We start from the raw sequence: 288,358 nt of genomic DNA, 5'->3' as shown, positions 1-288,358 counted from the left end.
ACGTTAAAGGCTCCTCCACTGTAACCTTTCTTGACACTCAGTTTCTGATTTATATTATTTTCCCAGGTATTCCTTTTTTTGTACTTGTCCAGTGTATTCTTTCCCACTCTTCTAGGCTATCTTCACCACAAATTGTCAATCTTATAATGTCTCTTCTTTTACTGCTTGAATCCCATCCCAGTGATAAGGGTTTAGCTCCTCTCTTGCAGGTTGTTTACTTATATTGTGACTTTGGCTGTTATTTAGGACCCATCCTTTTGTACTGGGATGAGGATTCACCGTCATACAATAATTCTCTTTCCCCTCAGGTTCTTTGCTATTAGTTTCCAACACAACTGTATTCTTACTTTCTTCAGCCCATCTCTGTCAGGCTGTTCAGTTCTGTCTATGTGATTTATGATGTAGTCTTGAATACTGGGGCAAGGCTTCAACACCATACAATAGTTCTCTATCCCCTTTGGGATCTTTGTTATTTGCTTACAACATCATTTTATTCCCACTTTCTAATTCTCGTGACTGGGACAAGTTTTTGATGATTCATAATGATATTCCGCGGGCCTCCCACTTCTCACAGTTCCCCAGATACCTTTCTCATTTTGGGGGTCGGTGGTTGGGCTTGGTGCTCGCTCAGGATAAATCTATCTCTCTTGACTTCTCTGCTCATTTCCTTGGGCCTGTGTCAGACTACTGCTACGCTCTGGCACAGCAGCTCAGAAGCAACACATGCTTCCAATTCAGGTGCTCTCAGCATTGTTCCTTGGGCATCCTGCCACCACTTCCACTTTGTGGTCATGCCACAACCGGATTACTCATTGCTCTCTCAGCCGTGCTGACACTCCTCTTGTGCTTGCCCATGTTGGCCGTCAAGCGTCTTGCACTCACCTCCTCTCCACGAGTCGAAGGCTCGGTGACGGGCCTTAGCTCTGTATCTCGACAGTGTAATGATGTCAGGGGGCTTCCCATTCACATCAGGTTCTCCTGTCTTTCACTTCAGCATAGTTACATATACATCTGTATTAAAGGGATATGTTCCTTTTCTTGTGGACTTGATTTTATTCTTGCATTGCCTTCAGCCTAACATAACAGTGTCCTATTCTTCAGTTTACCAGATAGTTCCATATATACAATTGTATTGGTTTGTCCAAGGAGTTCCTTACAATAATGGAAGTCCTTGTCGTGAAAGGGGTAGTCTCTCCCTGTGAGGTCCCACTTGCTTCAACCGCTAGGGAGGGTGTTGCAGAATGGGCTCACCTATCAAGGCTCATGGGGGAGGGGGGATCCACATTCAGGAGCAGGGGTGAATACCCTCAATTGATCACATACCGCTCACTTTAAGATGGGGTCTTCCCCGTTCTTCTGTAAATGCTTGGTAGTCTTCTGAGTGTTGTTGGGTTGAGTGACTTTTCTTCCTGCATCAGTCTTGATACTTTCATGATTTCCTTTAGGGGAGATCACAGCACCCCAGTTCCAGGGAGAAACACTTGGTAGATTTATCAGGGTTTCCCAGGGCAACAGGGGAGAAAACCTCCAGACTGAGTTTGGAACTCGAGGAGGCTGTAGGAGATCTGAGAAAGTCAAGAAGTCAGTGCCAATGATTGCTTCTGTCAGGAGCCTGTGTACAGTGGCTCTTTGTTCGGTGGTGTTTTTATTCTGGACTTTCAATATAAGAGGGACCTTAGTATATGTTTCTAGGTCACGTGGATACAGGTGCTTCAAACAGCTTGTGAACCTTGAAGTGCTTCAGGATAAAGGAGGTCAACCCTTAGTTCTGTCTGCTTACTACCTTACTAATGAATGCCTTAGCCCACAGCCTATTCTTTTGAATCCTTGCATTTATATTGCAATCTTCAGGGAGGCAGTCTGTTCAGGTGTTGCTGGTTAATACCAATTGTGGCCTCAGGGAATTCTGGTTGCTGTAGTCAATGCAGGTAGCAAGGACCCAACTCACCCTCCAAATACATAGTGTAAATCCAACGGTGGCAGGAGGGTGGAAAACCAAAAATGTGGCTCTACTGAGTAGGGGCATGTGTCTCCCGGTGCAGCCACCTCTGGAGCCCGGGACTCCCAAAACATGTTTTGAAAGAAAGGGGGTAAAGGGTGCACTCTGGGTCCCAGCTTGGTGTACCTTCCACAGTCCAGTTGATCCTCTCCTCAAAGCGCTTTCATGCCTCTTGCAATCTTCAGGGAGGCAGTCTTTTCAGTGTTGCTGGTTATTACCAATTGTGGCCTCAGGGAATTCTGGTTGCTGTAGTCAATGCAGGTAGCCAGGAACCAACTCACCCTCCAATTACATAGTGTAAATAGCACAGTGATGGGAGGGGGAAAACCAACAATGTGGCTCTCCTGAGTAGGGGCATGAGTCACCCCAGGCCGCCACCTCTGAAGCCCGGGACTCCCAAAAGATTTTTTTGAAAGAAAAGGGGTGAGGGTCGCACTCTGGTTCCCAGCTTGGTTTAACTTCCACAGTCCAATTGCTCTTCTTCTCCACGCGCTTTCATACCTCTTGCAATCTTCAGGGAGGCAGTCTGTTCAGGTTTTGCTGGTTAATACCAATTGTGGCCTCACGGAATTCTGGTTGCTGTAGTCAATGCAGGTAGCCAGAAACCAACTCACCTTCCTATTACATAGTGTAAATCCCACAGTGGGGGGAGGGGGAAATCTAACAATGTGGTTCTCCTGAGTAGGGGCATGAGTCACCCGGTGCCGCCACCTCTGGAGCCCAGGACTCCCAAAAGATTTTTTGAAAGCAAAGGGGTGAGGGTCGCACTCTGGTTCTCGGCTTGGTGTACCTTCCACAGTCCAGTTGATCTTCTCCAAGCGCTTTCATGCCTCTTGCAATCTTCAGGGAGGCAGTCTGTTCAGGTGTTGCTGGTTAATACCAATCGTGGCCTCAGGGAATTCTGGTTGCTCTAGTCAATGCAGTTAGCCAGGAACCAACTCACCCTCCAATTTCATAGTGTAAATCCCACAGTGGGGTGCAGGGGAAAACCAACAATGTGGCTCTCCTAGGTATGGGCATGTTTCACCCCGCTGCAACCATCTCTGGAGCCCGGGACTCGCAAAACATTTTTTGAAAGAAAAGGGGTGAGGGTCGCACTCTGGTTCTCAGCTTGGTGTACCTTCCACAGTCCAGTTGATCTTCTTCTCCAAGCGCTTTCGTGCCTCTTACAATCTTCAGGGAGGCAGTCTGTTCAGGGTTTGCTGGTTAATACCAATTGTGGCCTCAGGGAATTCTGGTTGCTGTAGTCAATGCAGGTAGCCAGGAACCAACTCACCCTCCAAATACATAGTGTAAATAACACAGTGGTGGCAGTGGGGGAAAACCAACAATGTGGCTCTCCTGGGTAAGGGCATGTGTCACCCCAGTGCTGCCACCTCTGGAGCCTGGGACTCCCAAAAGATTTTTTGAAAGAAAAGGGCGAGGGCCGCACTCTGGTTCCCAGCTCAGTGTACCTTCCACAGTCCAATTGATCTTCTCTAAGCACTTTCGTGCCTCTTACAATCTTCAGGGAGGCAGTCTGTTCAGGTGTTTCTCGTTAATACCAATTGTGGCCTCAGAGAATTCTGGTTGCTGTAGTCAATGCAGGTAACCAGGAACCAACTTACCCTCCAATTATATAGTGTAAATCCCTCAGTGAGGGGAGGCAGGGAAAACCAACAATGTGGCTCTCCTGAGTATGGGCATGTGTCACCCTGGTGCCGCCACCTCTGGAGCCTGGGACTCCCAAAACATTTTTTGAAAGAAAAGGGGTGATGAGTGCACTCTGGTTCCCAGCTTGGTGTACCTTCCACAGTCCAGTTGATCTTCCCCTCCAAGCACTTGCCTCTTGCAATCTTCAGGGAGGCAGTCTGTTCAGTGTTGCTGGTTAATACCAATTTTGGCCTCAGGGAATTCTGGTTGCTGTAGTTGATGCAGGTAGCCAGGAACCAACTCACCCTCCAATTGTATAGTGTAAATTCCACAGTGAGGGGAGGCGGGGAAAACCAACAATGTGGCTCTCCTGAGTAGGGGCATGTGTCACCCCGGTACCGCCACCTCTGGAGCCCAGGACTCCCCAAAAGAATTTGGAAAAAAAAGGGGTGAGGGCGCACTCTGGTTCCCAGCTTGGTGTACCTTACATAGTCCGGTCGATCTTCTCCTCCTATCGCTTTCATGACTCTTGCAATCTTCAGGGAGGCAGTCTGTTCAGGTGTTGCTGGTTAATACCAATTTTGTGATTGATGAGGTTGGAGCTTATTGTGACTGTTGATCTCTGCGCTAGGTTGTGTGGATTTGTTTGTTCTTGATTTATGGTGAACAGAATTCCTCCAGCTGACTGTATGTGGGTTTCCAAATGGACAGAGCTCATGCAGTCCAAGTTCTGGGAATATACTTTGTGTGGGGATTGGAACCCTGTTGTACGCTGTCGCTGGATTGGGTTTTAACCCATTGTCATATGCCAGTACGTTAGTTCATTCTTCAATACTATTTGACACCTTTTAGGCTTTGAGAAAGTGTTGTTTTTATTGTGTCAGTTGGTCAATTATACTAATGGGTTAGCATTAGTTGTCACTTGTGTGACATACATCTTGGTGTGTACGTTGTTCAAACTACAATCATAAGCTGCATGCTTTAGATTTAGGTGCCGACACATGTTTTAACCAATGTTTTTTCTCAAGGCTGTGCATTTTAGTGAAGTGAGTGTTATGGTGCATAGTGATCGTGACCTGTAGTGCCAATTGTGTTGAAAATATCATACAAGTAGCAAGACCAATTGCAATTAGTTAACATTGGGTACACGAATAATGTACAGAATATGAGGTATACCCATTTTTGAGTTAATTCCAGTCAGTTTTTTAAAACATTGCATAGTTGTTGCATGTGGGTGACATGTAGTTATAAAAGACAAGGGTTGTTTGCATGATTATTCTTTCACATATATAGTGCCATGCAGGTATAAAAGTTATAGATAGCTACATAATTATTGTTTCACATTTGTAGTCAGACCAATACTTTGCATGTCATTAGCAAGCAGGATTTAAAGTGGGAAGAAGAAGAGAGGGAGAATTTCTGTAAGTATCATGCTAATTATTGTCTGTGGCAGGTGAGGTGAGTAGTTAGTTTGGGGAATGCTTACCAAGCTTAGGCAAATGTGATGCCCCATGTGGGTCTCTGTCTGGGTGGTTCAAGGTGGTCGGCTGGGTAGCATGTGAAGAGGGAAACAATGAAGTTGTGGGTTCCATGTGGGATTGAGAGCAGTTGCGGTGCTGTGCTGGAAGGTGCTAGCCAACCTGGATGGGGGTGGCTGAGTAGGGATGTGCACTGGGGTGCCTTAGTAGGCCCGCACAGGAGTGGGTGTGATGGTGAGTGCCTATCAGGCTGTTGTGAGCGGCCATAACGGTGGGTCACCCTTGGCTGTTGATGAGGTGGCTTCTCTACTACTCTAGGGCCCTGGGCGTAGTGACTTGGGAAGTGCGGCTTGGCTCTGTGAGCTGGGGTGTCGCTTTGATATGGTTTCAGAGTGGGGGCTGCAAGGTAGTACCGCAGCGTTTTCCGGGGTGTGAGGTGTTTGAAAGTGCCCTTATGTTCTTGCGATCGGGTCGCTGGCGGAGGCGGGTCGCACAGTAGTGGGTGGGAGGTGGCGAGTTCCTGAGCGGGTTGCGGGCAAAAATAGGGGAGAGCACCTGGTGCTGTCGGAGGGGAGTGGTGGTGTACAGATGCTGCTCTCGCATTGTACACAACGCATGGACCCATGGGGGTTGTAAGTGGGTGAAGGGGGATCCAGAAGGTGAGATGGGAAGGGGAGTTGGTACACCAAGCTGGGAACCAGATTGTGGCCCTCACCCCTTTTCTTTAAAAAATACATTTGGGAGTCCCGGGCTCCAGAGGTGGCAGCGCCGGGGTGACTCATGCCCCTACTCAGGAGAGTCAACTTGTTGGTTTCCCCCTCTGTCCCCCACTGTGGGATTTACACTATGTAATTGGAGGGTGATTTGGTTCCTGGCTACCTGCATTGACTACAGAAACCAGAATTCCTTGAGGCCACAATTGGTATGAACCAGCAACACCTGAACACACTGCCTCCCTGAAGATTGCAAGAGGCATGAACGCGCTTGGAGGAGAAGATGAACTGGACTGTGGAAGGTACACCAAGCTGGGAACCAGAGTGTGCCCCTCACCCCTTTTCTTTCAAAAAATGTTTTGGGAGTCCCGGGCTCCAGAGGTAGCGGCACCGGGGTGACACATGCCCTTACTCAGGAGAACCACATTGTTGGTTTTCCCCTCTCCCCCAACTGTGCTATTTACACTATGTAATTGGAAAGTGAATTGGTTCCTGGCTACCTGCATTGAGTACAGCAACCAGAATTCCCTGAGGCCACAATTGATATTAACCAGCAACACCTGAACAGGCTGTCTCCCTGAAGATTGCAAGAGGCATGAAAGCGCTTGGAGGAGAAGATCAACTGGACTGTGGAAGGTACACTAAGCTGGGAACCAGAGTGCGCCTCTCACCCCTTTTCTTTCAAAACATGTTTTGGGAGTCCCGGGCTCCAGAGGTGGCAGCACCAGGGTGACTCATGCCCCTATTCAGGAGAGACAAATTGTTGATTTTCCCCCCTCCCTCCACTGTGGGATTTACACTGTGTAATTGGAGGCTAAGGTGATGCCTGACTACCTGCATTGACTACAGCAACCAGAATTCCCTGAGGCCACAATTCGTATTAACCAGCAACACCGGAACAGACTGCCTCCCTGAAGATTGCAAGAGGCATGAAAGCGCTTGAAGGAGAAGATCCAAAAAAGCTAGCAGGCACCCCTCTCTCGAAAGAACATGGCATGATTACCTGTTCAGTGGTTTTTAACCACTTTGAGAGTTTGAAGCCATTTGCTTTTTGCTCATTGTACCTTTCACAGATGGGAAATATATATCCATTTGCATATCAGTTTTTGTCCCGCCCACATGGGCAGTCCAGCACCGAAATGCTATGGCGATTCCCTTCAGAACAAGAGTACCAACAGCAACCCCATACACATGTTTCAGCCTTGTTGGGCCTCATCAGTGAGGTGGAGCTGTGCCTCTCTGAGCACAGTGAGCAGGGAATCCACGTCTGGTTGCCCCCCAGGTAATTTAGGGTGACCAACCCCAAGTTCCTTCCAAAAATACAAAAAAGGTAGCAGGCGCCCCTCTCTCGAAAGAACACAGCATGATAACCAGTTCAGTGGTTTTTAACCACTTTGAGAGTTCGCAGCCATCTGCTTTTTGCTTACCGTACCTTTCACAGATGTGAAATATCCATTTGCATATCAGTCGTTGTCCCGCCCACATGGGCAGTCCAGCACCAAAATGCTATTGCCATTCCCTTCTGAACAAGAATACCAACAGCAACCCCATACATGTGTTTCAGCCTTGTTGGGCCTCATAAGTGTGGTGGAGCTGTGCCTCTCTGAGCACAGTGAGCAGGGTATCCACATATAACCTGTTCAGTGGTTTTTAACCACTTTGAGAGTTTGTAGCCATCTGCTTTTTGAAGGAGAAGATCAACTAGACCTTGGAACGTACACCAAACTGGGAACCAGAGTGCGCCCCTCACCCCTTTTTTTCAAAACATGTTATGGGAGTCCCTGTCTCCGGAGGTGGCGGCACTGGGGTGACTCATGCCCCTACTCAGGAGAACCAAATTGTTGGTTTTCCCCCCTCCCCCAACTGTGGGATTTACACTATGTAATTGGAGGCTGAGTTGGTTCCTGGCTACCTGCATCGACTACAGCAACCAGAATTCGCTGAGGCCACAATTGGTATTGACCAGCAACACCTGAAAAGACTGCCTGCATGAAGATTGCAAGAGGCATGAAAGTGTTTGGAGGAGAAGATCAATTGGACTTTGGAAGGTACACCAAGCTGGAAACCAGAGTGCGCCCCTCACCCCTTTTCTTTATATATTTCAATTACACAAGAATACAAACCTTTAAGTACTCACAGTGGCAGCTGAATGAGGAATCATCAACCATTCTGTAGATATAGAAGAGCAATCATTTAAGACTTTTTAAAAATCAGTCTTGGGTGTACCGTTTCTAATGTCCAGATGAATGATTATAGAGATTGTTATGGGTATATCAATGTTAGTGGGAGCCAATCTGGCAAATGTGGTTTGGTAACAATAATTGGACCTGATCTACCTAATGTCCAAAATGCACATTCACCAAGCAGATCTGAAATTAGGTGAGATCTGTTGAGGTAAAGATTCACTGAATCCAAGTGTGAGGCCATTGCAATAAAATGTACATTTTATGTCGATCGTAGGTTGTGGCATGACACTGTTCGGGGAAGCACAGTAGCATGAGATGTAATCTGATTTTGCTGTGAGCAGTTCCTGGGGATAGCATGCTTATGATGTGCTTGGTCTCTGGAGGGTTACATTGTTGAAGGAATGTAGTGTAGGCGCAGTCCCCAAAAGTAATCCAAGGAAATAACACAAAAGTAATAAAAAATTGAGTGCACAACTTCCAAGAGATAAACAGCGCTTTATTCACAAAATATGGCTGGGAACATGCGGAACTGAACTGCAAAAAAACTCAAAATGACCATTACAGGCAACTGTATTTATGAGGAAACCAGAGTTGCCATATTGTACAAATGCTACATGAAATACAATTCAAATGTTTGTCATTGGCTAATCATCATTGGCCCCTAAAAGGACACTATACATTGAACAATCTGATTGGGGTGTTTCCTTTTTCAATACCAACCCCCAACATGGCATACTTTAATGGTCAGCTAAAAATGTTGGCACTCATTATAATATGATTGATAAAAAAAGCTTTGGATTTATTTGACAGAGATACCTGAGACAGCTTGAGTTGTAGCATCCCACCGAGATGGACCAATGATATTTTGAGTGGAAAGCTTCTTGTATAAGTACTGCTTTGAAAGGACTGATCGAGTTGGCTCTGCTACATTTTTACTGACTGCCGTGTGGATAACTGGTACGCTCTTGCAAAGACTAACAGAGACTCCTACTGTATTGTATCAGACCAGCCAGCTAACCAGAACCTTTCTTTACTGCCCACAGCACTAATCTGGGATTGATTTCTAAGTCCAACAATCCCTGCCCATTTGGACCAGAATCCTTTTATTCATGTGAACTCGCGCTTCAATAGCGCGCACTTCTTGTGTAAGCGCTGCTTTGAAAGGGCCGTCTACGGCTGTCTTTGTATGGCTAGGGGTTGTATTGGTCAGTAAATGCTGAAGAGGTTTGTAAGGAACAGAGAACGTTTTATATTGAACGTGTGGTGTAAGCGAACGTTTGTCTTGTGACTGATTCTTGTGTTTGAAATAACCCCTTGTCCAACAGGTGCCAACTATCTATTAATGTTCGCCTCGAGCAAATATTACTCAAAGCCACTTGAAACTATTTGCATTGTTCACTTAAAACATCAGTGAGATATACATTACAGCAAGGGGTCAGATGATATTGGAGGTGCTGAATTCACACCAAGCGCTGCTCAAAGATTGAAAGATGAAATAGGCATAATTAGTTTAAATAAAACCGCAAGTGGAAGAGAGAGATGACATGCCCGATAAGAGACAAACAGATCCACCATCTCAATAAATTCAATTGACTCATTTAATGAGAGTGCAAACTCTTTGATACCAAATGGTAGAATGCAGTCCTCGATCATTGATTTGGTTCACCCGTCGACTGCTGGCCTTGCACTTCATGGGAGCAGCTCGGAAGAGGTGCAGCCCTGCAACCTATTGAGTGCCCGTCCATCTTTCATCATGAAGATTCACTGTCTCCGAACATATCAATATCGTTTGTTGCTCCAACACCAAGGAGACCCATTCTTCCCTGTGAGCAGAAAGATGACCTTAAGCATCAACCTTCACTGGAACAGCAATCAATACCGCAATTACTAGTTTGGGCCACTTATTTGAGTCTTTAGACCATAAAATAACACAACAATGGGCTAAAATCAAGCAGATAATGGATTGGATTGCTAGAAAAGATAATTCTAAGAATAAGAATCGAATGACTATGGATAAAATCGTTCAAACTGATGTGAACGCCCAGCAAACAGCTAATAAAATGGCGGCATATGATACTGCAACATTCCAAGTACTTCCTAAATTTGATGTGGTGATTCGACCGATCATGGATCAAAATCCTGCTCTAGTCAATAGTGAAAGAACTTCAGAAAATGCCACGTCCAAGACTGGCTTGCCTCAACAAACATATGACATATTGCAACCTGATTATGTTTCTATTGAATCAAATAGAGAAGGACATGGGAAGACGAAGGGAGCAATACAAATAAAGAAGACCAAAAACATGAATATTCCGGTGTTTACTACCACTTCCTCCTCAAAACAATTTATCAAAACAGTTGTCTCCTCTCAAAAGCAAAAATAAAGTGCTTGTTTGGCAGTCGTGAGGAAATATAAAAACCTACGAAAGGATAAAAAATCTTAGGAGAGCATGAAGGATTCAAGTCTTGTCCCATATCCACCATTGGATGGCCTGATTAGTGAAATTGCAGCACAACAAAATAATGACCCTTCAGGTATGGACCAAACAAACCAGAAGAAAGTCATAAAAGACACTGGTAGGAAAAAGGATAACGTCAATAATGCTGAGCAGCTAGCCTTGGAAAGGCGAAGTAAAGAAATTAGAGAGGCCGTTGATGCCTATATGGCCACCCAAATACCACAGATGCTGAATCAATTGCCCAAAATGATCAAAGAACTTACCGCAGAAAAAGCACCGGCACTGCCAATTAAGGATTGAATGTGCTCTCAACATTCGCAATGCAATAACTTAGGAAACAACTGCCGGGAGATTAATGATCAAGCATCCAATGCTGAAGCGCCTGAACACCAATCGGTTAAGAAACATGAACCACTAGCTCCTTCAGTCAAACATCCAAGGATGAATGGCTCTTATAAAAACAATGGAACTAATTCAGCACATCACACATTGATTATGAAGTGCCGGCCGGCCCCTTTCAATCAGTATACGTTGTGCCACTCTAAAACATTAAGTTTCTTAGAAGACATCCCGAGGCTCAAGGACATCACGTCGGTTGACATAGCTCAAGTAGAGTTTCCAGACCTATCTGACCCAGCGACTGTAAGACTTTGGATCCCACCAGGCATCGTCCTAAACACCATCTGACTGGCCAAAGCAGGACTATTTTCACACAGTCCAGTTGATCCTCTCCTCAAAGCGCTTTCATGCCTCTTGCAATCTTCAGGGAGGCAGTCTTTTCAGTGTTGCTGGTTATTACCAATTGTGGCCTCAGGGAATTCTGGTTGCTGTAGTCAATGCAGGTAGCCAGGAACCAACTCACCCTCCAATTACATAGTGTAAATAGCACAGTGATGGGAGGGGGAAAACCAACAATGTGGCTCTCCTGAGTAGGGGCATGAGTCACCCCAGGCCGCCACCTCTGAAGCCCGGGACTCCCAAAAGATTTTTTTGAAAGAAAAGGGGTGAGGGTCGCACTCTGGTTCCCAGCTTGGTTTAACTTCCACAGTCCAATTGCTCTTCTTCTCCACGCGCTTTCATACCTCTTGCAATCTTCAGGGAGGCAGTCTGTTCGGGTTTTGCTGGTTAATACCAATTGTGGCCACACGGAATTCTGGTTGCTGTAGTCAATGCAGGTAGCCAGAAACCAACTCACCTTCCTATTACATAGTGTAAATCCCACAGTGGGGGGAGGGGGAAATCTAACAATGTGGTTCTCCTGAGTAGGGGCATGAGTCACCCGGTGCCGCCACCTCTGGAGCCCAGGACTCCCAAAAGATTTTTTGAAAGCAAAGGGGTGAGGGTCGCACTCTGGTTCTCGGCTTGGTGTACCTTCCACAGTCCAGTTGATCTTCTCCAAGCGCTTTCATGCCTCTTGCAATCTTCAGGGAGGCAGTCTGTTCAGGTGTTGCTGGTTAATACCAATCGTGGCCTCAGGGAATTCTGGTTGCTCTAGTCAATGCAGTTAGCCAGGAACCAACTCACCCTCCAATTTCATAGTGTAAATCCCACAGTGGGGTGCAGGGGAAAACCAACAATGTGGCTCTCCTAGGTATGGGCATGTTTCACCCCGCTGCAACCATCTCTGGAGCCCGGGACTCGCAAAACATTTTTTGAAAGAAAAGGGGTGAGGGTCGCACTCTGGTTCTCAGCTTGGTGTACCTTCCACAGTCCAGTTGATCTTCTTCTCCAAGCGCTTTCGTGCCTCTTACAATCTTCAGGGAGGCAGTCTGTTCAGGGTTTGCTGGTTAATACCAATTGTGGCCTCAGGGAATTCTGGTTGCTGTAGTCAATGCAGGTAGCCAGGAACCAACTCACCCTCCAAATACATAGTGTAAATAACACAGTGGTGGCAGTGGGGGAAAACCAACAATGTGGCTCTCCTGGGTAAGGGCATGTGTCACCCCAGTGCTGCCACCTCTGGAGCCTGGGACTCCCAAAAGATTTTTTGAAAGAAAAGGGCGAGGGCCGCACTCTGGTTCCCAGCTCAGTGTACCTTCCACAGTCCAATTGATCTTCTCTAAGCACTTTCGTGCCTCTTACAATCTTCAGGGAGGCAGTCTGTTCAGGTGTTTCTCGTTAATACCAATTGTGGCCTCAGAGAATTCTGGTTGCTGTAGTCAATGCAGGTAACCAGGAACCAACTTACCCTCCAATTATATAGTGTAAATCCCTCAGTGAGGGGAGGCAGGGAAAACCAACAATGTGGCTCTCCTGAGTATGGGCATGTGTCACCCTGGTGCCGCCACCTCTGGAGCCTGGGACTCCCAAAACATTTTTTGAAAGAAAAGGGGTGATGAGTGCACTCTGGTTCCCAGCTTGGTGTACCTTCCACAGTCCAGTTGATCTTCCCCTCCAAGCACTTGCCTCTTGCAATCTTCAGGGAGGCAGTCTGTTCAGTGTTGCTGGTTAATACCAATTTTGGCCTCAGGGAATTCTGGTTGCTGTAGTTGATGCAGGTAGCCAGGAACCAACTCACCCTCCAATTGTATAGTGTAAATTCCACAGTGAGGGGAGGCGGGGAAAACCAACAATGTGGCTCTCCTGAGTAGGGGCATGTGTCACCCCGGTACCGCCACCTCTGGAGCCCAGGACTCCCCAAAAGAATTTGGAAAAAAAAGGGGTGAGGGCGCACTCTGGTTCCCAGCTTGGTGTACCTTACATAGTCCGGTCGATCTTCTCCTCCTATCGCTTTCATGACTCTTGCAATCTTCAGGGAGGCAGTCTGTTCAGGTGTTGCTGGTTAATACCAATTTTGTGATTGATGAGGTTGGAGCTTATTGTGACTGTTGATCTCTGCGCTAGGTTGTGTGGATTTGTTTGTTCTTGATTTATGGTGAACAGAATTCCTCCAGCTGACTGTATGTGGGTTTCCAAATGGACAGAGCTCATGCAGTCCAAGTTCTGGGAATATACTTTGTGTGGGGATTGGAACCCTGTTGTACGCTGTCGCTGGATTGGGTTTTAACCCATTGTCATATGCCAGTACGTTAGTTCATTCTTCAATACTATTTGACACCTTTTAGGCTTTGAGAAAGTGTTGTTTTTATTGTGTCAGTTGGTCAATTATACTAATGGGTTAGCATTAGTTGTCACTTGTGTGACATACATCTTGGTGTGTACGTTGTTCAAACTACAATCATAAGCTGCATGCTTTAGATTTAGGTGCCGACACATGTTTTAACCAATGTTTTTTCTCAAGGCTGTGCATTTTAGTGAAGTGAGTGTTATGGTGCATAGTGATCGTGACCTGTAGTGCCAATTGTGTTGAAAATATCATACAAGTAGCAAGACCAATTGCAATTAGTTAACATTGGGTACACGAATAATGTACAGAATATGAGGTATACCCATTTTTGAGTTAATTCCAGTCAGTTTTTTAAAACATTGCATAGTTGTTGCATGTGGGTGACATGTAGTTATAAAAGACAAGGGTTGTTTGCATGATTATTCTTTCACATATATAGTGCCATGCAGGTATAAAAGTTATAGATAGCTACATAATTATTGTTTCACATTTGTAGTCAGACCAATACTTTGCATGTCATTAGCAAGCAGGATTTAAAGTGGGAAGAAGAAGAGAGGGAGAATTTCTGTAAGTATCATGCTAATTATTGTCTGTGGCAGGTGAGGTGAGTAGTTAGTTTGGGGAATGCTTACCAAGCTTAGGCAAATGTGATGCCCCATGTGGGTCTCTGTCTGGGTGGTTCAAGGTGGTCGGCTGGGTAGCATGTGAAGAGGGAAACAATGAAGTTGTGGGTTCCATGTGGGATTGAGAGCAGTTGCGGTGCTGTGCTGGAAGGTGCTAGCCAACCTGGATGGGGGTGGCTGAGTAGGGATGTGCACTGGGGTGCCTTAGTAGGCCCGCACAGGAGTGGGTGTGATGGTGAGTGCCTATCAGGCTGTTGTGAGCGGCCATAACGGTGGGTCACCCTTGGCTGTTGATGAGGTGGCTTCTCTACTACTCTAGGGCCCTGGGCGTAGTGACTTGGGAAGTGCGGCTTGGCTCTGTGAGCTGGGGTGTCGCTTTGATATGGTTTCAGAGTGGGGGCTGCAAGGTAGTACCGCAGCGTTTTCCGGGGTGTGAGGTGTTTGAAAGTGCCCTTATGTTCTTGCGATCGGGTCGCTGGCGGAGGCGGGTCGCACAGTAGTGGGTGGGAGGTGGCGAGTTCCTGAGCGGGTTGCGGGCAAAAATAGGGGAGAGCACCTGGTGCTGTCGGAGGGGAGTGGTGGTGTACAGATGCTGCTCTCGCATTGTACACAACGCATGGACCCATGGGGGTTGTAAGTGGGTGAAGGGGGATCCAGAAGGTGAGATGGGAAGGGGAGTTGGTACACCAAGCTGGGAACCAGATTGTGGCCCTCACCCCTTTTCTTTAAAAAATACATTTGGGAGTCCCGGGCTCCAGAGGTGGCAGCGCCGGGGTGACTCATGCCCCTACTCAGGAGAGTCAACTTGTTGGTTTCCCCCTCTGTCCCCCACTGTGGGATTTACACTATGTAATTGGAGGGTGATTTGGTTCCTGGCTACCTGCATTGACTACAGAAACCAGAATTCCTTGAGGCCACAATTGGTATGAACCAGCAACACCTGAACACACTGCCTCCCTGAAGATTGCAAGAGGCATGAACGCGCTTGGAGGAGAAGATGAACTGGACTGTGGAAGGTACACCAAGCTGGGAACCAGAGTGTGCCCCTCACCCCTTTTCTTTCAAAAAATGTTTTGGGAGTCCCGGGCTCCAGAGGTAGCGGCACCGGGGTGACACATGCCCTTACTCAGGAGAACCACATTGTTGGTTTTCCCCTCTCCCCCAACTGTGCTATTTACACTATGTAATTGGAAAGTGAATTGGTTCCTGGCTACCTGCATTGAGTACAGCAACCAGAATTCCCTGAGGCCACAATTGATATTAACCAGCAACACCTGAACAGGCTGTCTCCCTGAAGATTGCAAGAGGCATGAAAGCGCTTGGAGGAGAAGATCAACTGGACTGTGGAAGGTACACTAAGCTGGGAACCAGAGTGCGCCTCTCACCCCTTTTCTTTCAAAACATGTTTTGGGAGTCCCGGGCTCCAGAGGTGGCAGCACCAGGGTGACTCATGCCCCTATTCAGGAGAGACAAATTGTTGATTTTCCCCCCTCCCTCCACTGTGGGATTTACACTGTGTAATTGGAGGCTAAGGTGATGCCTGACTACCTGCATTGACTACAGCAACCAGAATTCCCTGAGGCCACAATTCGTATTAACCAGCAACACCGGAACAGACTGCCTCCCTGAAGATTGCAAGAGGCATGAAAGCGCTTGAAGGAGAAGATCCAAAAAAGCTAGCAGGCACCCCTCTCTCGAAAGAACATGGCATGATTACCTGTTCAGTGGTTTTTAACCACTTTGAGAGTTTGAAGCCATTTGCTTTTTGCTCATTGTACCTTTCACAGATGGGAAATATATATCCATTTGCATATCAGTTTTTGTCCCGCCCACATGGGCAGTCCAGCACCGAAATGCTATGGCGATTCCCTTCAGAACAAGAGTACCAACAGCAACCCCATACACATGTTTCAGCCTTGTTGGGCCTCATCAGTGAGGTGGAGCTGTGCCTCTCTGAGCACAGTGAGCAGGGAATCCACGTCTGGTTGCCCCCCAGGTAATTTAGGGTGACCAACCCCAAGTTCCTTCCAAAAATACAAAAAAAGTAGCAGGCGCCCCTCTCTCGAAAGAACACAGCATGATAACCAGTTCAGTGGTTTTTAACCACTTTGAGAGTTCGCAGCCATCTGCTTTTTGCTTACCGTACCTTTCACAGATGTGAAATATCCATTTGCATATCAGTCGTTGTCCCGCCCACATGGGCAGTCCAGCACCAAAATGCTATTGCCATTCCCTTCTGAACAAGAATACCAACAGCAACCCCATACATGTGTTTCAGCCTTGTTGGGCCTCATAAGTGTGGTGGAGCTGTGCCTCTCTGAGCACAGTGAGCAGGGTATCCACATATAACCTGTTCAGTGGTTTTTAACCACTTTGAGAGTTTGTAGCCATCTGCTTTTTGAAGGAGAAGATCAACTAGACCTTGGAACGTACACCAAACTGGGAACCAGAGTGCGCCCCTCACCCCTTTTTTTCAAAACATGTTATGGGAGTCCCTGTCTCCGGAGGTGGCGGCACTGGGGTGACTCATGCCCCTACTCAGGAGAACCAAATTGTTGGTTTTCCCCCCTCCCCCAACTGTGGGATTTACACTATGTAATTGGAGGCTGAGTTGGTTCCTGGCTACCTGCATCGACTACAGCAACCAGAATTCGCTGAGGCCACAATTGGTATTGACCAGCAACACCTGAAAAGACTGCCTGCATGAAGATTGCAAGAGGCATGAAAGTGTTTGGAGGAGAAGATCAATTGGACTTTGGAAGGTACACCAAGCTGGAAACCAGAGTGCGCCCCTCACCCCTTTTCTTTATATATTTCAATTACACAAGAATACAAACCTTTAAGTACTCACAGTGGCAGCTGAATGAGGAATCATCAACCATTCTGTAGATATAGAAGAGCAATCATTTAAGACTTTTTAAAAATCAGTCTTGGGTGTACCGTTTCTAATGTCCAGATGAATGATTATAGAGATTGTTATGGGTATATCAATGTTAGTGGGAGCCAATCTGGCAAATGTGGTTTGGTAACAATAATTGGACCTGATCTACCTAATGTCCAAAATGCACATTCACCAAGCAGATCTGAAATTAGGTGAGATCTGTTGAGGTAAAGATTCACTGAATCCAAGTGTGAGGCCATTGCAATAAAATGTACATTTTATGTCGATCGTAGGTTGTGGCATGACACTGTTCGGGGAAGCACAGTAGCATGAGATGTAATCTGATTTTGCTGTGAGCAGTTCCTGGGGATAGCATGCTTATGATGTGCTTGGTCTCTGGAGGGTTACATTGTTGAAGGAATGTAGTGTAGGCGCAGTCCCCAAAAGTAATCCAAGGAAATAACACAAAAGTAATAAAAAATTGAGTGCACAACTTCCAAGAGATAAACAGCGCTTTATTCACAAAATATGGCTGGGAACATGCGGAACTGAACTGCAAAAAAACTCAAAATGACCATTACAGGCAACTGTATTTATGAGGAAACCAGAGTTGCCATATTGTACAAATGCTACATGAAATACAATTCAAATGTTTGTCATTGGCTAATCATCATTGGCCCCTAAAAGGACACTATACATTGAACAATCTGATTGGGGTGTTTCCTTTTTCAATACCAACCCCCAACATGGCATACTTTAATGGTCAGCTAAAAATGTTGGCACTCATTATAATATGATTGATAAAAAAAGCTTTGGATTTATTTGACAGAGATACCTGAGACAGCTTGAGTTGTAGCATCCCACCGAGATGGACCAATGATATTTTGAGTGGAAAGCTTCTTGTATAAGTACTGCTTTGAAAGGACTGATCGAGTTGGCTCTGCTACATTTTTACTGACTGCCGTGTGGATAACTGGTACGCTCTTGCAAAGACTAACAGAGACTCCTACTGTATTGTATCAGACCAGCCAGCTAACCAGAACCTTTCTTTACTGCCCACAGCACTAATCTGGGATTGATTTCTAAGTCCAACAATCCCTGCCCATTTGGACCAGAATCCTTTTATTCATGTGAACTCGCGCTTCAATAGCGCGCACTTCTTGTGTAAGCGCTGCTTTGAAAGGGCCGTCTACGGCTGTCTTTGTATGGCTAGGGGTTGTATTGGTCAGTAAATGCTGAAGAGGTTTGTAAGGAACAGAGAACGTTTTATATTGAACGTGTGGTGTAAGCGAACGTTTGTCTTGTGACTGATTCTTGTGTTTGAAATAACCCCTTGTCCAACAGGTGCCAACTATCTATTAATGTTCGCCTCGAGCAAATATTACTCAAAGCCACTTGAAACTATTTGCATTGTTCACTTAAAACATCAGTGAGATATACATTACAGCAAGGGGTCAGATGATATTGGAGGTGCTGAATTCACACCAAGCGCTGCTCAAAGATTGAAAGATGAAATAGGCATAATTAGTTTAAATAAAACCGCAAGTGGAAGAGAGAGATGACATGCCCGATAAGAGACAAACAGATCCACCATCTCAATAAATTCAATTGACTCATTTAATGAGAGTGCAAACTCTTTGATACCAAATGGTAGAATGCAGTCCTCGATCATTGATTTGGTTCACCCGTCGACTGCTGGCCTTGCACTTCATGGGAGCAGCTCGGAAGAGGTGCAGCCCTGCAACCTATTGAGTGCCCGTCCATCTTTCATCATGAAGATTCACTGTCTCCGAACATATCAATATCGTTTGTTGCTCCAACACCAAGGAGACCCATTCTTCCCTGTGAGCAGAAAGATGACCTTAAGCATCAACCTTCACTGGAACAGCAATCAATACCGCAATTACTAGTTTGGGCCACTTATTTGAGTCTTTAGACCATAAAATAACACAACAATGGGCTAAAATCAAGCAGATAATGGATTGGATTGCTAGAAAAGATAATTCTAAGAATAAGAATCGAATGACTATGGATAAAATCGTTCAAACTGATGTGAACGCCCAGCAAACAGCTAATAAAATGGCGGCATATGATACTGCAACATTCCAAGTACTTCCTAAATTTGATGTGGTGATTCGACCGATCATGGATCAAAATCCTGCTCTAGTCAATAGTGAAAGAACTTCAGAAAATGCCACGTCCAAGACTGGCTTGCCTCAACAAACATATGACATATTGCAACCTGATTATGTTTCTATTGAATCAAATAGAGAAGGACATGGGAAGACGAAGGGAGCAATACAAATAAAGAAGACCAAAAACATGAATATTCCGGTGTTTACTACCACTTCCTCCTCAAAACAATTTATCAAAACAGTTGTCTCCTCTCAAAAGCAAAAATAAAGTGCTTGTTTGGCAGTCGTGAGGAAATATAAAAACCTACGAAAGGATAAAAAATCTTAGGAGAGCATGAAGGATTCAAGTCTTGTCCCATATCCACCATTGGATGGCCTGATTAGTGAAATTGCAGCACAACAAAATAATGACCCTTCAGGTATGGACCAAACAAACCAGAAGAAAGTCATAAAAGACACTGGTAGGAAAAAGGATAACGTCAATAATGCTGAGCAGCTAGCCTTGGAAAGGCGAAGTAAAGAAATTAGAGAGGCCGTTGATGCCTATATGGCCACCCAAATACCACAGATGCTGAATCAATTGCCCAAAATGATCAAAGAACTTACCGCAGAAAAAGCACCGGCACTGCCAATTAAGGATTGAATGTGCTCTCAACATTCGCAATGCAATAACTTAGGAAACAACTGCCGGGAGATTAATGATCAAGCATCCAATGCTGAAGCGCCTGAACACCAATCGGTTAAGAAACATGAACCACTAGCTCCTTCAGTCAAACATCCAAGGATGAATGGCTCTTATAAAAACAATGGAACTAATTCAGCACATCACACATTGATTATGAAGTGCCGGCCGGCCCCTTTCAATCAGTATACGTTGTGCCACTCTAAAACATTAAGTTTCTTAGAAGACATCCCGAGGCTCAAGGACATCACGTCGGTTGACATAGCTCAAGTAGAGTTTCCAGACCTATCTGACCCAGCGACTGTAAGACTTTGGATCCCACCAGGCATCGTCCTAAACACCATCTGACTGGCCAAAGCAGGACTATTTTCACTGGGCTTTGCAATTTCACAGGATTTCTCAAAGAGGAATATCTCTGAAACTTTGACCCATACGGTAGGAAAATGTACCTGTGTTTGCCAGTGCATAGCGCCTAAATTGTCCGCAAATTTACATCAAGCATAACTACGAGTAGCTGAAGATTTGAACTATTGCCCCGAGACAACTCATGAAAGCACGATAAAGTTGGCAAGTTGGAACACACATGGGCACCTACATCTTACAAGCCTGAATCCACATTGCAACAATGAATTCGACATATTTGCCTTCCAAGAAACATGGCTGTTACACAGACCAAGCTGGAACGATCATAACATTGGGCCTCATTACAAGTTTAGAGGTAGCCATGCAGTTTTTACCGGCATGACTGCCCCCAAACTTGGGTCCAGGTCCGGATCCTGCAAAAGGGGATTTACTGGCGCATCCTGACCTTGTAGGGCCCAGTAATTCCTTTTCCCTGAACCCGGTATGTCCCCATTCCATTTGAGCCACCGTAGGGCTCAATGCGAATGGGGAGGATGCTAACAACGGGCCCGTTAATGACGGGCCCGTTTTTAGCATCCTGGACTGCTAGTGGGTCCCGCTCTGCTCGTCTAGTCTGGCCAGGCGTCCAGAGTGGGACCCGCTGCAGACCTCGTAATGTGGCGGCCCGGAAGGAACGGTGCCGGTCCCTTACCGGCACCGTTCATTACGTGGCCGCCAGCCTCGCCCATTGTCTTTCTCAGGGCGATTGCTGCCTCAAAACTGGACTGACCTCCGGGCTGATGGTAGCAGTGAAAATAAGCTCAGGCTTTACTATACAAGAATGGGCGGCACCTAATAACTTCATGCAGCTAGTTAGAATTCATCACCAGTACTGTGCTATCGGATTGATCAACCTGTATAGAAACCATGCAGGCATCGCAGACACAAGATTCTTTTGTGACCTAGGATCCCCATTGGATATAATTTCCAGTGATCCACTAATTAAAAACACAATAATCACTGGAGACCTGAATTTAAGGTGTTTAGATAGCATGACGAAGAAATGTAAAAGCCAAACCAGATGGATCACTTTGATGAAGGGGAGAGGATTTGTGATGGCAAACGGATCATTAGCTGCAGATATTCCACCTCGGGCAACATGGTCCAGAGGCACCTCGCAAAGTATCATTGATTATATATATGTTGATAAACAACTGTTTAATCAAGCTAATAAGTTTGAAATAATTGATCAACCAAATAGTGACCATAACTTGCTTTCGCTATGCTGGCATTGGCAGCTAGAGAAGTCAGTTGAGGTAAAATACCATTATACCCCACAGATCAGGATCAATAATGCAGGTACTCGTTTTAAGTGGCATGACCAGAAACTTTGGCAACTAAACAACATGTTGTTAAATAATGAAATGATACATGGAAATACTTTATATATCTCGGCACTCTCTCTCTTTAATTCCTACAATAAGAACATCACGTATAAGCTATTACATAAGGCCCACAGCTTCGACTTAGCCCAAAAAGAAAAAAAAGCTGAATTTCGACATAAAAGAAAGGCAATTATGAGCTTACCACTGACCAAAAGACTGGCAGCTCTACGGGCAGCTAAATGCGAATATCGAAATTGGACCTGTGGTCGGCAGGCAATTAGGCATCAGCGAGATAGTGAAAACCGCCTATGGGCCATTTCATCTAAAAACACAGCCCTTGCCTGGACCATGCTTAATCAGGCAGCAGGATCATCGCAAACTGAAGTCCAAATAAATCGAGTAACGGAACATCAATGGACCCTTTATGATAACTCCTTATGGCCTGTAATTGAGATGAAACGTACAGCACATTCACTATGGCGACTAAATATATCAGTCAAAGACATCAAGGACTTTATTAAAAAAACAAGTACTTCACGGGCGCCAGGGCCCGATGGCTTAATTAATTATATGTTGAAGGCCCATCCACATAGTTGGCCAATAATTTTACATAACATTTTCTTAAATGTCTTCCAAACAAGATGTATACCAAATTTGTGGCGCAAGGGAGTGGTAATCCCGATTTACATAAATGAGGATCGGGCAAATGCTGGAAACTACAGACCCATCTCACTGCTTGACAATGCAGGAATTTTTTTTGCATGGTTTTTGTTACAGGACTTTAATCGATGGACCCTGAACTCCCAGAAGAGAGATCCCCATCAAACTGGGTTTATAGCAGGGATGGGAACAGCTGTAAACCTAACAACATTACATGCAATTAAACACCTGTGTCACGTAACAAATCAGCCTTTGTATTTTGCATACATTGATTTCCATGCAGAATTTGACTCAGTCTCCAGACAACTACTGGTCAATAAATTGCAGAGTGCAAAATGTTCAGCTATTATTGTAGACATTGCAAGTGAACTCCATAGCCGAACCTCACTACAAGTCAGGTTAAATCTGAAGGGGATGCTTACTACCCCAATATACACCACGAGAGGGCTGAGGCAGGTGTGTATACTGGCTACAGCCCTCTTTAACTTTTTTTTTATCCAACATGTCCTCTGTATTCGAGAATGTTATTGCAGACTTCCCAAAATTGGGCCAGGAGAGAGTAGCAGCACTCCTATACGCCGATGACTTAGGACTGATTTCTGAAAAACCCTATATGACCTATTGCAAGCTCTCTCGGCATATTAAGGGGCTGATTCATGGAATTATTTGCACCGAAAAACAGGGATTTGTGCGCCATTCTGCCCGCAAGTCCCTGTATTAACAAATGGGAATTTGCAGGCAGAATGGCGCACAAATCCATGTTTTTCGGCGCAAATAATTCCATGAATCAGCCCCATAGACTCTAACCAGCTAACAGTTAATATTAAAAAATCTAAAATCATGGTCTGTAATGCACCAAATTCAAGAAGGCATAGAATACTGTGGCATTTGTAAAAATATGAACTGGAAGTGGTGGAAATGTATACTTACCTAGGTATGTGAATTGACAATCAGCAACTAAACAGGATGCAATTACTAACTTTGGAAGTAGGGTTGGTAACAGCTATTTCTCAAACCAAATTGCTGCTTCGTAAACATGGAAAATGTTCATTAAGACCAGTCATTATATATTACAAACAGAGAACTGTCCCAATCCTTTTATATGGCCTAGAAACATGGCCCACTTTGAATCTGACAATTATCCAAAAACTCAAAGTTAAATATTGGAGAACATGTTTAAATCTTCCTCAATGTGTACCTGTGGCCTTTTTACGGTATGAACTTGGCTTAACCTCTTTGAATGCCATCTTCCAATGGCGTCAGTTCCTGTTTAGGAAGTTAACGGTCGTATTACCTTGCTCCTGTCCCTATCTGGATACCTGCTCACATCAACTCATGGTTTTGTCGTTGAGTGGAGAAATACGATCTATAACATAATGGCTGCTTAGAGGTTCTCCTAGAAAATCCGATGAGAGCAAGGGAAAAGGTCTATTTATACGATGGTATCACCACATGGAATCAATGTTCTATGCATAAAGACTTCAGAGCTAATTCATTCTCAGGGATAAACTCAGAGTATGTGAACCATACTTGATCCTGCATCCATCTGTAACTCTTAGGTCGGCATTTACACACTTCTGATTTAACCTCTGTCCGACTGGAGCGGTTCTAGTAAAACAAAAAAATAATTTGTCGAGCTCTGGGCTTTTGCAGGTTCTGTGAAATTGACAAACAAGAAGAAAACTTGTTGCACATCATGTTAGAATGTCCTGCGACAAGGGGTCCCAGAGAGTTACACTTGTATAAATATTCTATGCATTTTGATACGCTTGATGATAATGACAGATGGAACTTGTTTTTCTCAACAAAGCGTATGTCAATTTGTATTGCAGGTGTGAACTTTCTTGAAGCTGTATTTGAACCTTGTACAAAGTAAAATTGCAATAGGCAATAATGTTATGCCCTCACTGACAGATAACCAAAATGACATGAAATAAGGTTTGGTCGCTGCTATTGCATTATGTAAATAGATTTGTGTCAAGGTAAAAAATAATGAAATGTTATGAGTTTTAATATATGTGTTTCTTTTACGATAATTGTACCCTTTGCTCACTCAATTAGTTTTCTCTTCTTTCTTACCTTGCCCTTTGTCCAATTTTGGTTCGTGTTTCAGTTTGTTTTTGTAAAAAGTTGTTAACTTAAATTGTGTATACTTTCATTTTCTCCCCTGTTTTATGAACTAATATTGTAAAGTTGAGTAATCAGCTAAATTAATACAAAAATACAATAAATTGTGAGTGGAAATTAGTGAGGTCAAAATGTTATTGCATCACCTTGAAAAAAACACAATCCTTTTCCCATAACCGGCCCTTTGGCCTTCCTCCCCTTGCACCTGCAACTCCCATCTCGATACATGCTGCCATTTTGGGGAGTGATCTTCTAGTTATCTTTTCACATTGAATAGCCGTCTGAAAAAACATATGTGCAGCCCTGCTCCTGAAAACTTAATTTCTTCATTTTCTCTTCTTTAATTTGACAACACAACGATGTGAGTTTTCTTGTGTGTTGCACTGTGTCCTTCACAGCCATTATGTATTCATCTATCATCTGGGATGGCACCTTCTACCTTGAGCCGCAAAAATGAACTGAACACTGTTTGGCATCCCTTCTTATTCCATTCTTATTCTGTTCTTTGCTGCTTGTAACCTCCAGCCCAACAGTAAAATAAACTTTCTATTAAATGACTATAGCTCCAAAATGTGGCCTAGCATCCTAGAATGGCAGGGTTTGCAACCTGTAGCAATGGTGTGCTTCAACAGGGTAGGCCACTTGCTTAATTTATTTATTTATTTATTTCATTTGTAGAGCGCACCTACAGCCCAGAGGCATCGTGGCACTTGTTACAAGAATTTCTACATGCAGTTTCAATAGGCCAGGTTACATGTGACCGCGAGGTCTCTTGGTTACAGTTACAGTCTTCATACATTACTCATTACAAGATTGACATTACTAATACAGTTTATGTATCGCAGGAGAAACAGCTGATTAGTTAGATGAATAGTTGTGTTTTGAGTGCTTTACGGAAGTCTGAATGGGATTGAATCATTCTTAGGTTCGGTGGGAGGGCATTCCATTGTGTGGCAGCAATCGTGGGGAAGCTGGATCCTCCGGCACAAGCCTTATTGGTTTTGGGCACAAGGATAAGGTTGGAGTAGCCTTCCCTAAGAGGTCTTGTGGCAGTGTTTTTGACAATCCTCTGTACAAGGTACGGAGGGGCACCATCATGGAGGCATTTGTGTGCCAAGAAGAGAGTTTTAAAAATGATTCTCTGTTTAACCGGGAGCCAGTGGACCTGTCTCCTGGTATCGGAGATGTGCTCTTTCCTAGAGGTCCCTGTGGCTGCTCTCAGGGCATTATTTTGTTCTAGTTGTAGTTTTGAGAGGTTCTTGCATGACGTCCCGCATAGTAGGGCGTTGCAATAGTCTAGTCTGGAGCCTATAATGGCCCTGGCTATGGTGAGACAGTTCTGTTGGGAGAGGAATGGTCTAGAACCATTAATGATTTTGGCGTAGTAGGCTGAGGAGGTGGAGATAGCATTCACTTGTCTGTCAATGGTAAGGTTCGAGTCCAGGTATACGCCAAGCGTTTTGACCAGTCAGATACCTTGATGGGTGTGTTGTCGATAGTGAAGGAGGAGTATTCCTGACTGAGGTTACCCAGAGTGGTGGGTAAACCGATAAGTAGGAGTTCCGTTTTTTCACTGTTTAAGCAAAGCCAGTTGTCAGCCATCCAGGATTGGATGGTTGAGTAAATGGCAGTGTGTTTAGACATGTCAGTTTTGTAGTCACCTGTCAGTGCGATTAACACCTGCATATCATCCGCATAATTGGTGTATGAGATGCCCAAGGAATCCAGGATGCTAAACAGTGGCCTGGTGAAGAGGTTATAAAGTGTTGGTGCAATGCAGGATCCTTGTGGGACTCCACATTTGAGGATGTTGGGTGTGGCGGAGGCTAATTCAGAAAAGACTTTCATAGCCATGTCTTGTAGAAAGGAGGTAATCCAGTTGCATGCTTTAGGGGAGAAGTTAGCTGCAGAGGCAAGATGATGGCACAGGATGTTGTGGTCAACCAGGTCAAAAGCTGCTGATAGGTCAAGGACCAGGAGAAGTGTAGGTTTGCCTACATCTCTCATGTCATCCATTTGGTTCCTTAAATCGAGGAGGGCTGATTCAGTGCCATGTCGTGGGCGGAAGCCTGATTGCCATAGGCCTAAGAGTTGGTTTTCTTCCAGGTACTTTTGTACTTGCACATATGCAGGCTTGTCGAGAATTTTCAACAGGAATGGGACCGTGGAGATGGGCCTGTAGTTCCCGGGAATGGTGGGATCGAGAGAGGGCTTTTTTATTAATGGGCGTACCCAGGCTTCTTTGAGATCTTTATGAACAAGACCTGTCCTGAAGGAGGCGTTAATAAAGGCAGTGAGAAAAGGAGCCAATGTAGGTGCAGAGTCTTTGATGAGTTGGGCTGGACAGGCATCACCTTTGCAGTTGGATGGTTTAATGGATTTGAGCAGGGTGATGACTTCCGATTTCGTGATGTCTTTGAATTCGAAGGGGGAGGGGGACTCTGCACAGGTGGTGTGTGCAATTCGCTGTGTTGGCTAGCTATTAGCTTTACAAGCACTTTTTGGTGGCCAGTGATTTTGGATTGAAGTGTGTTGAGCTTGTCTAGCATAGCTGACAAAATGTTGTTGCACCAGTCTGCATCCTTAATGAGTGTGGGAGGGGGGGGTGGAGGGTTTTTCCAATTCTCTGAAGATACAGAATATTTCTTTGGAGTTGGATTTGGCGTCATTAATCCTAGAGTTAAATGAGAGTGCCTTGGCTTTGATGACATTGTTTTTGTATGAATTGGAGATGGTTTTGAAGGCCTCGCTGTTAGAATCTGAGGGGTTAGCTTTCCAGGTAGAGAGGGCGGAGTGTTTTTCTGAGCGTGTTTGAGCAGCTCATTGGAGAACCAAGTGTTGGAGTGCTTGATTTTCTTGGCTTTCTTGAGGGTCAGGGGATCAATGGTGTCTATAGCATTGGTGATAATGTTTTTGAAGGTGCTAGCGAGGATATCAGGATTGTTGGAGGAGGGTGTCTGAAGCTCGGGAGTCATTAGAAATGGCGCCAGGTTTTCTACTGTAAGTTTACGTGAGCTCCTGGGCAAGGGGTGTTGGGGACGGTGTGCTTTTGCTTAGTGGTGAGGTTGAACTGGATATAGTGGTGGTCAGACCATGGGATGGGAGTATTGTCAGTAACCAGGATGGAGAAATTGTGCTGGTTGATCCAATCCAGGGTACGTCCTTTGATGTGCGTTTCAGAGATGGTGGGTGCAAAGCCAAGGGTAGTAAGGGCTTTGTTAAGGGCTTTGGCATGAGAATCTTTAGGGTCGTTTAGGCCAAAGTTGAGATCGCCCAGGAGGATGATCTGGGAGGTTTTTTTGTTGTTGTCTGATAAGGCATGGACGAGAGAGTCTTGGAAGTCAGCGCAGTGGCCGGGAGGTCGGTATACAATGTGCATACTGATGGTGCAAGTGTGAGACAGGTTAATTTTAAATGGGAGGTAGTCACAATTGAGTCCTAGTTGTCCCTGTTGTATGGGTGATTCCCTGATGCTAAGTGAATTCTTGGCTATGAGGGCAACACCAACTAATACAGCAACTAACACATATACTTAGTAAATCTACAAATTTCAACAAAATCCAGCTTCATCTTAAAATATATGTGTGATAAAAAGAATTCAATATCATGAAAAGTGGTTTGCTGCATGTGTGTTTTTCTGTACAACACTCAGGTAATTCATAGAATTTCGCAGAAAAGTGTCGCAAGCGGCTGGCGCAGAGTGTCCGCGTGCGATTGTCTGCGCCAGGCACGTGCGATAAAACCGATTTCCGCGCACAGCATATTCATGGATTTTAGGCTCCCAAACCAGCTGTGGCGCAGAGTATCGCAGCGACCCTGCAGCAGCGCCAGTAACGCCCCCAAGAACGCCCTCGCGCAAGGAAAAGCCATCAAAATCACTAAATCATCGCAAAGGGCTGCGCTAACCCTGGACCAGTTTACAGGGCTGCCAAACAAGGAACGCAAAGCGGGTAACGTTCATATCAGGGGTACGCGGGAAGTTTTACACGCGATTAGCCAGGGTACGTGTATTACAGGGGTACGCGGGAAGTTCAACACGCGATTGGCCAGGGTACGTGTATTAGAGGGGTACGCGTGAAGTTTTACACGCGATTAGCCAGGGCACGTGTATTACAGGGGTACGCGGGAATTATCACACGCGATTTGGCTGGGTAGGTGTATTACAGGGGTACACGGGAAGTTTTACACGCGATTTGGCTGGGTACGTGTATTACAGGGGTGCGCTGGAATTATCACACGCGATTTGGCCAGGTACGTGTATTACAGGGGTGCGCGGGAATTATCACACGCGATTTGGCTGGGTACGTGTATTACAGGGGTGCGCGGGAATTATCACACGCGATTTGGCTGGGTACGTGTATTACAGGGGTGCGTGGGAAGTTACACACGCGATTATGCTGGGTGGGTCCTCACAGGTGTTCCCTTACACCCTCCACGGCCCCTGCAGGCAGCCCACAAAACAGGGGACTACCCTGCACACCTGCTCATGTCCCCCTGCACCCCCACCCCCCAGCCACCAGGGGCACCCTCCACCAGGCCCCCACCCATGTCTACCACCACCCCCACCCCCCAGCCACCAGGGGCAGCCTCCACCAGGCCCCCACCCATGTCTACCACCACCCCCGCCCCCCAGCCACCAGGGGCAGCCTCCACCAGGCCCCCACTCATGTCTCCCACCACCCCCACCCCCCAGCCACCAGGGGCAGCCTCCACCAGGCCCCCACTCATGTCACCCACCACCCCCACCCCCCACCATCCAGGGGCACCCTCCACCAGGCCCCCACTCATGCCCGACTCATGTCTCCCACCACCCCCACCCCCCAGCACTGTGGGGCACCTGCCAGCAGGCCCCAACCCATGTCACCCACCACCCCCACCCCCCAGCAGTGCAGGGGCAGCCTCCACCAGGCCCCCACCCATGTCTCCCACCACCCCACCCCCCAGCAGTGCAGGGGCAGCCCCCACCAGGCCCCCACTCATGTCCCCTGTCACCCCCACCCCCCAGCCACCAGGGGCAGCCTCCACCAGGCCCCCACTCATGTCTCCCTGCACCCCCATCCCCCAGCCACCAGGGGCAGCCTCCACCAGGCCCCCACTCATGTCCCCTATCACCCCCACCCCCCAGCCACCAGGGGCAGCCTCCACCAGGCCCCCACTCATGTCTCCCTGCACCCCCATCCCCCAGCCACCAGGGGCAGCCTCCACCAGGCCCCCACTCATGTCCCCCTATCACCCCCACCCCCCAGCCACCAGGGGAAGCCTCCACCAGGCCCCCACTCATGTCTCCCTGCACCCCCATACCCCAGCCACCAGGGGCAGCCTCCACCAGGCCCCCACGCATGTCTCCCACCACCCCCACCCCCCAGCCACCAGGGGCAGCCTCCACCAGGCCCCCACTCATGTCTCCCACCACCCCCACCCACCAGCCACCAGGGGAAGCCTCCACCAGGCCCCCACTCATGTCCCCTATCACCCCCACCCCCCAGCACTGTGGGGCACCTGCCAGCAGGCTCCAACCCATGTCACCCACCACCCCCACCCCCCAGCAGTGCAGGGGCAGCCTCCACCAGGCCCCCACTCATGTCTCCCTGCACCCCCACCCCCCAGCCACCAGGGGCAGCCTCCACCAGGCCCCCACTCATGTCTCCCTGCACCCCCATCCCCCCAGTCACCAGGGGCAGCCTCCACCAGGCCCCCACTCATGTCCCCTATCACCCCCACCCCCCAGCAGTGCAGGGGCAGCAGGCAGTCAGGCAGCAGCAGGTGGGAGCGTGCTCGGGCTCTGGGGGGCAGTAGTTCGGCCTTCCGGGCAGGAGCGTGGTATTCCGTGTGCGTACGCGTGGCCAGCTTGGTACGGAGTGATTTTGCACATGAAAATCCTGCACGTCAGCGTGAAAACTGAGGAAAGCCCTCAGCGCGTAAGCGCGTCTGTGACGTGACCCGCACAGGAGTTTCCCACACAGCACGTGATGACAGAGCACACGTGGAAAGACTGCACGTCAGAGTGTAATCGCGTGTGATTGGTGGAAATGGCCCTACACGCAGAAGTGACAAAGCGTGTAATTGGTGGAAATGGCCCTACACGCAGAAGTGACAAAGCGTGTAATTGGTGGAAATGGCCCTACACGCAGAAGTGACAAAGCATGTAATAGGTGGAAATGGCCCTAGCGTGTACACGCCGCGTAAGTGACGCTGGACGTGTGGGCCTGTATAAAAGGTACGTGTAGAACACGTTTTCCTTGTATGTGCTTTTCGTGGAGAGCGAGTGGGTGAATTCTGTACTTCTTGTCGTTTCACACGCGATTTACTTCACGGCATTTCAAGTTCGTATTCCCTGTTACCTCTGACAGCTTTTTCTCTTTTTTCTCTTTTACTGGTTTACCTGGGCCTGTTCCCTCAAACAGTGTTCCCTTCTACTGTGTCCTGTCTCCTCAGACAGCGGACAAATCTTCTTTTGGCGGGGGTGTTGCCAACCAAACGTGCTCCTTTTACACGCTCGTTTACCAGGCAGACGGTGAGTCACGCACGTATCTAACATCTGTGCTCGCCCCGTGTGTAGCCTACCCCTTCAGAGGTCATTCTAGGCTGCGTGTGACACGCATACGTTCATTCTTGTGTTTCTGGGTGCCACAGCGTAGTGCAGGTTTTTCTTTCTGCACACGTGGTCTAGGAGGGGTTGCGTGCACGTCATCTCCCTTTTTTGGGCCTCCTCTGCATTGCGTGACCCGTCATCTTTCCCCAGGGGTTACATTCAGCCTTGCTAGAGCAATAGGGTACAATTACCATCTGATACCCAACCCCTTTGACCCCCAATTGCCCAGGACAATAGTCAACATCCACTCCCATACGCACATTAACATCAGTGCCATGGCTGGGAGGCGAGGATTCCGTAAGGGTGGCAAAGGTGGAAGAGCCACAAGTGGTGGCCGTGGTGGATCCGGTAGGGGACGTGGTCGTAACTTGCAGGGTGAGCCTGTCCCCCCATGTGTGGAGGACCAGTCACGGGCACCCATAATCCCCCCCCCTCCCATTGAGGCTGATGTGGCTGACACCATCCATGCTCAGCCCTTGTTGGACCAGCCCATTGTGTCACCAGACCTGGCTGACTCCATGGCTGACTTCCAGGTCAGCAGGGCTACGACACGTGCGCTGGTGCACGTTGATGCCATCATGCCACGTGGATCTGGGGCAGCAAGGTCATCTGCTGCACCAAGGAGGCAGGGCGGAGAGGCTGCAGGGGCAGCTGCGGCTCCATCCACCCCAGCCCTCACACACCCAGCCAGGACAGTGTCGGTCCTAGTCCATGCTGCTGACATTCCCCCTGACACCATCACACTAGAGCCAATGCCTGCACCAACTCCCATGCTGAGTGTGCAATCCCACACTCCTGATACAGAGTCCACCAGGGCTCCTGCCCCTAGTGTCCAGAGCGGCGCAGGACACTCAGGATCACCACCACCTTCCAAGCGGAAGAGGAAGAGTGCTCGTCCGGCACAGGCTGATGCCCCAGACACGGCTGCACAGTCCGGCCCGTCCAGGAAGCCCAGCTTCACGGATGACGAACTGAATGCACTTGTCGAGTATGTGTCCGGACATGACAACGAGATGGTCATTGTTGCAGGATCCAAGACCACACCTGCACAACGCCAGGCACACTGGCAGACCGTTGCGGACATCGTAAGTGCCCTTGGAATCGTGAGGCGCACAGCCAATGATTGCTATAAGCGCTGGAATGACCTAAAGCGCAGGGCAAAGAGTAAGCTGGCCTCAAGTCATGCCGCAACTCTAGTGACTGGAGGTGGGTCTCCAGTAGTAGACATGGAACTCACTCCACATGAGTCAGTCGCTGGGACCTACGTCACGGAGGAACAGATCCAAGGCGTGGGAGATCTGGCTGATTACGAGGCATTGTCCGGTGAGTGCACATGCATGTGTGTGTCATCCATGTGCATGGTGTGTGTGTGAGGGCTTCTGTTCGGGTGCCAGGTGAGAGTGTGTGCGCCTGAGTCGTATGGGTCAGCCATGTGCTTCATGCAATCCTTCCTGCGCAGCTGCATTTGGCCATAGCAGTATCCCTTCTGCCAACAGTAGACATCTAGCACAACTGCACGCCAGTTGCCCTTGAAGTGTCACCTTGCCACAACATATTTGCTTCTTTTTCACTGTTCATTCAGTCAGTTTGTTTGCATTCCACCACTTTCACTAGGCATGTCGCTGTCCACTAGTCACATGTCTGACATGGGTATGGTAAAGTGGAGTGACTTTGTTACCTGGATATCATTTGTACACACATGTCCCTGTGCAATTTGACCATTTCAGACTGACAGCTCCAGGTGAAAAATCTGACCTGTTAGAATTAGAAAAGCAATTACATGCGGGAACTGGACTGAATGAATAGGTGCTGCCCTCCTCTCCATCTTCACTCAATAGCAATGGTACATGCCATCTGTGTGATGGCATGTGTGTTTCACCTGCCAATCACAGGCCAATGTGTGATGCCACTGCCAGGCAGCATGCAGAAAATGTGTTCATCTTCCATCTTGGTGTCATCAGTGTGTGCCATTTGCCTGCACTTCATACGCAGTGAGGGTGCATGCATGGGAGGGTTTTAGTCATGTGGGACATGTGTCAATCAAGTACTGGTTCTCTTGCTTCTCAGCCCTCAATGTGTGCCATGGTGCTAATGCCTGTTTCCATTTCTTTGTTTTCATGTCTTTGCAGGGGAAGACGCACCTGATACTGCTGGGGTTGTGGAGATGGTGCAGACCCAGGAGGGGTCCGAGGGCCGACCAACCACCAGTGAGGGACGTGGTGTGGTGGTGGGGGAGAACCCACAAGTGCTGCAGGTCGTGCTCTCAAGGGGTGTCTCTGGCTGCACCTCCCCCGAGCTGTACTCAGGTGTTGATTCGGATGAGACCTACGTGCCGTCGCAGGTGAGTGTTCCAGGGAGGGATTCTGTTCTGTCTCACCCACCTGCACCAGGGTCAGAACCCTCCATGGGGATGTCAGTGTTGGCAGCTACGCCTTCGGTGGTTACGGATGCAGGGTCACACTCCGCGACATCTGATCCTGTTCCTGGGCCAGCAGATCAGAGGGGGAATGCAGTCCTGCAGCCTCAGGCAGTGCCGGCACAGCAAGGCGCAGTTCGCCTTGCCCCAGACAGGTGTGGTGCCCGCCGACGTGGTGGCCGTACGCCACCCGGCAATACCGCATTGGAGCAATCCATTTACGGTATGGCTACCCAACAGGCTGCATCATCCGAGATGATGGCTCAGGCCATGGATAGGGTGGCCACTTCCATTGTCCCCCCAGAAAGGCTGATGGAGCGACTAGAGCAGGCAACCGACTCCATCTGCCAGTCACACAGGGAGGACATGTTGGGGTCCAACAGGGACAGGCGGGCGGCACTGGCGACTCTGCAGGAGGCCATCTCCATTGACTCCCAGGGCCACAGGGAAGCCCTGAGGCAGGAGCTCCTTCACCTCAGGACGACTCTTGTTGAGCTTGAGGCTTCAACACACCAAAGGACAGAACAGCAGCTGGAGCGTCTCACCCGTACGCTCTCAGCTGGGATGCAGGCACGAGGGCGGAGGTCCGGGCATCCCGTGAGTTGTTGCATGGGGACCTCCGCACACTCATCCTCCAGAACCAGACCTACCACACCCGCATGCTTGCAGCCATGGAGGAGCAGACTAGGGCCTTGCGTGGGCTGCCTCCCATAGTGCAACCACCTCCGGATGCAGCTGCACAGGGTGATAACAGCGACAGCAGTGATACTCCCACAATAGGGTAGCCGTGTGGGCCATGAGCCCATGGAGGTGTTTTATCTTCCCAGGATCCACGCAGGTGGGTTCTGGTGTGCATCCTGTCCTCGGACCTCCTGGGTGGCCTCCCCAACCCCCCCAGGCCCATCAATGGCCATTTTTGATTGTTTCTTATTTTTATTTTTATTTTTATTTCTTTTATTCCCAATTTTTTTGGGACGATCTGTTGGCTTCCGTGGTTCCTGTGGGCATACGCTGCATTGTGGCTGGGCACATGCAGGCTTGTAATGTATTTGGTTCAGATGCTTGGGTTTGAGTCACACACACCCCTCCTGCTTCCCGTTTCCATGGGCTTGCAAAGGGTGTGCCCAAGTGACAGTGAATTACACAGTGACGTTGGACTCCCATGAGCTGTGTGGGCAGTCTGTAGTCAATACTGTGTATACATTCCTAGTGCATATTGCATGTTGCATTGATGTGTAACTCTTCTTCTGTGTCTACCTCCCAATTTGCAGGTCCCTTCCTAATGTCCACACAAGGACCTCTAGTCTGGAGATGGGGACCATGTTGGCAGCAGTGCACCTCCAACTCTACATGGCGACAACACTGCACAGTTGGTAGTGGTGGGAGTGCAGGCATTTCCAGGTGGTGAGACTACTAATATGTAACATTTGTGATGTCATGTTAATGGTACTACGTGCTCAAGTATGTTGTTGGTCCGGCATTGCTGTGAGCATTTCAGGTGTTGCAGGTTTCTAATAGTGCCACTGTACATAGTGAGACTGATGTCATGTTGTGGGGATTACTTTGTTTACCTGCAATTAGCATGACATGGCACGGTGTGTCGTGTGGCGGTGCTGGGGTTGGGTTGGCTGACATGGCACTGTCCTCTTGTTGCATTTTGCAAGTGGGTATTCATTTTAGTTGCTTCAATGTGTAACTTCACAAAACTGCATTGGTGGTGTCTGTGTGGGTAGGGATGCACACATTGTGACACTTCCAGGTGAACAATCTCAGGCTGACATGGTATTCCCGGTTCATTCTCCAGACATTCAGGATCAGTGTCAGGTTGAGTCATCATTGATTGTCAGATGGAATGTGCCAGGGCAGTGTGCACTCCACAGGGGTGTGATTTCTATGTGAAGTAATTAGCCACTAGCTGTGTACGGGCTGCCTCCCCCTGTGCCCTTTCCCCTCCCATGCGCAGCGGCTGTGCATGTGGTTGGGGATGTGGGGCCACCACCATGTCCACGGCCAGGCCCCGGCGTGTTGCAACGTTGTGCAGGACACATGCTGCCACTATGATCCTGCACACTACTGGGGGAGCGTATAACAGCTGCCCGCCAGAACGGTCAAGGGAGCGAAAGCGTGACTTTAGCACTCCGAATGTGCGCTCCACTATGCCCCTGGTTGTAATGTGGGCTGTGTTATATCTTACCTGGGGTGGCGTGGTGGGGTTCCGAATTGGCGTCATCATGTGGGGGCTGAGAGGGTAGGCACTGTCCCCTGTGGAGGTGGTGATTGGTATCATTGGTGGGGTTGTGACCTTGCTCAGTATCCAACATGCATGCATGTGCAGTGGCATACATACTCACCAAGCAGCCATGTATCGCCATGCCGCCCAGCTTCTAGGTCCCGGCTTAGGGTGGACATTCGGTAAATGAAGCTGTCGTGGGTGGAGCCGGGATAGTTGGCATATACTGAGGGCATGATTCCCTTGGCATTACATGCTACCTGCACGTTGATGGAATGCCAGTGCTTGCGGTTCCTATAGATGTGCTCAGATGCCCTGGGGGGATGTAGAGCCACATGGGTGCAGTCGATGGCACCTAGCACTTTGGGGAATCGTGCCACAGCGTAAAAATCCAGGGCGGCAGCATGCCTTTCTGCAGGTGTTCTGGGCAGGTATATGTGCCTGCGGACTGATGGGCGTGCAGTCATGATGTTCAAGACCTGGTGTAGGCAGCGTGACTGGGTGGCCTGTGACACCCCACCCACTATGGCACTTGTCCGCTGAAATGATCCAGTGGCTAAGAAGTGCAGTACATTGAGGACCTTCTCCAGGGGGCTGAGTGCTTGGGAGCACAGGGTGGGTGATGTGAGGTCATCCTCCCACTCACTCACCAGGTCCAGTATGATGTGTGGTGGAAACCTGTACCTCCCATACACCTGGTCATCAGGCATCCCGAAAAGGCTGGTTCTGGGTGTGAATATTCTGGCCCTGACTATCCTCCTCCTCCTCCTTTGGTAGCCCACTGCCACTGCTGCTAGGAACGGTATGTTCATCCTGGCGTCTGAGCTTGTTATTGTTAAAGTCCGCAAATTTATGCTTTGCGCGTGTTCTAGGCGAGCGTGTGACCCGCGCACCCCTGGAATCCAGTTCCCAGTCCAATAGCGTGTGGAAATTCACACGCACCACGGGATACAGCATGTGACCCGCGCACCCCTGGAATCCAGTTCCCAGTCCAATAGCGTGTGGAAATTCACACGCACCACGGGATACAGCGTGTGACCCGCGCACCCCTGGAATCCAGTTCCCAGTCCAATAGCGTGTGGAAGTTCACAGGCACCACGGGATACAGGTTCGCTGACGTACTTGCGTGTGTAAGTGCCCGCGCACCCATTAAATACACGTACATAGGCCAATCGTGTGTACGCGCACTTTTGTCCAATTACACGCGATGACACTCTGACGTGCAGTATCTCCACGTGTGCCCCGTCATCACGTGCTGAGTGGGGAACACCCGTGCGGGTCACGTCACAGATGCGCTTACGCGCTGAGGGACTCTGGTCCAATAGAATCGCGTATGCGTGCTGACGCGCTTACGCGCTAAGGGCCTTTCCTCGGATTTCACGCTGACGTGCAGGATTTTCACGTGCCAAATCACTCCGTATCAAGCTGGCCACGCGAAAACACACGGAAGACCACGCTCCTGCCCAGAAGGCCGAGTTACTGCCCCCCAGTGCCCCGAGCAGCCTCCCACGTGCCATCTGCTGCTGCCTGCCTGCCTGCCTGCTGCCACCGTGCCCTGCCATTTGGTGCCTGCACATCAGCCATCTGCAGGGGTCCAGTTGCTGTGTCCACCCCTGCTGGAACTGAAGACTCCCGACTGGGATTACATCGCTCCACAGCCCAGCCCCAGGACCCAGTTGCCCACCCACACCTGCCTCTGGGGTTGCCATGTCGGGCACTTCCACATCTGGCACCAGTGGCAACCCCAGGCCAGAGGGGCAGAGGGGCACCAGCTTCACTGTCACCGAAGTTGGTGTCCTGGTGGAGCATGTCCTGGGGCAGTATGATGCCCTCTTTGGATCGTCCCGCGCCAGCAAGGAAGGACGGCAGAGGATCTGGGCCGACTGTGTGGTTGCCATCAACGCGGAGGGGGTGGCAACCCGCGACGTCCTGAAGATCAAGAAGCGCTGGGAGGACTTGAGGTCCAGGACCCTTGTGAAGGGCCGGCACCTCGTGGAGGGGGGCCGGGGCCGCATGAGTTCCATCCAGATGAGGGTCCTGGAACGCGTACGCCCAGCGCTCCACGCCCAGATCCTTGAGAGGGAGGCCCGTCTGGAGTTGAGCGGTAAGTGTCCATGCATTACTGTGTGAGACAGGGCATGTTGCGGTGTGCTGGTTCTATGATACTTGCCTGTATGTGTGCCATAGGCCATGTATGCATGTATGTGTGCAGGGACATCCTGGTAATGCATGTGCGACCAGTGATGTGTGATGCACATGGTTGTTGCATGTGTTGAAATGCTGCATGGGGAGCCCTATGCAGATTTTGAACATGAGAGCATGCCAGTCTCTGTACCTGGACATGGGTGGGGGTGAGGGATGGGTGCTGATGCCAGGTACATATATGGTAGCCATGTCTGTGTGCCTGACCTGCGTGTCTGTGACTTGTGCATGCCATGGATGCATGACACATTTGTGTGACAATGCACAGATTCAGTAAAGCAGCCAAATTACCCTTGTATCCGCTGTGTTTGGTGTGTTTGGGGCCAGATGGATGTGACTGAGGTGAAGTGTGTGCATGTGTTAGGCATGAGCCATGATGCATGTGAGTTACATATCATTGAATGTTTCAAGAGTCCATTGGACATGCATGGAAATGTCCATGGCATGCACCATGCCTGTTACTGTGTGTGTTTTGCCTGGACTGACCCATGTGTTGTGGAGGGACATGATGGTAGTGTACTTTGACAGTGGTGCTCATCTGCTATTGCTTCCTGTCTAGGGGACCATTGTACAGTGCCCTGATGCTTGTGTTCTTTGTCTCCCTCTACGCAGCGGCTAGTGAAGAAGAGGGCGGTGACGGCGCTGTGGAGCAAGGCGGCGGGGATGCCCCCACGGCTGCAGCGGAAGGGGTGGGTGAGCCCCCACAGGGGCCTGCTACGGTGGGAGAAGGTGAGGAGCCATCCAGGTTGGTGGTTTGCACAGAGGAGGAGGAGGCCGCCACTGGGGCACACATGGGGCCTGGTGGGGGCATCCCTGCTGGTGCAAGTGGTGCAGTCCAGGGCCAGGGGCAGGAGGCAGCACAGGTCACCGTGGAGGGGCCTGTGCATGTCGCTGTCCCTGACCCTGTGAGAGCACCACCATGCACCAGCAGGGATGCCCCGTCCCAGGCCTGTCCGCAGGTAGAGGGGATGTCCATGTCACCTGACTCCCCTCCACCTGCGGACGTGGGAACCCCTGGCCGTGCGGAGAAGGTCCTGATTGGGGTCGCGATGCGCACGGCTGTGATTCGTGATGCCACGAAGTGCACCGTGCCAACGTGGCCCAATTGGGATCGGCCATGTTCGAGGGTTTCCTGCATGTGTTGGCCAATGTGGCGGCCCTCTCCTCCTCTGTGCAGGCTAGCCACCAGTCGTTCTCCTTGCCGTCTTCCAGCCCAGATGCCACCAGGGCCCCCTGTGGACCTGCCCCGACCAATACAGCCAGCTCGGTGGGGATCCCATCCCTGCCACAGTCGGGAGTCAGAGATCCAGCAGGGGTGGACACCAGAGCAACTGGACCCCAGCAGATGGAGGATGTGACGGCATCATCGGGCAGGGCACGTGCACGACGGCGTCGGTGGTTTCCATCAGCCTGGATGCCGTCGTGCTGGCACAGGCAGTTGCGTCGGAGGCAGCAGCAGGCTCAACGTGGGAGGCATCATGGCTCGGGGCCATCAACATCAGGGGTGCAGGCATCGGCCAGAGGGCAGGAGAACCCTGGAATGGGAGTGGCTTCCGTGTGGGAGCGGTTGTGCCATCGGATAGGTGCGGAGCGGCAGCGGGCAGAGGAGGAACGGCCCACGATGGTCAGGGCGGAGGACTCCATGCAGAGGGCGCTGAGGCGGGCTGAGTGCCTCGAGGGTCTTCGCAGGGAGTTTGAGCTTGACACTGCGTTATCCCTGCGGGACCTCGGGGCCAGGGAACATGCCCGCCTCCAAGCCATTGACCAGGAGTTCGATGATGCCCTGGCCCATGACAACAACCAGTGAGCCGTCCGAATAGCCCGCTGCCTTTGTATATAGTTGTATAGTTAGGGTTAGGTTTCCTTTGTTTTTTTGATTTTTTTTTGGTTGCGATTGGACAATGCACCACCTTTTTGTATATAGTTCAGTTTTTAGTTAGTAGTCATAGTTAGGTTTAATTTGGTTGGGCTCATGGACCCAGGATGATCTTCTTCATGGTTCTTCATTGGCTTATTTTAATTTTTCAGATTATTTTCTTGGACATTCATCTTGTTTTGTTTGATTTGCTTTGTGTTTTTTCTTATTTCATTTCCATTCTACTTGCTGTTCAATACATATTATTTTTTTAATCTTCAATGTGTCGTATCATCTCATTGCTTTCAGGCATGTCATGTTGGGTGTTTTGTCATTCACTTGCAGCCATTGTGTGTGACAGACATGTGTTCAATTGCATTATTTAAATTGGGGGTGTAACATGTAATTGCCTTTGATATGTGGGTGGGTGTGATAATTGGTTGGGCCTTTTGGCAGGGGAGGATGGGCATTACGGACATGATTGGGGAATGTTGGGACCCAGGTGCAGGGGGGCATGGATTGGACATGGGTGGGGGCCTGCTGGCAGGTGCCCCACAGTGCTGGGGGGGTGGGGGTGGTGGGAGACATGAGTGGGGGCCTGGTGGAGGGTGCCCCTGGTGGCTGGGGGGTGGGGGTGGTGGGAGACATGAGTGGGGGCCTGGTGGAGGGTGACCCTGCACTACTGGGGTGTGGGGGTGGTGGGTGACATGAGTGGGGGCCTGGTGGAGGGTGCCCCTGGTGGCTGGGGGGTGGGGGTGGTGGGAGACATGAGTGGGGGCCTGGTGGAGGCTGACCCTGGTGGCTGGGGGGTGAGGGTGGTGGGTGACATGAGTGGGAGCCTGGTGGAGGGTGACCCTGCACTGCTGGGGTGTGGGGGTGGTGGGAGACATGAGTGGGGGCCTGGTGGAGGGTGCCCCTGCACTGCTGGGGTGTGGGGGTGGTGGGTGACATGAGTGGGGGCCTGGTGGAGGGTGACCCTGCACTGCTGGGGTGTGGGGGTGGTGGGTGACATGAGTGGGGGCCTGGTGGAGGGTGACCCTGCACTGCTGGGGTGTGGGGGTGGTGGGAGACATGAGTGGGGGCCTGGTGGAGGCTGACCCTGGTGGCTGGGGGGTGGGGGTGGTGGGAGACATGAGTGTGGGCCTGGTGGAGGGTGACCCTGCACTGCTGGGGTTTGGGGGTGGTGGGAGACATGAGTGGGGGCCTGGTGGAGGGTGCCCCTGGTGGCTGGGGGGTGGGGGTGGTGGGAGACATGAGCGGGGGCCTGGTGGAGGGTGACCCTGCACTGCTGGGGTGTGGGGGTGGTGGGTGACATGAGTGTGGGCCTGGTGGAGGGTGACTCTGCACTGCTGGGGTGTGGGGGTGGTGGGTGACATGAGTGGGGGCCTGGTGGAGGGTGCCCCTGGTGGCTGGGGGGTGGGGGTGGTGGGAGACATGAGTGGGGGCCTGGTGGAGGGTGACCCTGCACTGCTGGGGTGTGGGGGTGATGGGAGACATGAGTGGGGGCCTGGCGGTGGGTGCCCCTGGTGGCTGGGGGTGGGGGTGGTGGGAGACATGAGTGGGGGCCTGGTGGAGGGTGACCCACAGTGCTGGGGGGTGGGGGTGGTGGGGGACATGAGTTGGACATGGGTGGGGGCCTGCTGGCAGGTGCCCCACAGTGCTGGCGGGTGGGGGTGCAAGGGGACATGAGTTGGTGTTCATTAGTTCAAGGAGACATGTGCCTTTGCTGGGGGGCATGCCCATGGTGGGTGGGCTGCCTGCGGGACATGACCAGGGATGCAGGGTAGTCCCCTGTGGTGTGGGCTGCCTGCAGGGGCCGTGGAGGGTGTACAGGGTACACCTGGGAGGACCCACACTGTCAAATCACATGTGGAACTTCCCGCGCACCCCTGATATACACGCGGCCAGGCTATTCGCATGTGGAACTTCCCGCGCACCCCTGAAATACACGCGCCCAGGCTATTCGCGTGTGGAACTTCCCGCGCACCCCTGAAATACACGCGCCCAGGCTATTCGCGTGTGGAACTTCCCGCGCACCCCTGAAATACACGCGCCCAGGCTATTCGCGTGTGGAACTTCCCGCGCACCCCTGAAATACACGCGCCCCCAGGCTATTCGCGTGTGGAACTTCCCGCGCACCCCTGAAATACACACGCCCAGGCTATTCGCGTGTGGAACTTCCTGCGCACCCCTGAAATACACGCGCCCAGGCTATTCGCGTGTGGAACTTCCCGCGCACCCCTGAAATACACGCGCCCAGGCTATTCGCGTGTGGAACTTCACGCGCACCCCTGGAATACACGCGCCCCCAGGCTATTCGTGTGTGGAACTTCCCGCGCACCCCTGAAATACACCCGCCCAGGCTATTCGCGTGTGGAACTTCCCGCGCACCCCTGAAATACACACGCCCTGGCTATTCGCGTGTGGAACTTCCCGCGCACCCCTGAAATACACGCGCCCAGGCTATTTGCGTGTGGAACTTCCCGCGCACCCCTGAAATACACGCGCCCAGGCTATTCGCGTGTGGAACTTCCCGCGCACCCCTGTAATACACGTAGCCCGCTTCCCCAGGCCCGATCGCGTGAGGAACTTCACGCGAACCCCTGTAATACACATAGCCCGCTCCCCCAGGCCCGATCGCGTGTGAAACTTCACGCGAACCCCTGATATACACGTAGCACGCTCCCCCAGGCCCGATCGCGTGAGGAACTTCACGCGAACCCCTGTAATACACGTAGCCCGCTCCCCCAGACCCGATCGCGTGTGAAACTTCACGCGAACCCCTGAAATACACGTAGCCCGCTCCCCCAGGCCCGATCGCGTGAATAACTTCACGCGAACCCCTGTGATGCACGTACCCTGCTGAAATCGCGTGTTAGACTTCCCGCGCACCCCAGTATACACGCACACGTATTTTTTGTCAGCGGGTGTCCGTGTTTGTGGGTACCCCTTTGCACGTCATTTTTCCTGGAGGGCCACATTATCGGACATTCATCATGGCAGTATATAGGTGCTATTTGTTGGCGCACCTTTTGGCGCACATTTCTTACAGCCGCAGAGACGCTACCGCCTGCTTTCTTGCGGCGGTCGTGTTTGTGCCTGTGCGCTGGTTTGAGCATGCGCTTTTTTGCCCTATTCTATTCCATGAATAAGTGTTGTAGGCGGGCGTGTGGGCGTTCCGCGCACTTGTGCCCTGTACTTCCCCCGTGACGCCCACGTTTTGGCAAGTTGTTCCCCATTCCGAGTGTTACGCCCGTGTTCCGCCTACTTTTGTTGCGTGCGCCGCGCTATGTGCGAATTTCGCTGTGGCCTGTGCGATTTTTGCTGTGACCTGGCGCACGCGGTTAGATGGCCTGTGCGCCAACGTGCGCCGCGCACTTTTTTATCGCACATCCGCTGGTTTTCTCGCTCACGGCCTTCCATGAATCGATGTGCGCTGCTTTTCGTGCGATTTTCGCAATTACACTGCGATTTTCGCTATTCCACTGCGATTCGCACGTTTTTGCCCACTTGCGCCGCGCTAATTATTCCATGAATCGGCCTGTTTATCTACAAGCTCTGTGAAGTGTAGCAAAACTACATCTACTCCGAATACAATGTTACACTAAAAACATGTGACATTTACGTCACCAAGAGGGGTCTAGTGCCTTGCTAAAGGAGTTTTCTTATCTTATACTTGCACACACCTTTGGAACATTGGATTTGCATGTTTACACTCTCCCCTTTAGTTGATTTATTAACTAACAACTACTCCTGCTTCCTCCTATCTCAACCATCCTCCGGGATCCATATCTTACAGACACCATGTACGTTTTCTCCATATGCTGCATACTGCTCTGGTGTACAGGTAATAAAAGCGCAATCACCATTACAATCTACCCAATGTTCAGTGTAGTTCTCAGGATCTGGAGGTGGATTAGAGAGCGTCCCATGGGGACCAATCAGATTCTCTATCTGAACAATATGCTGTTGGATCCCACAAGTCTAGTTATCGGTCTGTGTATGAACATTTCTTGAGAGGGGTGTGGCAGCACCATAGGGATTCTTCAGTGAAACATTCATCATAGATGTTCCCTTAACCCCACCCCTCCCACCGTAACACCACCCACACCCACACCACACTTGCAGCAACCCAAAATAATTGTAAATGCGCAAACACCAAAAAGTACTACTATGAGGACAGGAACATCAGGGACACCTAGTCCACATATGGTACCGTTCCTTAGTGTCAGGATTTTCAGCAAACAACAAAAGGTCCAACTGTGGTACATACCATTGCTGGTGAATGCAGGGCAACAAGAGAAAAAAAGGTCCACCCAATGTGGTGGAAGCTGGGTGTAGGAATAGGAGCCACATGCCCAGTTCGTATCTATCAGTGTCGTTGTTCCCACTCATAGGCTTGAGAGCTCCATTATTCTTACGTATTTCTTGTTGATGCCCAATTTAATGGTACCCTTGGATGTTATACATAGAGAATATTGTTCAAGTGCCTGTATCTTAACACATACAGTTTAATTTCTGGAAATTACTTTCCCAAATACTAAAACAATAGTATTGTTTGTATGCACTGCTTCTTCTTCAGAAAATCCCACCAATCCTTTTGCTCTGCAGCCAATGAGCCCATCCACCCACTCGTCCTGATATAAATCTGGCCATTCTACATGCAACTGTGGTCTGGTCTTACACCAAGGCATTACATGTCCTGTCTCATTTTTGCATGAAAGTGTGTGTTAAGTTGTGAATGAAAGCTTCCCCTCCTAGACCCATTGTTTCATAATGCAGTACTATATCCTGATTATGATAAGGTAAAATAAGTAAGAATGTTTCACTTTGGCTAGGTCGAGTATACTTCTGGGATTCATATCCTAGTATGAGAGTTGATGATAGCAGGATTCATCAAAAGATGGTCTAATTTTACTCATGTAGTGTCCTCATATATCAGGTAAACCACTCTGGAGGTAAGCATGAGGCAGGAGGCATGTAGTGCAAAAGTAACGCATTTATTATGTCACAGGTTAAGATATAGGAGCGCTCTAGTATTAGGTTGGCTCTCGCTGTCAAATCTCTCTCAAATGTATCCAATAGAACCTCTATGCATCTAAGGTTCTGTGCTCTAGCACCTTGAAGCATCTGTGTGCTAGATGGAATTACCAATAAAATGTCTCAGAGCAAATAACCGGACATGCTCAAAGGAGATGGTAAAATAGTGCTTTAATCTCAAAGGAGCAAAGCAGAGTGAATAAACACTCATCACATCAATGTATGCAAGATCGCAATGTCTTTTCATTTATACTGAGTTTATATAATGCTAGATGTGTCATATATGATGTCATCCTAGATGGCTGTAAAACATATCGAGGACTGGGATTGGATTAGGGGAACATGTCTACATATAGATAATATGTGTGTTAATGCCTCATTGGTGGTTTCTTATCTGTGAGACACACCCTGAGCTACTTCCATACATATTGTGTAATATACTCATCATAGCAGATTATGGAGCAGTGGAATAATACTTTGCAACATTTCATAAAAAAATGCATGGCTGGCTTTTCATATTGGTTGGCAACCCAAATCCAACCTTGGACATTTGGCTTGCTAGCAGCATGTATAAGATATGAATACCAGGTATTTGGAGATACGTCAGCTCTTCTGTTATTTTCCCACTTAGTCTACCCTCTCCCATTGGTAGGACTCTGTTTGAAGTCTGACCTTAGCAGTGTGCACTGTCTTGGGACATTTGAGGGAGTGTAGGCACAACATTATCTTAGCTTCAGTCTTAATAAATAGCCCTTGTTTGCGAGCCCTCCATCACATGTCAGGAGACCATGACATTGTCCATCTCGGTAGTGCATTTAACAGCATTTGATTCAATCATCCTTGGTGCAGTTGCTCTTCTTGGCCTTTAGAGACTTTCCCACTCTATCCCAGATGAACTTCATGCCCTTTTAATTGTCCAATACTTGGCATCTGTAAATGTTCTTGTTTCTCCTAATCTTAGGGAAATGTGTCCTTTACACATAGGGCCTCATTACATGGATGGCGGTAAGGGATTACCGGCACCGGTAAGGGCACCGGTGCCGGTAATCCCTTGCTGCCCTACTACGAGGTCCCTTTGCTGGTCCCTACCTTAACGGCTGGTTTTACCAGCCCATAAGGACGGGACCCGCAAAGGGACCTTGGAGGCAATTACGGTACTGCAATTTGCGGTACCGTAATTGACGCCTTCCCCATTCCCATTGATCCCTATGGGGGCTCAAATGGGAATGGGGAAGGGCCAATGGTGAATTGGGAATTACGGCCCGCCAACCTCGGAATGGGTCGGTAATTCCGCCATTCACCATGGCGGGATCGGTAAATTACCAGCGGCAACCATGGCGCTAATAGCACCATGGTTACTGCCTTCCGTGTAATGAAGCCCATAGTCTTCTTGTTAGACTCCCTTTGTGCTTTTCCTTTATCTCTCCAAATAGCATCCTTGGTCCTGGGCCAATATACTCCTCTATTTTGCAAAGGAAAACAACTTCTTCATCATCTTTTCACTTTAAAATCCTGGTCTTGTATTTTGAGGTAACTGGGTTGATTGACATAAGCCATCGTCCATCTTCTTCCAATGGTTGTCCTAAACGTTGAAAATATACCGCTCATAAGCAAGCTTCTATGTATTCTCTCTGCCTTGCGTTTCAGCGTATTTACAGTTATTGACCAGTGAGTCACTTCATTGTTCTCTGTGTTTGTGACTACTGTATCGTGGTGTTCATATGCTACAGTTACATCATCATTCTTAGCTGAAGGTCCAAAATACCTTCAGCTATCCCTCTGCAAATACTTCCCCTCTCGAGCTCTTCGCTCCTCTACCTCTAACTCCCTCAGGGTCAGTCGTTTTTCAAAAAAATAAGCTGGGGGTAGATCTCTATCTTCAGCTAGGGCCTCCCTCTGGAACAGCCTCCCTGCCACTCTAAAACTTGAGGAGAACCATCTCCGGTTCCGGAAGCACCTCAAGACCTTCCTCTTTGCTTCTACCTTTGCTCCCCTTCTACCCTGCTGATCTGCTCTCTTGGCACTGTGCACCTGGCCACCCTCTGTCCCCTGGGCCCAGGTACCTGCTCACCCTGCCACCTTCCTGCACTGCCTCCTGGCCACCCCTTGCACTGGGGACTGTATCTGTACCCATTCAGCCCCCCATTTTTCTTCTTTTCTGCGCTTATTCAGACCTACCCAGTCTGCTGCCTTAAACACACAGCACTTGCCACTTGCTGGCTGCACGACCACAGTTTGCCTCAATTTTCTATTTATGTTATTTATCTGCGCTCCTCGACTTCTGCACTTTCCACTCTCCCCCTTCCATGCACTTTTTCCCTTTTCCCTTTCCCATGCACTTGCGCGTTCTCAATGTCACCGGGCCTAGTAAGATCATTTTTAAGTTGTGCTGTGTTCTCCCTTGTTCCCCTCCCTTGCCTAGTCGTGCTATGAAACACTTGTGTACGAGCGTGATACAAATAAAATATCATATCATATCATATCATTCTTAAGTATTTTCATATCGTTTCAGCAGAGGTTCTTATATCTTCTTTATGACATTCTATTGCTTTCATCAGACTTTCTTTTAATGTACATCCATGCTGTTCATGGCTGTATTTTGACAGCTTGGCAAAGTACAGCCTTCTTGGTAACTTTCCTCCACTATGTCAGCTTGAGGGTTCACTCTGAAGAGTTGTTTGAGTGCACATTGTCTCTCAAATACTGAACGTGGTACAGGAATATTACAAGGATTCAGGCATGGATTCCCCATCATGGCTCTTTGTCTGTCATCCCAATATGCTGGTAGTAAGGGGGGGTTAGGGAGAAGACAGGTACCTCCTCCTCTACAGTTCCATTACTTATGTACAATCCAATGGTGAGGACAGTAACTGTAGTAATGATGTGCATACTACAACTCAGTTCTTCCCTACAATGTTTACACTAGAGGGTCTCTGTATTTAAACAACTGAGGAGTAGCCCAGAGTCGTACCCAGTATAATATTGGTCTGCAAATATATCAGCTGTGCTTGGTTGGGCTATTTCAATATGTAGGGCCATGTGTGAGGTACTCTTTTGTAACCGTGTTATATTTTTCAGAAATATGTTCCCGGTTACTTGTAGCCTATCGCATTTAGTGTACCCCCAAAGTTCGGGGGTGTAGACCGCTGTAGCCTTTGCTTGCATGTTAGACAATTCGAGTGTGGGTGATAGGGCCCCACTGCCAAACGAACATGCCAGTTTATGAGTGGCATATCTAGATCAATCTAGGGTTATCACTGCCTTCTCTGCTGGAGCGGACCAGGTGCCTTTGGCTGAGAACCTAATCCCTAAATAATCAAAAATATCTACCTGCTCAATTTCTTGCTCCCTTATCATCACACGCAAGTACAGTAGTTGTTGTTGTTGTTGTTGCAGGCACAGACAACCAGGGCTTTACCTTTCTGGATATTGATTGTAAGTCTGCAGTCTATGCATCCCTCATGGAAAACTTCCACCTTTCTCTTTAAGGCAGCAGAGGTTTTAGAAATCAGGATTACATCATCGGCAAAAAGCAGGCGTGGGATGGAATCACAAGCCAGCTTGTGTGCATCCGTTTTCACCTTTTCAAGTCTATGCCGATTGGGGAAATAGTATCTCCTGCTATGATCTTTCTGATTTTTCCCATATTGCTGGTATATAGACACATAATAGATTGCAGCAGCCCATTTTGAATTGTTAAGGATTTCAATCAGGGGACACACTCTGGTCTCAGCCTAGTATGCAGCGCACGAGTGAAATGCTTATTTAATTATATATAGATTCAATATTTGAGAGATACACCACTCATATCACACCCCCTTTTCAAATACCCCGGGTCACGATGGACCAGCAACCAGGCTGGTGGGTAAAGGTAATATTTATTTATTTATTTATTTATTTATTTATTTAAGAATTCAAAAGAAATCATACACGTTTTAATAAACGGGGCAGCAATCACCAATGTGATGATAATAACAATCGGAATGTAAATCGATACACTTAATTCAACCCTTTAGTAACAAAGATAGAAAATACCAGGGAATAGAAACACTTTTGGATTTTCGGAAAGATAGCACTCAAGTTAGGATTTCCCCCTGCAATATTCTCTCATCCCACAAATAATCATTTCATAATGGATATAAGGAAGCAGCACACAGTTAGGAATATGAATCTGGAAATGGAATTCAAATCTAACTTTCACCTCCTCAAATGAGAGTGAAGAACGGATTTGAAACCCTTGCAATGTTAAAATGACACTCGGGAATCGCTGAATACAACAATGAATGTGTATACAAATCTTGAAACAAAAGCAATTCTTTACTGGAGGAACACTGGAAAGATACTAGCAATCACAAGCAATGGATTGAGCAAAAGCATACAATTCGAAATTGATAGGAAGATTTAAAACAGTTTATAAACCAAAATGACGCGTGGTAACATTTGCAAATATTTCGATTCCCGCCTGGAATTATCCGAATGGTTTTTGATAAAAACAGGTGAAATTCACTGATTTGGAGTGTGGTGTAGCTATAGATCTTAGGTACAATCTGGAAGTGAAATTAAGTCTCTAGCTATTAAACTGAGAATGAGGTGCGTTTTGGGAAAAATAGAGCAGAGAAAAACAGAAAAGCAGCTTCAAAATGGATTGCAAATTTGACTTAAACTGGATTTAATGACTAAGGAAAAGAGAATGTCACCAGTGAATCTCTAAAGTTACGTGGCCGTTGTAACCCTTCAAGTGGTGTACACCATTTCCTTTATGGAAAATGTATTTATTTAATCAAAATCGCTAATGGCTTATGTTCTAGCAAAACAAAAATGAAGAGAACATTGGCGCTAACACTACGAATCAAAACAGGGTTTCACATATAATGCTGACAATTTGAATAGGATCTTTGGGTCAGAATAGGAGAGCTTAGAGATTGGGATAGGACAAAGCAAGGCAAGGTATACTTTGAATTACTATGGGTTCCTATTAATACTCACAGTCCACTTTTTAGTGTTTGGATTTTGGACAGTCAAGGGTTCGCGTCACTACACAAAAAGGCACATGGCAAGACACCTGGGCAGTTCTGGTCACCGGATGGCACTGGACTGGCACTGGACTGGCACTGGACTGAAACCTTTGGTCACTGGATAGTGCAGATCAGCTGGATGGCAGGGTTGTAGCAGGCATGCAGTTAGTGAGCAGCAAGCCAGGTTAATTCAGGATGCTTCCCAAAACACCACAGTGTTTCCCTTGGTTATTGGGATTAATTTAGAATTGAGGCCTAACTGAAGCAGGATAAGCAATGCTTGGCCGTGTGGTTGGGATCTGAAGTCTAGATGGATAAATGCAAGATGAAGACAGGAACAGGCAGGAACAGGTCATTGGCGTAGGAAATCAGGAATCAGTGTCTCCTGTGTGTTGTCAGGGGCTCTTATTTATAATGCCTAGTGACATCATCACAGTATAAGACTGGAGCAGGCTTTACTACACCTGCCTCTATCAACCGGATTGGGCAGGGGAAATAGTCTCTGCCTCGCTCTTAGTTGATTGGATTTCTAAGGAAATGATGTCAGGTTTATGAGGTGAGTTTTACAATGTCCAGAAACTCACACATTTACTTTACTGAAAATCCGATTTTGCCCAAAACATACATTCTTCAATTACAATCTCTGGGCAAATTATACACACAGGTTACATATTATGTGCATCACATGTCAGTGCAAACCTCAGGTCTGTGCGACCTTGTTTCGCCCTTCTGATACATTTTGGTAATTTTAAACATGAAAGATTTGGCCTAAAATTCCACAATTTTATACACAGATGTGAATTGTCCCCAGGGATGTATGCACAACATGTTATGTTTGCACCATTAATACTTTCCTTGGAATCTGACATTTTATGTAACTTCTGTTCCCCATGCGTCAATGAGTTCAACCAAGTTTTAAAAGATAGCCCATAAAATTAGATTTGAAACTGCAAACTTTTTACATGTTGACTAATTCTTGCTGCAGAGATAAAAAGTATTTAACGTTTCTTTATAAGATAGTCTTTGTAACCAAAAGGCAGTTCCTTTGTTGGGTCATTTTTTTTCTTTAACTTCAACTGCAACCAACTGTCATTTCCTCCCTGCGTGGGGTGGGAATTCTCCCTTGACTGGAGTCATATTGCCCTCTTCATACCTCTGGCTTCCTTCCCTGGGAGCTGCATTGTTTGGATCCCGGCAGAGACAAAAGTCTGTTCAACCCCATAATTATCAGGGGTTTGTCAGTATTTGCTGAGAGTTTTTATGGTAGTCCCCTTCCCCTTGACCTGCACGTTCATATATCTGAGAAACTGTAAGCAGTACAGTAATCTTCCTCTGCAGATATATCCATTTTTACCAGCAAATATGAAACCATATTTCCAACAGATTGACCTTTACAAGTCATGTTACATAAGAATTAGCCTTTCACATGGATGGGTCTTACTTGCTCTTTGGTGGAACTACCAGGTTTGTGGTGGTGGAAAGGACACATAAACAATCAAACTGTTTCCCTCTCAAATTCTTATTGACACTGCTTATAACTTCTATTTACGTAATGCTTCAAATGGCTGTATTGTGGCCTCTTAAAACATTTAACTGCCGTCATGCTTTGTTATATTCTGAAGGCTGGATTATTACTCTAAATATTTTGTAGGCAGGGCTTTATGCAAAAGTACCAATTGATGGGTAAAGAGTTGCAAATCATACACGTGTTTCAGCTCTGACTGAGCCTTCCTCAAAACACAGACACAGCCCTTTTGAGGTGGTATTTAAACCCAGGGATACATGAAAAGGGAGCACCAATTTGTGCATCCACACACAAGGAACAAGACAATGTATGTGTTTAGAATTACTGCCCTGTTTTGAGGAAGACTCAGTCAGAGCCGAAACACGTGTTAACAGTAAAGGGCACTCCTATGGGAGATATTTAAATTCACAATCTTTATCTGAGTCAGCACATTATTCCAACAATTAACATATATGGTGCAGTCAATGTGTGAAAACTTGGTACAAACTATACTTAATAAGGGTAACTACACAGATCCCACTCATTCTATCAGCTGCTGGCTATGCTTCACTCTAGAAGTAGGATCTTTGCTATGCTCCTACTTAATCAAATAAATAAGTGGGCAGAATCTAGGAAATTACTCAAATACCGGCAGACAGGATTTAGAAAAGGTTTTAGCACAACTCATAGCATGTGGGCATTTCATCTTGCAGCTGAGACTGTTCAACAGTCAAATCTCTGTTTGTACTTCATAGATTACACTGCAGCATTTGACTGTGTCTCCAGACCCCGCCTTTGGGAATGATCATCTTTGTGAATGTCTCAATGTTCCTCCCAAACTGGCTGACGGGCCTATATCATGGTTATCGTACTCTGATGATACGGAATTAATAGATCAAACCCCATTAGGGTTGCAGAGACTGATTGATAAACTCTATTGTTAAGTGACAAGCAATGGCCTACATGTCAACCATAGTAAAACAAAAAATATGACAATAGGCATGAGAAAGCTACCATTTAAATGTCATATAGTTGGCAAAACCTTTGAGGAGGTCGATTCTCATATATACTTGGGACATCACATTAGATCATCGATTTCATATAATTCTGCAAAGAAACTTTATACCCCAACGTAGTAAGGAAATGGCAGATAATTGAAAATGTTATCAATAGAAAATCTGGTGGGTCTATTGAAGATATCAATATTATATAAAAAAAGGTGTCACCCCAGCATCATGTATGGCCTGGAAATGTTGACGGTACAACACATCAAATGGTTAGATCGCTTAGAAAGGAAAATACTATGCTCATTACTTTGTCTTCCTGGTTTGGTCCATGTGGATGCTCTGAGGTTAAAAATGGGTTCACCATCATTAACCTCATTATGGAAATTGGCACATTGTAAATTTCTTATTAAGATCATTTCTAACAAAGATGACAATGTTTCACTGCTTACCTTGATTGCTAAGCATGCGTCACTGCACTGAACTCGTGTTGAATTACAACTGCCTAAAGTTATTGAGACCGCTTCTTTCATTGTAACACTAAAAACTAGAACATTAATTTGGGATTGTTTCCAATCAATCATGGCATTGGTAAGCAGAAAAAGATATTTGCAATATTCCTTTCAAGGTCATACACCCGGTGTACCTCAGAGTTATTTATTGAACCTCTGCCATATCTCCCTTAGACGACTAATGATATACTTATGTTTCAATATTATCCCGGTATATGAATATACAGGGACGTGGTCCAGAATTCCACATACATGAAGCCTGTGCCGTATCAGTAACTCTAATGTAGAGTGTTCCCGGTGAGTATTAGCCAGTTGACCAGGTCTTGAGGAATTATATCTGATGGGATACAGAGATTTTTGTAGCTCAGTGACTAACATCCAATCTGATCAATGTTGGTCTAGTATATATTCAGCTGACTCCATTGAAAAACAGCAGCTGCATAACACCTCTGGATATTAGTTCTATGAAAACGTATGACTCATCAGGCTTTGTGACGGTAATTGTTGCTGGATTATTGGTTTTACATGCATGTATTGGTTTAATTGTTTATATTGATTTATGTGAATTGAAATGCATTGTTTATTGTTTTCCTTTATTAAAATGTGTGTTTGATACTCAGTGCAAAAGGCATTTTTGGCCATTTGCATTTAAATTAAAAATAATGTTTAAAAAAGTACATTTCCTTAATGGGTTCAAGGACCATTCCGTACTGGTACAATGAAAACAACACACATAACTCTAAAGACAGATAGAGTTTGTGTCCTATATAAAATGAGATTCCGAACGCATCTGTTCCAAAACTATGGTGTGGAACCTTATTAGTCCATGGTTGAACTTGAAGCAATCTATCATTATGGACAGCAATTCCGTGTGTGTCCATAACCTTTATCTTTTACATACTGATGTCACAGGGATAGTTATGAACTTCAAACGTACGGAGGAAGTATAGAGTTAAACTCGTATATGTGCTGCATCAGTTATTATTTACATGATGCAAGGCCTCTTCAACTAGGACTAACATATGTTTAGAGTGATTGTTGTGGCTTTCATTGTAAGAGTACGGAATGGTCCTTGGATGGATTAAGGAAATGTACTAATTGGAGACAGCCTATGTTGCAATTCTTTTTTTTATCTTACATCTCCCACAACCACAGAAAGACTAAAAAGAAACATAATTTTGTCTCAGCCTAAAATAATTCAGACTTACTTTATGTTTGCAAATCAAGTAAATGACCACCTTCCCTTTATCAGCTGACGTGTAAATTCTGCTGACTACCTAGCGCACACAAAATATATTTACTAAAATACTTTTAACATTAAAAAGCAATACAACTATGTAGAAAACAGTTTTCTTCTTTTTAGCCCATCACAGCAGTTGTTCTATGTAATCTTATGGATGTGGAGGAAAACAATTCATAGGGAAAGAAAACATATCTGCTTGTCACCAGACACCTATAGTTTTTTGTTTGCTTTTTTATTGTGCACTTGATTAACAAATACACCTTTAGCACATATAACATGTAGAATTACATATATTACAGTTATCATAAAATTGACAAATCAAGGCATGACACAATTATCAAATATTTTTAAGAAAAAACATTAAGAAGTAACACCAGTCGCCTAGTTAAACAAATGGTTTAACAAGCAAAATACCAAATTAAATTGCATACACATACATGTCAAACAACAATACACATGAATCAGGTTTCAAATACAAATCAAATCTTAAAGTGCAAATGCATAAAAGTGCTAATAGCTCCTTTCCTAATATAAAACCACAACAGAGGCAAATGCACATGAGAGCAGATATCAATCACAACTCAAGGCTTAAAGTGCAGTTGCAAATAGTGCTAATGCGGCTGACGTAATAATTATTATCACTTTTGGAGCACGTGTCTGCCTATAAAGCTGGTGTGTGCAGTGATTCTCAGTTAGAGACATGCACTGACTTCTTTGTAAACAATGAGCCTCATCATGAGTAAGGCGGTAAGTGGAATAAGTGGTGATAACTGAATTACCGTCACTTTTACCACTCCACCTATTTGAGCATTCCAATCAATGGGTGATAATCCCACTGCTAGGATTAACACTGGCGGAATTGCCACTGGTGGAGTTACTGCTGAAATCTGTCAGAATTAGCTCCGGCCCTACTTCTGGCAGCGTTATTAGCGTGAGGAATATAAATGTTACTTCCACTGTATTACAAGTGCACATACCACCGAAATCCCACCAAAAATGGGTGGTAATTTTCCACAAAAATAGGCAGTTACCTTCACCAAACAGGTGGAGATAAATGCATCCAGGTGAGAAAAATGAAGCCACATGTGCACCCAATGTGCTCAAACAGGGTATGTGAGGGACACAACTACCCCAAACTCACTTCCAAGCACCATGCAGCCCATGGCAGTTGCAAACTTTGGCATCCAGGTACTGCTAATCTACATTGACCTTCAGGGGATTTAGCAGCAGCAACAAAGGACCAAGGTAGAGGAGGCGCGTGGCAAACAGGGCATTCATTCCCGGAGTCAAACCCTCAACCGGGGACTGACAGATGCACAGCTGCTAGCAATGCATCACCTCAACCGGGAAACCATTACAGACCTCTTCACCCTTATCCAGCCTAACATTGAGAGTGCCACCAATATGCAAAATATGTATATATATGCAAAAAGCCATACCACTGCTAGTGAACCTGTTATCACTCCTGCACTTTGTGTGCCACAGGCAGATATCAGCACATCTTCAGTATGCTCCATGGCATATCACAACCAACATTTTCTAAAATGCTGTGGCAAGTGCACCAGCACATCTCTCTGCCCAGCACCCTTGCAGAAGTGCATTTCACAAAGGCCAGATTGTACACCACTGCCCTCTTCCCCAATGTAATAACAGCTTTGGATTGCACACATGTGGCATTGGTAGTACCCCAGGCATCAAAGCATGTGTTTCAAAATAAGAAACAGTACCATTCGCTTAATGTGCAATGTACATGTGACATAGACCTCACTATGACCCACTGCTGCATCAGTTTCTCTGTTTGAAGTCATGATGCCATGGTACTACAGAGGAGCATCCCACCTGATTACATGGTGTGCACTAGGACCCCAACACGCCCATCGAGCTGAGGTTACCCAATAGCACTTTAAGATGAGGCAGCAGCACCTCAGAGATGGATGGGGATGCAGGTGAATACTCTTGATCAAATCAATAATGACAACTCAACGGTTTGGCAAAGGGAGTCAGTTTAATGACAAGTACAAAAAATGGGGAGTTCATGAATATCAGCAATCACTCGATCTTCCTTCTCGCTTCAACAACTCCAATGGACTTCATAAAAAACACATCACTTATACTAAAAACTCGTCATCACTGACGTGTAATGCTTAAAATGTTGCATGCAATTCTATTGGTTATAGGAAGGTAACTTTTATATAGGTGCTATATCTGTATATGGTAACGGAGTGAGGGGATTGGATAAACAGTGTCAGCTGGGGCATCTAAGCCCTTCCTTCAAAATGGCTACTGTAAACGTCACTAAAATTACAACGTCTCATTGGTCCTACTCACTATAGGATCCTTGATTACTTGCTCCACTATGAATGGGTTGGCAACAACCCCACTCATACCTTTCCACTTGCTTAGCAGCGTGCACAATAGCTGGCCAGGTGCAGAAGTTTATCTGCACCCCCAGCTTTCCTCTAATTATTGCTACAATCAATCCTCACCTCAGTGGTCATGTGTCAATTATTTCTTTGTGGTTGGCCTCGAGACTGCTTCTTGGTCTGGAAAATTAAGATCTCTGTGCATGGCACAAGGCCATGCATAGGTGTGAAAGTTTCATCCCGTCTCACTTGGCTGGTCACGTGAGTCAAACACTGTGAAATAGTCTTATTCTTCATGCAATTTGAGTATTTGATTTCATTCTGCCAGTCATCTGCCTCCTGTGGCTTATCTGGAGCTTTCTGAACAGGTATCTTCTTGTCTTCTTCCATAGATTGTATCCACGTTGGTCTATTTCAGCCGATGTAACCTTGGCTTCTTGGCATGATTTACCCTTGTCTGAGTTTCTTTCTATCTTTAATTCTCGGTTTGGGTTGTTGCTGAGCTCTCCTCTTGAGACCTTTAGTAACCTTTGGTTGATTCTGCTCTTGTCCATAACGGAAGTATACTTACATAAAGTGCTTCTTTTTGAGGCAGATATGTATAGGTGGCGCTTGCCGCAATCTACTTTACTACTAAGCATAAGTAAGCCTCATGATTCTTTGCTTCTTGTGGTTCCATGCATAGGTACACATTTAAACTAACTGAATATCTTCATCGTGCTCATGGTATAAGATTCTGACATTTGACATTGTTATTTCACTTTAGACTAATGATGTCACTTATCCATGGTGTTTCATCTCTTTTCATCATTCGCAGGTTGTCATATCTTCTATATGTGAGTCAGTCTTGTGACGTCACCATTCGTCTTCCTTCGGTATCTTTTTAGTTTCTTCAGGGATTGCGTTCTGACAATCTTCGTTCTGTTTCATTTGTCAATATGGTTTTTTCAATGGGTACCTCACTGTCCAGGTTTTCTTAGGTGGCGGTACTCAACAGGTGCTGTTCTTCTGATAGGTACTGGACAGAGCCCAACTGCGGCTCTCTGCTGGTTTATTTGCTCATCATATGTCACAAAGTTCGGCGTGAATGTTCCTGGTACTTCAAAATGGACGGCTGGAGTGTGGGTCATGCTTGGGACCTCCTCTACACTCCCCCTCTGGGCGATTCATCGACCACTTTCACTTCTTCTTTTGTATCTACCTTTACTTCATCCTCTGGATCCACTTTTACTTCCTCCTCTGGATCCACATATAGAAGTTTGAAGAAATATATCTTTGGGGTCCATATCTGTATGACTCCCTTCAAGATTCCTGCTGTTCTCATGTGCTCATATTTGTTCCAGGTCATTAGTTTGCATTGTCCACTTGGATGCAATAGATCCATTTTCCCACATAATTTCTATGTTTTCTTGCATATCGAAACTTTGTTCCTTCTGGTGCATAAATGCTGGTCTTCACACAGTCTCTTATTTCTTCATCAGTCAAGTCCTTGGGTTTCCATCCTGGTTCAGCATCAATTATGATCTTCATCCCTATGTTTTTTTTTCTCGCAGTTTTCTGGCACTGAGAGATTATTATCTTGATAACACAGAATCTGAGCAATATCATCACTAGCAGGGCTCCTAGGAATTTGAATGCCATCCATTTTGTAACCCATGAAAATAGTGATCCAAACCAACTGTTGTCGTCCTATTCGTCAGTTTCATCAATCATTTGATTCTGTAGTTTTGTCAGAATACCTATGGCCTCTGTTAAAGTTCAATTTTCTTCGTTGTGAGATGGTATACATGTGAAACATGATTCTTCGATTTTTGCACAAACACCACCATCCATAGCTGTGATTATGTCAAGGACGTATCTGTTCTGGAGAATCGTTAGTCGAATCGCCCTCAACTCTTCCTTGATTGCATTGAATCCTTTTATGGTCGTGTTGATGGTCTGCAGCAACTCCCATCTGGTTATCTGCAACCATTTAGTATTCGATCCAACTTGATCTCTCGGCATAAAAATTAAGGTGAACACTGAAGAAGTCTGATTGAACAGTCTATGTTTATATGGGATAGCATCGAAAGCTTCTATGGATTTGGCAGAAAAGTAATTCAGCTCATTAGTTCCACAGATCTCTTCTTCCTCAGGTGAGCATCTGCTTTCGGGAAACGGTCAATATTCAGATCACTTTTTGGAATCACCAACGCTAGAACATGGACATTCACTAATGTGCATATACCTCCCCAGTTTCTCGGCAGTCTGAAATATGCTTTGGATCCACATGCCCAATAATGATCCATGATCACTGCAGTACCATGTACCATTCCTGGAGCATCAACAACTCATCCACAGTTCTGATTTTCCCCCATTTTCCTTGTGACATTATTCCTGAAGCAGAATGTTGGGCTCTCCAATGCCACTATCTGCAAGGGTCCTCATGTGTCCTTGACCCATGTCAATAGTTTAGCAAGTTTGGCCCATAATGTCTTGCATCCATTTCGCACTATGATAATGGTGGGCTTGTAGTGACTAGAGACCATCCATGCTCTGCAGATCACTACTCCTTTCTCCCATCCGTCTGGTGAAAGTACTGTTCCCCAAATTTGCATTTGGCCTCTGTTCTTCCACTTCTGAGCTTCTTCTGGAGTTGTTCCTTGAACGTTTAGTTTTTGATGTGCCTCTCTTCTGATTTCTGCTCCTTTAACTCCAGGCTGCTCATATCTGATCACAATGTGTTTTGTTTTTCCATTGTTTCTTGTATGTCCTGGATATAATTGTCTTCATTTGGATCAGTTGCTTCAGGTGCCCATTTCAGGGAAGCATCAGTTCCCATGAACTGGCCTCTGGTCTTACACATTGCTATGTGCGATAGACAGTGCTCCGTCTGCACATCTATTTCAACAGCTACAAAGATCTTTGACTTCCCCATGCTGTAAGGAAGGAGTGCGCAAACAAAGCATTCCTCCTTTGAGTTTCGTCGTCCAACTTCTTTCATATGTCGGTATCAGATGTTATTTCCCAAGTGTGCTGTGCAGCCCAGGTAGTCATTTAGTTCATTTTCATCTTCTTGTGTACTTCTCTTGATTCCCAAGGTTTTCATGTAGTTTGCTATCATCACATCCTTAATAGCATCCATGTAACTTCTTCTCACTGGAGGATTCTCAGGTACTTCCATCCATGGTTCAGACATCTTCATCTGTACAGCTGAGTAGAAGAAAGTCTGGAAATTCTTTCCTTGTCTTCTTGTCTTTTCCTCGCTCTGGTTATGAACAGCCATATTGACTCTGCTATCATCTCTGCTCGTGCGATTTTTGCTGGGCTTGCACTTGCCTCTTTCAGTGCGGATCAGGGGTGCTTATCAATGCTGTCTCTGTTGGTTTATTCTCAAACTCCTTTTGCCTCTTTCAAAGTTCAGTTTTCTCCATTTGTCTTTTCACTTGACTTATAGTAGAACTTCTCATTGTTGGTTTTCCAACCTTCTCCCATTCTTTGGATTGTGGTGCTGTAGCTATTGACACAACACCTGGTGTATGTGCACTCCTCGTTTGCATGTGTGTCATTGTCAGTAATCTTTTCTCATTCTTACTCTCCCGACCCTGTCTCCGGCTTTTCAACTTGCATGTTTCTACATGTGTGTGTGTCATTGCTAATCACATCCATTTCAAGTTCACTCACTCCTTTGTCAGACCTTATAGAGACTGGAATCACCATGAAGGGTCTGGGTGCCTTTGTGGGTGTCATGCGTACATCTTTAGGTGGGTGCACTGGAATCTGAACACTTTGTGCACCAATAAAAAATGCAGTTCGAATCGTCAGTGACAGTAAAACAACAATGAATACAATGGGCCTCATTACGAGTCCAGCGGTAACCGTGCCAGAAATTCTGGCAGGTTACCGCCAGACTCGTATTACCATTCTGCCTCCGTGATTGCTGGAATCACCGGGGCATTACAACCCCGGTGACCCGGTAATTCCAGAGGCGGAATTCTGTTAATCCCCATGGGGGAATGGGAAGTGGAAACACTGGCACCATGCTGTAATGGTGCTGGTGTTTCCATGTCCGCCTGCAGGTGGGTGGTTTTAAACCCACCAGGTCAGACCTGGCGGGATTGACACCTGCTGCCTGCAGGACTCTTAATCAGCCAGTCCGGAAAGAACGGTGGTGGCGGATTTACCACCACCATTCTTTCCGGACCGGCTGACTTGTAATGATGCTCAATGTATAGATACATTATTCCTCTATAGGTTAGTCGGTAACACTTAGTTCTGGAATAATAAGAGTGTCTCTCCTCCTGGGGGATGACAACATTGCTGCTTTCGTTGCCCATCTCAATCATAAAAGGAAAGAAGACTAACTTTTAATACATTCTAGGCAATAATATCTCTGGATTCTGCTGTCTGTGCTTGTCGGTTGCAGGTACTGGAACAATTGCCCTTCTTTGCCTGGACAATGAATTGTCTCTTATCTTTGGACACAGTTTTCCTTGGTGCATCCGAAAATGTCAAATCAGGTAATAAGTTCAGCAAGTCTCTTAGTTTGCATGTTCAAAATAAACAATCTCCCAGTCAATGCCTCTTATCTGTCTCACTCCAGAAGACATGTTGTGTCCTTACCAGCATAAACATGAGTGGGGCTTTCTGGCAACACTTTCTCAATCTGTCAGTCGGCAGAAAGTTTACAGTCTTCTCCGGAAATTCTGATGATGATTAGAAAGTTCAACTTGCATCACAATACCATGCAGGCGCATGATCATCTGTGTAGAGTTTGTTGGGTCTCTGATGAAAGTGAGGACGTCAAAACTGGCAGGCCTCCCCACAAGTTCTGTAAAGTCCTCAATTAGGCGAAAGAAGACCTTGCTTGCTAGTCTGCTATCTTCTGGTGACAGGGACATTTGTCTTGTCCTTGCTGTGAAAGGAACAATTCGGCAATTATGATGAGCAGCTTCTGTGGTTTCGATGAGTGTGAAGAGCAACCTGAATTATGATTCCATTCAGGATTATACTGAAACGTTCTGTTTTTTCTGGATCTCAAAGAAATTTCAAAACATCAGTGTCTCTCCCAACAACAACTGGGCAGTCTTTAATTAAGTGAAAAAATAGCACGCTGACAAGCCTATTCGCTGCTTCCTCTGCTTGGGACATTTGTTTTGTCCTCCCTGGATTCCGGAAGCAGGAGGAACTGCTCGGCAGTGACAATGAGAAGCCTCCTTATTGTCTTTTCGTTTTCAGGGTCTTGGAGAAATTCAGTGATGTTAGTGAGTGTTCCCACTAACAACGGGTATGATCTCAGTACTAACTCAAAGTAAATTAGAATGTCTTTAGTGATGTCATTGCTGTGGGACACCATAAGTGAGTCCAAATAATGCTCCTGTTTGAAACGAGTCTGGATACTGTATTTTCTTCCAATTTGTGTGTCCTCGATCAAAATGTGGTATATCCTTTTCTTATCAAGGCTTCAGTGTGCCTCAGTCCAAAGTTCAAAGTTAATAACGTATGTTGTGGCTTCTACGTGCAATTTTTTCTTCTTCACCCTGCAACTAGGATGCACAGAGTGTCAGTTTTTATGTCCTTATCCCCTTTTCTGCTCAGAGGAAATGTCCAAATTGAAGCCACAACTTTGTACAAAAGTTCTTTATCTGTGCTTGATCATGGATCATGTCTGCACGTTCTGCGGTTATTCCCCGTCATCTGGAGTCCCTATGTATTGGGGTGCGGGTAGGGGGCCTTCTCCGTTGTATTGCTTGATATCACCCAGGAATAGCCTAGCTCTTCTTCCTTGTAGCTTGACTGCAGAGGGAGTGAAGTCTTCCACTTTAAAGGGTCCGTTGAACCTTGGTTCGTCCCACTTTTTTCTCATGTGGTTCCTCACCAGGACTGTGTCCCCAGGGAAAACTGGTGGTAGACGTAAACTTTGAATCGGGTCTGTTTGTAGTATCTCTTTCTGCGTTCTGTGCTGCCCTGCACCCTTTTTGTCATCGCTGCAGCTGTCCTGAAATTACAGTATGACAAGATGTCATGCAATTCAAGTAATTTTGCATTTCTGATCCTAAAATGTCCCCTGTTGGCTGAGCGTCACATCTAGCTCTATCTTAGGGTGTCAGTGGCATGTGCATCCTTCTGTCTGTTGCTATTTCGTGCAGCATAAGATGATGATCAGAACCAGGCTGGTTTCTGTGTGCATACAGTGCCAGTGGAAGGCAGTGTAGCCATCCCTTCTTTAGAGTAAGCTTCAACTTGGCTATCCTTTCCTTTAATAAGCCGTTGAACTTCTCAAATATCCCATTACCTTGCAGATGATACGCCAAAAAGAACTTGGGCTTTATACCAAGCAGCAAGCTAATCTGTTCAAAGACTGCATTAACAAAGTGAGGTCCATTATCTAACCTCATGACCTTGCATAATCCCCACCTGGGAAATACCTCCCTCACCAGAAATTTGGCCGCACAGGTAGACTCTAGGTGTGTACATGGACCTGCTTCTATCCATCTAGAGAATGGACACACCACAACAATTAGATACCTGTACCCGTTACATAGTTAAATCATATCAACATAATCAACATGCAAGTGCTGAAAAGGTCCATTGGGTCCTGGGATGACTCTTAGTGTATGCCCAGCCATGAACTGTTGGCAGTTATACAGTTCACCATAAAAAATGCGACGTGCTCTGCTAAGTTCGGTTTAAACCAGTCTTCAGCGATCGTTGCTACTAGATTCTCTTTTGTCATGTGCGGCGGATAATGCAATTGTTCCAATGCTATTTTTAACAGGGCTATAGGCATCACCGGTTTACCAGTGCTGTCTTGTCGCCACAAGCTTTTCGAGGGGTTTAAAGAACACACTTGCCGCTTCCAGAGATTTTTCTACTCCTGTGGTGTCTCCACTTGGAGTTCTATTTACTGGGTTTGCCTCATGGTACTATAAACCTCAAGTTTGCTTTGTGCAACAATCATCTTCTCATGCACATCAGTTCTTTCGACACTCATTCTTATTTCATCCTTGGTTGCCATACGCTTGGCTTCCGTATCTGCTGCTTGATTTCCTCACAAGATAAAATCTGTTCCTTTCGTGTGGGTGGCACATTTCACGACCGATATGCCCAATGGGAGCTGTAGTGTCTTAATGAGCCTGTCCAATAAGGCTGTGTGCTGCACTGGCGTGCCGTCCACTCGGAGGTAGCCCCTCCTTTTCCAGCATGCTAGGCCTGCGTGCACTGTCGACGTCACATAGGCGGAGTCACTTTTCACCATCACTTCCTGGTCTGCGTGATTCTCAATACCGAGTATCAACGCCAATAATTCTGCAGCTTCCGCTGAATAATGTGATGGTAATCATGCACTAATGAGTACTCAAAATTTTCCATTTGATATGTGCTTTACAACAGCAGTGCCTGTATATCTTTGCACATCATTTTGATTGATTCTCGAGGAACCGTCAACGAAGACAATTTCTCCTTCTGCCAATGCATTCTCTTTCACTCTGGGAATTTCATCATATAATTCTTCATAGTTCGCACAGTCTGCTATAAACATAGCTGGGTTCACTATTTTACATCAAATTATCTTAATCAATGGATTTGATATGATCACTTCATAATCAAAAGCTCTCTGAGATGTCAATGTGCCTTTCGGTTTCTCTAGAATGGCAAATAATGCATGCTTGACGAAAAACATCATTGAGCATCCCATCACAATGGTTGTAGCCTTTTCTATGGTGAACACTGCGGCAGCTGAACTTTGTTTGCCTGGGAAGTGACCTCTCATCCCTGGGTCTAGATTTCCACTGTAGCACACCAGGGCTTGTACCCCAACGTGGTTCTCTGTGTGAGTACTGCTGTCATGACACTTCCATTTGTGTGTGAAAACAGGCAGAATTCCTCTGCATAATTGGGAATTCCTAAAACTGGTGCCGTGCAGATGGCTTTTTTAAGTTAAAAAAAAACCTTCTTACATGGTCTCAGTCCATTCCATTTTTTCTTTTGTCACCTGTGCATTCATTAGGGCTTGTAACAAGGGCTTGGTATACGAGCTTAGTCAAAGACCCATGCCCTGATATAATTGCAAAGGCCTAGAAAACTCTGCATCTGTTTTATCGTGTGTGGCTTGGCTGTGTTCAATATGGCCTCAGCCCTTTCAGGGGTAACCCTTTTCCACTCATGTGACATCAGCTGGCCTACATAGAGCACTTCTTGTTGACAATATTCACTTTGTCAACTTTATATCCCTTCTCAGCCAATATAGTGAACAGCTGAATAGAATCGTGTCTGCACGCCTCCTCTGCCGTGCTGCAAAATAAGATGTTGTCCACATATTGCAAGACAACACTCTCTAATGCAATATTGCTTAAGTCCATCTCCAGGACTCTGTTGAAAATCGAAGGAGAGTCACAGTACCCCTGAGGTTACCTTGTGGTTTTCAGACGTGTCTGTCTGAACGTAAATGACGTCAAATCTTGTGAGTCTTTGTGCAATGGTATTGAGAAAAATGAATTTTTCAAGTCAATCACCATGAAATATTGTGCCTCAACGGCATAGGATTGTGGACGGGCTAGGGAGTAGGGGGAACTCGGCCTCTACAATATCATGTATTGGCTTAAGGACCTAGATTAAACGCCAATACCCTCCCTTTGATTTTTTGATAGTTTACACCGCTGCATTGCATGATGACTCTGACGTCACTAAGTTGCCCTGTTCCATCATGGCAGAAATAGTCTTGAAAATCCCCTCATTCGCTTCCCTAGACATGGGATAGTGTTGTACTTTTGGTAAAATTGCTCCAGGCTTCAATTTAATTCTCACTTCTCCTACTCCTTTTAACAATCTTACGTCATAGGGGTCTGTGGTCCACACTGAGATAGGCACCTGGACCATATCGTCATCAAAATATTCAGTACGGTTTTGTGCGAGCATCATTCTCTGGGGCACCTCTCTTTTCCTCATTCTCACCCAGAAAACGAGATTTACCTCAACTGTTGTTTCATCTACACCTGTTTGTTGGTCAATCAGATCGTCATCCGTGAAGTCAGTCAATCTGTACCCTTCCTTAATCACGATTACTGCGCACCATTATCTGCCTTCATCATCACAACCATCGAGCAATGTCATTTTCCCTCGCACTATGGCTGTGTGTATTGTCAAGGGAAATACTTGTCCCTTTTCTTCATGCATAGGTATTCTTGGCCTGAATAGAAACTCATCGGGGGTCCTCATGGTTTTGTCTGCAAGGCCTGGTAGCCCTGCCATTAATACACGCACTTCATATGCAAATATTTCTGGTTCCAATGAGACAGCCCTCATAGCTGTTTGTCCCGCGTATGCTCTAATCATTTCGCATACGTTAAAATAATGCATTCCTGGAGTCAGACATACTATACCCTTATCCGTTAACGAGATCATGTTTAATTTCATCATTAGGTCTCGTCCCAATATATTTCCTGGGCTTTGCCTTGAATATAGCAGTGCCACATTCATGTTGCATTCTCCTACAGAGTCTGTAAGTTAATTTGTAAAAGGAACATGACTTGTTGCTCCTGTGAAGCCCTGAGTATTTATGGCATCGCCAGACAAAGAAAACTTGCCTTCACGTTTACACAAGCTTGTTGCACCTGTGTCAACTAAGAAGGAATATTCTTTTTCCCCTATATCAACATCTGCCCTTGGTTCCTCGTGAGGTTTCGGTGTCACGGATAGGATAGAACACATCAGGTTTCCCAGTGAGGTGTCCTAATACATATATAACTTAGTCCCATTCTGAGTGAATGGACTTCCTCCATCATCAGTGTTATTTCTCATTCCAGAATTCAGTACCTGTCCCTTACTTGTTATCTGTGACAGTTGCATCTGCGACTGTTGAGACTGTCCTTGTGGAAAATTTGTCATATTCTGAGGTTGCAAGCTTTGCTGTGTTCCTGACGCTTGCTGCTGCACCGTGTGATTCTGTGCAACTTCATTTCCACCCTGCTGTAAGAACACAGGTGGATTCACTATTCCTACTCTTGTTCCTTGGTTGGTTTGCACCATGCCTTGACTTCTGCATGTGTGCGCTAGATGCCCTGTCATCCGACACATCCAACATATTGGCGGTGGTCGGATTATTTGACCATTTGACATATCCTGATTGCCATTTTGCATGTTTTGAAAACCTCCCTGATTACCTTGAAAACCCCCAGATTACTCTGCCATCCTCTTCCTCGAAAGCTTCTCCCCATGCGTAGAATCCATTATTGCCCTGATTAACCTTCTGTTGATTATTGACCTGCTGTATGTTCGATCTGTCTGTGATAGTTATCATTGCCCCTTCAATGGCACATTTTGACAATTTTTTCTGCACTCATTTTGCTGCTTCAGCTTTTCGTGAAGCCTCTTTTTGCGATTCTTCTCTTGCAGTAACCTGCAATAGTGAACTATGGTCAATTGTATTTCAGACCAATGTTTTGCCTCGATTCCAACCAACTTCTTGAGTTGCTTCTGTACGTGATTGATCTAGCAGCCCTTGGCATAATATATGGTAAAACACGGGTATATGTTTCCCCCAAGATTCCCGAGTTTCCAATACCCAGGCGTCTTGCAAATTCTGAATGTAAAGCAAAGGATCTTCTGACTCCTTCATTTTTTGTGTCATTATAGCTCCCATGTCAGAAGTATCCAGGTATATCAATCGTAATGCTTTCCATACTCTGCAATTGTTAAATGGAGCTCTATCATGCGCAGTATTAACGGTAGTCACGCCAAGATAAACTGCCCGTGTCCACACATTGTCAGCTCTATCACCAAGTATGGCGATTAAAAGACCCTTGACATCCCCTATAGCTAACATGCTCCCTCCCATAATTTTTTCTAGCTCATGTATCCATTTTCCGGCTCCTGATGTTAACATTGGAAGCTTATCTTTCAGATTTTCTCGATCCATGTGTGGCCAGGGTTTATACTGTGGCCTCATGCCTCCTTTTTTGAGCAACGGGAATTGTAATACATGGCACTCCTTTTCCTCTCGTCATCATTTTTCTATCCACTGCAGGGGTGATAGTCCTGCATCACCGTCTACGTGGCAATGCCCTTAGTCAGCTCACATAGGGCATTGGAGACACCCCCCTCTGACCGTAAGATACTGCTTCATGTCTGTCCGATTATGTGGCTGACTCTGATGCCTTAGGTGGAGACTCGCTAGAATCTGACCATCTTATCCCTTTTCCACCCGAGAAGCATTTTTAGCATCTTCTCTCTTCTTCCTTTCCTCATATTCCTCTCTTTCTGCATCTGATAGTGTATGTGTCCAACTCGTGTAACTCCTCTAATCTTCCTCGTGTCTATTTAGTGCCAACCTGTCTAGGGACAACTCTCTATTTCTGCTACTTCGGGAGGTGGCCTCAGTGTCATACAACTTGTTCAAGCCCCATTTCATCATATATTCTATCGATCGTTTCTCCGATGCTTCTGGTATCGAAGTCATCTTCGATATTTACCCTAGACGTGCCTGGTACTGAATTGTATTCAGGAAATATTTCTTCTATGTCTTCCCAATCTACTACTGGATCAGGTTTCCTAACCCCTCTCTCTCTAGAAATTCAAGATCCCGTGCTCTCTGTCTTTGCTTGTGTTCTATGACGTCATCAAACTCTCTGCGCTTGCCTGCTTCCTCTCTGACCCTATCTTCTTCCTGTTTCTTCGCCCTTCATATTTCCGCATCCCTTCGTCTTTTTATTCTCTTCTCCTTTATCTTTTGTTCTTCCTCTAGTCTTTGTTGTTACTGCCTGCTCTGATTGTTAGCTGTTGATTGGCTTATGATCGTGTTTCCTTTCTTGCTCCTCGTGATACAACTGCTCTCGTCTCTGTCTATCTTTTTTCCTGACCCTCTCATCTCTCAATCCTTTTACCTTTTCCTTCCCTTTTCCTTTTGAATCGTCTGGCTCTCCCTTTTGTCTCACATACTCAATGTCTTCACTATCGAGTTTCAATAGAATCGGACCTCCCATCCATTCGTTCTGTGTGAATGCCATCTCATCAGTTCTGTCCTCATCTCCTTTCCATCTCTTGACCTCTCTATCTGTATCTAGAGATGTACTTGCTTGTGCCTGGTCTCCTCTTTCTTTCTCGCGTCTCTCCTTGTCCCTCGGGACTTTGGAGGTGATATCTCTATCTCTATCTTTGTCTGGATTTTCATCACTACTATGCGTAGGTGACTCATATGCCGGGTTGCTATATCCCGGGGCTGCTTTAAGTTCCCACAACGGGTATAATCCTTCATCTTTAGTGGCTTTGCTTTTTGGTTCAGCCGGGTAGGGTGGCGCAGTGTGTTCTTCCTCCACACGCAGTACTTCTTGAAGACGGTCTGCCTGACTTGTAACAGAACTCTGTCACAATTCTTTTTGATAATCCCTTCTCCCCCTAAATGCCAGGGTTTAAAGCACCTGACATGTCCCATAACACTCCTGTCTTCTTCCCTGGTTTTCCTGGGACTTGTCATTCTCTGGAAGTCCCTGGGTTTGGTTTGTCCTCCAGCTCAGGGACCCTTGGATTACTGAAGTATTATTGTTGAGCAGTCTGGATTCATGCCAACCTTAGTACGTGTCTCTTTGGCCTGTTCCCAGTAGATCTATGTAAAGGGTGCCCCCCACACTCCCCTTTTGTTATGGGTATGTTTGAAAGGGAAAAGCTGTGTTAATGAGGCAGAAGCTTGTCACAGTGCGCACATCTCACTTATTTGGTAAATTGCCTTCTAATGATGGGTCAGAGGAACTGGGATAGGCCACACCAGGCAGTTGTTTCCTGTGATCTCTTCAAGGCCATGTGTCACTTGAGGTTATTTCCAGTGATGCCACAGGGTCAAAGTTGATGTGGCATTTCCTTTGGTGTCATTGTCCTATCATTTCATTGGGTCAACTTGATGTGATGTCATTTCCTGTGATGTCATCAATATGCTAATTACTTTTTGACACTTTAAGATTCCTACAGATTTTTTATCACACAATGTTGGCATGTATGCTCACAAGACATGCAAGGGTGTGCCTGCCCACAGGTGGTTGGTCACTACAGTAATTTCTGGTGCTGCAGCCATTGGAGAAACAGGTGCTGACTGTCATCGATGTGAGCAGACTCATTGGATTTTGATGAGTTATGACTGGAGCTAAAGGTATGTATATTGCTTGAATGAATGACACAAATCAAAGATGTGATTTGCTAATTGAGTGGGTGGGAAAAACCTTTGTCTCTGGCACAAAAGCACAGAAGCTCGGAAAACAACACACACGCATGTACTAACAGCTATGAGCTTGTGCCATTAACTTTATATGCCCAACCAGTATATGCATTTCCTGTCACCCTGCACTTGGATGTGCTAACATACTGCTACTTGCTCTCTTCATATGGGCAGATGATGACTCCACGTCTGCAGACAGGTCATTGTGCACACCCACCCTACTCTTATTTCCAAACATTGCCTTACATAGAGTAAAAAACAACAACACTGTCACTTCGAATGAACGCACGTTAGCCAGCATAGATCACTGACCCACAGACCGGTGCAGTTCATCCAGGAACATGGAGGAACCACCTAATTGTACTTTTTCCTGGAGCATGACTGCATGTACGATGCTAACAACATAGTAAAATGCTTGCAATTAGCAGGTGCCAGGTGGATAAGCAGCCACATCAAAGAAGCAATGGGGTGTCATTTTGCCGAATGTGCACATTGCATGGAGGATACTACCGATTTCTGCAAACATATGCGCTGTGTGGTTGTCCTTGTTAACACTATAACGTGCAAACAATGCATTTAAATTCAGGCAGATCTGAGACTAATTGCATCATGTGTGGTATACATCTTAAGGTGTAAATCAACAGCGTTTTTAGCTGCAGTGCACAAGTAGACACACCAATGTTGATTTTGTTCAGGGTCCCCAATCCACTTTCAGCAAAGATAGACGTCCATGTTTGTACATATGTTTTAGTACGTATAGGATGTAGAAAAGAACCTCCATGTTTTTTCCGCTGGGGTGTCATGCAGTGTGGCCAGGTGCCAGGCCCTGCACTGAAAAAAATAGCTGTTTCATGCACTGCAGGATGAGAATGTATATATGAAATGGCAGGATGTCTGTCTACAGAAATGCCTGTCCAAAAAGTATCTTACATTCATGCTGTATGTGTGTTTTTTGTTGTTGTTGTTGTGTTTAAATATTTTATTAAGATCAGTAAGTATATAAGGTTCATATGACGAGTAAGACAGCAAATATAATAGTATAAATGCCACAATCGGCTATGCTAAGGAATGCTTTATCAACACATTTGAGCAACAATGGAACCTCATAGAATATACATAAATATTCTATTGTAATGCATGCAATGCAGTTTCTAATAAACAAATAGTTATATAACGTATTTATAATACAACAATAAGGACACACAAGACTAACATGAAGGTAAGGAGGGTAGGGGCGGGGTCATTATGTATAGGAGTAAGAATGAATAATGCTTAACAATACTTTCTAATCTTGACTAAGTATGGCATTATCCAGAAAATATATAAAAGATTGCCATTTTAATAAATGTTTGTGCAACAAGGGTGGAGACATGGCATTACATGTGTCCATCCTATGAAGATTACAAACGGAATTCCACCATTATTTAAAGTGTACACCTTTAAGATTTTTCCAATTTGAAGTAATAGTTTGGATAGCTATGGCAATAAATAGGTCAAACAGATAACCTTTATTTTTGTCAATAGCAGGTTGAATCCTTTCACTACCCAGAAATAAAACATCAAAGGATATAATCAATTGTATTTGGAAAATAGCTTAAAGAGTTTCCAGATCCTTTGCCAGTATGCTTTAACATGAAAACATTCAAAAATCATGTTTGAAATATCCTTGAGAGCTCAGACAACTCCAACATTTGTCAGTCTGAGATATTCCACTCTTAAAAAGCAAGAGTGGAGTAATGAAGGCCCTATGGTGGAAGAAATACAGCGTTGGAAGCAGGCTAGTTGAGACTATTGCTTTAGATATATTCGTCCATATAGAAGGGCATCTAAATTGAATGATGTTGAAAGAGCAGTCTTGACTCCACGCTTCTTGACATTTAAGCAGGACTTCATCCATTGATGTAGAGAGTATACTTTATAAAAACGTAGACGCTGTGACATTAGGGTTGGATAGATGAAGTAGTGTTTGGCCTTGATAGCTGCTGGAATTAAAAACCAACAACCTATCATTTTCCCTTATTAGACAGACGTATTGCTAGAGAAAAAACCTTGGGACCTGAAAATTGGTTGTAAATTCTTCAATGGGGTACCTTGAGTGAACAACTGGCCTATATACTTAACGCCAAGAGATAGCCATGGTCTCCAACAGATAGCCCTCTTATAATTTTTTTAGGGGGTTCATTAAAATATACTGAGATATATCATGCTGTATGTGTGATTGTCTAAAACATGCATCAGCTCCCGAGTGTAGTTCTATCAGCATGACCATGGAGAGCTCCGTAACCCTCCTCTATCTCCTTAAACGATGAACAGCCTGGTGTATCACACATACCTGGGGGGAGAAGGAAATCAAAACGGTGGGCCACCAACCATCTGCAATCATGCCTCTGGAGATACATGTAAAGGGAAAAAATTGAAAAATGTCTACCACTGTAGCCGTGTCGCAAAATGTACGCCAACCCTGTACAGGGCAAGCAGCGGTGAGCAGATGACATGTTCCATGCTCAAAGTTTCTCTGTAGTGACAGTGCTTGCCAACATGCACATCAACAAGCATTTAGCATTGTATGCCCATGTGCAGACAAGTGAAAGCCCATTTGGTCATGATTAAGTGAATCATGTGTTCATTTGCCACCCTATCAATGGCATGACAGTACATCACCCGATTCCATGTAGCCAATGCTGTCTTCAAAACGGCGGTATTAATGTCACATCAGCTAAGGAGAAGGCCCATTAAAGTGGAACACCAAAGTGGGTTGATAAGTTGTAGCATTTCAAATATTTAAATATGAAGGTGCATCTACTAGAAAAACGTTTGCCACATGATTTGGCATCAAGGGATAGACGAAGGTATAACAAGAGGTTTTGACAATCATGGCCTTATATTTGCTCACCCTCTCTTATCGCACACATATATTAATTGTATGCTTCCACTGTTTCCATAGGAGAATAGATCACTGCACTGTCCATGTTAAGTGCAGTTATTCACAAAACAATCAGAATTACATCTCCAATCCTGGGCATCATCTGCCAGAATTATAGCAAAATAGACAGTGAAGACTGATGCGATGCAGACATAAATGGCATATATGTATGGCATGTTCCAATTGTTACATGTACTGTGTTCCCACCCTGAGAGTACCCTGAAATCACCAGTAATCGTTGTAATGAGTAGAGCTGCAGCTAAGCCCCCATGGTAGGAGTAAGCAACCTTGGCCCAGACTTGGGGGACGAGACTGATGTTCCATGGCACACCACCCCATCACAGCCCTCCCTCTTCATCCCCAGCCCTTGCACCAGCATAAAATACGAGCTGCCCAGCCACAATGACCAGGACACCGCCATCACCACAGTGTACATTTTCATTTTGTCCCAATCCAAAACCAAGCCGCTGAAGGCTGTATACTTACTATTGGTGATGGTGGGCAACACCACCTTTCTCATGGATCAATCTCCTTTTTGACTGGATAAAGGGTTGCTTTCCCTCCCTCAGGAAGCCAGGCTTCCTTGCCCACAGAGAAACAGGCATGGGTAAGAAGAATGGATTGCTATTTCTGGATATCTGTTCGTCATTGAGGCCTATCATCTGAGAGGTCCACAAGTCCCTGGATGATGTCCAACTCTCTCTCTACCTCCTCCACTCCCACGTCAGCACATACGTCTCCTGCCTGCCCTCACCACCCCCTCTGCTCCTGCCATCACTAGGTAATGCCGTTGCATGCAGTTATTGCTGTACAAGTCAGCTCCTAATGTGATATGTTAGGTACAGCATTACATGCCCAGTATTGCTTCCAGGAATTAATGCTTACATGCATCCAGAGCACGCAGGCTGTATCACGGTGCAGTACATCCAATGAACAGAGGAGGTGCTATGGTGCTGGGAGCAAGTAGTCAATAATTGCTCACAGGCTTTCGAGATTATTGTAAATACCCCCAACCAAACAGGAGCAGTGGAAACGAAGACACAATTAGGGAAGTAACCCACTGACACAGGGGAAGTAATCCACTCATATCTCTCTCTCTGTCTGGTGGTAATACTTCCCACGCGAGTTGAGGACTTTATTTGATTTCATTTTCTTTTAGTTAGAAATCCATTTTATCATGGATTTCTTTTGCACCACGCTGGGTTTCTTCGTCAGAAATGCAACCATGGAATGTTATTATCCTGGACTCACCCTATACTTTTAGATTTTGGGAATGTGTCCTAAATGTTAGTTCATTGGAATGTTTTACCTCACTCCCCATCAATGAGGCAGCAACAATCCCACCCTTCCCTGATAAAGTTATATAGTTGCAAAGTTGCTGCAGTCCTTTCATTTGTGGAACTTTAGCTGCGTGGGGGCAGTGAGGAGGTAGGCAATTTCATTCTTTGTAGTGGTGCACTCAACTCTATTGGAAGAAATTGTTGATCATCTCTTCCTGCAGCACGTGGCCATCCATATTTCTCACATATGGCCACAATCTTCAGAGTCTGCTTCATCATCAGCCGATTACTCCCAGGGCTTTTCCCATTTAATATTCTTGACACAACTACAGAGATGAGAGAGATTACTCCCAATGCCTTCTTTGCATTCAGAACTTCTGGCATGAAACTGAGATGATGGAGATCACTCCTGTTGCCTTTGGTACTACTTGGACAAAGGCTGAGATGAAGGAGATTAAACCTGATCCCTTCTTTACTTTTGGCACCCTTCCCGAATCCCCTACAGGGTTTCCTGTGACTCCTGTTACCACTTCTATGGTGGAGACATGTTACTGGTTCTTCCTGGAGAGTTGGGTCATCCCGTTCCCACTGAACGCTCTTCCTGCTTCTCATTCCACTCTGCACTGCTGTTCTTTGTCTCTGCAGTCTCTCCGGCCAGCAGTGTCAGTAAGTGCAGTTAATGGTCTGCTCGGCCCAACTCCTCAAGGTCACGCCACAGTCGGTCAGTTCTCAGCTTCCAGTCATGTTCTATGTTACTTTACTGACCATCATTTTTATGATGGATTTTTTGCCGACAAAAATCCTCTGAGAAAACAAATTGAAATTTCTTTTTTAATTTGGGGTTGGGTTCCCCCTCCCAAACCCCCCATTTCCCCAAATTGTTACTCCAATCCCCTCCCGACCCCTTTTATTCCCTCACCCATCCCCATATACATTTACATTTCTATTAGTTTTGTTGATGTATTTTTGTCATCAAAAAATATACTGAAAAAACGACTGTCATCAAAAGGGAAAAGGGTGGTATTTGTCCAATCAGGCCTGCTGTGCGTTGCCTGCAAAGGACTCCTGCAACCTGTTGTTGGCGTCTTCCTGACTGGAGATTTGCTTACCCGATGTAACTCCTTGCTTCTAGGTTTGATCTTCCTAGGTCTGCCAGGCTTCATGCCTCTTCGACTCTCATTGAGTCCTTTCTCCATTTTTATGTCATACAGCTCGGTCCTCTCCAGTGGAGTGTCATCATTTTTTCTTTGTGTCCATTTTGTATTCTTCATGCCTCCTCGGGCCACCTCTTCCCAGTACATTCTATATTTGGCAAAGGAGTAGTTTGCATAACTCCATTAGTCTTCTAATTTTCAGTACTCTTGGAAGACGATTTTAGATCAGACTAAGGGCCTCATTTCACGGTAGGCGGTAAGGGTTTACCGGTACCGATAAGGGCACCGGTACTGCTAAACCCTTACCGCCTTACTACGAGGTCCCTTTGCGGGACCCGACCTTAACGGCTGGTTTTACCAGCCGTTAAGGAACGGACTCGCTAAGGGACCTTGGTGCTAATTACGGTACCGCAATTTGCGGTACCGTAATTAGCACCTTCCCCATTGAGCCCTATGGGGGCAAAATTGGGAATGGGTAAGTGCCTTGGTGAATGGGGAATTGCCGCCCCCGCTTACCTTCGAGTAGGGCGGTAATTCCGCCATCCACCAAAGCGGACACTGTAAAATACCAGCGGCAACCATGGTGCTTATAGTGCCATGGTTACCGCCTACCATGTAATGAGGCCCTAAATGTCTATTTTAGTCTTCCTTGTCTCTGTGTTATCAATTCTTACAGGACATAAGGAAGGAGTATTGAAATAACACACAGTCATGCTTCCAGATTGTTTCTCATCAGACTTCATGTGCTTCATGGGCTCTAGGGCAAGAAGGTTAGTGAGGTCCATCACAGAGCGGGAGTCCTTGTCCCCATGAGGGGAGTCTCTCCCTTTGAGGTCCTTCTTTCTGCCACCCCTGTGGGGAATTATGGGAAGTGTCCTCACCTTCCTAGCCTCACAGGGAGGGCTCCCCATGGGGAGAAGTGAGGTGATCCCATGAATCATCATATACCCTTGCCCTAACAAGATTGCCTTCCCCATCTGCACTTAGGGGAAATCCTTCCCTTTTCTATTCTTGATAGAAAGGAAATATGGCTGGAGTTCTAAGAACCAATGCATATTACAACGGTGGGTGTCTTTCCTCAGACTTAGCCAGGTCAAAGGGGAATGGTCAGTCATCAATCGGAACTTGCGACATGTGAAGTAGTAATGTAAGTATGTTATAGTCCATTTCATTGCTAAAGCCTCTAACTCAATAGTTGCATAGTTATTCTTGTGAGGAAGTAGTTTCCTGCTGATATACAGGATGGTTTGGTCTACTCGCTCATACTGTTGGGAAAGAACCGTGCCAAGACCTACTTTAGACACGTCCATCTGCAGGATAAATTCCCTGTTAAAATGAGGTACCTTAATAACAGACTCACTGCAGTGTGTTTTAACAAGTGAAACCTGTCCTGATCTCGATTCTCCCATCTACATTTCTGAGGTTTTGCATTTTTAAGTTTATCCGTTAGACCTGCAGTGATCTTAGAGTGTCTACCGATAGGCCTGAAGTGATATCCAGTGAGCCCTAAGAACGCCCGAAGCTCTCTTTTGGTTTTAGGGGAGATGATTCTTGGACGGATTTTACTTTTTTCAATTGGGACTGCACCAACCCATTCCCCACAAAGAATCCAAGGTACTTTATGTATGACTACGCAAGATGGTTCTTCTTAGGGTTAGCAGTTAGACTAGCTTTTCTTAGGGCCCTCATTATTTCGTAAAGACGGAATTGATGCTCTTCCCAAATCTGGCTATGGATTAGAATTTCATCTAGGAATTTGCTGCAGAAATGGGAACAGGGTTGCAATACCTTGTCCATAAGCCCTTGAAAGGTGGCAAGGTCCACCTGCAGTTGAGAAGGAAGGGCTTAAAATTGAAACTAACCACAGGGAGTAGATACACATTTCTTTTCTTGTCAGAGAGATTCAGAGGAACCTGCCAATAGCCATTTGTCAGATCAATCGTGGAGATGTATTTAGCCGGTTCCAGTTTGTCAATTAAATTGTCCATCCTAGGCATAGGATAATTATCAAACTGGGAGATGGAGTTCATCTTCTTGAAATCAATACAGAACCTCCACGACTGATTTAGTTTAGTGAATAGGACTATTGGCGGGGACCAGAAGCTCTCCGACAGCTCGATTATATCTGCCTCCAAAATGCTTTCTATCTCCCATGTAATTGTTTCTCTCCTAGCCTCAGGAATGCAATAGGCCTTTAAATTCACCACCTTCCCGATGGGGTCCTGATGTGATGGATACAGTTTTTAACTCTCCCAGGTTTTTCATTAAAGAAATCTGGAAACTTGCACAATAGATCTTGAATGTCCCCCTATTGTTCAGATGTTGAATCAGGAGAGACCACATTTGGTTCTGGGCTTCGATCTGTCAATAATGTGCCCACACTCTGTGAGGATGTTTCCACTGGGTCTACCTTCTACTCTTTTAAAAGATTTACATGGCAGATTTGGAATTTTAATCTCTGATCAGGTTTTGAAACAAGATATTTACCAGCAGGTGTGGACTGGGAACCAAAAGAGGCCCTGGAAATAATGTTCAAAGGGGGCCCCACATTACACATTTTCAACAGGCCCAGGTGTTTTCCTATGAGAAAATGTAGAAATAAAATAGGTTACTACAGAAAATAGGCCACGGGTGCAGAGGCCTACAGGGAAATGTCCAGAGTTCCATATAGGCCAGTCCACCTCTGTTTAACAGACCCAATTAATTTGAGTATTTCATATGGCCCAAACCACTTAGAAAGCATCTTTTGGTTGAGGGTTGGCAATAGGACTAATACCTTCTGTCCTATCGAAAAGGAATAGTGGACCGCCTTCTGATAATTTTGGGCTTTCTGCATTGCTTGAGTGCGCTCATTATGTTTAGTGACTAGTTCCCGGATGATAGCGATATATTCTTTAAGGAGTTGGCCGATCTGGGAAATGGGGAGAACAGCGTCTTCTATCTCCTCACAGGTTTCATGAAACATGTCTAATACATCCCTCGGTTCCCTTAAAAAAGCTCAAAAGGGGAAACCCCAAAAGTGTCCTGTGGAAATTTCCAAACCGCAAACAGTGCCCAAGGAATCATGATGACCCAAATTCATAAGTTTGCTTCAGTCCGTTTTTTTAGGATATTCTTTAGGTTCTGGTTGAATCTCTACAGCAAACAGTCCATTTGCGGATGGTGCACAGAGGTATCCAAGGGCTTGCTTTGCAATATCTGCTTTTTCTATGCCAACAATTTGGACATAAAAGTGCTACCCTTCTCCTTTTGAATTTCCTGAGTAAACCACACCCTAGATAAAAAGAGATCATATGTTTTAAGTTCTGTTGGGAGGTGTTATTCCTGAGGGAAAAAGCTTCTGGATATCAGGTGGCATAATTGAGTATGACCAGGATATGTTTATCTACCAATTTAGAGGGCTCTCATGGTCCTATTATGTCCATTCTGATCCGAGAAAAGGGTACCACAATAATGGGAAGAGGTTGTAATGGGACTGAAGACACCATAGTGGAGCTGTCTTCTGACAAAGGGCAAACGTAGTCACCAAATTATTTACATCTGCATGGACTCCTGGCGAGTCAAATTGTGGAATGCCCTGTCCCTGAGTTTTTGTAATTCCTATGTGTCTTGAAGAATGATGTGAGTGGGCAAGTTCTAAAACTACTCAATGGTGACTGTGAGGGACTCCAAACTGGTTCTTGATAGACCCTCAGGGGTTACCACCCCTCTGTGTAGGAGTCCATGTTTTAGAAATAAGAAAGGACCTCCTTGTGCCTGACCCTAAACCTCTGGAACAACTTTTGAGAATCCATCTGGTAAGATTAGATCATTATATTGCACAAACATCAATGAGCTTGGTCTCTTCATAGGGAGGTTTGATTCTCTGATATTACTATGTCTGCCTCCTCAAAGCCTTTACTACAACTTTCGGTAATGTCATGTGCCTGGATCTCTACTGATATGGGAAAGACTATGCTCTCTAAGATCCCTTGAATAATCTGTTCTTCTATTCCAGCTTGGTAATACTATTTCCCATGGTTATGGATTAAGATCTGGATGTCACCTCGGTAGTCGGGATCTAATACACCAACAATGATATCCAGCCCATATTTCGAAGCTACACCTGACTTAGAGACTTGCTGTATATAAGTTCTATCTGGAGGGGACAGTATAAGGCCGGTAGGGACCAACTGTCATTCTCCCACTTAAATAGTAACATCATAGCTACTACAAAGATAAAAGCCAATACACTCAGTTGTTGCAACTATTGGATTTGAGGCTCTAGGAGTAAGTTTACTAAACTGAAGGGTACCCTGATTTGTGTCATTTGGGGCAGATCTCACCTTGAACCATATGTGGCGTGCTGGAGTAAGGAGTTGGACAAAGGGGTGACATTTCCACTGTGATCTTTATTTAAATAATAATGAAAAAGGCCTATCTTTCCCTATCCCTAAAGGGATTTCCCTACCTAACTAAAGAATAATCGGGGTGTTCGTTGTCAGGGTGATTGTCAAACTCAAAGTGTCCGTCCTCTATCCAAGCTTGCCTACTCTAGCCCTACACAAACAAAAGACATTAACATAAATAGTTCCAGGAGAAGAACTCCCTTCTTCTCGTTCAATGGTATCATCCCTATGGGTGTATTTATGTTAGTCTTTGGTTGCAGTTCAGCTTCAGTTTGCACTTGTTGAGAATACAAGGCAATTGACTACCTTCTCCTGGTCCTAGAGTTCAGAAACTGGTTAACTTGGTCAGCTTCTTGGCTGCTGTTTGGCAACATTTTGGCTTAGCTTCTGATTCAACAATTCTGTGGAGAATGACTGCCTTCTTCTGGTTTATTTGGTTCAGCCACTGGCTATTTTTGGATATCTTCCCGCAACAGTTTTTATCAACCTTTGAAATTCTTCCCAGGCTTCTATTAGGGCTTGCTTAAATGTCATAGACTACTTTGGTTTCCAATACACAGTTATTCCTTTCCTTTTGTTATCTTCTTCCTGTTGATAAGACCAAGAAGAACAAGGGGAAATGTTCTCAAGTGTCCTAGGTTCCGTTTAACACTCTGACAAAGGAGACTTTTCTTGTGGACTCTCTGGCCTTAGTGTGCCTCTTGAGGCCAGAGTGTAGAGGGAGATTACTCCTGATATGTTCTACTCTTTTAATCTCTTTAAAACAACAATGGAGATGAGGAAGTCCACCTGTGATGTAATCTCCAAACTTGCTACTTCTGTCTCAACTCTGGAGATGAGGAAAATTCGCATTCAAGGGGCCACTAGCTGAGGAACATCATTGACTGTGGAACAATTATTAAGAAACAAGTGTAGAGAAACTGCTCAAATCTCACAGCAGAAGAAATACAATCCACTAGGGAAAAAGGCCCATCAGACCTCTTGCATGGAGATCAAGGTATATTCTCATAAAAAAACAAGTACGCAATAGCAAAGAACTATGCTTCCACAGTGCGCTCTGACGAAATCGGTGTAAGCTTTACTGTTCATCTTATTCCACAAGGGGTTCTTCTTTGTATGTCATCAGGCACATAGCTCCTAATTGGCCATTACTAACATAAATCATTGCATTGCCAATATGTGTCCTAATGTGCACCTGGTACTGCAGAAATGGGCGCAGATGATACAAGGTCACTCTAACTTACAAACCCCAGCATGATCCCAGACATGTCACCGTCTTCCCAAGTCTTCTCTCCATTCCCAAGTCTTCCCTCACAGCACAAATCAAAGGGGTCCAGGATTTAGTGAACCCACCTGTCGCTGTGATCCTTATGATAGATGGGCAATCTAACAGTTTTATGGTCAGTGGTCTGGGGCTGGCTATTACCTTGAAATGCTGGGGTATTGGCACAGGGCATCTGGGCACTATAGCTTAGGGCTTGGACTGGTGAAGGTTGGTGGCTCATGCCTCCTTCTTGTGGGATAACTTTTCACAGGGAGCTCTTCACCCCCTCATGGCCTTGCAGGGTGCATTCCTTCTGAGCTACGGGTGCTAATAGTATGAAACAATGAGAGGCTTATGAATCTCGGCGGGTCTGGTCTTTCTCACTGCTACCTATGTTGCAACCTGACCCTGCATGCACACATTTATCTCTATGTACTGGCCACAGGCCGACTGCCCTGACTGCAGTATGGTGCTAAAGCTACATTTCAAAATGGCTACTGTTTTCTAAGATGGGGTTTTATTCCCAGTGCAATCTATACGAAAGTATATAATCACCTACCCATAATAAGCTTCTACTGACACCCTCTACCCCCTATTATCTCCCCAAGCCCCTACAACACAGTCTTGTGCATTCAACTCATCCTGAACCTCTTGGGAGCAATTGTCCCCCTTTCCCAACATTCTCCCCTTTTGTTAATCCCACATTAAGACACTCCCATGCACGCCTTTCTCTGTACTCCTCATTTTCTCCCTTTCAACCTCTTAACCTCCTGATACGGCCATGTTCCTTTCTTGTGCACCCATGTTTTTCCCTGCTTGCGCATACTACTCTGGGGTGCATGTGATGTATATACACCCCTGTCTCATTATAGGTCAACCCAGTGTTCATCATAGTTCTCGGGGTCTGGTGGGGGAATGTTGATTGTGCCAAGAGGGTGAAGGCGCTGGTCTGCCTAACCATGTGGGGCATGCTTGGGTCACCTGTTTGTACCTGGCTGTCTTTTCTACCGTGAGGTGAGTCATGTAACCCAATTGAAACCATCATCATTGCTCTGCTAGGCATTGCTTTGACACAGCATCAAATTCCCAGCTTGCATGTGCTGAAGATCACCAACACGAACACCATCACTGGTACCAGTAGTTTCACTATCACCACCATCCATGATGGTGCCCAGGAGAAAAGGTTGTTGAACCAGTCAATTTTTTGTATGCCAGCCTCTGTTTGCATGTGGATGCTGAGGGTGTGCAGGGCCTCTATTATTTGTGTAAGAGACCCATTGGCAATGACATTTGGAGGGATTTCTTTGCAAATGCCTCCTTCCATGGTGGTAAGCAAATCCAGCACGTGGTGATTTTGCAGTGTCATCAACCTGATTGCTCGCATTTCAACTTTTATGGCATTCAGCCCTTGTTCAGTGTCATTTGCCAATCCTATCACTTCCCAGCATACTATTTGCAGCCACTTAGCATTGGTGGCTGTTTGTATCCCTGGCACTAACAACGATGGAAAGAATGTCTCTTCCTCGCAATACAGTCTGTATTGATCTGGTATTTCCTTTAGCAGCTGTGATGAGCCCTGAGACAGGTAATTTGATATCCGCTTTCTGTGTAATATTTCATTCTTTTTCTTTTCTGGCAGGATACAGAATATGGGGGGGTTGAAGGCGGAATCCTGGTGGAGACATCTGGCACTGCTGTTGATGTTGGGGCAATTAAGACCCTGGGTCCCACTATCAATTGTTCTTCAGAGACCACAAGTAGAGTGGAGTGAAGCATGGCCAGCAAGCAGGAACCCCTCCATATTGGCGGGAAGTGCAGGAACGCTTGCTGACTGAAGACCCAGGAATTGTCCATCACTGCAGCTGTCCCTTTCTTGAGGTCTGGGTTGTATAATGTCTTGTTCCATTTATTATTGGCCCCCACAAAGATGCTTCCCTGATTGTAGAAGCACAATTCATATTCTTCTTGCTTCTGCACCTTCACTGGCTTTTCCATCCCCTCAATCCATATCAGCTTTGCCACATGCTCATTCCAATATTCTTGGCACACATCGTTCACCCTTTTGATAACTTCTTCACCAAATTCCACAAGGGCTCCTGCCATGCAGTTCATTTTAGGCTCTTGCCACCTATTCACCACAAACATTACACCTTCCTACTTCAGGTATGACCTTTGTAAACACTGCATGCTTTTGGGATTCCGGGCACACTGCAGTTCGTCTGGGTCCATCATCACGAGTTGTATGCTCTGTGCCTGAAAAGTGCTTTGCGCTCTGCATAACATCAGATGGACCAAACATTGAGCCTCCAAGAGCGCAGTTTCTTGTGGCATTAAGACCTTGGGGCCCCCGACATGTGTGGTTTAAGAAATAAATGTAACAGCTCCTATTAACCCTCTTTTCCCCATCGAGCTCATGTCTGCATACCCACTATTACTAAATTCTGAGTGGTGCACAACTACTATCACATCTAGAACTAGTCCTCTATACTCCTCGTATTTGGCTCTTTTCAATTGTCTTTTGAAAAATGTTAATGCAGTAACGTGTGAAGAAGTAGAAGGAAAAGTCACATTTGTAATCATGTCAGAAAACACATTAGGAAATAATAAAGACATAGCCAGCTTAGTAACCTTCCCCATTTCTTCCCAGGTGGCATTCATATTAATGGCAGTTGTGTTGGTTTTCGTGTTAATAACAGTGGTGTTGACTTTCCCAGGTCTCCCATTCAGTGGAGATATTGGCAATATTGCATCCCCTGTCCTCCCCTTTTATATGCCCTCCCCATATAAAATGACATCCTAAATATATACCCAGTCTGAACATACAAAGAGCAAACAGCCCAACTACACAATACATATCACAAGGGTAAGTAGCAGAAAAAATGCTTACTCAAGAATGTTCATGAGAATGACTAAATGAACGGTCTCTGAATGTATTTATATGCATTTGGATTTACATCATGAACGAAAAGAGAAGAAAAGAAAAAGAAAGGAGGAGGTAAAAAGAAAGTGCAAATTGTGCATAGCACCGTTAATATTTTGTGTAGGTAGACCAGATGCAGAAACACATTAAAAGGAAAATGGCACTATAAAACAACGTTTTGTCGCAGGTTATAGTTCTATACACATGCTCAGACACATCAATCTAATCAATAGATCAGCTTGTGTTACAGCTTTTAATCCGCTAATGTTTACTCAATCTGTGCAGGGGGTGCAGCATGGGGTGGCCTTCCGAACATCCAAAAGATATACCCAGAATTGCAGCCCCAGAACCTTTACCGCAAGTGGAGTGGCATAGATGACCGTGACAGGGCCGTTGTACCTAGGCTCACTCCACCGGCAGATGAAATTGTTAACAAAGATTTGATCTCCTGGTAAGAGCTGGAGTGGAGGTGAGATCAGTGGATCAGATGCAGCGCTGGTTGCATCTTCAGACCATTGTGGTGCTATCTGTTGAGAAATAAATGTTATTGCTTTTGTTAAGGCAAAATTATCTCTGAAAGCATCCCCTAGAACGGATGCAGCCCTGTGGGCATCTGAAGCTTTTCTGATGGGAGTTATGGGCATGTTCATTTGCCACCCTGTTAACAACTCATGAAGTGATAAATGATGATCCTTACAGGGCTGCGTGCACATGCTAAACAATGTCTGGGGGAAGCAGTGCACCCAGTTTTTCTTTCACGTGGTGCTCAGTTTTAAAAGTGTACTCTTTAATAAACCATTGATCCATTCTACAACCCTCTTGTCCTGGGAGGTGGTAAATTGTGCACATTCAATGCTTGATGCCCAGTAATGCTGTTATTTCTTTGAACAGCTCATTAAAAAAGTGGATGCCATTGTCAGACACCCCAAGGAAGGAAAACCTCTCTGACTAAAGCTCTAGCAGAACACTTGGCATCTGGATGTGCACAAAGACCTGCCTCCACCCAGCGGGAGAAGGGACACACAGTGACAATCAAATACCCATTACACCATTCGCCCATATATGCATAGTCTATGTTGAGCTCCCTAAATGGCTCAGTAGGGCAAGATAGGGAGCCCCGTATCGTCTTTAAGGTATGGCCATTACTGAATGTCTGGCAAGTAATGCAATGTATAACTAATTTAGTGAGAATGTCTTGGACATTGAGAACAAATAAAACATTCTTGTATGTCTGCAAAAATATGTTGTTTCAATAAATGAGATGGATAAATGAAATGGATGGTGCAGCTGGCCGAAAGTGATCAAGAACAATTTGTGCAGCATCACAACTTTACCCGTACTTTCTTGTTTCCAGAGTAAGTCGGTAGGATACTGAATGCACCCTCTTTTCTGCCACATCTCCTTCTCTTCTGAGGTGCTCAGCCTTTTAACTCAATAATTAGTGCTATGGAAAGTGGCATGTAAGGGGCTGGCAACTGCTCCTGTGACCATGCTGCCACAGTATATTCAGAAATGATGGGCGCTAGGAGATAGAAAGCAATTTTTTCCGCTGCATTTGCCGTGGCATTTCTGAGTGAAACCTTATCTGTGTCATTAGTATGGGCTTTGCATTTCACCAGTACCAGGACTGGTAAAGCAATTTGATCAGTTTGTTCAATAATGCTGCATGTTGTACTGGGGACCCGGCAGTTCTCCAAAAGCCCTTTATCTTCCATCGCGCAGGTGCAGGCTGACAGGTGGAAAGGGGTTAGATCTAAGGTGCAGGCTTATGGGTTGCATCGGCAGCGGGTGTCCTTTGTCTGGATGAGAATTCTCCATAGCTGCCCCAGTTGGAGTGACACAGGTCCACAGTGCTATTGTAGTTGATAGCATATATTAACTGGCCTCTTCTGTCTTCCTATCTCTCTTTATGAAAAATCACTCATGTACATGCCACCTGCTGTGAGCCAGTGCTATTTTATGTGTCAATGCAAAAACAAGTGTAATTAATATGTATTATTGTGTTAGGCATATTTAAATAATGTAAAATGTTGTCATGAAAATATGGTGATAAAATAGCTTGTCAGTTATGTGTGAATTGACTGACTTTCATGGTTGATATTTACACATATGTTTTAAGGCAGAAGGTAGAGATGGTGTGGCCTTATAATGGAAAATGAGGCAGACCATGAACACTGTTTACACCTTCCTTTTACTCTCCCAGGACTTGGGAAATGGGGCTTCTAAACATCACTTTTAGCAGCATTCATGATACATCACCTGACTAAATGTGTTTGTGTCCGAAACTTGGCCAAGTGCACAGATTAAAACAGCCTTTTATACGGAATGATGATAACAGTGCCTCATAAGAGTGTTGCAAAAGAATTAAACAACAAAAAGGAAACTTCCTCACAGTTGCTGACAAATGAAAACCTGGATCATATAGTCCTTATTGCATTCAAACTTTCTAATTATCAATTAAATGTTTAAAATGGCAGGTATAAAGTAGTTGGAACCTGAGAGTTCAACCTTATCTATACAGGAGAACATTGTAATGAGATATAGACCATGTTTTACTCTACCAAAAGTAAACAAATGATTGCTGAATGCTATAGAAAACGATTATAAAGAAACAGAGGTTGAGCAAGAGCAAGAAGACAGGCGTGTAAGCCTTTGTACCTAGTGGCTCTCTCACTTCCTGCCAGGTATTCACAAGTGGGAAGAGCCAAAGAAAGTTGTTGAGTGCACAGGACCCTGAATGGTGGTCCTCCCCTTTTCACACACTATGCCAATCCAAGGTAGCAGACATTCTATAAGAACACTTCTTCCACAGAATGACAGGAAGTTGATTCAGATTTTCCTGGTCCAAATCCAGATCCCAAAAACAAATAATGTCACAGCTGTACAATAGTGAGTAAATGCAATACCTGGGAATGGGTTCATGGTCTTAAATAAGGGAAATAAGTGTGAAGTTCAGTGAGATTAAACATACAGAGCATAGTGGCTTGGGGGCAAAACTAAAGGATGTGACATTGGAACAAGGGAGAGGAGGCTGGAGAAAGAAGGTTGGGAAATACAATGAAGTAAGTCCATTGGAAGTGCTGGTAGGTGGGAAAGAATTAACTACTGAAGAGGAAGATGTTCAGATGGGGGTGAAAGGACACATAACAAAAAGTTTAATAGATACCTAGTGTGGGACATAGGAACATTATGTGGAAGAAAGGAGGAGGGGATGAAAAGCCAATGAAGACTTAGCAAGGGTAAAGAAGAAGCCCAGAAACGTCACACACATTTAGCAAACCATCAAGATGGTGACAGGAGTAGGAATTGAAGACCAGTGTGCTGGAAGGGGAAGATAAAGTTTGACCGTCCACGTTTTTGATTGCATTCCATGTCACCGTAAAGGTTTACACCGCCTTGGTGGTGTTCTATATTATACTGAAATATAATAACAAACATGAATTAAATATCTTGAAACTAAGGTTTGCATACAATTATTTCTTGCAAAGTTTAGATAGAATTGCTGTTCAATTTGCTGTGCTTTTCTATATTGCATGACTTAGTGGGAAAATCCTCCCCTCATACAGCTGGTTCCATGAGAAATTGCCATCTGCTGGAATTTGCCTTATATCGAATCTTTCGGCCATCGTCAAAATATTTTGCCTATTTCCGGGGTTTACAACAGTATTGATGGGAAATGAGGTTTTGCAGCTATGCCAGAATACATGTTTTTATGGTTTATTCAACTATTTCCATCTTTCAATTCCCTATGTTTATTATAATACGGATCATCATTTAAAACACTCCAATGTTCTTCCCTGCTTTGTTCTATATATAAGATGTTCCTCTAAGAACTATTTTCTGAAACATTTGTGTTATGACATGTAAAGGTAGGTAAAATACCCCAAAGTAATCCAAACATAATACAAAAGTCGTGAAAAATAGAGTGCACAAATTACAATAAGAAATATTGTTTTATTTACAAAATAAAACAAGGAGAATCAGACAGCTCTGTGAAAATGAACTGAGGACTCCGGGCGTCAATATTTAAAACAAGAAACCACAAAATGAACATGGTCTACAAATGAAACATTAATTCTAATACTAAGATTTCCATTGCTTTTTCGCCATTGAACCCCTAAAGAAAACTATACGTTAAAAAATATAATTGGAAGTTTCCTTTCTTGTGAACATCAAACTATCACCCTGGAACATGACATAATTTAATTGTCCACACAAAATGCATCACTTTAATTGGTTGGCACTCTTCATGGTGGAACTGATAAAAAAAGCTCTACCCTAATTGGACAGCAACAGCTGAAACAGCTCAGGCTGTCGCATCCCCACTGAGATGGAACAATCATAAAGTAAGTGGAAATCAGCAGATCAAAACTTTGTTGCAACCCATGGAAAAACCCCAATTCCTTCCCCATAATTGTCCCTCGTGGCTTCCCGCCCTATGCACCTGCTCAATCTCAAACACCCATCTCGATACATGGTGCCAACCCTAGATGCAACGTCATAGTATCTTCTCACGATGAACAGCTGCACATAAAAAAACAGATGTGCCTGAGGGCCTGCTCCTAGAAATTAATTTCTCCTATGTATTTGTTTTTACCACGGCACTTTTCCACTGGACTAAGTCTTTAAATTTCAATGGGGGTGTTGTGCTCACATCGTAATTCTTCATTTTGGCAATGCTGCTGTCTGGACTTTCTTGCGTATCTCACTGTGTCCTTCACAACCGCGATTTATTCATTCTGGCAAGGCGCATGCTGTCTCGAGTCTTGTTCCAGGCCCATGAGAACCTTCTCCCTCGCAACAATACGCTGAAAACTGTTCTGTATCCCTTTCCACCCTGCCCGTGGGTGCTTGGCGCTTTATGCCCAACAGCAGAAATAAAAATCAATCAAATGACCATAGCTCAGAAATGCGTTGTAGCACACTAAAATGGCAACATTGGCAGCCTTTAACAATGGCCTATTCTAACATGTCGGACCTATTGCTCATTACAACAACCAACAACTACACTTAATAAAACCCAATCTACATATCCAAAATTAATTCAAGCTACATAACCTTATCTAATAATAAAGGTGTAATGAAAAGAATTAAAATAAATACTTTGCTATACATGTGTGTTACTATGCAATAGACAGCCTAAAAACTCACTAAAAGTGTGTCAGAACTACATCTACTTTAAATACACTGTCACATCACAAAAAGCATGTGACCAACAAATCACTAAAATGGGCCTAATACCTTGTAAAAAGAGCTTTCTTAACTTGTACTTGTGCACACATTGAGGATGTTGGACTTGCATATCTACAGACATGTCAGTTATGTTCTTTCATCATGCACCATATTCAAAGAAGTATGTGAATTATCTTTAGGTATGATTTCATCACTACACTGTGCTAAACACTGAAGATAAAAAAAAAGTCAAGATCTACGTTCACATATCAACAGAACTACTAAAAGGCCATTGTGTATTCCCCAATGTGTGTATTTATTAAGGTCTCCCTTAGGTGTTTGAACTTATATGTAACTCAATACTTAAAAATGTAAACGGCTAGGATTTTATTTTATGGAAGTAGTTAAGGAACGATGGTGCATTCCTTAATCTTGAAGAAGTTAATATACTCAGCTATAATCATCAAGGTATTTGCGCTGTCATACAACTACTCTGACTATATTTCTACATAATCCTGCACCATTGGGAGACCTCTTTTCCATATAATATATTCTTTCATTGTGAAGGGTATCTGGTTATATTTTTTGTGGAAGTGTCCTTCCCCATTCCACATTTTCATTCAATCAAGTCATGTCACTTTGTAAGGTGCAAGCGAAAAACTATTCTTGTGCCAATTCAAAAAGTGGCTTTTTGTTATTTTTTTGGGTTTCGTCCATGTATTAGTTGTAAAACCACCCTTTTGAAATCTTATACCTAAACTGTAATCGTTTTACTATTGGAGCTGTTACAATTTGTTTCATTATGCACATTTATCCTCTTGCTTTTGATGGTTCTTTCGCCCTTGTCCATATATGTTGGTCGACAGGGATATGTAATTAAATTAACAACTATTTTGTATTACAATTTGCTCTTTAGCATCCAACAATTGTATAACGCTTGATGAATTGTCATTCTTGCACTTGTTTGAGGCCACAATTTCCAAATGGAAAGTTTCATTTTACACCTGTGATCGCCAGTGTTCTGGTATATACGTTTCTCTTCATCCTTATTTTGTTAATTGCTGGAAATACAATCTCATATGGTAGTACACTTGTGGGGCCTAATTCACAAAGCATTTTCCAGTGGGGTTTTTCATTATAAAATGCTTCTGTGAACTAGGCCTGTTGTGTGCAAACATTGGCAGATAGAAGAGTGAGAATCCACTGTTTAATATGTTGTATGCAGGCCTGTTGTGTGCAAACATTGGCAGATAGAAGAGTGAGAATCCACTGTTTAATATGTTGTATGCAGGCCTGTTGTGTGCAAACATTGGCAGATAGAAGAGTGAGAATCCACTGTTTAATATGTTGTATGCAGGCCTGTTGTGTGCAAACATTGGCAGATAGAAGAGTGAGAATCCACTGTTTAATATGTTGTATGCAGGCCTGTTGTGTGCAAACATTGGCAGATAGAAGAGTGAGAATCCACTGTTTAATATGCTCTATGCTTTACTCACAGATTTATTTAATATGACACATGCTTAGAAGGGAATTGCTGACTAGTCTATTATTCCCTTCCGTGGGCATTTTGAGTGCCTACACATCTTGCCTATTACTATTCCATGCTCTCTTGGCACATTTCTGAAATAGCCCTTTGGGATATGCCCTTTGTTGTAGTTTGTCCGTTGGTTTATAGGTCTCCTCTTCATAGGTTTCTCGATAGCTACTGTTCCTTAATAGCCTTAGGAATTTCCCAAATGGCAAGTGAGGTGGTGCATGTCTAGGATGATGGCAATTCCTGTATAACAATGCATTTCTATCAGTTGGTTATGGGATGGTCTTACTTTTAAAGGTCCATCCACCAGAAAAACTAATATGATCCAATGAATCCGACTTCTCATGTCTAATGGTGAAGGAAAATGCACAATGCCTATGTTGATCATTTAGCCAATAGATGCACTTTTCTGCCTGTGCTTGAGTAGCATTGCAGATCACAGTGATATTGTATGTGTATCACTTTCAAAGAACTAGATGGAGATTGTAAGGATTAATGTCATTTTCAATGATTTTCTTCTCAAAACTATAGGCAAAATAAGTGGGCATGCTTGGAGCTACAGTTGATTCGATGGCTGCACCTTCAATATGATGGAACAGGCCTCATTGAAACTCAAATTATTTTTGTAAGGGCAAAATGTGGGCACCAAAGCATAAAACATGTGTGCATATATTCAGATTCACTCACACTATTGTGCATAGCATTAAACAAATTAAACAATGTGTTGTGGGAAATTTTAGTGTATAAGGACACTATCTAACTCAATCCATAAATGGATAGTCTTCCAATACTTGAATGGCATGAGTAGTATCATTTAAATAGCATTTCATAGTAATTTACTCAAACATTCATCTATTGCAACAATAGTTATAACACGCAGGACCCTCAGATACATTTAAGTACTGTTCTTAGGACTCTTAGGAACCATGTAGAATATATGATTCTTGGATTGGACTGAATGGGGGACTCCAACCCGTTCCTGGGAATCCAGCCATTGTCTTGTGATCTCATAACTTTAATTGTATGATTTCTTGAAAGACATGCTTTGGATCATCTCTCAATGGCATATGCAATAACTTTCTTGATTCTGCCATGTAATCCATCCCAGGCAGTATTGTTTTTGTTCCTCTTTCGTCTGCTTTTCAAGTAACTATGTATTCATTATTTGCAAGACTTTATCATCTGCTATACTCAAGTTGTTAAATGAACCACCATTCTTCGACTCTAATTTCACAATGTCTTTGAGCATCTTATATTACAGCAATAATACTGAATGTGACGGGCGAGATCGTGTAGTAATGGCCCGCGGCAGAGTTATGAAATAACAAAACATGGTCGTGTTTCTAAAATTCTTGTCGCAATGGGAGTTAAGGGGCAATTAATGAAGTTTCTACCAAAGAAGTCTGCTCCAGGTCATCTTGGGGATCTGATCTTCCCATTTGTGTACTCTTCCTCTTAATGTGTATAAAACAGCCGTTCTCTTCCGTAGCCTCTGTAAGATCCTCTCATTCCTCGTCCTTCACACTGATTTTGTCTCAGGTAGCCTGTTGATGTATCCTCATCTCCATGTTTATATTCACTTTCTTCACTCCCATCACTGCAGCTATATGACACAGTCCTAAAACTGCATCTTATTTTTCCCACTTGACTAATACATGATCATTCTATGCCATGTGTGCTTCTAATTTATGATACACTTTTTTATAAATAACATTTCTCTTGAGTAAAGTTCTAGAACAGTTTCTTAAATCTCTTTTCTTGAAATTGTGTGTAATGGTTTTATGCCTCATATATAGGCCAAAGTAGTGGGGGCAGTCACTACACAAAATATGGTGCATCCATTTATCTTCTGGAAAAAGGTTCTTAGAGCACAAATCAAACATATATCTTCCCTGTGCCAGATTCCTCACTCAAATACCACAGCAATGGATGATGCTCTTGAAAATGGCCATACATGGTCATCTTCACTTCACTAAGTTTAAAGAGTAAACTTGCCTGAACATGGCTAATTCAAAATCTGCCTGTGTGAGGAAGTCACGGAGTACCTCTGGCTCCTTTCAGGATTGCCCTTTGCAATCTTCACTGTCAGCATCTCCCCCTGGTGTTTCTCGTCTAATGTTTCCTGCTATATTTAGTACTTTGGGCATTCATGACCCCATTCATAAAAAAGTGCCATGTACCTTTTTCATACTACACCATCATTTAAACAACAGGCATACATACATCAATTGTTTCTTTTCAGATTTCTGGGAAGACAACTTTATGTGGCTGATGAACGATGTATTTTCAACTGTATTGAAGTAGCAAGACAATCACACGGTGTAAAACGTCTCGCCTTTCAGTCATTTATTAAATTATTGCACTAGTATTTAACAAGTATTGGACAAGCCCATTTTGTGAAATTAGTGTCAGATAGGTTTTCAGGAAGTGTTTGCTCTCAGGCATCATTCGTAAGTTTGTTTTATAGACATCACATACCATGTTCATACTCTGGCAATGGAAATGCTAGGTAAACTGCCACATTTATTAAATGGTCAAGACTCTCTATTAGAGCGCATTGTGATGTTGAAGCTAAGCAGTTTCTTTCCTAAGGTTTTATCTGATTTCATATAAGCACAACCCTCATTTGCTTTTCAGTTTTTATCAATTAACGTATAACATACCATGTAGTCCCAGTAATGTAGTCAACTTCATCTGGAACATCTGTGTTTGCAAGCTGGGTAATGAGACAGTTGTAATCATTACTTTAATGAGAGTGTTCATCTCATTTGAGGATTTTTGGGGGGTGATTTGCCGATGGCACTGTGATGAACAAATGGCATAACACAATGTGCATGGCCTGATGCACAACAAGCACTCAGGAAACGAAACCAATACTTTGTATAAAATGTCACTTAAACAGTGTGCAGCTATGTGCATCCGAAAGCAAACAACTTTCACGCATAACTCTACATGGTCAGCTCCTATTCAGACAGCACATTCCGGAACATAGCTATCAGAATAATTGAAAAAGGTAGTATATTTTCCCCACAACAGAATGTGAATATGATCTGTCTTCCACAAGTCTCATACTCTTTAGTCTAAAACAAGTTCAACAACATCCAGAAGAGCATTGGTTTTGCTGCAGACAAAGTATAGCATTGCTAAGAAACAATGATGGAAGAAATGTGAAAATATAACAGCATCTATAAAACGGAATCCATCCGATGCCTTGCATTTTACCCGGAATTTCTCGGGGTTTGTTTTGCAAATGAAATCCGCAAGACTGCCCCATACCCACTCTGCACATCTCATTGATGGAAACCAGGTGTAAGTACCCAAGTATCACAGCACACACCTCACGTCTGAATGCCCTCTGTACAAGTATTCTTGTGCTCTGTTCCTGCTGATTTGTGATTTTTATTTCCAAGACATCATCATTTTGTTTCACTTTTCTACAATTTCACTTGCAGTAGCATTCTTGATATAAGTGCCAGTTTTCCGTACATGAGCCACAGAATAGCACAGTACAGCGAGTTCACACTGAATATTTGTCCTGAATCACTGTTCCTCAGAAAACACCAAGGAACAATGGTAATCTGATTCAGAAATGAATGTGGACTGAACATCCATTTGTCTGAGTTTCCCTGTTGGGAAAAGCACTCTGAAACTTCACACTTCAAGCTCCAAGCTTCTTTTCCCCACATGAGCCTATTGGTGGGAGACCCTTTATCACCTAAGCATTAATTGCCCATAACTAAATCTTCTAGGGAAACATTTAGGACTTTCTTACAGAGTGCATTTTTGCAAACAAAGTATATTTTAGCCTTTCATTTATATCAGACCTTTTGCATTTTTGTGAGTCTACCTGTGAAGATTACAGGTTGCTTTGATTGCATATATTGATGCAATTGTGTTAAATGATTATAAGCTATATGTTACCCATTTATTTGTCGATTTTATCTGCACTTGTTTGTTTAATGTATGTGACGGGTGTAATCATTATATATAAGGCTGAACGTATGTGTGTGTGTGTGTGTTTTTCTGGCTACACAAATCCACACCGTTGAACCCACGTCTACCAAATTTTGCATGGATTCCTCTTTTTTCCGGGGCATGATCCTAGTTTTTGTTTGCATGCAAACATCTTATATGCAAAACATTTTTGTATGTGTGTGTGTATGTTTTTCCACCTATACAAATCCACACTGTTGAACCCACTGCTAACAGATTTTGCATGGATTCCTCATTTGTCTGGGGAAAGATTGTAGTCTATGTTTGGATGCAAAAAATGTACTCCGGAAATACCCTCATTTACTGATGCTCACCCCGATTCACTACAGTAGGTAATAGAAGGAGGCAAACTGTGGGAAAGTGGCTAAAGCAAAATATTCGATACGATGGTTATTCCTTTAAATTACATTACTACTCTGTAGAGTTTGAAACTTTTTATTAAAGCATTTTTAAAGGGAATACAAAACATAATTTAAATTCTTTTTATTATGCCACTCCAAATATGGGAAATAGCAAGGTTACAGTTTACTTACGTTCATTCACGAGAAGAGAGCACAATCAAATCTTTTTTGGACATTTTCTTAAATGTGTTGAAGCAATTAAGTGACTGAAACATGCTGCCCAAAAAAATGAACTTCACTTGGAAAAGCTCCACCTGAAGCAAAGAGAAAATCAATATCAAGAGCTTCTGAAACACAACAACAAACAGCCCCACGACTTGCTAAGCAGGGAAAAGCAACTTTCTCCAGATCAAATAAGATGACAGAGCAAACCTAAGCAAGAGTTGCTGACATTAGGACAAGAGCAACATCCTCCAGGGCACATGAGACACCACTCGATCAGGAGACAGGCAAAGCTGGGTACCCCAACTAGAATAAACAAGAAGCATGGATAATGTTGTTGCACCAATTGTGATTACATTTCAATGACATCACCCATTACTTCATGAGAATTTCATGTATGATTAGCATAGCGATCATACTAAATATTTGCTTCGGCTGCATAGACTTACTTAAAGTAACCTTCCCTTGTTGCTTTTCCAGCAGCAACACTAACAGCTGGGAGGTCCTTCCTGATCAGCATCATATTCACTCTGAGATGTCAAATACTCTGAAGCTAGCATAACATTCCTAAGATCTGTAACTTTATGCCAGGCACTGTAGTCCTTATTAATGACTTTCACTAACGCCAGCAAGTTATCCTTGAATTGTTGACTTGTTTCTAAATTATAAACCTTATCGCTCAATGGCAGTGGCAAATAAACCACTTTCACGCCCTGCACAGGACCATATGGCAGTAACAAGAATTACCACTGCATTACCATCAAACTCGTAATGAATCCTTTTATCTCTAGTCTCACTGTCACCTGAAATGTATGACGTTTTTGCAGTGTTATTACTTCAAACATATCTATGTTCTGAAGAGGTGCGCAACAGTGCACAGTTCAATTTCATTAAAAATATTTCTGGGAAGCATTAAACCCTTTTTGAAGATGCTGTAGCAGTACTGGCAGATTGTTTGAGCATCCGTCAGATTAAACCAGTCCTGCATAGCCAAAGCAGGAGCAGTGCTTCCCAAGCATCAACTCTTCTTTATTTGACTTTGCCGGCAATTTACATAATCGGTATTCATAACATTTAGAATGTACGATGGCAAGACATGCAAATCTTGCATAGCCTCTGACTGGCAAAGGAATCAAAAACATCTATTTGTTTCTCCAAATGAAAGATAGTATGGTCTCCACAATTTCACTTGTTGGCACAACAGTCTGAGGTAAAACATGTTCACAGACCAAAACTCTGTTCAGTTTAGACATGATTCCAGCAAGTAACACTTTATTTAAAAGTGAAAATGAAACAGCTCAAGGTTTGGAAAATATATTTCAAATATAAGCAGCACAATCAAGTGTGATGCACGGCCAGCAAGTGTATGTGTTGGAGCATACTGTTATGTGCTCCTTCAACCAAACAAGCCAACGAGTAATTATGTAACCAGTGTAATCTTGCATTTCACAATGATCTTATTTTTCCACCATGTTTATCCATCTGCTTCGTTATGCCACTGTATTTATTGAACTGATACGGAAGGACGTCATGTGTTTACATGAGTTACTGTATCCAGTACAGAAATTAGACTCCCATGAGACGACTGCTATAACACTTTTGCTCTATTTTGTACAACAGAAAAACCCCGAATCACCCTGTTTTTGTCACACCTTTTTTAACTTATTGCTATTTCTGTATCATTATTTGTTTACGTTACATCAGATTGCTGATGGCAGCTTTACTTTTTTAACACCTTTTTAATATGAGATGTGTGCAACCACTTCCCAAAGAAAACTGCACAAAAGTTCCAGAGCATCACCATTTTGCAAGGATGACAGGTCTGCAAGAGGTCAACGAATAATATCTAAAAGTGTTTCATTTGATTCAAAATCAAACTAAGATTACACTTCCTTTGCATGCTACTTAAACTACTTCACACTAAATCTCGAATGAGAAACATGAGGATTCAGTGCGATTTTTCAGATTTCAAAAAAAGATCTATGGTAAAACATTATCTGACACATAACTTTCAATAAGTGTACCTTCCTACAAATATTTTGTTTTTTCCATGTTTGTTTTGTATTTGATTTGGTTGCTCTGGTTTACCAGCGGTACCAGAAAGCTTTCCAAGACAAGTTATTTAATTTCTGCAGTAACATATATACTTACACCTAATGCAATGTGATCTTTATTCACTACTTGAGGAAATGTATTGACATTTCCATTAATAGGTTTAACCAAAACTATACTCCCCTGCCAGTACTGCTCATGTTTCTACTGCCATCGTTGTTTCTCCTTGCAAGGCAGAAGGAGAAAATATCTTCTCAAAATCGCTATGAATAATACAAATATTTGTAGGTCCCACACTTAAGAAATGATATAGAACAAAACAATATTCAGTATTCTTTAAAGTTCTATAACATCATAGAATAAGACCAATACATATTCTAAAGAAAATCATACGTACCAATTACATAACAAATACAAAATACATACAAGTTGCTTTACTGTTCTAAAAAATGTCCTCATACCAAACATATCAACCACTTGTTACATAGTGTATACTACAAGTTTTTTGTATTAGTATATGATGTTTCCTGCATCTCACCAGGTGAAAATTGTTCCTAAAAAACAATTGCTTAAAGTAGCATTACCACACCAGAGCATGCCACCTACAACATACACAGCATGTGTATTGCAAAGTTGGAACCCTTTGGTACTCACAGCAGGTCTCGCTTATTATACAGACAAAGCTGAATCCTACACTTGACAGTTCACACACAAAATAAAATATTATTTCCCAAATAACACACACCAATGGGCGGGATATTCACCTGAACTAACCTAACAACAACGGTGTATTGCAAAGTTGGAACCTTTGGTGCTCACAACAAGTCTAATTTATTATACAGTCCTAACTGAATCCCACACATGACAATTCACACACACAATGAAATATTATTTCTCAAATAACACACACAAATGGGTGGGTATTCAATTGAACTAACGTAGCAACAATAGTGTAGGCAAACTTCTGGTTAAGTGAAAGAAATATCTACATAAAGACATACATCATTGGTTGAAGATCTCCAAACAGTATTTCACCCTACATCTGATTCTCTCCAATTACCAGATAGTTCAACCATGAACAGCCAAACTAAATTGGTATGTTAACTTACTATTGGTTATTTAAATAAGACTGTGCCAATGGATCATCAGTGGGCACGTTAAAGAATAATATACTTATTTTCTTGAGGTGTAAGAAATGTAATGTAACGTAATGTAGTGTAACAAAATTTATAAAGTGCAACTAAGGCCCTTAGGTGCCTATGCGCTAAAAACAAAGCAGACATTCAAGGGGGGAAAACCCTAGTAGAGAAAAAAAGGAACAATTATAAGAGATAGGTTTTAAGTTTAAGTGCCCTGCATAATGGTAGATACTCCTCAATTCCACTCAAAGGCAGAGGGAGTCCATTCCATAGTGTAGGAGCAAGCACCGAAAAGGAGCATCCGCCTAGTCGGGCTCACTGGTACTCGGTACTCAAAGGAGCGCATTTGAAAATGAACAAAGACACCTACTAGGAGGGTAGCACTCCACCTCATTGTTCAAGTAAATAGCACTATTACCGTGAAGTACTCGGTGAGTAACAATCAAAGCTTAAACTCAACACGGGTCTTATCATGACAATTTTACAGTATGTCTGTTTGTTATTATTATTTTCACACTGTAATTTACACTGAAAATTGCTAATCTTGTTTTCTTTCTTTTGTTTCTTTGTTTTCTTTCTCCCATCATATTTTGATTTTGTCATTTTACTTTCATATTTAATTTCAACATTTTGTATTTGCTTTACTTGATACATTTCATATAAACAAGCCTATGTGACTCAGCCAGCCAAGTCCCAGAGGAAGCACTTTGAGTGAAACAAGTGAAACACATGTAGGGCTAAGAATGTGTTATATATTTTAAATAACAGTTGACTATTTCTTTGTTGAGTAACCAAGAGGATTGGATGGACTTCTTGTGAAGATACACAAAACGTAATATGTCAATGTCTCTACGTTTGTCATAAAAAAGAAATTCATGCATTTATTCCAGAGACAGAGGCAAACACGCATGTCCAATGCATTTTGTCCATCCTCAGGGACCATAACCTAGAAGTAATACAGAAGGTAATACAGAAGGTAATACAGAAGGTAATACATAAATACATAAATAACTAGGTATACAGAAGTGACATATCAAATTATTGTAAGTGTATTAGAGAAAAATATTTCTTCCTACTTGCCTGTCTACATCCAGCTAATCCAATCGTAGTCAACCTGAAACAGATTTGTGACACATTAATAACTAAACCAATATGTTACATTGTTTCTCTGCTGTCTTCTCATTATAATGTGGATACAAATTCATATCTGTGTTGTCACAATCATTTTTTTAAAGGTTGCAACAAGTGTTTCCAAACAAAAGCTACTACATCCTAAAATGTAATAATTGCTTATCACAACATTAACCAAATGACTGAAACGGGTCTAGCTTAGAGTAACTGACTCTTTGAAAAGATGCAAGTGTTTTGGAGTGTAGCATACTGGAAAAGTATACCTGTGTGTTTGACTTGGATATATGTAAAACTAAAGGTAAAATGTCTGATAGCGCACATGCATGCAATGACATCATAGTCGTGATGACATCAACACATGTCACGCCTGGTGGCCATCTTGCCAGGCATGTCAACATCAGTGTAGTTGTGATTTAAATAAAGTGCATCAAATGTCTCGAACTGAGACCTTTAAGGGATAATGTAGTATAAGAAATGTAGCTCTGTGGAAGTTCTTAAATCTATACATATTTATATTCAGTGATAATACGTTGTTAAATGGATGTCATGTTTGCAAGTAAACCAAAAAAAATGAAACTTGCCAGTCATGGTAAACTAAGCAACCATAACTCGCACCACCACTGTGCACTGCTTGGACTAACACCCAGGACATCAAGGATGGCATCAAAATGTCATTGATGACATCACTGATGACATCACATATGTGGGCCAATTGTTTTTGTTCACTGACATGTCTAGGCCAGTTGTTTTTTTTCAATGACAGTAAGAATTGTATAATTAAAAAAGTGCTTTATATCTAGACTTTAACATTGTTGTATGTTGTTAAGACACTTTCTTTAGGGTATGACCTCAACTCCTGGTACAAATAGATGGGGGAATTAGAACGCCTCAAACACATAATTCATTTGTATACATGACAATAAACTCTAAACATATTGTCATTTGTTTTCCATTGTGTCAATGAGGATTTCAAAACGTTTGGGACCTCCCTATAACTAATCCTCCCTGGACGAAACCTCATCAAACTAAAAAAGGTTTTTTTGCAAAGTTTAGTGAGGATTTGACGAATGACGCCAAAGTTATAAGCTGCCCAAAAAGTGCTCTTTCTATAGGTAGAGCAACTTAAACCATAACTACAGGGCCGCTCCTGCAGGCCTTGTAAAGATAGCCACTCCTGATGTTGTTGCAGTGCTTAACATAGATACATATTTTGAAGGGTGCACAGACCAGAAAATAATGGTGTATTCTTGTACGTATAAATAATGTGACTCCGAAGGAGTACTACATTCTTTGCAGATATATGTATGGCAACTACTATTATTATTGCGTTACTCAACATGGGAAAATATCAACATATTAGCAGACAACTACTGTTCTTATTAAAGAAATGCTTGTCGTTGTGAGAAACCTGACAGTGTCTCCCTCGCTGATCCTCTGGGATCTGTCATCGAGTTGGCCAGGAATTGGCCACCGCTAGTGGTTCCAGCTCCTGGGGGTCGACCAGTGAGGGAGGATCACCTGGATGCGGGATTGGGGAGTGGGACACTGATGGGTGAGATGCAGTATCCCTCTTCTTTCAACACCTTTTCCCCCATGCTATCCTGTAAGATATTCCAAAACACTGCCCTCCCCTCACTTTTCTGACACAAACACTTTGGCACCACATGAAAGACAACAGACTAATAGTAGAGCCATTTACCTGACATGTTCCAATCAAAGGGTCAGGCAAAGTGAGGCAATGGAACAGAATCACTCACACCTGACGGTCCTTTCCCATCACCACAGGGATAAAAGGTGGAGCAAGAAAGCGCAATACGGACAAGTCAGACCGCACATCGTGAGAGCTAACTCAGCACGACAGTTCAAAAAGGAGGCAAAAGATGGCCAATAATGAAATGGTGACAAGAAGAGAAGTCATCTTACCCTTTCCTAGCAAGGCCTGTGAAACCTCCGCAGACAGAAACATAAGACAGCGAACAAAGGCAGTGTGGTGCATCAGATGTCAATGGCACACAAGACCCTCCTCTTCTGATAACCAGGCCAGGGAGAGACACTTGTCTTAGTGCTACCAACCTTGACTTGAAGGAGAATAAGGCCAAGCAGTTCATCACAGCCGGTGAGCTGAGGGGGAGTCAATAAGAAACTGGACTGTGTTGAACGACAAATACCAAACTGATAATTTGAACTTTGGAAAGCTTAAAGGAACTATTGAGAAAGTGGTGGGAAAAGCCCGCTACAGAGGTGTCCAGCTTGGCAATTACCCGAAGGTAGAGACTACCATAACCAGCCTTCGGAAGAGGCGAAGAGAGGTCAAAGTGGTCATACAGGGGTCTTGTAAAATCCTCTGTACTGTCGAACGTCTTTGACCAACAGATGATTGTGAAGAAGGGGAAGTGAATCCCGGATGGTGAAGATTAGCAAGAGTGAACCCGGCAGAGGGATGCAAGTCTAGAAGCCCTGTGTGGAATTGTTGGTTAGAATAGGCGAGAGTGAACTTGGCAGAGGGTAGCCGACAACCAAGGTCAAAACCCAATGAACTGTGTTTCATAAAGTTGGCAAGAGTAAACGCGGCAGAGGGATGCTAACGAAAAGGGCGAGGCCTGAAGTCCCTATGAACAGTATGTTAACAGAAGAGAACCACATTGAGTAAAAGTCACACTTCATTGTTTAAAAAGACATTAAGATTTGAGAAAGCAGGAAATATTGCTATACAAGTGAAGGGAAGTGTCCCCCTTGTCATTTGGGGTCCAAGCCTGGCTGAGGGAGATCCACAGGTGAAAAGTCTTCACCCAAACTTCATTGAGAAAAGGAACTGTTTAGTGTTTTGTGGAATAGGATTGGTGAAGGGTAGTCACCAGCAAGTGGGAGACCCAGTGGTGAAGTCGTCACCCAAAATATATGTCGAACAGAACTTTGTGTCTTTTTGTTGAAAGCATCAGGCTCTCAAAGGCAAGAGACTTTTTATGTATAGGAGACTTAACCATTGAAGAACCTGATTGCTGATACGAACTGTTGACTGCTGAGAAGGCTCGAGTGTGTGCTGTGCTCCAAGGTCACACATTGTCCTGTGCTGTAAATGTGGGGAAGGGAGGCCCCTTGCAAAAACATCCTGAGTTATTATTTGTGAACATTTCTTTCATTATTGAACCCTTATCCCACACTCTTAGTGTAATTAATTGTAAGGAATTGGCAATAGATTTTACTAAGTATACGCCCTTTTATTTTGACACCACGCCACAAGGACTGCCTTATTTTTCTTTGGATGGTCAACACTTTCTTCCATCTTAGACTTAGGTTTAGATAAGATGTTTTTCTATCCTGTATTTACAGTTTAATAAACACCCTGGAACTGTGATCACTGGTGTCTGTCTTTAGTCACCATGAGTTCCTTACAGCATAGATAAATGTGATAAAAGCGTTATGAAAATTGGTAACAACTGTCAATCTATGTATATCATGATGCTATTATACTGAATCCAACTTGAATATTCCCAGTGGTACTAAGTCATACATGCGTGAACATGTAAATGTAGTAACAAATCATGCCAGACCTTAATGCGAAAATGTTGATACCGCTGTGGTCTTATATGAAACATTGATACCGTCAGGAAAAAGAGAAATCAGGTGGTCAATCTAACATATCTCTATTATATCCAAAAGTTTAACACGTTGCACTTGTCTGGTTTGGAAGTCACAACCTCTAAAATTTTAAATTTCATCTGAGAGATTTTATAGACTCCTTCCAAAAACTGTTAAAGTACCGGGGATCTCAAGTTCTTGGTAAGTAAATTTGAATTATACTTATTCCATCTTATCTTCTCCTTCCTTGTAGATTGCCCCACATAGTATTTACCACACAGGCATTTTACACTGTATTATATGTTGTGGTTGTAAAGTTCTTGAGATAAATGTTCTTACCAGAGTTGGGGTGAAAGACAAGATTTCCTTTCAACACTAAACTACAGTGTGTATATTTTAGGCATGGAAAAGTGCCACATTTAGTATGACGTTGTACTTTAGCTTTGGTGTCGGTTCTTACTACAATTTCTTTCAAATTTGTACTGTTCCTATATACAAAAAGAGGAGGATCCTTAAATGAATACCCTAATGTAGTTCCATCTGAAAAGAAGTGCCAATGTATATGTATATGTATGATCTTTTTTATTCTTTGGATATGTGTTGAACAAAGCGGGTTGTGGTCTTGTGTTTTCTTTGGTGAGCAGGTTTTCTCTCGAGAGTGCCTGAGTCCTAATCAGTGATTCTTGTATTTCAGGTTCATGATAGCCTCTCGCTATACATTTATTTGACATTTGCTTCATCAATCTATTGCATTCATGTCCATCCTGTGCTATCCTTTTTATCCCAAGAAAATGACTTTATGGCAAACCTCTGATAGTGCTGGGGGGATAAAAGCTTACTCGGTGGAGAAGATTGTTAATATCTGTGGGCTTGCAGAAAAATAAGCTTTCCAGATCATTATGTCCAGCCGTACTGTTACATCTAAGAAATGCACTGAGGAAGTGCGACTTTCAATGGTAAACTGAATTTGTTTTTCTTGGGTACCCAACCATATCCCGACAATATTGTTGATATAGCTCCCTCAATATTTCATGTAGTTGTGCCAAACTTGATCATTTAAGATACATTACATTTCACTTTTGTCCATGAGAGTGTTGGCATAACTTGGGGCCATGATCGACACCATTGAATTCCCTGATATTTGAAGATAGTACCTGTCTTTGTATCTAAAGAAAGAATTCAATTAAATGAATTCCAGCAGAAACATCAGAATTAGTTTAGATGCTTTAAGGTCATCAGCTGGTACTAACAGCCATTCTACAGCTTCCTGTCCAAAGTTGTGCTGGATGGAGGTATATAGACTGCGTACATCGGGGGTAAAACGCATGTCGGTGGGGCAGACATGTAATGTTCACAAAATGTTCACAAAATGTGTGGTGTCTTTGATGTAGGTGTCGGTTTGTTGGATCAAGTCTGTAGTGAGCACTGTCCTGCACTCACCATTTCTGTTTTAGCTGCTGCCTGACTTCATCTGCTGGCTGGCCTCTGCCTGTTGTCTCAGAACTTGAGAGAAAACTGTCCCCTTGCTTCTAAAACATCACTGCCGGTGCCAGTGCTTCCCCCCCGATGATCTGTGTGGTCATATGTCATCTTGTGACTGCTACATCAAGAAGCATTCTTGGGGTGTCACCAGCCCTGGCCGTCCCATTGAAAGGGCAACTCTCTAAGGGCATTGTCATTTCTTTCACTCTGTTCTTCATGCCCTGCCCTATTTCATCAAGGATAATCCACTGTTACTTCCCCCAGCTGGTCTCTGCTTGTACTCACAACCTCTCTAATTTATGTTCCCTTCCAATCTCTATGGATGACTTGCCTGTTTTTCATTTCGGTCTTCTCAATGCCCGATCAGTCTGCAACAAATCTCACTCGATTCTTGATCTGTTTTTCGGTTCTGACTTGCACTTTGTCTAACTGAATCTTGGATTACACTCGACAATTCCCTTATACCAGCTTTATTTCATACTGCTTCCAGTCTATTCTCTCATAGTGAATACCCTCTGAAGTGTGGCAGGGGGCACTTGGATTCTTTATAATTGCTCCTGGTCTTTCTACCTTCCCCGTCTGGCCTCCCAACCTTCAACTCTTTTGAATATCATTTGTCTTCCTTTTCTAGTGCTGTCCAGGTCTCGCTTCTTGTTGTGTATCATCTTCCTGGCAGAGCTGGTGATTTTCTGTACCATCTTGATCTCCTTTTATCCTTTCTCCTACCTTTGATATCATCTTTTTTTCCTTTTGGGTGACTTTAATCTCCCTTCTTCTCATTCTTCTCGCTCTCTGTTGACATAACTTGCTGACTCCTATTACCTTCGGCTGTCTCCATCCCTTCCTTCCCATCAGTCTTGCTTTTCCCTCAACCCATTCTTCTCCTCACTTCCTTACCCTGTGCCTGTGTTTTCTTGTCCTTTCTATGCATCCAATCTCTTTTTGATTTCTTTCTTTCTCTTTCTCCCTACATCCCTACTACTACTCCTCTTTTGCATACTTTTACTAAATGTAATCTTTGTTCCTTTAACTCTGGATCTTTTCTCTCTTCACTTTACTCTTCTCTTCCATCTATTCCTACTTTCTCTACAATTTCTTCCGATGTGGCTGTCAGTACCCTTCATGCTACCATGCTGCCTGAGCTTGACTCTGTCTCTTCTCTTTGTCCTTTCACTCCCACTCACAAAACTACTCAGCCTTGGTTTGCTTCTGATCTTACCTCCTTCCGGTACCGTCTGCGTAAAGTTGAGCGACACTGGAAAATATCTCATTCTCCTTCTGATCATGCTGCACTTTCACCTTTACATTCTTTTGACGGTACCTTACTTCCAGTGAAAAAATCGTATTTCTCTGAACTTACTGTTTCATTTCTCACCACCTTTGTCGTCTTTTCCAACTGCTCCACAATATCCTGCCTCCTAAGTCTCTTGACCCATCACTACTCTCATCCCTCTCTTCATCTGACTTTGCTAGTTATTTCACATCTAATGTTGCTAATCTTTGTTCTGCTTTTACTTCCTCTCTTACTCTTCCAACCTCCCCCTGTTCTAATCCACCATTACATTCTTTATCTTTGTTCTCTCCTCTATCTGTTTGGGATGCTTCTGTCCTTCTTGCTCATCCAATGGTGCCTCCATCTGATCCTCTTCCTTCCTCAATTATTTCACGTATCTATCCCCATCTTCTTCCTTACCTTACTTAATTTACAAATTCTTATCTCTCAAAGTCATGTTTCCCTGCTATTTTTAAGCATGCTCTCATTCATCCTATCCTAAAATAAAATGTCTTTTTATCCTTCCGCTCTTGCTAATTTTCACCTTATCTTTCCTTGCTAGTCTCATTCTATTCTCCTCCTCGGACACTCCAAAAACAGAATCTGCTCCTTGTTACTATTCCTAAACCCCTTCCTCACGCCCCTACACTCTGGAATTCTCTCCCACTTTGTGACTTGCTTGCCACAGCTTTGGTTAATTCATGGCTTGACTATGGAAAGTGTCTGCTAGCTGGTACCACAAAAGCAAACCTTCACACGCTGCAAATTACACAGAATACGGCTGTTTGAGCTGTGTTTGATCTTTCTCACAGAGATAATGTTCCGTGGCCAGACAGAAACTCCATTGGCTACCTGTGAAACAATTTGCTATGCATACGATCTATTCACTTACTTATAAGTGTTGCAATACTGATAGGCCCCGGCATCTAAACTATCCAGCTTCAGCGGCACTATGTCTGAAGCTTGGCCTGGAATAAGTTTCGTACTCATTTAAGACAGGCTAACTACATTTCTGAGTTCAAGAAGAGATTTAATACCTAACTGTTCAAACTTGACCCTGACTAATTCTATTGTTTATTTTATCTGCATCCATTTTGGGATTTTTGTACGTTTGTTGCATCTGGTTAACTCTGCGCTGTGAGGCCGGTGGGCGATTTAGCTTGTTATAACAATTAAATCAAATCAAATTAAGTGTCTGAAAACAAAGATTGTACAATTCCTAACTCTTTGTAGTTGAGGTTTACATGTTTAGGTCGAACGTAGGGTAATTTTTGCAAATCAGTGAGAACTATCCTTTGGAATAGATCAATAATAGGATAGGGTGGAATTTGAATAAATCCACTTTGTTATCAAAGCAATATGAAATGTACACGGGAACGAAGTTGAGGCCCTTTTGTAAAATAAGGAGGTCAGTTTGAGAGAATATCCTGTCTGAGAGGTTAATAAGTAGGTGTTCTTCAGAGGTTGATGTATTGTTGGCCGGTTGAGGTTTCAACCTACATCCCCAGCAGGACCTTTTCCTCTTCCTCCTCTGCCTAAAAAAATGACAGGATACTTATTGGCTGTTCAGTTGTTGTAATGGTACCTGCTAAGGCAGGTATTGCAGACGTGGTTCTCAAACCATGCTCAGGTTTGCTATAAGTGGGTCCTGTATCTGTACTCAGAGAGTTTGAAGAGCTAAAATCACCTCTACTGGATGGGTTTTGCTTATATTTGTCCATCCAAGTTTATACTACATCGTTGTGGTAGTCCTATGTGTCTCTCTTAAATTTCTGCAATTTCTTGCTTTCAAGTTTGGATTTATATTCTGCAAAATTTGTATTGATGTTATCTAGGACATTGTTTAAATCTATTTGAGATAGGGCACCTACTAACTTTGCCTGTATATCGGAAATATCTTTTGCTAAGGTGGCAAGTTATTTAGAGAGTTCTTGTATAGTCAAAAGCATCAGAGTTAACAAACATATTTTTTTAATTTGTTCCCATTTCTGCACAAACGTGATGCATTCTTTACAAAGTGTGAGACATAGAAGAATTCTTAAACCCCCTCGGTATCCTTTGGGTACGGTAATATTTGGAGAGAGTGACTGTGTACAATTTTCTGTTAATTTCTTAATTAATTAGCCGTTCCAAGGACTTGATCTTAGTGGTTGAGTCTGTAGTTCTACTTGATGTGCCAGTGTCTCAAATGAGATTCAAAATTGCGTCTGCTTCTTGTGGAGTAAAACGTAATGTGTCTGCCTTCTTGTTGGTGAGATTAGTTATGTCCTCATAGGACATTGTTTAAACTGAAGCGTGCCTCCACTCAGATGTGCACGAAATGACAATGTGGGTAAACCTAGCAGAGTGGGCAATGCTTTACATTAATTTAAAATAAACTATTAATTTAACTATCTAAACACTTCTGCAATGGTCTTTTGGTTGTAGCCCCAATAGAAGCTCAGGGGTTACAACCAAAAAGGCTAGCTTTGATCGGCCCTCCCTCTTCAAAATAGCCGCCTCTGGTGCCGGCGCGTAATAGCAGTCTCAGCAAAGTTTCCCTTCAAGAAAAAAAAAAAAGAAATAAGAGGCTGAACGAGGTTTCATATAAAACTTCCCTAAACACCAAAATATTCAGAAACAATGGGCCTCAATCCGAGGTAGGAGGTACCCATGGTGCTGTTAGCACCACACCTACCCCCTTACCGCATACCGGGTCCGAGTTCTCGGAATGGGTACTTACCGGGTCATTCCAACCTTGGAGGACCCGGTAAGTCCCCATTCTGAGAACCATTCCCCATTCCCATTTGAGCCCCCATAGGACTCATTGGGAAAGGGGAAGTAGCTAATAACGGTACCGCAATTTGCAGTACCGTTATTAGCTCTGAAGTTCCTTAGTGGGTCCCGTCCTTAACACCTGGTCAGACCAGGCGTTAAGGAAGGGACCCGCTAAGGGACCCGCTAAGGGAACTCGGAATATGGAGGTAAGAGATTACCGGCATCGGCACCGTTACCGGTGCCGGTAATCCCTTACCTCCTACCTCGTAATAAGGCCCAATTTATAAACAATTTCTCCAAAATCTCCTTCCTCACTAATGTTGCTCTGAATATTTCCATTCAACACTTCTCAAGACTATTTTTGATTACATAAGAGAAAAAATAAATATAGAAAGGAATACCGTTTTATTCCAAAGGATTTCTACCATACTTTACTATTTGTGTGACACAATCCTTTCTATTTCTGTTCTTTTATTTGGAGACAGCTAGTAAATATTTGATCACCTTTACTATATGTGAACTACGAATTCAACATGTTGGAATACACCTGGAAGTGTGTATAACTATAACTCTTAATTGAACCTTCCCGTAACTGGAACTTAACCCACATTAATTGGATGCATTTTACCACTATATGGCTTGTAGCACTCTCAATTCACACCTAAGTGTACGCCTTATTATTTAATAGTGCTTCTATTAACCTCCTCCATCAGGAGTTGCACTACCTGTATAATATGGACATAATAATTGTAAACTCTTGGATATAGAGCCTCACATATCAGCTAATAAGAGACTACTGATCTGTGCTTACTACCACACGCCTTCCTCGAAATAGTTTCCATCTAAAGCAGAACCCATTATTGCTTCACCTTTAACAACTCTTAACATCTCTTTATCTCCCATTATTAATATATCTAGCAAAGCTCTTCGCAATTGGTCATATACCCATATATTGCAGCCAACAACATGGCTGCTAACAAAAAAAAAACAATTCTTCTACTACCAAAGAATCCAATACTCCTGCTTCCAACCTCAAGAGACCCAAAAATGACTCAGATCCTCCGTTAGGCATCTCTGACCCTGCTATAGATGCCATTTTATCAGACATCAGATCACTCAAACCCTTCATAGAGACTACAAATCTAAAATTACAACAGTGGACGACAGATGGAAAGGCTTTGAGAATAGAATGGATGAGGTTGAGAAAAGAGTAGGTCTAGTAGATGAAACTACTCCTAAAGTAGCTCAACTTAAAAAGTCAATCAAGGATCTTCAAAAACACAACGAAGATTTGGATAATCGCAGCAGACGTAGCAACCTCCGAATTTCTGGCCTACCAGAGGTCTCAGAAGAAACTTTCTAACAGCTCTGCTTCACCTATCTTCAGACTTAATACTTAACATTCAACGTGCCCATAGAATCGGCCAACTATCTACTTCCACCTCTCCTCGACCTTTGTCCAGAACACTGATTTTTTATCTTCTAGAATACTCCCAACTTCAGCTCATCTTATCTGCTGCAAAGGAACGCAAATCTCTCATATGGAATGGTATTAAGATTTTAATTTCACAAGATGTTGTTAAAAGCACGTCCCAGCGCTGGAAAGTATTTTTATCCTTCTGTCCAGCCTTGAAACAGCTTAATATATGTTATGGTCTATACCACCCTTGTTCTTTTAAAATAACATATGAAGGCCGTACCATAATGTTTGAAAAACCAGCAGACCTAATAGCATTTATACGGTCTATCAAATCTGATAAAATGGACACATCCTCTCCTGCAAGTACCTCTACTTCTTTTCTTACATGACTGCTTTACTCTCTTCTTTTCCTTACTATTTCAAATATAATGCCATGATTATCCCCTACATATAAGCTGTGGGACGGGTGGCCTTGTGACGTCCATCTTCCATCCTGAGTCGATCTTTTTCCTTTTTGACGACTGAGCGGATGTCACCCTTCCCTACTATTTTATTCTCCCCTAAACTCCTTTTTTCCTGTATGATCTGTGTTCTATTTCATACTCCCAAGCTATTAGATAATCGTTTATGATCAGACTCCCATCAGACTCCCCAACCATCTTCCATTAACCTTATATGTTTTCCCTATGTGTCTTACTCTCATTAATTGTTATTCAAGATATTGTTCTTTCACACCTATTACTTGAATCTATATGGTTTCAGGTTATGGCTATATTATCATAATTTTTGAAATGTAACAATGAGTTTCAAATGTGTCACATGGAACATCAAAGGTTGTAATAATGCCATCAAGAGATGTAAGGTAATCTCTCATCTTAACAAATGCAACCCTTCAATAGCATGTATACAAGAAACACATCTATCTAACAAAGAAACATTGAAACTGAAGTCCTGATGGGTTAAAGAAATCATTTCCAGTCCTGCTGTTGCTAAGGAAAATGGTGTAGCTATTCTAATTAGCAAGAAATTACCCTACATTAAGGCGCAGATACGAATGGGAGGTTTGGGTCAAGCTAAAAATAGAGTCTGCATATGTTACCATTCTGAATATTTATGGCCCCACTAATCCTGATCCCAAGTTTTGGACATCCATAAAACAATGAATACTTCAAAACAACTTTACCAATCTAATAATGTGCAGGGATATGAATCGGGTCCTGGATCCTTTTCTTGATAGAAAATCTACTTTCTTGTTCAAAAACAACAAATCACACAAATCCTTTTTAGGATGTTTAGCTGAAACCGGCCTTATTGATACATGGAGGATATCTCACCCTACCCAACTTGACTACACTTTCCACTCTTCCCCACATAACACTCTCTCCCGCCTAGATTATATTTTCACCACTAAAAACCTTACAGGCACAATCATTGATTCTAAAATAGACAATATAATTATTTCTGATCATGCCCCTGTCTGTACCTCTTTTAATCTTTTAGATTCATCCCGCTGGAAGCTTAATACTTTTCTCTTACAAGATCCTCGATTCATTCTATCCGTTAAATCTTTTGTTTAACAATTCTATGTTGATAATCTAGACGGTGACACATCGGCTGTGAACAATTGGGACGCTTTTAAGGCTGCCTTGAGAAGTCATATTATGGCCTACTCAGGAAAAATGAAAGCTCTATTCAAAAAAAATCTGGATGACATTTGCTCTCAGTTTACTATAGCTGAACAACATTACTATAACGACTCCAACCCTACTAACCTTCGTCAAGTATTGACTTTACACTTCCTAAGTAGTAATGAGATTACTGACCTTGCTGCGGGCACTATTCTTAAATAAAAAACAAAAATATATCAAACATCCAATAAAGCCAGGAAAGCACTAGTCTCTTACCTGAAAACAAAAAAAGAGAAATTCTTTATCTCCCACATTAAAGACTCCTCTGGCACTGTTAAACACCATCCCAAGGATATTCTAAATTGCTTCAAAGATTTCTATACTAACCTATACACTCCTGAAAATTCTATCCCCCATAACAACATCACAACTGTTTTTGATAATATAAATAGATCCTCTTATCCTCAATTAGATTTATCCCATTTAGATCACAACATTACCCTTCCAGAAACATCCAAAGCATTTAAAGGCTTAGGTAAAGGCAAAGCTCTTGGCCCTGATGGTCTTTCTACTGAGTTTCGACTGCCTGTCTCACTCCCTCATTCCCAAGCTTCAAAATCTATTCTCTTACTTTATTTCCCAGAAAGCCTCCCCTGGATCCTTTTCTTAGGCTTTACTCATACTCTTCCCCAAACCTGACAAGATGCTTCTTTACCCGGAAATTATTGGCCCATCTCTCTCATTAATGTTGAAAGTAAAATCGTTGTGAAAATCTTAGCCAATAGGATCGAGTCTTCTCTTCCTTCCCTAGTGAAACCTGATCAAGTTGGCTATGTTAAAGGACGTAACATTTCTTCCAACGCAAGGCTACTTTTTAATGCCATTCACCTATTAAACAAAAAGAAAAAAGATAAGCAGGGCTCTGCTGTCATAGCACTAGACGCAGAAAAGTCCTTTGATCGTGTCAATTGGGACTTCATGTTTCAGGCCCTTCAATGGAATGGCTGTGGCGATGAGTTCATATCTCTAGTTAGGTTACTTTACTCTTCCCCAAAACCTTCAATATTTTTTTTTTTTTTTTTTTATTTGTATATGGTTTATTAAACCTTTACAAAAAAAACACACAAACACGCAAAATACACAAAATAGATACACAGTTACAGATTTAGCATAATGAAAGAGCTATAAGAATATTTAAGAGCACAGAAATCGGAGACACATCCTAAAATCATCAAAAAGTTGCAAGAGCAAACACAGTAGCAACAAACAAACAAATTACCCTAAATCCTTAACCCATATCCTAAGACAGCATGGTGACAAACAAGCATGTCTATATCTATTCCAGATGGAGGTTACGAATAAAACTTGATAGGGCCAAACCCTCTCTACTTGTTCCAATACACAGGCACCGTTGCCATACTAGGTCAATCGAGAGACCTAGAAATTTTAATTTCAAGGCATTCAGACAAGAGTCTCTCAGGACATTAAGATGAGTGCAAAACAGAATAAGGTGTTTAGCCGTTTCAGGAACTAAGTAACAAAATCTACAAAGACTGTTAGCCGGTGTAATCTGTTTCCACCTCAACTTAGTATCCCGCGTAGGTAGAATATTCCACCTCAGTCTGAGTAAAGTTTGTCTGTGATCCCAATTTGGGAAAATCTTAAGAATTGAAGAGAGAGTTCCTCTTTTTTTATGCTCATGAGCCAAGTGAGACATAGAAGCATATGCATGAAAAACATCCATAGTCCGGCACCAATCAAAATCCCACAGCTTCATTTTAGTTTTAATCGGGTTAGTGATTAGTTGCTCTAAGTCTGAACTGATATTGGCCAAAATATCTTCACAGAGCATAGCAAATTTATATAGGAAACCAGATCGATAAATGTTATTGCCAACCAGTTCGTATAGCGTGTTGGCGGTAGGGGCCTTTAGTTTAGCATAGAGCAAAAGCTTCCTCCACTCGACTCGTGCTGTCAAAGAAATATAGCCTAGCTCGAAACGAATCGCAGCAAGGGGTACCGCATTTGGGATGAGTAAAACCCGTCTCCATATGTCCCCTTCAATACCCTCCGATTTGGCGATGGTTAACCGAGTGCCGAACTCTAGGCCATATATCAATTTCGGTGCGATTTTCCCCTCAAAAAAGAGTAAAGCAGGTCTAATAGAGAATCAGCCATATTTACGGTCAATTTTAAGGACCTGACTGGCCAGTACCTTAGCTTTATTCAGGAGAAGAAGGTTTTGCCCTTTTGAACCTCTGCTTGCTCCCAGGTGATAGCCCAGGTAAGTAAGGCAAGTGGAACAGGTTACAGTCACATCACCTAACTTCCAGAGATTTGTTTTCTTCCTAACAATCCCTTTAGAAAAGGCAAGGATTTTGGTTTTCGCCGGATTAATGTTCAGGCCATTAAGTTGAGCATAATTGGCGAATAGATCCAGCAAACGCTGTAGTCCCACCTTAGTTAGATCAAATAGAACAAAATCATCAGCGTAAGCCAGCCAAATAAGCTTCAAAGTGCCAATACTCGGCGCTAATAGCCCCTCTTTCAAGAGGTGCTCTGCTGCATCTGAGACATATTGATTAAACACCCAAGGGGCTAGCACACAGCCCTGTCTAACCCCACGATGAGTACGGACAGCATCTGACATGTCCCCCTTTTTATTTAACCGGATTCGAATAGTAGAATTGTTATAAACCCCCTCCATTAGGCTAATTAAGCCCCTTGGCAAACCCCAGGCATAGAGTTTTTGCCATAGCCTATTTCGGTCAACACAGTCAAAGGCTGCCGAGAGGTCCACTGAGGCCATAAAAATGGGTCCCCTAGTTGAGCTCCAGGCAGTCTCCTGAATACACTTAACTACCAGACCATTGATGTTAGTTGAGTGGTTTTTACGGAAACCCGTTTGAAAGGGACTCAGAGGATGGCTGGTTTTTTCCCATTCCCTTAAATGTGAAAGAAGAAAAGCAGAAAAGAGTTTGCAATCCGCATCTATCAAAGCGATAGGCCGATAGTTTTTGGGATCGGACCTACTACCGCATTTGAAGATCGGAATAACGTGTACAGTGGACCAAGAGATAGGACAAATACCAGTTTGCAAGATATCTCGAAACTCAATACATAAGAGATTGGCCCAAAGGTTTGGGTCTGCTTTAAAGGTATTATTCGTTAACCCATTCGGGCCTGGGGCTCTTGAGCTCTTACACCTGCAAATTAACTCCCGGATCGTATCAATATCTAAAGGGGAATCCCATTTTGAATAAGGGACTAATGGGTCATAGTCAGTAAAGCTGGCCGTTACCGCTAGGGGGCTAGGAGAAAATCTATTAGAAAAAAACTCTAGCCAATCTTGTTCCGCAATCGGATTAAGTTCAGCAATGGCCTGGTTACAATCCTGTCCGTTAACAATCCGCCAGAAGGCTCCCTCATTTGCCTTCATAATAACCTGTAGCATTAATTCCGAGTCCTGCTGTAACAATCGATGTTTAATTGTTTTGCAGTAGATCTTATAGGCTAATTTGACCTTCTTAATAAGAATTAAACGAATGGACAGGTCGCTTATTGCAGTTTGTAATTTCCTAATGTTTTTATTCGTAGCAGTTTTTGCAGCTGCCAACTCAGAATTATATTGATGTGAATGCCTGACAGCTGGAGTTCGATTTACAAAGGAACTGCCAATATCGTCTACTGCCTCTTGTATCAAGGTAGAAACCATTGCCGAATTAAATGTTGTCAATTTCCAATCAAGAGTAGTCTTATTAAGTATGTCCCACAGTTTACCATTCAAAGTTTCAATATTTTTAGAGGACCAGCGAATAGCAGATCCAGCTAAGTTTGGAGAAACCACGATCGGCTGGCACAGCCGCTCCTTTATCAGGGAGATGTTAAAAGTTGCCGTTAATATACCATGGTCACTCCAGGAATTCAAGAAAATTTCAAACTTCGAACATCTTGTAAGCAGAAAATCATCTACAAAGATGTAATCCAGAATGGAGGTGGAAGACCCCCGCCTCCAGGTGTAACTGATAGGATGTAAAGAGGGTAATGATAATTCACGCAGGGGTTGTAAACCTAGATTGCCCAGTTCACTGTACCAAGTTTGACTAGCCAATTTTTTCCTTTTGTCACATCGGTCAGAGGGATACAACTCACATAGTGCCCATGGTGAATAGTCAAATAAACAATCACAGTTCAAATCCCCAGCTAGTATTACATGACCTGAGACATTAGCCAGCCCCCACTCCAAAATAATCCGAGAGATAAGAGACACAAACAGCTTAATTTCACCAACCCCTGTATGCCAATAGATGTTAATAATTAGTAATTTTAGATGGCCAGTACTCGAGTTCAGAGCTACCCCCAGCACCCCATAGGGAAGACCCAGAAGAACCTTGCCAGCGAGCCCACAGCAGTTATCCACTGCCACCAGTAGACCCCCCGAAGGTCTACCCCTCAGATTATGTCGGGCCGGCTGGTCGAAAATTTGGAAACCATCTAAACAAGGGGTTGAGGTCATCCAAGTCTCTTGAATGCAAATAACTTTTGCATCTCTCAGCCGATATAGGCACTCCAAATTCGTGAATAAATGTTGATTACCTCTGGAGTTCCAAGATTTAATACAAAGGTTCGACTGAGGATATAAGGTCAGATTTGAGGGAATATAGCTAGGGGACAAGTTTTTGCCACAAGGTGGAGATGATGGTAGCCCAGTCAACGTCTTTATTTTGTTGGTGCAGTGAAGTTATTGAAATGGGCAGGGAATCCTGACCACCTGTATGAGCCCCTATTGGTTTAACTGCTGATTGTAGAGAAGAGGTCCCATTAGTCGGCAGTTCCCAAGGTGCAGCCGCTTCCACTCTGAAGCCCAGTTCCTTCAGAGAGTCTTTTTGAGTAAGAATCAGTTCTTTAACAAGTGGTGATGCCAGAAGAATCATGCTCAAATCCACAGAATTACAGTCCAAAAAGGCCACTCTATCAATATCCTTAGAGGAAATGAGAGCGAGGGCAGGGATTTCAGAGAAAATGGATAATACATTTCGACGATTCAAACAAACAGGCTCTTCCAATTTCAGCAAGCTTTGAATCTTTATCAAGTGTAAAGAGTTAAGTTTCTTATTATTCGTACATTCTTGGCGTATTAAATTGCCTGCTGATAAATTTTGCGGGGCTTTCATGTTTGTATCAAGGTGTTTGGCAGCAGCAGGGGGCAAAGATCTGGTCTGTGGTTTGTATAAACGATCCACCAGGTTGCGAATCCCAGCAGAAATTGTGGGGTGGGTAGGGGCAGACAGATTGTTAGTGGCCTGAGAGAAACCCCTCTCCAATCCCAGATCCAAAGGAAAAGCAGGGATCAGGGGCTGGTTAAGTAGTGATTTCGTTGGAGATTGCAGTTGCATGGGACCCCAATTTGCCAGGGTTTGATGAGGCCTTAGGACCGACGCACTCTGTGAGCAGTTTAGCTCGGGAACTGGAGTCACGGCCCGAGTCAGAGGAATTGCTTCAAAGGTTGTAAATTTTCCAATACCACACCCCTGATGTAAATTACTATGATTTACACCTTGTGGAATCACTGAAACCATGGGATGATCTTCACACAGCTTGGAGTTGCTAGTACCACAAGCTTGTGTCACGCCAGAAGCCAACAAAGCTGCATCATAGGTTTTAAATTTACTCATGGCAGCACCAAGTTGTAGATTACTGGAGTTAATAGCTTGTGTAATCAGCGGAACCGATGAAGTTTGCTCGGTGGACCTAAATTTACCGTTTGAGCCATAGAGTCAACCAATTTAATCATTGGAGGCTTAATAACCTTCGTTAAGTTACCCTTAGAGATAGAAGCATTATTCGAAAAAGTGAAAACCTTTGCAGTAGATTTGGTAAAGAGTATATTAGTTTGCTTAGTGGCCAATTTCCGCTTGATAAGGCGCGTTTTACGTGGGGCCATTGTTTTCTTGGAAGTTGGGTGCTTAATGGCACTGTCATGTGGACATGTAAGACACTGAGTTGGAATCGAGCTTGTACCAGGACTGGACTCTATCGGCCGAGTAGGTATAATACTCTTCAGTAGCTCCTCGGCAGTATTACAGGGAATTGCCAGTGAAAAAGGCTTAGGTTGTACAGAGAGAGTTGCTTTATTAATAGCCTTTGCTAAAATAACTGGAGATCCAGTAGAGTTAGATTGACCCCGAATAGAAATCGGGTCAGGCACGCATTGAATAGGGTCGGCCAATATGCCTGTAGCCGTGGTAGGAGTACCAGAGCAAGGAATAATTACTGGTAAATCGTGATCGTAAGCAACAACATTATTAGAAGGTTCCACTGGCAAGTTGTTATCAAGTATCTCTATAATTTGGGAATTGACCATGGCTGTTTGACAAGAGGGGGTTGGAGAAGTATCGCCTTGTGAAACTTGGACCGGCCGCCTCTGTGATATCTCTGTACCGATCCAATCCACTTTATTATTAAGATCCACTAAAATATCTGTGCCAATACAATCAATTTTTAAATTAAGTTCTGTCATTGCAGATTTGACAAGTTTAAGCTCGGACCAAACATTGTCATAAAGCTCAACAAAAGAGCTCAGAACAACGTTAAGGGCTGAGACTGTTGGGTGCGTCAAGCGGATTCGTTCGTCCACCTCTTTCAATGTATGATGTAAATGTGGAGAATTTGCTTGGTTCAGATTGGTTGACAGAGGGCCTACGTCGGAATCATCGTCCACAATGTTGTTTTCAATGACTTCAATAATGTTAGTTAGGGCGGTAGGTGTATTATCAGCCACTGGATCTTGGGAAGAGGATCTAGAGATTTCCGGAATTCCAATAGTACATGGCAAATTCATCACTTTATCCGCACACTCAATTATGCTAAGATCAGTGATATTATTATTACCCCCAAAAAAGGCTTGTGTAGACATGGCTGAATGATCTAACATTGCGTTGCCTCTAAAAACTTTAGGAAGTTTTATTTCTGAGCTAGTAGAGGTTGCTTTTAGGATGTATTTGTCCATGTAAGTCTGGCCAAATAATTGATGGGGTAGTTTGGATTGTCTAGGAGTTTTATGTGGTGCATTATCACCTACTCCAGAGACACTGGTAGTTGCGTCTATAATCTCGGGGTTATGGATCATAACATTATGAGTAGTTAGTGGAATACTCTGTTCCAGAGTGTTTAAAATAATAGGCTTTATCGAAGTGAGACTGCCAGACATGGCATTATTTATAAAGGAGATAGGTTCCGCCGAAAGTGGGGCATTACAAAGAGACTTTGAAGTGATTGAGGACACAGTATTAGATAACCTACACTTGGCCAGGATGCTGGTAGAGTCAACCTGTGAGGCCGGGTCCACTGAAATAACATCCAATAGGAACTGAGGGCCTTTTTGGCTGCGCAAACCAGATCTCATCATAGAATAAAATAAAATCAGTGATTAGACAATAAAATAGCGTTGAGAGAAAAAAAAAAATTGCCGCCAACTGCCTCCAGTATAAAATGGTGTGAGTCTCCTTAGTCTGGTTAACCAGATTTAAAAAATGTAGTCAGATGAAAAATAAAACAGTCAATATGCGTGTTAATAGATTATAACACCACTAGCTCTGAGAGCAAAAATGTTCTCTTATTAAAAAGTAGTAAAATAGTCATTGACAGTAGCTTAGTAGGTGTTACAATGGCAATACCGAACAAACAGCCGGACACACTGATAATTCTGGATGTAGGAGGCTTACTGATTGATGGTCGCCGACCACGCCGAACAGCCAAACAGCACCAGCCCTTCTGCCACCAGGGCTTACGCCGCTCGGGTGACTTCGCGGCAGTTTTGAGGAGAGTCAGCAAGTCACGTGAGCAGGTCACGTGGTCCTCAGCGGCTCCGCCTCCCTGTAGCCAGCAAGAGCCCTATGCTCGCAATGCTGTTAGGAGGTGGGGCTGGCTGGCTGTTGTAATAGCAGTAAAGTAAGTGAAACAGCGTCCTGCAGCTCCGGCACGAAATAAAGTCGCTGCCTTCAATTGTATTAATGACCTAACCTCCCCATTTTTCTCCCTTAGCAGAGGTACCAGACAGGGTTGCGCCTTCTCACCTATCTTATATATCCTCTCCTTAGAACCGTTATTAGAACTAATCAGATCTAACAAAAATATCCCAGTTATACCAAGTGGTACATCTTATAGAAAAATAGCTGCTTACGCAGATGACATCCTCATTCTCATCAAGAACCCTAAAATACACCTCCCACATTTACTCAATGTACTATCTCAATTCAGCTCAGTATCAGGTTACAAACTTAATAAAGACAAATCAGAAATTATGCCCCTCAATCCCTACTACCTTAAACATGACATCGACTCCTTTGGTTTTAAATGGTGTAGTTCCTCCATTAAATATCTAGGCCTAAGATTCGCTCCTATGATCCAGGATACCATAAAACTCAATACAATATCTTTATTAGATAGACTAAAAGAATTAACATCCAGATGGTCCCCCTTATATCTTTCATGGTGGGGGCGTCTTGATACGATTAAGATGATGCTATTACCAAAAATCTTATACTATCTACAACTCCTTTGTGTTCCAATATCCCCCTCCTTTTACAAATCTATTTATTCCATATTACTTAATTTCCTTTGGGGAGAGGGCAAAGGCAAAAGAATAGCTCTAATTAAATTAAAAACATCCTACAACAAAGGAGGAGTCAGGTTTCCTGATTTTAAAGCATACCACCCTGCCTTTCTCCTGAAACAATCCAGATGTTGGTTTGCTTGTCCCATGCTATCGGATATTCCCACATGGTGTACCATAGAAAAGCAGTTGGTGTGCCCGGTAGAAAATACTGATCTTATTTATGTATTTAATCATCCCTAGACAGCCATATCAGACCCTATTAGAGCCACAATATCTGCCCTCCAATTATTTTTATTTCCACATACAAACTCTCAAAAATAATGCCTTTCCCCCTTTTTTATGGCATAACAGTAAGATCCTGATTAATACTAGAACACTAAACAGAAAATCCTGGTTGAAAAAGGGTATTAGATTTATACAGCAAATCATAAATGGGTCCACTATTCTTTCCTTTCAACAGCTCAAAAATAAATTCTACATTCCCAATACAGAATATAAATCCTATAATAAATTAGTTAACTCTTGCTTAGATGCACTTCATGGCTCCTCCAATGGTATCTTAACTCTGGATGCCCTACGACTGCTACAACTTACAATGCTTTCAGACATTAAAGCTTCAAAATTCTACAACATTCTCATCAAATCCCTAGAGATATGCACGATACGTCACAAATGGGAAGATGACTTTGGCTACACCTTAGTCTATGCTTTTCTCCAGAATTAAGCATATCTCTACCTCAGCAAATATCTCCCAGCATGTCTTCTTCTTTATACACAGAGCATTCATTACACCTGCTAAACCATTTTTATCTAAGATAAGCAAAAACGATAATGGTTGGTCATGTGGAGCTGCCTCAGCATCATATATGTATATGTTTTTTATGTGTCCCTATACTTTCATGTTTTGGCAACAAGTATGGAAATACCTTAATTTTATTTTCTTCACCGATATCCCACTTTCTTTCATAAATATTGTTTTGGGAAGCCTTGCTATAACCACCCACTTACCACCTGGAGCTTTGAAACTTTATGATCTCTTTATGTGTCTTGCTATGTCTTGCTATGAAAAGCATAACTGCTAATTGGAAAGACTTGTTCGTTGTGCATCAGAAGTTGGTGGAATAACATATGTCTCACGCAAAGGATGGAATTGTGCATGGCAAATAATCTCAATTCCATACCTAAGTACAATGCCAAATGGTCATTTTTCATTTACTATCTTGATCACTTTAATGTAACCACACATGGAATGTGACTTTCCTTAATATCTAACACTCCTTGAATGCTCCTAATTTCTTAATTTTTAATTTTTTGAATATTACTCCTGATACCATACTGATTATTGTGATCATACATCATACACCAATGTGCTTTACTTCTTCACTTAGCTACCCATGAATTCCCTTCCCCTCCCTTATCCCCTTCATCTCTTGTTTGTCATATGTCTGTCCTGTGTTTGTTGCCCCCAAGTTAATCCATTGTTATGTAGTAATCTATTTATGCTATTTTGTGCACAATACATGACTATATATTTCTTTTTGGTTTATGTCCTAATTACAGTGATACATTGTTCTATAATTATATAAGCAAAACAAGTTTATAGTGCACTCTTTTATGATCGTTTAATAATTGTTTATCTAATGGATTACTGCATAATGCTTCAGTTATAATGACTTCATTATTGTATACTATATACTTCAATACAAATTAAGAAAATAAAATGTAAAAATAAAAGGCTAGCTAGCCCCAGTCCAGACAGTCCCAAAATTAGCATAGCCCCGGATCTTTTCCAGACCTAGCAACACCCCTGGACAAATCCTATACAAAGCAAGTTGCCAAATGTCATCACACAAGGTTTACATCCACCTCGATCAATCACAATGAAGTTAACAACATATTTAAGAAAAGTAATCTTGCCTACTAAGAATTTCACAGTGTCAATCTACATTATCCATTGATCTGAAGCATATAGGAGAGCAGAAGAGAGGCAGTGCCATATCAAAACAGCCCAGATAGCGGTAGAGACTCCATATCCAATGGCGCACGATGTACTGAGGCATTAGAAACTTACATGGATCTGTTCTTATTTTAGAGTTTAGAATTAATGGCGTGCCTGTGTTGCATGCAATGAATTAAACATTTAGCAAAAACACACCTCAATGGCCAGGGAGAAGATCCTGAAATGGTTACCCTTCACTATGAGGGTACTACTGTTGGTATGTTTCAAAGAGTATCTTATATCGTAAAACGTCTGCCATTGTGTCAAATATTTTACAAAGTCAAACATTGAAATGGTCAAAACACTTTTATTATAACGATAAAAAGTCACAAGAATTGTGAACACATTAGATTCAGTCGATGACACTGACCATAGAATGAACTGGGTTTCTAATAACAATATCCAATTCCACATGACACTGCAACATGGTAAAGATGGTGTACACTTGACTAATGTTGGCGTTGCTGTGTTACTAGACAACATTTGGTCAATATTACAGTGCTTTTAAAAAGCTACTGAAACACATTTACAACCAAGCAGTCATTTTCAAATATAACCAAATGCGGACGCAGATTTTATATTTTATCTTTGAAAACATTCCCGAAATGACCAGGTGGACCTTAAAAAAGATATTGACCAACAACTTGAAACTTCACACTAATCAAACTACAGGTGACGCCTGCTTATTTATGTTTTCACTGGGGGGCACTAAGACTATCCTGACCAACAGTCAATTACATTGTCCTACACATTCCTCTCCAATCACATGTGCCAATGTCTTAAGCGGCTTTACAATACTCCACATCAGTGACTTCTTGCCAAAAGGCTAAAAAAGCACTACAGCCAGTGAGAAATATCTTATCTCACATTAACCAACATGCAACTTATTCATGCACACCATCCATTGTGTGGCCCGAAGCCAAAAACAATGAATTAACCAGTTTAATCCACCATAGTCTCATCCAGCCAGCACCTCACTCCATGCCCAGCTTGGAGGACCATGAGTAGAAACTGGGATCGAAGGCCAAAGACTCTACATTGTAAAAAAAGGAAATTGATGAAGAATCCCTCTCCCTCTCAGCTGCCATATATGTTACCCCTTTAACAAGAAGAAACCGTACTCCTCTCAGTACCACTGCTGCAGAACAATGGCAAAAACATCGGCAGCTTTGACCAATATTTCTAATTCTCAGACCTACACCAATACCCTACAGCAAATAAAGTGTCCAACATACCCCACAGAAACTGTAAAACATGCAGTCTGTTGAGCCTCTTCTTTCCTTCAAAATGAAAGTGAACTCTGATGAACTTGGTGTCCTCTGGGTTCTCCATTTTGCCTCTTCAATGTACCTGTGCAAATACCATCTAGTAGCAGGAGTGCACACTACATGCAAGCTCTGTAACTTCCAGAAGACATTTTGTCAGAATCAAAAGAGGCTTACATTCATTACTACCGATCGAGGGACGTGTCTCGACCTACCAGTCAATGAGGAGGCTTGGAATGGGTTATTTACCACACGGGGTAAGACCCCACTCTGAGCCTCCTCAGAGCAGGAGGCCACCATCAATCATCACCAGGATGAAGGTAAGTGCACTCCCATGCGACCTGTGCCCTCACATCCCTTTTCCCCCTCCAATCCCTCTTTTCCACCACACTTACTTGTGCTGCCATGTCTCTCATGGGCATAGGCCACAGCACTGTTCCTGTCGTGTCTCCGCCTCGCAAATGGCCACCATGGAAAGGGAGTAGGGACTACGAGTAGTACCCGTCTCCATGATCCACGGCAGCCATCTGTTGTTTTTAGTTTTTTCTCGATTCGAGAAACGGTTTACACACAGTTTCTCAATTCGAGAAAAATATACTATTAGTACGGTACCCGCTTCACTCAGGCTTGTGACACCCCGTGGCATTACTAGACCGGTAATGCCCCCCTCCTCTATTTCTTAAATAGTCAGAAAGAAAGTGGCTCAACGAAAACTACCATTTGAAGATGACCTTCTTAAATTGGAACTTTCTAAACATTACCTATTTAAAAACATACAATCTTCTGCTATGCACATCTTTCATACATACACGTGGACACAAAGTTAAACTACAACTTGTTACGCTCAGAAAGAACCCTTCTGAAAGATTATCTAATGAATGAAATCTAACACGTTTAGTGCAACTGATGATGTACCAATAATACTTGTGCACGACCCCTATTAATGGACAGATACTGATGACCTCCATTTCATCCCAATGATTTACTTTCTACTGATAATAGCATGTTCTCCTCGGCGCTCTCTCCTTCCTTTTTCAATTACATTTACTGCCACTCACAACAGCTGAAACAAAGAGGAAACAAAGGGAATTAGGAAGGTGCATGAAAGGTCCCTTAAGTCAGTAAGAGCAGGGAAGAAACGATTCACGACAAACAGAACTCGATTTTTTTAATGAACTTTTATGTTTTTTTTCATTATTATTTGTTTTTTGCGAGAAAAGGGGAATGATCACGTGAAGCATGGAAATAGGAGACAGAGTGAAGAACAGTATGTGAAGTATGCAGATCGAAAAGGTGAATAAAGATCAGTGGCGAGTTTAGTTTTCTTCCAGCAGCGCTCAGAATGGTGGAGCGAAGGTCGAACAGACAGAAGGGCGGGGTTGTCAGCCGAACATTAGGAGGCTCACCGAAAGGGGACAGGGACACAGCAGGGTGAAAAGAGCCAAAGGTTAAGTGAGAAGCAGAGAAAATATTAGAAACAGATCAGTCAGCATCTCCAGTGGAACACTCGAGGAGGGAGGGAAGAGAAGCAGAAAGTGGGAACACTGAATGAGCGATTTGAGTTGTGCACACGAGGAAAGATTGCTCATTTTCCCTCATAATACAATCAATGCAAAATGCCAAAACCACTCCTTTTTTCAGTGCTTTATAATTGCTGCAACTTTAACAACACAAAGAGGTTGAGGGAAAACCAACAAGCATGTCCTCTATTTAAAGAGATTAACCCTTAATGCTTTGAACACAAAGCCTGTGATTTTGGTTGCTTTCCTATGTGAGAGACACTTATTGTCATGTCCTAAGAAAAATACATATTTTATTGTTAAACGTACACAAATTAAGAACACCACTTGGTGTAGTTCTGTGGCGATTTTAGTCTCACAGAGTCAGTATTGGCTTGATCAAAGTGATACAAACATAAACTTTGCCTCATTTGCAAGTAACCCTATTTGGACAATTACTTGTTCATTTAAAGTGGCATGTGCTGTGCAACTATCCACACTAGGTCATACCTCAATGTACACATCCCACTCCAACTCACATTCCATTCATTCATTTTTCATCCACTTTCAAAACATCAAACATATAGTGTGCCCGACATGTTTCTCTCTGACCATTTTATCATGTGTTTAGTACTCGGAAATTCTTCAGGGGCTAAAATCCGAGGTAAGTGTATCATGCATCACTTACTGGTATTAGTGATAAATCCCAACTGCACATTTTATCAGTCTTTTTTTCTTGATCGCAATTGTGTCCTTAATCCATGGGCTCAAAGTGCCCTGTAGTCAGTGTACCGGAAGTAGAGTCTCTCCCTATAGGGGAAAAACAAACAAATATTAGGGATATACGTGACCTATTATATCAGCTCAGCGCTTAGACAACCTTTCCTCAGTAATAGGAGTCCTGGAGACCTGGAGTCCTGGCTAATAGTGTAAAAAAATCATAATGCTGGATAGGTACATCGGTATAACATCTTTGAGCCGCATAATTGTTGCACCACATCAAAGATTTGCACCAGACGTTTCATTATGTTGCAATTAGGCATAGCAAACGTGTCAAGCACGATAACTTGCTAGTTTTATGCTGGTTTGTGAAACAGTTCAGAAGCTATCAGGAAAAAGAATGAGCATTTGGTGAAAGCGTAAGGCATTACGAGTTCCAGTGTGACGAAATGACTTTTGCCCTCACACATCTACTTAACAAGAGTCATCCCATTCATAAATGTGAAACGGTAAAGTCAAGTGATATAACCTCCTTCACCTTTTGTGGTAACAAGGACACAGGGAAGGCTCTTAAAAGGGGCGTGATTGTGAAACAGTAGTAACCCAAATATCAAAGTACACCAATTATAAAATAAAGTTATAGATATATTTGAAAAACTTTAAACTAGTTCTGGATTATAAATCCGGGACTACAAGTCCCAGAATGCAAATTCAAAACGATGACGGGACTTGCGGCTCCTGAATAGGAATGGATAATGTTGAGATATATGAATATATGTGATAGTAGAAACATGTAATTGTATGTATCTTACCGTGCACGATTGTGCTTGGGCTTATTAATTTATTGTTTGTGGGTTCACTGGGGTGTACCTGTGCATATTCTTATCCTGTAATGCCAGATTAGACTGCATCTGCAAAATAAAAATAAAACATATATGTGTTACGTCTGCAGTTATGATGGAAATGAGAGGCATTAAAAAAGTGGCACTTGATTATTAATGTGGGTCAAACATCTGAGGTATTGTTCGCTTACAGGGTCATGTGCAAACTATGGCATGTCTTCGTCTTTAAATGTTAATGGGCCTGAAGTGCATGTATTGCTGCCCATGCGTATCCATTATGCAATATCACACTGAGCATCGAGGGGCCAATTAGAAGGGATTCAAAAGCAACAAAAACAGCATGTTGACAAGCATTTTGAATGTTGCTGCCCTAAAGCTATACTTGTAAATGTAAGCTGTCCGCTTAAAAATCGCTGCTGGCACTTCAAAGATGTTTTAAGACATTCAGGTGTTCTGATTCATATTTGAAACAGACATATTTTAGACTAACAAGCTGTGGGAGTACAGTTCCCTAGAAGAGTATGACTAAGCTACTCTTTAATCGTTCCCATGTACTCATTTCTCATAAAGTTGCCTCCAGGTGTTTTTCCCAAATACATTATTTTGAATTGTCATTAGCCAGGAAATTAAAGACCGCCTTAATTTCAAATTAGTCCTAGCATTGGAGTCTTATTTTGTGAGCTGAAATGTACATTATTTTTAAAGTTTTGATCTCAGACAGAACACATAACTACTTACCAACTAAGAATGAGTACGTTTTTTAAAACTGGTTGTTCACATGTCTTCAGCCACTCTCTTCATCCACACCGAGCGGAAGAGTTCAGAAGCATTTACTTCTGCAGAGGTACTGGGCTGGAAAAGGAGCATATTCAGCTTCCTGGGGCACGTGCTGCAGAGGGCTCCACATGCCTCCTGCAGATCCTGAGAAGAATCCACCGACACTGTGGCAATGTAAGGTATGCAGTCTCTGACACACTTCAAGTGGCTTTGGCTAATTGAAAAAGCCAGTTTTGGAAAACTGCACGGAAACTAATAAAATACATAATCAGTAAAATTACCTCTGATGTCTAATAGAAATTAGTTGTATTGTATGGGGTTGTTTTCCAGGTACTTTTTGCCATCCGCTAGTTTTTCCTATAGCTGTAATTTTTGGTGGATGGGACGGGCATGCCACATCTGCCTGCTGTTCCCGCTGTGCCTTACAAATGTGCCTGCATTTTCACCGTAATATATTTCAATATATTTTCATGTGAGCATGGCCTACGACCATGCCCACTGCATATCATAAAACACTACTAGGACAATAGCCATGGCCTTTGGCCGCGTCCACTGTACATTCTCCCCCAATATGTTTTTTTTGGCCAATGAGCACGGCTGCTGTATATTTTAAAACACTACCGGCCAGTGACCATGACCTTTGGCTGTGTCCACTGAATATGTCTTCAGTTGATGGAACAAACATTAGCAAGCCACGTAACCCAAATGCATGCCGCCGTACTGTACAATGACAACATGAACAGTTGCGAAACTGCCCACTTCTCTGCAGAGTGCAAGCATCATGCTGAAACTGCGGACATCGACTGAACACCACAGTGCCTCGACTCCTTCCAAACTGAAATCACCATCAAAGTCTCTTTCCTGGGCATACTTCTGCAGATCTACCACAAAGGCATCACCCAAAATCAACACAGTGAGTCTCTCCATGTCAGACTGCCTCACTACGCAGAGTAATGAAAAACAGTATTACTGCCCGTTTCTGTGAACCACACCCTCAGTACCAGATTGGATAATCCCCAATTCCCATTCCCTTTGGCCAGCATGCTGAGAAGCGCAGACTGTGGCATGTGCGCTTCCGCAAGTACCACAAGGGTGGTGCCCCAGTAAAGCAGGAGCAGTCCTTCTTCCCTTTCCACTAATTTTTGTCCAGCATTACATTATTGGGTACTGTTAAATAGTCACACACGCATCCACCATCACAGCCATGACATCAGCATCTAACACTGTCAGTTCTGTACAACACTTCATATGTACTGTTACACATTCAGACTGCAAGTGTCCTGTGAATCGAAAGCACCTCCAGTAGAAAGTTCAGTAAAACTATCCACGATTTCTGCATCCACATTCATCCACATGGACACCCATCACCACAATGTAGAGGTATGAATACTTTTCGTACAGTATGTTTACAACTCTGTTGTAAGTGCCTCTGTGCATGGTATCTGCCACTGAACGTCCATAACGTACTTAACGTACTTAAAAAACATACTGTTTTTTCTCCCTTCACCTACCATCAAATGCCACTTCAATGATATATGCTTTCAATGTTTTCATTTACCCATATCAGCCACTGTAATATCCACACAGGAACTCTCTTCTTTTTTTTCCGACAATGCTATGAAACATTTTCTGCACTAGCCATCTCCTACATAAATCGTAATAATATTGCACAAAAGCAGCGCTGAATGTATGTTAGGAACCTAAACCAAGTACACACATTTCATGCATGAAAACAGAATGCATGCCACTTAACGTGCACACTTAACAGAATTTTTCCGCACTAACCCATTTCCTCCAAAATTCATAGAAATATCGCACAAAAGCAGCACTGAATGTATCTTAGCAACGTAAAACAAGTACATACAGTGCATGCATATGAACAGGGTGCCTGCCCCTTACCTTGCACACTTCACTGTAGGCTTCTGCATTTCTCTGTACAAATATACCTTCTGCCACAGTTTTTGTGTACACACCACAACCTGACACCTTATTGTCCCATTGCCATGGCTGCTATCCTGAAAAGGCCCGGATGTGACACATGTAATCCTGAAACTACTGCAGAGTCTGCTGAGTTACCGTGCTAGGAACTGGGAGGTGGGAAGACATTTGAAACAAGGTAGGGGATTTGGTCTTTAGTGGTGGCTCTGAAAAGAGGTTGGTTTTTTTTACATGCTTGTAGAAGAACCTTTTTTGTTTTTTCTCTTTATATGCATTGCTGTTTTCTTCTCCACCTTACATTTTTACAGAATTCTGCTCAACGCTTCTTGCACAGTGTAAAAGAAAATAGCATTGCCAATGGCGGTCAAAGAAATGCCATTTGCATGAAAACAGTGCATATTTTCAGAATTCATGATCTCATAGTGGGTGGAGAACATCCCACCAGTGCACATAAATTCACACATGTTTCTGTTTATAAGATACCCTCCGAGCTCTGGCTGGGGACAAATGACACTGGCATGGTCCCATACTCCTCTTGGTGGTATGCATGAGAAAATCACCTTGGCAGTGGGAAAAATCTGCACCACTGCATTCATCAACTTCTTCAGGTGACGGAGCAAACATCCACACGACATGTAACCCAAATGTGGACCTCTGTAATGCACCATGACAACATCAACAGTAGCGACAGAGGCCACATATCTGCATAGGTGAATGATGCTGCTGAAACTGCACACATAGAGACTGCCCCACAAAGCCTCCACTCCTTCCAACCCGAAATTAGCAGCAATGCCTCTTTGCACGGCATACCTGTGCAGATCTTGCACAAAGGTATCACCCACAATAAGCCCCGTGCGTCTCTTCATCCCTGCCAACCTCACTAGATAGAGAAGTGGGAAAAAATAGTATCACCCCTTCCTGTCAACCACACCCTGAACACCTAATTGGATAATCCCCACAGTTCCATTTCCAAGCCCACCATGCGCTTTCCCAGCTACAGCGAGGGCCACGCCCCAGTAAAGCAGGGACAGTCCTTCTCCCCTTTCCACTGTTCTTTTTGCAGCACTCCCTGATTAGCTACTGTGAAATATTCACATGCACCAATCACATCCAAGACCTCTGCATCCAACACTATCATTTCTGTACAGCACTCTCTATGTACCGTTAAATACTCTAAGTACATATCACGTGCGCTTCCAAAGCACCTCCAGTAGAAGTTTTGCAAAAGAATCCAAGATTTTAGCATCCAAAATCATCAAGAGCAGCACTTATCATGACTTTGGCCATGCACCCAAGAGTCTAGGCCTTGCCCACACCCAGAACAACATAATGGAGCCATGCATTTGAACATGTGGCCAGGTACCACAATCCACAAATGTAACATAGCCAGTGGCACTTCCACCAAAACCCTGCACCCTAACACAGTGATGTATTGAACCATGTAACAGTTAGTAGAATCCACAAACATACTACATCCTCTGGAACCCCTACCCTCTTCCATTCACAAAGTATTGTATCACTGACAACCAAACCACAACATCTTTACAACATTGGGCCTTCTCCCAGCAATCTGCACAAAGGAGAGTACCCATGCACATAGAAGATCCAGTTCAACTCTACCCTCTTCTATGCTGACAGTATTCCAACACGGCACCCAGTGGGCACACTGCAGGATTGCACACAAACATATTATAACAGAAGGGATTCAAAATAGAATCATGGGGGACATCCACAGAGGGACACTGAGTTAAGATGGAACTCATTTGCCACATCTGCTGAATTTCCCTGAACTAAAGTTTTTTACTGAATTTCAGGGGATGTGTTACACTATAGTTTCTTCAGGGCCAACTAACTATGGCCTTTGGGCATGGCCAGTGACCAATGCCTTCGGTTTCCCATGATATCCCCATGGGAATCTCTAGCATCAAGCAAAAAAATGTGCAGTTTTTCATTTCTGAAATCACTCAGCCTCTCTTCAGCAAATAAACATAGGACAAAATACAGGGACTGCCGTAGAATCCCTGTAGTTATGGTTAAGTTGCTCGACTCACAGGAAGAGAGCTTTTTGAGTGGCTTATAACTTCGGTCCCCTTGGACAGTCAGCTTATCTGGTGACTGCAGGCAGGCTTAATTAGGGTAGTGGAGTGGAATGTAACTGATATGAGGATGTTTGCATAGGTTAAAAAGTAGGCCATGCATCCTAGAATCTAGGCAGTGGCACAACCACCACAGCATAATCCGGCCATGCAACCAAGAATCTGGATACAACCATTGTAATACTAAGTGTTCGGTGAGCAGTTGGACAAGCACATTTTGGGGTTATGTGGTGACTACAAGAGGGCTTGTTAGAGTAGGGGAGTGGAATCTAGATGATATGGTGATATTGGCATTGGTGAAAAATAGGATTGGCAGTCTATTTTGATCTGCAGATGGCATTTGAATTGGGAAGTTAAGGGCAAGTTGTGGTGTGGTGGTTGTGGCCAGTGGCCAGATTCTTGGGCCAAGAATCTAGGCACTGGCCACAACCATCACAGCATAATGCGGCCCTACACCCAAGAATCTGGCCACTGGCCAAAACCATTGTAATAATATGTGTACAGACATGGAACTCAGCCATTGGAAACAACCACTATAATAATATCGGTATAGTAATTATACATAGTGTGTAGGCAGTGTATAATTTTTGTAACATGGTGACACAATACCATTGTAGTGAAAATGGTACTTATGTTTGATGTACCATTGGAGGTACAGGTTGACTTTGTTGTACATGGTAATGCAGGAGATATATTTACTAAAAAAAAATCCATGTAGAATTAAAAAATCCCTAGTACATTTATTTGACATTACGTGTCACGCTATGTTTGTTTGATGTGTGCAGTACTTAAAGGAATGTTTAAGGTGCACAAATAAGTATTTGGTGTTGCAAACAGTGTTGCAGTTGGAAGAATTGTAATGGTGTAAGTGTTTTGCTTTTCAAAAGTGCTGGTGGTTTTTTTTTTTAAAGGAATTTTGAAGGATTTAGATATCTGTTGGCGTATTGAAACTGTTTTTTGTTTGAAAAGGAGCATTGCAGTACTACAGATGTATTTAGATTCTAGTTGCTGTATTCTAACTGTTGATACTTTTATAATTCTGAAGGGCATTTTTTAAGTAGTTTGATACTTGTTGGTGTATTTGAAAATAAATGTGCTACTGAAAAGTAGCATTGCACTAGTATGGCTTCAGTTACAAACCAGTTGGCGTATTATAACTGTTTATAGGTTTGCAGTTTTGAATGGTATGTTTTGATGCAGTTTGTTGGTGTATTCTAACTATTTTACTATTGGAAACTAATATTGCAGCATTATGGGTGCAGTTAGATACTAGTTGGCATATTCTAACTGTTAATAGTTTTACAGTTTCAAAGGGTATGGTTTGAAGCAGTTTCATTCCTATTGGTGGATTCTAACTATTTCACTATTGGAAAGTAAGATTGCAGTATTATGGGTGCAGTTAGTTACCAGTTGGCGTATTCTGACTCTTGATAGTTTTATAGTTTTGAAGGGTATGTTTGGAAGCAATTGATTCTTGTTGGTATATTCTAGCTGTTTTGCTATTGAAAAGTAGTATTAGAGTAGTATGGCTGCAGTTAAATACCAGGTGGCATATTATAACTGTTGATAGTTTTACAGGTTTTGTAGACCCTCATAATCCGTACATTCTAAGTACTATGAGTGAAACAACATTAATGTGTGTTTTGCACAGTTTTTGTTTCTGTTTGCATAATCATTGGGTCATTGGTGAAAAAATATATATAGCATTACCAAAGATGTACTAAATTTACATATGTGGCATATTGAAACTGTTTTCCATTTCAAAAACAGCATTGTAGCACTATGGATGTAGTTGGACACCAGTTGGCATATTCTAACTGTTTATAGTTTTAGAGTTCTGAAGGGTATTTTTTGAATCAGTAAGATACCTGTTGGTGTCTAAAGTGCACTAATTTAGGATAGTTTTACAGTTCAGTGACTACATTTAGGTTTAAGGAATATTAATTAGGCATTTGTGCAATTTGTTGGTAATCATTGTTTTAGAGTAATGGAAGTGTTATTTCATTCAAACCAACCACATTTTATTTAATTTTGGGGTAATTTCCCGGGGGTCGGCAGGGTCATCCGCGGACCTCCAGGGCTGGGGAGGCCCCAACTCCTCCAGCGTCCCAAAAGGAGTATGAGGCACACACAAGAGCAAGGTAGATACTGCTGTTTATTACAGAAACAGGCAGGGACGAACTCACAGAACCAGATGTATCCGGGAGGCTCTCATCATTAGTGGGCTTGCAGGCCCTTTTTACCGTTGTATGACACGCTACGTGCGTCACCTGGGAAAACTATCCCCAAAACCTAGCACCACTTTGGGTTAGCTCCCCGAGTGGTAGGGTCAGTATGGTTTCCTACAGGAAAAGGTTGTTATTGGGTGAGGAAGGGTCAGGTGGTACGCTTGGGCCATCCCTAACAATTGCTACAATAATTTGTTACAAGAGGACACTTGGTGATTGGCTAGACTATATTGGCGTCATGATGTGCCCCTCGTATTCTGATGGGTTCACCCGCAAGCCCCCAAGCCTGGGACCATGGTTTTTCCCAGCTCTCGGTGTACCTGGTGCTGGCAACAATGTGTGACTATGTTTCAGTGCTGGGCAATGGACAGGTATGACTAGTGGCTAGTGTGCATGTCTTTCCCATCGCTGTATGTGTCCAATTTGTCACTTTATTGTTGCAGACTGTGTCCCAGATGTGAGACCTCAGCGCTCTTCTGTCCCGTAGGCTTGGCATTGTATCAGGTCGGCTTGATCACGTGAGGTGAGACCATGGCTGGAGCAGAATTATGAGCATTTGATTTGTATTTTGCCTCTGATGAGTGCTCAGCAGTGGTAAGTGTAACCTTGGCACGGGGAGGGCAGCAAGTCGATTGCAACATCGCGGCCTTGGCTTTGCGTGATCAGCACTTTGCAGTTTTTGTCTGAGAAGCTTCTGCCTGGGGACTCTTGCTTTGCGGCCTACCTGGGACTAGTTTCTGGGTGGCGGTACATGACCCATAACATGGGGGATGCGAGGGGCGACAGAGGGTCACCTGCATTAATAAATATGTAGGGTGGCTTCTTCATGGCGTTATTAGCGGGAAAGCGTCTGCAAGCATATACATGAGCTCCTCAGGCATCTTGCGTTTCTGCGGTGCTGTAGGTGGCCTATGTGGAAAATAACAACAATGCATGTCTGTGGGTGTACACGGTTCTCTATGTCATAGCACTGAGTATGTTCTTCGTGTAGGTTGGTGTATGAGTGACCGATGTGCATGGAGGCACGTGTGTTCTTTTCTGTATGCTATGTCATCATGGCATCTCTAACGATGATGGCGTTTGTGGTTACTGTATAATCGAGTTGGTCCATAAGGTCGATGTCAGTTCCACCTGAGGTTCCCGCACATGGTTTCAGTAACGGGCAGGCTCCCTGGCCATGTGGGGCGTGGCCACAGTGGATCTTGCCATCTGGTGTGGAAGTGAGCGGGTCGAATTCCTCTCACGGGGGTGCTTAGGCCGTGACGTCCTAGGCCATGGTTTGGATGAGAATGGGGGAAGGGACTCTCCCATTTTCCCTCTTCAATGTATGTGACTTGCAGTGGTTGTGGCACCAGTGTGGTATAATAGGCCTACTGTTGTGAAGGTTTTCTTCCCAAGAGATACATGCCCGTGAGTGAAGCTGTGCTTGCAGTTGTGTTTGGTACCATCTACGTTGTACCGTAAAAAGATTACTATTACATATTGGCTTTGTGAGTTTATGCTTAAGGTGGAACGATTGTCTGAATTGCAAACAGTGCATAATATGGCATGTTTTGGCATTTTGCACCAGCTGACGAAATATACTGGATTCACAATTAGGTATAGATAAACCTACAAATCGTTTATTAGGGACCTGCTCTTGTGCAACATGGTTGCAGAGAGTGCATGTATGGTTCCACGTGTATGACATTGTGAAGATTTCATTTATAGGTATATTTTTGCTTTCTAGTACTTGCGGTAAGTACATTAGACATTCTTGTGGATCTTCCTGTGTGTTTATGGTGAATTCTACCATTCCTGCACAGTAGTCCAATTCTTGCCTTATTGCTGAGACACTGTAAGTGTTGTCAGGATGATTTGTCACTTTTCTATTAAGGAGGAGCATTTGCAAACACAACTGTCTGAGACGTTCACGTAACTGTTTTGCACACTTGGTGGCAATTGAAACAGAGGATTGATTGCTATATTTGCATAGCAATTTATACAAGTTGTGTTGGTAAATGTAAATGGACCAGAGAGTTCTGTCTCTGTGTCATTTGCTGGACCTCCACTTGTTTTTTAGAAGACATAGGGCCTCATTATGACCCAGGCACTAATGGATTAACGGCGCCGTAAAAGGCTGCGGCGCCGTTAACCTATTAGCGCCTAATAACGAGGTCCCTTTGCGGGACCCGACCTTAACGGCTGGTGTAGACCAGCCGTTAAAGTAGGGACCCGCAAAGGGACCTTGGTGCTAATTACGGTGCCGCAATTTGCGGCACCGTACTTAGCGCCTTCCCCATTCCCATTGAGCCCTATGGGGCAAAAATGGGAATGGGGAAGGGCCATGGAGGAAGGGGGAATTACCGCCCGCCAACCTTGTAATGGGGTGGTAATTCCCCCTTTCTACATGGCGGAGTCGGTAACTTACCGGCATGGACCATGGTGCTAATAGCACCATGGTCTTCTGCCAGGGTCGTAATGAGGCCCATATTTCTCTTTGTCTCCTCTGATCAGTGTGCACTTGTGTTTGCACTAGATAGTTTTGTGGTTGTACTACTTGATGGAGTAGCAATTGTAAGCTTCTTTGGTGGTACTCTCGGGAGATCTCTTATAAGTTTTGTTTGCATTACTTTTCTTTTAAAATATTTACCTTTTTCAGCAACAGGGTACATCTCGAGATGGGGTGTGTGAGTGCACGTAGTCTGTTGTACTCTACGATGCAAGGAATGTCAGCCTTGACTTTGTTTGCATCAAAATTGACCAGAAATAGTCCTTCAAGTGTCTGTAGATGTGACAGTGCTACATAACTCATACCTTCTTTAAAGACTGTGCTGCCAAATTCAACCAATGCCTGATCTAGGGTTAGACCTTGTGATTTTTGAATAGTGACTGCATATGCAAGAGACAGAATTCCTCTCTGCATACATGCATGTCTTTGAAAAGAAGGAATCATGCTGTTGAGAGTCCAATCATTTAAACATCTGAAAGTTTGTCAAAGTGTATGTTTGATTGATTGATTGCTTGTTTATTTGTATTGCGCCTATGCACAATGTGCTTCAAAGGACTTCAAGGATGGAGGGAACATGGGAAAATATAGTTTCATACTTACAGGTCCTTGAAACAAATCAGAATCTGAGAATAACTATCAAATCATAACAGATAGTTCAAGTGCATGGAACAATAAGGGGGAGGAGAGGAAGGAAAAAAGGAAACAATACTAGCAGTAACATTACTATACCTGATGACAATTGTTGCAGTGCAAGAGTGACAAGTGGAGGGGGAGGAGGGGAGGTGGGGAAGGGTGGAAGGGAAGAGGAGAGGAACAAACAAGTGACTATCTTAAAGGGTCAGTGACCGATCAATGTAGTGCTGGGGAGGGAGTGGGAGGAGAAGACAAGGAGAAAGGGGGGGCAGAGGTCATGGACAGTGATAAGAGTAAGTGCTATGGTAAAAGAAAGGTGAAAGTGGGTTAGGGGAGGGCGAGATGGCTGCAGAAGGCAGACAGCTACAATTATTATGCCTGACGGCAATTTGGGTAGTGCTTAACTTACACAGGACATGGGAGGGAGAGGAAGGAGGGGAGGGGAGGGGAAGTGGCTGCAAAAAGACAGGCGACTTCAATTACTATGCCTGACAGCAATTGGGGTAGTGCCTAACTTACACAGGACAAGAGGAGGGAGAGGAAGGAGGGGAGGGAAAGAGGTTGTAAAAGACAGGTGACTACAATTACTATGCCTGACGGCGATTGAGGTAGTGCCGGAGATTGACAGAAAGAGGGCAAGTAGGGGAAGGAGGGGAGGGAGGCGTGAGGATGAGAGGAGAAGAGGGGAGAGGGGCAAGGATGCTAAGGCAAGAAGGGGGTGAGGGGAGGAAGGGAACCCTGTGGAGGGCAAGGTGGACAGTGGGAGGTAGACATTGAGAGAAAGGGGGGCAAGTGCTGAGGAGGGGCCTATGATGAAGGGAGGGGTGGAGAGGAGGGTGCCCTGAGGGATTCAGTAGGGGGGGAAACAGAGGGACTCAGGGGCAAGAGGGCGTTCACAGACCCACTAGGGGGCAAAAGGGGGTACACAGATTCACTCGGGTTAGGAGGGGGTGCACAGACACACTCAGGGGCAAGAGGGGATGCACAGATATACTCAGGGGCAAGAGGGGGTACACCGACACACTAAGGGGTAAGAGGGGGTACACAGACACACTCGGGGGCAAGAGAGGGTACACAGACACACACACAAGGGCAAGATGGGGTGGCATACTCATGGGGGCAGCACTGCAGTGTCCCGTGGTGGACAGGGGTAGACAGGGCCTTCGTTGTGGGCCTTAGGTGGTGTGGCCAGCTGGCAAAGGAGCAGGAAAAAAAACATTGGATTTTCCAGCAAGAACAAAGAACAGACATCTTGAAGGGCCTTAAATCATGGTGTCAGTAGTCAGGGCAAAAGATATTCAAACACTATGCCAAGTGGAGAAGGCGCAGAGTGCAGCATGATGCACACACTAGCCCAAAGTACAAAGACACGAAATGAATCGTGCAATTACCAGCCAACATTAACGTTGATCATCGCCGCACTCAAAAATGTCCACAATGTCACTGTTTCTTTGCGCAGCAATGCGCAGCAGCGAGGAAGACCGTCACAGTGGGAAGGTGCTGTGGGGCTGAGGGATGAAGGTCCATGATGAAGAGTAGGAAGGGAAGAATGAGGCTGGTTGACAAACTGAATGTTGTCATGAGGATAGATCTAGAAGCCAACAACTGTACCAATTGCTCCAGTGACTAAACCTTGCTCCACGTCAAGGTTACGTTTCAGAATTACTCTGCAATTTAAACACAATGTTAACATTTTCTCCAAAAGTGCTGTGTTGGAGATACATTTTTTAAGCCATTTAGTTATGCTGTTGCTTTTTGACACATAGGAAGTGGCATGCCGTGTACTTCTAGTTTGTCTGTGTAGCTAATATGCACTATCGGTTGCAATTCTTTTTTTAACATTGTCTCATTGAATTGCATAAAGACTATTAGGGTCGGCATTAAGGACATACATTTTGCATTTTCTGTGTGCTAATTGTTCCATGACATCAGTAGCAGATGTGTCATGCCCATATAGCTCATGGATGAGTCTACTATTTAACATTGATTGTGCAGCTTTAGAAAAAAAAACAGTCCTAATGCTTTTTAAAATGTTAGCATAGGTGAGGTCTGCAGAATGACACATGTTTTGAGTTAGTTCTCTATATTAGAAATGTTGCAAGAGATTTACATTTCCAATGCTGCCAGGTTTGTGTCCTAAGGTTTTAAAAATAGGTTCACCTTTCACTGTTGTTAATTGTAGGAGATCTCCAAAAACAATAATGTGTTTTCCTCCAAATAGTTCTTCATAGTCCGTTTTATGGACTTCTTTTGATCTGAGGTGAATTGAAGCCAACATTAGGTTGGAGACCATGCTCACCTCATCTATTAGTTGCATTTTCATTTGTTTCAGAATTCTGTGTAGTTCAGTAGCAGCTTCAGTTGATAGTTTGTATTATTCCAATTTGTTTTGGTTTTCTACTGAAAGGAGCAGTACTCTGTGTAAAGTAACACCTCTTATGTTGTAGGCAGCTAAACCTGTGGGGTCTGTTAGAACAGCTGAACGGTTGTTGTTTGTAAACTTGTGTAGGTATTTGCTGATGATTTTTATTAAGAATGTTTTGCCTGATCCAGCTTCACCACTTACATAGAGGAGTACACGTTTATAATTTTGAGAGCTACAAGTTTTACTTTCATGCTGCAAACCATGTTCAAGTTCATTAGTCATTTCTAGCAACATTCTAAGTTGGTCATCATTTAGTTTTGATTTCAGCAGTGTTAGGTTTTCATCTGATTGCTTCTTCCTCTTGTTGGCGTTCATTGTCCAACATGTTTTTGCAGTGCTTGAAATTCACATTTCTTATACTGCTTTCATTTGAATTGAATGTAGCTTCAAATGTGTTGTGGGTGCCTAATAAATCTTCTTCTTTTCTGCATGGCTTAAAAAGTTAGAGTAGGAACATGTAGTAAAGTTCTCTATGTTGAGCAGATTTAAATGATAACTTCATATGATTAATTAGGCTTGGTTTGGTAAGTTTGACGATGCTCCCTTCACAAATTGAGATGATGGTTTGTCCACTTTTTTCATCTGATTAAACATTATTCTTCTAGTAGAAATGTTGGGCTATGTTGTATAGGCAAAGCGGTAATTCTGTTTGGGTAGTATGTGTCTAATAAATTGTTTTTCAAAATGTTATAACTGTTGGGATCATTTTTGGCTATTGTTTCTATGTGTTAGTATGATTTCCACACTCTTTTTCAGGATGCAGCAGGAACAAGGCTTAGCCAGATTACGGGAGAGCATTTCTATGCCAAAGCTGTACAATTTTTGTCACAGTGTTTTGTCAGATGATATGTCATCCCAGAGGTATGCTAGCTCTGTATTCTCAGCTTTGGTTAGGTAGGCTGTCACATATCTTGCAAGAGCAGTGGAATTGTCTGCAATATATTGTATATTTATGTTTTCATTCCACAAGAGGGCAATGATTGCATTGTAATCATTGTTGAACTTTGAAGCTGTGTTGCTTTTAATGCAGCATGTGCTTTTAGGCGATTTGCCTTTCACCCTGTGTCTAACAGAATACATGATGTTGTTTTCTTGTCATTTTGCTGAAACTGGTCTAGGGAAACCAAAGCAGCACTGTATTTACCTTTGTTTTTATATCTGTGTCTGCATTATTTGCCACACTTATGTTTTTGGAAGCGTGAAAATTGATTGTCTATATAGCTCACTATGTGTCGTTTCTGAAGGGATGTTGCAGGTTATATATTTCTCCAAAACACTGGCATCAATGTCTTGACCAAATTTAGGAGCATCTTCTATCCACAAAAGCAGGTGGATGTGTGGTGCTCCTCTGCATTGATATTCCTTTCTCCAAAATAAGTGTTCCACTTCTCTGAGGGGAAGAATACTGTTTTATTACAGAAGGCGTGCAGCATGATAATAATGTAGTGGTGAAAGTATCTTGATACATTTACTGGGTCAAGAGAGCAGAATGTTTTTATGTCTATCCCTTCTTCATTTTGGTTTGCTATGTGTTGGAAGTTGTGCAAGTCCTCCCAAGTTTATGCTGCACAACTTAAAGTGACAAACTATGTGGGTGTGCCAAGGTTCCTTAGCATACTCTGTACAACAGCGTGTCATCAGAACCAGTATTCTTTTGTACCACGCATATTTGCCAAGAGGTTTGTGATACTTAACTGCAAAACTTCATCTTTGTATTTTATCTTTTGAAGTAGTTGGATAGCGACATGTTTAAATAACGTGAACCTGTTTTCAATGTGTGTGCAAATCTGTAGCATAGAGTTGCTAGTTCACATTTCGAACAGGAGGTGGAATATGTATTCCAGATTTTGTCTGAATCTGGGGTTTTCAGAATACATTCGTAAAGAGCAGTATTATGATGCTGTTTTTTGTGTGTATCTTTCATCATATCTTCCAACTTTTCCTGTAGGAATGAGTAGAGGAAATGCTTGTGCTTGTACACTTTTTTCCTATATGCTGATTGGAGAGCCTTTGGCTGGACGCATTTGATATGTTTCTAATACATTGTCTATGGTGTCTTTGGCGTGTAGTGGGAGAATTGTATAATGGTCTAAAGTACTGGATGCTGTAATAGGATCTACAAGTTCAAATTGGCCAGTTGGTGCAGAATCCAGAATTATTTTGGTGGTTTAGCTTAAGTTTTGTCCAATATTTATATCTGTGTAGTTTTCATTGTTCTCTTTAAGATATTGTAGGGCTTTTCTAACTTTGTTTAAGTCTACTAGTTGTTGCCACATTTGTTTGTCTTTCGTTGGTATACCATTCACTAGGATAATCAAAGATTGATCATTTGGTCATTGCACTCCTAGAGATCTAATGGAAAAACTACTTTGCCACATATGTCTTTTAGTAATTCAGAAGGAGGCAATTTGGGTTTTTGGGATGAAGGTGTATAATAGCTTGAAATTGGTGTACTGTTTGGATTATAATGCTCTCATACAAATAAGCTGCTGGAGAGGTTTGGGAAGTGGGAATATTTCCAAGTGTCTAGTGATAGCCCATGAAGGCATTTGGTTATTATCAAGCTTTGTATTGCAGTATGTGCAAAATGTTGAGGGGTCAGTTATTTTGTATGTGTTTTCTGTTATAAGATATAGAGCTAATTGGAAGCATTGGGATTCCTCATTGTTTTCTATTTTGTAAGTCATATCTACAGTTCTTTTTATAAAAAGTTCTGCAACACCACACACATACTTGGTTTGGTACTTCAATTGATGTGCTCTTAAACTTTGCTATTTCTTTTTTTTTACGTGTTTATTACAAGATTGGCATTTGTAAAGTTTTCGCTAATGTTCTCTAAAGTGACTGAATTTTCTAAGTAATCTTCACTTCCAAAATATTTACTTTTAATGTGGTCTATTTGTTGAAGGAGTTCTTTGGCTGTCCCATGAAGGAGAATTTTATTAAAATGTTGCAGCTGTAAAGCAGGACTTTTTGCATAATACAGTCTCTGGAGAAGATTCCGTATAGTGGAATGGTATGTTTCTAACATTTTGATGTGGTGGAATATGCTTTTTCAAGCAGGTCCGAAATGCAGGCTAATGAATGTCCTTGCAGTCGAGTGTAATTGCGCACTGGACAGGAGTCCATGGTTTGTTAAGTTTTTATTCTAATTTTGTCTTTTACTTTTACATAGTGATTGAGGAATTGGTGTAAAGATTTGAAGGATTGTTTCCATATGTTACACATTGAGGCTCATGGCCATTTGTAGACTGGACGGATTGGTTGGATGGAAGGAACAGTTGATTGCAAGTTTGTTGGGGATGTTTTTTCAATAAAGGTTTTATGTGCCATTATGGTGTTGTCTAGCATTGCATAGCCACAGCCTATGTATAGCAATTGGGATTTTCTGTTCTTCTTTATAAGTCTCTTCATTTAAAAATGGTTCAATATGGTTCTGTGCTGCTTGTGTGAATCCATTTACCTTCACAGAAGTTCGCAAAGATATGTATGTTGACATTAGACATGTTTAGAAGTACTTTTTGTAGTTTATTTTGTTAGTTGTTTCATTCTAGTTAAAATTAATATAAACAATGTTCTGTTGAGGAGCAGTGCGCTGTCAATGAGAGCTTCGAGGATTAGTCTTCTGCAGTAATTTTTAAGGGTTGAGCGTGACTTCTCTGCTGTTTTTATAAGATTGCGAAGTACTCTATGGTGGATCATTTTTTGTAAAATAATTCTTTTGGAATGCTTAACTGTGGCTACGTTAACCTTGGTAGATATAGTGGTAGGGTTATTAGCAGTTTTATTATTCTTTATACATTTGTTTTTATTTTTGCTTTGTGGAAGAGGGGACCTCGTTTTTGTAGTGCTCGCTGGTTCAGTTTTTTTGACTGACTGAAGTAGCAGTTTTGTTTGAATATTTGTTCTAAATTCTGCTAAAGGTGGATGAGTATTTTGCATGCTTTTTATTTTTATCTGCTCTCTTTTTTCTTTGTTTTCTATGGAGTTGCTTTATAGTGGTCATTCTGTTCTGTCTGTTGGAGAAAAAAGGAAAATGTGGGTTTGAAATTTGTGGAATATATTTGCATGCATTGTGAATGAGGGTGTGAAAATGAGGGCAGATATAAATAGAGGGTTGTGTGATTGTGCAATCAGCTGCTAGTTCTGGTTGGGGAGGTTGTAAGAGTAGCTGTGTGTGTAGAAGTTTGAAAGGGGTTGGGTTAGTAAGAGAGTGCTAGTGTAAGGACATTTACAATGTTTTCACAATAATAGTGGGTGTTATGATAATGATGTTCAGATGAGAATACAAAGAGTGTACCTGCTGAGGGGAAATTAATAAGAGTGAAGTAAATGTTGGTTTGAAAGGAATTATGTAGGCTAGCATGTGGCTACACTGTACTGTATGAGTAACAGAAAGAATACTACTACAATAGTACATTTACTTTGTAAGATGTGAAGAGTAGTTTTCTTCAGGTTGTTGTCTTCCAGGAGGTTGTTCTTCACTGCAATTGGTAAAGAAGAGAATTAGTGGGTATGTAAGGTAATGGTGAAGTAATTTTAGTACAAGAAGACATTATTTTGGAATGTAGGAGGGGTTTTTGGAAAGAAGAGTTAGTAACATTGGACCTCATTACGAATATGGTGGTAACCCTGCAGGAGCTGTAGATGGGTTGCCACCAGATTCCTAATAATTGTTTGGTAGGTAGCTTCCAAGTGGCACCAGGACTTTACAGGTCCTGTTGGTGTGGGAAGGCAGGTCCTGGAAAATGTTAGTCTCTATTTCTGTGGAGTTGGATAGCACTGTACGGCATTGGGGACACGGGAGATCCAGCAGCATTGCTAATGGGGCTGGTGGTCCTGTGATAAGTATGCTAAAGGAGCTAGAGCAAGAAAGTGTGACATTTTTATAGAATTGAAAATTGAAAATGTTGAGCGTTTAAAAAGCTGTGCTTTTTGGAAGCCTGGACATGAAAGGTAAAACATTGTTTTGTGGAGTTATAACAGTACTGTGTGTAACTTTTTTCAAAGTTGTGGTTCCACTATTTGCATTAGAAAAGGTGCACTGCAAGTCCCACAATGCAGTGAAAAGCCAATACACAAGTACAGATTATAAAGGAGAATTCTGAGCATGTAAGCATGTGTGGGAAACTTAATGAAATTGCACACACTGGCCCTCATTACGACCCTGGCGGAAATCGAAAAACGATGGCGGAAATGCAATACCGCCATCGAATAGCGCTCGGTGCGATTATGACCCGTCACCGTAAAGTACGATGCCATTAGCGACACCGTAGTGAACGGCAACGCTAACTGCACCAAGTACGTGCGCGCGCGCCATGCCAAACCGTAATTAGCACCATGGCGCAAGGGTACGCGAATTCCGACCCTAGCGGACATGTACTTAACGCCATCAAGCACGGCGGAAAGTACCATACCGCCATGGTGAGAAGTACGGCATCGCGAATCAACCGTAAACGGCCCCACTGAGTGCCTGTACACCGCTCCCTGGCCACATAGTACAACTCCCCGTAGGTGCAACGAAGTCACAATGCAACCAGTGAAATGTACAAGTCACCCATGCATGCCAACGAACAAAAGAATCACAAGAGGGGCCAATGGGAGCTGCAGGGCACAGATGGCACGAATACAGAAGCTATACCAATGGACATGACCTCAGTCTCCCACCAAGAAACGCACGCAAACACAGGCACCTGTGACCAGCAATATTCCGATAATCACATCATTCCACCAATCTACCTGGCTGACCGGCATCTGTTACACAAAACCTAATCCCCCGCCCCTGAGCATGACATCATTCAAACAGTCATATTGGCAGCCCTCACCCCTGACCTCACTGGGCTTCGTAGGCAAACGCGCCCAGCACAGTACCACGCAACTATACTCCGAAGCTGGAACCCAATGCAGATCTCCTCACAATACATCGCTCCCCAAATAGGAATATGCCACATCACTTGCAAAGAAGAACGCTACACGGCCCATATCAGAATAGAAATTTAATGCACAACAAATTCACCAAGCCCATACAGCCATTAGGCCATGAACTCCAAAACACATTTCACCATTGTGGGCTGCATCCGCAATAAATGACCAGCTACTTCTTGTGTGACGCCCTGTTCCTTCATGGTACACAGGGGCTACATTCTCGTACGAAAAGGCAACATGGAAGCGCCTAGAACCGCAGGGCCGTCCCAATAGGGAGGCACTAGTCCAGCTGAAAGGCCGAAATGTTGCTCCGAGCCACTAGTACTGCGTAAGGGCATGTGGCCCATTGGCGATCGTCCCATAAGATCGTAATGCTGCTCCACTGATTAACACGAAGCAGCAGGTGTCGGGAGTAAAACCCATCTGCAGGAGTGGCATACAGATGGCAGTGGCAAAAGGGGAGGAGATACCTGTCAACCAAAAGAAAAGAAAAAGAATAGAATGGCCATCAGAACTACATTCGAACAACTCACTTCAATGATCACACTAAATCCACAGCCATATGCATGCTAGCCCACTCCAAAGGATCATCACCACCCCAAAACCACTTGCGACTCATAACTATCCATATCGAGGTGAAAACACCATCACAAACGAGTGTACCTGTGCATGCGTCTGTGAAAACAGAATCCATCAGATGGGATTGGTAATGTGCATGGACACAAGTGTCTGAAGGCGCGTCGAGACAGGGAGGGCTCAACAAGGCCAGATAGACGATGGTCCCACTATGGCAGCCCTGCATCACATAGCGCAGGGGAGGCGGACAGATTCCAAGAAGCCCTGTACATGGCAAACACCGTATCAAATCATCTGTCCATGCATCCATTCATCATTCCCTCATCCCGTAATGATAACGCCTGTTTCCATACTCACATAACATGTGAGAATTCCATTGAGTCTGTGCGTTATGCAGCCTGCAAAATCCACTGTGCCCCAGCCCGTAATTCCAGTGTTGTGAAGTAACATGTATTTGGGAACGTCCGGCCTCATCATCCACTTCGCTATTGCGCATCCCAAACTATTCATATCAATCATTGCATCCTCGCCATGGCCCCTGTCCCAAGGACACTGAACAATAGAACGTTATATTTGCAGTCAGACCTGTGGGCATCTCCTCGCCGCTAGCTGAAGACCGAAAGCGCCGCCCTTCGAATTCCTCATTTGCAACATCACGTCGAAAAGGCATCTGTGGCCGCTTGAAATCACAAATTAATCCATCTAGTGCGGCTGTGTGTGAAAATGGCAACTGCCTTCACTCACAAATGGGACGCCCCGCCCGTCGTTGAACCTCGGTGCAGTGATGCATGAGGGTCCACCGTTACTCGAGTACTACGTTCCACTGACCCTTCACAAGTCTGTTCGCGACTGCAAAGAATGCATGTGAAACAATGGGACCATAGCCGAATGAACATATCAACCAATGTTACACGGCCATCGGGTACTAATACATGATTGTAATAGCAAGATGCCATTCCTCGAATTGCAGCGTTGTGTGCGGGACGTGCTCGCCCAAAGGGGAGAGCAGCTTGCACAGGTGGAATGAATCACCACAGGTGGAGGCCATACAGCCTGAAAACACATAAATTGCACACCCAGTCTCCTCCCACAACCACACCCACTCCGAAATGCTACCGGCAGGACTCGCGATGTTGGCCCTGGGGGACCTGATAGCACTGCAAGTACTCCAACTCCAAGAAGAAGACGAACACCAACTACAACCGGCCGCACGGAGGAGACGCAGGAGGAGGAGGAGGGCAAGGCAGGGCCAGCAAGGGCTGCCAGCACAGCCACTACCACCACGCAGGCAGCCCGCAATCCCACGCCTCCGAGCACATCCGTTCAACCTCACTGATGAGCAGATCCACACCCTCTACCGTTTGGACCGGGACACCATAGCCGCCATTGTGGACATGACACAGGCTGACCTTGTCAGCATGATAGATAGCCCAACCGCCATCCCACCCCTACTGAAGGTGGTGTCTGTACTCCACTTCCTGGCCACAGGCACCTACCAGCACACAGTCGGACAGTTGCATGGCATTTCTCAGCCACTGTTCTCACGGACACTATTGCAAGTGCTCGATGCCCTCCTGCAGCACGCAGACGACTACATCTCTCTACCACGCTCGGAGCAGGAAATTACCAACACAAAAGTGGGATTCCATGCACTTGGCGGCATACCGGGTTGCCTTGGTGCCATCGACTGCACCCATGTGGAATTGGTCGTCCCACATGCCATGGAAGCCCAGTACCGCAACCGAAAACAATTTCATTCTCTGAATGTACAAATGGTGTGTGACTCCAACAGGATCATTACACATTGTTGTGCCCGATTCCCTGGATCAACCCATGATTCTATGGTCTTGAGGAACTCAACAATACCACGCTACATGGAGCGACACGCAGGGAACAGATCCTGGCTACTCGGTGAGTCTCATTTCATGCATGATGATGTGGGGTATGTGATGCGGCAATGACCTGGCAGGAAGGGGGGGGGGTGCGTACGTAGCAATGGCATTCCACATAATTCGTTTATCGTCCACATACAGGTGATGCCGGATATCCACTGAAGAGATGGCTCCTCACACCAGTCCGGAACCCACGGGACCAGCATGAGGAGGACTACAACCATGCCCACTCACGTACCCGTGTAGTCATTGAACAGGCATTCGGCCTACTGAAGACCCGTTTCCGGTGCCTCAGCAGGTCTGGCGGGGCACTCCTGTACCGCCATGAGAAGGTTGCAAAGATGGTGATGGCATGTGTCATGCTACACAACATGTGCGTACGTAGAAATGTGCCCATGCCCCCTGACGCAGAACTGCAAGCACCTGAAGATGGTCATGATGAGGGTGGGGATGTGGCAGCACCTCAAGGAGTCTGCGAGGCACAGGAGGGCCATGAAATTCGTCAGCATCTCATAGATGCATGCTTCTAGCACTCACGCCTGGTGGCTGATACATGGACACGGGACTCGTGGCACTGTGTGTGTCTGGTACATGCACAATATGGACTGTACCCCTATGATGGCCTAGTACACAAAGATCATTGTCCACACATCTCATTGGTTGATCGTGCATTGTTTATGGCATATGTGATATCATGTTGAACACCCTATCGACCCGCCACCAAAGTGAGCCCAACACACCCCCTCCACCCTCCTACCTCCCCCCCAAACACCAGTGTCCAAAGATGCTCATTGTCAGTGGGCAGTCGCTATTGCAAGCCCCCTCTGCGGGTATCAGGGGCACCCCTGCCTGTGGAGCGCAGGTTCCTCCCAGATCTATGTTGGGGGCTGCCCTGGACGGAACTTGCAACGGATGATGTCTCTGCCTGCTCACGTCCATGCATGTCCCTAAGGGTTTGTGAGAGCTCAGTGAGCACACGGCGCACTGCGGCAAGTTCGGCACATACGTCTTTGGACGTCGCATGCAGTTCCCCCCTGAGGCTCTCGGTGCTTCTCTCCATTTGGACTCTCAGGCTCTCGGTGCTACTCTCCATTTGGACTCTCAGGCTCTCGGTGCTACTCTCCATTTGGACTCTCAGGCTCTCGGTGCTACTCTCCATTTGTGCCCTAAGTGTCTCAGTTGATGTTTCTATGTCTGCCTTAGTGCCCCCACATCCATCGGCATGGTCCTTGAGGAGCGTGGCAAGTTGCTGCTGTTGCACGATTAACTGGTCGAGGGACTGTTGCCTGTGCTGTGCCATGGCCATTTGCGGTGGTGTCACAGAGGGGCTGTTCGCCTCATGTTGCCCTGCCACAGGGCTTGTGGGGGATGGCCAGTCGTCTTGTGGGTGCCCCTGCGTGGTATCCTCATGGTGTACGGGATGGAACAGACAGGGGGATTGGGACAGGTCATGGATGGATCTGACTTCGACATCCCTGTCTTCTGTGTCGGAGCATGCTGCCATTAATGGGGTGTCACCTATGGTGCTGCTGCCACCAGAGGCAGTACCTTCTGTGGCATCCATTGGGGGGACCTGTGGTGGTGCTGTTGTCGGCATGCTGGCTGCTGGGATGCCTGTTGATGTTCCCTCCTGTGTGCTGCCACTTGATATGTGCTGCTGCCGTGTCTTGATGCGTGCAGCTGAGGTGGAGGGTCTTTGGCCGTCGGTCTTGGCCCTCTTTGCAGGTGTGCTGGTAGGGGTGTCCTGGAGCTCGTCGTTTGGATCGGACCCTGTGGTGGAGTAAAGGAGGGCGAGCGTTATTAATGGGTCTGTGGGAATTGGAATGGCAATGTATCACATGCATTGGGGTGGTACCTGAGGGTGATTTGGGTCGGGGCCTTGGAGGTGCTTTCATTTGTGTGTGGGGTGAGGGTGCAGTTGTTTGGCAGCCTGCAGTTAGGGTGTGCCTGCTGCACGTGTAGTGGGTGTTTTTGGGGTTTTTACTTATTTATGTATTTATTGTGAGTTTTAAAGTGCGCTATCAGGCCAATGTGTGTGGACGTTCTCCTGGCCATGTGTTGCTGTTGCGCTATGTGGACACATGTGGATCACATGATTGGACATTGTGGATTTGGCATGGTTTTATTTGGGCCACCTACCTGATTCTCCGGATGTCTGCACTCCTTTCTCCATCCCTCCGACTCCCTCTATGCTCTCCATTCCAATGGTGGAGGCACAGATTTCTTCCCAGGGGGTCAACTTGATGGGTGATTCCGATCCTCCCCCGGTGGCTGTGGCAATGTTGCGGTTGGCAGAAAGTATGCTACGGACGCGTATCCGCAGGTCGTCCCACCGCTTCCTGCATTGCTGTGGGTTGCGGGGTGCGGTCCCCACCGCACTTACCCGCTGTGCCACCAGGGCCCATATGGCCTTCTTGTTCGCAAGTGCCGTCCTGGTCATTTGCGTGGAGAAGACGGCGGCGGCATTCTCCTGGAGGGTCTCTGTAAGCACGGTGAGTTCCTCACGGGAGAAGTGGACCTGCCGCTTGCGGTCGCACGCTTTCTTCGCTACTTTTCCCATTTTTCTTGGTTTCACTAGGGTGGATGACGGGTTGGGATGTGTCTCAGGGTGGTGTTTTTAGTGGTTGTGTGTATTTTGTGGTTTCATAGGTGTACGGCGTGTTGTTTCCCGTTCCGGGCCCATGTTTTTACTTCCGTTTCCGTATATTTACGGTCACCGTACTTTCCGGTTGGCGCTCACTGCGGTGTCCGCTATGATGTGTGGCGGTATTGCACCTAGGGCGCCGTAGGGCGGCGGTGTGGGCCGTTTTGGGGTCATTTCCGCCATCGCGGACTTTGCACTTCCGCCATGCCGTGGTGCTCGTGCCCGATGGGTCGGAATGGGCCGCACTTTGCTCCATCGTGCAATGGCGGAAACGCTATTTACGCTGTGGCGGTCCGGTCAGTCACTTTCCGCCAGGGTCGTAATGAGGGCCACTGAGTGTTATTGCAATATGTTGGAAACATTGTTTCCATTTTCTTTCATTTATTTATTAAAAATTACACACAGCACTGTTGTAAATGTATATATGCATTTATTTGTTTTACTTGAAATTGTGCTGAAATAAGTATTTTTAAACACATTGCATTGTGGGAGTTTTAGTGTAACTTTGTTAGTGGGAGAAGTGGTGTTAAAAGTGGCAGAATGAAAGAAGAAAATAACACTTTGTACATTTTAATGGGTCATATGGACAACTATGCATGTGCTGGCAATATATTGAACATTCACACAGGTTCTAGCACTTTAACATGCTGTGGAAGTGTTTCAAATGTGGTGTTCTTTTCTTTCACAAAAAAAGACAGAGACAGTGCTGCTGAAATTGCAAATATGTATTTTTAAGCTGTTATGAAAATGCTTATTACACAACCTTTGCAACCACACAGCATTGTAAGTAACTGCCATTTGATGTCAGGAGGTGGGACAAACACGAGTATGATTATTGAGTAGGTTAATGCAGGGTAAGTGGCAGGAACCATGTTTAAATGCATTTCTAAATGAGTTGGAAATGTAATTTGCAAAATATATGCATACCTGTACATTGTGCTGATAGATGCAGATATGATGTGATATGATATGGCATTTATCTTGCGCCTATACACATGTTTTTCAAGGCGTGACGAGGCAAGGGAGGGGGAACAAAGGGATGACAGACAGTGATCTTACAAGGCCAGGTGTCATTCAGATCACGCAAGTGCATGGGATTGGGCAGGGGGACAGTGCAGTACAAGGGACTAGATCATAGCAATCAGTAAGGTAACGGCCAGCAAGTGGCAAGTGGAAGGGTAAGTGCAGACATCAGGTGTCAAGTGCTGGTAGGGGGACTGCAGGGACACAGAAACAGTCCCTAAGTGTGGGGGTTGCCAGGCAGGCAGTGCAGGTGTGTGAGACTGGTGGGGGAGGACCTGGGCCGAGATCAGAGGGTGTCCAGGTAACCAGTGCAGTTCAGGTTACAGCCAGGAGGTCAGCAGGGGAGGGGAAGAGAAAACAAAGAGGCAAAGAGAACATTTTTAAAATGCTTCTGGAACCAGAGATGGCTCTATTCAAGTTTAAGGGAGTCAGGGAGGCGGTTCCAGAGGGAGGCCCCAGCTGAAGAAAGAGATTTACCACCAACTCGTTGATTGGAGAAGCAACTGACCCTGAGGGAGTTGGAGGCAGCTGAGCGAAGAGCTCGAGAAGGAAGAAATTTAGGAAGAGAGAGTTGAAGGTATTGAGGCCCCGTGCCCCAGAAGGCCTTGTGGACAGTGCAGATGGTTTTGAACTTAATCCTCGCAGCCACTGGGAGCCAGTGCAGAGATTTCAGTCCAGGAGAGATACGATCCTTGGGCTTGAGACCAAGGACAAGTCTCGCAGTCCTGTTCTGGATGAGTTGCAGAGAGTAGACGCAGGCAGATTTAAAAAGAGGCTGTTGCAGTAGTCCAGCCTAGAAAGTGCAAGCGCCCTGGAGACGGTGAGCTTCTGGGGGAAGAAGAGGAAAGGAAGAATGCCTTTGAGGAGGTGCAGCTGATAGTGTGACTTCTTAGGGACGTCAGAGATGTGAGGAGAGAAGGAGAGTGTGGAGTTGAAGATGACCCAGAGGTTTTTAGCCTCACAGGTGGGAGCAAGAAGAGTGTCAAGAGAGGCCGGCCAGAGAGTGACAGGAAAGGAAGGAGCCAGTGTGCCGATGAGGGAAATCTCAGTCTTACTGGCATTAAAGCAGAGGTCATTGGCGGCACACCACTGCTGGATAGCAGAAAGACAGTCAGAGATGAAGGAAGGAGAGGAGGTGGCCGAGGGTAGCCCGAAAATGAGCTGCATGCCATCCGCATAGCACTGAAAGTTGGGGCAGAGAGCGGCAATGCGGTGGGCAAGGAGTGCAGGTATTGAACAGCCAAGGAGAGAGGTTAGACCCCTGGGGGACACCATAGGTAGAGAAATAGATAGTGGAGAGGAAGGACCCAAGTTGGACCTTGGAGGGTTGGTCAGAGAGGAAAGAAGTCAGCCACGCCAGGGCCTGACGGTGATACCTAGGTTATCATGGAGATGATTGAGCAGGATGACATGGTTGACAGTGTCAAAGGCAGAAGAGAGATCAAGCAAGATGAAGACACAGGGGGTGTTAGAGACAAGGTTGGAGAGCAGGTCTTCACAGATGTTCACGAGAGCAGTTTCCGTGCTTGTGGCAGCTCTGAAGCCAAACTGATGGTTGTGAAGACAACCTACTGATTCAGTGTGGAGATTAAGCTGAGAGATGGCCAGTTTCTCCAGGAGCTTGCCCAGGAAGCAAGTGATGGAGATTGGGCGATAATTATCCAGGCAGGAGGGGTCGGCAGAGGGTTTCTTAAGGAGAGGGTGCACAAGGGAGTGCTTCAGGGGGGATGGGAAGACTCCAGGGGCGAAGGAATGGTTGCAGAAGTCAGCCAGGGCAGCAGCCAGGGAGTTGATGTGGTCATTGATGGTTTTGGAAGAACAAGGGTGAACCTGTGTTGACGAGACTTTCATAGATCAGACTTGTCTAGAAACTTTGTCTGAGGAGAACAGGGGAAAGGCAGAGAGGGAGGGAGGAGAGGTGGCTGCAGAAGGGCCAGAGGAAGAGCAGGGAGTAGAGCGAGGGAGGGGAGAGGAGGAGAGTGAGGACAGGATGTCCTGAGTTTTAGAGATGAAGTGAGAATCCAGGGTCATGCAAAGGGCCTGGGAGGGGACAGGAGAGGTAGAGACTGTGGCCGGATTGGCCAGTTCCTTGCAGATTTTAAAAAGTTCAGCTAAGTTGTTAGGTGCCACAGATATGCAGGCTTGGCTATGAGCTCTCTTCTTGGTGAGGACAGAGAGTCGGTATTGCCTTTGGAGCAGGCGGCATGCCAGTTTGTCAGAGGATGCACATAAAGCACATCATTTCCTCTCGACCACCCTGCACTTGCATTTAAGGGTGACGAGGTCTGAGTCGTACCAGAAGTTGCAATTGGCTTTGGGCTTCAGGCGGAATCTCATGACAGGGGCAAGGATATCAAGAGTATCAGATATAGCAGAGTGGCGCATGGAGAAGGCTGTGTCAGGGTGAGAGTCAGCCAAAGGGGGAGGAGGGGATGAGAAAGTGGCAGCAAAAGCCTCAACTGATACGCACTTTATGGTTCGGATGACCGAGAGGGTGGATGGCAGGGATGGAAGTGGCTTGGCCTGAGGGGTAAGAGGGTGCGATGGGAGGAAAGGAAAAAGTGATCACTCCAGGAGAGAGGAGTGGTGAGAGGGACAGAAAGGGGATAGTCTGAGGAGATCAGAACATCCAGGGTGTGCCCTGCAGAGTGAGTCGGGCCAGAGGGGAGAATAGTGAGTGAGAGAGAGTCGCAGAGGTCGTGAAAGAGTCCAGAGGGAGGACAGGAGGCATCGAGGTGGATGTTGAAGTCTCCAAGAAGAAGAAGTTGAGTGGTCAAGGCCAAGAGTGAATAGGAGAGCTCTTCCCACTCATAGAGGAAGGAGGAGATCTGACCAGGTAGCCAATAGATGGTAGCCATAGTAAGGGATTGGCTAGGGGAGAGGGAGAGCCTGCAGATGAGGGCGGTTGGATCTGGGCATGGAGAGTATTTTATAGCCGTCAAAGATTGTGACAGAGCTGGCAGTGAACCATGTCTCGGTGAGACCGAGGACAACAAGCTCAAGTTCGTCCAGAAGGCGGCAGATGTCGGAGGAGTGTTTGGTAGATGAGTGAGAGTTGAGTGGCAATGTGGAGAAGGTTGCCGTTCTTGAAGGACTTCCAGGGAGGGGTACAGATCAGAGATATGCCCTGTGGATGTGTAGAAGGTGCCCGAGGGGGGGCAGAGAGGGCAGGAGAGGGCAAGGTAGCAGAAGAGGAGGCTGCAGGGGGAGGTGAGGAAGCCATGGAGGGGACAGCAGGAGAAGAAAGGAAATTGATGAGGCACATGAAGCGTCTATCAAAGAGGTGAAGGTTGGCCTGAAGGCCTTGGACCAGGACAGTCCCATTCAAGTAAACATTAATGATGACCTTAGAGGAATGGAAAGAGGCCAGGAGGGCCTCCCACCAGATGCCACCATTAATGGGAGAAGAAGAGAAAGAAGAGAGCACAAAGACTATATGTAGGGAACGTAGGTCTGGTGACTGGACGACAAAGAGAATGTCAGTGAGAGTTTCTTTGGAGAAGGCACTGGTATAGGTGTCAGCAATAGGGAGGCCTAGGTTGGTGGATGTCCTTTTTAAACTTCGTCCTACCAGATTTAGTGAGGAGAGCAGGATAGTCGATAGAGATGCAGTTAGAAAAGATAGGAGAGACAGAGAGCACCATAGAGTAGGAGGGGAGGGAGAGAGCTGGAAAGGAGAGGGGAGGGGGAACACTAGGGAGGGTCCCGGCAGACGAGACAGTGAGAGGCAAGATGGTTGAGCAATTGGACAAGACGATGACACTCTGGATTAAAGAACTATCAAAATGCACCTTCAAGACAGGAAAAGGAAAAACACACCCAAGTCTGAGAATCCTGAATAGAGGGAAAAAGGCCTAGGTTTCACAATGCAATTTTGAATACAGATACAGTTCAAATTATATTAACAGGGGGAAATGCATCAGAGTTTGAGAGTCTGCAGGGTAAAAGTGGGTGAGCAGGGAAGCCTGTGGGACTGACCTGGATGGTGTTTGGCAACTGGTGTCCACTGCAGACACCTGCAGACGCAACCAGAAGCCACCTAAAGGGAGCCGCCCTTTGCCTAGGGGCCCCTAGCCGCGGGGCTGCCGGGCAGGGGCTGCCCAGGCAGGGCCACATGGTTGAATCTGCAAATAGGAATCTTGGAAATTGGTATAGTAGTTTTTGATGCAGATGCTTAGGAGTAACAGGGGACATGTACTCTCAGTGGTCAACAGTACATCTGAAGTGTTGAGATGAGATTAGATGTAGGGTTTTTGGATGTTATTGGTGGATGGTTGTGTGACTGTTTGACAGTAGCCAATGAGGGAGTGCTGCAAAGTTTCTAGCAGAAAGGGAGGAAGGGCTGTCCTGTATTATGGTTTCCATGGACACTGTTGTAGTCCACAGACAGGGCATGCCACATCCAGGTTTTTTAAGGATGCCTGGCATGGAAAGGGGACTGTGGGGATTAGCCAATGAGGTCTTCTTATTGTGCTTTATAGGAAGACAGGGTAACAGTTATTTTCATTGCTGTGTGTAGGGAAGATGTCTGTGGTTGTGCAGATGAGAAGGATTATTGTGTGTATGGTGTGCAATTCTTTCATGGTGTATTTAAAAAGGTACACAGAAATGTCTGGCATTTCTTCTAACCTTGGATTGGACGGAGTGGAGACTTTTTGGTGTGGTGTGCCTGGGCAGAATTGGAAGACTCTATTTGCACATTGCAAAAATGTGTCTCTTTTCCAATGTTCAGATGTGATTGTGGTGCATTGTGGAGGACACAGTTAGGGTATATCAGTGCAATAGGTTTGCACTGAAGGATATGCTGAAGGCACTAATGGAACTGTTTCAAAGTGGAAATATCATTTTTCCCCATTGGGACATCTACATTTGCACTATGTAGATGTCCCAATGGGTTTTGTCCTCAACAAGACCCAGGAAGGCACCATGTGAATAATGGGTTATTTCTTTTGTGTATGTTGTTGGGATGACATTCTTCCCAAATGAGAACATTCTGGTGGATGGTGGACATACTTCATTCGGTGATGGCATCACTTTTACTGATTGTGGCAATATAATCTTTCGTGACAATATTCAAAATGCACTCAGAACATTCTTGTGAAAATGATGTATAGTGCATGTGAGTAGTTGTAGGAAAAAAAATCTGAAAAGCCCCACAAAAAATTCTAAATACAGAATAGTAAAACAAGGTTCTTCTCAGAGCCATCACTCAAGAGTAAATAATGTACCTTGTGTTTAATTTCTCTCCCCACCCCGTGAATTGAACAATCTGTCAACTGACACCACAGTAGTCCGCGGATGGCACATGCCACAACCGGGTCTTTTGAAGATGCCAAGCATGGACACGGGAATGTGCACCCCAGGGAATTGGCCAATAAGGTTTCCTGCATGTGGGATGCAAGGAGAGAGTTTTTCAGAATGTGTGTTTGCTGAGAGGAGTGCAGGTGGCTATTGTTATTGGTATGTCTTTCAGGAGACAGAGTGTGTGGATTCTGTGGGACTCCTCAATTCACTCTTTGAAGTTACACGCTAAGAATCATGACATCCTTGGAAGTATTGGTTGCCAGAAGTGGAAGTTTCCTGGCATGCAGTTTGTGGCTCATACTGGGCAAGCTTTCTTTCCTTTTGTGAGAGTATTGGGCATGTTAAAAGTCCAGATATTGTGATTTTCCATTGTGGATTGGACAGTTTGGGGTTTGTGACTCCAGTGTATCTGCAGGTTGCGTTGAAGGATTTTCTTTTTAAAGCCTTATGTACCCCTTTCCTGGTGCTAAGATTATTTTTTTCAGAAATAAATCAGAGATACACATGGAGATGTCCTACAAACATTTCAGTCCTCAAATTGAACAATCAAGACAGATTGTCAATAAAGGTGTGTCTGCTTTTTTGTATGCTTCTGCAATGTCATCTTTTGCGAATGATAATTTTAATTCTTAGGGTGTGCATTCTTTGCTCTGGATGGAATTCCCTTTTCAAATATTGGAAATGCAATTTTCCTTTCTAGTGTAAGGAATGCATTGAAGAGGTTCCTGTAAGGAGAAAAACAAGACAAAAGCAAACAAACACATTTTAAAAAGAAAAATGTTTCTTTTCAGAACCGTCACTAATGACAAAATAACTTACCTTTTGTTTAATTTCTCTCTGCACCCCCTTGATTTGGATGATCTGTCTGCTGACACCGCAGTAGTATGCTAACAGCACATGCCACATGCAGGTTTTTTGATGATACCAGGCATGTTAATGGGACTGTGCAGCCCAGGGGACTTCCCAATAAGGTTTCCTGGGTGTGGGATGCAAGGAGAGAGTTTGGCAGAACGTGTGTTTGCTGAGAGGAGTGTAGGGCTATGGCTATGTTTTTCAGGAGGCAGGTGGTGTGGATTTTGGGGGACACGTGGAGCCATTGGTTGAAGGTGTATGCATAGCAGTGTGGAGTGGCTGAAAATCTTGGATTTCATGATGTTCATGTGCAATGGTAAGGAGTGCGCAGCATGAAGTGGGTTGTCTTGCTCCCATTTTGTGTCAATTTGGTCACACTCCAACATAAGGACATTATCATTATTCATTGTGTAGGGAACAATTTAGCAATTTCACTGCAGTTTTCAATGAAGGAGAAATTTGGCAAAATGAAGGAAATGTTATGGAACTCTCGACTACATTTTTCTTGCATTTCTTAGAGACAGAAGTGGAATGCAAGGTGCAATGTCAACAAGTTTGTGTGTGTATTTTTGGGAGATGTTGCCATGACTTCTTTTGATAATGAAAATATTAAATTTGACATTGCAAATATTTTCCACAGGGATGGAGTACATATTACTGATGCTGGTAATGAGCTTTTTATGCTAAATATTCAAAATGCTTTGAAGCACTTTTTGTAAACATAGAAAGGATTTTCCAGTAGGTGAAAAATAAATGCATAGAAACACAGAGAAAACAAAATGACTACTGTTTTGCAAGTTGAAAGAAAAAGTTTAGTTCAGTAAAATGTTGCTTAGTTTACTTTAAAACTTGAAAACAACTCTTAAAAACAAAAATTACAAAAAAGGTTATTTTCAGAGCCACCACATTCCCACGCAAAAGAGTTCAATGTTTTTGATGCCTCCACCATCCACATTTTTTAGATGTCCGTGGACAACTGTTCTGTCCCTGGACTTCGCAGGCTGTTGAAGGGCCTGTAACTTGTTTTGGTACTTCTATTTTGAACTGTGAAAGGTGTCTCTGAAAAGAACCGTTTTTTGTGTTTTATATATTTTTTATTTCACACGAGACACAAGGGAGAGGAGGGAAGAGATGGGTGGGAAGGGAGGGAAGGGATACCAACCATAGGGACGAAGGGTCAGGTGGAGAGAGCAAGATGTTGGGTCAGCCTTAATCAGGTAGGGGACAGTGTTTTTCATGCTCTTTGACTGCAGCCTTGAAAGTACTTTAAAGCTGCTCCCCCTACAGAGTGGTGTGTCACAGTACATACAGATAAGGGTTGACTGTGTCATGTATGGCCTGCGAGGCTTCTGCAGGGATCCTCTGCCCCACAAGCGTGTCCCTTTTGGTGGCAGGAGCAGATGATGAGGGTGTAGTACTGGCCATCATTCTATCCATCCCTTCAAAAGGTACAACCTTCTGACTGCTGCCTTCTGATTGGACCTGAGGTGGCAACGCATGACGGTGGTCCTGTCACTGTACAGAACAGGTTTTCCGTACAACCTTGCACTAAGTGCATCTAACCTTGTCCATCCAAGCCTTAGGTACGCCCCCATCTTCTGTGTCCTGGGTGTTAGTCTTAGCAGTGCATAGTGGTGGCTCAAATTATGGTTGCTTACCGTACCATAACTGCCGAATTCCTTTTTTTTTGTTGGTGTTACTTGTAACAATAACATCCCTTTAACAAACCTTTTGCACAGAAATTTGTTGCATTATTATTAGTGCAACTTAACCATAACGTCCGTTTAAAAACTTTTTTTTACGGAATATATAGATATATATATATATATATAATTATACGGCCACATTAGTGGCCGTGTAGTTATGGTTAAGTTGCTAATCCCATAGGAAGAACACTTTTTGGGCGGCTTACAACTGGACGAATCCTCACCAAACTTTGCAAAAAAAGTATATGGCCCACTCTGAATGTGGTGAGGTTTGGATCAGGGGGGAAAAGGTATGGGGGGTCCCAAAATTTATTTTTTTCCCATAGACTGAATGGGGGAAAAACTTTGCGCACGCTTACAGCCCAATCCGCTGGACGAATTTTCACCAAATTTGCAGCAGGAGCAGCGGCTTGATCCCGAAAGCGTGCTTTTGTAAATATGGTGAAAATCCGTCCAGTAGTTCTTGTTAAAACAATCAAAAAGTAGGTCTAAAAAAATGTGTGATATCTATGTCCGCTCCGCGGAGACACTTCCCTGTTTGCTCCGTGGGCAGGACACCGATTGGCTAATCGGCTCACGTCATGTCCGCGGACACGCAACGTGTCCACCAATTGGCTGGAGTGAAGCGTGATGTGCGTCAGATTGTTCCAATGCGCCCGCCATCTTGTATCCGCCGACAGCGCAGCGCGAACAGAGGCGAAATGCAGTTTTGGGGAGTGTTTTGGTGTGCAAGAGTGCTTGGGGAGGTCTGGGGAGTAAGAGATGGGTGAAATACTATATTTGTTTAGGTGGCAGGTGCTACTGATGTATTCGCCATGCACACGTTGTCTGGGATGTTCGTAATTAGTGAAAATGAGGGATGTCCTAAGGATAGTATGTCCGTCCATGCTGTGCGCAGGCAGTTGAAACTGTTGTAAGGACACGCGCAGTGTCAGCGGACATAACAATTGAACATATGCCACAGTTGAAATGTTTGATTCTATGGGTGTGATATGCTGCGGTGGTTGTGGCCAGGGCCTAGAGTCTTGGGTGCATGTTCGCAGGACTGCCACCCCCTCCGCGTTGATGGCAGTCACGATGTCGTCCCAGATCCGAGTCCGTCCTTCATAGTTGGCACGGCTACTTCCGAAGAGGGCATCATACTGCCCCAGGACTCGCTCCACCAGGACCCCAACCTCGGTGACACTGAAGCTGGGGCCCCTCTGCCTCTCTGGCTGGGGGTTGCCAGTGGTGCCAGATGTTTCAGTGCCCAACATGGCAACCCCAGAGGCAGGAGTGGGTGGGCAACTTGGTCCTGGGGCTGGGCTGTGGAGTGGCGTTCTTCCAGTCGGGAGTCTTCAGTTCCAGCAGGGGTGGACACAGCAACTGTACGCCTGCAGATGGCTGATGTGCAGGCACCAAATGGCAGGGCACGGTGGCAGCAGGCAGGCAGGCAGGCAGCAGCAGATGGCACGTGGGAGGCTGCTCGGGGCACTGGGGGGCAGTAACTCGGCCTTCTGGGCAGGAGCGTGGTCTTCCGTGTGTGAACGCGTGGCCAGCTTGATACGGAGTGAATTGGCACGTGAAAATCATGCACGTCTGCGTGGAATCCGAGGAAAGGCCCTCAGCGCGTAAGCACGTCAGCACGCGTACGCGATTTCATTGGTCCAAAGGGCCAGGCGCGTAAGCGCGTCTATAACGCACGGCCGTTTCCCAACCCGCGTGATTGGTCCAAAGGGCCAGGCGCGTAAGCGCGTCTATAACGCACGGCCGTTTCCCAACCCGCGTGAAAAAATAAACCTCCCGCGCGAGCGCGTCAGCACGCGTACGCGATCTCATTGGTCCAAAGGGCCAGGCGCGTAAGCGTGTCTATAACGCACGGCCGTTTCCCAACCCGCGTGAAAAAATAAACCTCCCGCGCGAGCGCGTCAGCACGCGTACGCGATCTCATTGGTCCAAAGGGCCAGGCGCGTAAGCGCGCCTATGACGCACGGGTGTTTCCCAACCCACGTGAAAGAAACACAAGCCAGTGTCAATGCGTGTGATTGGAGGCTGGCCCTTCAGCGCCTACACGCGGAAGTGACGCAGGACCTGTGGGCCTGCATAAAAGGTACATGTAGAACGCCATTTCCTTGTACGTGCTTTTCGTGGAGAGCGAGTTGGTGTATTCTGTACTTCTTGTCAGTTGACACGCGATTTACTTCACGGCGTTCAAAGGTCGTACTCCCTGTTACCTCTGACAGCTTTTTCTCTATTGCTCTTTTTCCTGGGCCTGTTTCCTCACACAGCGTTCCCTTCTACTGTTGTCCTGTCTCCTCAGACAGCGTCCCATTCTTCTTTTGGCGGGGGTGTTGCCAACGCGCACACGCGTGTCTTTTTGACGCATTTCTCCCTGGCAGACGGTGAGTTGCGCACGCATCTATCATCTGTGCTTGCCCCGTGTGTCACGTACCTCTTCAGAGGTCAATCTAGGCTGCGTGTGACACGCATACGTTCATTCTTGTGTTACTGGATGCCACAGCGTAGTGCAGGGTTTTTTATACGCACACGTGGTCTAGGAGGGGTATCGTGCACGTTCCTTAACTTTTTTGGGGTGCCTGTGCGTTGCGTGACCCGTCATCTTTCCCCAGGGGTGTCATATAGCCTTGCCACTGCACTAGGGTACGAATACCATCTGGTACCCAACCCCTTTGACACCCAATTGCCCAGGACAATTGTGCACACCCACTCCCATACGCACAATAACATCAGTGCCATGGTTGGGAGGCGTGCAAGCCGTAAGGGTGGCAAAGGTGGCCGAGCCACACGTGGTGGCCGTGGAGGATCCACTAGGGGACGTGGTTGTGACTTGCAGGGTCCCCTGTCCCCCCCAGTCTGGAGGACCAGTCAGGGACACCCATGCCCCCCTCCCCCAGGTTGAGGGTCATGTGGCTGATACCAACCCTGATCAGCCCTTGTTGGACCAGCCCATTGTGGCACCAGACCTGTCCGAGGGTGACTCCATCGCTGACATCCAGGTCAGCAGGTCCACTGCACGTGCACCGGTGCACATTGGTGTCATCAGGACACGCGCATCTATGCCAGATAGGTCATCTGCTGCCCCCCGTGGGCAGGGTGTGGCTCCATCCACCCCACCTCTCATACACCCTGCCAAGACTGTGTCGGTCCTAGTTCATGCACCTCAGATCAGGCCTGACCCTATCCCTCTACCCCCAATGCCTGCACCTACTCCCATGCTGAGTGTGCAATCCCACACACCCAGTACTGAGTCCACCACGGCTCCTGCCCCTAGTGTCCACAGCTGCGTAGGACACTCTGGATCCCCACCCCCTTCCAAGCGGAAGAGGAAGAGTGCACGTCCGGCACAGGCTGATGCCCCAGGCACGGCTGCACAGTCCGGCCCATCAAGGAAGCCCAGCTTCACAGACGCCGAACTGAATGCACTTGTTCAGTATGTGTCAGACCATGATAGGGAAATGGTCATCGTTGCAGGGTCCAAGACCACACATGCCAGACGCCAGGCACACTGGCAGACCATTGCTGACAAAATAAGTGCCCTTGGAGTAGTGAGGCGCACAGCTAGTGATTGCCAGAAGCGCTGGAATGACCTTAAGCGCAGGCCAAAGGATAAGCTGGCCTCAAGTCATGCCGCAACCTTGGTGACTGGAGGTGGGTCCCCAGCACAGGAAATAGAACTCACACCACACGAGTCCGTAGCTGGATCCTACGTCACCGAGGGACAACTCCAAGGTGTGGGAGATCTCCCTGATTACGAGGCATCATCCGGTGAGTGCACATGCATGTGTGTTATATCCATGTGCATGGTGTGTGTGCGAAGCCTTCATGTTGGGTGCCTGTCAAGGGGGTGTGTGGCAGAGTTGATAGTGTCACCCATGTGCCTCATCCAGTATGTTCAGTGCAACAACATGTGCCCACACCACTATCCCTACTGGCAACAGTGCACATATGGCCCTACACCATGGAAGTTCCCCTTGAATTGTCATTTTGTCACGACATTGTTGCTCATTCTCCCCTGTCTATTCATCTTATGTCTTACATACCATTCCTACACTTTCCCCCAGCCATTCAAGTTCCATCGTCACATGCCTGACATGCAATGATACCACATGCTAATGCGTCCTCTGTATATACATGGCACTCAACATGCTGTCATACTCTGGAATTTGCCTTGACACCCACCTCCTACCTGTGTGCTCTTGTTCCGTCTGGTTTCAAGCCCCATTCCCTCACACTCCATGCTGCTCTTCATGGTCTATCTTCCCTGACTTCTACTGTTCAGATCATCGTGCCCTACTCACGACACCTGCTTGCAAACAGTCAAATGAGGGCACCCTGCCCTCCAATGCGACCCACCCTATTGCTGACAAGTACATCTGAGCCTACTCAAGGTTAACTCTCACTGACATCTGCTCATACATGCCTTTGCCTGTCCCATGGACCCTTCACATGGTCCCAGTCCTCTCTCCTTGCTCCTCTTCCACCATCAATGGTGTGACCCGTTGGGGTGTACTCTTGGCCTCCTTCCAATCCTCAGAGGCCACAATTGATGTGTATGGTAATGGGAGCATCTCAGTCCAAGGCCCTCAGGCCAACCTTATTCTCCTTGACAAATGCTACCCACATCTCATCAACTTCCTTTCCTCTCCTGCTGTCCCCCCTCCTCTCTCCTCATCTATCCTGCACTGCCTCCCTGCACCGTCCCATGATCCTTCTCCGCCTCCCACTCCAACTCCTACACATGCTGCACCTCTGATCTGTAGCACTCCCCGTAAGTCCTACAAGGCTGTCAACCTCCTCCACATTTACACTCCTTACTCTGCCGCTGCATCAGGCATTCCTCCAATATATGTCACTTACATGAGGTAATGCACCTTGACATCCTTGGTCTCATGGAAACATGTCTGACGGCCAGCTCTGTCTGCATCTTTGACACACTCCTACCTGACGTTCAGGAGATCCTCTCCTTGGCCCGGCACTACTGTGCAGGGGGGGGGGTGCCCTTGCCTTCCCTGAGGGTATTCCTGCCACTGTCACTCCTACGTAGACCTACTCCCCTCTGGAATGGCTTGTGTGACGTCTCTCTCCATCTCACCTCGACATTCACAAACTGTGCGTACTGTGTATCAGAAAACTGGTCAAATGTACTACTTCCTTTCTGAGTGGCCTCACCTCTCCTCCTCACTCATGTCCCCAGACACTGAAATCCTCTTCCTTGGTGATGTACGCATCCACCTGCATGCTTGTTGTCCCCCCCACGTGACTTTTCCGTGACCTCAGCAACTCCCTATCACCCTCTAAACTCCCGTCTGTCCCTACTCATTCTGCAGGGCACACTCTTGATGCTCTGATCTCATCTGACCTTCCCCTCTCCATCCCTCTCTGCACTCCTCTCTCCTGGAGTGATCACTTTCTCCTCTCCTCCCACCTCACCCTCACCACCCCACAGGCAAAGCCACCCTCACCACAGTCACACACCTTCTTGGTATTCCAACCCATAAAGTGTGTGTCAGTCGAGGCTTATGCTGCCAAAATCTCCCCCCCATCCAGCTCCCCCTTAGGCTCACTCCCATCCTGACAGGGCCCACTCCATGCTCCACTCTATGTCAGGTACACTGGATGTCTTTGCCACGGTCATGACAATCCACCTGAAGCCCCATGCCAATGCTGACTCCTGGCATGACTCGGATCTTGTGAACCCAAAACACAGGTGCCGGGTGGCAGAGAGGAAATGGCCTGCATCATGCTCATCCTCTGGCAAACTGGCCTGTCGCCTGCTCCAAAGGCAATAGCGTCTCACCCTTCTCACCAAGATGAGAGCCCCAATCCAAGGGCACATATCTGCGGCATCTGACAACTCTGCAGGACACATTGAAATCTGCAAGGACCTTGCCGAGCCAGATGCAGTGTGTACCTCCCCTGTCCCCTCCGAGCCCACAGCACTGCATGACTGTCTCTGTACCCCTATAGGCCACCCCCCCAGCACTTGTCTGCGCCTACCACCATCTGCCCTCGACGTTAAGTCCTACTTACCTTGTACAGCACTTCCAGCCGCAACTTCCCCTTGCACTTCATTGTGCCACCCACCTCTGCACTTGCGTTACATGAATGACACCAGCACCAGTAGGATTGTTGAATGGCATCCCCTTCTGCCCCACCACCCCTCAGTGCTCCGCTGTACCTTCATACATTTCTGTACAGGTGCTTCACGAATGCTATATGAATCCATTACAGGTGATGGGGAGGTGGAATCTCATTGTTTACTGCATTTTGTTAATGTTGACAAGGCACTGTGCATCGTGGCCAATTGGGACTAGCAGATCCATGTCCAACATGTTAACTTCTTGATGTGATGAAGCAATGTCAGGACCAGAGTGGCCAAAATCCAAATTAGTTGCCCTCCTCTCCCTCTTCACTTGGTGGCTATGTCACATGCCATGTGTGTGATGGCATGTGCATTTGACATGGCAATCACCGGCCAATGTGTGATGCCAGTGCTAGGCAGCATGGGGAGCAGGCGTTGCTCTCCATTCTCTGTGTCATCATTGTGTGCCCTGAGCCTCCCCTCCAGACCCAGTGATGGTGAATGCATAGGAGGTTTCCCAGTCATGTGGGACATGTGTCATTGAACTACTGGCTCTGTTGTTCATCAGCCCTTGTTGTATGCCATGGTGCTAATGCCTGTCTCCATTTCTCTCTTTCATGTCTTTGCAGGGGACGACGCACTTGTTGATGCTGGGGATGTGGTGGTGGAGCCGTCCCAGGAGGGCAACCCGGGCCGACCTTCCACAAGTGAGGGACGTGGTGTGTTTGTGGGTGAAAACCCACAAGTGCTGCAGGTCGTGCTGTCGAGGGGTGTCTCTGGGGGTTCCTCCCCCGAGCAGTATTCAGGTGTAGACTCGGAGGATGACACCTATGTGCAGTCGCAGGTGAGTGTTCTTGGGAGAGAATCTCCTCTGTCCGACCCACCTGCAGCCGGGTTATTGCCCTCAATGGGGATGTCAGTGTCGGCAGCTCAGCCTCCGGTGGTTACGGATGCAGGGCCACACCACACAATCTCTGATCCTGTTCCTGGGGCTGCAGATCAGAGAGGGAATGCAGTCCTGCAGCCTGAGGCTTTGCCGGCACAGCAAGGCGCAGTCCGCCTTGCCCCAGGCAGGTGTGGTGCCCGCCAACGTGGTGGCCGTATGCCACCTGGCAATACCGCTTGGGAGCAATCCATCTACGGTATGGCCACCCAACAGGCAGCATCATCCGAGATGATTGCACAGGCCATGGATAGGGTGGCCACTTCCATTGTCCCCCCAGAAAGGCTGATGGAGCGACTGGAGCAGGCTACAGAGTCCATCTGCCAGGCACACAGGGAGGACATGTTGGCGTCCAACATGGACAGGCGGGCAGGACTGGCGACTCTGCGGGAATCACTTTCCATGGAGTCCCAGCGCCACAGGGAAGGCCTGAGGGAAGAATTCCATCACCTCAGGTCGACCCTGTCAGAGCTTGAGGCTTCATCCCATAGAAGGACAGAGGAGCAGCTGGAGCGTCTGACACGGACGCTCTCGGCCGAGATGCAGGCAACTCGTGCGGAGGTCAGGTCATCCCGGAAGTTACTGCATGGGGACCTCCGCATGATTATAATCCAGAACCAGACCTTCCAGACCCGCCTGCTTGCAGCCATGGAGGAGCAAACTCGGGCTTTGCGTGGGCTGCCTCCCATTGTCACACCATCTTCTGAGGCAGCTCCCCCACCTCCTGAGTCAGCTGCAGGGTCTGGCCAGAGCGATAGCGACTCATCTCCCACAACAGAGTAGCCGTGTGGGCCACGAGCCTATGGGGTGTTTTTACTTCCCATGGTCCACACAGGTGGATTGTGGCGTGCATCCTGTCCTCGGACCTCATAGGTGGCCCCCCCCTCCCCGCCGGCCCTTTCATGGCCATTTTTTCTTATCATATTTTTCTTTTTCAAGTGTGTTGCCTTGTGTGGGTACCTGGGCATACACTGTATTGTGGCTGGGCACATGCAGGCTTGTCCTGAGTTTGGTTTCGATGCTTGGGTACCTGGCATCCACACCCCTCCTGCTTCCGTTTCCATGGGCTTGCAAAGGGTGTGCCCAAGTGACAGCAAATTACACGGTGACATTGGACCCCCATGAGCTGTTGGGCAGTCCATAGTCAATACTGTGTAGACATTCATAGTGTACATTGTTGTTGCACCTAACTATGCATGATGGTTTGATATGTGCCTCAACTTACATATGTTACTCATGTTTTTCTGGTATTTCACACAGTTCTTCACACGGGCATACTCTCTGGAGTCAGACTACATGTCGGTAGATGTGCAGTGACACTTTTGCATGGCGCCATCACTGTACATCTGTACACTGTACATCACTGGACATACCAGCACAATCAGGTATTGAGACTACCATTGATTACATGCATTGTGTCTTGTTTTGGTGGGCTTCAGGGTGGGTTGGTGTGTAATTTGATTGAAATGACTCTTACACAGGTGTGTAGTAGTGCCTCCATCACGGTTAGCTGTTCAAGTGCGGCTATGTTCCATTTGGGGCACTGCAATTTGTGACACCGGTGTCATGTTGTGAGGGTCAGTTTGTTTGCTCTCACATACCATGACATGGTGTCCTCTGTGGCGGGACTGTGAAGGGATTGGGTGACATGGCATGTAGCAATTCGCCTGTGCCAATGCATATTTGATGAATGGAGTTGTGTCTTTTCATAGTTATGCATTGCTGGTGTATGTGTAGGTAGGGGTGCACACATAGTGACACTTCCATGTTAACAATCTCAGGCTGATGTGTTTCTGACAGTTTATTGTCAAGAAATTTTGTGACATTGTCAGGTAGTGTCATCATTGATCGTCAGATGGTATGTGCCAGAGCAGTGTGCACTAGCCAGCACTGTGATTCCTAGGTGAAGAAGTTGGCCACCAGTTGCGTACGGGCTGCCTCCCCCCGTGCCCTTTCCCCTCCCATACGCAGCGGGCGTGCATGTGGTTGTGGATGTGGGGGCACCACCATGTCCACGGGCAGGCCCCGGCGTGTTGCAACGTTGTGCAGGACACATGCTGCCACTATGATCCTGCACACTAGTGGGGGAGCATATAACAGCTGCCCGCCAGAACGGTCAAGGGAGTGAAAGCGTGACTTCAGCACTCCGAATGTGCGCTCCACTATGCCCCGTGTTGCAATGTGGGCTGTGTTGTACCTTACCTCGGGTGGCGTGGTGGGGTTCCGGATTGGGGTCATCATGTGGGGGCTGATAGGGTAGGCACTGTCCCCTGCGGAGGTGGTGATGGGTATCATTAGTGGTGTTGTGACATGACCCTGTATCTGACATGCATGCATGTGCAGTGGCATTCATGCTCACCAAGCAGCCATGTATCTCCATGCCGGCCAGCCTCTAGGTCCCGGCTTAGGGTAGACATTCTGTAGATGAAGCTGTCGTGGGTGGACCCGGGATAGTTGGCATATACTGATGTGATGATTCCCTTGGCATTGCATACAACTTGCACGTTGATGGAATGCCAGTGCTTGCGGTTTCTATAGATGTGCTCTGTTGCCCTGGGGGGACGTAGAGCCACATGGGTGCAGTCAATTGCACCAAGCACTTTGGGGAATTGAGCCACACCATAGAATTCCTGGATGCACGCCCGCCTTTCTGCAGGAGTCCTGGGGAGATATATGTGCCTGCGGACTGATGGCCGTGCAGTGATGATGTTCAAGACCTGGTGTAGACAGCGTGACTGCGTGGCCTGTGACACACCACCCACTATGGCACTTGTCCGCTGAAAAGATCCAGTGCCCAAGAAGTGCAGTACATTGAGGACCTTCTGCAGGGGGCTGAGTGCTTGGGAGCACAGGGTGGGTGATGTGAGGTCATCCTCCCACTCACTGACCAGGTCCAGTATGATGTGTGCTGGAAACCTGTACCTCCCATACACCTGGTCATCAGGCATCCCGAATAGGCTGGTTCTGGGTGAGAAAATTCTGGCCCTGACTCTCCTCCTTCTCCTCCTTTGGTAACCCACAGCCACTGCTGCTAGGAATGGTATGTTCATCTTTGCACTGAGCTTGTAGGATGTTTTCACGTGAATATTTAGACATGCCGGGTCACGTACGCCTGCTTCCTGCAGGCGTACGTCTTTCCGTATTGCCTGTTGTAATTTTGCACGTGTCGTGGCCGAGCGTGTGTGACTACATGCTCGAGGTTTACCAGGTTAAATGTACGTTATTAATATTGTAATTGTATTCAGATGTAAATGGTAACCGGGCGTTTTTCACGCGCGCTGTTGAATATGCGATTACTCGCTGTGTGCCTTTGGACCAATGAAATCGGGTACGCGTGCTGACGCGCTCGCGCGGCACGTGTATTTTTTTCACGTGGGTTGGGAAACACCCGTGCGTCATAGGCGCGCTTACGCGCCTGGCCCTTTGGACCAATGAGATTGCGTACGCGTGCTGACGCGCTCGCGCGGGAGGTTTATTTTTTCACGCGGGTTGGGAAACGGCCGTGCGTTATAGACGCGCTTACGCGCCTGGCCCTTTGGACCAATCACGCGGGTTGGGAAACGGCCGTGCGTTATAGACGCGCTTACGCGCCTGGCCCTTTGGCCCAATCACGCGGGTTGGGAAACGGCCGTGCGTTATAGACGCGCTTACGCGCCTGGCCCTTTGGACCAATCACGCGGGTTGGGAAACGGCCGTGCGTTATAGACGCGCTTACGCGCCTGGCCCTTTGGACCAATGAAATCGCGTACGCGTGCTGACGTGCTTACGCGGCCTTTCCTCGGATTCCACGCAGACCTGCATGATTTTCACGTGCCAATTCACTCCGTATCAAGCTGGCCATGCGTTCACACACGGAAGACCACGCTCCTGCCCCGAAGGCCGGAATCCTGCCCCCCAGAGCCCCGAGCACGCTCCCACCTGCCATCTGCTGCTGCCTGACTGCCTGCTGCCCACGTGGCCTGCTGTTTGCTGCCTGCACATCAGCCAGGGGTGCAGTTGCTGTGACCACCCCTGCTGGAACCAAAGACTCCCGACAGCCGTACCATCGCTCCACAGCCCAGCCCCAGGACCCAGTTGCCCACCCACTCCTGCCTCTGGGGTTGCCATGTCAGGGAGCACAACATCTGGCACGACTGGCAACCCCCGGCCAGGGAGGCAGAGGGGCACCAGCTTCAGTGCCACCGAAGTTGGTGTCCTGGTGGAGCGAGTCCTGGGGCAGTATGATGCCCTCTACGGACGGATGCGCCTCGACAAGGAAGGACGGACCAGGATCTGGACGGACATTGTGACTGCCATCAACGCAGAGGGGGTGGCAGTCCGAGAATTCCATCAAGTCAAGAAGCGCTAGGAGGACTACAGGTCCAGGACCCTGAACAAGGCCCGGCGCCTCGTGAAGGCAGTGGATGCCAAGGGGAGGCGGGGCCACTTGTCGCAAGATGAACTTCAGGTCCTGGAACGCATATCCCCAGCGCTCCATGTCCAGGTCCTTGGGAGGCAGACCCGTCTGGAGTCGAGCGGTGAGTGTACATGCATACTGATTGTAAGCTGTGTGTGTGGTGGTGTGCCAGGAGTGTGCATGTTGCACATGTCTTTGTGTGGCCATGTATAAATGTGTGTGTGCAGGGCTGTGAGACAAGCACATGTGTGCCTGTGATGTGTGAGACAAGGATGGTGCATGTGTGTGTGTGTGTGCTTGCAGTGCAAATGCTTGTGTGTGGGCACATGTGTTTGACTGTGCATGTGAGTTGGCATGCTTGTGGTGTGACACATGGATGTTGATTCCAGGTGCATTAGTCTGCAGCGTGTGCGTGTGTGTAGTTGTGAAGGTTGCAACAGTGTTGCTACATGGATGCAGGTGACACTGTCATGTTGGAGAGTGAATTGCAAATGTGACATGGATGTTCATCTCATGACTGACAGTTTGCGGAGTGGTACACATGCTTGGATGTGTGCTTTGCATGTGTGCATGTGTATTTGAGTCCGTGTGTATCATGTGATGTGTGGCTCACCTTTGTCTGCTCATGCTGCTGTATGTGAATGTATGTAGCGGGCTGTAGCAATATGGCTGTTGAATGACTCATGTGTGTGCGTTGAGGAGACAAGTGTGTTGGGGATTGTGATGCCAGGTCTGGAGTATGACAATGCCACTCTTGTACAACTGTTATGTGTGTGAGTCAATTGTACAGTGTCCTGATGCCTGTCTCCTGTCTCTCCCTGCCTGCAGCGTCATCTGATGTGGAGGGCGGAGAAGGTGCTGTGGAGCACAGCGGCAGGGATGCCACCGCCAGCCGGAGACGCAAGGCCCGGCTCCCCTCCCCTGTTGTCATCTCGTCGGGGAGTGAGGAGTCCGGTGCTGTGTCCCAGGTCGCAGCTGCCGAGGGGAGGTCCAGGAGGCGCAGGAGGAAGTTGGACTCCTCGGCAGCAGAAGGGGCAGCTGAGACCCCACAGGGTTCCGCGGCGGAAGATGGCAGGGAGTCATCCAGGTTGGTGGTGGGTTTGGTGGAGGAGGAGGCTGTGCAAGGGACTGAGATGGGGTCTGGAGGTGGGCATTCCACTGGTGCTAGTGGTGCAGCACAGGGGCAGGGACAGGAGGCAGCACAGGCCGCCGCGGAGGTGCCTGTGTGTAATCCTGTCCCCGGTCCTGTGTCTGCATCATCTTGCACCAGCAGGGTTGCCCACGTCCGGACCCATTCTCAGGGAGACCAGGGCGTGTTCCTCCATACACTGGGTCTTGTTCCGACCCCCTCCTCACCTGAACCCCCTATGCGCCAGTCGTCCTCCGTGCCATCTTCCTACCCACCTGTCACCTGGGTGCCCTGTGGAGCTGCCTCTGACGATGGGGCCAGGCTGGTGGAGGACACATCCCTGCCCCAGTCGGGAGTCGTGAGTCCAGCAGGGGTGGCCACCGCAACAACAGCACCCCAAACAATGGAGGATGTGCAGGCAGCAGGTGTCAGGGCACCGGCACCAGCACGTCAGCAGCAGGAGGAAGAAGGTGGGAGCCTTGATGGCTCGGGGCCATCACCATCAGAGGGGCAGGCATCAGCCGGAGGGCAGGAGGACCCTGGACGTCAAGTGGCTTCCGTGTGGCAGCGGTTGGGCCATGCCATAGATGCGGAGCGGCGGCGGGCGGAAGAGGCGCGGCTCGCTATGGTCAGGGCGGAGAACTCCATGCGGAGGGCCCTGAGGCGGGCCGAGTGCCTCGAGGCCATCCGCAGGGAGTTGGAGGTGGGTACATCGGCGTCCCTGCGGACCCTTGGGGCTGTGGAACAGGGCCGCCTCCGGGACATCGAGCGGGAGTTCGATGATGCCCTGGCCCGGAACAACAATCAGTGAGCCGCAGGACTTGCCCGCCGCCTTTGTATATAGTTCTGTAGTTAGGTTTCCTTTGTTTTAATGTTATTATTTGGTTGCCAAAGGACAATGCACCACATTTTTGTATATAGACATTTTCTTACTTAGTGTAAATAGTTAGGTTTCATTTATTAGGGCTCATGGACCCGGATCATCATGTTGATAGTTTGAGGGATGTTAATATTTATTTTAATTTTTCACATGAGGCAATGTGTTTCTTCTTTCATTTGTACTTGGATTTAATTTTGGACTTTGACTTTGGACCGCTATTTTACTTTATTTTTGTTAATTAGTGTTCCTGATTTTTTTGGTTGTACTTTTTTATTATTTAGTTTGCATTGCTTGTTTATTGTTATTTTTTATTTTTACCATCCTTGTTTATTTTTAATACATTTTCATTTGATCCTTCAATGTGTTGTATCATCTCATTGCTTTCATGCATGACATGTGGGGTGTTTGGACATTCACTTGCAACATCTGTGTGTGACAGACATGTGTTCATTCATATGATTTACATTGGGTGTGTCACATGTCATTGTGTTTGATATGTGGGTGGATGGGATAGTTGTTTGGGAATTCTTGCAGGGCAGACTGTCCATTACGGTCATGATTGTGTGGGGTTGTGACCCAGGTGAAGGTGGACATGGATGGTACATGGGTGGGGGCCTTCTGGTAGGTGCCCCTGACTGCGGGGGGGGGGTGGTGGTAGACATGGGTGGGAGCCTTCTGGCAGTTGCCCCTGACTGCGGGGGGGGTGGGGGTGGTGGTAGACATGAGTGGGGGCCTGGTGGAGGCTGCCCCTGGTGGCGGGGGGGTGGGGGTGGTGGGGGGCATGGGTGGGGGCCTGGTGGAGGCTGCCCCTGGTGGCGGGGGGGTGGGGGTGATAGGGGACATGAGTGGGGGCCTGGTGGAGGCTGCCCCTGCACTGCTGGGGGGTGGGGGTGATAGGGGACATGGGTGGGGGCCTGGTGGAGGCTGCCCCTGCACTGCTGGGGGGTGGGGGTGGTGGGAGACATGAGTGGGGGCCTGGTGGAGGGTGCCCCTGCACTGCTGGGGGGTGGGGGTGGTGGGAGACATGGGTGGGGGCCTGGTGGAGGCTGCCCTTGCACTGCTGGGGGGTGGGGGTGGTGGGTGACATGAGTGGGGGCCTGGTGGAGGGTGCCCCTGGTGGCGGGGGGGTGGGGGTGATAGGGGACATGAGTGGGGGCCTGGTGGAGGCTGCCCCTGGTGGCGGGAGGGTGGGGGTGGTGGGAGACATGAGTGGGGGCCTGGTGGAGGCTGCCCCTGGTGGCTGGGGGGTGGGGGTGGTGGGGGGCATGGGTGGGGGCCTGGTGGAGGCTGCCCCTGGTGGCGGGGGGGTGGGGGTGGTGGGAGACATGAGGGGGCCTGGTGGAGGGTGCCCCTGCACTGCTGGGGGGTGGGGGTGCAGGGGGACATGAGTGGGGGCCTGGTGGAGGGTGCCCCTGGTGGCGGGGGGGTGGGGGTTGTGGGTGACATGAGTGGGGGCCTGGTGGAGGGTGCCCCTGGTGGCGGGGGGGTGGGGGTGGTGGGAGACATGAGTGGGGGCCTGGTGGAGGGTGTACATGGTGACTGAGGGGTGGGGGTGGTGGGTGACATGAGTGGGGGCCTGGTGGAGGGTGCCCCTGCACTGCTGGGGGGTGGGGGTGCAGGGGGACATGAGTGGGGGCCTGGTGGAGGTTGACCCTGCACTGCTGGGGGGGTGGGGGTGGTGGGAGACATGAGTGGGGGCCTGGTGGAGGGTGCCCCTGCACTGCTGGGGGGTGGGGGTGATAGGGGACATGGGTGGGGGCCTGGTGGAGGCTGCCCCTGCACTGCTGGGGGGTGGGGGTGGTGGGAGACATGAGTGGGGGCCTGGTGGAGGGTGCCCCTGCACTGCTGGGGGGTGGGGGTGGTGGGAGACATGGGTGGGGGCCTGGTGGAGGCTGCCCCTGGTGGCGGGGGGGTGGGGGTGGTGGGAGACATGAGTGGGGGCCTGGTGGAGGGTGCCCCTGGTGGCGGGGGAGTGGGGGTGATAGGGGACATGAGTGGGGGCCTGGTGGAGGCTGCCCCTGCACTGCTGGGGGGTGGGGGTGATAGGGGACATGGGTGGGGGCCTGGTGGAGGCTGCCCCTGGTGGCGGGGGGGTGGGGGTGGTGGGAGACATGAGTGGGGGCCTGGTGGAGGGTGCCCCTGGTGGCGGGGGGGTGGGGGTGATAGGGGACATGAGTGGGGGCCTGGTGGAGGCTGCCCCTGCACTGCTGGGGGGTGGGGGTGATAGGGGACATGGGTGGGGGCCTGGTGGAGGCTGCCCCTGCACTGCTGGGGGGTGGGGGTGGTGGGAGACATGAGTGGGGGCCTCGTGGAGGGTGCCCCTGCACTGCTGGGGGGTGGGGGTGGTGGGAGAAATGGGTGGGGGCCTGGTGGAGGCTGCCCCTGGTGGCGGGGGGGTGGGGGTGGTGGGAGACATGAGTGGGGGCCTGGTGGAGGGTGCCCCTGGTGGCGGGGGGGTGGGGGTGGTGGGAGACATGAGTGGGGGCCTGGTGGAGGGTGCCCCTGCACTGCTGGGGGGTGGGGGTGGTGGGTGACATGAGTGGGGGCCTGGTGGAGGGTGCCCCTGGATGGTGGGGGGTGGGGGTGGTGGATGACATGAGTGGGGGCCTGGTGGAGGCTGCCCCTGGATGGTGGGGGGTGGGGGTGGTGGGAGACATGAGCAGGTGTGCAGGGTAGTCCCCTGTTTTGTGGGCTGCCTGCAAGGGCCGTCGAGGGTGACAGGACCCACCCAGCCTAATCGCGTGTGTAACTTCGCACGCACCCCTGTAATACACGTACCAAGCCAAATCGCGTGTGATAATTCCCGCGCACCCCTGAAATACACGCGCCCTGGCTTTTCGCGTGTGGAAATTCCCGTGCACCCCTGCAATTCCCGTAGCCTAGCTTTTCGCGTGTGAAACTTCACGCGCACCCCTGTAATGGACGTACCCTGGCTTTTCGCGTGTGGGACTTCCCGCGCACCCCTGCAATTCCCGTAGCCTAGCTTTTCGCGTGTGAAACTTCACGCGCACCCCTGTAATGGACGTACCCTGGCTTTTCGCGTGTGGGACTTCCCGCGCACCCCTGCAATTCCCGTAGCCTAGCTTTTCGCGTGTGAAACTTCCCGCGCACCCCTGTAATGGACGTACCCTGGCTTTTCGCGTGTGGGACTTCCCGTGCACCCCTGCAATTCCCGTAGCCTAGCTTTTCGCGTGTGAAACTTCACGCGCACCCCTGTAATGGACGTACCCTGGCTTTTCGCGTGTGGGACTTCCCGCGCACCCCTGCAATTCCCGTAGCCTAGCTTTTCGCGTGTGAAACTTCCCGCGCACCCCTGTAATGAACGTACCACAGCTTTTGGCGTGTGGGACTTCCCGCGCACCCCTGAAATACACGCGCCCAGCCTATTCGCGTGTGGAAATTCCCGCGCACCTCTGAAATACACGTACCCTGCTGTAATCGCGTGTGGGACTTCCCGCGCACCCCTGTAATACACGCGCCCAGCCTATTCGCGTGTGAAACTTCCCGCGCACCCCTGGAATTCCCGTAGCCTAGCTTTTCGCGTGTGAAACTTCCCGCGCACCCCTGTAATGGACGTACCCTGGCTTTTCGCGTGTGGGACTTCCCGCGCACCCCTGAAATACACGCGCCCAGCCTATTCGCGTGTGGAAATTCCCGCGCACCCCTGAAATACACGTACCCTGCTGTAATCGCGTGTGGGACTTCCCGCGCACCCCTGTAATACACGCGCCCAGCCTATTCGCGTGTGAAACTTCCCGCGCACCCCTGTAAATGACGTACCCTAGTTTTTCGCGTGTAGGATTTCACGCGCACCCCTGGAATTCCCGTAGCCTAGCTTTTCGCGTGTGAAACTTCCCGCGCACCCCTGTAATTGACGTACCCTGGCTTTTCGCGTGTGGAACTTCACACGCACCCCTGATATCGACGTGGCCAGGGCAATCGCGTGTGGGACTTCCCCGCACCCCGGGATACACGTACCCAGGGCAATCGCGCGAGTGACTTCTCGCGCAACCCGTTGTACACACACGCGCAAATTGTTGAACAGTGGGTGTCCGTGTTAATGGCGTACACCTTTGCACCTCATTTGTCCTTTGGGGTCACGGTATGGCCCATTGCTGTATGTGGGTGGTATTTGTTGGCGCAGGTTTTGGCGCACTTTCGTTAAGTGCGTCGGGACGCTACCGCCTGCTTACTTGTGGCGTACGTTTTTGGGCCTGTGCGCTGGTTTGATCGAGCGCTGTTTTGCCCTGTTCGAATCCATGAATACGTGTTGCCGGAGAGCGTGTGGGCGTTCCGCGCACTTGCCTCCTGTACTTCCCCGTGCCGCCCACATTCTTCCCCATTCCGAGTGTTGTGCCCCATTTTATTCCCCATTCCGAGTGTCCCGCCCTGTGTTCCGCCTACTTTAGAGCTGTGCGCTGCGCTCGGAGTGATAGCGCAGTGGCCGTGGCGCACGCCGTTGGTTGACCTGTTTTCGCCGGCGTGCGCCGCGCACTTTTTCAGCGCACGTCCTATGCTTTTCTTACGCACGGACTTCCATGAATCGACGTGCGCTGGTTTCCCTGCGCTTTTCGCTATTTTTCGGCGCAGCGCACGTATAGGCCCCTCTGCGCCGGAATTTTCGGCGCACATTTATTCCATGAATCGGCCTGTTTGTATTGTGGTGTATGGTTAGATGTTTGCTTCAATGGTTCTGTTATGTAGCAGTATGTATGTGTTGTAATAGAATATACTTACTGTTTGATTTGTTGAGATTGGATATTTTTTTTTCATGAGTTTGGTAACTGGAGTACATATTCTTTTTCAATTTCTGTGATAAAGGAAAAGAGCATGTTAGTGTATGTATTTTATAAAGACTTATTACATTGCATAACAGACATTTCAGATTTTTTTCGACCCTCATATTTAGTAGTTTACAAGCCAGTGTACTGTGCAATTTGCTCAGTTTCTGTGTTTGTTTTTCAAATCATTGGGTCTGTGGGAAAAAAAAATCCATGTCAGATTAAAAAAAAAACTTTTTTTTGTTATGCTACAGTCTATTTGTTTGTTTGTTTTCAGTGTGCACTTGTTGTTTCTGGCTAATGTTCTATCTGTTGGCTTGTTGCAGATTTTTGGAGCAGTTAGATACCTATTGGAATATTCTAACTGTATATTTTCTGTTATAATTTAGTGGTATTCATTTATTTGTTTGTTTGTTATAGAATCTTGGGGCATTTAGATACCTCTTGGCGTACTTTAACAGTTTATAGTTTTTTAATTGAAGTTTTGTTAATGTTTAAGTACAGATTCGTTTTTAAACTTTGGTTTTAAGAAGATTAAATAAGCGTTTGTAAGATTTGCTGGTAATCTCTGCTTTAGAGTAATGGTACTATCATTACATTCGAACCATCCACATTTCTTTTTTAAATATGCAGTGTAGTGACCTTCATTGGTTGCGGCTCCTGCGTGGTAGATTATACCTGTTGTTGTGAAGGTTTTCTTACCAAGTGATACTTGACAATGTGTGAATCCAGTCAGCTTGCAGTTGTTTTTGGTACCATCTGCATTGTAACGTAGTAGCATTAGTATTATGTATTTACTATATGTTTGTATTAGTAAAGTGGTGCGATTATCTGAATTGCAGGTAGTACATAATCTACCATGGTTTCTATTTTGTACAAGTTGCTGAAATGGAACAGATTCACAATTAGGTATGGATACATACACAAAGTGTTCATTAGGGATTTGTTCCTGTGTCACATTGTTGCAGAGAGTGCATGTATGTTTCCACATGGATGAAATCTGGAAGATAGGTATGTTTTTGTTTTCCAGTACTTGTATTAAGTACATTATAAATTCTTGTGGATCTTCTTGTGAATTTATAGTGAATTTCACCATTCCAGCACAGTAGTCCATTTCTTGTCTTATTCCATGAACACTATACGTGTTGTTAGGATTGTTTTTTGCATTTCTATGAAGGACTAACATTTGCAAACACAATTGGTCTGTACTGTGTAAGTAAATGTTGTTAACAATTGGTGGCAATTGAAATAGAATATGCATTGCTACATTTGCGTAGCAACTTACGCCAATTATATTTGAAAATTTGAATGGACCAGATAGTTCTGTGTCCAAGTCATATTTTCAGAGTGTGTGTTGCTTCTTTAAAGAAGTACCTGAGTTACTTTGAGTAATAGGTTCTTCTTTGGTTGTGGTAATTGATGAAGTATTAGCTTCTTTTACTCTCTTTGGAGGATTTGCAGTGAGATCCTGTTGCATTTCTGTTTGAATTTGTTTTCTTTTACAAGGATTTCCTCTTTGTGGAGCAGGATATGGTTTTAGATGGGGGGTGTATAGTGAAGGTAGTCTATTATATTCTATAATGCAAGGAATATCAGCGTTTATTTTACTTGCATCAAAGTTGATTAGAAATAGACTGTCAAGTGTACGTAAGCGTGATAGTGCTACGGAGCTCATGCCTTCTTTAAAGACTGTGTTACCAATGTCTATCAATGCTTTCTCTAGGGTAAGACCTTGTGATTTATGAATGGTGACTGCATATGCTAGAGTTAGAGAAAATTGTTCTCTGCGTACATACATGTTTTTGAAGAGAAGGAATCCAGATGTTGAGCGCCCTATCCTTTTTACTTCTGAAAGTTTGTCAAAGAGAATATTGACAAACTGAATGTTGTTGTCACGTGGGTATGTTTGAAAGCCAACAACTCTACACAGTGCTCCATTAACTAGTCCTTGCTCCACGTCAAGGTTACGTTTAAGCATTACTCTACAGTTTAAGGATAATTTTATTATTTTCTTCGAAACCAGCTGCGTTGGAGATAGAATTTTCTAAGGTATTTAGTCTGGTTTTGGCTTGTTGACACATGGGTAGTGTCATACCATGTATGCCCAGTTTGTCTGTGGAGCAAATTTCAATTATTGGTTGCATTTTATTTTTCAACATTGTTTCATTTAATTTGGAAAAGCTTGCAAGAGTTGGCATTAAGGACATACAATTGACATTTTTGTGCGCTAATTGTTCCATAACATCAGTAGCACATAAGTTATCGCTATAAAGTGCATGGATGTGCCAGGTTTTTAATATTGCTTGTGCTTCTTGAGCACAAGCAATATTAAACTCTAATACTTTTTAAAATGTTGGCGCATGTTTTCTGTTAATTCTCTGTATTGGAAATGTTGCCAAAGGTTGACATTTCCTATGCTGCCAACAGTTTTACAGCAGAGTTTGTGTCCTAAGGTTTTACAAAATAGGTTCACCTTTCACTGGTGTCAATTGAAGAAGATCTCCAAAAAACAATAATGTGTTTTCCTCCAAAGAGCTCTTCGTAGTTTGTTTTAAGTACTTCTTGCAATCTGTGGTGAATCAAAGCCAGCATTAGGTTGGAGACCATACTGACTTCATCTATTAGTAGCATTTTCATTTGTTTTAACACTCTGCGTAGTTCCATTGCAGCTTCTTTAGAAAGTTTGGAATAGTCTAACTTGTTTTGTTGTTCTACTGGAAGGAGTAGTAATCGGTGTAAAGTGACACCACCTATGTTGTAGGCAGATAAACCTTTGGGGGCAGTTACAACAGCTGACAGTTTGTTGTTTGTCAATTGTTGAAGGAACTTACTGATGATTTTGATTAAGAATGTTTTGCCTGAACCAGCGTCACCACTGATGTATAGTGGTATAGGTTTTTAATTTTGGCAGGTACATTCTTTATTTTCATGTTGTACACCATGTGCGATTTCTTTTGTTACTTCTTCAAAAATAGTGCGCACTCTTTGTTCAGTTTTGATTGTAGTACAGTAAAGTCTTCTGTATCTTCTTCATAGTGACACATGGTGTTTTCTACTTCTGTCATAGCTAATTCTGCTTCATTTGCTATTAGTGGCTGTCCCAGTGGTTCTTGGCTTCCCTTTGCAGAAGGTTGACTACTGTGGGAAGTGTCCTTATCTAGTTGGGCCTGGAGTTCTTCTTCGTGTTGCTGTTCATTGTGCAACATTCTTTTGAACTGAGCAGCTCTCAGGATTAACAGAAATGAGCATATCTCTGCTGTAAGAAGAGAACACAGATGGCTATCCACTCTTGATAAAATCCATTTCAAGATAGCCTCCCTTACTCATAAGTGCCTCAATAATAAGGCTCCGCACTACCTCACGGACAGATTATGCAAAAAGACTTTGTCCAGACCGACAAGGTCAGCCAACATAAACAGCCTCCAAGTACCGCGTTTCAGACTCTCAACTATAGGAGGACACAGCTTCCCAGTTAAGGCGGTGCAAATATGGAATTCCTTACCCCCTAGCATTAGAAAACCCCAGCCCTTCTCTAAATTCGGACAGAATCTAACCAACTGGCTAAGAGTAAATGATATCTAACTACTCAGACCATTACCTCTCTGACGCCCGCACCTGAACGCCCACCTCTCTGCTCTCTGATTGAACTGCACGTTGAATGTACAGAGTTCACCCTGACACTATGCTACTTGATCATGCAAGCTACACCGTAATGACCTGGGTGCCTCTCGACCATCTAACTAATACTGTACATAACTGCAACTATATATTACATCCTGTCAGATATTCTTGTATATCCCCTATGACTATATTGTACATATGCACCCTGTAACTAAGTCACTTAATCTCTCAATTCACATTGTATATATCTATATATAACAGCTTATTTGATGTCCCTGTATATTCTTTGTATATCTATGTACCCTGTAACTAAGCTGAATATATTCCTATCTGTTGCGCCCTGATGCCCCAGGGTCTGGTGCGCACTATAAATAATAAACTAAACTAAACTAAACTAAACTAAACTAGTTGCGTAAAGTTTACATCGGTGATAGTGTTTTCATTTGTTTTGAAAGCGTCTTCATAGGAGTCATAGTTATCTAGTATCTCTTCTTCTTTTCTCCATGGTTAAAACGTTGTAGCAGAGACATGTAATATAGTTCTTTCTGTTGAGGAGTTTTTAATGACAATTTGATATGATTAATTAAGCTTTGTTTGGTAAGTTTCACTAAGCTGCCTTCACAATCTGTCACTATATATCTACCTTTTTTTCCATCAGTTTGTATATTATTTTTATATACAAAGTTTTGGGCTATGTGGTATAGACACATGGTTTCCAAAGTGGTACTCCTGTTCGGGTAGTATGTATCTAGTAAATTTTTTTTCAAAATGTCTTGGCTGTTGGGATCATTTTTGGATATTGTTTCTATGTCCTCATATGATTTTAGAACTCTTTTTCTAGATTTCGCCCGTTCCTTAGTTACCGCCAGGTACCACAGTGGTGTGGAATTGTCGAGATATTGGCAATCACCACTCTACCTGAGAGGTTGCCATTGGCAGGTGCACAGGCCACAGCAGTATGAAGGGAGATACGGGGAGCTATGAGAGAGCATGTTAGAGGTGGGGGCCAGAGGAGTAAGGAAACTTGTATGCCAGTCAGACCCAGATCAGGACAGAGCCGCACCAGCAGAGACTGCGTAAGCCGAGCACCTGAATTCAGGATAGAGACGCAAACTAACCAACCCTACTAACAATTTCCCTTTCTGCATACACCTCTCAAACTCCAAACCAAACACAACCAAAATCTATAGCACAACACACCGCACAAACATCACTACATTGCAACAACAAAACAAAAACACACATAGTCTTGCAAAACATTACACGACGACTACCGGCCGCAAACACCCCAGGCCCAGCCAACAGACCCACCAGGCTGAGGCCACCAACAGCACATCACTGCTCTCTTGCACTTTTCCTTCCTCCTCCCTCTAACTCAACCTCCCCTCCTCTTTCAGAGCCACCAGAGCGCCAGTGGACCACTTTGGTGGTGCTAGTACGCAGTACAAATGTCCTTTAACATTAACATTTAGCAGGACCAAGATTTAGCCATACTATATTTTCAGATTTTCCATACAATGTGGTACCAGTTAAATGATCTGCAGCTTCATAGGAGCCGCATTCTCTATGAGAGAGCATTTTTATGCCTAAACTGTACAATTTCTGAGATAGTGTTTTGTCTGATGATAGGTCATTCCAGAGGTCTTGAAGCTCTGTTTTTTCTGCTTTTGTTAAGTAAGCTGTAACATATCGTGCAACTGCAGTGGAATTGTCTGCAATGTACTGCACATCTATGTTTGCATTCCATAAGAGGGCAATGATTGCATTGTAATCATTGATATATTTTGATTCTTCTGTTCTTGTTATGTAATATGTGTTCTTAGGTGATTTACTTTTGACACTATGGGCCTCATCACGGATTATCCGCCGGACCTAAATAGCGCTAACACCAAGGCACCCGGCGGATAATCCGCCAGATCACGAGTTATCGTGCACGCGCCCCGGTCCAAGGCATTAGCGCGATTAGCGCGAACCCTTAAATCCGGCGCACCGTGCGCTACCGCCACCTCACGCTCATAGCGCGTGCTTTTAGTGCGCGTGAAAAACGCGTCACCGCCGGAACGGGAAATAAAGCGGCAGTCATCTTGGAAATCACAATCCGTCGGATATCACAGCCACTGGAAGCCATCCACACGATCTGAACCCTGAAAATGAGTCAAGAGTGCACTAGGGGCAAGTCTGCACTGGACAGGGTCAGAAAACCCAAGTTCAGTGACCAGGAGCTTGAGGTACTTGTGGAGGAGGCACTGACATACCATAATGAGCTGCAGCAGCGTAAAACCAGCACCCAGCGCAGAGGCCAAATATGGAGATCCGTTGCACAAAGGGTCAGTACAGTGGGGAGTGTGCCCCGGGATGGGGAGGACTGCCGCAAGCGGCTGAATGACCTGCACGTGCGAGTGCGAGGCATCCTATCCCAGCACAGGAGTGCAAGCAGGGGCACAGGAGGAGAGATACCACCCCCTCCACCCGACCTCACACCATGGGAGGAAAAATTGACGGGTCTCATCGACGTCGGAACCATTGAGGGCATTGGTGGAGCGGAGGCAGGGACTGGCATAAATCCAACGGCAGGTGAGTCCCATCTCCGAATACATGCATATGAATGAGAGTGAAGACATGTGTCTGAGGCACTGCATACACCCGTAAGTGAGGGCCACATCCCTAGAACGGTAGTGCTGCCTAGACGACCCTGTACGTGCAGTGCATGAATGACAGGGGCATGGGATAGACTCCCATACCCATAGGACAGCTACGTAGAGTGGTACTGTGCATCAACACAACCACAAAAGCCTGAGCGCAGTCCACCCCAACCACGCGTTCCCAAGCAGTGTACCTCCATGCACATCCACAACAAGCACCACATGGTGACTGAACGGAATGCAAGTTGACTGCGTCATTGTCACTGTCTTCATTCACACTTGTTTGCATGACCTGCATCACACAAATGTATGTAGCATTGTACTCAAACCACCCCCTATGCACCCCACAGGCACACGTTGATCCCAACAGCCTGGTGATGATGGCGATGAGGCCACACTAACAATACGCCCACAACACCGTGCCTCCACCAGCACCCCCCAAAGACGCTGCACACATGGGAGACAACACAGGGGAACACCCACCTCACCCCAACGCAGCCCCGCCAGACAGCAGCGGCAGCCACATGGCCGCAGGGAGGCAACCGGCAGCTCACCAGAAGCCACCATCCACAGCCCCGTTGCTGAGGGAAAGAGGCCTGAACTGGAGCCCGACATGGGAACAACACCTCCACGTGGGCATCATGCCAGCACACAACACTCGCAAAGAAGTAGTGATGGAGAAGGGGTGTCAACACCCCATGGAAGCCCAAGCCCAGGCAGACACCAGGCAGGGAGTCGCCATGTGCCTGTGCGTCGCTGCAGCACACCGCAGCCCGATGTGTACACTCCGTCCTATGGGAGTCCAGAGGGCCAGCGATCTGAGCCAGGCAGCACAGTCCAGTCTGGTGGCATGTCACCATGCAGCCCCCCCCCCCACAGCGCCCAATTTGCGGTCCACCACCTGACACACCAGGAGAGGCCTTTGTCACAGGGGCAGCAGTCATGGGCCGACTGGATATCATTGAGGCAAAACAGGCCCGGGTGGAAGGAATGGCAAGGGTACAGAGCCGGCACATAAAGGCCGTGAGTAAATCCATCCGGCATGGGAGCAAGTACATTGCGCGGGACAATGCGCGCACGCGGCAAGTTGTGCAACAATGCACCGCTGCCCTGACAGGCTTTGGGCAATGAGTCTGCGAATTCACGAGGCAGTGTCAGCACTGGCAGAACAACAACGCGTGGCCAATAACCTCATGCGCCAGCACATGATGGCCAGCGCTTCCATATCCTCTACTTCCACAACACCCACAGAGGGTTCACTAGACCCATCTCCGAGGCGCCGGTGCATGCGCCACCTGAGGGCACGCACACCGGAGGGTCCTGGGAAAGGGAAGCGGCGTGCCCATCCTAGTGGTGCATGGCAACATTGTTGTTGGCCTGATGAGGCAACTGCACAGTTGGGAGTTGTACACTGGGGGCAGGGGGGATTGTTGGGTGTTCACTTGGGGGAGGGGGGATTGTTGGGTGTTCACTGGGGGGAGGGGGGATTGTTGGGTGTCCACTGGGGGAGGGGGGATTGTTGGAGGGAAAATAAATCACGTTACAAAAAACACAATGCATGGACAGTAGTGATTGTAACAAATGCAATTTGATGTTGAAGTGACATGTTCACAATTTACCTATTACCCATTTCTAATGGAATGCATCAATCAATCCCTGTCTGGCCAACCTCCCTTCCCTCTGCCCAACCCTTTATGCATGTGCAACACCTTCTGGCACTTCATCGCCCTCACTACCATCATCAGGTGGCTGCACATGTGCATCAGGGGGCAGTGGCACATTTCTGCGACAACAGATGTTGTGCAGCATAGCACATTTCAGTACAATTTTTCCAGCTTGTTCTGGTGCATACATCATTGCCCCTCCCGTGTGGTCGAGGCACCGGAAGCGTGCCTTCAGCAGTCCAAATGCCCTCTCCACACAGATCCGTTTACGGGCATGGCCAAGGTTGTATGCCCACTCTGCCGCCGTGTGTGGGTGATGCACAGGGGTCATGAGCCACGTGTACTGGGGATATCCAGAATCACCTGCAGGGGAGAGGAAGCTGTTATGGGGACAAGGTAAGACCAGTGGGTGTACAGAGCCCTGTCATCAGTGTGATTTTGCCATAATTGGCATCTGGCCTATAACATTGTGGAGTGTGCTGTCCTACGGGCATGATTGAATCAAAGGGGTACTCTCCACTTCGTACGCCTATGTTTTGTTTCTTTATGTAACATTACTCATTCACTTGTCGCAGGAGGAGGGGGCCCTTCCATCTACTTCTGCTTCACAGAAGTGGCTGCCTCATGTGTCATTGCAAATCCATTTGGCTGCAGTTGCATTTGCTGCTCTTCACTATTCTGTACTGTTCTCCATGCATTTCCATGGCCATTTTGGGGACAGTGTCTGTGGGATGTGCATTGTCATTACTCGGCCTACTTATGTGTGGAGCATTCGTGGATGTGCCAGCTCATGGTTTGGAATTACATTACTGTCGGATAGCCAGGGTGGGATATATGGACTGTGTCAGTGTTGTGAGCCATGGTGCTACTCACACAGGAGGCTTTGTTGTGGTGGGGATTCCATATGTCACTATGCCGCCACATGTCTTACATCCTGCATGGGTGTGTTCTGCTGTGTAGGACATGTCCAAGGTTCATCGTGCAAGGTGCTTGAATGTGTATGCTGCTGTGATGCTGCTGACTATTGGGAATGATGGATTCCGTGACAGGCACCATCAGTTGTGGATTGACATGCTTTGTGGGATACATTTGTACTCACCCAGTGGCCATGTGTTTTGGCCTCGGTGCCTTTCCATGTACGCTGGCAGGGTACTGTTGCGTAGGACCATGGAGTCGTGGGTGGATCCTGGGTAGCGGGCACAGCAGTGGCTGAAGGTGAGGTCAGGACCACATGTCATCTGCACGCTGAGGGAATGGTACTGTTTACAGTTTCTGTAGGCAGCCTCATGTGCCTGGGGTGGTACAAGTGGCACATGTGTGCACACCAGGGCTGCTATTACATTTGGGACTTGGGCAATGGCATAGAATTGACCCTTAAGCTGGTGCACCTGTGCCTGTGTGGCTGGCAATGCAATGTGTTTGTTCACATGATTCAACAGTGCATCAGGCACCTGTCCCAGCATGGCACTGAATGTGGACTGGGCCATTCCATGCATCATGGCAACGGTATGTTGGTAGCTGCCAGTCCAAAATAATTGAAGCACAGACACAAGCTTCACTAGGGGAGGTACTGCCGTGCTGGTGGCTATGCGGCTGCATATGTCACCCTGGATTGTGTCCAGCAACTGGGTGATGGTTGCCCTGTCCAGCTGATCTTCTGTCACCAACTGACCATCAGTTAGGGCCCAGGGTGTTGGCCTGACCCTGGGGATGGCTGGCCGCCTCGCTGGTGCTGCTCCTCCTCCTTCCCCTCATCCCCACTGCCCCCTGCACTCCCAGGGACCTGGCCTGGTTGACTGGCCTCTGTAGCTCCAGACGCAGCTGGTAGAAATCGACATCAAGGCTCCCGGCTCCAAATGGCAGCATGGTTTTGGGGAGGGTGTGTTGTGCATGGGTGGGTCCTTTGTAGGCCCTTGATTTGCATTACTTCCACCTGGGCCCTCATTGCTGTCTCCTCCCTGCTCCTGCTGGTGTAATGGGGTTGGGGAGGGTGTGTTGTGCATGGGTGGGTTCTTTGTAGGCCTATGATATGCATTGCTCCCACCTGGGCCCTTATTGCTGTGGCCTGTGTTCTGTTACCTCCAGCTTTTTGTTGGAGGTATTTTTGGCGGATTATCCGCCGCTTTTCTGGCGCTAATAGCGCTTACGCCGGACTCGTGATTGATGATGCATTAGCGCAAATGGTTCCTGGTGCTGTTATGGCCGGCGCTTGTACAGCCGGCTGTCCTTGCGCCGGCTGTTATTGCGCCGGCAGTATTTGGAGTCGTGATCCGACGGACCCTTAAAATCGGCGCTAAGAGCATTACCGCCGATTTTAAGGGTTACCACCCAAGTCGTGATGAGGCCCCACGTCTAACTGAAGACATGAAGTTGTTCACTTCACCTGTTTCTGTAACTGGTCTAGGGAAACCAAAGCGGCATTTGGTGTAGTATTTCCCTTTGTTTTTGTATTTGCAACGATAATATTTGCGACATTTGTGTCTTTGAAATTGTACAATTTGTGCATGAAGATCACTATTTGTTGCGTTTGATAGAATTTCACAAGTGGCATATTTTTCGATAAACTCTAAAACAGTGGCATCACTGTCTTGACCAAATTTAGGATCATCTTTAATCCATAAAAGCATGTGGATATGTGGTGTTTCTCTGGCTTGGTATTCTTTTCTCCCAAAAAGATGTTGCACTTCTCTGAGGGGAGGAACAGTTTTATTACAAATAAAGTGTAGCATAGCAATGAAACGATGATGGAAATATCTTGAAACATTAACAGGATCTAGAGATCAAAGTTCTCCAGGTGTTAGTATATCTATCTATGTTTGTTTTGTTTTTGTTTGATATGCGTAGGAAATCATGTAAATCTTCCCATGCATATTGTTGGGTATTTGGTGTAGATTTGGGGCCTGGCGGTATTTTCTTACCGCCAAAAAAATAATTTAGCAACAATCACTCCTTGTATTCAAATTGGGTTATGTATAATAATAATACAGTGGATATGCATTATTTCAGTACACAGACATATTTAGATGGTATACATTTGTTGGTATGCGCGGTTGGTATGCGTGGTTGGTGGTATTTCTGGTGAGCATAATTCCTTTGTTTTATTTGTGGCCCCAATATCCAGAACCCCTTATTTTTGTTTAGATTGTTCGTGTGATCACTAGAGAGACCTCAGGCCTACATTTCAGAAATACCACATTTTCATTTTTAGTGTGCCACCATGGGCAATTTCTCACTGAATTATTTACAACAGCGAGCTAACATGTGGTACAACACTCACTATTTTATATACAACAGTGAACTATGTCCCTGGTCTCTATTTCTGCTGACTCATTTACCTTCAGCAGGCTATAACACACACAGTTATTTATAATTGCTCATACTGAATGAAATTGTGCACACAGCTGCAGACAAGTCTTATTTTTAGTTACCTTAAAAATGACAATTGCACTGTCTAAACATCTCCCCGCATCATCAGCACTGTAATGGTAAATGCACAAAGGAAAGAGAAAATAAAACACACTACCCGTCTGCTTTCAGATATTTTTGTGTATTATAAAAATTGTATTTAACACAATCTCACTCTTTTTACAGAGATAAATGAAATAGCACAGTCAACATTATCTGTAACAAAATGAGAAGAGGGCGACGAGAACAGTCGCAACATTAAACATTTTGATAAAACACTGGAATTCTTTTTTCTACACTGACTAAATAGTTTCGCACTCATGCACACTGCCCCCGTACTTTGCAATGTATAATTACCTAATTTGTTCAGCATGTGAAATTCTTCGGCTGGTCGCCTTCTGGATGTGGCAATTCCCTCTTCAAGCACCCCCAGTGAGAACAGGCATCTGCCGTTACTCAAACCGGGGATTATTGTCTGGAATTCCCAGTCTCTGCAGCAGTGCAGCTGGGATCTGTGCTTTCAATCAGGAACTCCACAGCCACCAGTCAGGTCTTTCTCTGAGCTGTATAAAATGTATTCTGCCTTCTTCTTCCCCCAGATTCTACAGGAAAACTTGGTTACAGCCTCTAATATGATGCTTGTGTCATGATCTCTGCTTCCAAAAGGTCAGGGCTTTCCCAACTCCCTTGGAAGCAGATCCATAACCCAGGTTCCGAGTGCCAACCAGTCCCAATTGGGACCTTTTGGACCCAGTCCTGGCGCCAGTGACACCAGGCTCATAAATATGCCCAGTCCCAGCGCTGGAAGCGCCGGGCTCATAATGCTTGGGTGGACTTACCTTCAGCAGACCATGCTGCTTACTTGCCTGCCAGTTGAGCCTCTGATCCTCTTCTGTTTGGAACTACTTTTCCTGTTGGGTGGGGCTGGAGCCACTCCCTAGATTCAGAACACTGGAACTCTTCTGGAAGGCAGGAACTCTTTTCTTACCAGGAACTCTTTTCTTACTTAGGCGTGGCTGTGGAAGGAGACACCTAAGCACTACAGGAGGCTATTTAAACCACACCCGGTGGATGAATCTTGCTTTGCGTTATTCTGCAACCTCTGCAGCAGAACGCTCATCGTGTCTTCTGCATCCGGTCCTGGGCCTAAGGAAAAAGGCTTACCATCCTGAATCCAGTCTTCAGCAACACCTATAAAGACAAGAAAGAACAGGTTAGCATTCCGGCATCTGAAAGGCAAAGGCTTACCATCCTGAATCCAGTCTTCAGCAACACCTATAAAGACAAGAAAGAACAGGTTAGCATTCCGGCATCTGAAAGGCAAAGGCTTACCTACTCTTCGTGCGCTCCGGAGGTCTTCACACTGCATTCCGGCATCTGAAAGACAAAAGTTTACCAACTCTTCGCACCCTCCGGAGGCCTTCGGCGCTGCATCCCGCATCTGAAAGACAAAACAAGGTGCGTTTAAAGACATTGGGGAACTTTAATACTCACGTGCCATTACTCCTTTCCACATCTAATCCAGTGGGTATTCCGGCACCCTGCAGCCGCTCCGAACTCGTACCTGCAAAATAAAAAGACAGTTAGAGCGCATAGTGAAGCAGGCAACAAGCGCTTACTTACGTGCTTCCAGGCGCTTCTATTCATCACACGGGCTCCATCTTCAACTCACTTCAGCCCGTCATCCGCCATCGCCGGAACCCTGCAAAACAAGAGACATCATTACTAAAGACTTTAAAGACATTTGAATGACTCGAAACTTACCGTTCGTGCAGTAAACGACGGACAGCAGTCCTCTGAAGTCAAGAGGCCTGCGCTACCTATCCAGTGAAGAAACTGGTTACAGCACCCTGCCCCGAGGCAGATGGAGAGCTCGGCATTCACTTACCTAAGGTGAGAGTGTTAACCTTTGGGGGTCTACAGGAGAGGAGTTCATTAACCCCATATTTTCTATCTGCAGACATCTTACTCTACACGTCAGGCATACAGTGCACAGAGGTCCAGCCCAAAGAGCCAACCGGGTGCTACACATCACCTTTGAAGATACGGTAGTCGCCCAGTCAAGACCGGCGCCTCTGCGAGAATCAGGTGAGCGTTACAGAACGCAAAGCCTACCGCAAAACTCTCGCCCAGGCGCTATGGAAACCTCGGATACTGACCCCCTAGCCCGGTTACTTGGGGAACTAAGGGCAGAAGTGCATGCAGCTCGTCAGGAAACGAATGCTCTAAGAAGGGAACTAATTATTTCCAAGGAGAGAACAGACAATCTTGCTAGACAAGTGCTACAGTCACAAACCGGACAGACCCCGTTACCCGCATCAGGGGCAAATCTTCCTTCAACATCCTCTATGAATCCAGTGCAGATCAACCTACCTGGGAATGTACCTCTGGCTCCGCCCGAACGATTTTCTGGTGACCCAAAGAGGTTTGCAGTATTTATCAATCAGTGCCGGTTGCACTTCTTATGCCGGCCAGCAGCCTTTCCAACTGATCAAGCAAAAGTAGCTTTTGTACTTTCGTACCTTAGTGGCAATGCGGCAGACTGGTCGATCCCTCTAGTTAATCAAGATGATCCGGTTCTCCATGATTTTCAAGCCTTTCAGCTTAGTATGGAAAAACTGTTCGCAAGACATTCACAGGGGCAGGCCTTGGACAATGAGCTTCTTTCGTTGCGACAGGGTAATCAAGACCTTTTGGCTTATATTGCATCTTTCAATAGACTAATAGTGGAAACTCAATGGCCTGAGGACAAAAGGATTACGCTGTTTTATAGAGGTCTACGTGGAGAGCTCAAAGACGTTTTAGCCCAAGTAGTGAATCCCCCACAAGACTGTTCGGATTATATAGACTTGGTTGTTCAAATAGATCACAGGCTGCAGAACAGGAAGGCCGATCGTTCCAAGTTTGATGCTCGAGTATTTTCCAAACCGCCAACTCCTTCCAAAGGAGTAGACTCCGGGGAACCCATGCAAATAGGGGGTCTGAAAGGTCCTCTAACACAAAGGGAGCGGGAAAGGAGGAAACAGTTGCAATTATGCCTATATTGCGGAAACTCAGGGCACTTTCTTTGAGACTGTCCGGTGAAACCTGCCAAGAAGGCAGTAGGAGCTGCAGTTACCAAAGTTACAAACTCTGAGCAGGGAAACGACCTTGCCCGACAAGAATAGAGGTCCTCTTGCCGAGCGTGAAAACCAGTTCCGTGACCTCGCATTTCGTGATACCTATGGTCCTCATTAGCCCTGATAATCCGGATCGATTACATGCAATTGAAGCTTACGTCGACAGCGGTGCCATCGGCAATTATGTGGATCATGAAATGGTTTTGAGGATGAATCTAACTCTTTGTCCCAAGGCTGTAAAGGACGTCATTACTACGGTGGATGGTACGGAGATAGCCTCCGGGCCAGTAACACATACCACTCAAGAGGTGACGCTAGTAAGTCAAGATGGACACCATGAGAAGATCGTGTTCGATGTGATCAAGGCCCCTCAGTTTCAGATTATTCTAGGAATACCTTGGTTAGAGAAACACAATCCTCTGATCGATTGGCGAGCAAGAACGGTCCAGTTTCCAGAATGTGTCTCTACTTGTCACCCTCCACCTGGTGTTGCACTGGCCGCAATTTCTTCAGAGACTCCCCAGTTACCTCCTGAATACCTAGAATACCAAGATGTTTTCCGGAAGGATCAGGCTAACTCTCTACCTCCTCATAGGTCTTATGACTGCCAGATAGACCTGATACCTGGATCTACTCCTCCTTGTAGTAGAATTTATGCCCTCGCCGAGCCTGAGAACCTTCACCTTCGACAATACCTGGATCAATACCTGGCAAATGGGTTTATTCGTCCTTCCAAGTCCCCTGCTTCTTCAGCTTTGTTCTTCGTTCCAAAAAAGGAAGGAGACCTTAGAACTTGTATCGATTATCGCTCCCTGAACCAGATCACCGTTAAGAATAGATATCCGTTACCTTTGATCCCTGAACTCCTGGACCAAGTCAGAAAAGCATGCATATATACAAAACTGGATCTTAGAGGAGCTTACCACTTGGTACGAGTAAAAGAGGGCGATGAATGGAAGACGGCCTTCCGCACCAAGTATGGGCTATTTGAATATCAGGTCATGCCCTTCGGACTTTGCAATGCCCCGGCCGCCTTTCAATATTTTATGAACGATGTCCTCAGAGAGCTCATAGATGTATGTGTTGTTGTTTACATTGACGACATCCTCGTTTATTCTTCATCGGAATCTGAACATCAGAAACACGTGAAAATGGTCCTCGAAAGATTGCGTCAACACAAACTTTTCGCTAAGTTGGAAAAATGTGTTTTCAACGTGACTGAAGTTGAATTCTTGGGATTCATATTATCACCTGGCGGAGTGCGTATGGATTCAAAGAAGGTCGATGCAGTTCTCAAATGGCCATCACCATCCTCCGTAAAAGGTGTGCAAAGCATGTTAGGCTTCGCTAACTTTTACCGCAGGTTTATCCCCGAATTCTCTCGAATAGTCCAGCCCATCACTGCCTTGTTAAAGAAAAACAAACGTTTTGAATGGTCTACCGAGGCGGAACAAGCTTTCCAGGATTTGAAGACTAAATTTATCTCTGCACCAATCTTAAAACACCCTCGCCCCGAACTCCCCTACATCGTGGAAACTGATGCTTCAAGCCTTGCCATGGGGGCAGTTCTATCACAAAAGGACCCGGTAACCAATCAGTTGCATCCCGTGGCATTTTGGTCCCGCAAATTCTCGCCTCCTGAAATCAATTACACGATTACTGACAAGGAACTTCTGGCTATCAAGTCTGCCTTTAAGGCTTGGCGGCATTATCTGCTGGGGGCCCGACACACCGTTAATGTGATTACGGATCACCGAAACCTGCAATATTTGAAGACCGCAAAAGCCCAATCCTCTAGACAACTCCGTTGGGCATTATTCTTTGCCGAGTTTGACTTCATAATTACCTATCGACCTGGTACAAAGAACGGTAAAGCCGATGCCCTTTCTCGGATGGGAGTGGAAGAACACTTGGTCAACCCTAAACCTGTACCAATCATTCCCGAACAAAGAATTCTGGGTGTAATCGCCACAGAATCCATAGAGGAAGTTAAGGATAAAGCCAGGCAACTTGTAACTCCAGCAGACATACAGAATTGGCATCTGCAGGGAAAGGACTTTGCAGTAAAGGACAACTTATTGTATTTCCAAGAACGATTATACCTACCCAGCACAGATTTACAGAAAAAAGTAATCTCTTGTTATCACGACTCTTTAATGGAAGGTCATCCCGGTATAGCCAAGACCTCAGAAAAGATCAAGCGCTACTTCTGGTGGCCGTCTTGGAAAAAAGATATCAGAGACTTTATAATGTCCTGTGGAGTATGCGCCCAAAACAAGAGTCAAAAGGAAAGACCTGCAGGCCTCTTACGCCCTATTGACATCCCACCTCGCCCTTGGCATACGCTTTCTATGGACTTCATCACCGATCTACCTCCATGCTCCGGATACAATACGATTCTAGTAATCGTGGACTTATTCTCCAAGATGGCGCATTTCATTCCGCTCAAAGGCTTGCCAACAGCAGCAACTCTGGCCCGAGAATTTCTCGAAAACATCGTCCGACTGCACGGTTTTCCTTCGGTTCTAATTTCGGATCGAGGTAGTCAATTTATTTCTCATTTTTGGCGAAGTTGCTGTCGGTCGGCTCAAATTGATGTGAGACTATCGACCAGTCACCACCCTCAGACCGACAGACAAACCAAGAGGACCAATCAAACTCTGGAACAGTATTTACGCTGCATGCTGCAACAAACTGAAAAAACTTGGAAAGATATCCTTTGGATAGCCGAGTATGCCTACAATAACTCTGTCCATTCGGGAACTGGGAAAACCCCGTTTTTTCTTTTGTACGGCAGTCACCCTCGAACCTCGGAGTTGGATCCCCTCCAAGATCTTGAAACACCAGCAGTAGATTACCTGCATTCTACAATCACCCAAGCCTTTAAGGAAGCTGTTTCTCACCTTCAAAGGGCTAAAGAACAATACAAGAAAGGAGCAGATCAACATCGGAAGGAAGCCCCTCACTATCAAGTAGGGGATCAAGTCTGGTTATCCACCAAATATCTATCTCTAAAAGGGCCATGCACATTCAACCCAAGATACCTTGGTCCCTATTCCATCACTACCATAGTAAACCCAGTAGCGGTCAAGTTGGACTTGCCCCCGCACATGAAGATACATCCGGTCTTCCACGTCTCTCTATTAAAACCCGTGCAACCTCAAACCCGACTAACCAAATCTCCAAAACCTATCCTAGTGGATGGAGAACTCGAGTTTGAAGTCAAAAGCATTCTGGACTCCAAGATCTCCAAATCTAAACTATTCTACCTAATTGACTGGAAAGGCTACGGCCCCCAAGAGAGATCCTGGGAACCTGATGAATATGTCCACGCTCCTCGCCTAATCAAAAGATTTCACCGAACATTTCCTGACAAGCCAAAACCCCCGGAGAAGCCCGGTTTGGGAGGGGCCTTGAGGGGGGGTACTGTCATGATCTCTGCTTCCAAAAGGTCAGGGCTTTCCCAACTCCCTTGGAAGCAGATCCATAACCCAGGTTCCGAGTGCCAACCAGTCCCAATTGGGACCTTTTGGACCCAGTCCTGGCGCCAGTGGCACCAGGCTCATAAATATGCCCAGTCCCAGCGCTGGAAGCGCCGGGCTCATAATGCTTGGGTGGACTTACCTTCAGCAGACCATGCTGCTTACTTGCCTGCCAGTTGAGCCTCTGATCCTCTTCTGTTTGGAACTACTTTTCCTGTTGGGTGGGGCTGGAGCCACTCCCTAGATTCAGAACACTGGAACTCTTCTGGAAGGCAGGAACTCTTTTCTTACCAGGAACTCTTTTCTTACTTAGGCGTGGCTGTGGAAGGAGACACCTAAGCACTACAGGAGGCTATTTAAACCACACCCGGTGGATGAATCTTGCTTTGCGTTATTCTGCAACCTCTGCAGCAGAACGCTCATCGTGTCTTCTGCATCCGGTCCTGGGCCTAAGGAAAAAGGCTTACCATCCTGAATCCAGTCTTCAGCAACACCTATAAAGACAAGAAAGAACAGGTTAGCATTCCGGCATCTGAAAGGCAAAGGCTTACCATCCTGAATCCAGTCTTCAGCAACACCTATAAAGACAAGAAAGAACAGGTTAGCATTCCGGCATCTGAAAGGCAAAGGCTTACCTACTCTTCGTGCGCTCCGGAGGTCTTCACACTGCATTCCGGCATCTGAAAGACAAAAGTTTACCAACTCTTCGCACGCTCCGGAAGCCTTCGGCGCTGCATCCCGCATCTGAAAGACAAAACAAGGTGCGTTTAAAGACATTGGGGAACTTTAATACTCACGTGCCATTACTCCTTTCCACATCTAATCCAGTGGGTATTCCGGCACCCTGCAGCCGCTCCGAACTCGTACCTGCAAAATAAAAAGACAGTTAGAGCGCATAGTGAAGCAGGCAACAAGCGCTTACTTAAGTGCTTCCAGGCGCTTCTATTCATCACACGGGCTCCATCTTCAACTCACTTCACCCGTCATCCGCCATCGCCGGAACCCTGCAAAACAAGAGACATCATTACTAAAGACTTTAAAGACATTTGAATGACTCGAAACTTACCGTTCGTGCAGTAAACGACGGACAGCAGTCCTCTGAAGTCAAGAGGCCTGCGCTACCTATCCAGTGAAGAAAGTGGTTACAGCACCCTGCCCCGAGGCAGATGGAGAGCTCGGCATTCACTTACCTAAGGTGAGAGCGTTAACCTTTGGGGGTCTACAGGAGAGGAGAAGAGGAAAGAGATAGGGACACCCCAATAACCCCAGTTCATTAACCCCATATTTTCTATCTGCAGACATCTTACTCTACACGTCAGGCATACAGTGCACAGAGGTCCAGCCCAAAGAGCCAACCGGGTGCTACACATCACCTTTGAAGATACGGTAGTCGCCCAGTCAAGACCGGCGCCTCTGCGAGAATCAGGTGAGCGTTACAGAACGCAAAGCCTACCGCAAAACTCTCGCCCAGGCGCTATGGAAACCTCGGATACTGACCCCCTAGCCCGGTTACTTGGGGAACTAAGGGCAGAAGTGCATGCAGCTCGTCAGGAAACGAATGCTCTAAGAAGGGAACTAATTATTTCCAAGGAGAGAACAGACAATCTTGCTAGACAAGTGCTACAGTCACAAGCCGGACAGACCCCGTTACCCGCATCAGGGGCAAATCTTCCTTCAACATCCTCTATGAATCCAGTGCAGATCAACCTACCTGGGAATGTACCTCTGGCTCCGCCCGAACGATTTTCTGGTGACCCAAAGAGGTTTGCAGTATTTATCAATCAGTGCCGGTTGCACTTCTTATGCCGGCCAGCAGCCTTTCCAACTGATCAAGCAAAAGTAGCTTTTGTACTTTCGTACCTTAGTGGCAATGCGGCAGACTGGTCGATCCCTCTAGTTAATCAAGATGATCCGGTTCTCCATGATTTTCAAGCCTTTCAGCTTAGTATGGAAAAACTGTTCGCAAGACATTCACAGGGGCAGGCCTTGGACAATGAGCTTCTTTCGTTGCGACAGGGTAATCAAGACCTTTTGGCTTATATTGCATCTTTCAATAGACTAATAGTGGAAACTCAATGGCCTGAGGACAAAAGGATTACGCTGTTTTATAGAGGTCTACGTGGAGAGCTCAAAGACGTTTTAGCCCAAGTAGTGAATCCCCCACAAGACTGTTCGGATTATATAGACTTGGTCGTTCAATTAGATCACAGGCTGCAGAACAGGAAGGCTGATCGTTCCAAGTTTGATGCTCGAGTATTTTCCAAACCGCCAACTCCTTCCAAAGGAGTAGACTCCGGGGAACCCATGCAAATAGGGGGTCTGAAAGGTCCACTAACACAAAGGGAGCGGGAAAGGAGGAAACAGTTGCAATTATGCCTATATTGCGGAAACTCAGGGCACTTTCTTCGAGACTGTCCGGTGAAACCTGCCAAGAAGGCAGTAGGAGCTGCAGTTACCAAAGTTACAAACTCTGAGCAGGGAAACGACCTCGCCCGACAAGAATAGAGGTCCTCTTGCCGAGCGTGAAAACCAGTTCCGTGACCTCGCATTTCGTGATACCTATGGTCCTCATTAGCCCTGATAATCCGGATCGATTACATGCAATTGAAGCTTACGTCGACAGCGGTGCCATCGGCAATTATGTGGATCATGAAATGGTTTTGAGGATGAATCTAACTCTTTGTCCCAAGGCTGTAAAGGACGTCATTACTACGGTGGATGGTACGGAGATAGCCTCCGGGCCAGTAACGCATACCACTCAAGAGGTGACGCTAGTAAGTCAAGATGGACACCATGAGAAGATCGTGTTCGATGTGATCAAGGCCCCTCAGTTTCAGATTATTCTAGGAATACCTTGGTTAGAGAAACACAATCCTCTGATCGATTGGCGAGCAAGAACGGTCCAGTTTCCAGAATGTGTCTCTACTTGTCACCCTCCACCTGGTGTTGCACTGGCCGCAATTTCTTCAGAGACTCCCCAGTTACCTCCCGAATACCTAGAATACCAAGATGTTTTCCGGAAGGATCAGGCTAACTCTCTACCTCCTCATAGGTCTTATGACTGCCAGATAGACCTGATACCTGGATCTACTCCTCCTTGTAGTAGAATTTATGCCCTCACCGAGCCTGAGAACCTTCACCTTCGACAATACCTGGATCAATACCTGGCAAATGGGTTTATTCGTCCTTCCAAGTCCCCTGCTTCTTCAGCTTTGTTCTTCGTTCCAAAAAAGGAAGGAGACCTTAGAACTTGTATCGATTATCGCTCCGTGAACCAGATCACCGTTAAGAATAGATATCCGTTACCTTTGATCCCTGAACTCCTGGACCAAGTCAGAAAAGCATGCATATATACAACGCTGGATCTTAGAGGAGCTTACCACTTGGTACGAGTAAAAGAGGGCGATGAATGGAAGACGGCCTTCCGCACCAAGTATGGGCTATTTGAATATCAGGTCATGCCCTTCGGACTTTGCAATGCCCCGGCCGCCTTTCAATATTTTATGAACGATGTCCTCAGAGAGCTCATAGATGTATGTGTTGTTGTTTACATTGACGACATCCTCGTTTATTCTCCATCGGAATCTGAACATCGGAAACATGTGAAAATGGTCCTCGAAAGATTGCGTCAACACAAACTTTTCGCTAAGTTGGAAAAATGTGTTTTCAACGTGACTGAAGTTGAATTCTTGGGATTCATATTATCACCTGGCGGAGTGCGTATGGATTCAAAGAAGGTCGATGCAGTTCTCAAATGGCCATCACCATCCTCCGTAAAAGGTGTGCAAAGCATGTTAGGCTTCGCTAACTTTTACCGCAGGTTTATCCCCGAATTCTCTCGAATAGTCCAGCCCATCACTGCCTTGTTAAAGAAAAACAAACGTTTTGAATGGTCTACCGAGGCGGAACAAGCTTTCCAGGATTTGAAGACTAAATTTATCTCTGCACCAATCTTAAAACACCCTTGCCCCGAACTCCCCTACATCGTGGAAACTGATGCTTCAAGCCTTGCCATGGGGGCAGTTCTATCACAAAAGGACCCGGTAACCAATCAGTTGCATCCCGTGGCATTTTGGTCCCGCAAATTCTCGCCTCCTGAAATCAATTACACGATTACTGACAAGGAACTTCTGGCTATCAAGTCTGCCTTTAAGGCTTGGCGGCATTATCTGCTGGGGGCCCGACACACCGTTACTGTGATTACGGATCACCGAAACCTGCAATATTTGAAGACCGCAAAAGCCCAATCCTCTAGACAACTCCGTTGGGCATTATTCTTTGCCGAGTTTGACTTCATAATTACCTATCGACCTGGTACAAAGAACGGTAAAGCCGATGCCCTTTCTCGGATGGGAGTGGAAAAACACTTGGTCAACCCTAAACCTGTACCAATCATTCCCGAACAAAGAATTCTGGGTGTAATCGCCACAGAATCCATAGAGGAAGTTAAGGATAAAGCCAGGCAACTTGTAACTCCAGCAGACATACAGAATTGGCATCTGCAGGGAAAGGACTTTGCAGTAAAGGACAACTTATTGTATTTCCAAGAACGATTATACCTACCCAGCACAGATTTACAGAAAAAAGTAATCTCTTGTTATCACGACTCTTTAATGGAAGGTCATCCCGGTATAGCCAAGACCTCAGAAAAGATCAAGCGCTACTTCTGGTGGCCGTCTTGGAAAAAAGATATCAGAGACTTTATAATGTCCTGTGGAGTATGCGCCCAAAACAAGAGTCAAAAGGAAAGACCAGCAGGCCTCTTACGCCCTATTGGCATCCCACCTCGCCCTTGGCATACGCTTTCTATGGACTTCATCACCGATCTACCTCCATGCTCCGGATACAATACGATTCTAGTAATCGTGGACTTATTCTCCAAGATGGCGCATTTCATTCCGCTCAAAGGCTTGCCAACAGCAGCAACTCTGGCCCGAGAATTTCTCGAAAACATCGTCCGACTGCACGGTTTTCCTTCGGTTCTAATTTCGGATCGAGGTAGTCAATTTATTTCTCATTTTTGGCGAAGTTGCTGTCGGTCGGCTCAAATTGATGTGAGACTATCGACCAGTCACCACCCTCAGACCGACGGACAAACCGAGAGGACCAATCAAACTCTGGAACAGTATTTACGCTGCATGCTGCAACAAACTGAAAAAACTTGGAAAGATATCCTTTGGATAGCCGAGTATGCCTACAATAACTCTGTCCATTCAGGAACTGGGAAAACCCCGTTTTTTCTTTTGTACGGCAGTCACCCTCGAACCTCGGAGTTGGATCCCCTCCAAGATCTTGAAACACCAGCAGTAGACTACCTGCATTCTACAATCACCCAAGCCTTTAAGGAAGCTGTTTCTCACCTTCAAAGGGCTAAAGAACAATACAAGAAAGGAGCAGATCAACATCGGAAGGAAGCCCCTCACTATCAAGTAGGGGATCAAGTCTGGTTATCCACCAAATATCTATCTCTAAAAGGGCCACGCACATTCAACCCAAGATACCTTGGTCCCTATTCCATCACTACCATAGTAAACCCAGTAGCGGTCAAGTTGGACTTGCCCCCGCACATGAAGATACATCCGGTCTTCCACGTCTCTCTATTAAAACCTGTGCAACCTCAAACCCGACTAACCAAATCTCAAAAACCTATCCTAGTGGATGGAGAACTCGAGTTTGAAGTCAAAAGCATTCTGGACTCCAAGATCTCCAAATCTAAACTATTCTACCTAATTGACTGGAAAGGCTACGGCCCCCAAGAGAGATCCTGGGAACCTGCTGAATATGTCCACGCTCCTCGCCTAATCAAAAGATTTCACCGAACATTTCCTGACAAGCCAAAACCCCCGGAGAAGCCCGGTTTGGGAGGGGCCTTGAGGGGGGGTACTGTCATGATCTCTGCTTCCAAAAGGTCAGGGTTTTCCCAACTCCCTTGGAAGCAGATCCATAACCCAGGTTCCGAGTGCCAACCAGTCCCAATTGGGACCTTTTGGACCCAGTCCTGGCGCCAGTGGCACCAGGCTCATAAATATGCCCAGTCCCAGCGCTGGAAGCGCCGGGCTCATAATGCTTGGGTGGACTTACCTTCAGCAGACCATGCTGCTTACTTGCCTGCCAGTTGAGCCTCTGATCCTCTTCTGTTTGGAACTACTTTTCCTGTTGGGTGGGGCTGGAGCCACTCCCTAGATTCAGAACACTGGAACTCTTCTGGAAGGCAGGAACTCTTTTCTTACCAGGAACTCTTTTCTTACTTAGGCGTGGCTGTGGAAGGAGACACCTAAGCACTACAGGAGGCTATTTAAACCACACCCGGTGGATGAATCTTGCTTTGCGTTATTCTGCAACCTCTGCAGTAGAACGCTCATCGTGTCTTCTGCATCCGGTCCTGGGCCTAAGGAAAAAGGCTTACCATCCTGAATCCAGTCTTCAGCAACACCTATAAAGACAAGAAAGAACAGGTTAGCATTCCGGCATCTGAAAGGCAAAGGCTTACCATCCTGAATCCAGTCTTCAGCAACACCTATAAAGACAAGAAAGAACAGGTTAGCATTCCGGCATCTGAAAGGCAAAGGCTTACCTACTCTTCGTGCGCTCCGGAGGTCTTCACACTGCATTCCGGCATCTGAAAGACAAAAGTTTACCAACTCTTTGCACGCTCCGGAGGCCTTCGGCGCTGCATCCCGCATCTGAAAGACAAAACAAGGTGCTTTTAAAGACATTGGGGAACTTTAATACTCACGTGCCATTACTCCTTTCCACATCTAATCCAGTGGGTATTCCGGCACCCTGCAGCCGCTCCGAACTCGTACCTGCAAAATAAAAAGACAGTTAGAGCGCATAGTGAAGCAGGCAACAAGCGCTTACTTAAGTGCTTCCAGGCGCTTCTATTCATCACACGGGCTCCATCTTCAACTCACTTCAGCCCGTCATCCGCCATCGCCGGAACCCTGCAAAACAAGAGACATCATTACTAAAGACTTTAAAGACATTTGAATGACTCGAAACTTACTGTTCGTGCAGTAAACGACGGACAGCAGTCCTCTGAAGTCAAGAGGCCTGCGCTACCTATCCAGTGAAGAAACTGGTTACAGCACCCTGCCCCAAGGCAGATGGAGAGCTCGGCATTCACTTACCTAAGGTGAGAGTGTTAACCTTTGGGGGTCTACAGGAGAGGAGAAGAGGAACGAGATAGGGACACCCCAATAACCCCAGTTCATTAACCCCATATTTTCTATCTGCAGACATCTTACTCTACACGTCAGGCATACAGTGCACAGAGGTCCAGCCCAAAGAGCCAACCGGGTGCTACACATCACCTTTGAAGATACGGTAGTCGCCCAGTCAAGACCGGCGCCTCTGCGAGAATCAGGTGAGCGTTACAGCTTGTCCAATAAGAATCCCTCATGTTCTATCCTCCTCCTGCACACAATAGAAATCTTTCACAGTAAGCAACTGTAACAAAACTGATTTCCTGCTATTCGAGTCTTTGCTTCCTGCAAATACTGTGGACAGAGCAGCACAGAGCAGCAAAAAAAAAAAATCTGGATGCTCGTTTAAAATGACTTTGAGAGCCTGTCTTTTCCATCCATTTTGCACTGGAGAACACATTATTTTATTAATGAGTTAGCATGTTAGTTTTTTGTTAATGAGGTTAGTTCATTAATCCTCAAATGTGTCTCCTGCAACAGAGGAATTTCAGGTAAAAAAAATATATGCTTTTAACTGTGAAAAAAAATGATTTGCATTTTATATGTAGAAATCGTTTTTGACTGCATAGCCTGTTTTCATTTACATGTCCATGTTACACTGGCAACACATGCCTTGCTGTACCACCTTATAGCAATACACCAAACCCAGGCAGTGGTGCTGCACTTCAAAAAACATGCTATACATTGATCCTGTGCAGTGGTGCTGTGCTCTGTGCTCCCAAAACACGCTAAACAATCCTACATATCCCCTCCTTTTTTTTAACTTGGCTACGATCCAAGCCAGTTGGAAAAAGAAAAAACAATTTGCACCCCATTTCAAAGTGTAGCAATCCCATAAAATGAATATTCACGTGCATAAATGAAAAAGTTGAAAACCACTGCTCAACATATATTAAAATTCATCTGAGTCCATCAGTTCTTTTAAAATGTTCTACATTTGCCTTCCCAATGGAAGCGTTCACAGTTCAGTGTTTCAATTTTATACTTGAAGTGAATTGAAAACAATAAAATAAAACAACTAACTAAAACAAATAATTAACATAACAGATTTACAGGCCGATTCATGGAATTAATGTGCGCCGAAAATTCTGGCGCAGAGGTGCCAAAACGTGCGAATCGTAGTGCAAGTGCGAAAATCGCAGGGAAAACAGCGCATATCGATTCATGGAAGTCCGTGCGCGAGAAAAATATTGGATGTGCGCTGAAAAAGTGCGCGGCGCATGCCGGCGCACAGGTCATCCAACGGCGTGCGCCACGGCCAAAGTGAAATCGCACATAGCGCGGCGCACATAACAAAAGTAGGCGGAACACGGGGCATAACACTCGGAATGGAGAACAACGCGTGAAAATGTGGGCGTCACGGGGGAAGTACAGGAAGCAAGTGCGCCGAACGCCCACACGCTCACCTACAACTCGTATTCATGGAATCGAATAGGGCAAACCAGCGCACGGGCAAAGACGCCCACAGGGCCAAACAAGTCTGCCACAAGAAAGCAGGCGGTAGCGTCCCTGCGCCTGAAATAAATGAGCGCCAAAATGTGTGCTAACAAAAAGCACCTATATACAGCTATGATGAATGATCCATACTGCGGCCCTCTAGGACAAATGAGGTGCAAAGGGGTACCGACAAACACGGACACCCGCTGTGTGAAAAATAGCGTGTGCGTGTATTTCGGGGTGCGCAGGAAGTTCCACACGCGATAGGCCTGGGTACGTGTATTTCGGGGTGCGCGGGAAGTTCCATATGCGATTGTCCTTGGTACGTGTATTTCAGGGTGCGCATGAAGTTTCACACGCGATTTCAGCAGGGTACATGTATTCCAAGGTGCGCGGGAAGTTCCACACACAAATCCAGGAGCCTATGTGTATTTCAGGGGTGCCAGGGAGTACTACACGTGAATTGGCCATGTGGGTCCTCCCAGGTGTTCCCTCTACACCCTCCTCAGCCCCTGCAGGCGGCCCACACCACAGGGGACTACCCTGCACCCCTGCACATGTCCCGCAGGCAGCCCATCCACCATGGCCATGCCCCCCAGCCAACCCACATGTCACCTTGCACTACTGCCCACCAACGCATGTCTCCCAGCACCCCCACCGCCCAGCATCCAGGGGCATCCTCCAACAGGCCCCCACTCATGTCTCCCAGCACCCCCATGCCCCAGCATCCAGGGGCACCCTCGACCAGGCCCCCACTCATGTCTCCCTGCACCCCCACCCCCCAGCAGTCAGGGGCACCCTCCACCAGGCCCCCACTCATGTCTCCCAGCACTCCCACGCCCCAGCATCCATGGGCACCCTCCACCAGGCCCCCACTCATTGCCAACTCATGTTTCCCTGCACCCCCACCCCCCAGCACTGTGGGGCACCCTCCACCAGGCCCCCACTCATGTCTCCCTGCACCCCCATCCCCCAGCAGTCAGGGGCACCCTCCACTAGGCCCCCCCTCATGTCTCCCAGCACCCCCACCCCCCAGCATCCAGGGGCACCCTCCACCAGGCCCCCACTCATGTCTCCCAGCACCCCCACCCTCCAGCATCCAGGGGCACCCTCCACCAGGCCGCCACTCATGTCCAACTCATGTCTCCCTGCACCCCCACCCCCCAGCAGTCAGGGGCACCCTCAACCAGGCCCCCACTCATGTCCCCCAGCACCCCCACCCCCCCAGCATCCAGGGGCACCCTCCACCAGGCCCCCACCCATGTCCAACTCATGTCCCCCTGCACCCCCACCCCCCAGCACTGTGGGGCACCCTCCACCAGGCCCCCACTCATGTCCAACTCATGTCTCCCTGCACCCCCACCCTCCAGCAGTCAGGGGCACCCTCCACCAGGCCCCCACTCATGTCCAACTCATGTCTCCCTGCACCCCCACCCCCCAGCAGTCATGGGCACCCTCCACCAGGCCCCCACTCATGTCTCCCAGCACCCCCACCCCCCAGCAGTCAGGGGCACCCTCCACCAGGCCCCCACTCTGTTAGGCAGAAACCTGTGCAGTTCCATCTGGGACCACTGCAAAAGATTTAAGACTACAGGTGTTTGGCAGTAAACCCACTTGGTAGCAGTCTGTACCACACAGATTCACTTGGTAGCTGTGGCTGAGCAGTCAGACTTCCCTCAAGAAGAGTTAGGCCGTATTTGGAGTATACAAGATAGGGCAATTTACACAGTAGAACAAGCAGACACGGAACAGAGCTTGGGTGTAAATAGATATCATTATTTATTTAAAAACACATCTATGGAAAACACACTGGCACTAATATGGCAAACAACTTCAATTACAATTACTATAAACATATATCAATCCCTTAACAATATTTCGACAAGTCTAGGTTCAACGGCACAACTTATTTGCAGACAGAGGTGAATGCTTTAACCTAGATGGCACTCTAGTATTCGTTAGAAAGGGAGAGAAAAAGGCAGGGTATGAAACCAACTCAGTACCAACACTTTTTCGAAACAAATGCAAGGCGAGCAAGGCAGGGTTGACTGTAAATCACAAAGTTCAGAGGCCAGGCCCACTCGGAGAGAGGAAAGGCTGTATGTCCCAAAAGTATCACAGTGGAAATGCACTTCAAGTCTTTGTAGCAAAATGTCACAGAGAGGTTGGACCAGTTTAGAACAAAAAGTTAAGAAGGTCTGGAGGCGACCCAATGGAAAGGTAAGGATTTAAGACACCTCACGTTAACCGTCACAAGGGAAGCCAGGCGGACACAGTACCTTGAGAGTGAAGAGACAGCTCCGGCGGGGGCAGTTGTTCCTGGTGGTGGATGCAAGTCGGGGCTTTGCCAGAAGATGAGATGATCTCGTCGTCGAGGAAAGTTGAAGATCGTTGCACCACCAGGGAAGAGACCAGCCGGGGAGGGCTCAATCACAAGGCACCACCTTTTGGTCGCGGTACAGTGGTCAGTGGCTATCCGGTTGCCGGGGTGCTCAGCAGGGGCAATTCCACCACTGGACGTCCTGGAAGCGAAGAAAAAGCAAGGGACTGGTTGTTCCCACCAGTCAGGGGAAGAAGACTGTCCAGCAGGGAGATCTCCTCTGTCGTTGTGAAGTGGTGAGTCGGTTCAGCAGGGCTCCACCAGAGGTGTCGTCATTGCAGGTCGGCTCAGCTTTACCCTCGTCGGATTCTTAGGTCCTGTGGCGACTTCTGAAGTTACATTCCCAAAAGCCCTGCTTTTATGCAGAAAACCCCCATTCATTCAGCCTATCTGCCAATCAAACATGCTAGGTGGTGAGCGGGGCGGCTCACCACTAGGGCCAATCTCTGGCAAGGCAACTCAGTCCAGGGTGCCTAAACCCCCTCCCACACCCCCTGTTGTACCCAGACAGAATGGCACCACTCTGGAGGGATTCTGTGCAGAAGCCCGCCAAAAGTGGAACAAAGGGCTCAACCTTTGGTTTCCGAGTTACAGAGGTGAACACATACGCCATTTTAAAAACCGAGTTCTGGCAGAAAATACCAACCGGTGGATTTATTTAAGATAAATAAACCGGCGGTATGTTAGAGAATAATGTGAAAAAGTATTAGCCTCCAACAATGGGAAGAATCCCATAGGAATATATCCGCGTTCGAATTTAAAAAGTAGTATCCACTGCCACCAGCCAAAACTCGACGAGGGGGACGGGACAGTGCCCCCTCGAACAACAGACCCAGGGGTAATCGAATTACCCCTACCAGTATGTCCACAATAGGATGGTTTGTACTAGTTCTGTTAGTAAATTTAGGTCTAGTAAAGCCAATGGTGACTATACACGCCCTGGGAGACAGTAGTCAGTCCCAGGGTATGGAGTCTATGGCGGGGATCCTCTGGGACACCCCAGTGTTACGGCACGGAGGGTGCGGTGTAACACACATAGCAAAACACATGAGGCCCTATGGAGTAAAAGACCCCATAGCCCATAGAACACATTGACATTCAAAGAAATCAACCACATTCATGTCCAAGAGTGGGAGGAAAAAGAGTCTCACTCTTGGCAGGATGAAAAAAACAAACTCCAGAAATCCAGCAAAGCAGCTGGGGGACTCACTAGGTTAGGAAATTCAGCCTAAACAGAGAATTCTCCCTAACACTCGCCCCCCCCCAGACTAAGGAACAGGAGGATTTAATCCACTCCTGGATGAATCTCATACCTCTAGTCGACGATATACATCCTAGAGAGACCATCAGCATTTTGGTGGTGACACCCTGACCTGTGCTCAATGGTGAAATCAAACCCTTGCAGGCAGATTGACCATCTCAGTAGTTTTGGGTTTTCCCCTTTCATTTGCATTAACCATCTCAAGGGTTGGTGGTCAGTCTGAATGACAAAAGTAGAACCATACAAGTATGGCCTAAACTTCTTCAGAGACCACACGATAGCAAAGCATTCTCTTTCGATTGTTGCCCACCTTGTTTCAGGATCCTTCAGCTTGCGGCTGATGATGCAAACGGGGTGCTCCCTACCTTTCCCATCCAGTTGACTGAGTACTGCACCTATTCCTACATTTGAAGCATCTGTCTGCACAATGAAAGTTCGGTGGTAATCAGGAGCTCTGAGTACTGGGGCTTGGCAAAGAGCCTTTTTCAGGTTTTCAAAGGCCTGATTGCACTCCTCGTTCCTTCTAACCTTTTTAGGGAATTTTGGAGAGGAGATGACATTCAGAGGAGAAGCTATGGTCCCATAGTTCTCAATGAAATTCCTGTAATACCCAGTGAGACCTAAGAAGGCTCTCACCTGGGTCTGAGTAGTAGGTGTTGTCCAATTTTGCACAGCTTCAATCTTACTGGGCAAAGGCCTTATTTCTCCACCTCCTACCTCATGTCCAAGACTACCTTACTCTCTCCAATTTGGCATTTACTCGCCTTTATGGTCAGATTGGCTTGTCCAAGAGCCTGCAAAACATCTCTTAGGTGGGTTACATGTTCGTCCCAGGAATTGCTGAACACTGCTATGTCATCCAAGTACGCCATGCAGAAGTCCTCCATCCCATTCAGAACCTGGTTTACCATCCGGTGAACTGTAGCAGGTGCATTTTTCAATCCAAAAGGCATTACCTTAAACTGGTATAAGCCAGCTGGGGTAGAAAATGCAGTTTTCTCCTTGGCATGGTCTGTCAGGGTTATTTGCCAATAGCCTGACGTCAAGTCAAATGTGCTTAGGAACTTGGCTGAACCAAGTCTATCCAACAACTCATCTGTTCTTGGCAAAGGGTGGGCATCAGTCTTGGTGACTGCATTAAGAGCTCTATAGTCCACACAGAATCTAAGTTCTTTAGATCCTGCCTTTGGTACTAACACAACTGGGCTAGACCATGGACTAGTAGAGGGCTCTATTACCCCGAGATCAAGCATTTTGCTGACCTCACCTTTGATGTGGGTTCTTACACTTTCTGACATTCTGTATCCTCTGCTTTTGCCTGGCAGACAGTCACCAGTGAGTATGTCATGCTGGCCCCAAGGGGTCAAGCCTGGTGAAAGTGAGAACAGAGAGGCAAACTGATTCAACATAGATTTGCACTCCTCTTGTTGCTCAGGTGTCAGATTTGAAGAGAGATTTACTCCTTCAATTTTTTCGTCTAAAGGTAATCCTCTGAGGAGATCTGGAAGAGCTTCACTCTCTTCTTCTTCCTCTAATGATGCTAGAAGCAACGCTCCTACATCAGGTCTCGAGACATACGCTTTGAGTCGGTTGGTGTGGAAGACTGTTGGAGCCTCCTTGGGATTGCCCAAGTTCACCAGATAGTTGACCTCTCCAAGTTTACCCACAACTCTGAAGGGTCCCATCCATTTGTCTTGCAAGGCCCTCTGCCTTGTTGGGATCATAACGAGAACTAGCTGGTCTTGAGTGAACTCAACCATGTTAGCCTTTTGATCATGCCAGTGCTTGACCAATGCTTGTCCAGCTTTCAAGTTATCACTTGCTTCTGCCATCATGTGTGACATTCTCCTCCGGAGACCTATCACGTAGTCAGTCACTCTGACTGGCTTGGGGGAAGGAGCACTCTCCAACCCCTCCTTAATCAGGGCCAATGGATCTCTGACGGGATGACCATTTAGAAGCTCAAAGGGAGACTAACCTACTCCCTCCTGAGGGACTTCTCTATAAGCAAAGAGAAGGCATGGCAGTAGAAGGTCCCACTTCCGTTTAAGGGGTTCCTCTAAAGCACCTATCATGCTCTTCATGGTTCGGTTGAACCTTTCTATCAACCCATTGGTTTGTGGGTGGTAAGCTGTTGAGAACTTGTAAGTAACTCCACAGGTTTTCCACATGGCTTTCATGTAGTGGGACATAAAGTTTGACCCCCTGTCAGAGATTACTTCCTTAGGAAACCCGACCCTGGTAAAAATACCAAGGAGGGCCTTAGCCACAGCCGGAGCTGTAACAGTCCACATAGGAATTGCCTGAGGATACCTAGCAGCATGGTCTACTACAACAAGTATAAACCTGTTGCCTGAGGAGGTTGGAGGATCAAGGGGACCAACAATGTCAATCCCTACTCTCTCAAATGGGACTCCCACAACTGGGAGAGGCACTAAAGGTGCCACATTCTTGGAGCCAACTTTACCAGAGGTCTGGCAGGTGTGGCAGCTCCTGCAGTGTTTTTCTACTTCGTCCCCCACCTTTGGCCAATAAAAGTAGAGAGAGAGCCTTTCCTTGGTCTTCTTGAAACTCAAGTGACCAGCCAAAGGAATCTCGTGGGCTAACTGCAAGAACTGTTGTCTGTTCTCTTTGGGTACTACAAGTCGTTTGTAGTCTCCAGGTTCAGACTCGGTCGGTTCACTGTCGAAGAGGCCATCTTCCCAGTGCAACCTGTATTTCTCAGGCTCTTGCCCTTCAGCCTGAGCTTCTACCTGGTGGCGAAGACCTTCAAGAGTTGGACATTCTCTCTGTCCTTTACTGAAGTCTGCCCTTTTGGGTCCACCTTCTGCCAGTAAAGACTGCAGCTCAGGATGGTCAACAGGATCCAGATCTCCAATGAGTTCCTGGCCTTCCATTAGCTCTTCTTCAGAGTCTAATTCTACCACACAGGGTTGTACCGCCCTCTCAGCCTCAGCTGGAGGGGGAGTTACGGGTGTAACTGTGGACAACCGAGGGGAAGTCCTTGTTGGCTGCACTGAAGTGCTGGCTGCTGGTTTCGGTATAGAAGTTTTTGATTTCCCTTTTGTTTCTGATTTCTTTGAGACAGCAGCTGACAATACCAGTGGAGCAGGAGTGATATCCTTCTTCATCATCTCCTCGGGAGTACCTCTCATGGTTCTCTCCCTTGCAGGTCTGGTTAGCTCCTGTAACCGTTTACTAGGAGGTCTGGGGGTATGAGACACAACTCCGAGAGTTTTTAAATCGTTACCCAACAAAACTCGTCCTGGTACCTCACTCTGTATGCTGACAGGTATCTTCACAGTCATGTCATTACACTGGATGAGAACTGGTAATTGGGGAAGCATCTGCACAGGCCCTCCAGCTAACTTGGTGAGGCGTTTGGGTGCCTTAGCAACATCCTCAGCCTGAAAAAAAGATGTATCCACCACAGTTATGCTGGCCCCAGTGTCCCTGATGGCAGGAGTCTCCTGACCATTCACCTGGACACTGTCCTTATAATACTCTTTAGTATTATCTGGGATAGAATTATAGACATCTAAATTTGGTTGTTCCCACAAACCCAGAGACACTAAAGAAAAACACTGGCTGAGACTCCAATGGGTTCATCAGCCAGTAGTAGAAAGTTTCCACTTGCCATTTGGACTTCCTCCTCTGGAGCGAAGGCTAAGGAGACAAGCTGGACCCCTGGAGGTTTACCCTTGCATCTGGGATCTCCTTTCACACGGTCAGTCGAGCCACAAACAAAGCATTTACCGAATGCTTTCTGGAATGGTGGCTTGTTCTGGCCTCCCTCTGGTTTGGCACCAGAAGGTACACTATTCTGCTGTGGTTTTCCTTGTGGCTTACCCTTATGGTTTTGTTTAGGGCCCTCTTTGGAATTTGAGTTATTAGAATTCTCTTTTGAGTCTTTTTTAGGCTGTTTTCCCTCATCCTTTTTCTGAGTTGCCCCAGAATCCTTATGAGTAGCCCTGTTGGCAACCCACAAGTCAGCAGCCTTAGCTAGCTTCCTGGAATCCAATTCCTTCGAATCAGCCAAGTGCTGTTTGAGCTCAGGAGAACAGGCATCATAAATAGACTCCAACATAAAAAGATTCTTCATACCCTCATAAGTGTTCACCTTGTAACCCTTAATCCATCCCTCTAAGTCTTTCAACCCTTCACTCACCCAGGTAGCCCGAGGGGTACCATCATGCTTTTTGAGGGTTCTAAACCTCTTAAGATACTGGGAAGGGGTCTTCCCAAATCTAGCTATCAAAGCTAGTTTCACACTTTCGTACTCTTTCCTATCCTCCTCCCCCAACTCCATTACCACATCAGTTGCAACAGGGGGGAGCTTAGAGAACAACCAGGTAAGTAGCTCATTACCTGTGATGTTCTGGAGCCCATGATTGTACTCAAACAAACTCAGCCAATCCAACACATCCAACTTTGGATCATACATACCAATTAATTCCTTAGGCATCCGGGTTCTTTTGGGACTGGAACTTCTAGAGGAGCCAGAGACAGAAGCAGTTTCGACAGACAACTTTTTCATTTCTAACTCATGCTTGAGCTCCATTTCTCTGAGCCTAAGACTTTGTTGCATTTCTTGGTGTTTCTATTCAGTTTGAGCAGTAATCCTTCTGAATTCCAAGTCTATTTTTATTTTTTCTAATTCAAGGACTTGAGGACTTAGTGTGGGACCTGTTATAGGCCCAGTAGGTACAGCTGGTAAGGCAGACAGAGGAGCAGGGGAGACAGTTTCATTAGCCTCTTCTTCCTCTTCAGCCTCTTCATCACTATCATCAGAACTTTGATTTAGATCAACACCATCACTGTTATCTACATTTGCTGGAGAAGTAGGTTCCTCTGAACCAGTACCCAGACTTTGGTTTTCCAGCAATCTCGCTATCAGTTCTACTTTCTTGCCTCTTACAGAAAGATTCTCTTGTCTACAGAGAGCTCTCAAACTCTCAGTATTTTTTCCTGACAAGGACTCTTGACTGTAAACTTCCATAGTAGACATGTTTCTTTTTTTTGAAAGTTGCTTTTTAGTGCTAAGATTTTGTGGTTAGTTATCCGAAAGTGTTGAAAAGCACTCTAAACTGTATACTCGATACAAATCCCACCGCTGTACACCAGTGTTAGGCAGAAACCTGTTCAGTTCCCTCTGGGACCACTGCAAAAGATTTAAGACTACAGGTGTTTGGCAGTAAACCCACTTGGTAGCAGTCTGTACCACACAGATTCACTTGGTAGCTGTGGCTGAGCAGTCAGACTTCCCTCAAGAAGAGTTAGGCCGTATTTGGAGTATACAAGATAGGGCAATTTACACAGTAGAACAAGCAGACACGGAACAGAGCTTGGGTGTAAAGAGATATAATTATTTATTTAAAAACACATCTATGGAAAACACACTGGCACTAATATGGCAAACAACTTCAATTACAATTACTATAAGCATATATCAATCCCATATCAATATTTCGACAAGTCTAGGTTCATAGGCACCACTTATTTGCAGACAGAGGTGAATGCTTTAACCTAGATGGCACTCTAGTATTCATTAGAAAGGGAGAGAAAAAGGCAGGGTATGAAACCAACTCAGTACCAACACTTTTTCGAAACAAATGCAAGGCGAGCAAGGCAGGGTCGACTGTAAATCACAAAGTTCAGAGGCCAGGCCCACTCGGAGAGAGGCAAGGCTGTATGTCCCAAAAGTATTACAGTGGAAATGCACTTCAAGTCTTTGTAGCAAAATATCACAGAGAAGTTGGACCAGTTTAAAACAAAAAGTTAAGAAGGTCTGGAGGCGACCCAATGGAAAGGTAAGGATTTAAGACACCTCACGCTAACCGTCCCAAGGGAAGCCAGGCGGACACAGTACCTTGTGAGTGAAGAGACAGCTCCGGCGGAGGCAGTTGTTCCTGGTGGTGGATGCAAGTCGGGGCTTTGCCAGAAGATGAGATGATCTCGTTGTCGAGGAAAGTTGAAGATCGTTGCACCACCAGGGAAGAGACCAGTCACGGAGGGCTCAATCACAAGGCACCACCTTTTGGTCGCGGTACAGTGGTCAGTGGCTATCCGGTTGCCGGGGTGCTCAGCACGGGCAATTCAACCAATTGAACGTCCTGGAAGCGAAGAAAAAGCAAGGGACTGGTTGCCCCCACCAGTCAGGGGAAGAAGACTCTCCAGCAGGGAGATCTCCTCTGTCGTTGGGAAGTGTTGAGTCGGTTCAGCAGGGCTCCACCAGAGGTGTCGTCGTTGCAGGTCGGCTCAGCTTTACCCTCGTCGGATTCTTAGGTCCTGTGGCGACTTCTGAAGTTCCAGTCCCAAAAGCCCTGCTTTTATGCAGAAAACCCCGATTCATTCAGCCTAGCTGTCAATCAAACATGCTAGGTGGTGAGCGGGGAGGCTCACCACTCGGGCCAATCACACAAGAGTGCGACTTGAGTTGGCAAGGCAACTCAGTCCAGGGTGCCTAAACCCCCTCCCACACCCCCTGTGGTACCCAGACAGAATGGCACCACTCTGGAGGGCTTCTGTGCAGAAGCCCGCCAAAAGCGGAACAAAGGGCTCAACCTTTGGTTTCGGAGTTAGAGAGGCAAACACATACGCCATTTTAAAAACCAAGTTCTGGCAGAATATACCAACCGGTGGATTTATTTAAGATAAATAAACTGGTGGTATGTTAGAGACTAATGTGAAAAAGTATTAGCCTCCAACAATGGGAAGAATCCCATAGGAATATATCCGCAGTCAAATATAAAAAGTAGTATCCACTGCCACCAGCCAAAACTCGACGAGGGGGACGGGACAGTGCCCCCTCGAACAAAAGACCCAGGGGTAATGCAATTACCCCTACCAGTACGTCCACAATTGGATGGTTTGTACTAGTTCTGTTAGTAAATTTAGGTCTAGTAAAGCCAATGGTGACTTTACATGCCCTAGGAGACAGCGGTATTGAGTCTATGGCAGGGATCCTCTAGGACACCCCAGTGTTACGGCATGGAGGGTGCGGTGTAACACACATAGCAAAACACATGAGGCCCTATGGAGTAAAAGACCCCATAGCCCATAGAACACATTGACATTCAAAGATATCAACCACATTCATGTCCAAGAGTGGGAGGAAAAAGAGTCTCACTCTTGGCAGGATGAAAAAAACAAACTTCAGAAATTCAGCAAAGCTGCTGGGGGACTCACTAGGTTAGGACATTAAGCCTAACCAGAGAATTCTCCCTAACACACTCATGTCTCCCTGCACCCCCACCCCCAGCATCCAGGGGCACCCTCCACCAGGCCCCCACTCATGTCTCCCAGCACCCCCACCCCCCAGCATCCAGGGGCACCCTCCACCAGGCCCCCACTCATGTCCAACTCATGTCTCCCAGCACCCCCACCCCCCAACATCCAGGGGCATCCTCCACCAGGCCCCCACTCATGTCTCCCTACACCCCCACCCCCAGCACTGTGGGGCACCCTCCACCAGGCCCCCACTCATGTCTCCCTGCACCCCCACCCCCCAGCAGTCAGGGGCACCCTCCACCAGGCCCCCACTCATGTCTCCCAGCACCCCCACCCCCCAGCATCCAGGGGCACCCTCCACCAGGCCCCCACTCATGTCCATCTCATGTTCCCCTGCATCCCCACCCTCCAGCACTGTGAGGCACCCCCCACCAGGCCACCACTCATGTCCAACTCATGTCTCGCTGTACCCTAACCCCACAGCAGTCAGGGGCACCCTCCACCAGGCCCCCACTTATGTCCAACTCATGTCTCCCTGCACCCCCACCCCCCAGCAGTCAGGGGCACCCTCCACCAGGCCCCCAGTCATGTTTCCCAGCACCCCCACCCCCCAGCAGTCAGGGGCACCCTCCACCAGGCCCCCACTCATGTCTCCCTGCACCCCCAACCCCCAGCATCCAGGGGCACCCTCCACCAGGCCCCCACTCATGTCTCCCAGCATCCCCACCCCCCAGCATCCAGGGGCACCCTCCACCAGGCCCCCACTCATGTCCAACTCATGTCTACCTGCACCCCCACCCCCCAGCACTATGGGCACCTTCCACCAGGCCCCACTCATGTCTCCCTGCACCCCCACCCCCCAGCATCCAGGGGCACCCTCCACCAGGCCCCCACTCATGTCACCCTGCACCCCAACCCCCCAGCACTGTGGGGCACCCTCCACCAGGCCCCCACTCATGTCTCCCAGCACCCCCACCCCCCAGCAGTGCGATTGGCCTGGGTACGTGTATTTCAGGGGTGCGCGGGCAGTCTTACACGCGATTTCAGCAGGGTATGTGTATAACGGGTCCGCGTGAACTTCCACACGCGATATCAGCAGGGTACGTGTATTACGGGGTTCGCATGAACTTCCATACGTGACTGGGCCTGGGAGAGTGGGGTACGTGTATTCCTGGGGTGGGCGGGAATATTTACACGCGACTGGGCCTGGGAGAGCGTGTTACGTGTATTCCTGGGGTGAGCGGGAAGATTTACACGGTCGCCTACAACGCGCCAAAAAAAAGGTCCAATCCGGAAACACGTACGCCAGCATGAAGCAGGCGCACGTCCCGCGCAGCATAAACGTGTGCGCAAACAACAAACAAGCTCAGACGCCAGGTTGAATATACCGTTCCTAGCAGCAGTGACCGTGGGATTCCGCAGGAGGAGGAGGATAGTCAGGGCCAGAATCTTTACACCCAGAACCAGCCTTTTTGGTATGCCTGATGACCAGGTGTATGGGAGGTACAGGTTTCCACCTCACATAATACTCGACCTGGTCAGTGAGTGGGAGGATGACCTCACATCACCCACCCTGTGCTCCCAAGCACTGAGTCCCATGGAGAAGGTCCTCAATGTACTGCACTTCTTGGCTATCTGATCATTTCAGCGAACAAGTGCCATAGTGGGGGGGGTGTCACAGGCCACGCAGTCACTGTACCTACACCAGGTGTTGGCCATCATCACTGCACGACTATCAGTCCGTAGGCACATATACCTGCCCAGAACACCTGCAGAAAGGCAGGCTGTCAGCAAGGATTTCTACGGGGTGGCACAATTCCCCAAAGTGCTAGGTGCCATTGATTGCACCCATGTGGCTCTACGTCCCCCCAGGGCATCTGAGCACATCTATAGAAACCGCAAGCACTGTTATTCCATCAACGTCCAGGTAGTATGTGATGCCAAGGGAATCATCACCTCAGTATATGCCAACTATCCAGGGTCCACCCACGACAGCTTCATTTACAGGATGTCAACCCTAAACCGGGACATGGAAGCTGGGCGGCATGGCGGTGCATGGCTGCTTGGTGAGTATAAATGCCACAGCACACGCATGCATGACAGATACAGAGTAATGCCACTACCCCACTAATGATCCCCATCACCACCTCCCCAGGGGACAGTGCCTACCCTCTGAGCACCCACATGATGACGCCAATTCGAAACCACATCACGCCTCCCGAGGTAAGATACAACACAGCCCATATTGCAACCCGGGGCATAGTGGAGCGCACATTCGGAGTGCTCAAGTCACTCTTTCGCTCCCTTGACCGTTCTGGCGGGCAGCTGTTATACGCTCCCCCAGTAGTGTGCAGGATCATAGTGGCAGCATGTGTCCTGTTGCAACACGCCGGGGCCTGGCTGTGGACATGGTGGTGCCCCCACATCCCCAACCACATGCACGCCCGCTGCGCATGGGAGGGGAAAGGGCACGGGGTGAGGCAGCCTGTACGCAGCTGGTGCCTAATTACTTCACATAGAAATCACACCCCTGTGGAGTGCACACAACCCTGGCACATACCATCTGACAATCAATGATGACTCAATCTGACAATTATGATGAATGAAGGGACAGTCAACTGTCAGAACCATAGCAGCCTGAGATTGTTCACCTGGAAGTGTCACAATGTGTGCATCCCTACCTACACAAACACCACCAATGCAGTGTCATCAAAAGACACACTTCTATGCAGCAAAAATGAATACCCACTTGCAAAATAAAACATGAGAACAGTGCCATGTCACCCAACCACTCCCCGCACCGCCACACAACACACCATGGCATGTCATGCTATGTGAGAGCAAACAAATTAATCCCCACAACATGACACAAGTGTCACAAAGTACAGTGTCCCTAATGGAAACTGGCCACACATGAAATGCTCACAGTAATGCAGGACCAACAACACACATTACCAAATATTTAGCAATAATACTAATCACCTACACAACCTCCAACCCACCATAAACATGACAGTACGGATTTAAAAAATTGGTAGTCTCACTACCTGATAATGCCAGCACTTCGACCACTTCCAACTGTACAGTGTTAGCGCCACGCAAAAGTGTAGGTGCACTGCTTACAACATGGACTCCATTTCCAAAGTAGACCGCCTTGTGAAGACATGAGGAATGGACCTGCAAATTAGGAGGATGAGATGGATGCAGAGGCACATATCAATACACCATGCAGTGTACAATACAACAACAATATGCACTAGGAATGTATACACAGAATTGACTACAGACTGCCCACACAGCAAATGGGAGTCCAACGTCACTGTGTAAGTCAATGTCACTTGGGCACACCCTTTGCAAGCCCATGGAAACGGGAAGCAGGAGTGGTGTGCGTCACACAAACCCAAGCATCTAACCCAAATTCAGGACAAGCCTGCATGTGCCCAGCCACAATACAGCGTATGCCCACAGGAGCCACACAAGGCAACACACTGTAAAAAAAAATCAAAAATCAAAAATCATAAATCATAAATCAAAAATCAAAAATCAAAAATCAAAAATGGCCATGTATGGGCCAGGGGGGGTGGGGGAGGCCACCCAGGAGGTCCAAGGACAGGGTGCACACCAAAACCCACCTGTGTGGATTTTGGGGAAAAAAAACACCTCCATGGGCTCATGGCCTATTGTGAGAGACCGCTGCTGTCGCTCTCCTCACCCTCTGCAGCTGCATCAGGAGGTGGTGGCACTATGGGAGGCAGCCCACGCAAAGCCCTAGTCTGGTCCTCCATGGCAGCAAGCATGCGGGTGTGGAAGGTCTGGTTCTGGAGGATAATCGTGCGGAGGTCCCCATGCAACAACTCACGGGATGCCCGGACCTCCTCCCTAGTTGCCTGCATCTCAGCTGAGAGCGTACGTGTGAGCCTCTCCAGCTGCTGTTCTGTCCTTGTGTCAGTTGAAGCCTCAAGCTCAACAAGAGTTGCCCTGACCTGACGGAGTTCCACCCTCAGGGCTTCCCGGAGTTCCACCCTCAGGGCTTCCCTGTGGCCCTGGGACTCAATAGAAATGGCTTCCCGCAGAGTCTCCAGTGCCGCCCGTCCGTCCCTGTTGGACGCCAACATGTCCTCCCTGTGCGACTGGCAAATGGAGTCTGTTGCCTGCTGTAGTTGTTCCATCAGCCTTTCTTGGGGGACAATGGAAGTGGCCACCCTATCCATGGCCTGAGCCATCATCTCAGATGATGCTGCCTGTTGGTTTGCCATACCGTATATGGATTGCTCCCATGCAGTATTGCCAGGTGGCATACGGCCACCGCGTCGGCGGGCATCACACCTGTCTGGGGCAAGGCGAACTGTGCCTTGCTGTGCCGGCACTGCCTGAGGGTGCAGGACTGCATTCCCCCTCTGATCTGCTGGCCCAGGAACAGGATCAGATGTTGCGGCGTGTGACCCTGCATCCGTAACCACCAAAGGCGGACCTACCAACACTGACATCCCCATTGAGGGTTCTACCCCTGGTGCAGGTGGGTTGGACAGTACAGAATCCCTCCCAGAAACACTTACCTGCGACCGCACATAGGTCTCATCATCCGAATCGACACCTGAATAGAGCTTGGGGGAGGTGCACCCAGAGACACCCCTTGAGATAATGGTCTGCAGCAAGTGTGAGTTCTCACCCACCACCACACCACGTCCCTCACTGGTGCCCGGTCGGGCCTGAGACCCCTCCTGGGTCTGCACCATCTCCACAACCCCAGCAGTATCAAGTGTGTCATCCCCTGCAAAGACATGAAAGAAAAGAAATGGGAACAGGCATTAGCACCATGGCACACAATTAGGGCTGAGAAGCAACAGAACCAGTACTTCATTGACACATGTCCCACATGACTATAACCCTCCCATGCATGCACCGTCACTGCGTATGAAGGGGAGGCAAATGGCAAACATTGATGACACCAAGATGGAAGACCAACACATTTGCTGCATGCTGGCTAGCAGTGCCATCACACATTGGCCTGTGATTGGCATGTCCAATACACATACATGACACATGCCATCACACAGATGGCATGTACCATAGCCATGTCACACATGTGAAAATAGGACTGAGAAATGCCTAGTGAAAGTGTTGGAATGCAAACAATCAGCCTGAATGAACACAGAATAATATGCAACAATGGTGTGGCAAGATGACACTTCAAGGGCAACTGGCGTGAGGTTGGGCTAAATGTCTACTGTTGCCAGAAGGGATACTGCAATACCCAAATGCTGGTGCGCAGAATGTATTGGATGAAGCACATGGGTGACCCAAACCACTGAGGCACACACACCCTCACCTGGCACTCAATCAGAAGCCCTCACACACACAGCATGCACATGGATGACACACACATGCATGTGCATTCACCGGACAATGCCTCGTAATCTGGCAGGTCTCCCACGCCTTGGATCTGTCCCTCCGTGACGTAGGTCCCAGCAACATACTCATGTGGAGTGAGTTCAATGTCCTCTGCTGGAGACCCACCTCCAGTCACTAGAGTAGTGGCATGACTTGAGGCCAGCTTTTTCTTTGCCCTGCGCTTCAGGTCATTCCAGCGCTTTCTAGCAATCATTAGCTGTGTGCCTCACAAATCCAAGGGCACTTATGATGTCAGTGATGGTCTGCCAGTGTGCCAGACTTTGTGCAGGTGTGCTCTTGCATCCTGCAGTGATCACCATTTCGCTGTCATGTGCGGACACATACTCCACAAGTGCATCAAGTTTGGCCTGATTGAAGCTGGGCTTCCTTGGCGGGCCGGACTCCATAGCCGTGTCTGGGGCATCAGCCTGTACTGGACGAGCACTCTTCCTCTTCCGCTTGGAAGGTGGTGAGGAGCCTGAGTGTCCTATGCCGCTCTGGACACTAGGGGCAGGAGCCCCAGTGGACTGTGGACTAGGAGTGTGGGAATGAACACTCACCATGGGACTTGGTGCAGGCATTAGCTGAAGTGTGATGTAGTCAGGGGGAACGTCAGCAGGATGGACTGGGACCGACACTGTCCTGGATGGGAGACTCAGAGCTGGGGTGGATGGAGCCGCAGCTGCCCCTGCAGCCTCCCCACCCTGCCTACTCGGGGCAGCAGATGACATAGCAGCCCCTGATCCACGTGGCCTGGTGACACCAACGTGCACCACCACAGGTGGCCTAGACCTGCTGACCTGGAAGTCAGCCATGGAGTCACCCTGTGCCAGGTCTGGTGCCACAATGGGCTGGTCCAACAAGGGCTGAGTAGGGATGGTGTCAGCCACGTTACCTTCAACCAGGGGGGGGGCATGGGTGTCCCTGACTGGTCACCCACACATGGGCGGATAGGGGCACCCTGCAAGTCCCGGCCACGTCCCCTACCGTATCTACCACGCCCACCTCTTGAGGCTCGGCCACCTTTGCCAGCCTTACCGCGTGCTCGCCTCCTAACCATGTCACTGATGTTGTTGTGCGTATGGGAGTTGCAGTAAACTATTGTCCTGGGCAATTGGGGGTCAAAGGGGTAGGGTACTAGACGTACCCTAGTGCTCTAGCAAGGCTGTATGTGACCCCTGGGGGAAGATGACTGGTCACGCAATGCACAGGCACCCCAAAAAAGGGAGATAATGTGCATGCAACCCCTCCTAGACCACGTGCATGGAAAAAAAAAACCTGCACTATGCTGTGGCACCCAGAAACACAAAAATGAACATATGCATGTCACACGCATCCTAAAATGACCTCTGAAGGGGTACGCGACACACGGGGCAAGCACATATGTTAAATACGTGCGCGACTCACCATCTGCCTGGAAAAATAGCATGAAAAAGACGTGCAATACTCCCGTCAAAAGAAGAATTGTATGCTGTCTGAGGAGACAGGACAACAGAAGAAGTGAACGCTGTTTGAAGACACAGGCCCAGGAAAAAGACAAAAAGAGAAAAAGCTGTCAGAGGTAACAGGGAGTACGAACTTGAACGCTGTGAAGTAAATCGCGTGTGAACCGACAAGAAGTACAGATTTCACCCACTCGCTCTCCACGAAAAGCACGTACAAGGAAATGGCGTTCTACACGTACCTTTTAAAAATGCCCACACATCCAGCGTCACTTCCGCGTATACGCGGTAAGGCCCTATCCTCCAATTACACAAGCTGACACTCTGACGTGCAGTCATTGGATGTGTAACATGCACCCATGTACAGGGAAACGCCCGTGCACGCACGTCACAAACACGCATACGCGCTAAGGCCCTTTCCACCAATTACACGCTATGACACTCTGACGTGCTTATTTTTTCTACGCGCCAAGGAAAACGCATGTGCGCGTAACGTCATAGATGCGCATACACGCTCGGGGCCTTTGGACCCAGTTGCCCACCCACTCCTGCCTCTGGGGTTGTCATGTCGGGCACTGCAACATCTGGCACCACTGGCAACCCCCGACCAGAGAGGCAGAGGGGCACCAGCTTCACTGCCACCGATTTGGTGTCCTGGTGGAGCAAGTCCTGGGGCAGTATGATGCCCTCTTCGGAAGTTTGCGCGCCGACAAGGAAGGACGGACTCGGATCTGGACGGACATCGTGACTGCCATCAATGCGGAGGTGGTGGCAGTTCGATATTCCATCATGTTAAGAAGCGCTCGGAGGACTTCAGGTCCAGGACCCTCAACAAGGCCCGGCGCCTCTTGAAGGCAGCGGATGCTAAGGGGCGCCGGGGCACTTGTCGGAATATCAGATGAGGGTCCTGGAACGCATATCCCCAGCGCTCCACGTCCAGGTCCTTGAGAGGCAGACCCGTCTGGAGTCGAGTGGTAAGTGTACATGCATCCTGTTTGTAAGCTGTGCGTGTGGTGGTGTGCCAGTAGTGTGCAGGTTGCACATGTGTTTTAATGGAGCCAAGTAGGGGGGGTGTACAGGGCTGTGAGGCTAACACATGCATGGGCTCTCATGTGTGAGACATGGATGGTGCTTGTGTGTGTAGGCTTGTATGCCAAATGCAGATGTGTGGGCACACATTTTTGAATGAATGTGTATGTAAGTAGGCATGTTCGTGATGTCACACATGGATGTTGGTTTCAGCTACATGTATCTGCACTGTGTACATGTGCATGTGTGTGTATTTGATAAGGGGGCAATAATGATGCAACATGGATGCATGTGACACCAGGATGTGGAAGACTGATTGGCAGATGTGACATGAATGCCAATCTCAACACTGCAACAGTTGGCAGAGGTGTACACATGCATGCAAGTGTGGTGGTGTGTGTGCATGTGTAGTGCACTCCCTGTGTTTCATGTGATGTCTGGCTCACCTTTGCCTGCTCATGCTGTTGTATGTGTATGGATGGTGCTGGCTGTTGCGATGTGGCTGTGGTGTGGCTCATGTGTGCGAGTTGAAATGACATGTGTGTTGGCGATTGTGATGCCATGTCTGAGGTTTGCCAATGCCACTCATGTACACCTACCATGTGTGTATGTGTCCATTGTACAGTGCCCTGATGCCTGTGTTTTATTTCTCCCTGTCTGCAGCGTCAACTGATGAAGAGGGCGGAGAAGGTGCTGTGGAGCACAGCAGCAGGGATTGCACTGCCAGCCGGAGACGCAAGGCCCGGCTCCCCACCCAGGTTGTCATCTCGTCAGGGAGTGAGGAGTCCGGTGCCGCGTCCCAGGTCGCAGCTGCCGGTGGGAGGTCCAAGAGGCGGACGTCGGAGTTGGACTCCTCGGCAGCAGAAGGGGCAGCTGGGACCCCACAGGGCCCAACGGGGGAAGATGGCACGGAGTCATCCAGTTGGTGGGGGATTTGGTGGAGGAGGAGGCCGTGCATGCGACAGAGACGGGGTCTGGAGGTGGGGATTCCACTGGTGCTAGTGGTGCAGTGCAGGACCAGGGACAGGAGGCAGCACAGGTCGCAGCGGAGGTGCCTGTGTGCAATCCTGTCCCTGATTCTGTCACTGCATCATCTTGCACCAGCAGGGATGCCCACGCCCAGACCCGTTTTCAGGCAGGGGATGAGCTTACAACAACTGGCCTTCCTCTGCCTGCGGACGTGGCTATCCAGGTACGGGTTGAGCCTGTCCTGACTGGTGTGGCGTTGTGTCAACGGGCCATGCGAGGTGACCTGCAGTCTTTTCATGAGGAGACTGCACGTCATCTCGAATGGCTCATTGACTGCGTTGGCCTACTGGGACAGGTCACCCAGGCTGGATTCCTCCGTTTGCTGGAGCTTGTTCCGACCCCCTCCTCAACTGAACACCCTATGCGCCAGTCGTCCTCCGTGCCATCTTTCCACCCATTTGTCACCTAGGTGCCCTGTGGAGCTGCCTCTGACGGTGCGGCCAGGCTTGTGAAGGACACATCCCTGCCACAGTCGGACGTCCAGCAGGGGTGGCCACATCAACAACTGCACCCCGGCCGGTGGAGGACGTGCAGGCAGCAGGAGCCAGGGCACAGGCACAGGCACAGCAGCAGCAGCAACGAGGTGGGAGCCATGATGGCTAAGGGCCTTCGACATCGGAGGGGCAGGCATCGGCCAGAGGGGAGGAGGACACAGGACGTGAAGTGTCTTCTGTGTGGCAGCGGTTGGGCCATGCCATAGATGCGGAGCGGCAGCTGGCAGAAGAGGCACGGCTCACGATGGTCAGGGCGGAGAACTCCATGCGGAGGGCCCTGAGGCGGGCTGAGTGCCTCGAGGCAATCCACAGGGAGTTGGAGGAGAACATGTCGTCATCCCTGCGGACCCTCGGGTCATGGAAGAGGACCACCTCCGGGACATTGAGCAGGAGTTCGATGATGCCCTGGCCCGGAACATCCAGAAGTGAGCCGTCAGACTAGCCCGCTGCCCTTGTAAATAGTTATTTAGTGTTAAGTTTCCTTTCGGTTTTGTTTTGTTTTGGGGCGCTTGGACAATGCCCCAACTTCTTGTATATAGTTCTTCATTAGGTAGGATTTTATTTTGTACGTTTAATTTAAAGGATTGGGCACATGGATCCTGGATGTTCACTTTGTACATAGATTGACAATGGATTTGTATTGTTGTTTTTTTTTTCCATGGATCAATGGTTTTTTATTATTTTTGCACCTTGGATTTATTTTCTCAGACTGACACTTTGGAGACTTGCTTTTGGATTGATTTTGATTTGGATTTCATGCGTCTTTTTCATTTATTGGACATGCTGGATTTCATTTATTATTTCAATTTTCTTCTGTACCATTTCATTGCCTTGCTTTTCTGTTTAATACATTATCATTTGGTACTTCAATGTGTGGTATTCTCTCTTTGGTTTCATGCATGTCGCAATGTGTCTTTTAACATTCACATGCTGTCATTGTGTGGGTTTGACGGATATATGTTGATGTGCAGACTAGCCATTTGGGATGCATCATGTGCTGGTGATTTCTTTGTGGGGTTTATGTCATACCTGGTGGTGTGTTCGGACTGGGGTGGCGTGGGCAGTGTATTGAGGGGGCATGGGGGCCATGATTATGGATCATCATGAGGTGTTGGGGGGACATGTATCGGGGCCTGCTGGCAGGTGCCCTGCACTGCTGGGGGGTGGTGGTGCAGGGGGACATGTGTGGGGGCCTGGTGGAGGGTGCCCTGCACTGCTGGGGGGTGGGGGTGTAGGGGGACATGAGTTGGACATGAGTGGGGGCCTGGTGGAGGGTGCCCTACACTGCTGGGGGGTGGGGGTGCAGGGGGACATGAGTTGGACATGAGTGGGGGCCTGGTAGAGGGTGCCCTGCACTGCTGGGGGGTGGGGGTGCAGGGGGACATGAGTGGGGGCCTGGTGGAGGGTGCCCCGCAATGCTGGGGGGTGCAGGTGCAGGGGGACATGAGTTGGACATGAGTGGGGGCCTGGCGGAGGGTGTCCTGCACTGCTGGGGGTTGGGGGTGCAGGGGGACATGAGTTGGATATGAGTGGGGGCCTGGTGGAGGGTGCCCTGCACTGCTGGGGGGTGGGGGTGCAGGGAGACATGAGTGGGGGCCTGGTGGAGGGTGCTCCGCAATGCTGGGGGGTGGGGGTGCAGGGGGACATGAGTTGGACATGAGTGGGGGCCTGGTGGAGGGTGCCCCTGGATGCTGGGGGGTGGGGGTGCAGGGAGACATGAGTGGGGGCCTGGTGGAGGGTGTCCCGCAATGCTGGGTGGTGGGGGTGCAGGGGGACATGAGTTGGACATGAGTGGGGGCCTGGTGGAGGGTGCCCCTGTATGCTGGGGGGTGGGGGTACAGGGAGACATGAGAGGGGGCCTGGTGGAGGGTGCCCCATGACAGCTGGGGGGTGGGGGTGCAGGTGGACATGAGTTGGACATGAGTGGGGGCCTGGCGGAGGGTGCCCCTGGATGCTGGGGGGTGGGGGTGCTGGGAGACATGTGTGGGGGCCTGGTGGAGGGTGCCCCTGGATGCTGGGGGGTGGGGGTGCTGGGAGACATGTGTGGGGGCCTGGTGGAGGGTGCCCTGCACTGCTGGGGGGAGGGGGTGCTGGGAGACATGAGTGGGGGCCTGGTGGAGGGTGCCCCTGGATGCTGGCGGGGTGGTGCAGGGGGACATAAGTGGGGGCCTGCTGGCAGGTGCCCCACAGTGCTGGGGGGTGGGGGTGCTGGGAGACATGAGTGGGGGCCTGGTGGAGGGTGCCCTGTACTGCTGGGGGGTGGGGGTGCTGGGGGACATGAGTTGGACATGAGTGGGGGCCTGGTGGAGGATGCCCCTGGATTTTGGGGGGTGGGGGTGCTGGGAGACATGAGTGGGGGCCTGGTGGAGTGTGCCCCTGACTGCTGGGGGGTGGGGGTGCAGGGAGACATGAGTTGGACATGAGTGGGGGCCTGGTGGAGGGTGCCCCACGGTGCTGGGGTGTGGGGGTGCAGGGGGACATGAGTTGACATGAGTGGGGGCCTGGCGGAGGGTGCCCCCGACTGCTGGGGGGTGGGGGTGCAGGGGGACATGAGTTGGACATGAGGGGGGCCTGGTGGAGGGTGCCCCTGGATGCTGGCGGGTAGGGGTGCTGGGAGACATGAGTGGGGGCCTGGTGGAGGGTGCCCCTGACTGCTGGGGGGTGGGGGTGCAGGGAGACATGAGTTGGACATGAGTGGGGGCCTGGTGGAGGGTGCCCCACAGTGCTGGGGGGTGCGGGTGCAGGGGGACATGAGTTGGACATGAGTGGGGGCCTGGTGGAGGGTGCCCCTTGATGCTGGGGGGTGGGGGTGCTGGGAGACATGAGTGGGGGCCTGGTGCAGGGTGCCTCTGACTGCTGGGGGGTGGGGGTGCAGGTGGACATGAGTTGGAAATGAGTGGGGGCCTGGTGGATGGTGCTCCTGGATGCTGGGGGGTGGGGGTGCTGGGAGACATGAGTGGGGGCCTGGTGGAGGGTGCCCCTGACTGCTGCGGGGTGGGTGTGCAGGGAGACATGAATTGAACATGAGTGGGGGCCTGGTGGAGGGTGCCTCTGGATGCTGGGTGGTGGGGGTGCTTGCAGACATGAGTGGGGGCCTGTTGGAGGCTGCCCCTGACTGCTGGGGGGTGGGGGTGCAGGGAGACATGAGTTGGACATGAGTGGGGGCCTGGTGGAGGGTGCCCCTGGATGCTGGGGGGTGGGGGTGCTGGGAGACATGTGTGGGGGCCTGGTGGAGGGTGCCCTGCACTGCTGGGGGGTGGGGGTTCTGGGACACATGAGTGGGGGCCTGGTGGAGGGTGCCCTGCACTGCTGGGGGGTGGGGGTGCTGGGAGACATGAGTGGGGGCCTGCTGGCAGGTGCCCTGCACTGCTGGGGGGTGGGGATGCTGGGAGACATGAGTGTGGGCCTGGTGGAGGGTGCCCTGCACTGCCGGGGGGTGGGGATGCTGGGAGACATGTGTGGGGGCCTGGTGGAGGGTGCCCCTGACTGCTGGGGGGTGGGGGTGCAGGGGGACATGAGTTGGACATGAGTGGGGGCCTGGTGGAGGGTGCCCCTGTTTGCTGGGGGGTGGGGGGTGCTGGGAGACATGAGTGGGGGCCTGGTGGAGGGTGCCCTGCACTGCTGGGGGGTGGGGGTGCAGGGAGACATGTGTGGGGGCCTGGTTGAGGGAGCCCCTGACTGCTGTGGGGTGGGGGTGCAGGGGGACATGAGTTGGACATGAGTGGGGGCCTGCTGGCAGGTGCCCCACAGTGCTGGGGGGTGGGGGTGCTGGGAGACATGCGTTGTTGATCCGTAGTGCAAGGTGACATGTGGCTAGGCTGGGGGGCATGCCCATGGTGGATGGGCTGCCTGCGGGACATGAGCAGGGGTGCAGGGTAGTCCCCTGTGGTGTGGGCTGCCTGCAGGGGCCGTGGAGGGTGTAGAGGGAACACTTGGGAGGACCGACACGGCCAATTCACGTGTAGTACTCCCTGGAACCCCTGAAATACATGTACCCTGCTGAAATCGTGAGTGAGACTTCCCGCGCACCCCGAAATACACGTACCCAGGACATTCGCATGTGGAACTTCCCGCGCACCCCTGAAATATACGTACCCTACTGAATTTACATGTGAAACTTCCCGCGCACCCCGAAATACACGTACCCTGCAGGATTCGCGTGTGAAACTTCACGCGCACCCCGAAATACACATACCCAGGACAATCGCGTGTGGAACTTCCCACGCACCCCTGAAATACAGGTGCCCTGATGGAATTGCGTGTGAAACTTCACGCGCACCCCTGGAATACACGTACCCAGGACAATCGCGTGTGGAACTTCCCGCGCACCCCTGAAATACATGTATCCTGCTGAATTTGCGTGTGAAACTTCCCGCGCACCCCAAAATGCACGTACCCTGCAGGATTCGCGTGTGAAACTTCACACGCACCCAGAAATACACATACCCAGAACAATCGCGTGTGGAACTTCCCGCGCACCCCTGAAATACACGTGCCCTGATGGAACGGCGTGTGAGACTTCACGCGCACCCCTGGAATACACGTACCCAGGACAATCGCGTGTGGAACTTCCCGCACACCCCTGAAATACACGTACCCTGCTGAATTCATGTGTGAAACTTCCCGTGCACCCCGAAATACACATACCCTGCAGGTTTCGTGTGTGAAACTTCACGCGCACCCCGAAATACATGTACCCCGGACAATCACGTGTGGAACTTCCCGCACACCCCTGAAATACACGTACCCTGATGGAATCGCGTGTGAAACTTCACGCGCACCCCTGAAATACACGTACCCTGTTACGATCGCGTGTGAAACTTCCCGCGAACGCCTGAAATACATGTTCCCCGCTTGGCGTTTGCTGTTTGGCAGCCCTGTGAACTGGTCCAGGCTTAGCGCAGACATTTGCAATGAATTGGGGATTTTGATGGATTTTCCTTGCGCGAGGGCGTTCTTGGGGGCGTAACTGGCGCTGCTGCAGGGTCACTGTGCCACTCTGTGCCACGGCTGGTTTTTGAGGCTAAAATCCATGAATACGCTGTGCGATGAAATGGATTTTATCGCACGCGGCTGGCGCAGTGTATCGCACGTGGACACTGTGCGCCAGCCGCGTGCGCCACTTTTGTGCAAAATTCTATGAATAACCCTATTAAACAATTAATTAAAATGATAAATACGTGGAACTCCATATGCCAGGACACTTGTCTGCCTCTTTTGGTTCATTCGGGTCATCTTTCATCTTGGCATTCTTGGATCCTTTTTCCATAGGAGTAATCTCTTTTGGCATTCCGGTTATTTTGTCTTCACCTCCCCCCGGAGGCAGGAATCATTTAATCTTCATCCAGGGGACTCCAGGACTCCATCGTCTCCCGTGGCCTCTCGTCCCGGAACCTACGACTTAAAGATGTTCATATTCTAAATCAAAATAGAAAAGAAACAGATTGAGAATATAGCACAATACTAACTTCACCCTTTTGCCAAAAATAAAACATGCTTTGTAAAATATTTCTCCCTTTTTCTTTCGCCTTCTGAAATTAAGCACAGGTTATAGAGAACAAGCATACATAAAACAACATTCAATATTTTTTGAATTTTCATTCTGCACACCGACTCCATAAACTTCAATTATTTTTTATTATTATTTTTTTTATTTTTTATATTATCTATATTTTATATATATTTACATATATTACAGTGTTTATGTGCCATTATAATAATCACCCATTTTTATTTAACTTCTCTGTCACTGTCTCCATTTATTTTATCTTTTTGTGTTCAAGGGACTTTATCTGCTTCTACATGCTCAAGCTGCCTGATCTCATGTCTGGGATGGCATGGCATAATCTGATTTACGTGCACAAATTGCTCTATTGCTGTTTCACCCTCATTCTTCAAAATTTTATAAACTACAGGAGAGACCTTATCTATAATTCGAAATGGCCCCTGCCAGGCTGCTAGAAATTTCGAATTTTTCTGTTTACTTTTTCCAAAATGAAACGTATACACCTGATCCCCTACACTGTATTCTCTCACTGATGTTCTTTTATGGTAGTATGTCTTGGCGCTGTCAGCAGCCCTTTCCAGATTTCTCTGCACAAAAGCAAATGCATGTTGCAAATGCTTCCTCAGTTCATCAATGTACTCATGAACTGTGGATGCACTCACAAGTGTCTGATCATGTGTTCTGTATAGCAGGTGTTGTGGTAACACCATTTTCCTACCTGTCAAGACCTCATGGGGCTAACACCTGTTGCTCTGGCAGGAGTTGATCTGATTGCCATTAAAACCAACGGTAAACGTAAATCCCAGCTGGAACCTGCTTCTGCCACGAATATCTTTAACATTTCTACAACAGACCTATTGCTCCGTTCAACTCCACCTGAAGACGCTGCCCGATATGCGATATGTAGTTTCCTTTTCACACCAAGTATTTGCCATACCTTACTCATTAGAGTACTTGTGAAATGACTTCCTCTGTCTGACTCAATTCTTTGTGGCAACCCAAACCTTGACAACACATGGTTCACCAGCAATGTGGCTGCTGTTTGCGCACTACAATCTGGTGCAGGAATACATCCAATCCACTTCGACATCAAACATACCACACTCAAAATATAACGGTTTCCTCTGCTCGACCTTTTTAAAGGCCCTACATAGTCCATTTGCAAATCTGACCATGGAAGGGTTAGGCCTCTTTTCATGAGTGGAGCTCTGTGCATTGGTGAAGCAGGTTTAAATTGGGCACATACTAGACATCCTCTAGTATACAGTTCCACATCTTGGGACATATGCGGCCAGTAAGCATAATCTTTTAGTATTTCCAATGTTTTTTGTGAAGCTCTGTGGCCTGCAGTTATTGCATCATGTGCATGTTGTAGGATTAGCCCTCTGAATGAAAGGGGTACCACCTGCTGTATCTGTCCTGTTAGGGACTCTCTAATCCTGAGTCCATCCTGTAATCTAATTCGTTTTTTATTCTTTAATAGCACCCTCAACTCTTCTTTTCCCATACAATCATTTTCTGTTAAAGGGTTTTGTTCAGGATCGATCAAATGATTATAATAGATTCCCAAAATTCGATCATTCTTTTGTGCCTCAATCAAATCTTGGTCTGGAGTGTTGTAACTCCATTGTACCACTGATTGTTCTGCCTCCTTTGGTGCTTTAGAACGTGTTACTGCATCAATCTGTATTTCACCCAGTAAATGTTCAATAGGTAGCAATTCTCCCATCACAGCCCCAATTTTAGCCAGGTGGTCTGCCTTATCATTCCCCTCTTTATCCTCTCCTGGAGTTTTTAAATGCCCACAAATTTTTCTCCAGGATATTGTCAAATTATTTTCTGACACTAATTTGTCTATGGCTTGTATCATTTTTCCATGTTTAAGTGGCTTTTTGTTGTATGTAATCATGCCTCTCGCTTTCCAGCCAGGTAAATTCTCCACAAAGCTATTTCGTGCATAGTCAGAATCAGTCACCAGGACAATTTCACTGAATTTAATATCAACTGCAGTAGCAATTGCTTTATAAAAGGCTGCCAATTCAGCCACTTGACTGCTTCTAGCTCCAATCCTCATCCCTATACTGGAGACGCCTTCACATTTCAACCAGGCGTTCCCTATTTCTGACACTAATTGTTTATTACTGTCATTTTCAATGTGAAAAGCACAACCATCTACATATATAGTTGGCAAATCCTTGCATGTTTTTTCATCAAAAATCTTTGTGTGGTGATTGTTCAAATTCCTGCAAATTAGGTTCCACTTCCATTTCATTTGATACCTGTTCCGCTGCACAGTCATGTAAGTCAGCTAACCCTTGAGCAATTGGGCTCTTTTTATTTTGTCCATATCTCACTTCTAACGGAAAACCTTGTAATGCCAGCGTCCATGATTCTGGACTGCGCTAGATTACCTGACCTAATTCTTTTACTCTCTAAAAACTGCAAAGGGTGATGATTTGTCTCAATAATCACCTTTTCTCCCTGAACAATGGGGCGGAAATGTTGTAGCGCATAAACAGTGGTTAATAGGGCCTTTTCACATTAATTGAATTTCATTTCAACTTGGGAAAATGCTTTACTTGCATAGGCAATGGTTTTGTGATTCACATCATGTTTTTGTGATAACACTGCTGACATACAATGTTCAGAGAAACCTATTTCTATAAAGAAATCCCTATCCATTATGGGGTATGCTAAACATGGTGCCTTTACAAGACATTCCTTCAATTTGGCTACTGCCTCTGACTGCTCTTTCTCCCATTTCCAGGGCATATTTAGTTTTAGCAGTTTAGTCAATGGTTGAGTGATCTCAGCATAATTTTCAATGAACTTTCTATTATAGCCTGTCATTCCTAATAAACTTTTCACCCCTTTCACATTTTTAGGGTCTTTTAGTTTTTGTATGGCCTCTATTTTCTTCTTTTGTGGATTTAGTTCATGTTCAGTTACTTCATGGCCTAGAAAATTAACTTTTTTCTTGCACCATTTGTAAAGACACTTTGGCACCTGCTTTCTGCAATTGGCCAAGCACATGCCTTATTTCATCAGAATGGTTTTTTAAGCTTTCATTTTTTATCGGGACATCATCCACATAAACTATGGTTCCTCTTTCTGCTGCATCAGGCATGGCCTTCCTCAAAAATATTCCAAATTCACTCCCACTATTAACGTACCCGAACGGAGGTTTAACCCATGCGTATTGCGTCCTGTCAAATGTAAAGGAAAATAAATTCTGCATCTCCTCTGCCAATGGCACACCAATATCCAGAGGTGAGATCTAATGTGGTAAACACTTTTGAACCATGTCCTTGAACTAGGCCCTGATCAATGAATGGCAGGGGCCATCTGGACACTGGTACTCTTTTATTTAACTCCCTCAAATCAGCACAAAGCCGCCTTTGACCATTTGCCTTTAACACACCTAAAATGGGCGTGTTGGATGTGCTATGGATAGGCCTGATGATTCCTCGCGATTCTAAATTTTTAATAATCTCTGCCAATGATTCTAAACATGCCAGCGGTAGTCTATACTGGCGTAAAAATACTGGACTTCTGCTACACCCTTCAGGAAGTGTGGCCACATGTAACTTAGTTAACCCACAATCATAGGCATCATTTGCAAATACATCTTTAAATTCCATAAATATCTTCCTCAATTTGTTTCTATCCTCATCGTTGTCACACGCATCCGCTAAGGAGATCTGCTCTTCTACCATTTTGGAAAATTCCGGAAAATGTTCTGGAAGTGGAATCTCGGCACTTTCCTCTAGCTGTGTGGCTGTGTCTCTTTGTAAAGCTGCCATTTTTAAATGTTTTGTCATGTCAGCTTCCATTTCAATAGGCTGATTTTCCATTTCATTTTCACTTAAATCAAATGTTATACAACTCTCTTGATAACAGCACACTGTCTCACTTGAATCATAAGGGTACACAGAATGAATTCTAAATATTCCTTTGGGCTGAGAGTCCAGGTATTCTGGCAACTCACCCTTGGCATCTACATACTTTTCAGGGAAATTTCCAATCACCATGTTATTTAGATCTGCAGTATAATGTGATTTTTGTATGGCCATTCCTAATGAGGAGTGTTCCTCTAAGTGAATATCTTCACAACCCTTATTATTTACCATAATTCTTACAGGCCCTTCACCAATATCTACCAATGGAATGTATTCATAATCCAGGCCTTGCTGTTTTATGTATTCATTCAGGCACACAAATGCATCAGAGTCGTTCATCTGCTGTCCATTTTTGCATTTCAGTGTTATTGCAAACTGTTTTGTAAATGCAGGAATAATAGTATCTTTCCTCATTTGTAATTCAATTGCATAAAGAACCAGTTGTGCACAATGATAAGCCCTTCTTTTGTCTTCAAATTCAGGTGCCGGCCCACCTAGGCGTGACCATATTTTTTGATTAAGGAAATCTAACACCATACACATTCTGTGCATGATGTCATTGCCCATATAAAAATCATTTTGTGCTCCACTCACTATCGATACATTATGGTAAACTGCTTTTTGTCCAATGTTAATTTTCAGCATGCATCTGCCTGCAATTCGGTTCTCAAAGTCTGGACTGTCCAACCAGAAACATATTGGTTTTTAATCCTAAATTTCGGGATTTCCTCCCTCTCCATTATTTTTTGCAACAATTTCTCATTAATGAAGCTCCTCTCCTGTTCAAGCGCTAAAGTGGCTTTTATTGTTTTAAAACAGTCATTTATACCAACATGAACCCATGGTTGCTCATCTTCCATGTATATTTCAGCAAGAGTGGTAATGTGTTTTTCTGAATCTGTTTTAGGAGCAATATTCTGTTTGAATGTTTTCTCTTCTAAATAAAAACGTAATGTGTACTCATCTATGGCAGTCTGCCAATTTTTCCTTGGGTCCAAGTATATTTGTACAGGTAGTCTTTCATTGTCGCTCTGCATTTTGTCTTGACACATCAATATAACAGTGACACTAGGTATGCAACTATTCTGGAGATATACCTCCACTGCATCATTTGTTTTGACAACGGTGTGACATTCATTTATGTTGCTGTTTTGTGATTTTAGTTTCTTAGGTCTCAGCGGTTTTTTGGTTAAGGACCACAGTACTCCATTCACCCCCTCTATGAGAGGAGACAATCTTTTCAGGCAATCTGTCCTCATCAGAAATGGAATTTCACAAATAGATGTGATCAATACCTCTTGTTTCATTCTGTGCTTTCCTATTTTTATGTCAACCTCAGTTACACCTATGATGGGCACCTCCTCCCCATTAAAGTTATGCACTGGACCTTGATTTTCCTTCACTGTGATCTGATTCTGTAGGCATCTCCCTTCATTGATACTCTTTACCAGCTCCTTGGACATAATTGTGGCCTGTGCGCCAGTGTCAATCATTGCAAATGTTTGGCATTTTTCTTCTACAGTGATGGGAGCATAATGCCTGTCCTCAACTTCCTCTAATACACATAAGAAGTGTGAATTCTTACTGATTTCAGGACTCACCTTTCTCAGGCCTTTTTCACTTTTGGCTAAGCACATTGGTAAATGGAAAGACATTTTTCCCTCCTTTTTACCCATTTCTGCGTGAGAGACTTTATTAATTTCTCCATGTTCAGAGGTTTTTTGGAGTGTGGCCACTGTTCGCCTATCCATCCAGGTATCATCAGAGGCCACATTACAACCCTCCAACTGAACATGTGTAACAACATCATTCAGCAATCTGTCATTGTCTAATTCTGTGCATTTGTGATCATTTAGTGTGGTACCAGCCCTTTCAGCCTCTTCAAAAATATGTGGCTCAAAGAATTCTTCAGGCGATTGTCATGTACCCTCCTTTGGAGTATTTCCTTTTTCTGCCTGTGTTTGGTCATTGTTTTGACTGCCCAGGGAAGAAATCATAGCATCCCCACTTACTCCCTGTTTACTGGTATTCCCCATGCATGAGTCATTTTTCTTAAATCTGTCTCTTTGTTCTCTTGGAGTTTCAGGTTTTCTTATTTCATTTGTACAAATCTCCAATGTTTGATTTAGCTCTAGGTTAAACCGTACCTCATTTTTAGAAGTATTTGCATTTTCTGTTACATGTTCATTTACTGGTATTTTCACTGTTAAATCATTAGGCATCTCAGAGTCTTTATGCAAAATTACATCAGAGCAATCTCTCTTTTTGGCACCGCAGGTATCATAAGTACTTAGTCACTTTTCAGAAGCCCCCCCCCCGGTCGTTGCTATGACCATCAGCCCCCTCTTTAGATGGTTGTTTTTGCGCTGTATGGAGCTTTCCTATTTGCTCAGCTAACATTTTCACTTGGGCCTCAAGGCACTGGAACCTTTCCATCTCTCTAGAATCCTCTTTCTGTGGCCTAGGTCGATACTGGTTGTTTTCCCCCTGATTGGATCTATTCTAATACCTCTCAGGTGATTGATTTCTGTTGGGATGGTTCCTGAACTCTTGATTCATTTGTGAAGGGGAGCGGGGTGCGCCCATCCTTTGATTATAGTCCCCTGGTGGCGAATCATTGTACTGACGTGGATTGTAGTTCATGTTCTGCCTCATGTCCTGTCTCTCAGGTTGTGGGTACTGGCCCCTATGTAGATTCCCATTATCAGCAAATCGATCCACATATCGGGGTCTATCCTGATTACCATATATCATGGTGTTGGGATCAAATCTGCTCTGTGTCCCCAATGTCTGGTAGGGACCATCATTTATTTGATCTTGATTTTGTCTCTGGTTGTTATTCATACCTGACATATCAGGCCGATATCCTGCCCGGGGTCTATCCCCTAAGTACCTAGGGCTGATGTAGCTCTCTCTATTACTAGGATCATGTGATTGGAACATTGGTATAGGAAATGACGATCTTTGTTGATTACCCCTTTGTTCAGGTGTCACATTATTTTTACCTGGGCTTTGAGCAGACTCAAGGGACATTTTGGCTGACATGATTTCCATCACTGTTGCTGAGGGTTCTTTAGATTGAGGCCTAGTACCTTTCATTTTATCACTTTCTCTACCCTGACAATAGAGTACCTCATATAGTTTTGTGCTTTGATGCACAATCCACTCAAGGGACTTGTCACGATCAAATTCACGAACCAATTGGGATATGATGTCTTTCTGTAGCCCATAGAAGTAGGCAGTTTTAAATTCATTAGAATTGGGGTCAAAGGATACATCAAAGCGAGAAAATGCTCTTTTTAAGTCTTGTAAAAACTGGCCAAGGGATGTATTAGGCCCAGCAGTAAGTGTGTAAGCAACTTTGTTTGCCTCCTGTAATGACTGGAAAGGAGAAAAATGACGCCTAATTTCTTTTTCAAACTCCACCTATGTCATATTCTGCTGTTCATTTAACCCCCTTATGATGCTGGCTGTCGGAGCATCTAAAGTTAAAGAAAATATTGTCTGTACTGTTCCTTAGGTATCTGGAGTGCTTTAAAAATGTCATGAACCACTTCTAAGTGCTCCTCAATGCAGCATTCCCCTCCTTTTTTAAATGGTTTGATCAGAGCTTTGATAGATTTCATTATTGTTATGGGGCTACTTGTTGCAATGCATGGAATTGCACTACTTGGTGAATCAATCCTGGTTGCAGGTGTATGGGATTGGTGGCTGCCCCCAATGGGAGTATCAAATCCCCCAAGGGGGCTGCAACCAAGTTCAGTCACCGGCCCAGTCACTGGAGCACTAGCTTTTTGGGCGGAACTAGAATTCACCTCCACTCCATTGAATGTAGTACCCTGCCGCCTCTCCTGGGACCTGGGAATGCACATTTGTTGTTCTAAGTCTTTGCACTTTTTAAGGAACCTGCGTGCTTCATTTTGCAGATAGTTGTTTTCCTCACTCATTTTATTTATTACCTCCTGCATGTCGCACATTTGCATTTGGCATTCATTGAATTCTTTGTTTCTCTTGTCTCTTTCTAGAATCATTTTAACCATTTCTTGCTCTGCACCTTGGAGATCACTTTCTTTTTCAAAATTTTCTTTTTGTAAAATCTGCATTTCTGAAACAATCTCATCTTTATTCTGTCTAATGTGATCCACTAAGGCTTTTAAGTGTACCAATTCTTGCTCACTGTCTTCAAACTGTTTCTTGCTTTTGGACAACTGAATATCAAAATCTCTGCATTTTAATTGCATGTCTTTCTGACATCCTTCTAATTCTGTTCTTACCATCTCCTCTTTTTTACTTGCCCCATCTAAGTCAGTCTTTAACCTGTTAATTAGCTGGGTATCATTTTCTTGCATTCGCAAGGACCTCTTCAAAATAAACCATATTTTGGCGCATAGCTGTATTGAAACAGCCTTTGTCTACACTTTTATCGGCTGCATTCAATAACCTTGTAAGGCAGACCTGAATTATGCTGCCTTCTGCAAAAATATTGTCTAGTTTTTCTCTCTGCACCTCACCCTGAATGCGGTCATACCATTCTGAGGTACTGTTCGATGACCACGTCCAATGTGCAAACAACTTTGCCTCTAAATATTGCACTAAGTCTGAGAATGTGGTTTCCCTTTGTGACATTCTGAAATTCGTTTTTGGTGACACACTGTTATTATGAAATGGGTTCCCTTTAATGTACAGATGGCAGTGTGAGACACACTTGCCACGCCCAGTAGGTGCTCTATGATCACTTTCCCGGCCTGCAACGCACCATTAAAATGTTAGGTATTTTGTGTAGATTTGGGGCCTGGCGCTATTTTCTTACCGCCGAAAAAATAATTTAGCAACAATCACTCCTTGTATTCAGATTGGGTTATGTATAATAATAATACAGTGGATATGCATTATTTCAGTACACAGACATATTTAGATGGTATACATGTGTTGGTGTGCGTGGTTGGTGGTATTTTTGGTGAGCATAATTCGATTTGTTTTATTTGTGGCCTCAATATCCAGAACCCCTTATTTTTGTTTAGATTGTTCATGTGATCACTAGAGAGACCTCAGGCCTACATTTCAGAAATACCACATTTTCATTTTTAGTGTGCCACCATGGGCAATTTCTCACTGAATTATTTACAACAGCGAGCTAACATGTGGTACAACACTCACTATTTTATATACAACAGTGAACTATGTCCTGGGTCTCTATTTCTGCTGACTCATTTACCTTCAGCAGGCTATATCACACACAGTTATTTATAATTGCTCATACTGAATGAAATCGTGCACACAGCTGCAGCCAAGTCTTATTTTTAGCTACCTTAAAAATGACAATTTCACTGTCTAAACATCTCCCCACATCATCAGCACTGTAATGGTAAATGCACAACGGAAAGAGTAAATAAAAAACACTACCCGTCTGCTTTCAGATATTTTTGTGTATTATAAAAATTGCATTTAACACGATCTTACTCTTTTTACAGAGATAAATGAAATAGCACAGTCAACATTATCTGTAACAAAATGAGAAGAGGGCGACGAGAACAGTCGCAACATTAAACATGTTGATAAAACACTGTAATTCTTTCTTCTACACTGACTGAATAGTTTTGCACTCATGCACACTGCCCCCGTACTTTGCAATGTATAATAACCTAATCTGTTCAGCATGTGAAATTCTTCGGCTGGTCACCTTCTGGATGTGGCAATTCCCTCTTCAAGCACCCCCAGTGAGAACAGGCATCTGCCGTTACTCAAACCGGGGATTATTGTCTGGAATTCCCAGTCTCTGCAGCAGTGCAGCTGGGATCTGCTTTTTCAATCAGGAACTCCACAGCCACCAGTCAGGTCTTTCTCCGAGCTGTGTAAAATGTATTCTGCCTTCTTCATCCCCCAGATTCTACAGGAAAACTTGGATACAGCCTCTAATATGATGCTTGTCCAATAAGAATCCCTCATGTTCTATCCTCCTCCTGCACACAATAGAAATCTTTTACAGTAAGCAACTGTAACAAAACTGATTTCCTGCTATTCGAGTCTTTGCTTCCTGCAAATACTGTGGACAGAGCAGCACAGAGCAGCCAAAAAACAAATCTGGATGCGCGTTTAAAATGACTTTGAGAGCCTGTCCTTTCCATCCATTTTGCACTGGAGAACACATTATTTTATTAATGAGTTAGCATGTTAGTTTTTTGTTAATGAGGTTAGTTCATTAATCCTCAAATGTGTCTCCTGCAACAGAGGAATTTCAGGTAAAAAAAGGATATGCTTTTAACTGTGAAAAAAAATTATTTGCATTTTATATGTAGAAATCATTTTTGACTGCATAGCCTGTTTTCATTTACATGTCCATGTTACACTGGCAACACATGCCTTGCTGTACCACCTTATAGCAATGCACCAAACCCATGCAGCGGTGCTGCACTTCAAAAAACATGCTGTACATTGATCCTGTGCAGTGGTGCTGTGCTCTGTGCTCCCAAAACACACTAAACAATCCTACAATATTCTGCACAACTTAATGTAACAAACCAAGTGGGTGGGCCAAGGTTTCTTATCATACAACGTACATCTCCGTGACGTCGGAACCAGTACTCTTTTGTAACACGCATGTTTGCTAACAGATTTGTAATGCTTGATTGTAAAACCTTATCTTTTTCTTGCACTTATTCTATTAATTGTGTAGCTGACATATTTTGAAAGTGGGTTCCTGATTTCAATATGTATGCAACTCCGTAACATAGAGTTGCTAGTTCACTTTCAAAGAGTAGTTTTTTTGTCTAAATCTGGGATCTTCAGAATACATTTGTAACAAGCGGTATTCTGATTCTGTTATCTGAGTGGGTCTGTCATTGTACCTTCCTCCTTTGCCTGTAGGAAAAAGTAGAGGAAAAGCTTGTGCTTCTATACTTTTTTCCCATATGCTGATTGGTGATCCTTTGGTTTGTCGCATTTGGTATGTTTCTAGTGCATCATCTATGGTGTCATTGGAGTGTAATGGATGAATTGTATAATGGTCTAAAATACCGGATACTGTAGCAGGATCTAGAAGTTCAAATTGACCAGTTTCTGGTGACTCTTGAATTATTTCAGTTTTTTCCCTTAAGTTTTCTTCAATATATATTTCTTTGTAGTATTCATTATTGTCTTATTGTGCAAGGCTTGTCTAACTTTATGTAAGTCTACGAGTTGTTGCCACATTTTTTTGTATTTTGTTGCTACACCATTTACTAAGACAATTAAAGATTGCTCATTTTCTTTCAGATCTAATGGTAAATAAATTACTTTGCCATGAATGCCTTTAACCAATTCAGAGGGAGGTAATTTTGCTGTTTTTGGTTGAAGGCATATTATTACTTGAAATGAGTGCACTGTTTGAATTATGATGCTCTCATATAAATTGAGTTGTTGCAGGGGTTTTGGTAGTGGGAATAATTCCAAGTTATTTGTGATAGCACGTGAAGGAATTTGGTTATTGGCAAGTCTTGTAGTGCAGTGTCTGCAAAGTGTTAAGGGGTCAGTTATTTCGTATTTGTTTTTTGCTATAATGTAGAGAGCTAATTTAAACAATTTGGAATCTTCATTCTCTTCTGTTTTGTATGTTACATCAATAGTTTTTGTGTTACCTTTATAAAAAGTTCTGCGGCAACACACACACACACATGGTTTGGTACTTCAGCGGATGTACTTTTACATTTTTGTATTTCTTTTTTGTATGTCTGTAGCAGAAGGTTGCTATGTGCAGAATTGTTGCTAGTCTGTTGTAAAGCAATTGCATTTTGTAAGTGGCTTTCACTTCCAAAATATTTTCTCTGGATATGGTCGATTTCTTCGAGTAGGTCTTTGGGTGTACCATGTAGAAGAGTGTTATTTAAATTGGCTAGTGCTAAAGCAGGACTTTTAGCATAGTACAGTTTATAGACTAGATTTCTTATAGTTGAATGATGTGTTGATATCATTTTGATATGATGGATGATGGAAGGTGCTTTTGCAAATAGGTCCTGAAATGCAGGCTAATGAATGTCCTTGTAGTCCTTTGTATTTGCGCACCGTACAGGTATCCATATTTTGCAGCACTTTCATTTTCAGTTTGCTTTTGCCTTTCACATACTGATTGAGGAACTGCCGTAAAGATTTGAAAGATTTTTTGGGAATGACATTTCGTTTATTGAGATGTTTTTTTGTAATTTAGTACATAGTTTTGTTAGCGCTTTCATTCTGTTTAACACTAAAATGAATAACTTTCCTTTGAGAAGGATTGCACTGTCCATTAAAGCTTCTAAGATTAATTTTCTACGGTAGGTTTGAAGGGTTCTGGCGGAACATTTTTGCTAAAATACTTTTTCTGGTATGGTTACTATATCAAGATATATAGGAGCAGTTTTAGCAGTAGTGGTAGCCGAATTCTTGTTAAGCATTTTTTGTTTTTGTTTCATTTTACATTTTGATAGAGGAGGCAGTTTCTGTAATGGAAGCTTGTTTTGTTTCGTTAAATTACTGTATTAGCTGTTTTGTTTGAACGTTTTGTACAAACTCTGGTAGAGATGGATGCTTATTTTGGACTCTTTTATTTTTTATTTGCTCTATTTTGCGCTTTCTACGAAGTTGCTTTTTGGTAGGCATTCTTGGGGGTCTGTTAAAAAAAAAGAAGGTATGGGTTGGGCCGTTCTGCAATGTATGTGTACTGTGTGCATGAGTATATGAGTATAATGGAAAAGATGTATGTGGTGGTGTGTGATTGTGCATTGGGCAGTTACAATTAGTTGGGAAGGCTATTCTTCTATTTGTGTGTTACTAAACTGTGGTTCAGATTAGAGTAGAAAGTGAGCTAGTGGTGAGGAGAAGCATTAACAGTAAATCTAATGGTATACAATTAAAACAGTTCTTTGCTTTGTAGTACTAACATTCTAAGGGTTGAGTATGTTATTTTTGTTCCAAAAAAACTGGGATTTGTGTGCCATTCTGCCTTCTAATGTTTGTTTAATAAATGGGGATTTGTGGGCAGAATGGTTCAGGAATGGCTGTTTTGTTTAGTGCGCAAATTACATGAATGAACCACACAGTGTGTTTGAGGAACAGTAAGAATATTAAGGTAGTATTGTACTTACTGTTTTTTTGTGCAATGAGCAGGTCTCTTCGGATATGTTGTGTGTAGTTCAGATGCTGCTGATTTTCAGGAGAGTGGTCCTCACTGCAATTGTAAAAGAAAGAAGTTAGTAATTTTGTGTGTTTATAGCACTGATGTTAATGTAGACGTTTATTTTTATGTTTTTGAGGTAGTATTCTTGTTTGATATCTGAACATAGTGTATGCATGCATTTCATTTGTCTATGTGCAGTGTTTTTATTTTATTTACAATATGTTAGTGCAACATGCTTTACAAATGAGTAGAATTGTAAGTGCATGAAAATCACTTGGTTTTTTAAAGGTGTGTTGTAGATAGCAGACAGGTTTGGAAGTGACAGTTGATTATAGTAGATGGGAAACATTTCAATAAGGTAGATATGCCAACAAACGGGAGCACCTGAGAGGGAGATTTCACCAAGCAATCGGGAATATTTATTTTTCTCATAGGATTGCATTGGGATTAGCATTAATTTAGGCGGAAGACAGTAAAAAATGGTGCGATTTTCAATTAAAAATCGGGAGTCTCGCTCCTAAATCGGGAGGGTTGGCATGTATGTATAGGTTATGCGGGAGACAGTAAAAAATGGTGCGATTTTTCAATGAAAAATCAGGAGTCTTGCGCTTAAATCGGGAGGGTTGTCATGTATGTATAGGCTGTGCAGGTTTAGTGGCATTACTCTGTTTATATGGATTCATAACACTTGTACATGTACTGTGAATAAAATATGCATACCTGTAGTTTGTATTCATGCATGTGGATATGAATGCAGCTGTAAGTAGAAATCTTGGAGACTTGTAGAGTTGTTTTTGTAGTAGGTGCTCTCCAATGATATGAGACTTGTACTCAGAGTGATCAACAGTACATTTGAAGTGCGGAACTCTGATGATGGAGTTAGATGTAGAGTCTTGGATGTGATTGATGGATATTTGTGTGACTACTTAGCTGTATCCAATGAGGGAATGGCACTGAGAGTGATGTGGAAAGGGTAGAAGGGCTGGCTAAGAGTTACGTGCCGTGCCAACACCGCGGCTCTCTGCGGGTAGGGCGTGCCACATCCGGGGTTTTCAGCAAATCCAGTATGGAAAGGGGACTGTAGGAATCAGTCAATCAGATGTTGACATTGTGGATTTGTGTAGAAAGAGACTGAGCGTAGTGAAGATGGCAGAGGTGGAACAAGTCAGGGTGTTTGTGCTCAGAGATATGTGTGTCCATGGTTTACAGTAGTATGCTCAATGCAGGCATGTGGCAAACAATTTCGATGATAAAGGGGTGGAGGTGGTGTGGAGCGCTCTGCCTGATTGCAATGTAGAGGGAGTTCTACAAGTTTGTGAAGATATGCGTAGGATTAACAGTCCCCATCTGGTAGCACTACAGTGGTTTCCATTTGGGCTACGTGAGCGCCCCTATTTTGTTGGCAGATTTGGAACAGTTGGTTCAAGAAGTAATGAACATCCTTCCAAATACGAAAGTAATTTTTTCTGGATTACTACCTAGGGCAATATGAGACAATAGTTCTGTTTTTTGTCCTCATCAAAACATTGCTAGGTGTGCAATCAATCGAGGCATGTGTGCTTTCATGCTTAGAGCTGGTATGTTTTTCTGTAATAATGAGAATATTGATTCGAGTAATGCTGTTTATTTTGAAGAAGATGGTATTTCTTTATCTTTTTTGGAAAATGCCATGTTATTTTGGAATGTAAGGGTTGCTATGGAGAAGGTTATGTGAAGATTTTAGTTGTAAAGTAAGAAGAAAACCCCCCCAAAAAATACAAAGTAGCAATAAGATTTTTCTGCGAAAAATACAAAATGCATTGCGACCTTTTTTGGAATTAGAGTGGCCTATTTTGCAGTGTTTTTGTATCAAACACACAAAAACACCACCAAAAGGTTATTTTCAGAGCCACCACTTCTTCCCAGAGAAAAGTGCACTGGTTTTGCTAGGGCAAAATGTTATTTGTCCTAGGACTTTCAAAAAATGCACAGGGCCCTGCACTGTTTATTTGCCACTTCTATTTTTAAACTGTGAAAGGCGGCTCTGAAAAGAGCCTTTTTTTTGGATTGTAGTTGTTTTATATATATATATATATTTTTTTTTTTACACATGACACACTAGGAGTGGAGTGGAAAGGGGGATAAGGAAGGGACACCAACCACGGGGATAAGAAAGGGCAGGTGGAGAGAGGACGTTGTAGGGTGGGCCTTACTTAGGTAGGTAGCAGGTCTTTTGGTGGTCCGTGACGGTAGTCTCAAAAGCACTTCGAAGACTCTCCCCCCCTGCAGAGTACTGCATCGCTGTACATACACAATATTGGGACCCTCGAAAGGTAAGGGTCAACAGCATCACGAATGGCCTGTGAAGCAGCTGGAGGGATGGACTCTCCCACAGGAGTGTCTCTTGTGGTGAGAGGAGTGGAAACGGAGGATGCTGTAGAGGAAATAAACCTACTACGTTTATCACAAGGTACAACCTTGCGAATGTCTGCACTTTGGAACAAAGTTAGGTGTCGCTTCATGGATGTCGTACCAAAGCTGTACGAACCATGTCTCCCACGACTCAGCACCAATTTGCACTGGTTTCAGGTGACCTTGTTTGCACATGCTTTTGGTACGTTACCATAAACGGTAAACAACTGCCACACCCAAGACTCCTGGCGACTGCTGGTAGTAGGGAGTTCCTCAACCTCATTCTCTTCATCCTCTTCATCCTCGTTCTCTACATCCTCACGCGTGTTCCCCTCTGGAGGCCCTTGGGGAGGTGGTGGTGGTGGAGGGTTTGGGGGTGGTGCTGAGGCAGATGTAGCAACAGCAGCCATGGATGCCATTACGGTTGATGAGATAATCTCAGCAAGAGCAGCAAAGGCAGCAAAAGTCAATCTGCAATAGCCACAAGTACAATGAAGATCAGCTCTGGGGTGTGGCCTTTTATAGGGGTGGAGGGGTGCGTCTCGCAAACATATCGAACACCCAAAAAGGTTCAAAAAGTTACAAAAAGTATGTGGAAAGCCAGGGCCATTGTCTGGGACATGTGAAATGGTGTATTTTTACTGTAAAATAATTTGGATTGTCTGAATCAGTTCTTTAAAATGTTGGGGAACTGGACAGAGTCCGCAAATTAGGACACACGCTCAGCGTGGGTGCGGTCACATGATGACGTCTGGAACACCTCCGCGAAGGGAACGGGTGTCCGCAGGACACCAAATGCACAGGAACGGTCATTAGCATATGCGCGGGTATTCTATGGACAGTGTTCGGGTCCTGAATCTAATTAAAAGTGTGACACAAGTGAGACGGACAGTTACGGACAGGCGCGATGTTCGCAGGACTTACGGGTGTGGTGAGCATGTGTGTAGATGTTCTGCAGACTGTACGGCCAGGTATAGTTACACCTCCATTTTGTTTGACTACGGACATTCCAGACACTGTGCGTGTTCTTAGGACAGTATCAACTTGGCTGTGGACGGTACGGACAGGTATAGTGTCCTTAGGATTCATCCATTTTGTTCACTTATGGATATCTCGGACAGCAGGTGTGTTCTACAAACAGCTCCATCTTGGTTGCGAACGGTACAGACAGGTGTAGTGTCCTTAGGACACCCCCATTTTGTTCATTTACGGAAATCCCAGACACCTGATGTGTTCTAAGAACAGTTCCATCTTGGTTGCGAATGGTACGGACAGGTGTAGTGTCCATAGGACATCCACATTTTGTTAATTACGGACAGGCCTGACATGCGCATTGTCTGTGGACATGTTAGCTGCTTTAAAAAAAAAATAAGACACAAAGAATTTCATTAAAAGAAACATAACATTTTTTATATGCATATACACAATTTATGAAAGAGAGGGGGAAGCAGAAACTGATACAAATACAGGGGAGTTAGGGGTTTGGAGAGGATGGATGGGAGAGGATGAAGGGATGGAAGTCTCATCAAAACGTTTATCTTGGTGTTGAGGGTTTGGGGATAGTTTACTGGGACATGAAGAGCGGGCACAGGTACAGGTGGGACAATGGTATTTATTTATTTCTTTTATGTGGTCCTCCACTAACTGTTTCAAACCATTGAAATTTTCCTTGTGCATGTCTATTTTCTGTTGCATGCATTGCAGAGTCTTTTCCAATGTGTCTTTTTGGTGTAATATTTTAAATGTTTGTATGGTCTGTTAAATTAAATATATATGTTAAGTACATGATTATTAATTTGCTTATATAGAGAAGTGTCTACCATTATTTTCACTGTCTTCAGACATTTCGTCACGTGGAAAATTTTCTTCAAGCCACTCCAAAGTACTGCACATTTATGTGTGAAAAACAAACATATATTAATTATACTGCACCTCATACAAAACGTTTTGAAATGTATAAGAAAAATGAAGTTTACTCACTAGGTTCTGGTAAATTGTATTCGTAGTGTTGTTTAGGCCTACTGTTGCTTCTACAAACTCTGCAGTTTCTGTGAGGTGAATATGTTGGAGGCATATAATTTTTGTTATGGTATAATCCATTTTATTACATATGGTATTTAAATGGATGGTTGATGTGTTAGATATGTAGGTTCCTCTGCTTATTTATTATTACATATAATGTGTTTATGTGCTGCTTTTTGAACTTGTGCAGTGTTTATATGGTATGATAGAACAATTTCAGATAACCCCTGAGTGTTTGGGTAGTGTTGATGTCATCTGCGGACATCAAAATCATTAGCGGGGTGTTCAGTATGTTCTATGTTACATGTATATAAATTAAGGGAATCCTAGTAAACATCTATCAAATTTACACTATGAAAATGTATATTCAATAAACAAACTTTGTTAAAGGGACATTATGCTTAAGTTGCGCTACTAAAAACCTATGAAATACAGTAAAAAAACATTGTTAAAGGGATGTTATGGTTAAGTTGCTCTACTAAAAACCTATGAAATTCAGTAAAAAAACTTTGTTAAAGGGACCTTATGGTTCCAAGTAAAACCGAAAACCCTCTGAAATTCGCCAGTTATGGTAAGCTAAGCAACCATAACTCGAGCCACCACCATGCACTGCTAAGACTAACACCCAGGACATCAAAGATGACATCACAAATGTCATTGATGGCATCACTGATGACATCACATGTGCATTTACCTTTCATGAAAGGGTTGTACAAGGGATTCTTATTATAATGTCCACAAAAAAGTGTCAAGGATCATTGGAATAAATATCATGAGCTACTTAGTGCATTAAGCAATGCATTGATATAAATAGCATTCTATTATGAAGTTCTATCCAATATACTAAGCTACTCATCTAGTAAATAGGCATTGTGTGCAGCATACATGATGGAGGTGAAGTATTCATAATCCTGCCATGTTGAATAGTGAAATGATAACTACTTTCTTATTAGAGTTTTGTGTACTGGGAAACATGTAATAAGCAGCTAATAAAACCCACTTACTACATAGTTGCATGATTACAGACAAATCACAAACAGACAACAACACATACAACTATGAGTATATTCAGGGAAAGTGAAGTAAGCAAAAAAACAGCAGTTGGACCAGAAAATGTTCATAACCTAACTGGTTATCTTTATGCAGGGAAATGATTGCTCTGTTTCAAAGCTGCTACTTCCCCTATGTATATGTATCACATGATGTGACTGGACCCTAAGGACAGTAGTGTGAGTACAAGGTATACAAATATGAGCATATACAGGGAAAGTAAATTAATAAAAAACAACAGAACTATCAGAAAGTGCTGATAACCCTACTGATCATCTTCATGCACAGAAAAGCCTGTGTATTCCCGTATGTATATGTTTCATATGATGTACCTGGACCCTAAGGGAATGACTGTAAGAACATACTTGAAGGATAAGTCTACAAATATAGTACCTTTTCAATTTTTAGTTCCTGACTGTTACTGAAGAAAACTATGTGGCCTAGATATGATGTCCTGGGTGTTAGTCTTAGCATCCTTGATTGGATGTTGAAAAGCGTGAAGTGCGTAACATTTTTGGCAACGCCCACCATGTTGGATTTGCGAAAATCTGCTAATGTCCGCGGGCCCCACAGTTGCACTTGTCAAACTTATCAAACAATGTCTGGGGAGGTGAGGGGTGATGAGGATGGGATGGATATGGCCGTAAGAAGCAAATAAATGTGTGTTTTTCATGGCCGAAGTCTGCGAACAGTCCGGATGTTCGGTGACAGCCCTGTGGTGTTTGCTAACACTTTAGATGTTCGGGGACATCTATGCCTATTTCTGCATTACAGGGTTGGTGAAAAGAAGTTCTTGGATGGCTTATAACTTTGGCACCACTTAATGAAACTGCATGAAATTTTGGAATTTTATTCTAGACTTGATTCAGAAGAGTTTTGGAAAGTGTAGAGCTGTTTTGTCAAGAGGGAACTAATTTTTTTTTTCCAACAACATTTTATTGATTTTTACAAGATGGAATATTACATGCAACAACTCAATACAGGTCACTATAAGCGTTAATTAAAGCCTTTATAGTCTAATTCGAGTCGTAGAGTGAAGGAGAAAGTGGGTGGTTCCTGAATGCGGCGGTTGGGCGGGCAAGATCTGAGTGAATGTTCCCCTATCTTCTGGAGTGTGCGGGGTCCGGTCGGGGATTAGTAGAGGGGGCTGCATTGGAGCCATCTGGTGAGCGGCGGCCTCCTGGTGAGGGTTGGGTATTTGGCCACGTAGTGAAGGAATGGGTCCCATATATTTAGGGTTCTATTTAAGGAGTCCGAGCGGATTGCAGTGATTTTTTCTGATACTGCAATCTCCCAGCATTTGGCCCACCATAGGGCAATCGAGGGGCCATTTTTGTCTTTCCATAATCGAGCCATTGCAATCTTCGCAGCCAGCAGTAGATGGTTGCAGAGGTGGGAGATATGGCCTGAAATTGGGAACGCGCCATTGACGGTTTCGCCCAGAAGGACGATTCATGGGTCCCATGGGATTGAGAGGCCAGTTATTTCCTTAATGTGCTTCAGCACTTCTTTCCAATATATTTCTGCCTTTGGGCATGTCCATACTAAGTGGTAGAGGGATCCGGGGGTTTGACAGCCTCGCCAGCATGAGGCGGGAAAATCCGGGTTGGCTTTATTGATTTGTGTGGGGGTGATGTAGTATCTGAAGCACAGTTTATAGCCTCCTTCTTTATTCGTGACGCATTGCGAGCTTTTATGTAGTCTAGTCCAAATTTGCTCCCAGCTTTCTACTGCTATTTCCCGGCCAATATCCTTTTCCCATTCCGTCATATATCTTTCTTTCTTTGCTGGGTCCGATCTGTCGAGGAGCCGGTATATGGTGGATATTCTACCTTTGTTGGTCGGGGATGTTAGCGTGAGTTCCAGGGCTGTTGATTCTCTCAAGCATTTGTCCCGAGTCCTTCTGTGGGACATCCAATGCCTAATTTGCGAGTAACGGAATCTTTCCCGTTCACCCACTCCGAATTTTGTTTTACATCTCTCGAAGGTGATGGGGGAGCCATCTTCCATGAAGTCGCCAGTTTTTGCCAGGCCCCCTGCTATCCATGCGTGGAAGTCTCAAGGCGGGTTTCCAGGGGTGAAGTCTGGGTTGTTCCAGATGGGAGACATGGGTCCCAGGTAGCTGCGAAGTCCCCATTTCCGCATGCGGTTTTCCAGCAATGGGTTGTGGTAGTCGTGGCCGATAGTGGCCCTGAGTTGGGTTGTGGTTTTGGTGTTGGCAGGTGTGGGAGATCATGTAGTGGGATCGGATTCTTCGATTTGACACCATAACGGTGGGTCTATTTCTTGCACCCAGGCGAAAGCGTGGGATAGTTGAGCCGCTAGCGAGTATCTGGCAAGGTCAGGGACTCCCATTCTACCTAGGTGTTTGCTTTTCATCATGATTCGTTTATTGATCCTGGGCCTCTTCCCTCCCCAGACAAATTCCATTAATTTCTTCTGTAGTGCTCGTATGGCCGGGGGCGGGATTTGCAGTGGTAGGGATGCACATTGATATAGCCATCTGGGTATCAGGTTCATTTTCACGGCTGAGATTCGACTGAACCATGAGATTTCTTGTTGTTTCCATCTTTTGAGATTGTTTTGCAGCGCACTGAGTAATTGTGGGATGTTTTTTGAGTATAGGCGCGTTGGATTTCCGGTGATCTGTACTCCGAGGTATTCTATGGCATCTTTGGCCCAGGGAATCGGTGCGAGTGAAGCGAGCGCGGCCTCGTCTAGGTGAGATAGATTGATGGGGAGTGCTGAGGATTTTGTTAGGTTGACTTTAAATCCTGACATGGTGCCAAATGTCTTGATCTCTTTCCATAGGGTCCCCAGGGAGGCTGGGAGGTCCGTCATCATCAACATCACGTCGTCAGCATAGACTGCAATTTTATACTCGCGGTTTCCCACCTGGATACCTTTTATGGTTTCACTTCGTCTGATTCTGGCGGCGAAGGGCTCCATGGATAGGGCAAACACCAGGGGTGAGAGCGGGCAGCCCTGTCTAGTGCCTCTCGTGATACAGATGTGGTCGGATCTCGTGCCATTAACTCCGAGTTGTGTAGTGGGGATTTCATAATTGGCCATGACCCATGCTGTAAAGTTAGGGCCGAAGACAAAGCGTTGGAGGACTTCGTGTATGTATCCCCAGTCCACTTGATCAAAGGCTTTGTGGGCATCTAGCGAAATTACAGCCATTTTTGATTTGGATTTGTGAGCGCATTCAATTAGATTTAGTACTCGCCGTATGTTGTCCTGGGTCCCTCTGCCAGGGATAAATCCTGTTTGGTCACGGTCGATTAGGCTTGGGAGAGTCGGGCCCAGTCTTCTGGCTAGCACTTTGGCAAAGATCTTCCCGTCATTGTTCAGGAGCGATATGGGCCGATAGGAATCTGGCAGTTCGGGGTCTTTTCCGGGTTTGTGCAGCAGGATTGTGATTGATTCAGCCATGGATTTAGTGACGGTTTTCGTGGATAGGAAGGAATTGAATAAGGCAGATAGTTGTGGGGCCAGGACTCTGGCAAATCTTTTGTAAAAGGTTGCGGTTAGGCCGTCTGGGCCTGGTGCGGAGGGTTTGAGAGCGTTGATGGCTTCGATCATTTCTTCTTCTCCGATGGGAGCCTCCAGGTGCTCCAGGTGGTCGGTATTGCGGGGCGGTAGTGTGTTTAGGTATTCTGATAGGTCGTTTAGATTTAACGGATCGCTGGACATTATAGAAGTATGGTATCTCAGTAGTTCGCTTATTTTCTCCGATTGGGAGAAGAGCAGTTTCCATTTCCCCCTCGTAATTTGAGTATGTTGTTCCGACTACGGAGCGCTCTTAGCTTCTGTACTAATATCCTATTTGCTTTGTTTCCTTTGGCGTAGTAAAATTGCTTTGTGTACGCTAAGGATTTGGCTGTCTGGTTGGCGCAGTGCATTTCCAAGGCTGGTTTTGCCTTCCTCAGGGCTCGCTCGGTTTTCCTTGAGTATTGCATTTTTAGCTGTGACTCGTGGAGGGCTACTTCCTTTTCTAGTTTGGAGGAGGCTATGTATGATATTCTTCGCTGCTCTGCTCCGGCCCCTATTAGTACACCCCTAACCACTGCCTTCATTGCATCCCAGATTATGCTGATGGGAGATGTTTGTGTGGTGTTCTCTTCAAAGTATTTTATCAATGAGTCCTCCACTTCGGCCCTTATACTCATGTCTAGAAGGAGTGAATCATTCAGTTTCCAGTATCTTTGAGGGGGGATTTCTGGCCTGAGATGGCTACATTTACAGTTATCGGGGAGTGGTCGGAGATCATGCGTGTGTGGATATCCGTGTTGATGACACAGGGGACTATGATGCCAGGGATTAAAATTAGGTCAATTCTTGAGTATCCCTTAGAAACGTTGGAGAAATGTGTATAATCTCTTGTGGTGTCGTTTTGTATTCTCTATGCATCTACTGTCTCTGTTTCTCTGAACAACTTGAGTAAGGCAAGGGCCTGTGTGTAATCATTGTTCATGGCGGGAAGAGTTTTATCTAGCAATGGGTTAGGGATGGTATTGAAATCTCCGCCGATGAATAGGTGGCCTTCACGGAAGGATAGGATTGTTGGTAAAATGTTGTTTAAGAACTTGCTTTGGGAGGTATTGGGGCTGTAAATTGAGGCTAACGTGATGGGAAGTTCTTCGAGGATGCCTTTGAGAAGCAGGTAACGGCCTTCTGTGTCTCTTCTTATTGTGATGTTGAGTAGAGGAATTTTGTCGCTGAGCAGAATTGCCACCCCCCCTTTTCTTTGAGCCAGAAGTGGCGAAGAAGGACTGTTTGTATCTCTTGAATTTTATGCGGCGTTCATCCTCTGCGAGTAGATGTGTTTCTTGCAGTAGGACAATGTCTCCGGCCAGTTGTCCCAGGCGGTGTGCCACCGATCTGCGTTTTCTTGGTGAGTTCATCCCCTGTATATTCCAGGAGAGAAATCTTAACTCTTTGTGTTAGTCATCTCTGGCGGTGTGGCGATGAGGATGCATAGTGGGATTTATCCCTGGACTGCTCTGCGGGATTTGAGTAAGGCCTGTTGAGTGTAATGAGTTGTGGGCTTGTTTTCGTATGTTGTTGCATGTTGTATTGCGGAGTCTTTGAATGACTCTCGGGACGGTGAATAACCGTGCTGCGTAAAGCATTCTTGTAAGTTTCCGAACTTTTCCTGTATCTTTTACTTCTTTCCCAACGTTGAACTGGTAGATGTAACTTCTACCTACTGCCACTGGGGAACTTGTGGCACCAATGCGCTCGTTGTGGCCAACTGGGCCGTCGAGACGAACCGGGTGCAAGCTCGTCGAAAGACCTGCCTCTGTGTGTGAGCGAATGAGTTGCTTGCGATGATATCAGAGGGGCTTCATGCTTCATTTGGTCTTGGGAGACCACTGCTTGAGGAAACCATTGTATCCCGGACCGGGAGGCTGCCGCTGTGTGCTCAGCCCCTGTCACCGTCTGTTTTCGGGGGGCCTCTGAGTCTGCGCCGTCTGTTGGACTTGGACCATGACCCTCCTGGGGAATCGTCTCGGGGAGGGTGTGCTGGTTCTTCCGGCACAGCGCTGGGGTCGGCACTGCTTATGCCCATTAGTTTCCCCGCCTCTCTCAACGACTGTATTTGTCTCTGCGTTCCGTCCCATTTGAATTTCACTGAAGTGGGAAATCCCCAGTGGTATGGGATTTTCTTCTCTTGCAGCCAGGTTGTCAGGGGCCGCATTGCTTTCAGTTTCAAGAGTGTTGCGCTCGCCAAGTCTTGATAAAGGGAGATCGTAGACCCTCTGAAGGTGATCTGTCTCATTTGCCTTGCTTCTCGCATAATGTCCTCTTTTATCTGAAAGAAGTGTATTCTAGCCAATACATCCGGGGGGAGAGTGGAAGTTTTCCTTGGATTAGTTCTGTGCGCCCGATCCAATTCTAGGGGGGAAGCATCTGGGAGGGTGATGATGAATCGAAAAAGATCTGATATGTAAGCTTTCAGGTCTGGTTCCGGAATAGTGGTTGGGATGTCTCGGACTCTAATGTTGTTCCTCCTTGATCGATTTTCAAAATCCTCCTGTTTTGCCTCCAGGATGTTACATCTTTCTTCGAGGGGAGCTATCCGGTCCTTGTTATGTTCATCTTCGAATCTTTTGTCACAGACTTCGGCTTCGATTTCGGCGGTCCGATGTTCCACTTCCCCCATTCTTTTGTCAAGTGTGTTTATTTTCTTAGTGATTTCCTCAGAGCTTTTTTGGATTTCCCTGGTTAGGGCTACTAATAGGTCTTGCAGGTCCGCTTTGGTTGCAGCTTGAGGCAAAATGGGATCTGTTTCTGCGGCTGGTGGAGTGCTATTTTTGATAGTATCCCCCGGTGGGTCGGCTTTCTTAGCTCTTTCGGTAGCAGCGGAAGACATGAGGGTGATAATGTAAGATTGTTTAGGTGCCTTCCCGCTTTTAGACATTGTCGTGGGGGTTTGAGGAGAGTGATGGTGCCTCGGTGTTAGTGAGGTGATGAGAGCTAAGTGTTGTTTGGGAGATTTTAGGGCCGGGTCTCTGAGTCCAATGGCGGAAGTTGTCTGAGTCAGGGGGGAGAAAGTCTGGGTTCGGAGGGGTTCCGGAGACGTGAAGGCGCAGCAAATGGAATGGGGTCTGCGTCGGAATCCCAGGTGGATCAGGAGAGATTTGGATATATGGGATCTCAGAGAGTCAGGCCAGCGAGTCCATGGAGCTTCACTCTGCCACACCCCTGGTGCGAGTAGATTGCCCTCCCACACTCCCCTCGACTCCTCACCTCCCGACTCCGGTGGTGGGGTGTTGTGCAGCTGTAGTGAACACGTGCGACCAGGAGCAGCCTGCGGAGATGTTGGGGGTACCAACCCCAGCAGGACTGTGGAATGATGGTCCAGGAGGGGGGCCGGAGCCGTGGGGAGCAGGTAGCAGTTGGCCTGGATGTGATTGATGTGGTGGCTCGGGGGAGGCGAACCAAGGCGCGTTCCGATGTTGTTGTGGGGGGGGGGCAGGGGGCCCCGTTGCTGCGGTGAGTGCTTTGGGCTCTGGCGGAGGTCCTGAGATGGGCGCCGGGCTTGGAGGTGCCGGAGCTGCAGGAGTAGTAGATCGGGTCCTAGGGCCGCTGAGTTAGTCCAAGAGGGTGGCGCTGTGGTGAGCCGGGAGTGCCACCGTTTATGTAGTGATCTGATAAGGGCGAGGGAGGCCCGGGAGTCGGAGTCTCAGTGGATCTGATGCAGGGCTTGGAGCGCAAACCCCCCTGGCGGGCTTGATAGCCGGCCGAAATGCGGGCCCTCGAGCTCCGGCGGCGAGGAGGAAAGCTGATGGCCTCCTGCGGCGGGCTGAATGCGTAGAGTCAGGCTGGCCGTGCGGCGAGCGGTGCCGTTTCATTCCGGGCACAGGAGGGAAGGGGGCTGTCCAGCGGCTGCGTCCCGGCCAACTAGCGAGAAAGAAGAGATAATTGTACCTCTGTCCGGGGTGTAGTTCTGCTTCAGGCGTGTGCGGGGCTCGCTCTCGTCGGGCTCAGATGCCGTGGGTTCCCGTAAGGGCCCTCGCGTTTGTTGGTGCCGTTAGGAGCTTGGAGGGTGCCTGTGGTTGTACGTGTGCAGATCCTCGGCGCGGAGAGGGAACTAATTTAAAGGGGGTCCCAAAATATTGTAAAGGCTTATGAATATGGTGCCATTTGACGAATCTGCACAAATGTTTGCAAAACAATTTTAAATCTAGATATAAATGTGTTTGTAAAGTTTGGTGGGATTTTCTCAAGAGGGGGCTAAATTATAGGGGGTTCTCAACAATTTTAGATGGCTTAGAACTTTGTTGCCATTTGATAATGTGGACACAGTGTTCAGAAAGCTTATAGACCCAACCTTCAATGTTTGTGTAAGGGAATGAATGAATGGATTTTGTCAAGTGGGGGCTGAGTGATATAACTATTGTATGTATATACATTTTAACACTTTTGAAAAGATAAAACATGGGCGGATTTCAAGCAAACTCGTGTGAGGAGCATTGGCAAGGACCTTAGAGCATGGTTTTGCAAATGTGCCTGTGTTTTATTTTTTGACAAGTGTCATGATGTATATACAAAAAATAGTGATATACCTTTGGTGACTGAGGTATAGCCTGTGGCCATGGGCAGTGGCCATATTGTCCGGGTCATGGTATAAGGTCATGGCCTGGACAATCTGGCTACTGGCCATGACCACGAGGGATGAAAAATGGTGTTAAAGTGGCCATGTCCACCTGGGACCGGCTATGTGGTAAAGTTATTCAAAAGTAGGATATGTTTGAAAGGGGAAAAAAATGTGCGTGTGGTAATATGGTCATAGGGTTCTGACTTCACCTTCTGCAGGCTGCCATGGAAAGGGAAGAGGGGCTCTGTATGGAGCCCTGCCTTCTCTTTGAATGGTGGCCATCTTGGAAAAGGATTTTCCTTCCTACAGCGGGACGCCAGAAGAAAAATCGATTTTTTAGTCTCGCTTTGGGAACCAGGGCTGCTAATGGTCTTTATCCCCCATCGCAGGGGCAGCCATGGAGTATAAAGGTCTGGAGCCCTTGTTATTTATTATTATTATTATTATTTTTTTAAAATTTATAACACGCCGAAGCCCGCTGGCATTAGGGCGCACACATACACACTTTGCTTGGGCCGATAACTTGGACTGTCGGGTCGTTATGCATCGTTCCGTTCCGTGGAATGGGGGATGAACGTCACATTATTCCCATTGCATAACACGAAATGCAAATGCAAATGTTGGAAAAACGTATTGAGTCTATGTACTTTACTGAGAAATGTAAAGTATATGGAGTCTGTAAGATTTTTTTTATTAGTTCTATTTTTTAACTGTGAAAGGTGGTTACTAAAGGAACCTTTCTTTTGCTGTTTTAAAAAAAAATGATTTGAAAGAGAGGTTAGAATGTAAGGTGAGGAGGGAAATGAGGGACGGGGCAGCAAGCACTAATATGGAGTGGCAGGTGGACAGGGGAAGATGTTGCGCGTGTGTTTCTCATGCTCCTTGATTACAGCTTCAAACGCACGTCGAAATTGTTTCCCCCTGCAGAGTGGTGTGTTGAAGTATATACAGAGGACTGTTGTGTTCCAAAGACATGGATCAGCAACCTCTTTTATTGCTTTCAAGGTAGCTGGTGGAATTCCGTGTCCCACAGAAGTAGGCTGTGTGGTTACAGTATTGGTTGAGGAAGATGATGTGGATAAAGACAGCCTACTACTTGCTAAGAAAGGAACAATCTTTCTCGGAGCATTGCGGTAGTTGGATTTGGTGTGGCAGCGCATGGAGGTGGTCTCGTAGGAGTAATGTCCAGGTAGTCCACGGCTGAGTGCAAAGTTGCACTCAGTGCATTTCACTTTTGTAGCTTTAGCCTTTGGTACATTCCCAACAGTGGTAAAGAACTGCCACAACCTTGATTGTCTCTGGGTGCTAGAGGTAGGCACTTCCTCTACCTCATCTTCTTGGTCCTTTTCATTGTCTTTGGAAATACTGCACTTTTTGTTGTTGTGTGAGTCCTCCAGCTGGTGGTGGCTCTTGGGGAGGATGGATGGCAAGAGCTGATGCCATTTTTAAGATAAATAGCAGTTTTGCTACTAGTGTTCCGAGTATGTGCTTTGTACTAGATTGTTAATGGATAATAAGTAAGAATCGGTGTATTAGTTGTTCAAGGGTACATTTTGAGATTGAAAGTTCCTAGATCAGTAGAAAATGCAGTTCCGAACTGTCCTTGAAGCAAGGACCCGAACGTGAAGTGCAAACGTGTTCATGGACATGTCATCATGTTCACATGGCACTGTCCCGAAGGTCCACAATGACGTAGACGGAAGCAGAAACAGTGGAAAAAGTATAGAAGTGTTAAAAATGATGCTAGAAGGTGGGAAATGGCAGAGTTTTAAAGTGAACGTTGTAAATTTGACAAAAACGTTGCTATATTGGGGTAAGTATGATATTAGTAAGTTGTAGGAAAATAGCATGCACTGGTAAAAACCCATGGAATTCTCTGAAAAAAACCCGTTGTCAAAGAGACGTTATGGTTAAGTTGCACTAATAAAAACCTATGAAGATCAATGAAACAACATTGTTAAAGGGACGTTATGGTTACAATTAAAACCGAAAAACCTCAGAAATTTGCCAGTTGTCGTAAGCTAAGCAACCATAACTTGTGCCACCACCTTTCACTGCTAAGACTAACACACAGGACATCAAAGATGACATCACAAATGTCATTGATGACATCTCCTTAAGTTCTCCTCTTCCTTCTCTCTCCCTCTACCCTGCTAACCTCTCTTTCCGTTCTATCCCTCTCTCCCTCATTTTCCACATAGCTTGCTGACTGGCTGCAGGGTTTACCTCAGAGTGTCACAGGTCCATGGCACCCTCGCCAGTCCTCTCGCACTTGCTTTCGGGCCTACACTTGCCTAATTGTTACTGCACTTGGTCAATGGTTTGAACTTACTGGGTGCACTTGGACCCCTCTGCACATGTCTCCCCCCTCTCTTGTACTGTCTGTGCACTTGCACGATCTGAATATACCATACCTTGAAGATCATTTATCTATCTTCCCTGTCTCCCCTCCTTCCATGGTGCCACCTCAATTCACTTGGAAAAACTGCAGAATTGTTGTCAGACCTATTTGCTTTTATCTTCACTGTTAATTGTATTATATGCAGTTATTCTGCCTGTGCAGACTTGTATCATTCAGAAATTGAAATACTCTGAATGACTGTTGTTTTTCCTCTTGTTTCCTCATTCCTTGAGTACTTTGAAACACTTGCCTTGTGTATAGGTGCTTTACAAATACACATTTTCACTGAATATATATTTATGTTCACTGAAAAAAACTTGAGTTAAAGTGTAGTTAAATTGAGCAGATTTAATGCAACAAAACACTCGAAATTCAGTGGATGTGGGAAGCCACAACCAGCTTAACTCGGCGTGCTCCCATTGCAAAGCCCATGAGCACATACATATTATAAGAGAAGGGAGTCACAATGACATACAAAATGGCATTATGGGGGATATAGCATTATGGGTAACAGCAACTGGAACACGCTGAGATAAACAGGTCCTGGCTTTTGCACATCCACTAAATTTCAAGGGTTTTGTTGCATTAAATCTGCTCAAATTAACTGAGTCAATGTTAAGGGTTTTGTTATACCATAGGTTTTGTACGGCCCACTAGCCATGGTGTTCGGGCATGGCCAGTAGCCACAGACTTTGGCAGAGTCCACTGTACATGTTCCCCCAATATCTTTCTTTTAGACCCATTATGTGACTGTGGGATTTGTTTTTCAGGCCCACTAGCAATGGTCTTTGGCCCTAGCCAGTGAGCTTGGCCTCCACCCATGCCCACTGTACCTTTTAAAACACTACATTTCTTTGCTGCTCACTAGCCCTGGCCTTTGTACCTGTTAGTGTTTTAAAATGTTCAATGCACATGGGTGAAGGTTGTGGCCACTGTCCATAACTGAATGCCATGTCTAGTAGCCATTCAAGTTTTAAAATATATTTGTCCATGCATACTCACCATGGTGGAAGGCCATGCTTAATGCCAGTTACTGTTATAATGTAATCAGTGATGTCCTCTGAGATGTGATCTGTGATGTCATCATTGTGATCATGGGCTGTGCAGCAGGGGGCACGAAGTTAAGGTGCTAAACTGAATTTCAGAGGTTTTGTTGTGTTAAGTTCTTATCTTAACGTCCCTGCAACAACAAAAAATGACCTTGAATTTCCAAGGTTTTGTTACAATGTATTGCTCACCTTAACGTCTCAAGGGTTTTGTTATTTCATTCGTAATTGACATCAATGATACAGAAATTTGGGCTAATGGAAACGATGTATTATTTCTAGAAAGTAAAATAAAAAGAAATTGTATGACCACATCCCCCCAAATGAACCTGTTCATAACAAAGTTTGTTTGCATATGTACTTAACTGTTTAAAGTGTTTACATTTATATGTAATGTTGATTAAATAAAGTTATTAAAGTGTTACCATAACTGTAAAAAGACTACACTAACTATATCTTAAAATAAATGTTTACAAGACTACTGACCGCATATATATAGATATATATTTTTTTAATCATTAGCTCTACCCACGACTCACACATGCAAAAACGGTGGCTATAATGAAATACATAAGTTATGTAGGTTTTTTTAACACACACTATTGAAACGATCACTTAAACATCTTTGATCCTTATTTATGGTATTTGTTTTTATTTTCTATTTTCATAACTGAAAAGTTGTCCCTGAAAAGGACCATTTTGGAGAATAAGGAAAACAGAGAAAGGAACTGGGAAGGGAAACACACTAGGATTCATACATATAACAAAGAACAGGGTTAAACAAATGGACACTCAAAAATATACCTAGCATTGGCAATTGGTCGTATGTTCCAAAAGAGCCTTGCTCAAACCATCTAGACTGCCGCCTCCCACTATGATCAAGCAGTAGCATGTTTTGCAGATCACAGTAAAGTTAGAAAGATCGGGTGTAGGCAGGATGGACTGAGTTTGGGTACTAGATGGTGGAAAATAGTAATCGTGTTCAAACTCTCTGGCACAGATGACAAATACTGCTGTGCTGATCTTCCTCCATGTGCTTTCACCTTTTGTTTGACATGAGCCTTCCTGTAGGATTCATCCACTTCATCCCAATGGACACAAACAAGATGTTGGATTAACGTTCATGTCCCCAAGATTTGCAATGGCTTCTGTGAAGGTCCCTTCCACAAAAACTTTCTGCAAAAATTACACAAGACTTCCGTCTCTTTTTTGCTGTGTTAGTCATATACATGGAAATATTGCCAACTTTCAGCTATGTTTTTTGTGTACTTTGCTTATTGTGCTGTGGTAAAGATGAAGCCACCTGCACCACCTCATCATCACTGATGGTCGTAGTTATATTATAATGCAGGTCCGTGGAGGAAAAATTAAAACTGTAAAAATACACAACACAAAAAGGACACTGCCACTAAATATCAAAAAACATTAAAAAAACAAAATGCACAAATTACAAAAACTGACAAACTACAAAGTACCAGACAAAGGACAAAGGTCTAGGAAGAGCAAAGGCAAAAAAGGAATGGATAAATCAAGGTACTGCTTTTAAAAGTTCCTAAAGACTCACAATGAGGTTCACCCACCAAGACACGAAAAGCAATGACAGAAAATGTGAACAACTTGTTTATGAGAGAGGTATAACTGCGGTTATGTGATATAGTGAACCAGAATTTATTTTACATACACAGGGGTATACCCTAGCGCAATGATGTTTTCGCACCTATGGGCCTCATTACGACTTTGGAGGTTGCCATGGTGCTATTAGCGCTATGGCTGCCTCCAAAATCGTGCCCAGGTCCGGTCTCGTGGAAGGGGGACTTAACGGGACATTCCGACCTAGGCGGACCCGGTAAGTCCCCATTCCAAATGCCATTCACCATTCCCATTTGAGCCCCCACAGGGCTCAATGAGAAGGCGCTAATAACGGGCCCGCTGATTGCGGGCCCATTATTAGCTCCAAGGTTCCTTAACGGGTCCCATAAAGAACGTGTGGTCAGACCACATGTCCTTTACGGTTCCTGCTAAGGGACCTCGGAATTGGGGAGTAAGGGATTACCGGCACCAGTCTCCGTAACAGTGCCGGTATCCCTTACTGCCGCTCATAATGAGGCCCTATATTATTAACCAATCACATTGCTCAATGAGGAGTCGTACCTGCACATGGCTGTAGCCGCGTCAATGGAAGGCCAATCACTTTGAAATTTATGTTCACGCAGATACGCGGCTTCATGCCTGTTTTTACCAGCTAATCACAATGTGGGCTGCTGCCCTTCTAGCTGCATCAACAAACGAGCCAATGACGCACTACAATATATTCGCATAACTACGCCCACAACACCCACGCATACAAAATGACCCAATCATATCATGTGCTGCAGCTCCACGCATACACTTGACTTCCGCATTAACAAGTGATTTGTTTATGCGGCTATGCCAATGCCGCTCGACCATATCTGTATGTGCAAAATATCCAATAGGACGTTGAGCTACTTTAACGCAGTTCAGAATCTTGGTGCCTGATGCATCAACCAATCTTATAACCAATTGCGGCTCCATTTCCAAGTCAACGAACGGTCCAATTACACATTGCAATTTTTTGATGCGGCTACACCGATGCCATTTGATGAAATATGCCTGTGCAAAATCACCCAATTGGACGTTGACCACCTTCAACGCGGCTATGCATCTGCATGCTTGATGTGCCAGCTAATCATGTGACTCCTATCCACGTCATCAAAAGGTGCAATCACGTGTTTGCGATTTTATTGACATGGCTATGCCCACGCCGTATGAGGACAAGTGTCCAATCAGAGCGGGTTGGCTGTGTAGCCACAAATAATCACCCCATCCACCCAAAATACATTTTTACATTGCTAATTGCTATCAGTGCTTGTTAGTGAAAATGTATCCAAGTAACTGCAAGAACTTTTGGCAGTTTAACCCTTTAATCCTTCCTTTTTACCCACTTGTCACCTAATCCTCTTTTCCCTTGTTGGTTTGTTCAGTTTGTCTATATTTTGTTTTAGTTTTTTTTTTAGTTTTTTGAAACGTTTTCATTTTTTGAGGTATCTGTATTTTTAGTGTCATCATTTTTATTGTTTTATATATTCCTCCCTCGATGGACATTCCAACATGTCGAGCCATGATGGTATCAGCAGTGACAACAATGTCATTTGGGTCTAGAATCTGTGACCATCCAGAAAAAAAGCAACTGAAATGAAGACCATCACTGACAGTTGGTGATACTTCAGGGGGAAAGGGCAGTGTTCAAAAAAAGAGGCAGAGGACGTTCTATGCACATCGTGCAAGAAAACTCTACAAAGGGGCCCTTCGAATGTTCGGTCACAAAGCCTAGGAACATCAATAATGATAAACCATTGGTGCAAGTCCACTGGGATGATATGGATGATGCCTACCGGACATCACATGAGCAACACAAAATAAAATTGCATGTAGGTCATGCTTTCCGAACACAGACATCCGCACCATCTGCATCCACGAGTAAGACATCAGCGACAATCAATGAAGCCTCAACTTCAGCAGCAGTATCAACTGCACAACCTGCAATGTAACTGGCTCCCAATCTCTCAGTGATGAGAGTCATGTGTGCACAATGTCGAATAAATAATAAAAAGAAAGAAAATACCCAAAGAATATAGGTTTCTTTTTATTTTAATTGCCTTTGTTATATGTGTACCTCCGATCCACAACCCTCTTTCCTTTTAAGGGCCACCCTTAAGGTACATTTATAGATACAATTTAATACAGACTGCAAAAATATATTATACTATCTATTGTAATTTATTTTATGCTGCTTGACTGCCTAAAATTCCTCAAAATGTTTGTTTGTAACCACGTTTCCAATGTTAACAAGGGAGCCATTTAGCCATGGATAGAACTACTCCAGTCCTTGCTCACCTTAGCCGTGGAAGCATAATAGAGTGCAGAAAGCCTTTGCCGACAAATTGCGAAAGGCCCAAAAAAAGATCATGGAGGAGTCTATGACAAGGCCTTCTCCTCCCTCGGTAACTATACTTAACTGTAATTAGAGTATGCAAAAAGGGGATTTTTAGCTCCAAAAAGGGTCCCCCATGTCAACCAGATATTTTAAGCTAGCCGTATCCATATATTGGATTCAGGTTCAAGGATTCATCCATGGCAGAGATACATGACATTCTCAAAACCATGCATCCTACACACGGCCCTTGAGAACTGCTTCCATCCAAGTTCATATTAGAGCACAGGGACCTCTTCGTCCCTTTCCTCTATAGGTATGTCAATTCCTCATTTCAAACCTGTCTCATCCCACAGTCTATTAAGAGTGTTGCAGTCACCCCACTGTTAAAAAAGGTGGGTCTTGCACCAAATGATGCGGCAAATCTTAGGCCCATCACAAACACCTTATTTTTCCTCAAGTTAATTAATAAGGTTGGTACTGTACAGCTTATACTTATGTCTTGGGAGCTGGTATCCTGCATAGGAAACAGTCAGGCTTCCAAAGATTTCACTGCACCGAGAGCGCATTGCTTGACCTACAGACTCACATGCTCTCCGAGTTGCAACATAGAAAGTCAGGGCTGCTGATGTTACTGGATTTATCAGCAGCCTTTGACTTGCTAGACCACAGAATCCTCTTGGACTGCATGGCCACTGTTGGGGGGCTCTCCATAGAGGCAATTACTGGCTTAGGTCATTCCTTGAGGGTCGCCACTCGCGAGTTCACTGGGGCGATAGCGTGTCCGAAGTGGAAATCATCACTTGCAGTGTGCCACAGGGGGCATGTCTTTCCCCCCTGCTATTTAACATTTACATCCTCCCACTGTGTAAAGACCTAGAGTCGCTAGATCTATTCTTTTGCAACTACACCAATGATTTCCAACTTATTTTGGAGATCAGTGGGGATCACGAGAAGGACCAATTGATGCTGGATTCAATGTACCAGACCATCAAGTGCTGGATGTCAACGAACTGGCTTTGTCTGAGCGCGACCAAGACCAAACATATATTGTTCGGTTCCCGGCAAGCCAGAGATAGCCTAGGTCATGTGTTTGCCAGTTTTGAAATTGATGGCAGTCAGATCATGGTAGTGAGCAAGGTTAAGACCCTTGGCACTTATTTGGAAGAAGGCCTGGATAGCGATGCCCATGTAGCAGCCATCACCAAAAGTTCCAAATACCACCTTAAGGTGCTACGGCAAGTGGCCCCACTGGTCTCCGTAGAGAATCGTACTAAACTTGTCCGAGTGGTAATCCTCCTTGCGTGTATTATTGCAATGACTTGTTGGGAGGCTCAAATAGGAAAGATATTCAATACAAAAGATTCAGAACGCTGCTATTCGCATCATATTTCAGGTTAGCAGTTACAGCTTGGATTCAGTTTACATTGTTGTCCATCTGCCACAAGTGCGTCTTTGGAAATGCTCCAGCCTATTTGAAAGATAGGGTGAGCATTTACCAACCCACAAGAAATCTGCGATCATCCGATGACTGCCTGCTGGAAATACATCACGTTAAGCGAGCCTGTGGATACGGCCATGCCTTTCAAGTACAGGGAGCATGGGCTTGGAATACCCTACCTGCACAGTTGCATAAAACATAGAACTACCTGACTTTTAGAAAGCAGCAGAAAACCGCTCTATTCTCACACAAAGAATAACCTTAATTGCTGATTATCTCCGGCCCTCTTCACCTTTTGTCTCTTTGGCACCTGAATGTCCTCAGGCTTTGGCAGGGTACAAATGCAATAACATAATCCTTGTCTGATGTAGTAGCCACGGCTAGATATAATAATATAAATAAATATACAAATCTGTGTCTATACATATGTGCATTGCACATATATATATCATATTCATCATGCCTTAACCACTACCTTTATATGTGTTGTCTTTTTTCTTCAATGTTACTAACTCCAAAATAGAAGAAATGTATTCCATAATAAAATATAAACGAGAATATTCATGTTTTTTTTTCATAATGGTAATAAGTGAATAATGAATGTTTTCCCAGGACACAATCAATAAAAGGTTGTATTCATTAATCATACAATAGAGGAACAATCATCTTCTTGGAGAGAAGAAAAAACTCTATTCAGTCCTTTAAAATATTTTACAATAAATATATATACATACAGAACGTATACACTATCACAATTTCTACAAGTATATATATATATATAACATGAACTAAACGTGTAAACAATTGTATAAAATAAACATTGCATCAAAAAATACCATCACGAAAATAACACTTTGAAAAAGAAAGGGTTCCTACAGTGTAGTATAGGGAAAAAAATGCAGTATGATTACCTCAACTATACTAACTATTTAGAAACTCAACTATACTAATTATTTAGAAAACTAAGGACCTGGTCTTGCATCAGAAAATTTTAAAAAGAATTGGGCGCAATCTCAATAGTTTGTGGACCTTTAAACACATTTAACTAAATGAAGATTTGTTAAGCTACTGTACAAACATTACTTATATGAAATGATGACAATTCACAGATTAATGTATGCAACCTTAACCAGGAAACAAAGACATATAACCTAATTATGTCTTCAGTTTTACAAATAAATACATGAAGACATTGTAACATTATTTTATTATAAATCTTTTTAAAGTGTAGTCATACCAATATTTCAAATAACAGGTAGACACTAAAAGCTTTTGTGTGTGCAAACATATTAACACTTAGCAAAAACGACACTAATGTTATTTCCATACTTCTGTAAAATCTGTGTGCATCCGTTGTTTGGCCATCTACACACATGAGAAGTTCATAATGACAATTCAAAATGCAACCATCATATTTAAACATTTTAAACACTTGGAATTTGTATTTAAACTTCTATTAGCACAGATAGTTGTGTGCAGTGTGGAATACGTTTTATGATATCAAAATTAGTTCAAAAATATAAAAAATGTATCTACATTGCCATTGCAATACTTGGTGTGTGTCCTTTTTCTGGCCACCTACACACCTAGGAAGCTAATTCCAATTTTGTGAAACCTACTATAAAAAAATAAAAAACGTCCACAGTTTAATGAATTTTTCAACATTGTACAACTTTTCTGAAAACTTCCACACTGCACATAGAACATATTTAAACATTGAACAAACTAACAGTTCAAGTAAGCATTTTTTTTATTGAATTGGAATCCTTTTTTAAAATGTTGTGTGCTTACTTACTTTCACCACCTACACACATAACACACTACATCTAAATTCTTCACTAAAACTCTCATTAATAGTTATATCTCATTTATGTTATGAACATTGTGCTTTATTGTTTTTGTATCTACAACCTACTGTTTACTTGTTTCATATGTAAACAGTCATGACCTTCTAGACCCCCTACTCGGAACCATGTATGTAACTTAGCACTTATAGGGAACAATTGTACATATTCAAATATACTCTGTTTTACAGCATAAAAGAGAAGTAGAAAATTGCAAAATGTAGTTTTCTCTTCTAATTTATGCATTCTTCAAAATCTTACCTCTACGTGTATGTCCTACTGTTTTTAAAATACATCCTAGTAACAATCCATCTTCTACTTAACTTAAAACACGTATTACCCTATTCTTCCATTTTCAAACTTTTATTTTGCATGTTTATATTCACAAAGAATACAAAACATACATTTTAATACTGCTAACAACATTAAGTAAGCATTATTTAAACCCTCTAGCTTGGCGTGTCACTATAGAGTCATTACAAACATGCCAATCTACTTCTGTACACACCTATTAAATGGATGCCCCCTCATGAAAAATAACTGCACACGTCATAAAAATTGGCTTACTAATAGAAACTTGTTTATTTCCAAAATTAATTACAGACATGTTAATTGTCTTTCCTTATACACTGCATCTTTGAAACATAATCAATGCATAAATATTTTACACTAGGTTTTGCAGTATTGATTACAAATTAAAACCGCAGTCGCTGCATTGCATGTTACACAATGAACATCAGAACAATGTTCACTTTTCTGGTCAGGGATAGGAACATATACACATCTTTCAGAAACAACCTGAGTAGTGTAATCTTTCTTACATTGTGGACTATATGATTCCACTCATAACCAATTCCTACATACCTATCTACACTAACACTTTGCTTCACTAATAAATCGAAGACAGTCATTAAACATTCTAGACTTTCTTCCTGTGTATTTTGAGAAAATTGTGGAGTGATAAAAATCGGGTGATAGTTAGCCGACCCCTCTTGCACAGCTAACTATCGCCCCATTTCTATCACTCGTTTCCTGGGCAAACTCTTGGAAAAGCTGGCCATCTCCCATCTTAATATTCACACTGACTCTGTTAGTTGTCTCCATGACCATCAGTCTGGCTTCAGAACTGCCAGGAGCACAGAAACTGCTTTCCTGAAAATATGTCTCCAACCTTGACTCTAACATCCCTTCTATCCTCATCCTACTCAAACTCTCTTCTGCATTTGACATGATCAACCATTCCATCCTGCTCAACTGTCTCTGTGATAACCTGTGTATCACCAATCAGGCCCTGACCTGGCTGACCTCTTTCCTCTCTTATCAAACCTCCCAGGTCTGACTTGGGTCCTTCCTATCCTCCATCTTCTCTATACATGTGGAGTTCCCCAGGGGTGTAACCTCTCTCCCTGGCTGTTCAACCAATATATGCGGATGACACTCAGCTCTTCTCCCTCCCTCATCTCTGACTGTCTGTCTCCCATCTAGGAATGGTGTGCTGCCTTAATGCCAGTGAGGCAGAGATTCTCCTCATCGGCACACCTGCACCCCCCTTTCCTGTCACTCTCTGGCCCGCCTCCCTTGGCCCTCTTCCTGCTCCCACCTGTGAGGCTAAAAACCTCAGGGTCATCTTCGACTCCACACTCTCCTTTTCTCCTGACATCTCTGATGTCTCTAAGAAGTCAAACTACCAACTGCACCTCCTCAAAGGTATTCTTCCTTCCCTCTCCTTCCCCCAGAAGCTTACTGTCTCTAGAGCTCTGGTTCTAGACTACTGCAACAGCCTCTTTCTAAATCTGCCTGCTTCTACACTCCGTCCTCTGCAACTCATCCAGAACAGGACTGCAAGTCTTGTCCTTGGCCTTAAGCCCAGGAATCATATCTATCCAACCCTGAAATTTCTACATTGCCTTGAGTGGAAGCAAGGGTTATATTCAAGATCTGTTGCATTGTCCACAAGGCTTTCCATGGCCTGAGTCCAAAATAACTTCAACTCTCCCTCTGTAAATACCTTCGCAATCAAGCTCTTTTGCTCCTCTACCTCCAACTCCCTCAGGGTCAGTCACTTCTCCAAGCAACAAGTTGGGGGTAGATCTCTTTCCCCGGCTGCGGCCTCCCTCTGGAACTGCCTCCTGCAACTCTGAAACTCGAGGAAAACCATCGCCAATTCCGGCAGCACCTCAAGACCTTCCTCTTTGCTTCTGCCTTCACTCTTCCTATCCCCTGATGATCTGTCTGCTTCACCTCTGTGCACCTGTCTACCCTCTGATTTTGGGACCAGGTCCCTGACCACCCAGCCACACACCCACACTGACTCCTGGAAACCCTTGCACTTGGGTCGGTATCTGTAACCCTACAGTCTCCTTACCTGCCCTTATCAGATACCCCTGTCTGCCTTTTTAACCTCACACTTACCACCCTGTTAGCTGCACTACCAGTTGTTGTTGTTTTACCCCTTTCTCAGCACTTTCCACCTCTCTCCACTCTCTTGCACTTTCCTCCTTCCTTCTCCCCTGCACTGGCGCATTCTCAATGTCACTGGACACGTAAGATAGTTTGTTGTGTCCTCCTCTGCTCCCCTCCCTTGCCTCTTTGTGGTCTGAAACACGTGTGTATGAGTGCATTACAAATAAAATATCATATCTTATCATTTCCACTTGCAAAAGCTACTACGTTTTGAATTACAATGGCTGAATGTGTACTGTGTGGTTTTTCATCTACAGATATTTTCAGAAATGAAAGTTCCACACATAACTGTTTCTCTGCTGCGGAAGCAAATTCTTACAGCAATGAAGTAATTTGAAACAACATACACAAAGCAGCATTACAAAAGCATTCAACTCATGTTTCTTTACTAAATCTGCAATGAGAATATGTTGTAGTCGAACAACTCTCCAACTCCGGTAGATTAGTTTTTTCTTAGTCCTAAAAGGAATGATTTCATTTGAACATACTACCACTGACTTCTTATGTTGCCTGATTAAGAGCTTAGCAGGTACAGGTATAAGGTTCAAGTGAGAAGCATCCATTACACACAACCTATTATGTTCTTCAATTCAAGAAATGCCAGCTGTCATTTTTCTTTCAACAACTTTTAATAAAAATAAACCTTCAATATTTTTTCACACGTGATAAAGCTACATATGACATACCTTTTTTAAACACTGTATGACCAACATAAATAAGTGCTGCTTGTAAAGTCAACCCTTGTGATATATGAATAGTTACTGCATAAGCATAGCACAATGGAAACTGCACTGTTTTCACAAAGGTATCCTTAAAAAGCATGAAAAGTGCAGAGATACGAGAAATCAAATGAGTTTCTTCTGCATGATCAAACTTTACCTCAACATGTTCAACACTGGCACTGTGAGGAAATGTGTGAAATGTAATCACTCTTCCCATTGAGCCATTGACTAGACCAATTCCTACATTCAAGTTCCTCATTAACATTGCTCATGCATTGATGCACAGTTTTAAAACTGCTTCTAGACCTGCTGTCCTAGAAATTAAATTATCTAGACCTAATTGAGAATGTGCTTTCTTATCCAACTCTAATGGCATAATCTGACCATCTAAAACATCACACAACTTTTTCTCCATAGTATGTTGCTTCTCTGACAGTAGCATTGGAGAGTTGAACTTGCTACACTCTACAAGTGTGCTCATTAAAGCAACACAAGAAATATTTCTTTCCTGAAGAGTTAACATTACATGAGATGGTCTGCAATCTGTATTAAACATGTTACAAGTCTTGCCTTTAAGACTGCTGTCACATTCTCCTCAAGAACATCTATACGAATCTTATTAAGCATTTCTACATGCTCTAAGTCTGCAGATTGCCCCATATTAATAGTAAGGTCTAGGAATTCAAAACAATTCCAAGGCTAAAATTACCAATATTTCCTATCATTTTTTGACTATCCTTAGATTGCAGCATTTTGAAAACTGGTTGACCTTTCTCAGGAGTTAATTGAAACAAGTCTCCAAAACCAAGAACACTTTGTAGTCCATCTTCAAAACCACTTGCATTCGTAAGTGAATGAAAGCTAGCATCGAGTTAGACACCATGTTCTCATTCCTCTATAATCACGGTATTTAATTTTCTAAGAATGTTTCCTACTTCTTGTGCTGCACTTGATATACATTTTTGATACTCTAGTTTGTTGTCATGCTCAACAGTTAACATCAACAGTTGTTGTAAAGTAACACCTCCCACAATGAATCCTTGGATAATAGCGCTTATGTTTACCTGTTCCTGCTTGTCCACTAACATACAACAATACAGGTTTGTATTGCACACAAGAGAATTCATGCTTGTCATGCTGTAAACCATAAAAGAATCTATCTTTAATTTGATAGTAAACTTCTTTTGCTCTATATTATATTTGTTGACTATTTCATCATAAATTTCATCTTCAACTTTAGTTTGTTGCATTGCATGTTCTACTTCTTCCAAGGCAAGCCCAATATCAGTTTGAATAATTGTCTCACCAATCACATTTTGACTTCCTGCTGCAGAATCTTGACTTTCTTCAGGAGTCTCTTTTGCCAATTCATCTTCCACAAGTTCTTCGTGTTGTAGTTCTTGCTCCAGTAAATTCAAGTACTGTTCAAATTTGGGATATGTATTTATATTTTTTTTGTGCAAAAAATGATTCTTCAAATATTTCAAAACTTCCAAGCAAATCACTCTCTGCACGCCATGGGATGAAAAACTGCAAAAGACTAAAATTAAATCATTCCTTTATCTCTGCAGTTTGGCAAGACAGTTTCATGTGGTTAATGAGACGTGCCTTCTCATGTCTCACTAGACAACCAGTACAACCATGTACTTAAAACCGTCCTCTGTCACTGTTCACATTACATAATGCTACATCCATACAGAGGAAAACTAGTTAGCCAATCTGTGTTTTCGTAGTTACCACACTCTCTATGTGAGAGCATCTTCAGACCAAAGCTTAGACATTTCTAAGACTTTTATCTGCTGATAAATCTGCCCATACATCAGCTGCATTGCTCTTTTCAGCTTTTGTCATATATGCTGTAGTATAACAAGCAACAGCTGTTGTATCATCATCAATATACTGTACATCAGTATTTGCATTCCAAAGCTGAGCAATGACAGGATTGTAAACATTAATTAATTGGTATTCCTTATCTCATTTTAAATGATACGTATTCCTTTGTGACTTGCCAATAACATGATGTCGAACAGATGACATCAAACTATTCACTTGACCAACTGGTGTCACAGGCCTAGGAAAGCCAAATCGGCACTGAGTGTAGTACTGTTCATTACTTTTGTATTTTCTCTGACAGTACTTTTCACATGAGCGCCTTTGAAATCTTTCCATCTTGTTCCGTAGATCAGGAATGGAACCAGTAACATATGTGTCTATGATCTCCATCACACAACCATCACTGTCTTTACCAAACTGTGGAGCATCATTAATTCACAACAGCATATGTATATGTGGAGCCCCATGTGCCTGGCACTCTTTCCTCCAAAAGAAATGTTCCCCAGTGCCTAGTGGACCATTTTATTTATTACATATTAAAGTACAACATTGCTACAAATCTATGATGAAAAAACCTTCATACATTTGCAGGATCCAATCAACAGAATTCTCCTGGAGTCATGTGTTTATTTATTTATTTATTTATTTATTGTGCATTTATACACAAGTAAATTGTGTTTCAAAGCGGCCACAGGGCAATGGGGAGGGAACATGGGAACGAAAGGCAAATGTTATAATAATGATGAGTAAGAAAGAGGTGGTCCCACTAGGCCTTGTGATCATTCAGAACGTGTAAGCTCAGAGACAGTGAAGGGAGGAGGGAGGGTGTAATTGCTAGGAGTTCCACAAACAGAAGTGCTAGGCAGTAAGTTACAAACAGTTGTTACGTGCCTGGCAGAGATCACTTGATAAGAGTGGTCAACTGCCAGTGCAATAAGTGCAGGACTGCAAGACAAAACAAACCAATGGGCGCTAAAATGCAAGTGCAGGGAGTGGGTGGAGGCTGAAGGCGATTGCAGGGGGGGGCAGGACTCAGAAGGGCACAAAATGGCCCTGGTCACCAATCTTTGCCACTGGGCATTTAGCAAGGGAGGGGAAGGGGGAAGGAGGAGGTGAAAAGGAAAGTCTTGAGGAACTTCAAGAATTTCAGGAGGTCCGGCTCAAGACAGAGAGGAATGGGGAGGTTGGTCCAGATGAGGAAGCCAGGCGAGGAAAGAAATTGGCCACCAGCTTGCTATTTAGAGAAGCATGTGACACGCAAGGAGTTGGCGCTGGAGGATCATAAAGATCTGGAGGGAGAGTATTTGGTGATAGCCAGTTGTAGATAGTGTGGTCCCCAGTCCCAGACAGCCTTATGGGTGATGCAGAGGGATTTGAATTTGATCCTTGCAGTAACAGGGAGCCAGTGGAGAGATTTTAGAGCTGGAGAGATGCAGTCCCAGGGCTTGAGGCCAAGGATAAGTCTTGCAGCGCTATTATGGATTAGCTCGAGGGGACATGAAGAGGAAGAAGATAGATTAAGGAATAGACTTTTGCAGTAGTCGAGCCTAGAGAGTACCAGAGCTCTCAAGACATTGAGCTTCTGGAGGAAAGTGAGGAAAGGAAGGATTACTTTGAAGAGGTGAAGTTGAAAGTTTACCTTCTTGGCAAGGTCATGGATGTGAAGGAGGAAGGAGAGAGAGGAGTCGAAGACAACTCCCAGGTTTCTGGCTTCAGGTGAAGGAGATGGGGAGAGCCGATAGAGGGAGGCCAAGGTGAAGGGAAGAAAGAGGGTGCAGGAGTCCCAATGGGAAGGATCTTGGTCTTGCTGGCATTGAGGCAGAGATCATTGGAGACATACCAGGACTGGATGACAAATGCGCAGTCATGAATGATGGAGGAAGAAAGGAGAGGATCAGAGGGAAGTTTGAAGAAGAGTTGTGTGTCATTTGCATAACACAGGAAGTGAGGGGAGAAACTGGAAATTAGGTGTGCAAGGGGAGCAAGATAGATGTTAAAGAGCCAGGGAGAAAGGTTGGTGCCCTAGGGAATGCCACAGGTGGAAAAAGACATGGGAGAGGAGAGTGAGCCCAGGATAACATGGGAGGGATGGTTAGTGAGGAAGGAGGTCAGCCAGTCCAGTGCCTGCTCCGAGAAACTAAGGGTATCATGGAGCCATTTTATGAGAATGAAGTGGTTGACTGTATCCAATGCAGGTGAGAGATCAAGTTGAATGAGGACAGTTGGAAAGTTAGTCTTCTATGTCTTCTTTCTGTGGATTATTTTCACAAATCCACTCTGCAAGATCATCCCAACCATATTCAGTGCAACTTAAAGTCACAAATCAAGTTGGAGGGCCCAGGTTTCTGATCATGCATCTAACCTCCGATTGTCTCCTGTACCAATACTTCATTGGTTTTATTTTGCCTGTTATAGCAGCTCACATGAAGGACGATTTTGAAAACTAGTTCCAGACTGAAGTGTATGAGCAACAGCATAACATAATGTTGAAAAATCACTTTCAAATAATAAGTGGAAAAAAGATTATTCAACATTAGTGCCGAATTGGGAATCTTCAGAATACATTTTTGTACAAAGATATTCTGAAGAAGAGATTTGAACCATCTGATCATCCAATCTGCCTTGTGTAGCAGTCAGAAAAAGCATAGGGAAACAAGCTTCTAATGTTTTTTTACAGACACTGATAGGTTTCGTTGCTTTCATTTGATACAATTGTAAACTGTCGCACATGACTTCACATGAGTGGAGACGATGAATAATGTAAAGTTCATTCAAACTATTTATTCCCTTCTGCAACAGATAGACATTGGAATTGACTTTCACTGCTTTTGTTTGTTGACCCAACATCAAGCATAGCCAGGTCTGGTACAGTCAGAATGCCTTTGTATACATCATTGTGCTCCAATAGAAACGGCAATGCGTTTTTCACTTTTCCAATATCTATAAGCTGTTGCCAAATGTTCTTACACCATTTAGTAAAACAAACAAAGAATCTGCAATCTCAAGCTTCACTACTAGAGTGCTGACATTGTCTTCCAAAATGAGAGGTAAAAACACAACTTTCCCTCTCACACCTTGCACTAATGAATTTTTAGGTAGGTTTGACATCTTTGTTTGCAATCTAACAATAACTTGCAAAGGATGAACAGTTTGCGATGCAATTACTTCAAACATGTTCAATTTTGTAAGCACAGCAGGAATATCAGGCTCTACCATGTTATTCAAGTTTCTTCTTGGAGAAAGAGAGTTTTGTAGAACACTATACGTTATTGGGATAGGGTCTGCTGAATCTGAGGGGTAAAAGACTTGCATGGTCCTGTTATTTAAGAATAATTGGACCCATGCTATTGCGTCATTGGAGAAGTGAGCCGCCAGGGAAAAGTGTTTACATAAAACATCATGAACCACCAAGTCGAAGGCGGCTGACAGGTCAAGGAGGAGTAGCATGGCGGTTTTCCCTTTGTCCTTAAGTTCCTCAATTTGAGTCTTAAGGTGGTTAGTTTAAAGGTACTGCTGTATTTGGAGATACGCTACTCTGTCAAGTATCTTCAAAAGGATAGGCGCCGTTGTAATAGGACTGTAATTGGGTGGACTGGATGGGTCCAATGTTTGCTTTTTGAGCAGAGGTAGGACCAATGATTCTTTCAGGTTACTTGGACAGTGTTGGTTGAGAAGGACGCGTTATTGAGTTTGGAAATGAATAGTGCCAAGTCTCTGGCTGCATCTTTGATTAATTGTGCTGGACAATTATCGCCCTGGCATCTTGAGGGTTTCAGCGAGGAGATGATTTTCTCCACTTCGAGGGTGGAAACTTAAGCAAATTTGAATTGATCTGGTCCGTTAGTCAATTCCTTAATGATTGGAGTTTGCGTGTCCTGTTTAGGTAGGGTAGATTTCTTGTTGGCTATCTTATTTTGGAGAAGTACTATTTTGTTTGCTAGAGTGTTCTGTATGTTGGTACACTAGATTTTATCTTTAACAATGTTGTCAGCCGGTGGGATTTGAGCCTCCATTTCTTTTAGGATTGTGAATACCTCCTTAGTGTTTGATCTAGCTTCCTGTCATTATATAACTCTTTCTTGCTATGTATTATTTCTTTTTTATAGTTAATAGAGAATTTAGTCAAAATGGTTTTGTTTTCTTCTGAGGGGGTATGGCGCCATGTGACTTCTAGTTTTCTTTTTTCCAGCCTGGGGCTTTTAAATGTGGGGTGAACCAGGCATTCAAGTTTGCCTGCTGTTACGTAGTTTGATAGGTGCAATGGTGTTCAATGCTTTAGACAAAATATTGTTGTAGGCGTCGACTAGGATTTTAGGGTCAGAAGCAGACAAGAGCAAGTTCAAGGATAGGAGAAAGTGTGGTAGTAATTGGTAGTAATTTGTCAGCCATGATATTTTTTTGTTCCTTGTAGGCTGAAGAGGAGCTATGACCTTATCGGTTTGTGTTTTTTTAAAATGTATTGCCATCATAAAGGCAATCAGATAGTGGTCTGTTCAAGGTTGTGGAGTTAATGCTTTAATAGATAATTCACAGTTCATGTCAGCCACCCAGTCAAGGGTCTTACCTTTGACATGAGTTGTTTTGAGAGCATGTTGGAGATTACCATAGCATCTTTGTCTGTTGGGTCGTTAAATCCCAGGTTAAAGTCCCCCAATAGAAGTACCTGTGAGGTTTCTTTGGTATTGTTGGAGAGAATACTTGAGATGTCATCCTCAACGGAGCCAATAGGTCCTGGTGTTCTGTACACTAGATAGATTGGTAGGGTGCTGAAGTTGGGAATTGGCACCTTATCGGTGAGAATTTCTCAGGATGTAATTGGTGGTGACGGTACTAATCTAATTGATAAGTGTGATTTAGCGATAAGAGCGATGCCGCCTCCTCTTGCGTCAGGTCTGTCCGCTCTGAGGATTTGGAATTTTTCTGGGACTGCTAGTGCAAGGGCTGGACCCGTTACAGTATGTAACCATGACTCTGTGACTGCTAGGATGTCAAGATTGTTCATAGTTATCAGGTCGGCTATTTCTAGAGTATGTGCCACTACAGATCTAGCATTTATTAGGACAGTATTGATTTTAGTGAAGCTGTCAATACTATGGAAGTTTGTAGGTTTAGATGAGCTAGATTTAGTCTTTAATGGTTTATTTGGAGTACGTTTCTGTATTATAGAGGAAGCTGCCTTGTTTCGGTAATAAGGTAGTTTGTCCTTCGAGCGGTTGTTATTAGGATAGTGATCGTGATTAGGTAGGTTGCTCGGTTGGTTCGTAGAGGCACAGTAATCTAGCTCGGAGTCTATTATTTCTTGCAGCAAGTGGAGAAGGTAGGATGTGTAGTTGGCCATAGTTAGAGGTAGTGAACCTGCAGTAGAGCAACTTCAAGCAGTAGTCTGTTAGAGAAAATGTTACAGCAATAATCGCTAGTATGATCCGTATGATGGTCTTAGTAGTCATGTTTCAGCACACATCTTGGGCGTCAGGGCGTCAGGGTTAGCTAACTAAGAGGTTTGTTTCTTTGGCTGCTTGGGCAGTCGTAAATGTGTAAAATGTGCTATAATTTCAGGATAACTAACAATCAATTCTAGCACAGAATGCTATAATGTCAGGATAACATCGATATCCATCTCCACTCCACTCCATCATGGCCAATAAAGAGGACAACCCCAAATCATATCTTAGACACCCGATGGGGACACACTTGGGCAGAATTAAACTCCTCTTCCAAATCTTGGCCTCCAATTTATCCCAATCACTGTTAATAGATAAGGGATTGGACTCCAAACCATAAAGAATTACAGGGGCCACTTTTCCTATGTAAAACCTCACTAAAGGTTGGATGGAAAATGTACACAGTCTGGAGCAGATTATTTTCATGTGGGCTCCCAGACTAATTAACTCAGTAACCAGTTCGACTTGGCGATCATCCATTGACCAGCTGTACGACTTAAGTCTCTTATTTTCAGGATTCATTTTTAGATCATTAATCCAGGCGTAATCCGCCAATGCTGATAATAGTCGTTGCAGCCCGACTTGAGAATGGTCTACAACCACTACATCGTTGGCATAGGCCAACCAGTTTAGTTTGGTTTCACCAATTTTCGGAGCAATGAGTCCTACCCCTTGAAGCCATTCACATAGATCTGACATAAAAAGAATGTAGAGGAAAGGTACGATCATGCAGCCCTGCCGGACGCCTCTCTTGACCCCAATTGGAGTCGATAGTGAGCCCGCGATAGGAAGCCTAACACGCATCATAGAATTCTGATGAAGCTCAATTAGGATAGATAAAACGTTGGAGGGGGCTCCCCAGCTATTCAACTTTCTCCACAAGAGATCTCTGTTGACAGTATCAAAAGCCTGGGACAGGTCAATCCATGCCCGAATCAAAGGGGGGCCATCCTTCACAGTCGATGGTAGGCTAATACAGTTTAGGACAAGTCTGTTCAAGGCTGTGGGCAATCCTCCTCTGAACCCCGTTTGCTGCTTGGGAATAATACCTTTAGATTTGGCCCAAGCCTTCATTTCACTCAAGATTGGACCCACAAAGATTTTACTGTCTGCGTCAAGGAGTGAAATGGGGCAATAATTCGAGGCTGCAAGGCAGTCCCCCTTCTTATAGATTGGTATTACAATGGATGATCTCCATGACTCTGGTATTTTCTCTGAGTGTACAATATTATCGAAAAGGGACTTGAGCACCTTGGCTCAAAGTGTTGAATTCATTTTTATAATAAAATTACTTAAGCCATTTGGACCAGCTGCCCTCGAGCCCAAAGAGTTCTTTATTCAATTCTCTATATCCTCACAGGAGAAAGCTAGGGACCAGTGAAAAGTGGCTGACCCATACCTGTTCCTGTAGGATAATTTCCTGGGTTGAGGGGGATAGATTGTTCAGAGACCCTACTAAAGCCCAGAAATTTCTAGAATTTCTGGAAAGCAAAGTACCCAGGATTCTTTCCCCGTCTTGCTGCAATAATTGGTGCCTATGAGAGCGTACCCAGTTTCTGTACCTATTATTGAGGGCTCTAAGTTGTACAACCAATTCTTCCTCATCAAATACCATCCTCTTTAGGCGTGCCCTCTACAAACGAGCTGATTCATCTGTTCATTCAGATTGTTTGTAACAATTTTGTCGGCCCATTGTTAGCTCCCTCTCCCATTCCCATTGAGCCCTAGGGGAGCTCAAATGGGAATGGGGAAGGTCCGGTCCGGGTTCCCAGAGGGAGGAATTACCGGGCCCTCCGAACTCGGAATGGCCCGTTAATTCCCCATTCAGGAAACCCGGTAAAGGAGCCTGGTTTGGCAGCAGCCATGGAGCTAATAGCTCGTAATGTATAGTAGTATGGAAAAAATCCTGGAACAGAGAGACCACCAAAATGTCATGATCATCTCTGTTCCCTTCTATCACCCTAAACTCAGTGCAGTTGTTCATAATTGCTCTGGAAACAAAAAAAAATAATCAATTGTTGAAAAGTCCAAACGTCTGTGCCAGGTTGTAGCGACCAAGTGGTACCCTTCCACATTAACATTTAGCATCAAAAGGTCCCAATCTCTCATAAAACCACATCAAAGAGTACCATTACTCATCACAGGTTTGGTTTTCCCCGAGATCAGATCATTAGAGCACACACACTGAGAGTTTATATCACCAGCAATTATGAATTTGTCGCTGGGAAAAAGGGATGAGAACTCAACTAAGCAATCAGACAGATCTTGGAAGTACTGTGACAGGGCTGTGGTCAAGGGGTTCCAATACAGGTTAACCACCAACCAGTTCAAAACACCCATATCCCCTTTATCTGAACTGTCACCATCAAAATACCTTGTTTATTATCAAAAAGCAATATCGAAGAGCTAAAGACATCATTCTTAGAGGCAATCAATAGCCCCCCACATGTCTGCCTCCTCCCGAACCCTGTGCCAACTGTTGGTAGGTGGAAAACCCATCAATACCCAAATTAAAAGTCAACCATGTTTCCTGGAAACAGATCAGGGCCGAGTTCAAAATGGTGGATGTTTTTGCCTACTCTTTAGAGACGGATGAATAGCCCTGAGTGTTCCAGGAAAGAAGCTTTATCTGTGAGCTAACTAAAGTCTCAGTTGAGGCAGGCCCATTTTCTGAAAGACTTGGGAAATTATTTCAGGGACCATTACCCACATGTTGTTAACTTGAGGAGCTCTGGTGATCTTATTTTGCGGGGAGAACACGGTGGGGGGCCTGCAGTTAACCCACACTGCTTATCCTCCAGCTGTGGACAGGATCTTTCAGCCAAAAGATCCTTAGCCCCCCAAATTTATTATAAACCCATTTTTGACTGAATGACCAGTTCAGCCATGTCTGTATTGAAGGAGTGAGGAAAACCCACTCTATCAATATCAACTCAAGAGAAGTATTTTAATGATGGTATATGTTTCATTTCTCCCAAAATGTTTGCATGATTCAGCGTAGATCACCATTTTCAACCCGAGACTTGATCCAGAGATTTAGAGGTTGGTTGCAGATTTACCAAACCTCTATTCATAGGGTCTTGGGCCCCAACTGGGACATTTGCCGGCAGCCCAAATATGGGCCCCAAAGGCTGACGCATAGGAGATGCCGTGTCAGGATTAACTCAAGGCGCTAAGCATAGACCATCATGCTTGAGTGTACCTTCAACCTCTGTGTCAACCGGTTTTAGGCCATCAGACCCAGGTGAGCCTGTCTTCTTAATATCATCCCTTGCACTGGGTTTCAGGAAAATTGGGGCAAGTTTCACTAACAGATTGTTCATTTTTGATTTAATTGGCGCCTTCAAAAAAATGGGAGCAATCTTTTTCGGTTGAATAATTGGTCCAGTTTGTATCTATACTGCAACCTTAGGATTTTCCACCACCTCAGAGGTCTTCTCCCCAGATTCTTTATGATTTTTCAGGGAGTTTTTACCCTTTCTTCCTATGGCCTTTTCAGAGGCCTTTGAAGATACCTCGAAGATACCTCCTGGCCAACGGGCCTTTTAAGTTTTTGATGAAGCGACAGCACAGGACACTGTGAGCAACAATCTTCAGTTTTTTTTATTTTCCCTTTGCTTTTGATTTACCTCTTTGTGGCACCATTGCTTCTTCTGATTCATGGTCGCCGCTTTTAGTAAGTCCTGCCTAGGAGCATCCAGTGGTCGGGCATCCAGTTTCTCTGAGAGACGCCTCACCTCCTCCTTTATCCCGTCCCACTGTTCCATTAAGGGATTGATTTTGGTGGTCTGGGTGAAAGAGACCATGCGCAGTTCCCCTAAGATCTCCAAAACGGAATCATTCAAGGCAGTTTTAATACCCACCAATGTGGATTCATTAATTTCCAGTTCCTTGGTGATTTCCAAAAGTGTGCCTGACTGCTGATGCACTTCTAATTTTAGATTTTCAAACACTTGCACCATCCCAGAGCGTATTAAACTTTGAGGCGGAGGCCCCAATGGGGCCCCTAAAGTTGGAGCATTAGCCCACGCAGCAGATAAAGGATTAAGTTTATAAGATGACTCAGCACTCAGTCTGTTATCCAACTCCAGCAGGTCTTCGTCCATCACGTCACCATTAGAGGGAGAGACTCTGGAGCCTCCAGGACATGGAGGACTTACACAGGCCCCCGAAGACAGGCCCTGAGCATCCGCCCTCATGTTCGGTGGATGCGCTGGGAAATGATTGTCAATCGCAGTTTTCATAGATGACACCTTCAAGGTGTAATTTTGGTTTGAGAGGAGTAAATCCCGAATTGCATGAGTTAGGGGTGTCGATTCACAAATTTCTGGACTTAGAGGGGCAGGCAGGTCCAACAGCCCCAAACTCGTAGCTAATTGTTGATCTGAGGGGTGGATACTCTGGGAATAAACACACCACCCCCCTACTTGTATGGTTTGAAGGAACATTTCTCCATAGGAATGATGGATTGAGAGGAGATACTCTCATACGGATCCTGTTCCCTTGAAAGGTTTGAGCCCAAATCCTGGGGGGCACTCCAGAGATTATACATCCTTGACATTTCCGGTCCTTTAGAAAAGCACCCTACTTTAAATTTATCAAGGATTCAACCTACCTCAAAATAGAGCTGATCACCAAGAACAATGCAGGAGGTGACCGCCTTGAAAAGGGAAACAGCGTATTGTTGTCATGCCCTAATCACAATAGCTTTTGGGTCAAAGGCCTTCCACCCACAATCCCCAAAGCTTGGCCCCTCACTGGCTACTCTCGTGCTACAGACAACTGTGCGCCACAGGATGGCACCAATGGGCTATGCAATGCTACGCAATGCAATTGGCCACCAAGGGAACACAGTGCTCAGTTGTTGCCCATGGCACACAGCACTATGAATAAGGATAAGGACAAGAATAATGAACACAGCAGGAACCCCCCACAATTTACAGGTCACTCACCCGTTAACCGCTGCACACGCACACAGTGTTGTAAATGGAGACTGAGCGACCTGGAGACCAGGATCCCTTGTGAGCCCTCTCGAGTGTCCTCACTGTCCTCACTGCCCCCGTAAGGCTTTCAAGCCAAAACTGACTCAGGGAGACTTCTGGAGGAGTTCTGGAGTACTTATTCAATCTTGCTTGCTTGGTCCACAGCGTTCTGCTCCAGCCCCCAGCTCCTGCATCGCGTCCATGTACACACTTGTGTACACACTCAGCTCCAAGGAATCAGAGGAAAGGACCCTACACCAATAAGACCGTCAAGCCACACCTCTCACGCAATCACAGAGGCTGCTTCCGACAGAAACTCATCCTCCCACATCTCGAAACAACTCCAGCAGCAAAACAAAATATCAGGATTACTAACAATCAATTCTAGCACAGAGTATCAGCATATTCTAATCCAGTATACAAAATCAAGATTTGGCATAGGTGAAAAAAGTACTTAGTATTGGTGTGGCTAGTACAATATGGTGGTATGAGCAGAGAGTGTACAGCCTGGTGAGTACAAGAACTTTGCGGCCACAGTCATACAAGTATAGATGGGATGCACGTATGGCACTTGAAGCCAGTGGTCATATAAAAATAGGATCTACGTTCCGTGTTCAGCCACTGTCATGCAGGTACAGAAAAGAGACAAGTACAGTGCATATAAGTAGAGAATCTGTCGCATATAGCCAGTACACATATACATGTACAGAGAGAGTTGCGTTGTGAATGCAGATTAGGAGTGAGTACAATGCATATAAAATGTGATCTTGAACATATAGCCAGTGCATGTATACAGAGAGGTCAAAGTTCAGCGTTCGAATACGTTTGTGTGTCTAAGTCTGTTCGGAGATAGGGGGTGGGCACACTTAGAAATTAGGCAGATGAGACTTGTTTCAGGTGTCCAAGGCCGTAGCATAGGCATCCACGTTTGTCGGTATATGCACGTGGATGGTAGTCCCTGAGAAGAGTTTTAGCTATTGGAGTACTAGCGTTGATGGTGGTGTGCTCTGAATCGGTGCATCGCTGGTATAGGTAACCACATGTGCAGGCGACTATATGTGGGTGGGAGCACAATCAGGTACATGCGTCAGTGGGCTGAGTAGCACAGATAATTCACAGGTGAATAAGAGCAAGCTATTAGTGGGCTGGAACAGGCCACAGAGTGGCGCACAATAGCAATCGTTAGGGGTGTCTTACCGTGGACTGTGGTGGTCGGTAGGCGATCGGGCAGCATAACTGGCCCCTCGGCGCCGCAGGCAACGACAGGCTCGGACAGGTAGATTGCCTTAAAAGGAGGGCCTGCTTCGCCAACCGGTCAAGCAGGGTGGCATAAAATTTGCAGCGCAGTCAATGGGGACAGGCCGGAGCGTTCTGCAATGGTTGCTTAGCAACCTACTAACGCATAATTGTAGCGGCCATCTTACACCAGGCCTTGTGCAGGATCAAGTAAGATGGAGGTTTCTTGCTGTCGGGTAGTTGGATCTGCTCCACGGTGTATGCACGCATCACGGTGACAAGTTGTAGAAAATGCCTGTGGCACAGTGGATGAGCATCTTACGTGTGGCTTCGTTCAGGGAAGCAGTGCAGATAGTTCACTGGAATGTGTTAAAATGTTTGATTGAAAAGCGCAAGAGACATACTTGGTATTTTGTACTCATACAATTTAACTAAAAGGTATCTCATTTTAGTATGATGTGCAGCCAGCATATGTATATGATGAAACTGACTCTTACATCTACTTTTATCAAGGCAAGCTAGAGAGTGATCCAGAATTCCTGTTTTTTTCACAACTTTAGCAATCATCTATTCTTTGTAGCATCTTGATATGTCTTTGAACATTATTATTTTTGTGAAAACTTGCAAAACTCTCTTTAACACTTTACAAGAAAATGTATCAATATTGCACAAAACATTGCACGTCCTTACCTCATGTTTATTTTTAGGTTTCATTTTAGACTGACCTAAACTTTCCATGTCTGTATTATCAGACCTTAGGATTTCTTCCTTTTTAAGAATCAAACCATTTTGTACTTCATAGCTAAGTCCACTCTCATTAATAGCAAGGGGGACATTCTTTCCTTGAATGTAACTCTCCTCATTAAAAAACCTTTCTGTATGAGGAGTATGTTTCCACTCACCACCAAACATGTTACAAATGTTATTACATGTAAGTACATGAACTGTTTCTACATTTCCTATACCTTAAGTAATTTCTGCAGTTTATTCAATACAAAAATGAACAATTTTCTTTTCATATGAAAAGATTTTTTATTATGTCTTCTTTTTTCTTTTGCAAAAAAAGCTTTGCAAAATATCTGGATTTCGGTTTCACACTCCTCCATAGATTTGTAAAAACAAGAGAGTGGTACATTTTCCTACATATATCTTTATTTCTCTGTTTCAAATTTATAGTAGATTTGCTATCTTTTCTTCTAAAAATCTTAGTTTTTGATTTTTTTTTTCTTTTATTACTTTCACTAAAACATTGTGTGTTTCATTAATTTGTTCAGTTGGCACACCTCCTATTTGAAATTGCACATTTGAAAACATATTATTGATACCAGGTATTGTTGTCTAGATAATTTGTATGTACAGATTTCAGAACAGTACTTTTAAAAATAGTATACAGCATATTGTAAATGTTTACTTCCCTGCATATGATTCTTCCTTCTGAAAGTTTGTTGTTGCTTGCTTGATGACATCTTGGAAAAGAGTTGTAAACAAAAAGGTTTGGGATGGTGAAGGTCAGTGATTGTGTTTGTTTATATTTTCAATATACGATATAAATGTTATGTAATTTAGTACAGTTTATAGGTATTACATGGAAAGTAGGGGTGTCCATATTGTATTTCAGTGTTCAAGCAGTAGTATATGTTAAACTATAGTTATATAGAACAAAACTATATTGCCCATATCAAATGTCCTTTCTTCTCTTGCTATAGGTATGACCTGGCAAATCCCATATTTGGGCCACAGCTTTTACTTAATATATGCATCCCTAATCATGAATGGTCACTATGATGTTTACAATTAGCTCTGGTTTCATTGAGACTTATCATCTTGGAAATGTACTGTGCCAACCACAAATATATCACAAACTAAGAGACTCAGTTACCATCCATTGAAATTCTACTTTGCAGATCGTATTTATACTGCATGCAGTCGTTCACACTTTCTCCAATCATATGACGCTAATCTACAAGAGGTATAACAGCCTATTAGGCAAAAGGCATTCCTTCACCAGAAATGTGGTCTTCTCTCTCTACATTCATTGATCACTATAAACTGAAGGTGCAAAGTGGGCTTCTTATTCCTGAGCACAGTAAACGTGGCATACATTAGCATAACCCAACACACAGCACAGACAGAGTTTATGAGTACAGAAGTTCAAAGCAACAAGATAAGAAAAAAAAAACATTTAGCCAACTCTAAAACCTCAAGTTCTACATACACTTCTCAAATGAAAAACAACACAACCACCTCTCTGCACAGCAATCTGCATGCACTTCACCAGAATGCAATGGCAAAACAAACAACACATAGCCCTGCAAAATGGCACACAGGAATCTACTGAGCCGCAAATCCAACCCAAGCTCAGCGAACGCTGCAGACCAAACTAAAGCTGTCAACAGGACATTACAACTCTCACTCTACCTATTCCTGCTATCTCCTACTAACGCACCCAACACACTTACCTTTCAGATCTGCCAGAGCGTTAGGGGACCACTTCGGTGATGATAGTGCACGGTACAAATGATTTTTAACATTAACATATTATTAACTATTATTATAACCTGTTGACTCCCATTAATAAAGGTGTTGCAATATAATCTGTTGTTTGGTTTCATGTACCAACCAGCCATTCATGCATCTCTTTTGTGTCTGGTGTGTCCTCAATTCATGAGGAAGGTGATAAGGAAGGAGAGTTGCAAGGTAATGCACTGCCACTAAGTTGCTGCACCCAGCTCCAGTGTACACTCCTTACAAGCCTCTACTTACGGACTGTAGGCCAGCTCCAGGCAGACATTGTGTAGGCTGCTGGTTACGTGACTGGGCCATGCCACTCACTTACTCATCCCACCACCTATTTAATTAGTCTTCCTTAGGCATCCTCATCAAAGAACATGCAAAGACAAGGACCTGTTTTTACCTGTGTAGGCATTATAGGGACAATGGCCTGACCCACTATGCTGCATTTCACCTACAAACGAATCACTACTACTGCTACTCAACAGAAGATATCATCATGTGTGTCCTCCCTGGCCAACTGACCCTGGCAGCCTCAGCAAGCTACCCTAGCGGACCTCATCAATATTGCCCTTGCCTCCATTCCAGTGAACATTTCTTCAGTAATGCCTGGCCTACTGTAACCATAACTTCAGAGTACAATTGCCAAACCACTTCTAAAGAGAAGACATGTTCACTGGAAACTTACCATTTAATGCAGAATCCATGAATTAACACAAATAAGAAAAGAACATTTGGCAACATTAACACTAAGTTAGCAGTGATCAGATGCACTCCATCATAAGACTTGTCATATTTAAGACGACATTCAAATGCTTCCACTAATCTGACACAAGAGAATTTACTGATATAAGGTCATAGTTAAGAGCTTGAATTCCTATTTTGAAGCAAAAACACAGCTGCAATATTTTCCAAGGGTAGAGTTATGCTGCTTGTTAGATAATTGAAATGACCATACACCCCATTCATTTTTCATCTTCTTATGCCTGTGCATTGTATAACAACATATTTTATTACATAACATGAAACCCAAGTAGGCTCCTTCAGTTCCAAATCAAACCATTTCCAAGCAAATTATGAAACTGCCAGGTATGGTTGCTGTTTAATATTTATAAATTACTGCACTGATGCTGAGCATTATAGTACCCATACATTTCAACATACAAGGCACTGATGGAATCTACTTTCAAATCTGTGATCAAAATGTTAGACTCAATTTCACATATATTGTTGTTGAAGAAACTGTACATAGCTGAGCTACATAATGCAACAATTAGATCACAGTTGAAATACTGCAGTATGAAAATATGCCTCAGGCAGAGCTCTGCTCCAAGTGCTTGAGTAATGTGGGATGGTATTTAGCATCTCATATACCATAAATAAGATGAGCAAAGTACAGTTTCACTAGGTGGGTAGTGAGCTTTTCAGGTTGTGATATATCTGTGGTTGGCACAGTACATGGTTAGGATAATAAGACTGAATGAAAAGTGAGCTAATCGGATACACCACAGTATCCCTATTCGTTCATAACCTAACAATTCCTGATAAAGCATGCATATATGAAGTGAAAGAAATGCATACACCATCTGATTTGCAAGGTCATACCTATATAAAAAGAGACAAACACATTTGATGGATTACTGCAGAAAACCGGAAAAGCAAACTATGAGGTTTTGGCCACTTAGCCACAATGAATTCACCTTCTTCATTTTGCATCATCATTTCTCAGAAAACATTTACCTGGTATATTTTGCCTAAAACACCAACAGACTTTAATAATACCTAGCATAATGTAGCCATAACTTAACAGTACAATTCCCAAACCGCTTCTTAAGACAAGAAATGAACACTGCAAACTTACCAGTTGAAATGAACATTCCCTGTAAAATAGCAAAATCTATAAATTACCACAATAAAGAAAACAATATTTGCCAGCATCATAAACAAACTAGAATTGATCACCAGCATTCCAAAATAAGACTTGTCATATTTAAAGATGCATTCATACACTTCCACAAATGTGACATAAATGGAGTTACTAATATGTACTTGCTTCTTTTTCTACAGGTATGACCTGACAAATCCTATAGTTGGTATATATCTTGCATTTCAAATATAAATCCCTTATCATGAATTCTTAGGCTGCAAAACAAATGGTTACTATGATCTTCACAATTAGCTCAGGTTTCATTCAGGCCTAGCATCTTGAACATGTATTGTGGAAAAACACAAATGCATCACAAGCTGAGAAACTCAGTTGCCACCCATTGAAATTATACATTGCTCATCTTGCTAACGCCACATGAAATCCTTTGTTGGGACAAACTTCCAGGTAGGTTCTAGGGCTACTGGGAGTTAGCAGACTCAGAACTCATGGAAGGCCCAACACCTCCCCTTCCCAAAAGGAATGCAGGCCCAGACAGACAGCAAGTTGAACTGTGGTTTATTACAGCCACAACTAACAGGGAAGGAAGGAAGGAAGGAAGGAAGGAAGGAAGGAAGGAAGGAAGGAAGGAAGGAAGGAAGGAAGGAAGGAAGGAAGGAAGGAAGGAAGGAAGGAAGGAAGGAAGGAAGGAAGGAAGGAAGGAAGGAAGGAAGGAAGGAAGGAAGGAAGGAAGGAAGGAAGGAAGGAAGGAAAGAAGGAAGGAAGGAAGGAAGGAAGGAAGGAAGGAAGGGCATTCAATGGACGTCTCGGTGTTCCCTGGCTCGCAAG

This window comes from Ambystoma mexicanum, chromosome 1q (genome assembly GCF_040938575.1).
Source record: "Ambystoma mexicanum isolate Mex_15411 chromosome 1q, UKY_AmexF1_1, whole genome shotgun sequence".
NCBI classification, from domain to species: domain Eukaryota; kingdom Metazoa; phylum Chordata; class Amphibia; order Caudata; family Ambystomatidae; genus Ambystoma; species Ambystoma mexicanum.
Note: the sequence above shows the minus strand (reverse complement) of the source record.